Genomic DNA, 251,560 nt, shown 5'->3' with positions numbered 1-251,560 from the left:
GCATCACAAACATGACCCCTCTTGAAACACCGCAAAACTCTACATTCAGATGAACATTTGTAACCTTTGAAATCTATTTTTCTCAGTGAAATCAGATTTTTCTTTAAACATGACACATAGCTAACCCAAGTCAAATTTACACAATTCCATCAAACATCTGAATCTATACAATCTTACTCCCAATAATCTTATTTTCAGCATTGTTTGCCATATTGACTGTACCATTATTTAATGTATGATATGTAGCAAATTGATTCTTGACTTAACACATATAAGATGAATAATCGGAATCTAAAATCCTACCTAAAGTTCTTTTACCTTATGAATAGTGAGAAAGACTTATCTATCACTCCAACTCTCTTCCACTACAACATTGTATGATTACCTTCATTCACCTTTTGTAGCCTTTTTTTCTTTCTTATCATCCTTACACCTTGGACAATTTACATTAAATGACTTTCTTCAGTGCAATAATTATAATTTTTATATTACATTTCAATTTTGAACAATCCTTATTCGACTCCTTTTGTGTCTCATTTGATCTACTTCTACCATGATCACCACCTATAACCAAAGCATTACCCTCCTCTAATATTTCTGCCATCTTATCCAACTTGTCAAAATATCTTTTTGACAGCCTTTATTGTTCTTTTCTGCTTAAAAATATTTTACCGGTTGTTACCGCAAGATGAAATCATTATGACCATTGAAGTATTTTATGGAGAAGCTTGAACTCTTCACCACCATCTGATTTGCTCGATCTTTGTCCTCTGTGTCCACAATTTATCTCAACATACCTAACCAACCCTGATCATCATTGATCTTCCATGATCTATACCAATGTAATGGAATCTACCCGATCCATACTATTCACTAAATCCAAAGTAATAAAAAACCTTGTAACACCAAGATCCATACATGAACAAGCTTTCCATATTGTAAATTCTACCAAACCCTCTTTTTTCTCTCTCTTCTAAGGGACCATCGTGTTTCACACTTCCACATTTCTCCTTGATCCTACTGCTTTCTCCTTCAATGGTCAATTCTCTATAAAAATAGGCTGCTAAATGAATGTGAACCCATATGTTGACTCTAATCTTTCTAAATGGCCGAAATTCTTTTGGCAATTAAATTTATTTCATAAATTTAAAATATTTTTTTTTGGCGTGTCTTACATGTATGTAGGAATCCCAATTAAAGCTATCCTATCAAAATGGTTTTTGGTTGAGCCACATTGTTTTCTTTGTGGTTTTGAATCTGAGTCGATCTTGCACGTCTTCTTCTCTTGTGAATGGTCTAAATGTATCTGGGCTGCTGGTGGGACTGTGAATCGAGAACATTTCTCAATCCTCCCTAATTCAATTCTGTGTTTCTTTTATGTCTCATGGTTCTCACTCTAAACTTATGTTGAATTGGTTCTTTTCAGGAAAAATTGTTACTTTATGTGGGATTTTCAGAACCATGTATTAGTTAAACCTGATCCTCTCTTAGTTCTACAATAGGTCTCTCTCTGGTTATGTAATTTGACTATTCACCCACCTCTAGCTGATACCCTGGATTTTAATTTATCTCAATTTGTTTTAACCGTTGATGCATGTCTTTCTAAAATTGTGTTACCTTATCATGACTATTGTATATTAATCTGTGCAGGAGTTGCTAGCCAAGCCTTAGTATCCTCAGCATGGACTTTTTGCATTTTGTTTCAAGGAAAAATTATGCTGATAGTTACAAGTTTTGACATTTTGAGAAACAAGGTGGATGCGTAGATAGCCGGTATTTTTGCAAGACTTAGTCATGTATGCTTTGATTATCTCTATCAGGGAAAGATTAAGCTACCCTTGGTTATAAGAATCATGTTGCAATGAAGGGATATTGTATTAACCATTGAGATCCTAATAGCATTGCTAGCTTCTGATCTCCAATACTTCTTATATTTTGTCATTTTGACAGTTAATTTTAAGGAAAATTCCTTGTGCACCCCATGAACTATGGCCCAATTGCTTGATCATTCTAATTTTTCAAATAATTATTTGAACACCCTCTGCACTTGAAGAATTCTTACGACTAGCCCCTATCTGTTACTATTCAAACAATTACTTGAACATCTTTTTGCACTTTAAGATTTCTTACAACTAGCCCCTATCTGTTACTATTCAAACAATTATTTGAACACCTCCTGCACTTTAAGACCATGTTCTTGTCTCACGTGGGAACGGAGTTAAGGGAAGAATAGATATATATGCAGCCTTACCCCCGTTTTGTGGAAATTAAGATGATTTCTTGATTTAAACCCGCAACCACCAAGTTACAATGAAACAACCTTACAATTACGTTGGGACCCACCCTCTCAGACATTGAATAGAATTAAATAGTGAAATAGGATCTCTCCATAGCCAACTCCAACTAGTTGGGGGGGGGTGGGTTTGTAAAACTGAGTTGAGTAGGGCTGGGGTTTGTGTACTCCCAATTAACCATATCATGAACTTACTACATATTGCCTTTTGATGGGTTCTATAATTAGATGGTTGGAATGATAGAAGAGCCAGGATTAGTGAGGGGAATTGGTTGGGGGGGGGGGGTGGGGGATGGTCAACCCTGGTTATCCACATTAAACCGTGGGGTCCACAAGATTGCAGTGAATACAGTGGTACAGCATGTATTTGTTCTTTGTTACTTAAATTGCATTGACAAAGAGGCACCTGCCCTTGCCTTTATGTGTTGTCAGAGACGCACACACTCTCTCTCTCAGGTCAAGGCTATGGAATGTGGACCAGAAATGAATAAGTGCTATTCACAATAATCTCAACAACTACTTCCATGAATGGTAGCTAAAAGTTTCAATTGGTGAAAGTTTATTTTTGGCCTTTCTTTTTATCAATTAGTGAAATGAAAAAGTCTTCTTAGTATGATGTCGGTGGAATCCCACAAATCCTATGATCTTATCCAATTTTCAGTTTCTTCCCTTCCTTTATCCAACGGCCCTTTTCACTTGAAATTAAGACTCTTGTCATCTCCCAACAACTAACTGCTACAGTGATACCCATCGGAATAAATGATAAATAAGAACAGGGGCGTTGTTCTCTGTGCCGCAGCGTAGACTGCGTCCACGTACATGGGATGGGTGCAATGCCCACCCTGCCCCATTGAGTGGTAGGCCCGTATACTTTGGCGCAGCCTATGCTACAGCACAGAGAACATTCTCCCATAAGAAAAAGAGTTTTCTTTTTTTGTAAAAAAAAATAAATCTTTTTATCAATTATTCTTTTGGGCAAAAGTTTTCATGTATACGACGTGCATTAAATGTGGTCAAATTGGCATAAATGTAATTTGAAATGACTTAAAAGTCCTTGAACCCCTTATTCGGTGGAGTTGATGGGAGAATCTCCCATGTACGAATACTTTTCCCGATTGTTATATTAATTGATAATTGGATTGTTTTGATCGTTGGATAAATAGTTATATGGAAATACTAAATTTAACACATTAGCCTTGCTTAATCGTCCTTATTATTCAAATATAATTGACTTTAATTTCATTTATTAAAATCGAATATAATTAAAAATATAAATCGTAATCATTATTCGTACAATACACTAAAGGTGTCAATGTAAGACCAGAACCGGGAATCGTCCTAGTAATGTCCCGCAAAAACTCTGTACCAGATCATTCCATTAATAAACAGGACAGTATTGGGATCTGATTTTGGTTCTCCTCCTTTTTTTGATCGGGCCTAGAACTCTTTAGGAACCAGCATAGTTCCATCTCGTTAATAATCAAGATTGAGACTTAGGTTTGATCCCGCTTACTAAATGGAACGGTACTGAGATTGCCATCTTTAATACTGATACTGATATGGACCCGTCCCATTTGACACCCTTACAATACACCCTCACATGTGTGGGTTCTCTTACCGAAGAAGTAGAGAAGGTCTAGTGATACAAAATAGAGAAGTGAGCTGCACTACTCCAGCAGGTCTTAAACGCCAATATTTGGAGTTAGGCTCACGTTCACGTACAAGAATGGCTCACAACCATTCAGATGGAATCCACACCATGTGGGTTCCACAGAGTGGATTCCATCTGAACAGTTGTGAGCTGTTCTCGTACGTTGACTCAATATTTTTTTTCATGTTATCGATGATAACATAGTTTTTTCGACTCCAGACTTATCCATTAACTTTATTTTCGTATATTAGATTCCTCCATTAATGTATGCTTACTCACCAAAGGGGTGGGTGCATCCATCATGATTCCTTGCAATGTTCACGCTCTAATAAATAGTCTTCTTCTTACCAAAAAAAAAAATTCAAAACTTTCAACTTCTTTGAAAAACTATTCATATTTGAAAAACATAATAGCTAAGAATGGCAATGGGTCCAGCCGTCCAGATTGTGTTGTGTTTGTGCCGTGTCAAAAATGTTTTTTGTTTTCCTCTTCTGGTATAATACGAACACAACAATATTTGACATGATATCTGACATTACAGATGCAATAGTTGAATTTGAATCCCCTTCTCAATCTGTAGGTAACCACCTCAATCCATCTCACACAATTCATGAGTTGTGATCCCCACACCCCAAAGATGGTCCCCACAACCCATGGACGGAAACCCATGGATGGTGTGAAATGGTTAGAGTGTTCATAAAAAAAAGAAAAGAAGAAAGGGGTTAGAGTGAGTAGTTACCTGCAAGGGAGGGAATCTAGACTCATAAGAGTTCACCTAAAAATGGTCCAACTTGGTATGGCTCTCCCCTCACCCCGGGGAAAAAATTGGAGATAAATCCAATTACAAATGTATAAACATTGAGATAAATTTTATCGTAATTTGTGAGATTACAAATTTCAAATCTCTAAAATATAAAATAAAATAGGGAGAAGAACGTTAACCGGTGTTGTGTGTGGGCATATACCTGTGCCCACAAATAGCCCGGTGTGAAAAGATGGACCTTTCTACCATTCCAGAGGGTGTGATGGTCTTTTCACGTCGGACTGTGTCTAGGTGCACGTACACGTCCACACACAGCACCGATTAGCATTCCTTTTTCCAATAAAATATATGGGAGAGGGTTCTCAATGGAACACACCAATGAAGAGCTACAAAACGGTTTGGTACATAGTCGGGCAAAGAGATAATTACAAGGTGCTAGTGTACAATCAACCGAGGTCAATCCGAATCTGGCCTAAACCCTAAAAAACCTCAACCCTACTATAGAGTTATCAAATTGTAATTGTACATGTGTTACCGATCTTGGCAGGTTTTGCCACCCTTAGTTTCCTGCCATGTCTGGCTGCCCCATAGATTTACCCCCAACCTAAGGGGACCATGGTTTGAGGTATCGATATCGGTATCAGATCGCCTGAATCAGTGTTGTTGACCATTGATCTTATACCTAACTAATCCCATATAGGTGGAACGGTATGGATCAGGGATAAAACTATCAAAAAACCTGATTTTTCAAGTAAACATGGGGCAAAACTGTTTGATATGGGTCAATTCATGCTGATCCGTATGGGTATCGTATTGATTTCCAGGATAACCCCAATCCAATACCGTGCAATAAGGCTGTGTTTGATATGCATTTTTGGTCGATTTTGCATTCTCAGACAATAAAAGCAACTATTTTTATCATCCGAGGTTACAAAATTGAAATGCATACCAAACGCAGTCTAAATCTATGAAGGGGACAGGTTTGGTGAGATATAAGTACATAACTGGGTTTAAGTATCATTTGACAGGCCTATTGTCCGTTCTGGTTTATTGCCTCTCATTGAATTTCTACCCGCCAATTGGCCCATCCCACTTACACGGGATGAGGGCTAGGCTGTCCAAGTGCAGCCCAAACCGGTCAGATTGATCGAAATCAACGGGATCAGCTCGGATCGAATCGGACTTTTATTGATTTGATTTTGGACTGAGGTTTAACTGATCCGATAGAAATTGAAACCGAATTGAACAGATCAAATGCACCGACCAAAACTGAATAGCTGACCAAACCCGATAAAAATGAGATCGGACCAATAGTAACCCAATTAGAAACTGAAAACCCAAAAATCCAGAATTTTCTCATTGATTTCCTTATGTATGCATGTCAAACCAGAACGGACCAAACCCAATAGTAGACAAATTACCAATCGATAACAAAAGATCGATAAAATTCCAAACCAAACCGGACCAAAATCGTACCTTCTGTAGCAGTTCGGTTTCGCGTTAGAACCAATTCCCCATCAAAATCGGATTGACACCCTTAGTTGAGGGTCAGCTAGTTTTGCTTCCCCTAAGCCAAAACCAGTGTTCTTATAAGGGATTACAGTCACCCGTTCCAAACCCAAGCATTGCATCCCTATTGATATCACAAAATTTTACATTTGGGCTTGTAAATTGTTTGTCTGCTAATTAAAACAAAAAAAAAAAAAAACAAAGAATTTTAGGCTTTTTTTGCCAACGTTTGGTACTATACAAGCCAGAATTCATTCTTTAATTTGCATAACATCACATACTTTTAGAATTTTAGGTTTTTTTTTTTTCCTAACGAGGGCCCATAGGCCACTAGGTGGGTGCCAAGGGGACGGGGCGGCCTTGCGTAGGGTGAGTGCAAGGGGTTGAGGGTGGGAGGGGCCGGGGCGTAGTGACAACTGACAACTAGCACTGCTTTGTGCAGGAGAGAACTCATAAGTATCTCTATACTCACAATGTAGAGAAACTTGGTCCTATAAGTTTTCTAGACATAGGAGTTCACGAAATTACTGCCCAGCTTCTCTTGAAATAAAAAATCCATCTATATATAGATGCCCATGTGTGCACTCTCATTGGCCCCATACTGGTGTAGGGAGTTCCACAACTAATCCAAGTTTTACTTAAAATGAGAAGAGATAAGATCTCTACACAATGTATATTTTATAACATGGCCCATGGACAAAAGCCCATATACAGAGGCAGCGGAGGTAGGAATCTCTCACTACTGTACTATAAAAATTGTTTGGGTAAATTATATCTGAGGTGACCCATGTTTAAGAAAAGGACACTTGAGGTGCCTCAAGTTTTAAATGTAACATTTAAGATACCTTGTGAACTATTTTTGCTCACAAATCAAATATATTTCTAATTTTACCCTTTCACTTCATCATCTACCTCTACCTCCTCTGCACAACCCACCCCACCCCCTCCTCCTCTGCATAACCCAGCAATGTGAATGGTCCCGTTGCAACCAAGACGCCAAGTTCACTGAATCTGTCCAAACTTAGAGTCTAGCAAGAAGCTTCCATCAGTTAACAGAATGTGAGTTCCGGGTTGAACATTCAAGTTATCTAATGGGATAAGTAAAGGGAGGTTGGAAAGATCATGGTCATTCTATGGAAGAGAAAGAGTATGATCCAGTGGCCTGGGGTTACAATGGGAAGATTGAAGGATTGTAGAAGCCCAAGGACACACAAGCACAGCCGGCTGTAAATGGGTAACCGAAAATCCGAATTCGATCCGCATCTATATCCGTTAGGGGCATTCGTATTCATTTAGAGATATCTAGAAAAAAATCCGAGTACTCCGATAAAAATCCGAATCCGAATACTTAATTATAAAAAATTAAGTAAATAACGATCTTTGGGGTTTTTTTTGAAGATTCAACAGGTTCTAGAATATGAGGAAAAGAGAATCATGATCTAAAACTATGGAATATGGATTGAGAGTGAATTGTATCCACTAGGGGGAGGAAGGTTCGGGTTACACAAGGGGTTACACAAGGCAGGTAGGTGTAAACGGATGGCCGAAAATCCAAATTCGATCCACATCCGAATCCATTTTGAAGTATCCGTATTCGACCAGAAAATATCCGAATCCAATTACATCTGATCAGTATCCAAGCCGAATCCAATCCGTTTATAGGCCTAAGCACAGGTAGGGAATGGATTCAACACATAAAACAAAGGGGCAGTGGGGCTTTTGCAATTTTCTGTTCCACAGAGGTTGCAACCAGTGTGGTTTTTCACTTTCAGAAGGTAGAGCTCGAAGAGACGAGCATTTTGCAATTTGGTTCACCTAAAACGGAGCTCGGATGAGGAAAATATGCTCGATTGAAGTTGGGCCATTGGAAGAGCTTAAAATGGAATCTCGGGTGCAGTAAACGTGTGTGCACGTTACATCTCAGCGGTGTATTTTCCTGTGTAACGCACGTGCAACAAAGCATATGATATAGGCCATCAGATCAGAATCATAAATAGCGCCTTAAATCTCCGTCATGTGATCGCGTCTGACGAATTAGAGACGCGTTTCGTTCTCTCATTGGTATTGTCGTATGGTGGCCTGCGACCTCTGGGATCTATTGGTGAAGGTGGGAAATTTTCTCATTCGTCAATCTTCTTCACTTGGGTCTTGCAATCACGAATCCCATAGGATCGATCTAGGTGGAATTTTCATGGGTTCTTCGCTACACATGCACTACACATGGCTAGGGACCATGAGGATCTACTGTCCAGGATCAATCTTCATCGCTCATTCAAAATTTGAAATTCCAATTGAATCTTACCAATCGATCGAAATCTTATGCAGATGTATTGCATGAGCACAGCTACACAGAATCAATATGTGATTCCATACAACGCATATACACTAACTTCCATGTGCCTCATCAATAATGTTTCACCTAGGGCTGCAGCAAGGTGTGGTTGGGTCGGGCTTTTTAAAACTCCTGCCCAACCCAAGTCCCCTTAGCTAGGCCCAGGCCTTGCCCAACCATGACTTAGAGCCTGAAAAATCCAACCCTAACTCGCCCTTAGGGTTGGGTTAGGCTGACCTTGATTGGCTTTGATCATGGGTAGGAATAAGGGAGATGCATGGGTTGGGCTGGGCTGGCCGGGGAGAAAATCATCAATTTTACATACAATAACACTATAATAAAATATATATATCACTTATATTATCTTCATAAATAATACATTATATAACAAAATGTGTATGACGCTTAAAGTTTATGATATATGGAAAAAGAACGTTAATCGTCCTTGTAGCCCCTGCGCCTAGACTCATGGGGGTGCGAAATGATCGCCCCACCCCTCATGGAAAAGTGAAAATCCTACCCCCATGATGTCTCTGTGCATGCTCTCATTGGCCACCGTGCATGTGCAGGCCCTAGAGGGACGGTTAGCGTTCTATATGCCATAATATATAAATTGTATTAATATATTTATAATATAACTTAAAACAGGGTCAGGCTAGGCCAAGCTAGGCCGGGCCAGGCTCAGCCCAAGGCCTCAGTCCTAACCCGGCCTGAGATTGCTTAAATCTGATTTATATTGAAGGAGTTATGTACCGGTCAAACTTAATTTGGTGTGTGCAAATGCTGTCAAAATCGCTTTGAATGAAAATATTTTTTTGGATATCAAAACAAATGAATATTTTACTGCACTTTTGGTTTTTAGTTATATTGTATAAATAAGAATATTTGCTTATTTATGAATAATATCATTTAAGTAAATACAATACAAATACAAAAACATTTACTTATTTGTGTATTTCATTTACTTATTTGTATTTGTATTTCGTTTACTTAACTGATATTAGGCATAAATAAGTGTCTGTATACCAAGATTTTCCACTGAAATGACCAAAACCACCGAGACCTTATCTCTCGGTTGAGATCTGGCACTCATATAAAGGAGTTTGGGTCGAGATCTCGGTAATATCGAGATCTCGCTCGAGTTGGGGTAAAATATCATGCCGACCTCCATGTTGTCTCGAGATATTGAAAAAGCGAGATTTTGGTCGAGATCTCTCGAGTGTTAGTTTTATTCTTGGGAGCAGGTTAATGAAGGAGTCTGGAAGACTAACAACATCGCTGACTCCCTAGCTCGGAGGGCTTTGTCTTGTGTATGCGAGACAAGGTGACCCCTTTCCACTCCTTAGCTCCAAGATCTTTGTAACCTGGAAGCCTCGGCTATAGCACTCCTCCTTCTCAATAATTTTGAGTTTAACAAAAAAAAAAAAAAGAAGATTTGACCGCCGTTTGCGGCCACGTGTCCGTGACAATGAACACTGCCAATATAAATTAACCACATCAGCAAAATTCTTACTGGTTTTCTCAAGGAACCAAAACAACTCAGATTGCCTAAAATGTCCTTCATCTTTAGGTGACCAAATAGGAATTGCTATATCTTCGCCGTCTAAAATCAGAATTGCGCGATTCCAGCTGTGTTTCGAATAGGAATTGACAAACTACAATACTCATGTAGATTTCTCCACCTATTTTTGTCGTTAGATCCTCTAAAAATGCCGATGAATATGCTGCTAGTGCGAAAATCTATGAAATCAACATTCTTAATGCATCTAGCCTTCACTGAGGCTGTCCAAGGCTGCCAAACATTGTATAACACTGAAATAAAGTGTCTCATACAGCCACAGTATTCCCGGATGCTCCAACATCACCGTCTAGGCCATATGTACTCTGTAAAATTACATAAATACTCATGTAATATAGTCCATGCCTAATAAATAACATAAATGCCTCTGGATGACTCCCAATCACGGTAGGCCCATACACTGTCAAACCCCTATAATGATGTCATTGAAACTGTGAACATTGTAAGAACTGCTGGGGATGCAAGGACATTGTCTAGTCATTGCCTGCACTGTTAGAAGTCTACCAACTCATTCAAAATGCGTCTTGAACTGTCCTGATCTCTATAACTGCCCTCAACTGCCCCTGTACACTCCTCTATCACTAAGATGCACTGTGTTGACAACAACAATAAGCATGGACTGTATTGACAATAATGACAACCAACACACAACTACTGTCATCTGCACTGTGTGTTCAACACACTCTCGAGGACTTGAGTTGTGTGAGTCAGGATGGCATGCCTATGCTGATGGGGATGATGGTGATGTGCAGTGAGATTATTAGGCATATAAGGATGACAAACCATCTCCACTATTGGAGGTTGAAATCACCAACAAAAGGAAGCCTGCCACTTTAATTTGGGCTACAAATGGAACTGCTGCAGGCGGTGGAAAAGGTGATGCTCAAGAAGATCACAAATTGATAGATTAAAAGCAAAACTAAACCTTAACAATTAACAGACTTCAAGAACCAAAAACAATGATTTGGTAGAATCTAAATGAATTGAAGAAGAATTAAATATCCAATAATAAAGCCAGAAATGTATTTTGAAGCTAGATTTGAAAATTTAATGAAAACAGAATTTTGATGAAAGCACACTTGCAATAGGGTTCTAGAAGGCATCTATTGACTGAGAAACATGAAGGTTGGGGTTGAGCGAGGGTTCTGGAGGAATCAGCTGTAATAGATGTGGTTCAAGCCGAGGACAAAGAAGCCCAACTTAAACCTATGAGATCGGAAGCTAGGAAAGCATCCATCATCGAAGCATTTTATATAGATTCATCGTGGGTAACCAGTAATTCGGGATCCTTATCCCTTCCAATTTGCTGCCCCCTCCAATTCCTCCAATTCTTCACAAGGGGACGGAAATGAACACCCTACCCCTACCCGAAAACACTGCCCAAGGTGGGGTCCACTCCCCCTATTAGAGGAATTGGAGGAACTGGAGGGGATAAAAATCCTCTGCAGTATAGTCGGGTGTGCGGTGCAAATCCTACGGCACAGCATAGGCCATGTGTGCCATGTGTGCCACGTGACCTCTGTTGTGCCGCAGGATGTGTATCGCACTCCTAGCGGTACTGCAGAGGATCCTGGTCCAATTGGAGACACCCACGAATTGGAGGTGATAATTATTCGATAATAATCCGTCATTCCATAAATTGTTAACCCAAAAAAAAAAGTTTTATAGAGGATGGGGCGGGCTGTACAGATGGGGTGGGGGCCGAGGGTGAGAAGAAGGTAAAGGTAGATGATGAAGTGGAGAGATAAAATTAGAAATGTCTTTGATTTGTCAGCAAAAATAGTTCACAAGGTACCCTAAATGTCGTTTTTCAAACCCGAGGCACCTCAAGCATCCTTATCTTAAACATGGGGCAGCTCAGATGTTATTTACCCAAAATTTCCCGTCCCATCGTATGATTTTGTGGATCATCACCACTATAATTGGGATGGGGTGGGGTCCATTTCCTAATTGTTTCCATGTAACCCTTCGATTGGACCATGATGTTATCTAACGGTGAAAAATAAAGGCATGTAACGGGCTAGCTTAGGCTGCCAACCACGAGCTGCACGTGGAAAGGAGCCATTAGATGGCAGAGTACGAACGTGAGTCAATGAAGATGGTGGAGCTTTGACATGAAACAGAGCATTTAAAGAGGAGAGACCCTTTTATTAAATTCCTTCACTTTCATAGAGAATAAAAGTGTATCCAACAAAGATTCATGGAATTTAAATGTAACAACCAAAATATTTATAAAAAAAAAATAAGAAAAAACCATGAAAATGCAATAAAATCCAACCAAACCATCTCGTGAAGACAAGCCTAAAGTACTTCAGCTCCTCTCTAAGAACAATTTCTCCTCAACAAAGGATACCCGTGATGGAGAAGAGAGCCCTTGAACATCACGAGTTTCCTCTTCTCTCTCAGAACTGCTTCTAAGAACCCATTTTCAAATTCTCAGCTACCCATCTTAAATACCCACTCAGAGCTCATTCACAGAAGACATGAAACATAAAGCAAACAACACAAAATTCTCCCCTTTTTGTCTCTCTTTCAATGGAAGCCAAAGTAGTCTTCTCTTTCACCTTTTTCGTGTCTTTGTTTTCACTTCATGCCTACAACCTCCAAACCTACATAATCCAACTACACCCACATGGAATGATCAACTCTGCCTTCAACACGAGGCTCGATTGGCATCTCTCGTTCCTTGACCGAACCATTGCCTCCAAAGATAGCCCATCTTCTCGCCTTCTTTACTCTTACCATTCATCTATGGAAGGTTTCGCAGCTCGTCTCTCACAAATTGAGCTGGAAACCTTGCGAAACATGCAGAATGTAATTGCAGTTAGACCTGACCATTGCCTCCAAATATACACCACTTACTCTTACAAGTTCTTAGGACTAGGCACCACGAGGAAGGACGCTTGGTTGCACCCTGGCTTCGGCCGTGGAACAATAATAGGTGTACTTGATACTGGAGTTTGGCCTGAAAGCCCGAGCTTCAGTGACGATCAAATGCCTCCAGTGCCCAAGAAGTGGAGAGGGATCTGCCAGGAAGGACAGGATTTCAATTCTTCCAATTGTAACCGTAAGCTCATTGGAGCACGGTTTTATAGTAAAGGGCAACGTGCATCTTCAGCCACTTCTAGATTACCAGCTCCTGTGGAATATGTATCCCCCCGCGATACACATGGTCATGGAACCCATACTTCATCAACTGCTGCAGGAGTTTCCGTACCCAATGCAAATGTACTAGGAAATGGTGCTGGAGAGGCCCGGGGTATAGCTCCTGGTGCCCATGTTGCCATGTACAAGGTTTGCTGGCTCAATGGCTGTTACAGCTCTGACATTCTCGCTGCAATGGATGATGCTATCAGAGATGGAGTTGAGATCCTCTCCCTCTCCCTAGGCGGCTTCCCCATTCCACTTTATGATGACAGCATCGCAATAGGAAGTTACAGAGCAACGGAAAGGGGCATTATGGTTGTCTGCGCAGCAGGAAACAATGGTCCAATCCCAAACTCAGTTGCCAATGAAGCTCCTTGGATCACTACTGTTGGTGCCAGCACACTTGACAGGAGATTCCCAGCTGGAGTTCGCATGGGGAATGGCCAAATTCTCTACGGTGAATCAATGTACCCTGGAAACCAGTTGCCAAATGCTGGGAAAGAACTCGAGCTTGTGTATGTTACTGATGGGGACAAGGGAAGCAAACTCTGCTCCAGAGGCTCCCTTCCAAGAGCCAGAATCCATGGGAAAATGGTGGTCTGCGATCGTGGTGTCAACGGCAGAGCTGAAAAGGGCCAAACTGTTAAGGAATCAGGTGGTGCTGCAATGATACTGGCAAATACAGCAATCAACCAGGAGGAGGATTCTGTTGATGCTCATGTCTTGCCTGCAACATTGATTGGGTATGCAGAGTCTATACGCTTAAAGAGTTACATAAACTCCACAAGAAGACCCACAGCTCAGATTGAATTTGGAGGAACAGTCATTGGAAGATCTAGAGCACCAGCAGTAGCATTGTTTTCATCAAGAGGACCCAGTTTAACCAACCCTTCAATCCTCAAGCCAGACATTATAGCTCCTGGAGTAAACATCGTCGCTGCCTGGCCGCAAAATTTGGGTCCCACCGGCCTTCCAGAAGATTCTAGAAGAGTTAATTTCACTGTCATGTCAGGGACTTCCATGGCTTGTCCCCATGTCAGTGGAATTGCTGCTCTAATTCGCTCTCACCACCCTGTGTGGAGCCCAGCTGCAGTTAAATCTGCAATTATGACAACGGCTGATGTCACTGACCATTACGGTCAGCCAATCATGGATGGTGCAAACCCTGCAGGGGTCTTTGCAATTGGAGCTGGACATGTAAACCCTGAAAGAGCAACTGATCCTGGGTTGGTTTATGACATCAGGCCAAGTGAGTATATTATTCATCTCTGCACTCTCGGATACTCAAGTTCAGAGATATTCACAATAACTCACAGGAATGTGAGTTGCCGTGAAGTCCTAGCCAAGAACAGGGGTTTCAGCCTCAACTACCCCTCTATTTCTGCGATTTTCAAGACAGGGAGGATGGGCATGAAGATTAAAAGGCGACTAACAAATGTTGGCCTCCCAAATTCTACATACTCAGTGGAAGTTGTGGCACCTGAAGGAGTTACAGTAAAAGTCACGCCACAACATCTAACATTCAATAATGTATATCAAAGTTTGGCATACAGCATCTGGCTTGTATCATGGAAGACAATAACAAAAACACAGAAGGTGACCTTTGTTGAAGGACATTTGACATGGGTGCACACTCAGAGTAGTCATTACAGGGTAAGGAGCCCAATTTCAGTGACTTGGGCGGATATGATACAGTAGCACTAGAAGTTCAAGTATTGTTGTCTTCATCTCAAAAGTTTATCTGAGTTAATTGTCTGCTCTAGTAGAGGGAATTAAGGTAGAAAATATACAACTGAAACTTACTTTATCTTTGGATAAAGAGTGGAATGATTATTATTTAGAGTTTCAGATAATATATTCCGGTTCATTTTGATTAAATATGACAATTTGAGGTTCAAGTAAACTTTCCTTCTTCTGCTGTAATAGTCCTGCAAGTGAATGAACTCATATACATAAGATTATAAGGTCCCCTAAACCACCCTTACACTGAACCATCACCAATATTTTTGTATCTCCATTAAGAGATAATAACTAAATTTGCATATCAAAAGAAAGAAGCGCCAATGAGGAGAGAGAGACCCAACTGGTAAACATGATTTTCAGTATCAGCAATCTACTATAGCTGAGATCTTCATTCCCAGTCCGTTGCAGAAATATTTCTGAAATTAACAACATTTTGGAAAAAGCAAATTGTGAAAATATTTTCTATTCTCCATTTAATAATATATGTTCACTATATTTCTCACAAAAAAAAAATGGAAGTGCAAATGCAAGCAAGCCACAAGGAAATCAACACACCTGTTTCGAATATCGGCAATCTACCATGTTGAATTCTTCTTCTACAGTTCAGCTGATATTTATTTAGTTAAAATGGTATATTCTGAAACAGTAAATACGGGTGACCTCAAAAAGGCATCTCTCCCATTAAACTCCAAAATGAGGCTAGCCCACGGCTTATTTTACATCTTAGAATGCAAATAAAATTTGGTCATAAAGGCATTCAGCTTGCAGAACCCAACAACCTAGGATAGAGTTTTTTGGTTGACTATTTATGCTCTTATCCGGATATTCAACCCAGTGATTACAGAAAGTGATAAGATCAATTTGGCTTGTATTGTCCTGTAAACATGGAATCATGTTTTGAAAAGAAGGAACTGAAGAGTAACGAAACACGGCAAAGCCCATCAGAGCTAGAGGGGCATATAGTAATTGAACAAATCAAGTGTCATTAAGCTTATCAAGTATCAGATAGCCTAATTACAAAATGTTACATAATGACATATGAAATTGGAAGAAAGCAGGGTGGGGAAGGATGTACATTGCCTCATTTCTTGATGAACTGCAAGCCATTCTCATTAGAGTAGCGCTCCATGAATCTCATGAACCTATCCCACTCCCGAGGATTCCGCATCACATATTTTGCTTCTATTCTTGCAGGTTTTCCATTAACAAACTTCGCACTGACATCAACTGACTGAATAACTCCTTCCTCATCAATCATGTAAAAACCTGTGATGTCACCAAGTTCCCCTGAGGCATCAAATACAGAGGGTTGTTCAAAAGAAAATATCGCCATACCATTTGTACCATCTCTTGATTTGGTTAGCCTTACATCCGGTATTGTCTGCTCATCAGTTCCTTGGATGAACTGAATTGTTGGCTTGACCATCATTGTTATTGGCCTAGGTATTTGAGAATTTACTCTTAATGATTCCCACCGTGGACGAGATAGTTGCAATGATTTTCCATTGAATGATGAACATGCACTCCGACGTACTACCGAAAGTAAAGATATCAAGCCTGCACATAGAGCATGAATAGTTCTTGTATTTGCTTGAAACATCTGGAGCTTTCATTACACTACATATGCGACAAAACCTAGACTGCTACAAGTTCCTTTTCCCCAAGTTTTCTGATGTAATTTCTCAAGGATCATACAAAAGCATATGTAGTTTAGTTTCATAAGCTCTCAGAAAACCATGTTACCAAGGTTGAAAGGCTGCACACAAATGACCAGCACAAGTATGACATACCCAAAAAAATAAATATATAGAAACTGAAAGAACATAGATCTTCAGGAAGTGCATATATTGTCGCTCGGCCATTTATCAGCAAGAAAAATATGCTACTGCTTGGAGTTTTATGAGAGGCTAAATTCCCTGCATAATCTCAACAAATTTCTAAAGAGGGAAAAACACATGGAGAGACAAAGGGGCCTTGCTTAGATAAATAACAATCACCTATATATGTACATGCCATAGGACTTGAACTGATCGAGAATACAAAAATGTTGTTCATGATGTATTAAGTAACAGTGAAAGTAAGAATTCATCCCATATGACTCCCTTATGAAGTCATATTTTTAACAAACATCGGTTACATAAATTATAGAGTTCCACAAAGATAAGCTTCTTACAGAAAACTCCCCTTACGTATATTTGAGGTTCATGAATTTATGCACCATATGACATAAGTTGAATCATTATGAAAGAAAATCCATGGAAATGGAAAAGGAGAAAATAAAATCAACTGATGTATTGATTAGGTATTCAACCTGCCCCAGCAAAACTTATTCAGATTTTATAATTCCCTCACACCTCTCCAGAAGAGCCACCAAAACTTGTTCAGAATATCTCTCCCACATCTCGTAAAGAGACAAAGAAATATTATTAATTGAAATTATTTCTCAAATCATCAAGTTACATTTATCCTCAAATGCAAACATAATTTAAAAAGGGAAAAGATAATGTAGAAGAAGAAATTCAGCCATTAGAAGTAGTTGTACGACGTTGGTGCTCTTTGGGTATGTAAATGGACAAAGGGCATACCCTGTGCACGAGGCTCCAGCCACTGCAGGGTCTGGGGAGGGTCATAATGCATGCAGACTTATCCCTGTTTTCATAGAGAGGCTGTTTCCAGACTCGAACCCATGACCACTTGATCACAATGGAGCAACCTTTACCATTGCACCAAGGCCCACCCTCATGGATATGTAAATGGACATTCAATGAAAATTCTTTGGTACATTAGATATAGAAGATCATACCAAATATGAAAAGAAAGGAATAAAACTTTATGTAGGAAATTCAACTTCAATGGTCTTGAGCAGCTGGGAGGAGCAGCAATTTTTGAATTATTAAGAATAAATAAACCAACCTCAATTTGCAATAACATATTACCAGTGGAGAAGAATCTTAAGTCAATTAAACAACTTAGAGTTCTGAATTTCTTTTTATTTTTCTTCTTTTCCTTAATTTCAGGTTGAAAAAAGGCTTTAAATTTAAATTTTAAAATTCTAAAAACCTTGGTTCCTAAACATAGGGCAACAGGATTTTGACAGCTCCCACTGAAGTAGTTTCCTAACACTGTGTAAGGGGTTGTAATAATCTATAAGTTTTTAAGTTTCAGTTTCAATTAAGAATCGGCTCAAAACGGATATAATTGGGGCTTGTATAAGGGTCCAGGGTGATACCAGTACAAATACCATGTTTTTGCACACACACAAAGGTTTTCTCTTCATCTGTTTCCTGATCATTTATTTCATTTTAAACCATGACCCTGAAAATCTCATATGTAATCAAGCAATACTTCTCTATCTTAATTTCCAACTGAAACAAAACATTATCTTCTAACCCAATTGAACAACATCAAAGGTTACAAATATAGAAAGGTAAAGAACATGAAGAGCCCATTTCAAGTAAAGCAAAATTCCTTCCACCCTTCTACGTTCATTAACATACACTCATCTGGTCCTCTGCACTCCCTGAAACAGATCTACATTATCACAAGCGATGACAACCGAGGCCCGAGGATCCGAGATATATTTAAGCCCCTAATTTTCACAGAATTATCAAAAAGAGGGAATTTTTATTTATTTAAAAAGGAATCTTTCGCGAAGCATCAAGCATTATACCATTTACCGAATTAACTGATTCTATAGCCAAAACTCAGTAAGTATACACAAACCCATAAATACTTTTTTGCTCTTTACATTTGCTGTTTCCCTAAACTGAGATACAAGCAAATAAGAAAGAACTATTTGTCAGAATGCACAAAGAGGAGAATATAACCTGAAGGAGCGCATCGTTGCTGTGAACAATGAGAAACCGGAGAAGATAATGCAAGGGACTGTAGCGTCGCCATTGGAGAGAGGAAAGTGGAAAGAACTGCAATCGTAGAGGTTGGAGATTCGATTGGTGAGGTCTGTGGTGTGTAAGTAGGACAGCCATTCACTGTTCGTTTCTTCTAACCTTTTAAAGGGATAGAGAGGAGAGAAGAGAGAATCCACAGTTCCGTAGTCACCTTGCCAATAACTTTTTTACAATTTCATGCGAAATTCTTACAGTACGAAGGAAAAAAAAAACCTGAAAAAAGTAACAATTGAAGCAGTTGTTTGAGTCTTGTGACTTGTGAACAGTGGCTGTAAAAAATGTGCGACTAAAGGTTTGTCTTCTCATTTATTTGTGGCAGAAGTTAAAAAGAATCCTGTCCGGGAATGGTGTCACAGAACTACTTAATTGGGTGTCCGTGCGATACTCATTAGCAAGCGATGTTACGAGTAAGCCTCAAGGCACTAATCTCAAGCCCCACCTATCCCAAAACTGTAGGTATGCGATCAAATCTGGATGAAACGGCCGTGACAATGTGGCCTATGCAAACACTATCATGAGTCTATCTCGTTCTTCCTCATATGAAAACATACATCTGCCCTCTTGTTTTGAGGAGGAGAGAGATAGACTCATGGAGTGTTGGCTTAGTCTACACTCCTAGATAGAAAACTCTTTTCTTTTTCTTTATCTCTCTTATTGTGAGAGGGTTCTCTGAACAAGCCGGGTTAGAGAAGCCCACCTATGAAGTGCTATAAAATTGCATCCTACATTAGTTAAGTGAAGGAAGGGAGGGGGGAGGGGGGGGGAACAACTGTTGGGTATGTAGGCATGGTTTGAGGTATCGCTATGGTATCATTCATATCAGATGATATGTATCAATATCACAAGTCATCGATCCAGATACCGTATCGATAAAATGGTATGAACAAGGGATAAAACAATTTTTTTTTAAAAAGCATTTTTTAGAGAAAATCAAGTGTAAACCTGTTCGATATGATCGATCTGTGCTGACAGCATATCGATGTTGTATCAGTTTTGCAGGTAACTGATACCTGGTCCGATACCATGCGTACCATGCACGAAACCACGCGGGTGGAGTCAACTTTGGCAAAACAAAAACAAAAAAAAGGTAGAGTCATCCATGGGTGACAATTGTCTAATTAATCATTTTAGCAAAATACCATCATTTGTTTTAGAAAAATTAAATAGGAATTTATTTGCCAAAATTTTTATGTGTGCTTGCAAACTAAGAAACTTGTCCAATTTAAATACATTTACCATCACATGACAGGATTTGCTTACTCTTTTCGGAATTCAGGTTGAATGAAATGTTCCATCTCAAAGCATGTTTGGACCTCTATTGTGACGCTTCCAGTCAACCCATCAATCTTAAGAAGTCTAGTATTATTTTCAGCCCAAACACTCATCCAAGGTTTAAGCGATGGTTCTCTAAAATCCTAAAGATTCCTTTCGAAGATGGTCCCTCTGTTGGGTATGTAGACATGGTTTGAGGTATCGCTATGGTATCATCCATATCAGATGATATGTATCAATATCACAAGTCATCGATCCAGATACCGTATCGATAAAATGGTATGAACAAGGGATAAAACAATTTTTTTTTAAAAAGCATTTTTTAGAGAAAATCAAGTGTAAACTTGTTCGATATGATCGATCTGTGCTGACAGCATATCGATATTGTATCAGTTTTGCAGGTAATTGATACCTGATCCGATACCATGCGTACCATGCACGAAACCACGCGGGTGGAGTCAACTTTGGCAAAACAAAAACAAAAAAAAGGTAGAGTCATCCATGGGTGACAATTGTCTAATTAATCATTTTAGCAAAATACCATCATTTGTTTTAGAAAAATTAAATAGGAATTTATTTGCCAAAATTTTTATGTGTGCATGCAAACTAAGAAACTTGTCCAATTTAAATACATTTACCATCACATGACAGGATTTGCCTACTCTTTTCGGAATTCAGGTTGAATGAAATGTTCCATCTCAAAGCATGTCTGGACCTCTATTGTGACGCTTCCAGTCAAGCCATCAATCTTAAGAAGTCTAGTATTATTTTCAGCCCAAACACTCATCCAAGGTTTAAGCGATGGTTCTCTAAAATCCTAAAGATTCCTTTCGAAGATGGTCCCTCTAAATATCTCAGTTTGCCCGTGGAGTTCTGTGTGTCAAAGGTTCAAGTCTTCAAAGATATTAATGACAAGGTTTCTAACCGAATTCAAAGCTAGAAATATAAGCTTCTCAATCATTCGGGTAGGGAGGTTTTATTAAAATCTGTGGCTTCGGCTATGCCAAATTTTGTCGGCTCTCATTTCAAGATCCCAAAGTCTATTCATAAAAATCTTCGCACAATAGGAGCTGATTTTTGTTGGGGCAGCAAAGAAGGGGGGATTCTAAAGAGACAAAGGTTGGGCTTCAGAAACTCGTCTCTCCATAATCAAGTTCTCCTCGCAAAAGTTGCCTAGCAGTTATGGTCTCAACCTCAGTCCCTTTGGGCCCTGTTCCTAAAGAGCATCTACTTTCCTAATTCTAGCTTTCTGGAGGCTCCATTAGGCCCTCAACCATCTTGGGCATGGAGAAGTTTACTTGAAGGTAGGAAAGCCTTGACTGCAGGATTGATATGGAGAGTGGGAGATGGTTCATCGATAAACATCTGAGAAGATTGTTGGTTACCATCTGTTAAGGGTTTCAAAGTTAGACACCCAAAACCGGCAGATTGTGATTTGGATGGTGTGGCTGACCTTATTGATGAAGAAAACAGAACTTGAAAGCTTGATATTCTTAACCATTTCTTCCATCCAGAAGGCATAAATGCCATCAAAGCTATTCCCTTGAGCCTCTTTCAATCTCAAGATACCTTAATATAGGGGGCAGCCGAAAATGGGGTCTTTTCGGTGAAATCGGCATACCATAACCTCTCAAATATTGCCTCTCAAACAGAGTTGGACAACGACGCATCTTCAACCCATATCTCAACGAGCAGATTCCCGATGTTTTGTGGAGGAAATTTTGGAACTGTCAAACCTTGCCGAAGATTAAAAATCTGCTATGGAGGATATGTGCTAGGCGACTGGCGTCTAGGGAAGCTCTGGACCGTCGGCAAATCAAGGTGGATAAATCATGTCTTAGATGCGGTGCAGATGTGGAAACCACAGATCACATCTTCCTGGGCTGTGATTTTGCGAAGGCGATCTAGTTCGATAGTTCACTTTCTTTCATTCCTCCTCCAAAAAATGATCCTAAAGTACACCGATGGATTGAAAGCTGGGATAATATCCATCATGGAGGAAAGAAAGTGATTTGCAATGCTTGTAGCCTGGCTTCGTTTATTCGTTGGAAGCTTTGGATAGCTCGAAAAGACATGGTCTATGTGAACAAATCCTGGAGTCCAATGGAGGTAATTAACTCAACCCAAATGGCCCATGCGGAATTCATGGCTTCCTTGGTCCCAGCTGAAGAGCCCCACTCTATTTCTGCTACTCCAACAGTTCCACCATGGACTCCCCCTCCTCCGCACCTCCTTAAATTAAATTGCTATGCTTCCAGACAGATGGCATCGAATTTAGGAGGCTTGGGTATCATTGTTCGTGACCACTCTGGACATTGTTGGCTAGCATTTTCTGATCCAACTCTATTCCCGGATATTCTAACTGGGAAACATTAGCATTGAGAGGCGTTTAGTATGCTGGCGAATGTTTTGATAGGTTGCAAGTGGAGTTGGATAACCTTGACCTCATCAACTTCATCACAAATACTACTCAGTCACCCCCTTTATTTGTATCGAGTTATTCAGGGCATCCATATCTTAGCTTCATGCTTTGACGAATGTTCCTTTACTCAAATTTCTACGGAGTCCAACAATGCTGCGGACTTCCTAGCCCGGAAGGCCCTGACCTTAACGAGTAGGTCAGTCTGGCCGAACTCCATTCCCTAGCTTCAAGATATATGTAATCTGGATGCCTTGGCTCCCTCTCGTTTTATTCAACAAAATCTTGATTTACTAAAAAAAAAAAAAATCATATGACAGGGCAAATGAAGTTACAATTGTGCATAAAAAAATAGAATCCGAGGTTTTTATTTTATTTTTTTCCAAACTCACAAGTTAAGTCTAAGCCAAACTTAAGTTTGCAAACAAAAAAAAAAAAAAAAATCTAAACTAAGCTTTCCAAGCCGCAAAATAAAGCATTAAAAAATTTTATTGACACCAATGGTGTTGTTTACCTTGGCACCATATCATTAATTTTTTATCAAGGCATACATGCTGTTTTTTTTTTTTTTTTGGTAGAAAAGGGCATACATGTTTGAGTAGATGTAACAAAGAACCCCACAAGTCACATCTATTTTATTGGTCAAATTTCAACTTGAAATAGTCAAAACCAATGGTTGAAAAGTCAAGTAAATTTTCATAAAATTATACAATGTGATTTCATATAAGTTCCATTTGGCTACAAGGGAAATAAAGGAAAAAGGAAATGAAAATTTTTTAAACCTAAAAAAAAAAAAAAAAAAAAACTTTTGTATTTATTACCTACTTAAATTTCTTATCATGCTACATTGAGAAGACACCCAAGTTTTTGCTTGGCCTAGGAAAAAGAGTCACCGTATTAGGTTTGCCGCTTATTTCTTCGTTCAACTGATTGAGAAAATCTAAGGTCCTCTAGAAAATGGCAATGTGAGCCTGTTTTTGTTCCTTTTTGAGCTGATCCAATTGTGTTGATGTATTGTTTTTCTCTTTATTTGTCCAAGGCCTATGCCTCTTGGTGGCATCTTTTCCTTATATTATTTTTTTCCTTCCTTTGGGGTTTAATATATTTATTTATTCACCCAAAGAAAATTCTTATCATATTTTATAATGAGTTTCTTCCCCATCACTATGCCTACTGAAATATAATGCTTCACTATTTACCATATGGCAGTACATAGGTTAGTTCATGTATTGTTCAGACGTTGAAGACCAAGCAAATATCTCATTGATACAATCCAGCTTAAGGTGAGTAAAGAAGTAGCTAATATTACAAAAGATGTCATTTTGTATTTACATTCATCTTCATTTGATGGCATTTTGTCATTTTACTAAAACTTTAAATAAGTGTTTGAGCTATTTTAGTCGCTTGCATTGGACTAAAATTTGGTCATTGAGATGCATGTGGGGTCTCTATCACATGGACTAACCCATGTACTACCAAGTGGTAAGTAGTGAAGAGTTATACTTCATTAGGCATAATGACACTTAGAAGGATTCTTTTGTGATTATACTTTTCAGATGTAATTTTTCTTTTCTTTTTTAAATCTAACAGATTTTGGATGCTAAGTAAGGTAATATTTAATAACATAACATGACTGTCTCTAACCCCAAATCAATCCCAATTTAGTTATTAAATGTTACCTTACTTAGCAACCATATCCCTTAGATTTAAAAAGAAATAAAAACTATATCTGAAAAAACATAATTACTAAATATGGTAAGAAAATTTAATTACATTTTAAAAGTAAAATAAAAACTATATTTTAAAAAGTATAACTACTAAATACGTTATAAAAATTTAAGTAGATTATACAATCATGTTATATAATGATAACAAAAAGAGCAAGGGGTCGCTACGGAGTTGCATGGCCCCTACACTAACATGGGGTTAGTGAGAGTGCATGCAGGGGCATCGACCAAGGGGGGATTTTTCATTTTATAAAGGGGTATCTAGATAATTGTCTAAATTAGTCAAATAGATAATTTTAGGAATCAATATCGGCTGACAGCAATACCAATACCTGATTGCTACAAGATCGGTGATATGGTTTTTTTTTTTTTTTTGGGATAAAGACGGTGATATGGTACTAACAGAGGGTAAAACGATCAAAATATGATATGGTATCTGTATATTTGAGGGCAAAAACATCTAATACGTATTGGTATCGAATTAAAATCCTCTACAATCAATACCGATCACTATAACTATGCTCTATGTATTAAATTTCAAGCTCAAAATCAATCATTTATCCTCCAATGTATGATATATGATCCATACATACACCCACTTCATAATCTTTAAATTTTCAACCATATTTTTTGTGAGAAAGTTTTCACTAATATTTTGCCCGATGGACAACACCATTTGAACTGAGACTTGACCATGTACGCCATAGTCTCCTATCCATTAAATTTCACCCACCATTGTGGTCATTGGATGCGTCCCATGGCAGTAGTAGTAGTAATGCCATCAATAGTTCAATGCCTATCCCCAAAAGAAGAAAAATGCCATTATTCATCCAAAAAAAATAAAAATGCCATCGTGATTGGCCGCCATGAAAAGCCCTCTCTCTTTGACCTTTTCTCATAGTTTCACCTTTCAATCCTAAATATTTGTCATTGAAAAGATAAAGAAGGTAGGGAGGGGTGGAGAAAGGTTTGGAAGAGGGCATGCATCATCATCAGCAATCAAAATGTAAAATGTGCCAATGTGGTATCTCTCTATTTCCTTTTTCCTATTTTCCGGCCCCAAAGGGCTACAAGATATACAACAATCAAAATGTAAAATGTGGTGTCTCTCTATTTCCATTTTTCTATTTTTCCGGCCCCAAAGGGCTACAAGATATAGTTCCTAACTTCTATAGGCCCCACCCAAAATGAGGGCATCATCATCATCAAACAAATCAAAAAATGTGGCATTCACTATTTCCTTTTTCTAATTTTTTTTTTTTGTTTCCAAAGGGCTTTACAAGGTAGGTAGGTAGGTATATTTCCTAACTTCTAGTCCCCAAAATGAGGGCATGTATTTCGGCCCAACTAGAGACCGTGTAAAGAATGCCAGACAACCCCTTCCAAATACAAGAGCTGCCATCGAATTCCTTCTGTTTCTTCACCAAACCAGACAACAGTGGAACAAACTTAACACCATATTCCCTTCCAACTGTTCTCAGACTTGGGCTTGATCCTATTATGATCCCTATATCTGCTTCGAGTAGGCACAGTATGTCACCCAGTGCGTCTCCAATGTAGATAGACAAGCGCGTGCTACCATTTTCACAATTCTTTAGAATCTCTTTGAAAACTTCTACTTTTTCCAAGGGTGACTCTACTTTCTTAATAATCTCACCCGTAGAAATGGATTCTTCAAAAGCAAACTGATTTGCATGTATATTCAGAACATTAAGATCCCCTGCTCAACAGAACCCAAAAAAAAAACAAAAAAAAAGGAGTAGAACTTTAGTAGGTCTTTTCCAGAAATGATTCAAAACATAGCACTTAGGGTTGATCAGGCAATTGAAGATCAATATCTATGGAAGCCATGTTTTTGCACAATGTATGATAAAGAAGCTAAACATTATATCAAAAGCGCACAACTTGAACCCAAGTAGTTGACCCAAATAAGTAGAGTCCTAGATAGTGCAGAACAGAAGAAGAGGATCAAGAAGTCTGTTCAGTCTTAATAGGTTGGTTTGGTTGAGTTCACCTTGCAAGTACCAGCATAAAAGAAAGAAAACAGCTTAACAAAGGAGATCTATTTTCCAATTAAATAGTAAAGAAAATACCTGATGAGAAAGCCGATCTAATCAGATCATCACACCAACAGTAAGAAATTATATGGACGTCTGCCTTCAGCCCTTCATTCTTTACAATTGTCTGAAAGAACCCGGTACAACCATCTTGGAGTATAAGACGCTCACCAGCCTTTTTTATGTCTTCCAGATTTAAACCCTTCAGTAACCTTGACTCAATTACTTTTGCATTTGCCCGTTTCTCAAAGTCGGAGACTTTCTCAAGTGCTTTGGACAGACCTTCATAATTGAACTCTGGCACTGCAAAACAATAGGATGTTTGACAAATGTATATGAGGCTCTTCATAAGCTGTTGATCATGAAAGTTGGGACCATCTTAGAAATGCAATGCATTGAACGAAATATGAAAAATGACAACGAAAAAAAGCACCAGCTCTGTATACCTGTCTCTTTGAGCATAATGTTCTCAATGCATTGTTCATACTCTTCTGTATACTCCTTTGAAAGAACACCCCATGAATTCCTCAGATCAGCAGATGACATTCCGGGAAGTGGATTTTCTGTTTCCGTTTCCCTCCGATCAGATTTTGGTACAGTTAATATTGCAATCTCCGCTAAAATGGCAGAGGAATCAAGAATGGTGCAAGTCAAATCAAAATCAGAAAATAGAATGAGGCGATACTCCACAGGGTCAAGCACTCTAGTCAAAGGAAATATAGCTCGTAGAACAATTGGTTGAGCAGTAAAAAATTCTTTCTCAAGTTTCATAGCCTTATGATAAATCCTTTCCATAACTTGAAGCTCATCGCCTGTCAAAGTGGCACTTAGTTGTTCAAGCAACTCCTCAGTATGCCGAGTCAATGCCTGTGCCCCATTCAGGAGAGGGAGGGAAAAATTGGATGAGCAGCTTGAATAAATAGTGCAGTATCATGAAATTAAAGAGTAAATGGTACTAATGAATCAGAAAAGAATAAATGGCAGTATCAGAAAGTGTATTGGTTAGAAGACCCATCAGGGGGATAAAAATTATAACATATTACTAATGAAACAAACCTCAAAATTTTGAGAGGAATAGTTGTCAATCCATTTCTTGTAGCGGTGACTGCCTTCATCAGAATACAGAAGTCCCCGTAGCTCTTTGCCAAGGAAGGCATAGAGCCTCATGCAAGGTGTCATAGCACTAAGTGTATAAGCAGCAAGTTTTGTCTTCTCAAAGGGAGTAGCAAATTTACCCCGACCTGTTTCTCCTTCCACCTTTCCTGAGGCTGTTGCCACCAAAAAATCAGTGTATTTCAGTGTTGCTGAGGTGGCACTTGTCTCATTTGCAGGATCAAAGCCCCATTCCTGCATAGTCATTCCCTTAGAATATGTAAATAGAAAAACTAAGGCTCTGTTTGGTTGCAAGGGGAATCAAAGGGAAGGAAAGGGAAAATTTTCAAACCTAAAAAAAAAACTTTTATAATCATTACCTCATGTGATTATATAAAGTACTTAAATTTTTTACCATATTTAGTAAATATACATTTTACATGTAATATTTATTTTACATTTTAAACCAAAGGGAATTGGATGCAAAGTAAAGTGGAATATAATAACCAAATATGGAATGATTTGGATTTAGTGATACCGTCACATGGGGTACTGATTACAAAAATTCCTTTTTTAAGTATGAAAATTTCACTTCCCTTCTTTTTGATTCCCCTTGCTACCAAACGGAGCCTAAATGGATAAAAAAAATTGACTGGGGGAAAAAAAGATACCTACACGTGCAATTGAAGCTTTTTCCTTTTTTATTTTATTCATGATAGGTAAAGCTAGTTGTTATTAATTAAAAAAAGAAAGATGCACATAAGAGATTGGAAGGTAATTGTTACTTTCCCAAAACAGACAATGAACAAAATTTGCTGAAAACAAAGAAATACAGGTCAGTTCTCAGCAGCAATGCTCAATCATGATACAAGATTGATGTAGAGATGCCTCATTTGGTAAGGAAGTGAATCATCTCACTATACAATTTTACAATAAGGAGAGTGAGAAGTTCAGACATGAGGCCAGCCCCAGTTCTGTCAGAAAGTATGCCTTCCCTTTTTCTCCAAGGCCAATAGAGTGGTACCTTAAAATCAAGCATGAGGGCATTCCCCTAAAGGGCAGCAAAGTTTCAGCACTTAAAAATCATACTCATCTATGGATAGGAAAAGCATTCAAATTGTATTCTACACTATCTCTAAACATGTATGCAAACCAAGAATCCAATCTTTTCTTCTTAAACATTCAAAACAGTTAGTTATAGGCAACACCCAGGTGTCCCGGTTCCTTGATCACCTAGATGGGCACCTAGACGCCATGACAACTATGGGTAGCATGTAATGATCTATAGTAAAGTCAGTTTACTACATAGATGTTCTAGGCCAGCATCATTGAATGGTGGGACCTGTACAGCTGACTGCATTACATGCACTGGTATTATGATGCAATTGATTATTGGGTTCAAAAAGTCTAAGATTACTTTCTACAGTAAGCATTAGTTATTTTAGGTGAAAAGTATATAACTAAGAAGAAATTAACTTTGCTACATTACTATTTAAGTATCTCATTATCAGTCGCAGGAAATAGGAATGGAAATGTCTAGAGGACCACATCAGTCCATTTTCTAAAGGAACCCAACACATGACTGTATGTGGCGGTTTAATTTCAAATAGTAAAAAAAATTATGACTTTTCAACTCCCACCTGCCAAAATGACAACAGCCAATCACATTCTGGGGGTCCTGTAGAGAACAGACAACATGGCCCTCCTAGCATTGCTCTTTTAGGAACTTCCAAACTAAAGCATATAGCAATTCTTCAGTTACATGGAAAAAAAAATTCTGATAGCCTTTCTACTGCAGCAACAAATTATGAAAAAAAATCTGATATATGGCAAAAACCAGTAATTTCTTTGATCAGAGTCTCATTACTTAAGCATTTCACGATATTAAAATTTATTGCATATACCCACAACTTCTACAAAACTAGTTTTATGTTAGGTGTACTTCTAAACTGGCGTAAAAAATACAGCCAGACTATATAACAGAACAAATTATGCATCTCTCAATATATTGGTACGGATGGGAAAAAAAACTACAAACATACACACACACATGTATGCACACAAACTAATAGTTTTTTATAGTGAATATGGTCACAGATTCCTGTGAATTCAATTGGAAGCTTTATGAAACCCACCTCCACTAGGTAATAAATGTGTCCCAGTTAGATTTGTTTGACCGTGAAATCAAAGCAATATTTGGTTGAATTGGGTCTCTATAGCACAGGAAGTCAAAGATGTAATTTGTCAGAGGTTCTTGGAATGGGATCTCAATGCATTGGGAGAACTAGTTTTTTACTTCAAAATATTCCAGTTCTTATTCAACTGATTACTCCCAAAAAGAAAATCTCAGTTACCCTGATCAGTCCATGCCATATATTTCAACTCAATAAATCAAGTTTATTTAACTAAAGAAAATCAAACCAACTCAATAATACAATTTGGCCTTATACTAAATGACTTCTTGGCTCTTCAATGCAGACTGTGGATTCTATGAATTTTAACACTAAGGAAAACAAATGCAGCAATGTATTAGGCATGCCCTCCAAACTAGTTAAATGATTTCAGCATGGTTTGTAAAACTGGAATGTTTCTTTAAGTGCTTTACTCACTCCATGTCTTCCTAGGATCTCAAAAAAACCATTCACTTCAACATTGTTTTTTGAATACCATGATTTAGGATCAGTGCAATATTCCAATATTTGCCCCTGGTAGAATGGCACTCTACAAGCTGTTTAAGACATATACAACATTTTGGTACACTTGAGTTATATTTTCAAATTTGTTTGCTAGACTTCCATAAGTATAGATGTGAAGTCATAGATAATGAAACAATGACTTTAACCCCTGATGAGTGAGAAGGAGTGATGCAGGTTGGAGAGATGGATCTGCTGGTGCTGGGTTTCAGATCAATGGAAAGAAGAACTCGATCTACTAGGGAAGAAGAAGGGGAGATAAGGGGCTGTTCTGAGACTGTGAACAGTACCCATGAACAGTAATTTTAGAAGAAAGATGAGGAGAGAGAGGCAAAAACCTCACTATCACAATAAACTACATCAATTCCATTCATTCAATCTTATAGTAGTGGGTGATGCAGTTCAAAAGAATAAGAAGGCCAACAACAAACCAGGCCATTGGACTGGATCAAGAATGAACCAATATGTTTAATTTGGAGTGTCCAAAGGATTATATGGGCCATGAGCTTAGTATTTTTGGGTTTACTATTGTAATGGGCCCATTCTACAATGGGTCAGTTCTATAAACCCAAATATGAGGAATTTGAGTCTTGTACGGGATTAGTGTTAGTTTCTATTTTGTAAAACGCTTAGATTGTAAAGGATTCCTCTTTCCACATATGAGGGTTCCTATTTTTCTTATTTCCATGAAGTTATAAATAAAGAAGAGAGAATCATAACACACTAACAATTGGAGGAACAATTTATCCTTGAACTTGTGAGTTCTGTGAGAGACAGAGCATGGTTCTGTGGGATTCAGAACTGTTCTAGTGTGGGAGGTAGTAGGGAAACCTTGGTGGGATGCCAAGGCTGGAATTTGTGGGATTCCTTCTCTACATTTAGATGAGAGGTCTCTCTTTCTCTATCTTCCATTAAAGTTTCAGATCATTACTTAGTGCAGGAAAAGCCACCACATCAATCCATCATTTCTCCTGTTAGTGGGAGTTCATTGCTCTCCTTAGTGTCCTGCAGCAGTAACCAAGGTTGTTAAGGTGACTAGGTGACCTAAGGCATTGGAGGGGCACCTAGGCGACAAGGCGCACACCTGACTACATGTAATATAACAATGATAATTTACAAAATTATGTTTCTATGCAACATACAATCCATATCAATGAAATATGATATAATTATAGCTATACTAGTAATGATCTAATATGCAATAACCAACATATAAGAAATAAAGCATATGATACAATATATGAATATTCATCAAAAAATAAAGCAATAAACATAAATTAAAGTAAACTTATGAAGTGTTAACAAGGTATGCTACCGCCTTGGACCCAAGAAAGAGCCTAGACCCCTAGGCGGTGCCTAGGGGTTGCCTTGACAACTATGGCTGTAACATACCTGTACAAGTTTCAATTTTCTATTACTTTGTATTTTCTACACCCTCTTCTTACTTGGTTTCCTTAGTTACTAATTTTATTCTCCACTTCCTATTTTGGTTTCTCTAGCTATAACTCCCACTAGTTGCATTTTTTTCTGTAGTTACTAAATCTGAGTTTCTATTTTCAGCAACTTACTATTTTGGTTATCCTCTGATTTCTTCAAACCTAGTTCCTAATTTTTTATTTCTGTTGGTTACAAAATCTGGTATCTCTTTTGGTTACCCTCTGATTTCTTCAAACCTAGTTCCTAGTTTTTTTATATCCGTTGTTTACTAAATCTGGTATCTCTTTTGGTGATTTGCTATTTTTAAGACTACCTTATATCTTCAAACCATTGGATCGACAAAAAGATTGTACAGACTTCTCCTTAACAAAAGAGACATTTAACCATAATGCATATCTGAGTTGTCCCTACACCTGCGATCCTGTCGCAAGCTAGTCTCCCACTTGACTTCATTGGTTCAAGGTTAACACTACATTACTGAGCCTCCTACAATATATTTACAACCAACCTTGACCACGCTTGGACAGAATCAGAATTTAAAAAGGAAAATAAAGAGAAACAAACAGAGATAAATCAGGAACCTCCATGCATGGCTGCCGTTGGAGTGACCTGGATAGAATTGTATATTAAATAAAAAGGAATCAAAACAGAGAAGGACTTTAAAATCTCCCATCCACAAACTATTGTATGGGAGTAATTTAATCTAACTAGGAAAATTAATAATAAACAACCAATGCTAACTAGGAAACTAATCTCAATCGTAACCAACTGCTTGGAAGTTTCCTTAGCTAACACAACCACTCAATCTCTTAATCTAAAAAGAAATAAAATAATAATACCATAAGATAGTTGGATGAAAACCAGAAATCCCCTGGGCACTCTTAATAAATTCAAAGGGGATATTTCAAATACATAAATAATACCGAATAAGATAGGTGGAATGAAAACCAATAGAATGAGAAGTTATTCTGGTGTAATATGGATGCCCATGGCCCAATTATGATCTCAGGAAAGTTTTCTGTTTCCTTTCAAAATATCTCTAGCACCTGTTTGAAGGGCATTCAAACCAAGACTCCACCACAGTAGAAGAATTGTTTGCATAGGATCATACTTTAATATAGGAACGCCAAGAGAATCTTACCAATGCATTAACCAACAGATGGTAATTTAATACCAGAAGGTTGAATCTGGTAATCTGTTAGGTGTATTCTGTGAGAAATTCTGCCGATACGATAATTGCCTTCCATTGGACAAAATACAAAAGTGCCTCCAATCTGTTCAGGACTTACATAACTTTCCTATTCTCCAAAAAATATATATATATTACATAACTTCCTCTCACCTGTAATTTGTTTTTCTTACTAGAATCCACATATTATTTCCAAGTGTAAGTAACTTGTTCAACAATTTCTAATTTATAGTCCTCTTAATAGACCTAATAAGTTATACATGATTCGTACAGAATCTAAGAAGATACAAAGCCCACTTCTTCCAGAGGCAATGTTAAAAATGGCCAACGCTATGCACAATCAGTAAGACTAATGTAAAACAGCTGCACATTCATCTATATTCAAAAGTAAGGCTATGACTATAAATGATTCTTTTATTCTATAATGTTTTAATAGATCCATAAGAACCTACATCAATTCTTGCTGATATATTTTAGTTGATTCCTCATTGATGATAACCATAACCTTGACAGAATTGGAATTGTGACTCATGAATTCAATATTTTATTAAATGCTAAAAAATTTCAAGAGGACATTATCATTTGAATTCAGTCAAGAAGTTAAGAATATCAGGTCATTACTAACATTCAGTCTTGCTGGATTTTAACTGAAAGATTTTGCAAGAAATGTGAAAACAGAAGTGAAGATTTTAAAAGAAACAGACAGGCAATTTAAGAACCTCCCCCAGTCCTTGGTGATATGTTTTACTACTTGTTCAAGTCCTCTATGGTGCATAGTTTTAGTGGAATTTTATTTTGTGACTGCTGAAAGAGATTCTTCATAAAATGCCTCCATCAATGGCAATTAAATGCCGTAAAGAAGATTCAAACATCATGTCATTCCCCATATTTGGTCTTTGGATTCCAACCGGTGATCTCTAAAGAAATGTGAAAGCGTATGCAAAGATTTTAAAATAAAACAGAAAAGGTAAGTATCTCTTAAGCTAGCTTACTTGGACAAAAGACTTGTAAAGCGGATGCCAAGATTTTGAAAGAAAACAGAAAAGGTAAGTATCTCTTGAGCTTACTTTGACAAAAGACTTGTGCATTTTAAGCTTCTGTTTGACATGCTTCCTCAATTCCGCAATAGCAGATTCGTTCTCGTCATCATCAGCAACATCTTCTGCCAAATGTAGCCTAAAGTAAACATACAAACACACCAACGAGCGATCAAAAACCTCCCTTAAACCCTAAACCAACAATCAAGAACTCAGGGAAGAATCAAGTAGAAACTCACGCCTTAACGAAAGCTCGAAGGAAATGCACGTCTTGAGTAATAAAATGGTGGAAAGACTCCAATTCCAATTGGCCTGAAGCCAAGCAGACGACGAAAGGAGTGTAAATCACGAACAATGATTCATCCCTGAACTTGATCCAGAACTGTTTCGCTATCCCATCGTCGACAGGCGCTTTCACATTCCTCATAGCCACATTCTTGGCTATCGTAGTCATCGTCGATGTCGTCCAATTCCAATCAAGAGAATAGCGTTAGTGCTTTTGCGGTAATCTCACAACAGAAGAAGATCAGAGCAGTCACTTCAGAGGATCTATAACGCCGAAACTTGTCACATAAGCAGAGATGATTCTGACATTTGAGTTCATGCTCGGATTGAATAAGAAACGCATTAACATCAAGAATTCAAGAGAGAAAAGAAAGACAGCGACGAACGAGAGAGGAAGAGAAACTGATTTCGTTTTCGTTGAATCGTTTTGCTTTGATTCCGTGCTTTCTGTTTGTATTTATAAGGTTTCCTTCAGCGGGAAAACGGGAGAACCGAACAAGAGGAGAGAGAGAGAGAGAGAGAGAGCGGAAGAGATGGCGGCCAGTGTCGACTCTTAAAAAGCGACCTCGTGACTCGTGAGTGGACTCAGGGTGGGCGGTTCGAATATCGGACCGAGTCGGCCATTACACGTCACGAGACACGAGTGAAAAAACAAATGAACCTCTTTTTCTCTCTGCTTCTGGATACTCGACAGTAGGTGGGGCGTTATTCTTACGTTAATACGGCTGTAATATAATAATATACACAACCAACTAATATTCCAATCTGACAGATATTCTAGATCTTGTTATGCCAATTATCCTAATCGAACGGCAGATGTAGGCTACTGACATTAAATACTAAGATATTCACTCTGTCGCCACTCATGTGGGCCATGGCTTATCCAATATGTTTTCTTCATGTCAGATGTGTTGCTGCGTCATGTGGACCAAGATCTTTTTTTAGTGTGGCGAATCTGAAGTCAATTGTAATGGGGCTCCCCCAGTGATTGTTCGTTGGATTGGAATCTTTTACTTTACAGGAGTGACTCCACGAAACTACTTACGGATATGGCTTTTACCAAAAAAAAACACTTATGGATATGGCATGCCATGCCATGCGACTGATGCGAGTGGGGCCAGTGAACTTTAGTGGATAGTCAAATAGAAAAAAACAAAAAAAAAAAGTCCCTTATTGGGTTTTGACTTGGACCTTTCTATGAAATCCACGAGACCTTTTATTGACGGGTCTTACGGAGATAGACTGCCTAATCCTGGTCCTCTCATGCGGAATTGCCTGATATGATCGTGCTGTTCAGGCACAGAGTGTTACATAGCAATGTGTTCAGACACGATATTAGACACGATATTGCACATAAGGTCCGTCTTATCCTTGTCCAAACGTCTTGTTCAAATTAAAATAAGGTGATCATTGCATGTAGCACCGTGTGTGGACAGCACGATCTTACCAGACAGCTTAACAATAGAAGATCTAAATTGTAGAATGTCACTATTGTTACGTGAGCCCATAGGTGGTGGAAATAGTGACACACGCCCATTGATGCATGCACATGAGGTGGCAGTTTGAGATAACTTTTATGATCACCACATCATCAGATATCCACGTGTCATACGGTAAAGACATCTAAACTTTTTATACTTTTGTGGTCTAAAACAGGAAATACGTGGCAAAATGTGATTGGTAGAAATGGTATGTGGTGGACATGATGTGGTGAACTATGGGTCCCACCTAGTTCAAAGTAGCAGAAGCAAAGAGAAGACCTAGGGATGTCAAAATAAGTCAACTTCGGTCCTCATAGAATGATTGATTACCTTTAGCTTATTTAATGGTTGACACCAAAACCACAGATGTAGGAATTGATTCTAAAAATCGAAATAGAAATAGATAAGATTTTGGTCGGTTATAGCTTTCGGTACTTTATCAATTTCAGTCTACCAGCCATTTATTGGTTCTTTATCGATCTGTTATCAATCCTTGTCAATTATGTATAAATTGAAATTAAGTTACAATGAAGAAAATTTACAAGGTAATCATATATATAGGTCAAATTTTCCTTAAGACACAGTGAATGGAAATTCATCCACTCTAAACTTTCAAATGCGTGTAAGAGGGTATTAAAAGAGTATTTTAGAAAACATACTAAAACCCATAGGGATTCATGAACTCTGGGATGATGCGATAAATCTTCACCGCGTAATGAAGAAAAACTTTCTCCTTATATTAATAGTTAATATTTGAAACTTAATGTATAGACTGGTTCAATTTAATTTTATCAAAAATTACTTGGCTAAGTACAGGATCAAACAACCATAAACTTAGGTTAAAAATTATATTATGTCCCACTTTTTGTATAAAAGTAACATAAAAATAATAAAAATAAAGCATAGATAAGTTTGATGCTTCAATTTAGACGTCTTCAATTAAGTCAGTTGTTTACCAAAAACAAAAACAAAAACAAAAAATCAATTGAAAATTTTTTTTTACCAAAAATTGCCTGGATAACAACCCTAAACTTAGATTCAAATTATATTATGCCCACTTGTTGTATAAAACGTAAAAATGATACCCCTAAAAATAAAGCCAAGTCCCACTCGCCCCCACAACCTATGGCCTAGGTCGAGCCTTGAGAGTTGAGACCTTTGGATGGAGCTGGGTTGGCAAACCAATAAAAAAAGAATCACTGCGTTGCTCGACCTAGTTGCACCTCTACCCAAGTTTCGCCATATTTTGAAAAGTACCATTAGAAAGATAAGATTCAACCATTAACCATTAAAGTCATGACATTTCTACGCTTTCGTTTTTTTTTTTTTTTGTGTGGGAGGCGGGGGCGGTAAAACTAAATTTTTTTTAAAAAAAAGAAGAGATCATGACCAGTAATCTAATATTTTAAATCACGTTAACCATAAGTTTCACAAGATTTATAGTTATGATAATTGAAATCATTTATTTGAACCGTTATCCCATATTGAAACATGAACTGCATCGATCCAGGGCTTGTCTTGGTGGTTTGCTCCTTAGGAGAATTGCGTCAAGAGTTTGATCGGCGGTTCAAGTCTCCTTAGCGACACCAAATCCACATTTACTTATTTTCCAAGAAGTGGAGCCCATGTAGGTACCATATTGATCCCTTGTGATCCCTTGTTGGGTCCTGATGGCCAATAGGCCCTTGACAACTGCACCAAAAAAAAAAACATTAACTGCATGATTGCGATGGTTTGATTGTAGATTGGATTGTTTCATCATGTGTATCGTGATTAACATTTAGATCACGATCAAAATAAAAAGTAGAAAAAATTTATGTGGGCCCTATTTTATATCAGATCGTACCATCATGTTTGTCGTATTTTAAAAATATAGATGAATGATTATAATTAAATAAAAGGTTTTAAAAAGCCTAAATCATGATTGTTAAACTCTATCCTTCCCGTTAGATTATTTAAAAAATTTTGATGGTCTAGTCATAGATGAGATTGTACCATTGCATTTGCCATGAGTTAAAATGCAATTTGAACATTTCTTATCAACATCAAATGGTTAAATAGGAGATTTAAACTTGATAGTTGAGTTATATCCTTCCAATGAGAATCTTTCAAGGAGGTTTTGATGGCATCATCCTAGTCAAAGATTAAAAAATAAAAATATAATGGTTGAATTGTATTTTTATGCTTGGACTCGGACATCTTAAACATCAAGTTTGACATGTTAAATATTCCCCGTTATAATTACCCCAAAAGAGAGTAACTTTAGGTATGACCTTCCCATGTAACTAATGGGAAAAGGAAGTGCATGTCGCCGATGTGTAGATTCTTGTGCACATCATCTCCCATACCACTTGTGGATTCCATTTTCTCTCTCGTTAATAAATGCTCAGCCCTATTAGACAATTCGTAACCTTCACCTATTGGTGCAAATTGCACCCTGACATCATAGCAAGCCCTCATAACTAATAAACATATTTTTCAAAGAAAAAGTTTTTATTCCTCGTGGGTGAAGAGAAAGCCTATCGATGCAATCTTAATGACTACCCCCTATATGGAATGTCTGAACTGAACATTGCATTGCTCCTAGAGTTCCATTGAAGTGTTAAATATATGGATGAAGCTATTCTCTCTTTAGCATAGGTGAAGCAAAACTCGATTCAAAATTCAATTAACACATTAAAATAAGTGTTCGATAAGGGTACATTAAACCAAAAATTTTTAGTTGTTATCAATTTCATTTAATTTGTATGATTATTAGTAGGCTATAGTAGTCTTTAGGTTTTCACCTAAATTTGTACTCGACTAGGGATAGAACTGGACACTTTGTTCATATGGTCGTCACACCATGTGCTTTTTGAAATGATGATTCCAAGATACAAATGTGAATGCACATACAGTATGTGCATAGTATAGGATCACACAAGCATCTTTCATGTACGTTGGAAACAAGATTCTCATTTAAAGAATTTGATTGGTCCTTAACCTAAGAGGTCACTGTCATTGTGGTTATGCATCATAGGCTTTAATACACCGATGATTGATGTTTTCTTGACTATATATCAATGTAATAGATTCATGGTGTTTGATCGTGAACGGTAAAAACATGGATAATGATGTCTTTTTATCCTTTCAAGTATTGGATGAACGATTGAATTCTTAAATGTGGTGCAGTAGGGACAATGCACCGCACTTGAGAGGATAAATTTCTGGGTGAAAACCCACCAATAAACCCAACAAAAAAGGCTCTTTAACCAAAGTATGGGCTTGGGAATAAATTGAAACAATACAAGAGCAAAAACAACAATTCTAACCCAAGCTGCATTTCCTTTATTCTTACAAAGCTGCTCCCCCTTCACCCAATATACCCTTTTTCCTAGATGATCTTTCCACAAAACACATGTCTGATTATCTGGTTGAGGGTCTTACAAATGTCCAGACCAAACCCGGTAGGCAGAGTGGCAGACTCAAATATTTTCCATGGTCAACGTTTTCACGTAGGGCGCCACTTTAGCAGTCTTGTACCGTTTCGCTTTGAACTGAAGGTGAAAATTTGGGTTGCGACTTACAATCTTGTACGTTCACGACTTCACGTATGTGAAGGTGATCGTGGCTCGCAAATATGGGTTGCGACTTACAACTTGAATGCGGCTTTGTGTTTTTTGGGAGAGAGAATTGACATATTTTTTCAGATTAGGTGCTGAAGAGCCGTTTTGAGCTTCTGCGTTATTCCTTCCAAAATCCAAATGGGAGGTGGTCAATTGGGTTGGCTGCAAGCCTGCGTCGGGTTTGTCTCTCCCTGATTCATCATCTACAATCGAACTCCCTCATTCCCAGCTTTCTTCAGTATTTCGACCTCTCTGCTAATCTTTTTCTGCTCTGATATTGTTCTTTCCTCTCTCTCTCTCTCATTTTCCGGGTCTGGGATTGGTGTTACAAATCAGTAAGGATAGTATGTCATCTCCTCCCCCATTTTGACTTGCAGGTTATAATTTCATCTTCTAGGTTTGAGCTTTTATGGTCTATTTGTATTATCTTGTCGACCATCTATAGATCGACTGGAAGTATGGTGAATTGATTACAACATGTTTGCTTTGTGGCCTCATTAGTGAAAGCTATATATCACCATCTTGATGGTGACACATAGATTGGGCTTTGAGTTCGTTTGGCAGTGAGTGAGTTTCCTGATAATCAAGTACTTAAAGCTTCTCATACGTTCACTCAACTTCTCCCGACCTCCTCCTCTCAGGACCTATCTTCATATCCTCGTCTCTAGCTATACCCCCTACTCCCAAGCCCTGTATCCTCAACCCAGGCTTCAACCCCCAGACATTCCCTTTTCAAGCTCTGTCTCTCCAAACATTACCCTTAACTCTTGCCTCTCCTCTCCCCCCCCCCCCCTTTCCCCAGTGCCCCGTGCAGCCCATCCCACGAAATTCTCACTACCCTCAAATCCTCTTGCCCCAGCCCCAAACTCTCCCCCACCAACTTTCCAGCACTCCCCTCTAGTGCACTATAATCTACCCCCTACCTTCTACGCCCCCTCCACCTCCACCCCCAGCCCCAAGCTATCACTCACCCAAAGCCAGCAACCACCTCGACCAGCGACCTCAAGACCTATCAGTATACCGCGGCGGGTGCGGTCGGCCTGGTTTATCTTAACGGTAAGACTATATGGGCAATCTGGTCGGCTTCAACTTGCCTCTCCGGTAAACCATCCCCCTGGCTTGTGCAACTGGTTCTCCTGGCTTTTCGTTACTAGTGTACACTGTACCCATTAATTACTTTGCCATTTTTGTGTTTAGCTGTACCTTGTTTTAATTCACTGTTGCATACTTTCTATTGCTTTTGCCTGCTTTATTAGTGCTTATGGATTTACTGGTACATGCTTGGCTATTTTAACCTCTACTTGTTGTGTTGGTATGAACAAGATCACTGATCTAAAATGCATATGTTGGTCCGTGTAGGAGGTACTACTTGTCTCTATATGTTAACATGAGCTGTATTTTATCTTGTTCTGAATCCCTGACTAGTCGTTTTGAGTTTATCTACTTAATGCTTTAAGTGTCCTTTCCCCCTTTTTTTCTTTACCATCCTTCTATTTTTATAACTATTCCCCTGGTGCATCAGGTAGGCAGCCGACACCATCATATTATTTATTTTCAGCTAATCATCTTTTGCATGGATCTTTTTTCTTTAATTCTTTGTACTTTTGTTTATGGCTTATCAAACTTATTCTTGGGCATCCCCTGCTTGCGACGAGCCGCATCGTCGCCTGAATGGTTGCAGGAAATCCACCCTATTTTGGATTAGTGATTTGTTCTGGCATGTTAATTGTAGCTAAAAAGTTGCATTTTATTGTGTCAAATTAGTGATAAGTCAGTGCATTTCTATCATACTATATAATCAATTTCTTCGCAGACTGTTCATCACTTCCAGTACCTGAAAGAAGCTCCTCATCTAGTATACGAAACACGAATTTTCTTCTTCATTGAATAAAGAAACCTGGCGTTCTGAAGTTTGCTGCATAAGAAGCGTATGATGGAACCATTTCAACACCATGACTTGTTCCATTGCGTAGAGCAATAACTATCCAAGTGACCCTATTGAACTCGATGTTAACCCAGGCTAGGGTTCACTCTTAGATGATCCCAGAACTTGAGGCAGCTAAAGAAGAGTGGAAGGCACCTTGATTATTAGAAGCCCAAAACAATAATAAATAACAACTATTTAGTTTTCCATATGTTACATAAAACAGACATTTTGCAATTAAGGTGATAGGCCATCAACATTGCTTCTTCTTTAACTTGGATGCATTTTCAGAACTTGACTCATTTAGAGAGAGAGAGAGAGAGAGAGAGAGAGAGAGAGAGAGAGGGGGGGGGGGGAGGGGGGAAGAAAACGGCATTAAGAGTATTAGATTGACATGATAGGTACTGTCACCAATTACTAAGAAGCAATCTAGAAACAAAGTAACCACCACCAAAGCAGAAGCTAAGGAAGATTGGGGACCCATCTTGATTTCTGTGTTATTCTAAGTATTCTAATAGAGATTAAGCACGGACATTTCTGTAGACTGTATAAACCCTGAGTTTCATCTCATATAAGACAAAACAGACAAAAATAACTGAACTCATCCCTTTCATTTCGAATGAATCTAAACAGACATTTCCCATAATTAAGCTAATGTGTACAAAATGAGAAAAAGTTAGGGACTGAAAAGAGAAATCCTCATGAATTGCATAACCCTGTATCTTTTGAACCAATACAATGAATAGTGAATTAAAAAAATTAAATTCAACAAGGAGATCTACCAATTGATCTGATGGAGGGCAGATATATTGACATGCACCATGCTTGCTAGTGGGGCATATGAACCTAAATAACACATTTCTTTGGTTGTGTAGGACATCTGGTTATGCTTATAATTGTACTTAAGAATACAGACCTTAAATCACATTTTTTATAAAACCCCCCCCCCCTCCAGAAAAAAAAAAGAAAAGGAAAGAATACATTATTTCTAATACCAGGTTACCAGATATTGCTTGTCTTTTCATGAAAAATGTGAGTTTTTAATGATGTAGCTTGGTTTCTAAATAATTGATTGTGGTTGTCCCCCCCCTCTCCCGGTTTAATTTGTTCTTGTGGTTGTATCGGTACCTATGTTTGAATTTTGATTTTTTTTTTTTTTGATTTTCATTAATATATGCAGTGGTTGAAGCTTCGTGGACGCATCTATTAGCTAGTTCTGTTCTCTAACGAATTAGATGGCTTCCACTTGTTTTAGAGGGATCAGAACACACCCTTTCTTCCTTTACCCGTCTGCACTTTTTGTTAGAAAAAATGGTGCTTTCTTTTGCACCATGGAAAGTGTGCAAGCCCCAACAACTACACATAAAAACCAGCAACTTGAGATGACATTTTCTAGCCAGACCCAAACCAAAACTGTTGAGAAAACCTCAAAGGACTACGAAACAATCATTGGTATAGAGACCCATGTACAGCTCTCCACTCTTACTAAGGCCTTTTGTAGGTGTCCTTATTTCTATGGGTCCCAACCAAACACCCATGTTTGCCCTATTTGCATGGGCCTGCCTGGTGCTTTGCCAGTTTTGAACTCAAAAATCGTTGAGTTTGGTGTGAAAGTGGGTCTCGCACTCAACTGTAAACTTTCTATGAACTCAAAATTTGATAGGAAACAGTACTTCTACCCTGATCTTCCAAAGGGCTACCAGATATCTCAGTTCGATGTCCCAATTGCTACGGGTGGTTTCATTGAGTTGGATCTTCCCATCGAGTATGGTGGAGGGCATAGGAGGTTTGGGATTACCAGGGTTCATATGGAAGAAGATGCAGGGAAGTTGCTTCATTCAGGAACTGAAAGCTACTCCCAGGTAATGCTGTTTTACCCCCTTCCTTGGTGTTCATCAATATTATTTACTATGAGAGTGTGAGGTGATTTGCCTTTTTTGTTTTTTTTGTTTTTGTATATCTTTTCCCCCTCTTATGTTTTACTAATGAGATTTATGGTTTGTTTGGTTTACTTGTATCCCCAGATTAGGCAATTGATTTTTAACCTTGCTTATTTCTCAAATGAATGGCTTTTAACTTATAACTTGGTCTTTTACATATTAGAAAGAGGAAAAACCTGATTAATGAGTATTGTTTCTGTTCAGTTGGATAGTGTTTGATTTATGGGCTTGTTGATCATTTCTATAGGTTGACCTGAATAGAGCAGGGGTGCCTTTGCTTGAGATTGTGTCTGAGCCTGATATTAGAAGCGGTCTTGAGGCTGCAGAGTATGCAGCAGAGATACAGAGGTTGGTTCGGTATTTGGGAGTGAGCAATGGCAATATGCAGGAAGGTTCGCTGCGCTGTGATGTAAATGTCTCTGTCCGGCCAATTGGGCAGTCAGAGTTTGGAACTAAGGTAAATGATCTTTCTTGTTTTAATTTTATTTTTTTGTTTTCTTAGCAAGCATATAAACTCAAGGAATACAGATAAATTCAAAGATTGGTGAAGCTAGAATTATATTCTTGTGGAATTAGGTTCCGAATTCATTCGTACCTTCTTCCTTTTCCCATGGTCAGTCTATTGAATAGGGATCAAATTCTGTGCTGTGGGTTGTGTAGATTTTTGTTTTACAATTTCAAAGTAGAACTGATTGTTGCCTTTCTTGAGTGCTTTAGTGGGACCATAAAAGTTTTGAGAGAACTAGATCAAAGTAACGGACCATTTAACTTATTGATTCTCACCGCTTCTTACCACTTTTGTTATATCCTGCTTCTGAGAAACCAGGATGGAGTGGAAACTTGCATATTGATTACAAAGATAATAAGTAACATAACTAAAGCAAGCATGTGTCATAACCTTGTCAATAAAATTCTATGACATGTCCAATCTTATAAAAACTGTATATAGAATATTATAATCAATGGAGCGGATCCCAAATCAATGGGCACACCACTCAGTTGAGCCACCTTGCTTCTTACTGCTGGTAAGCCTTAATATATCATTGACAAGAATTAAAACTTGGTTGGTGAATGGGCAAGATAAAAGCAGCATAGAATGCTTCAATTGCTTTTTATTTTCTTTTATTATAATTGAGGATATCAATATATTTTCTGCATGGCTTCCCACCTTCTTGTGAATTTGTAGCATTCTCATAAATTAGTTGCTCTGTTCTGCATTTGTTTGGTTCTGGCAGGTTGAGATAAAGAACATGAACTCATTTTCGGCAATAAATCGGGCAATTGATTTTGAGATCTCCAGGCAGGTAGATCTCCATAGTCAAGGACAGGGTGATCAGATTATACAGGAAACTCGACTTTGGGAAGAGGGGACTCAGGTTTGATTAATTATTTGTTCATTCAAGGACAAATAAATCTTTCCAATTTCATGACTAATTTTTTTCATTAACCTCTGTTTTATTTAGAGAACAGTTTCAATGAGGAAAAAGGAAGGGCTTTCTGATTATCGATATTTTCCCGAACCAGATCTTCCAGAAGTTATTGTCAGTAAAGAATACATCGATACTATTTCCGCTTCTTTACCTGAACTTCCAGAAATGAAGCGCAGAAGATATGAAAAAATAGGTCTCAGCATGCAGGATGTACTTTTTCTTGCTAATGACAAAAATGTAAGCCCTGTTTATAAGCATGGAGTCAAGTATCAGAAGCAGATCATGTATTGCAAATGGAGGACATGATGTTCATGTCTAATGTATTTTCCCGTTAGGTGTTTATCAGTGCATACACTTCTTAAAGCCCAATACACTTCTTTTGTCATAAGTATTTATCATGCTGCAACCCCCTTCACAAAAAAAAAAGAGAAAACTATGATACTATCAGTCAGCTTTATCTGCTACTATTTAATACCAAGTTTGTAAATTACCTAGTGATCATGTGGGTTCAACTCTAACTTCTATTAGGAAATGGCTCAGGTGGCAGATTTTTTTGATGCAGCTGTTGGAAAGAGTGCTGATGTGAAGCTTGCTGCCAATTGGATAATGGGTGATATTGCTGCCTATCTGAACAATGAAAAGTTGTCTATAAATGAGATAAAACTTACACCCCAGGAGCTGGCTGAACTAATATCTTCTATTAAAGGCGGGACTATAAGTGGAAAGATTGGGAAAGAGGTGAATCTCTGCCTTTGGTTCTTATTTTGCATGTATAAACTGAAACCAACCTGTAAACTATGTTCAGGTATATGCGTGCATGTGTGTCTCTTTACCCTTCTACCATTATGGACAATCTTTCTCTTTTCCCTTTTTAATTAAGTTCGAAGGGATGCATCATCAAGTATCATCAACAGGCATCATTATAGGCTACGGTTTTTGAGAAGTCCATAAATGAGTTGGTTTAGTGCTTGACCTGAGTAAAAAAAGAATGGTATACGCAAAAATAATAAATAAATAAATAATAGAATTAAATAGCTAAAAAGGAAGGAGGAGGGGGGGGGGGGAGCAGATTAGGAAGGGGGTATGCAAGATTTCTAATTCACAAATTGCTGTGGCTCATATCATGAATCTGATGGCTAGCATACCAGTTGTCTCAACAAAACATGGCACTAAATACAAACTTCACTGGTGCCATGATTCCACTTCAGTTTATTCATATCAAAGTTCTTGTTTTTTGGTTTCACAGCCACTCTACTGCTATTACTACTACTCTAGATAGCTTGGCTATATCATATGTAAAATTGAATTTTATACTTATGTTAAATGTTTTATTCTTTATACCTGCAGATACTTTTTGAGTTAATATCCAAAGGAGGCACTGTCAAGGCACTAATAGAAGAAAAAGATCTAGTTCAGGTAAGTCTCTCCACTTTGTTGAATGGTGATAAGGTCCTATGATATGCTAATTATTTCAGATAGATGGTTGTATAAAGACCAATGCTCTTATTAATGATGCATGCAATGTGCTAACATCTAAACTGTTGGTCTCCAAAGGACTTACAATCACTAGATAGAATGAGCGACCACATTACTTATGAAAATAATGGCCAAATTGCATATTCTTGTAGCTAATGAGTGATAAATTTGTGCATTTCAGATTTTCAGTACATTGAATGGTAATAATGTCATTTAAAGATTATTATAGTTAGACTTGGTCTATAGAGCACATTTATGCTCGCCATCTGATTTCATTTATGTAGAATTATGACAGAAGGACCAGAATCTCTCATGAATGTATACTACTATCCTTGTATGATCTTCCAAAGATGACAGAGCTCTCACATGTAGCTATGCATTACACTGTTCCTGTTTGAACTGTGGCATGGATTCAATTATTATGTGACATGCCCAACTTTCTATACATACCATAGTTGTCACGGCGTCACAGTGATCCAAGTCGGTGGTGTCACGTCGATATATCGACATGTTGCCCGCCATGGCGAGCATGTCGACCATGTTTTATTTTTTATTTTCTCTATTTTTAATGTTTTATTAGATGTATACTCAAGCCATGTTTTATTTTTTCTCTATTGTTTCTCAAGTTTTAAGGATGGCAATCTTGTAATTAAGTAGAATCTAAGAAAGGGCATAAAAGAGTTTTGATTTAATGACTAAGGGTAAACTTGGAGGGATGTGTAAAGTATGGACAAAGGGGAATAAAAGAAGAGAAGGGTACTTTAGGAAAAAGGCAAAAATAAGGATTTGTAATAACCCACGACCGGATTATGGATTTATGGTTGTCTTCAACCTTACGACTTCAGCCTGGGACGAAAAACAGCGCAGTACGAAGGAGATAACTCCTTCAACTCTTCTCGGTCCAGTCTATACCTTCAAGCGAAGCATCGGCACATCGTGTTCTATCAATTCCAGCAAGAACTCATCACAGAAATCAACTAAACAAGGAGTATTTAATTCCTGGAATCAAATCTGGCGACTTCTTAGTTGCAAAACAGAGACAGAGAGACAGGAAGAAGAAATTGAATCGAGAGGGAAAGAGAGACAGGAAGAAGAAATCGAAGTGGGAAAGAGAGACAGGAAGAAGATATCGAAGAGGGACGCCATGGCGTAGGTCGCCATGCATGCTTCTCCAGCGCTAGGACGCCATGGCGCATGGCGACGCCATGACAACTATGATACATACAGTGGAATGAGCATTACTTCAGTTGATCATCTACCTCCGTATGTGGAATAGATATCGACATATCAAAACTGGCCTCAACTTCTCCTTTATGAAGTAGCCGTCAATTTCCATATGCTTGGTCCTATAATGCTGAACTGGACTGTAGGCTATGCTAGTGGTAGTCTTATTTCCATGATGTAGATATTTCTTTCTTTAGAATCTACGTAAGCTATGTTTAGCTCTTGAAGCAGTCAACAGAATCTCCTCCTTTTTAATTATATAAGGGAAGTAATACAGTAGTGTTATCAGGGTTGGACTGGCATCACCCGATCTAGAAACCCAGATTGAGGCGAAGCCAGCTTAGATCATGTTTTTGGTGTAATAAGGGTTGGTAGGAGTTTATTTGTGTTTTTTGAGGTTAATCTTGTAATTCTACTTTATTTCATTTTATTTTATTATATTTTGTTTGGGATTGATATGTAGGAGGATTTGATTTATAATTTCTTAGTTAGAGTCCTATTTCAGTTTTAGAGGAGTCTATTTCAGTTGGACTATGGGAGTTAAGGATCCTAGTAGGCAATCAATTAATGAGATAGGCTGCAGTGAGAACAACATCTCCCCATTATTGGGAGGGAACATGTTGAGCAAACGTTAAACAAATTATGACAACCCTTTTGCAAACCTTTCAAATGTGAGATTGTGATGGTTAAAGTATGTGAAGAGTATTTTAACAAATTATGACAACCCTTTTGCAAACCCTTCGAATGTGAGATTGTGATTGTTAAAGTATGCAAAGAGTATTTTCTTCCATTGAATGATTCGATGTTTCTGTGGGAATATGGAAATAACAGATTGTGGATCCTGCTGAGATTGAAAAAATGGTGGATAAAGTGCTTGCAGAAAATCCAAAGCAGCTTCAACAATATCGTGGAGGAAAAACTAAGTTACAAGGATATTTTGCTGGTCAGGTATAAATCCCCCCCCCCCCCTGTCTGTAAAGTCAGGTATTAAATATGGAGAAACCCAGAGTATGACTTTCGGTTAGTTATTCTCATAATTATTTTGTATTTGTTTTGAACGGTTTTTGATTGAAACAAATTACTTTCAGGTGATGAAGGAATCAAAAGGTAAAGCCAACCCACAGCTTCTAAACAAGATCCTTTCAGAAAAATTAAATGGCAAAAGCTGATGATTTCAGAGTTGGGTTAATGCATATGGTTTATATATACGCCAACATAATAGAGCTGTGGGACATTGGCTCAGTCCTACCAAACTTTCTGTCAAGATTTTGGTGGCTGCAAACCATCTTCCAGTCTGTAGGAGCCAGTTAAAGTTGGAGTTCTGGTGATCAGCTCCTGTTACTGAGCCTTCAAGTCAAATAATTATAACCCAGTGCATTTAGCATCTGTTGTGAGTCCTTTGGCTCAGATCAGTACCGAATTATCTATTTTTATTTCTCATATAACCTTCATTTATTAATTTAATGAATTTATATTTAAATCCTGCTGGTGAGACATGATTTTTGTTTTCCTCCTGCTTAATTGGATGATTGCCTGTGTTTGATGTTTGCTCCCTTAATGTGCATTACTTCTTCAACTAAACATTGGTGGTCCTATGATACCTGGGTAATGTGATGAAAATTAATCTACATTTGTTGCAAAACTTAATCGGCCACATATGGGCTTCTCATTACTTTTCATCTTTTGTTCTGATACTAAAGATGATTTTCTTTTGTCTCATGGATTTCATAATTTTCTGTTTTGACCAGTGGGTTGATAGGCAATTGTTTGGTTTGCCAGGTTTTAATTTTGTTAATGGTCCTACTGTTTTGAACATTAATGGCTTTTCCTCCTTTTCAAAGATCAATACGCGTAGCAACCTGCGTTTTGGTGGAAGCTTGCAGCACTTGGCAGAAAACCAAGGGGGAGAGAGCCTATTTCCATGGCTTGCAGAGAGGCTGTTAACATCTGAGATGCTGTATTACAACCGTTTATCCCAAAAGCTCAAATCCTGAAGTTAAGGGTTACAACGATATAATCAACAAACATCAACAATCCTAAACCCTAAACCCTCAGGAGGTAGCATTAGGCTCTAATACCATGTTACAAACGTTTATCCCAAAAGTTTGAGCTGTTAAATAAGGGATATAACAATGTATGTCAACAATGGGCATTTATCTGCTTTGACATTTAAGCATATTAACTTAGATTCTATCCTGTCAGAAGAAGGAGAAGGTAAGTCAGAGAAAGTTAAAGGTTTAGTAAAATCAGAGACAATTTTACATTGAAAATTTTTTGTGGACCCAAATTAATTTTTCTTTTTTATTCATAGGTAGTAATCCACCAAAGATGATTAATTTACCACAGACCACCAATTTTGTTCTCAACGGTGAACTACCAAAACAACGATTTCAAGATCTAAAATCTTGTAGTGTTAAGAGATCGTAATTGTTGAATTTTTATCTGCTGCTGTAACTGAAGCGCTGCTGTGTGCATCGTGCGGCACCCTTTGATGTACCCTGAACCAACCAAGCATGAAGACCTTGTAATCCTCCTATTAATTTTCTACCCTTTCTTCAGTGCTTGGAGCAAACCTTGCATGATGCTTCTGGCCTTTGGTGTTAGCATGTCCCTTGAAACATCACAACTTAATGAAACATAATAAAATTTTGAATTATATAGCAAAATCGAGACTCAACGACTGTTAATGAGTGATTGGGTCAACATAGCCGTCACAAATTATGATTGATGGTTCCTAGTTTTAAAAAAAATAAAAATAAATATATAAACTAAGAAAGAGCACTATTTACAATGTCTCCATTTAACACAAGCGGTTGCCTATTTGTTATGGCAAAGTGAATCAAAAGTTAGTAAGAGTCAGCAAAATAGGATCCTGATGATATGATAGAGGAATTCCATTGGTAGTATCCAAAATCTTCAAAAGTTGTGGAACCAAATGAATAGGCCAGGGAATTTTTGGAACAGGTACAAGATCAAACAGTCCTTCATTCGAGCACAAAATCTCCTTGATTTTCATTTTAAGATTCATAGCATGGTCAAGACCCTTTGACAAACTTATAATCATTGACTCCAAAAAATGACCTGTATCCAAACAGTGACCAAAACAATATGTCCTAACATAATGCAAGAAGTCCTCGGTCTAGGACTGGGTTAGAAATTCCTGTGCAAATTAATATAGGGTAATTTAATTTAGGTAATGATTTAAACACATCAAAAATAGAAATTTCAAGATTAACCTGAATAGATACATCACTGTGAATAAATGGGGAAGGGGGTGGATATTGAGATCACTTAGCCATCGAATAACATTTTTGAGGATGTAAGTCAGATCGGGTTTAACAACCCCATGAGTTTATATTGTTCCGGTGGTGCCATATGAAGTAATAAGTTACAATAAAAACAGGAAAAAAAACCACTTCAGAAGAGTTATCAAAACTATTTCTAGAAAGAAAACAGATGCAAAGCTGTTCCAAAGAAGGGTAGGAGAAGTATTCCGTTCTCAGTCCTAGTCTCCTAGAGGACTTGCAGCCCATATGCGCTTAATCCAATCACACGATAGCCAAAGATGCCAGATGGATTTAATACAAGAACCACAAATAATATAATTGGGGTCAATCTGACTCCATTTCGACAAAGAAGCTTTAATTGGAATTCCTGCATGTAAGACATGCCAAAAAAATAGCTTAGATTTTGGATGCAAAGGAAGTTATCAAAAGAAATACCACCAAACTAAGTACGGAGAGTTCGTTGGATGTCTTGAAGACAAAGATTTAGCAACTAATTTGGTAGAAAATCTATCAACCTTAGTTAAAAAGTATACTCATCTGTCATCATCACTAAAAGCATTAACATTAGTAATTAAGTAAGCATAAACAAAGGGCAGCCTAGTATCGAGCAATACTATGTTCCAATGATTATCAATCAGATAATTACAGTAAAAGAGAATCAGGAAAAATAGAAAAAAGATTAAATACTGGAAATAGAAGGAAAGAAATCCAAGAATCCATCCAGAAAAAAGAGATCCTACCATTACCGATATGTCGATGTACCAATGTCTTTAGAGTCGATAAGACATGTACTATGCTGTTCCAAGGTCAAGATCCTCTCTTAACCATAACCTTTGGGTGAAACATAGATAAATTTGAGAAATAATTAAATGATAATAATAGATAAGCATCAAGAGGCATAATAGGTATATGAACAACAAAGGATGTAAAGGGGAGGGGGGGGAAACATAGTCATCAAGAAGATGTTAGATATAGTCATAAAAGGTATATGAACAACAAATAAAATAAAACCTTATTTTATTTTAGGGAAAGGGTTTCATACGACATCAAAATACAATTTTGCACCAATAAGAGGGGAGGATGATGAATCGTCCAATAAGATAGGCATTTAACAAGGAGAGAGGGTGTGAGACCCATGGATGATATGTGAGAGGACGTGCACAAGAATCTACACACTTTACACTGATGTTGTACGTTTCTTTCTCCCTTTATTTTAATTTTAAACATTGGCTATAGTCTCTTCCAAGCAAACATCTCTCTGTCTCTCTTCTTTGGGAACAACATACAAAATGAATCAAGGCATTTCCTCCCAAAATAGATATCTCAATATCATCAATTTGCTTTAATTGAAGTTGAATCAAGTCTAGGCACTAATTTAAGTATGAAACAAATCAGGCTAATCCGAGGAGTTTAAGACTTGGTACATGTTAAGAGATCAGGGACCATCCATGTCCATCCATGTCTTTTATTTTCTTCCTAGAGGTGTGGGGAAGAGGTTTTGAACCCAACTCATTGCTATTATCTCTAAATGTCTGAGTTGTTCTGTTTAGTTTTTGTAATGGCTTATCAGAATTTGGAGTTGTCTTTCTATGGAAAAAAAAAAGGAAAAAAAAAGGCATTTTCTTCTCCTGGAATTGGGTCTTGACCGGGCCCTAAGGAATGAGAAGTACTCTAAAACACAAGTAGTTGCCTACATTTAGCATTGGACGATTGAGTTGTGGAACTTCTAGATCACAAAATGAGAGTTGTCTTGTTGTTTGTTGCTATCATCACCCATCCCTGTTTTGATTAACTTGAGAGAATTGACAGCCTTAAATTTATATGTTGGTGGGCTAGAGTTTTCATCATGTAAACCAACCCCCTTGTTTACTACCCAAAAAACCAACCCCCCTTAGTTGCGGGGGTTGGTATTGGTGGCGGTGGTGGTGGATTGGTTTGATCGCCGGTCTTCTTTGTAATGGATGTGTCAACCGGTGCACCAAAGAAGGTGATGGTGATTGCTGACCCTACAAGGGAATCGGCGGGTGCACTCCAATGGGCTCTTTCTCATGCTGTGCTCGAGAATGATGAGCTCTTTCTCCTACATGTAGACCAACCCATTTCATGGCGGAACACATTCTCTACTTTTCTTAGAAAACCCTCCTCTCAGGGTTTTCCGAACACCAATTCTTTGATGGAAGGAAGCGGCGGAGATAATGTTGATTTTCTTGATTTAATGAAAAGTGCATGTGAGACTGCTCAGCCTAAGGTAAAGGTTTATATAGAAAGAGTGGAATCGGATGGAAAGGACAAGGCCTCTACCATTCTCTCCAAAAGTAGGATGCTTTCAATTGAGGTCCTTGTTATAGGCCAGCGTCGTAGTCTCTCCAATGCTATATTAGGGTGAGCTTTCATCAAATTCATATAGAGATCTTTGTTATTTTGCTTCTTTGAAACAGGTTGCTTTCTTCTTTGGTTCTTGAAGCCAGTGATTTCCTGCCTCTCTCTGTTCATGTTTGTTCTCTGAATTCCATGTTCTCCTAAAGAACCTTGAGAATCAGAGATGCCTATGATCATAGGGTGTTACAGTTCTAGAAGAGAATCAGAGATGCCTATGATCTGTATGAACATAAGAACACAAGGCAATAAGATTCCATACATCTCCAAGTATATCCACACAATCTCTGAAATGATCTTCAGAGAAATTTGAGAATTCCTGTCCATCCACAGATCCCAATTGAAGCAGAAATCTGACCCTTTTCATTTAATCCATATGCCCTTCTATTCTGGCAACAGATCTTTAAAACATCCAGATAAAGGAATTTGGACTTGAAAAGATTTTCAGAAAGACCAGACAAATTTCATAAGCAAAAAATATGTCTTGCTTTCTGCATTCTGAAAACATAATATGCAGTAGCTGTTCAGGTTAAGGCCTTTGTGTTTAAGTCTGTAGTTTGGATGTGTCCCTTCACTTTAACCCAAGAGAAGAATGGCTATTTCTGAAGGCACCTTAGCTTTCTAGACACTATTCAATGGGAAATCAGGAAGAACCAACAATCCCTTTGTTGTTTAATAGCCATATGCTTCAATTATGCTATTAGGATTAATACTGATATGGCTCCATTTGATCAGGTAAAAGGTAATGATCTATTTATGTGGTTTTTTATAAAAAAATTTTAAATAACTTTTGTCACCTTTTACCTGATCAACCATGTTCAATTAGTTATACTGTGGCTACCATGCATTTTTACAACTCACAAATATTTACAGAAAAGAAAATTAAACCTACCCAGTTCAAAACCAAATCCTAAAGGCCATCATTGGGAAGGCATTTTTTCTTTTAATTTCCTTTTTACACTTAACCAAAGTTCTAATCTGCCTCTTATGTGAATAACAGATGTAGGCTGAATGGAGGGCATGCAAGAGGGACAAGAGTGATAGATACAGCAGAGTATTTGATTGAGAACAGTAAGTGCACATGCATTGGAGTTCAGAAGAAGGGTCAAAACGCAGGCTATCTTCTTAACACTAAAAAACACAGAAATTTCTGGCTTCTTGCATAGAGTACACAAATGCTTAAAATTCCATAGTGCTCTCTGTCACACTGGGTTCCCACTATGGTTTGGGTTGAGTCCACAGGTTCTCAGTTCTCGCCATTTTTGTTGCGTGTTGGAGTAAGCAGAGGCGGATATCATAATTTGCTTACATTGTTTGCTAAATCAGAAAGACATTTGCTGTGTCATAGTGAATGAATGTGTTCATCAGAAAAGCTAACTATTGTGTTTTTTCAATCTCAGCCCCTCTCCTCTTTGCCATGGATTCAATCTTCTTCTTTCTCTTTTCCCCCCATTAATACTTCCAGTATAAATGTTCCTCAGTCCCAAATTATGGATATGGGATGGCAAAGAAGAGGATAATTGAATCAGATTCTTATTGCTGGATAGGAGAACTGAATACTTGTTCTACAATTCTACACTCACAGTGCAATACTAGGCCACTTGTGGCTTATCAACACATATTCCAGTTTTCAAAACTATGTTGCAAGCTTAGCAAATTGAGCTCCACAAATTTTAGGAACTCATGCCACCAAAATGAAATAGCATTTACATCAACTCTAGCAAAGGTACCAAGATTCATAAACTGACCTACAGATAAGAAATAATTTTATTGCAAGGCTTGGAAGAGAACACAAAGCGGAGAAAAGAAAAAAAAAAAAAAACACTGAATTTTGTTTTGCAAATGACTTGGAAGAAATAAATAGATTAATGCCCACTTGGCACGTCTGCTAGCCAAACTTTTACATGGAACATAAGAATTACAGAAAGATGGCACAATCCAGCCATGGCATTGCCAGATAAGATGAATACAGAACAGGTAAAGTTCCTTTTATTTTCTTTGCCAGGGGTGATTAGAGGTCATCACGCATATTTTGTAATGGAACCTTGTTATGTGCAATAGTCCCACATCGGTCCCATAAAGGATTGGATGTGGGCATATATGATATTGGGTTCCCTTCCCTCGTAGACCGGTTTATGAGGATGAGTTCTTTCAATCGTATCAATTGGTGCTTTCATTGACCTGTCCTTTGCGGTTGGCTACTTGGGAGGGGGGGACCTAGTGCCAGAGTGCAAACCGCTAGGAAAGGGCTACTTGCCGCCGGGAAAGGATCCTAGAGCGGAGTGGAGCTGCCTAGAAAGAGCTACCTGGTCTGGAATGGGCCGACGAGGACGTTCACCGTTAAAGGGTGGGGTAATGTTATGTGCAATAGTCCCACATCGGTCCCATAAGAGATTGGATGTGGGCATATATGATATTGGGTTCCCTCCCCTTGTAGATCGGTTTATGAGGGTGCGTTCTTCCAATCGTATCAAACCTCCACATCAGGAACTACATTTTCATGAAGATGCATGAAATTAATGGCATCTTCTGCAGTTTGAGGTCTCATCCCTCCTTGTCCAGCCATCCCTGCCTTGATGGCAGCAGAAACCTTTCTCTGCAACTTGAGGAGTCCAATACGTTGCGAGACAACATATAGAACCGCACAAGAGAAGAGGAGAAACCCAACCACAACTATCAACCTATCCAGAATAAAATTTGATATGAGTGATTTCAAGGAAGTGGTGGAAGAGAAACATAGTAAATAAAGTTGCTTTTCCTTTCTTTACCTGTCAAAGACATCCTGCTGCTGCATTGTGGAGATTAGGTTTCTGGTTCGCATAAGCAGGGAGCAACGTCCCTTGTATTCACTTTCTGCCTTCTTTAGTACTCCTGTTGATTCCTCTGAACAACCACACACACTAATTGTCCGCTCTGGCTCCAATAAGAAGATTTTCTCGATTATCAATTGCATATTTAATTTACTATAATGATGCTGGACTCATGAAACCATGTATGAAATCAATACGAATTTAGTAAGTCCGTGGCTCAAAGACTTTTGTTCTTCCGATGCCATTGGCTGTACATATGTCTTTCTATCAATGAAGCTTCTCCTTACACGAAAAAAAAAAGAGGGATTAAAACTAAGAAATGTCTTGCTAAAACTTGGTATGTGACTGTCCCATTAATAAGTGGAACAATATCGGGATCTGATTTTGGCACCAAATAATAAATGGGACGAGATGGTTCTAGGATAGGATTCCCAACGATACTAGTATCGAAATACCAAATAGATACCACTGGTATTAGATGGAATTGGAACCGCCTATACCATTTCAAAGGGTATATTTCTTGTTCTTGTGTTCAAATTTTATGGCTGTAGTTTGATGTATTTGGGTAGTATTTTCTCCTATAGAGGTTTCAACTAATAGACATTTAATTTGTTTCTATATAAACTTGTTTAGTAATGACACTAAAATCGTAGACTTGTTTATTTGGTCATCATAACTCTTAGTTGTCATTTTGTGAAACTTACATATGATCTTAAGAAGTTTGAAGAAGTAAAATCATTAAATGTATAATGATTTCATATTCTAAGTTGCTTTGTAAAGCAAGGGACACATTAGATCTCAAGATAGTGAGAAGATCTACAATACTAGTAATGGAACCATATTGTCATATTGTTTGAAACCATTAAAGGTCATCATCCTTTTCTATAGTGCCTAGAATCGTTTAGGAACTAGTACTATCCCTTCTTGTTAATAATCAAGATCGAGACCTACGTTTGGTCCTATTAATAAATGGGACAGTTCTATGATTGGCACCTTTAGTATCAATACCAATATAGATCTGTCTCGAATACCAAGAATAGTCCCAATTGGAAGCCTTAAATCTGCCATATGGCAAGTTTTTTTTTTTTTTTTTTTTCGTAGATAGACAACATCCCAAGGAGGGTTGAGCTCATGATCTCTTGTGAGGACTCATAATTTTAGGATACAATTTGTCCACAACTCCACAGTTATTATCATGCAAGTTTTGATGAGTGTCAAATTTGAAACCCTAATTTAGTTGTATGGTCCGTTGTACATTTCCCATGTATTCCTAATTGGAGAAATTGTTCAAAATTTTAATGTTTTTAATTTTTCTTTGTTTTCTTTTTGATAATGTGACAAATTTTGATTGGACTTAGACTGACACATAAATAAGGAAGATAAGATAAAGACCAACACCCCAATAAAATTTAGGCCACACATGACTTGCCATATGGTAGATAGAATTGATGGAGTTGCAATAAAGTGCAATCTAGTGGATCTACACCCACTCAGACGAAAGCTGGAATATTTTCACAAATACCCCCTAAAGTTTTAGTATTTTCCAAAATACTTTTTTTATCCGGAGCAGGATTCCATTTCAGCACCTGCGCGCGATTACGGGCAGCAGGAGATTTTCACCCCCTCCCTTCCAACCTTAATAATACATTTTCAGCTCCCAAGATGCTAAAGTTGGACTTTAATGTTCTTCCAAAGCTCTGAAGGAATAGCTTTGAGGTTGAAACTTTACTAAGATGGACTGATGAGGATTGTGGAAAACATGTGTACAAAATTATAGTGCCATGTAAAGAAACCCTCACTGTTGCATGAGTAATTACCTTTAATTGTTAAAGGAAACTGAATGCAATATGAATACTCTCTATATATATATTCTTAATTATTGAGGTTAAATTACTACTTACTAGAGAATGAGTAAGAGATCTTTAATTGTTGAAGGATGTAAAACTGGAAATCTATAGTTTTAATGGCACCATGAATATGAAACACCCAAGACAAGTAATTAAACTTTCTGTTTTCTTTTAGTACACGTTGGCCGCTAAAGCCATTCTTTTTTCTCTATTTTTCATTTTGTCAGTGTTTTCCACCATTTGCTTCTGATTTTTTTCGCTTTTTAATGGATCAGATTTTTATCTCTTTCTTATTGTTTAATATTTGATGGGTTTTCTCCGTCCTGCTCCATGCAATTAGAGACTGCAAACATCTTATGCAATAGCTTAGGGTTTTTTTTTTTTTTTTTTGGGGGGGGGGGGGCTGAAATTCTTCTACTAAACTGTTTACCGTCTTTGAAGGAGAAGAAATCTATGTTTTCTTAAAAATCATAAAGGGCAAAAGTGTCTTTGATAATGTTTTAAAGTCACGTGAGTGCTTAATTCAACACCATCTAACCCCATTTTCTATTCTTTTTGATATTCCTCAAGTGTCAAATAATTTGTAACATCACTTTTTTTTTGGGGGTGGGGGGGGGGGGGTTGGGGGCTAAAACTCTTCTACTGTAGACTGTTTATTTGAAGGAGAAGGAACCTTTTGTTTCTTAAAGATCATACAGGGCAAAAGTGTCTTTGACAATGTTTAAAGTCACGTGAATGCTCAATTCAACACCATCTAAGTCCACTTTCTATTCTTTTTGATATCCCTCAAGGCGTCTAATAGTTTGTAACTTTACTTTTTAGCCCTTTTAGTGTTACTTTTTTTTGCAATAAGGTAAACATCATCATTTCACAAGCGTGCCCGAAATATGTGCATGACAATAACACCTTTTGATAATAACATAAGGGGAAAGTTTTTATACACGGTCGTATAAACATGTATGTGAGAGGGTGAGAGTTTCAAAGCATTAATTAATGGGTGGGGATTGATGACTTTTCCAACTCTTTGTGAGAGACCATCTCACATACACGGTTTACGCGACTGTGTATGATAACGTTTCCTGTAACATAATGATGTCACTTTCAAATTATTTTTTAAAAGTCTTTTGTATTTCTAACATAAAATAAATTTTGAGAACAAGACAAAAGACAATTAAAAGATGTAAAGTTCTAAATGCACCTAAAGAGATGTCATTCAAACACTCCCTTTATAAACTATGCTGGCTGTTGAAAATGAAACTCCTAGTATGCATTCACATTAAAAATTTTCTTCTAAACTGAATTACCCAAGACTTTTGTGCTGTTAGTTGTGCTAGTTTCCCCCACAGCAATTGCTGCAAAAACAACCCTACCCTCTTTTACTTGCACTGCATACCTTGCATATGACCAACAAAGGTGGCTCTGTTGGACAGAGGGAATGGAGTGACCAAGTCATCCCTCATGTGGTCTAAAGAATATCATCCACATGTGGTTTGGACTACAGGTCACTGTCCATAAAAAGTTCCTAAGATGCAGTAAGATGAATCCAACCTCCAAGTTTGACTGCAAGAAGGTTGGATTAGGTTCGGCCTTTATTTTGAAGTAGTACACTTCAAGAAACCCTTGAAAATTTACTTGAAAGCTTTTGATGAAGACAAAAAGAATACCTTTAACAGACGATGCATATGCATCATAAACTACAAAAATGAATTTAGTGACCAAAGATTGGTCACTATCATACTAATACATATATGTACATACATACATGCCGGTTGTTAGATACATTTGATGCAACTTGATAACATTACCCAAAATTGATGCATTTGCAATGTAACTATATAAAATTATGCTGCTGAGGGAAGAAGGTGCTTCAGGCAAATTTCTTTGTAGCCTCAATCAAGAGTCCACCCTATGATTCACCGATGTAAGCTGAGTTTTTCTGACGGAAGATTAGATGAGCCAAAGTTACGATGCTTTCCATCAGCCACATTGCTCAGTCGGAAGCCTTCACGAGGCAGCTGGTTGATTAGCAGAGTTTCAAGTTGGTTGGCTATGCTCTTTCCAGGGACTAGAAAATAGAGGAACTCCACATTCTGCATTCCTTCCACTGAACGATGACTACGAACTCGGCCCTCTAGGTCATCCGTCTGCATAAATTTTGAATTTGGCCAAATTAACAACTAAAACAGAGCAGTGATACTAACAATACACAGGAAATGACAAAAAAACCCAAGGAACCATGATGAGTACCTGTCCAACATACAGTTTCTTGTCAGGTCTGAACATTACATAGACACTTGAAGCTCCTATTGTTGATGGAGGAGGCAGTTCCCTAGCAGCTATAGCTACACAATTGACAACCACAAGTTCTGACACATTCCTCTGTTTGTGAAGTTCAATCAGCTTCTGCTGACAGATAACAGTTATAGCATTTGCAACCCCCTTCCTCAGAATCTCAATAGGGTTTTCTGTCCTCTTCACACAATGAGCAGTTCCTATTCCAAACTGACTCAATTGATTGTAAGCTTCAGAGTCATTGGCATCGGAATCAGAACTTGGTTGTTCTACTTCTGAATAATCTTTTCCTTTGCATACATCCTTTCCATTTACTGAAAGATATAATTCTTTGGCTCTCTGGATTACTCCTTCAGGGATTCCTTCCTCTAGAGCAGTTTCGAAGGCAAGACTTTCTCTACAGATACCATCAATCAATTTCCATGTTGGCTTTGTCTGACCATCTACATTCTCTGTTCCCATTGCTTTATACACACTGTTCTTTTTACTCAATGGTAGATCAAAAATTCCATGCAAGTGGGTAGAAATGATACCCAGGCAACCAATGCTGTCGAGAGTTTCAATAATGCTACCAGCAATACAAGTCCCCTTTGCTGTTTCTGTTCCCCTGCAGATTTCATCAACAAGCACAAGGCTCCTTGAAGTAGCTCTGGTGATTATAGAGCGTATCTCCGACATTTCAATCTGAAACATTACATCATGTTAGAGTGTGAAAATTAATTATGACCTTGAATATTACTTGATTAGAGAAGTAACATTTGCAACATTGAAGATAGACTTGCGCAAATAATTTTTCTGCATCATACATCTCATGAGAAAATGAGAAAATTAACCTCCTCGTCGCTGAGAGATGATTTATTTCCCAACAATGTCTCTTTCATGCATTATCCTCAATAATTTCATGGGCTGATTAAACAGAACAAAAGGGCTAACTCAAAGCTCATTACAATTAAAACCCTAAGACTAAGAGCCTGACTTATGAAAGAAGAGAAACTAATATAGAACTCAAACCATCATATTACAGTGCTCCCACTTAACAACTCTTTATTTTAGACCTCCTCTATGGGATCGAAGTCCAATGATTCTCCAACTGATCATAGTCCAGGCTACAAGGCCTTCTTTGAGGGGGGAAAAGAACAATTAGGCACCTCTAGCTTCTGACCAAATTTGCACTCCTTGTTAGTTCCACATTAATGGATTTGTCAGCTCCTGCCAGTGTACATGACCCCTAGCCCAAGGTCCCCTTACACAGTCGAACTCAACTTTATGTATTCTCAAGTCTAAATGGGTTTCCAGGCTCAGCGAGAATGCTTTTACTTAATGGTTGCAGATTCGTTATTGAATCAACTGCAGATCTACAGAGGATTATAATGGAGGGTGAGTCTGAGTGATTAGCAGATTGAGAGCAGAGATTGGAGGCCCTTGAGGCTATCCAGATACATCAGAGAGATCCTATCACTGTACTCCCATATGAAATGGCTCATACAGCATGCTAAATTACAGTTGGGGTCCCTAATGTTTGGAGAAATATGAATAGGGTCCCTCACATTTCAAAAACTATGGTAGGGCAAGGATTGAATTTTTGGTTTCGAGGCCAGTTATGGCCCTGGTCAAAACCGAGATATCTCGGGTTTCAACCAGGTTTCGGTCGAAACTTGGGATTTTTCTGAGTCAATTGAAACCTAGGTTTCAAAACCCGGAAATGGTTTTTTGACCTTTTTTTTTGGTGCTGCCTATTTTTACCATTTTACACCTATTCCAAGAATTAGTTTCACAAAAAAACCACCCAAATTGGTACTTTTGGTTAAGACCTAATTTTGCTAGTGTAAGCTGAATGCTGCTGTGCACTAGTCCTACTATAATCATTAATGCAATTACAACAATAAAAGCATACATTAGGTTAGGCAATACTAGTATAGAACACTCACTACTCAATACATGGTGTCTTGGTGGGTCTAATCCATGAGCTGAGTACCACTTAAGATGTCGTTGACGCTCCTCCTAATGCAACACATGTATCCCATACTATATTTTGTGCCCAACACTATGTCTATATACTAATTCTTCCAAAAATTAAATTTGGGAAAAAATTACCTTCAATCTCCAATCACTCAAATTCAAGCTGTAGAAGGGTTGAATGAGTAGAAGAATGCCAAAAAGTAGGAAGAAATCAAGTGATTTGGTAAAAAACTGCAAGTTTTTGGCAAAAATCCCCTTTGGGAGTGTCAAAACTTGCAAAACTTACAAAACCTGGTACAAACCAGTTTCAATCCTTGGTTTCGTCTTTGACAAAGTGGCAACCGAGTTGTCTTGGAAGTTTCGACCGAAACTAAGAACCATGGGTAGGGGTCTCTAATTTTTGGGAAAACTACGACCTGACCTGGGTCCCTCTGTTGGACTGAAGTTAGTCTGAATCATGAGCTATGCTTATGTGAATTTCTTGAATATGACTATTCGGCTCAGCTAACAACCCTCCTAACTAATTAGACCCTTGATTATTGTATTTATTCACACACAACCATAATAATTGTTTCGGGCTAATGAGTTAGGAGGTTGTTTTGGTGTGCAAAATAGTAATAAATGAGAAAGATAAAAACCCAAGTGGCATAGTGACATGGACAAATGTCATTCTAATGACCCCTTTCATGGTTTCCAGCAATGGCTGGGACCGAGATCATTGTTTTGAAACGCGAGAAATCCCAACCATAGCTTCCCCAAATGTTGGGACCTTGGGTGTAGTTTATGTCCTCCAACTGAGGCCTTAGGCCAGAGCAAGGTTCGAAAACTCGGGTCTCGGTGCCAACTCGGACCCTTGAAAAACTGAGTCGAGTCGAGTCGAGTTGAGCTCTCGACGAGATCTCGCCGAGTTGGTGCACTTTTTTTTTTCTCGACTCGAAGCCTCATCTCGGTGGGTTTTAGACCTAGTTTGGGTTTGAAACTTGGTATTCAGCCTATTTTAGGCCATTTAAACACAATGGCACTATCAGATTTTGCAAAAACAAAGTCCAAATAGGAGTTTCAGTTAGTGGGAAAGCAGGACAGACACTTAATGCTAGAAACCAAGATAGACACAGGACAAACACACTTATTTATGCCTAATATCATTTACTTAAATGCTTTTGTATTTGTATTTCATTTAATTAAATGCTTTTGTATTTGTATTTTATTTACTTAAGATATTATTCATAAATAAGCAAATACCCCCCTATTTGAATCCAGTAAAAATAGTTAAAATATCAAATTCCAAAAGGAAAAAAAGTCAACCCCCCAGTTCAAGAACAAAAACTGGATTTTCGGCGGTAGGTGCAATTTTCAACTTTCTAATGCTGGACAAAGCTTTCCAACAAGTCCAAGATTGCTAAAATCTGATTTATATTGAAAGAGTTATGTACCGGTCAAACTTAATTCACTGTGCGCGAATGCTGTCAAAATCGCTCTGAATGAAAATAGTTTTTTGGACATCAAAACAAATGAATATTTTACCGCACTTTTGGTTTTTAGCAATGTTTTACCATAATAAGATTTATGGAATTTTTAGATTTGAGAAAAACCCCAGCATTAGAAAGTTGAAAATTGCACCTATAGCCAAAAATCCAATTTTTGTTCTTGAACTGGGGGGTTGACTTTTTTTCCTTTTGGAATTTGATTTTTTTAACTATTTTTATTGGATTCAAATAGGGGGGTATTTGCTTATTTATGAATAATATCTTAAGTAAATGTTTTTGTACATTTACTTAAATGATATTAGGCATAAATAAGTGTCTGTCTTGTCTGTCTTGGTTCCTGGCATAGATAGGTGTCTGTTTACCAAGAATTTTCAGCAAGATCTCGAGATCTGACACTCATATAAAGGACCTAGATGGGCATTTTCCAATGTCAAACCGAGATCTCAGCGGGATATTGTACTTTTGTGACTCGACCCCCATCTCGTCTTGGATTTTCAAAATACCAAGAAACTCGGCGAGATCTCGCGAGTTCTCGAACTATGGGCCAGAGAACAGAGTAGCAGATTAATTAGCCCAAGTTGGAATTGGGGAGAGCGCAGATGTATGTGGAGCTAGTATCAGGGTTTAAAGTATCGCACCGTATTGTATCGTATTGGTCGATACGTATCGGTATCACACAATATTGATACGATACTTTTTTTTAAAATAAACTGCATCACACTGTATCGGCCGATACGGATCGATACGATGATATGTATCGGTCAGCCATTATAACTTATATGGGTTTCCGATCTCGAACCAGAGAGCAAAAACAGTCCTTGCATTAGCGTTTTTCACCCAAAAATCGACCTGTAGCCCCTTTCCTTCCTCTTCTTTCAAATCATTCAGTTGGGGTTTGATTAAACACTGAAAAGCAAATCTAATCAAGGAAAAACACTTGAGTTTCGATCAATCTACACTCATAGATCTTGGATTGAAGAAGAACTCCACAGAAAATTATGTTTTTCAAAAACTTTATTTTTTTGGTTAAATTTTTCCTTTTAGACCTGTTTTTTTGCATGAGTTACATGGATGCAGCCTAAACTAACAAAATCATACCATCAATCACGAGGTTATGAATTTGTGCTCTGATTCATGAACTTTCCCAGAAAAATGAAAGTTGGTTGAAAGTTTTTTTCCGATTTCCAGCAAAAAACAAGAGATTTGGCTTTGCAAAAATTATATGTTGATAACAAACAACAGAACTATTATAACAATTTCAATTGAATGCACTTGTCTCCGTATATGTTGTTTCTCCATTTTAGTGTTTATGCATGATACATGTTCTATGTTACTTATACTGTTTTCCACTCCAAAAGTGTATTTCCATGCATATCTTGACCATTTCCATGCGTGTCTGTAGCGTATCTTGTGTATCTCTGATACGATACAATGTCTCTAAAAATCACCCCGCCGGTACGATATGCAATACTGATACTTTAATCCTTGGGTAATATTGCCTGAGTTAGTGTGTCCTGGGTGCATAAAGAGCCCTTGATGCAATCGAAATCAAGGCCCATGGAGGTTCTCAAGTTCCTAGAGAGTTTCATTCGATTTCAATGGAAGCTAAAGACAGTCAATGACATAACTACAGCACGGTTGGGTCAGACTGTTTATCTATTGTCACATATCACTTCAATTTTAGTTCTTTGTTTTCAGGTTTCATTGCAGCTCGCCCTGCTGACCTGCAAAATTATTCTTGTCTTTTTTTCTGTAGTCAACAAAATTACAGTTACAACAACAAACTCAGCCTTATCCCAACTTAATGGGGTCGGCTACAAGGATCCAAACGACACAAAGTAGATCAAACAAAGATCTACCCAAAATGGTAGAGAAAAGATGGGAAAAGAGGGATGGGGAAAGAGATGAGAAGTGAAAAAGGCACAAAAAAGACAAATGAAGGATGATAAGTAAATAGCAAAATGAAAGATGAATGATGAAAGATAGTAAGAGGCAAGAGGCACAGCCCAGCACATCAGGAGAATCTCAGCTAACCAGGATCTGCGACATAGATCCTTGCCCTCCAATAGGCTCTGTCCGATGTCATACTTGGTACAAGACCTAGACTATGCACGTCCTTCCTCACCACTTCTCCTATGGTCATTTTAGGTCTGCCCCTAGCTCTTTTAGCCTCTTCAGTCGGATTCATATCACTCTTCCTTATTGGGGCATCAATTAGATAAGATCCTCATAAATATAAGATTATCATAGTTTTCTTTTTAATCACATTGTATTCCCATTATTGTTGATTTCTTCACCTATTGAGGATTCTTCAGAAAGAATCTCCACTGCCTGAACAACTGAAGATGAAAAAGCACTTGGTTCAATGTAATCCAAAAAAAATGTTGTTTTCCATGAATACTGGCTTGTCAATGAGACGAAGGCCATGCCTTTATTTATAACTTCAGAATATTACAAATACGGAATGATTTACTCAATCCTTATCTAACACATTTAACATGTGCATAATGAACCTAGATACTATAGGTACAAGGACAATATTACCCCTGAACCTATATTACAACACTCCCCTTCAAGTTGGAGCATACATGTCAAACATGCCCAACTTGCTAACTATAGGACAAAATAATTTACTACTAATTCCTTTGGTAAGGACATCAGCCAATTGCTCACTTGATTGAATGAATGGGACACATAATTCCTTGCTCCAATTTCTCCTTGATAAAATGACGGTCGATCTCAACATGTTTGGTACGGTCATGTTGGACCGGGTTGTGGGCAATGCTGATTGCAGACTTGCTATCACAGTATATAGCCGCATTGGTAGATCAACAATCATACCCATTGGTAGTTCACATATGCCTTAAGCCATAGTTCTAACCTCAGCTTCAGCGCTAGACCGAGCCACAACTACTTGTTTCTTGCTTCTCCACGTAGTTAAATTTCCTCCAATAAAGGTGCAATATCCAGATATTGACTTCCTATCATCTGGACTTCCTACCCAATCTGCACCAATGTAAGCTTCTATCCGAAGATGACTATGTGGAGAATACCAGACTCCTTTTCCAGGGGAGGACTTTAGGTACCGAAGTATTCTATATGCTGCCTCCAAATGAGAAGAGTAAGGGTCATGCATGTATTGAGTCACAACACTTACAGCAAATGTAATATCCAGTCGAGTATGTGAAAGATATATCAACCGGCTAACTAATCTCTGATAGCTACCCTTATCCACCGGGTCACCTTCCTTACTCTTCAAATGTATGTTAGGCTCAAGAGGAGTATCTGCTAGTTTGCAACCAAGCATTCCTATCTCGCTCAATAAATCCAAGGTGTATTTTCTTTGAGAGGGAGATATGCCCTTTGCTGAATAAGCAACCTCAATCCCCAACAAATACCTTAACTTTCCCGAATCTTTGACTTCGAATTCGCTGCCCACATAAGTCTTCAGCTTCTGGATTTCCTGTGCATCGCTGTCCATGATCACTGTCATCAACATAGACAATCAAAATTGTCACATGCTGTCCCACCCTTTTTACAAACAAGGTGTGATCAGCATTGCTCTGTTTATACCCATATGTCACCATGGCTTTATGTAAGCGACTGAACCAAGCTCTCGGTGACTGCTTTAGACCATACAAGGCCTTCTTCAACTTGCATACCTTTCCCTAAGTCTTGGAAGAAGCAAAACCAGGAGGTATCTCCATGTAAACATCCTCTTCCAAATCTTCATGTAGGAAGGCATTCTTCACATCAAGTTGTTGGAGATCCCATCCTTGATTCACAGCACATGAAATGATGACTCTCACTATATTCATTTTTGTCACAGGAGCAAAAGTCTCTTTATAGTCGATTCCTTGGGTTTGAGTGAACCCTTTGGCGACCAACCTTGCTTTATACCTTTCTACTGAACCGTCTGACTTGTGCTTCACTACAAAGACCCATTTGTAGCCAACGAGTTTCTTTTCTGGTGGAGGAATTACCAAATTCCAGGTCTGATTTTTCTCTAGGGCACGCATTTCTTCATTCATGACATCCTTCCATTTTTGTTCGGCTATTGCTTCCTACCAATTGTTAGGAATAGTAACAGAGGATAATGAAAACTCAAAGGCATGGAAAGAGGGAGTTAGAGATTTGTAAGATACAAAATTGGAAATTGGGTGTTACGTACAACTCTGCTTTGGTTTTTGAAGAGCAATAGGTAAATCCAGACAGGGATAGAAAGAAAGCTTACCAAGAAAATGAGTGGGACTCGGAGCAGGTGTTGATTGTGTAGGATCAGTGGTGGTGGTCTCTTTATACAAAGGTCCATGAGAAGGAAAAAAGGTTCCTTGCGAGTAACTTTGCACATTTTTCTCCCCCTGGACTGATTGCTGCTGCTCATTCTGTCCCATTTCTTGTTCCTGACTTGTAACCCCATCCTCCAGTTCAACGAAGAATCCTCTATAGTAGGTACATGAACATCCAAAGGAACAATCATGCCAGGACTCCATGGCAACGCCATGGCGACGCCATGACAACTATGCTTTGAATCACTAAGAATCTCCCCCTGCAAAGGTTCCGGTGATGTAAAGTAGGCCTCAGACTCTCAAAACACAACATCCATGGTAACAAACAATTTCCTGGTTGGAGGATGATAGCACTTGTACCCCTTCTGGGTGGCTAAGTAGCCGAGAAAGACACACCGAAGCCCTTTTGGATCGAACTTGCCGTGAACATGGTGGTTCCGGGCAAACACCACAACCTAAAATTTTGGGGGCACAACAAAAGTAGATGAGTCCAACAAAATATCCAATGGGCAGCGACCCTCTAAGACTCTTGAAGGAAGCCGATTGATAAGGAAAGTTGTTGCAAGGACATCACCCCAAAAACGAGGAGGAACAGCCATAGCAAACATCAGAGAGCAAGCCACCTCTAGCAGATGCCGGTTCTTGCGTTCAGAAAAAAAAAATTTACTGCCCATATTTCCGGATGAATTTTGGCTTTGATACCATGTTGTGTTCCACGAATACTGGCTTGTCAATGAGACAGAGGCCATGCCTTTATTTACAACTTTAGAATATTACAAATATGGAATGATTTACTCAATCCTTATCTAACACATTTAACATGTGCATAATGAACCTAGACACTATAGGTACAAGGACAATATTATCCCTGAACCTATATTACAACAAAAAGAAAAGAAAAGAGTAAATTTGTCGAAAAGTAAACTACTACGACAAATAATACCCTTAGTTGTCCAAAGAAAGAACGACCATTAAGTGATACTAAAACAATTTATAAACAGAATAATAACTAGATTAAAATATATTAACAGTGTCCCTTAAAGAATAGGCATAGAGATGAAAGACTAGTCATCAGACTAGTCATCAGACAAGTCATGTGCCTCAAATAAATATACCTCATGCAAAGGCAATAAAACCAGGTATAGGGAAATGATATTCAGAATTCAAAACCCAAAAAGTACCTGAAACGAGCTTTTTCCATCGGAGGGACTATCATAAGATTTCATGTGCAGCATAATAGAATCAAAATGTGGTATAATGGCCGATTCAGCAGGAACCATCAGTCCACATATTCCAAGCAATGCAGCTGCACAAATTGACCGAAGCAAACTTGATTTACCACCACCATTAGGCCCAGTTAGAAGAAACAATGATTGCATATCCACTGTATTAAGAATGGCACTGCCTTGTGCTACATCAAACCAATAAGGTGATAATCCTGTTATTGCCATTTTATTGGCACCGTCAGATAATGATTCATCCTGCATTCAATTTAATATCAATGTAAGAGTAATATAATGCAAAACACACAATACGAAAGCGAACAATCAAAGATTTTTGGGTGCGACTGTGTTACGTTTATTTTTTGTATGTGGGGGAAGGGTTGGGGGACTGTGCATCTGCACTGTGTTTGTGTCTGTAGAAGTAATGACAAACAAATTAGATCAATCGTTTGCCAATCACTTTATCTGTCCATGTAAAACAAATGTTTTGGTATAGGAATCCCCTTCCTCAACCTTTTAAAATAGGAATGACACTTCAATTCTAGCAGGAGCTTATGTAGTTCTAGTTCTAGGTTGCATGTAATCTAACTAGAAACCAAAACCAGAATCTGTTCTTCAAAGGTTGACTTGGTTAGGGTTAAATTAATGGAAAGGCTAAATTTGGGGTTAGGGTTAGGGTTTAGTGGGGTTTAGGTTAGAGTTAAGGTTAGGTGATATATAGGAGTGTTCCAGTGAAGGGTACATTTAAAAAAAAAAAAAAAAAAAAAAAAAAAACCCCACCTCTAGAGGCTGCTATACAGGATCGGCAACAAGGTATGGTGCCACTAGGGTTAGGGTTAGGAAGAGAGAAAAGTGAGAATATTAGTTGGCTGGGCACAATAGGACCAGGGTTGGATCAAGTTCTCTAAGGGGGTAGAGGAGCACTGAGTCAAGCTTTGGTAGGGTTCTGATGGTTGGTTTACGCTATGCTGGTTGTGGGTGGTCTAGAGGAGAAGAAGAGAATGGTTAGGGTTTGGGATTTACTTGTTTAATGAAGAACAACTTGAACAGAATTTTTGTTGATGCAGACTGATGCTTGAAAGCAGAACTTGAATGTAGAACAGTGAATGAACAAGTTGAAAGTAACCACGAACCACCTTCCCATTGCAAGGTGTCAATCGGATCAAACACTGATTCCGTCAGCCTTGATCAAACACAAGACAATTCTCCTTGGAGAAGACAAGTTGCAGCAGCAGCTTAAGAGTACTTTTTTTTTTAAATTGTGAGGTAAAGAAGAGCCCCGCGATTTATTTATTTACAAGGGGCTAAACCCCAAAAACCTATTCAGCCTAGGAGTAGAAACCCCTGGCCAATTCTAATTACATCAACACTTTCCTTCTGCAAAACCGTGGAGAGGAAAGGGGACAATTAATTTGCCACATGACAACTAAAAAAGTCACATGACCTACTAAAACAATACTAAAAACTACATTACCCATACTTTAGGTCTATAAAAGTTACCTATTAAACTGAAAACCCATGGGATCAAAAGGCCCAACCCCAGACTTATTCCTAGTAAAACAAGCCTATTTTGGTGATGAATCTGCATCAGGAGAACTTGTGATGCAATCCCGGGGTTCACAAACTATTTGGGTTCACTATGGGCCTACCCAGGTACTAAATAACTCAAATCTGAGAAGTCATGGCGGCTCTGCAAATATATTGAAGTTTACAAAAGAAGGTGGCAATATGGTACAAAGCAGAATCTTAAAGGATTACTTCGATAATAGAACAGGGAGGGACAAATAAGGGGTTAAGAATGATGATGGGGGACAAACTTGGAAGTAAACAACTAAAGGGTAGAATCTGATTAAGAGACGGGGAAATTTAAGGGAGTAAGAAACAAGGCTTTTAAAACAAAGCCACGACTTGGAGAAGACATTGTCTTCAACCTCTCTATCGAGAATAGAGGGTGAAAGTCCAGCAAGCTGTTGGAACAATAACTCATCCAATATCCTTCGATAGGCCTAAAATTTTCAGGTGAAAGGTCTCCACCCAAGGCCCTATCAACTCCAGTTGGGAACAATCAGAAACAAGAAGCAAAAAAACTGGCCGAAGGACCTGCAACTGAGTGGCGGTGGAGATGAGATCAGTACCTGAGTTCTGATTACAACCCTCAGTAAGATGGGTGTCGGGGAACAATGCCCTGGGATCTTAGTCGCCTATAGTGGAGAGATTCACACCCAAGATCTCAGATCATTCGGAACTGGTATGAAGGTTCTGAGATAAGGAAGGAGAAAAGAACAGAAGAGCAAGGAAAGAGCAGTACACACCCTCACAGCTCTTGGCAGCAACCAACAAAAAGTTTCCATTTCTATTCAAAACAGTCCAGCAATGGTTACATGCTAATACTAAGATTAAAATGGAGTATATCCCACTCAAAATAAAACATGAAAAAATAAAAGGAATAAAAGATTACAAAATAAATCCACAATAAACCTAACTAAATAAGTAAATAAACCCTATCGACCCTTGTTGGTCCAAAAACCCAGCCTGGGCTGGTTACGTTTAGGCATGGGTGTCCAAACCCACTCATATCAGCCCACCCACTCTAGAGCCGCTGCAACTCTCCTCCTCTGAAAGGAACTCGACTCTGTCGAGTTTGGATGAGGACCCAGGATGCCAATCATGCCATCTGAGTCAACTTGCTGGAGGAGGAACGAACCTGCTACCTTCTTGAGCTTGATCTTTGGGAAGTCCTTAGTGGGAAGAAACTTCATTTCTTTGCTGTCATACTTATAAGAGTAGATATTCGCATATCCACAATGTTGCACGTTTTTATCAACTAGCCATGTTCGTCCAAAAAGAACATGATACACCTTCAGAGGGAAGACGTAAAATTGCACTATATCTACGAACCCACCAGCAGAGAATGTGAGCAAACACCTGTCAGTAATCTTGAGTTTGATGTTGTTCACCCATGCAACCTTGTATGGAATGGGGTGTGGCTTTGTCTCAACTCCAACTTGCGAACGTCTTCAGAGACGACAATGCAACTAACCCCATCAATCAATATGCTACACAATTTGTCATTACACCTCACTCAGGTCTGGAAGATACTACTATGGCACCAATCTGCTCCGTCGGAAACCTTGGGAGCTGTCAAAACAAGACAAAGAACATAACAAGGTTGTCGCTCCCTATCACAGTCATTGTAATTGGCTTTACCAATCTCACGCTTTGTCTCAAAACAAACTGCCTCAAGATTTGGTTGCTCTTCCGAGGCAAGAAGTATAAAAGAATCCTTATCAATATAGGCTACCAAACGATTGGGACACTGAGTAGAGACATGCCCTTACCCTTCGCACGTGAAACACTGGATGATGCAGATCCAAGCATCCTCAAGAAGAAGAAGAAGAAGAAGCCCTAAGCTTAGGGCTGAGTGTTGGAGCCTTAGTTTAACTCCATACTTAGTTTATTTTCAGTCAATTGTAAACTTAAATTGAACATTTGAACCAGTACAGACCATGGTTCAATTTAAGTGAATTAATCCTATTGGTTGTTAGGTGCTTATTTCCTATTGGTAGTTAGGGAATCTCTCTTTTAAGTGTTTTAATCCCACCCCTCCAAGATTTTTAGAGGGAATGCTTTTTAGTTTGTAATTAGGATTCAGGCTAGGATTCAAATTCCTAGGATGAATACGTTTTAGGCCTATGGCCATATTATAAATTAATAAAATCGTCGGAGGCTCCCCCACAGTTCAGATTTGAAAAATAAACTTTGTTTTTGCTTGCTGCTACTGTTGATGCTGCTTTGCTCCTTTGAGAGTGTGCCTTGTGAGTAATATCAACGTGAAGGGATTGGTGGATCTCCAATCGACTCTTTGCATCTTGTAGCCCTGGAGGATCTTCTTTTCATCTCCTTGTATCTTGTAGATCGGGAGACCCTATCTTCTTCAAGCTGCTGCCAATGAAGATATTCAATTACAAGTAATTTACTATTTCAGCATTCACATTCTTCTCCTATTCCTCTAACCTAAGCCAACCAATCCTCAATACCATCCCCTCCATTAAAATCTCCATCGATCCATTATCCATATGAACCCTAGACATTCATTGATCTGTCCAGCTCAATTCCACCAACAGTTTTCATTCAAATTGTAACCACAGTACCCTCACCTCATTCCCTACACTCGATCCTAACCCTAGACCTATTCCCTCATCTAAACCCTAGTTCCCCTCATCTCCACGAAACCCCAAAACCCTAAAATTTCCATCTAGCCATATCCAACCATGAAAACCTCACCCAACCTTGGCCGAGTGCTCCTTTCTACCATTAGAGAGTTCAACCTAAAGCCCCAGCCCAAACTCTCACTCTAAACCCTAAAACCCATCACTCTCATCTTCCCCAAAACCCGAAACCCTAATTTTCTGATTTTTAATTTCTCACTCAAACATCATCAAACCTTCATTGTTAGCTTTCCCCTAGACCTGCCTAGCTTTACCAAATAAGACTCATACACATTACCCTAATCCTAACCCTAAATTTGGACCTAATTCATCAAATATGCCCAATCGGCCAGCAGGTCCTGATTACTTGGTTCCTAGTAGATCCTTTGTCCATCTAGGACTACATTTGGATGGAAGCCTTTGGCAACACATGAGGTTTGTTAGCACCACGTCGAGATGGAGAATATGGCTGTTTAGGTCGTGAAGATGCAATAAATGAACCACTAGCCTGTGGTTTGCTGAATGAGTTTACATGGGGAAAAGACTACTGTTGACTGGAACTATCACCCCTAGGAAATGTATCATAGAAAGTCTTCTGAGTATAGGCCTCTTCAGACTCTCTTCTACCTGATATGTCACATCTACTGCATCCTTCATCATAGGCAGTCGACTGAATGCTAGTGAAACATTGATCTGAGAATGCAAGCCAATACGAAACTGTGTCACCAATACCTCCTCATCCCACTTAAAATCAGATTGAGTGGCTAAGGAGTAAAATATGTCGATATATTCCTCAACTGCCATGCTTTCCTGTCTCAGTATTGGGAACTGGGACTCCTTGTAATCGGTAGGCAGGAATCTCGTTTCATGGCTTTGCTCATTTCAAGCCAAGTAGTGATTAACCCAGTGCCTCAAGTCCGATTCTATTGTTGGTGTTTGATCCACCAGACTCGAACCATACGCTTCAGTTCCCTTCACTTTAGCCTCTACAAATTGAATCTTCCTGGTTTCAATCAACCCATACCATCTGAAGAATATCTTCAAACTATGAACCTAGTCAAGATACTGCTTTGGGTTGTTATCCCCATAAAAATCAAGGACGTCCAGCTTCACTCCTCTTTCAGCTCCATAAAAAGGATCATCATATTGACCAACTCCATATGATGGTGGTGGGGGTATATAAAGTGGCAATGGTGGTGTAAATTGAGGTGGCAATGGTAGTGTGTAGTAGTGGTGTACCATGAGACTGGCCTTGTGGGACGGAGTTGGAAAAATCCCCATATTGAATGAGACTCTTTCCTTTATCTGAAGCCACCAGTTGGCCAATAGAAGTTTACATGGATGTCATCATAGTTTGAATAGAACTAATAGTTGTGTTGAGGGCATCAACATAATCTGTGAGGTTAGCAATATCTGACATTCTGACTTTGTTACATCTTTATACGAGTTAAGCTATTGCAGAACCTCACTATTGGCCTCGATGGTTAGGATATGGAGGACTTTTATCTCTGATACCAACTGATGCGATCCCGGGGTTTAGAAACCCTGTTTGCGTTCGTTATGGTCCCAACCAAGTACTAAATAACTCAAATGTGAGAAGTCATGGTGGCTCTGTAAATATATTGAAGTTTACAAAAGAAAGTGGCAATATGGTGCAAAGCAGAACCTTAAAGGGTTACTTGGATAATAGAATAGGGAGGGGCAATTAAGGGGTCAAGAATAATGGTGGGGGACAAACTTGGAAGTAAACAACTAAAGGACAGAATCTGATTAAGAAACAAAGAGGTGGTATTTTAGGGAATTAAGAAATATGGCTTTTAAAACAAAGCCACGACTTGGAGAAGAGGTTGTCTTCAACCTCTCTATCAAGAATAGAGGGCAAAAGTCCAGCAAGCTTTGGGAACAATAATTCACTCTGATATCCTTTGATAGGCCAGGCATTTCAGGTGAAAGCTCACCACCCAAGGCCCTATCAACTCCAGTTGGGAATGATCAGACACAACAAGCAAGAAAAACTGGTCGAAGGACCTGCAACTGAGTGTGGCGGTGGAGGATGAGATCAATACCAGAGTTCTAATTACAACCCTTGATAAGATGGGTGTCGGGGAACAATGCCCTGGGATCTTAGTCGCTTATAGTGGAGAGATTCACACCCAAGATCTCAGATCATTCAGAACTGGTATGAAGGAATAAAAGATTACAAGATAAACCCAAATAAATAAACCCTACCAACCCTTGTTGGTCCAAAAACCCAGGTTGGGTCGGTTTTGTTTGGACTTAGGTTTCCAAACTTGCTTGTATCAATCCAACCACTCTAAAGCCACTGCATCAACTTGGGTCTGATCTATTCTTCATTATTGTATCCAATCGATTCTTTGTTAAATCGTGTAAATATTTTTGACACATTTAAACGTAGTTCAAAAACTTGTCTTGGAGGGCCATTTCGGCCTGACTGAAATTTCCGAGTTACCGGAATTTCGACAAAATTTCACCTAAAACATTGTAATTTTTTCTATAAGTTTTTCTTGGCCATTTCAGTGTGCAAAAGGCCGAAATAACCGAAATTTCGACGAACCAGTGCATTTTTTAGACCGAAATGAGCGAGAGTCCAAAACGAAATGACCGAAATTTCGGTTGAAACATTGTATGTTTTGGGTTTCGACGTTTTGTATGATGTTTCGTCTCAGGAGGTTTGAATTTCGGCGAGTTTTTGAAGTTTGAACTATGCATTTAAGGCTTAAACAACCTCTCTTTTTTTGTGCTAGGCTTAAACCATGGAAGAAGAACTCAGTTGAAACTACAGGTTTTGACCGAGTTGTCTTGGTTAGCCTACCGAGACGAGATATAGGTCGACTTTAAATTCGACCTGGTTTCGACAGGTTTCGCATCGTTTTGACACTGTTTGGCTCATATTTCAGTAATTTCACAAGTTTTGAACTGAACGCCTACATAAATGCACCTATCCCCATCAAAACTTGAGGAACCAAGACAAACACTTATTTTTCATTTACTTAAAATATTATTCACAAATAAGCAAATACCACCTATTTGAATCCAATAAAAATAGTTAAAAAATAAATTTTAAAAGGATAAAAGTCAATCCCCTCAGTTCAAGAACAAAAATTGGATTTTCGGCAGTAGGTGCAATTTTCAACTTTTAAATGCTGAGGATTTTCTCAAATCTAAAATTCTATAAATCTTAATATGATAAAACATTGCTAAAAACCAAAAAAATGTAAATTATTCATTTGTTTTGATGCCTAAAAATTTATTTCCATTCAAAGCTATTTTAAACATCATTCGCATGCACCAAATTAAGTTTGACCACAACATAACTCCTTCAATATAAATCTTTTAACAATCATGGATTTGTTGGAAAGCTTTCCAACAAAGCTTTCAAACAAATCCAAGATTGTTTAAATCTGATTTATATTGAAGGTGTTTTGTTCTAGTCAAACTTTATTCAATAACATGTCCAAGAACAATTATATGATCAAACTTGGGTTAAAATCACAAGTATTATTTTGAGTATTCTCTATATGAAACTAATGCATGGATTGGGTTCAAAATGTCAAAAATAGGCAGCACAACAAGAATCAAGCAAAAAAAACAACTTCCGGGCCTCGAAACCAAGGTTTCGAGTTGGCCTGGAGAAAATAGCAGGTTTCGACTGAGAAATGGTCGAAACCTTGGTTTTTGGCTGGTCAAAACTAGTGTCGGCTCCGAGTTCTTGATCCTTGGCTTTAACAACGTAAGTCCATAAAGATAAAGTACCGTGAGATTTAAATAAAGGGCAAGTTCTTTATTATACAATAAAGCCAAATAATTTAAGTAGACAACAAACATCTCTTTTCTTTTTTTTTGGGGGGGGGGGGGGGAGAAAAGTACAAAACAAGTCTGCAATGTGAGCTCAGTCTCCACGTCCTCAAATTATAGACAATGACAAGTTAATCAGAGTTGACTAGAACAATACCTTGGTTTCACTGAACTCAACAAGTGTAGGAAAAACCCATTTCCTTCTTCTCCCTTCACTACAAAAGATGTCAATGAAAATCACGATCAGAAATAATAAAGACACATGCTACCATGAAATAGTGTCTGCAATTTGCCCATCTGTATTAGTGATGAATGTTTTGGTTGATAACTAACACAGAAGAGGAAAGTAATAGCGAACTCAATAATAGGCTTATAGGCATGCACGTAAAATAGTGGATTCAACTTAGTTTATATACGACAAGAAAAAAAAGGATTTGAGACAACATCGAGCCAATTGAGAAGTTAACAGATAGGTCATTAGGGTATCTCAGCAGATTAATTATTCTCTGTTCACTTTGAGAACTTTTCTCAGAGATGAACATGACACTTCCAGGCTTCCAGCTACCACCCAAGAGAATTCCAAAAATTCATGTTGCAACAAAACCTACACTTCTTGGTCCATCGTTCTTCACCCTGCTGCTTATCCCCCTTCTTAAACGTTAGCCTCCACAATTAATTTACTTCATGGGAAAACAACGCAGAACTGTGTCAGCTCCTTGCAACCAGTTTGTTCATCAGTTGGTTCCATCTGAAGCTAGAGGTACATTTGAACCAGGGAGAATGCGACCCTGAGTCGCTCAATTTATTCCACCAAGAACTCATTTCTCTAACCTAGGTTTGCTAAGGCTGATCTGAGTTGCCAAAGGCTAAATAAATCAGAATATCACATATCTTATAATAATTCTTCTAGTGGACTTAAACAAATCTGGAAGCACTAATAGATCCAACTCCACTTCTGCCCGTACCTGAGCAGAAATCGTACCACTGGAAGGATAGTTCCCAAACTCTTGTATTGGTCAAGAGCTCAGAGCTTATGATTATAAGAAATAGGAAACTTGGTCCTGTCAGGGCTTTCCTGTTTAAACGCAGTTTATAATAAAAATCAGGAATCTAACTGGAAAACTGAAAAGGTGGTGGGACTAAGGTTCGAGAACTCGCGAGATCGGTGAGATCTCGCCGAGTTTCTCGGATTTTTGAAATCTCGAGACGAGATTGCCCGCGAGTCTCAAAAGTGCAATATCTCGGCAAGATCTCGGCGAGATCTCGGATCTCGGTTTCAACCCATTATTTTAACCCACCTACCACTTAAATACCTTACCTAATTGGACAAACTTATATCTCGCTCTCGGTCTAGATCTTGAGTTGACCCAAAGCAGGTTTGGTTGAAAAAATGCACCAACCGCGAGATCTCACTGCTAGTTTTCTCTCAACTGTGGGACTCGTATAGCTGGTCTAGTGGTTATACTAGTCCTCAACTTCTGACCTCCGCATAAGTCAACAACATGACATGGAAAAGGTTATAATAGTACTAGGGAGCGAGATACAATGGTTAACATGACCGGCCGTTTCAAATTCCTGTTTATAAATAAGATATGATTGTTAATAACATCATTTTCATTAGTTTTAGTTGCACAAGAGGACAATTTTTTCTAGCTTGAGGGGCCTAAACCAAGGGGAAACCCTCCCCCTTCTTCTCATTTTGGTCAATTAAGTCATAATGATAGTACCAGGTTTAGGACAAAGTGTTAACAGAATGTTAATGGCTGTAATGCTTGGATGATCAATGTGATCACCAAGCCCTTCTATTTATAATTAAATTCATAAGAGTAGGATTACACTTAAGCCCCCCATAACCAACTCTAATGAATGATCAGCCATAGGGGGAAAAGACCAAAAATATACCCTTGCGGGTTACATAACTCAACACTCCCCCCTCAAGTTGGTGCATAGATATCACACATGCCCAACTTGGACAAATTTGGATGAAACCATTTCCCACCCAATCCTTTAGCGAAGACATTAGCAAGCTGATCACCTTACTTCACAAAAGGCATACAAATCTGACCACTTTCTAACTTCTCCTTGATGAAATGTCTGTCAATCTCCACGTGCTTGGTACGATCATGCTGCACAGGATTGTGGGCAATGCTAATTGCGACTTTGTTATCACAGTACAACATTGGGCAACGAATAGAGACACCAAGGTCTTGGAGTAAGCTTTGAAGCCATAGTAACTCACAGATTCTTGTGCCAGAGCGCGGAACTCTACTTCAACACTAGATCTTGCCACAATATTCTGCTTCTTGCTACGCCACGTGACAAGATTACCTCCTACAAACGTACAATAACCTAAAGTAGATTTTCGATCAGAAGAACAACTCTAGTCAGCCTCAATGTAGGCCTCAACACGGAGATGATCATGTGGGGACAAAAGAATCCCTTTTCCTGGAGCTGACTTCAAGTAATGGAGAATGCAAAGAACAACAACCATATGAGTGGAGTAAGGATCATGCATTAAATAACTGTTCAGACCCGCTGCAAATGCAATGTCTGGTCTAGTATGGGAGAGGTAGATCAACTTCCCCAACAATCTCTGATAATGTCCCTAATCAACAGGTTCACCATCTTTTTCCTTTAGATGAGTAGTAGCTTCTGAAAGAGTATCACAAGGGTGACACCCTAACAAACCAGTCTTAGAGAGAAGATCTAGGACGTACTTCCTTTGAGAAAGAAAGATGCCTTTGGAGGAACGAGCAACTTCAATCCCAAGAAAGTATCTTAGCTTTCCAAGATCCTTTATTTCAAATTCTCGTCCGAAGAAAACTTTCAGTTGAGAGATCTCATCAACATCATTGTCGGTCACAACTATGTTATCGGCATAGACTATGAGAACAATAACTTTATCTCCACAACGCTTGATGAACAGAGTGTGGTTATTCATTACTTTGTTTGTACCTTACATAAATCATAGCTTTATGAAACCTGCCAAACCAAGCCCGAGGAGACTGCTTCAGCCCATATAATGCCCATTTCAGTTTGTAGACTTTGCCATGTGTCTTGTCACATGAAAAACCCAAAGGAATCTCCATATAAACTTCCTCTTCAAGCTCTCCATGAAGAAATGTGTTCTTGACACCCAACTGCTGTAAATCCCAACCTAAATTTACAACATATGACAATAGCATAGATTGAGAACTTGGCGAGATCTCGCCGAGTTTCCCGGTTTTTGGAAAAGCCGAGACGAGATTGCTTGCGAGTCTCAAAAGTGCAATATCTTGGGGAGATCTCAGATCTCGGTTTGGATCTCGGTTTCGGCCCTTTTTTTACCCCATCTACCACTTAAATACCTTACCCAACTTGCCAAAACTCGACATATCTCGGTGAGATGTCGGATCTCAGGTTGACCTAAAGTTGAGGCTTCAAGTTGGGGGGAAAAAAATTGCACCAACTCGGTGAGATCTCGACTCGTCTCAGTTTTTCCAAGAGCCGAGTTGGTATCGAGACCCGAGTTTTAGATCCTTGGACAATAGAACCCGAACAGTGTAACTTTGCAATTGGAGCAAATGTCTCCTGGTAGTCGATCCCATAGGTTTGAGTAAACCCCTTAGCTACAAGTCTTGCCTTGTATCTATCCACTAACCCATATATCTTCTACTTGACTACAAATGCCCATTTACAGCCAACTGGTCTCTTGCCTAGAGGAAAAAGCACTAGCTCCCATGTCTTATTTTTTTCTAAGGCTTTCAGTTCTTCCATCATAGCTGCTTTCCACTTTGTATCTGCAAAAGTCTCTTGCCACTTCTATGGAATAGAAACAGAGGAAAGAGAAGACACAAAAGCACGATAAGAAGAAGAAAGGGAATCATATGAAACAAAATTGGATATGGGATGTTAGGTACATGTATTAGTGCCTTTACGAATAGCAATAGGTAAATCATGAAGGATCCTTACTAGATGGAGTAGTAGGCTCTGGATGATGACTGGAGGAGTAGAGGTGTTGTAGAGGTGATAGTCTCAACTTGCCCTTTTTGCTTAGGAGTTCAGGTATAGACTTTATCAACAGGAATCTGACTCACAGGCCTTCGAACAGATTGCTCCCCCTAAACAGGAATCAGAGAAGAAGCTAGAACATCTTTCCCTTCAGAAGGAGTCATAGGAACATGTATTATAGCAGATACATCTTCAACACCCATAGAATCAATCTCCTCCTGAAGAGGTGGTTGGGAATAATAGCCCAGGGATTCATGGAAGGCAATATCCATAGTGACCAAGGTGCGCCGGGTAGGAGGATGATAGCACTTATATCCTTTTGAGTAGCTGAGTAGCCCCAAAAAATACACCGAACACCAGAAGGATCAAGCTTGCCATGGGGGTAATGTTTACAAGAATAGCAAACACAACCAAAGATATTCGGCGAAACAACAAAGGACGACCACCCATGAAGAATGTCTGTAGGCGCACAATCAGCAAGAACACAAGTAGGCATGCGGTTTATCAAGTAGGCAGGGGTAAGAACAACATTACTCCAATAATGAGAAGGAACATTTCGGGCAAATATAAGAGCCTGAGCAACTTCCAGGAGGTGATGATTTTTGCATCACCAAAACCATTCTAGGCGGGAGTGTCTACATAGCTGGTTTGATGAAGTATCCCATTGTCAACCAAACATGTTTGGGACTGACCCTCCATGTATTCTCTGCCATTATCGCTGTGCAGAATTTTCAGAATTGCATTGAACTGGGTCTGAACCATACAGTGGATGAGCTGAAAACAGTGAAAAACTTCACTCTTGTGTTACATCACGTACACCCAAGTAGTGTGGGTATGACAGTCAATAAAATTAACAAACCATCCATGACCAGAAATGGATGCCCGACGAGCAAGACTTTATACATTAGTATAAAATAAAGCAAAAGGAGAAACACTTCTTTTATTCAAAGGGGAATAACTAGAACGAGTCTGTTTGGCTAAAACACAAGCCACACATAATAACTCATCCATATTACAATTTTTACCAACTGAAGAAATAACGAAGCTAAAATCCAAAGAGGAGGATGTCGTAGCTGGCAGTGCCATTGATAGAGGTCAAGAGAGGAAGCTGAATGTAACTGATGAGCTAGAGAAGAAACTGTCATGAGAGAAGTCGAACCCGTGTCAATCAAGTAGAGACCACCATGTACCTTACCACCCCCAATCGTCGTCCCTTTCATTAGATCATGTATGACACAATGAGAGGGGAAAAATGTTATGCAATTCAAATCCTTAGTAAGACTACTAATTGAAAGAAGATTAGTAGGGTAAGAAGGAGCATGCAAGACAGAGGATAATGTACGGCTAGGAAAGCAATGAATAGAACCCTTTCTAGAGATAGAAGAAACGGAACCATTAGCTACTCGAACAGTGTCTTTCCCAGAAGAGGGAGAATATTGGTGAAAGAATTGGGAGGAACCAGTCATGTGGTCAGTAGCATCGGAGTCTATAATCCAGGGACTGGAGACTGCCAATGCACAATGACTATCGACTGGAATACCTAAAGCAAAGTGAGAACCAGAAGGGGCAGCGGGTGCAGATGGCATGGCAGGTGCAGCTGAAGATGCCTTTAACATGCGACAGAAAGCTTGAAGTTCATCCAACGTGAGACCAATGTCTATAGAAGGAATAGCAGCAGCTTCAGTGTAATTAGCTTTTGGCTTGGACTTTCCACGACCATGTTTGGCTTCAAAATCAGCTGGTTTACCATGAAGTTTCCAGCAGGTGGCTTTGGTGTCCTATGGCTTATGGCAATGCTCACATTTAATAACCTCCTTAGAGGTATCACCAGTGCGAGAAGACCCATTAGATATGGGAGTAAAACCTGAACCAGTTTGTAGGGCAGATCGATCAATGGTAGGAGGATGAAGCATGACAGCCCATCTATTTTCTTCAGTATGAACCAAGGCATAAAACTGCTCCAATGTGGGAAAAGGTGATCTGCTAAGAACTTGAACACGAATCTGATCGTATTCGACATTTAAACCAACCAAGAAATCATAAACTCTAATCTTGTCCACATGCTTGCTATAGGCAACAATGTCTGTTGCATTAGTGGGCTGGTAGTCAGAGTAGTGATCCAGGTGTTGCCATAAGCTACGAAGGGCAGCTTAATGCTGGGAGATGGACAGTTCTTTCTGGGTGGTTTCATGAATTTTCTTATGGAGTTCATAAACCTGAGCATCATTGCCCACCTGACCGTAGGTCCTTCGCAGCAATCCATATCTGTGTAGCAGTTTCCAACAAGTATCCATTGGCGATATCTGGTTGCATGGAATTAAGTGAAAAGGACAAGACCAAAGAGTCATTGGAGATCCATCGATCCTGAAGAGGACCTGCTGTAGATGGCTACTCCGTAGTTCCAGTGATGTGTCCTATAAGCCTGCAACCAGCAATGGTCAAGTATGTAGACCTGGACCATATCAAGTAGTTAGCACCATCAAGTTTGATCGAAACAGCAAAGGGAAGGTATTCATTCCGCGGCTGCCCATCAGTCCCAGAGGAAGAAGTTGAATTGTCAGACATCAGGACATAATCAAATCACCCAATCAAACCAGCAAGAAGATCCCCCCCCCAAAAAAAAATAGATCAAAATTTTGAAAATTCGATCCTAAGGTGGGGAATTTCAAAATCTCCAAAAATACTTGGCAAAAGAGGTTGAAATTTGGGTCGAGTGCTCCTCTGATGTAGGCCAAATCCAAAAATCAGCAATATCTGAAAAAAAAAATTGACCCCAAATCAGCAAAGTTGGTTTTATCAGGGTTTTGGAAGAAAACCTTGAAAGGTTGAAATCACAGGGATCAAAAAACTTCAATGATTGTTGATGATGATGATAGCTGTTGTTAAAGAGATACAGGTCTAGATCTTCAATAAGGTAAAGATTCGATTCTCAACACGAGAGCATAACTTGATCTTCAAAGATGAAGATTCCACAATCGCAGATGGGAGCAGCAACTATCTATCCAAAAAAGGTTATTTCATTCCTTGATCGAGGTGGTATATAGGGCAGCAGCTAGAACAATAGAGCACCTCATTAGTGCTGCCCTTTAAGATAGGAGAGAACCAAGAAGACAAGAGAAGAAGAAGGGAGATGGAGATCGAGAAGAGAGAGAAGAAATGGCGATGGAAAATTCTGTAACCTAGATCAGATCTAGCTCCAATACCATGTTAACAGAATGTTAATGGCTGTAATGCTTGGATGATCAATGCGATCACCAAGCCCTTCTATTTATAATTAAATTCATAAGAGTAGGATTACACTTAAGCCCCCATAAACGACTCTAATGAATGAGTCGGCTATAGGGGGAAAAGACCAAAAATACCCTTGCAGGTTGCATAACTCGACACAAAGATTGGTACATGGCTTCTCCATTCCCAACAGTGACCCTAATATTTCTCATTTAGAGCTGATAGATGACATTTTACTGCATTCTTAGAGGCATTTAAAAGCTATGTATGTGAAACTCACCTCTAATTTGAACTTTTTCGAATATATGTGATTACAGGTTTTGGGTCTATGTCTATGCTTGCCTCTATGTTGTGGGCTACATCAGTAGTAGATTCAGAACAATCCATTGACACGCCTATGGAGCATTCTGAGGAGCCAGTACAGCTAGCTATCCTTGAGTCTGAGAATCCTGTCGGGTCCCAGCTTATCAGTTTCTTATGCCAGACATGCTAGATCAGACATATGCAGAACCTCACCATCTCCAAGGCCATTTTCTAGGTAAGGATCCCATTCTATAAGTATATATATTGTATATTTGCTTAATTACAGTATTAGGGGCAGAATAGTAATTTTTACCTAGTGGGACCCACACCCTTTGTAGATCTGGGCTGCTTAGGTGCCAACATACCCAGGCCCACCTTCATGACTTATAAAGACTTAAGTTATAACTTAAAAACTTGAATTAAATAGTTAATTAACTTTAGAAACAGATTTGAAAATTTTTTTTAATCTAATTCTAATCAAAGCATAACAAACATACCTTAGTAGAAGTCTTACTATAAATATAAGACTTAGCCTTTAATCTATCTCATTTCCTATCCAAAGCTAAAACTGATTCAGCTTAGGAGAAACTAAGGGAAAAGAGAAGGAAGAAGAAGAGAAGAGAAGGGAATCTAGGGTTTGGCCCTCTGGAACATGGAGATTCACTTGGAGCTTGGAATTTGAGACTGCTACCATCATCTCCTCTCTAAATTCAGGTAGATATCCCAATCTTAAACCTGATTTCTCAACTTCTTCTCTAATTTTCTTGCTGAATTCTTCTTGGGATTAAAACCCAATTTAGCCTAGACCTAGGGGATTAGATAATTGGTGATAGATTCCCAAATTAGACATAGCAATAGTTTGGTAAATCACCAAAGCCATGCTGAAATATCAGCCTCTTCTTTTCTTCTTTGGTTTCAGCCATGTTACCAAAAATTACAAGGATTTCTATTTTATTTAATTTTAATTAGGAAACCTAGTTTGATCTTACATGCAAATGGGTCAAAAGCTCCCCTTTGTTGTACCTTAGTTTAGCCCTAAGCTAATTTGGGGAAATAGCCCCCATACATGAAAAGATCCATGAGTTTTGGATCTCAAACAGCCACTAATTGGCCAACCGGATTCAGACAGCTGAACTCTACGATCAACCGGATTTAGCCAGCTCTGAATCCGGTTCTACCCACAGGCTTGGTTTTGGTTCTTGGGTACTTTAGGCTTTTGCCCAGGGCTATGTTAGACCTAATAATTGTTATATATTGGTTATATAGGCATTAGTAACATCAAGTGGTGGGGTAGTTGGTGTGTATTGGAACTTCATTTGGCTAGGATTATTCCCCAATATAGGTAAGGGAATTCTGACCTTTCTTTGGGAATGTTTTTTCTTTAATTACTGTTTATGCTGGCTGCCATTAACATTCATCATCATACTAGTATTTAATCATGTAGTTTTATAGCTTTTATTTTGCATTAGATGAATGCATGTTATAGGTGTCATTTTATATTGCATTTGCATACTTTTGCTATGATCTATTTTGATGTGTTAAGAAATGATGTTGGAATTGCTTAATTACTATCTACTACTGCCTCATATGATATCATAACTAGAAATGCATATGGTTAGGCTATCACAAACCCAATGCTATGACCCTTACCAACAGGGGTGAGGTGTTGGATAACCCGTGGCAGGTCTGAAGGGTTAATACTGGAATGCATTTCACTGTCCCAGGTCTGATGAGTACATACTGGAATGGGAACAACAGTAGGGTATCACTGGGGTTCATCGGGGTCTGATGTGTTCATTCCGGAACTGGCGGGTCCCCACCGTAGTAGAGTGGTATTCTTGGGAAGACTGATGAGTTCATTCCATGACTGAGAATAGCATACCTACTACAGTAGCATTTATACCTCATGAGACCTAGAATTGATGCTAGTAGCATTCTTACATTTAGGTCATGCATCATGGACGATATGCTTGTGTTTGGATGTTTCCCTTGCTGGGCTCAGTAGAGCTCACCCTTGTGGATCCTTCTTCTTTTTCAGATAGTACTGCTGGTTCTGAGAAACTAGATGATGTGGATATTCCTGCTTCAGACTTCCACACTGATAAGGACCGTACGGTGCAGAAGTTTGAAATTCATGAAGCTTACTGCGGATGCGATGTATGCGCATTCACTTGATGGTGCCTGATGGAGCAGGTTATTCCTTTTGTGTTATAAACTACTTTTGAGAAATATAATATATAGATACTGTTGCACTTTTGTTTTGTGGTGCCTTGTGAAAACAAAACTATGTAACACAAAGTTCAATTAATATAAATATTTAGTTATCACATGATCTCCTTATTATTGTAGTTATTATTACTGTTTATTCTCTTCCGCTGAGTTGATTCACTATGTTTTATGAACTGTGAATAGGAGTACTGCACTTATTGATCCTGGGGGATTGATTGGTTACTAGTGGTAATCCGGTCACACCTTGTCCTTACTAACCGAGCCGGTGTGCGACAATGTAACAGTCTTCTAAGCATTTAAGAGAAAATTTTTGAGTGCATCCAATGTAAGACGTAAAATAACATTAATTAACTTCACCTCACACTATCCACTACCTTTTTCATCCCTATTTACGATTCCATCCTCAGCAATAGCCAAAGTAGAAGAAAGTCCAATGATATTTTTATTTGGAATGACAAGTACGGCATTGTAATTTCCATGAGTAAGTGTTGCAGGTAATCAATATTTTCCTATTATCTGTGTGGAGAAAAATAAGGTCTAGGCTAGATCATAAGGTTGAATTGGGTTAGGATCAATCAAAAAGGGGTTTAGGTTGGGAAAAGAGAAAGACAAGTATCAGAAAGAATGATAGAATCCAGAATACTAAACAAAAAACAATAAGAATAAGGAGAATAGTAGATGGGCAAGGATTCAAGAGAAAAGAGGAAACTTTACTTCAGAAACCTATGATTTGAAACGGCCGGTTTCTTTCAGAAAAGTAGCTCAATTTCATTCGGACGGCTGTAAAAGTTAGACAACCTATATCTTCTTATGTAGGATCATGGTCATCCAGCCCTTCTTAGACTACAATCTGACTTCTTATGTGCACCCAAGTATTATCTCTAGAACCATATAGCTAAGACACCCAAATTAACGACTAAAATGACTATCAAAATCCATGACCTAGCATAATCAAACAGAAGAATTATAAAAATAACCTCATCATGCAATGAAAGAGAAATAAAAAATAAAAAACAAATAATTAAATCCAATAGTTCAGATACCTCTACTAGTAAACCTCATTATACTAATGTGGTTGGCAGGACCTAAAAGGGGACATATGGAGCTCATGGCCAAGTAAATCTTTGGTGGCTTTCTTGGTTCTAGGCCTCTAGATGGACTAATGCTACTCTGACCAGCAGATATCAATTGCATTAAAGATCTTATGAGGCTATAGACACCACAATTTTTGAGTCATCGGAGAGACGATCGCTGGCACTTAACCCTTTCCATTTTTACAGGAAGTCTCGACAGGATTTAATAAGTTGCATATTTGGTGGGAAGTAATGCAAGTTCAAGGCACTCTAAGAATGTCCTTTCTGAACTTATACTTCGGGTTAAAGATTCTCATTTATGTGAGAAGATGAGTTTCTCAAAGCTCAGGGATATTTGGGACCATTTGATTTCCTAGATAATGCTTTTAGTTGTCATCCTGATTGAATTGTTCATATAGCAAATAACTTTGCATTGAGAAAGTTTTTCGTCAGGCTGAGCATTCCCTAATTCCACATACTTCCTCTCTAATCCATCTTATACATATTTTATATAAAAATAAATAAAGGAAAAGCAAAATTCTCTTAAAAAATATGGTTCGTAATCTTTCTTTTCTTTTTCAGGATATGTAGATGGGTCCTAATCTTTTGTATCGCTCATTTTCTTAAAATCTAATGAAGTGGTGACATATCCCAACCCGTGGGGAAAAAACTGCACCAGTGTATACTTCCGTTGAGAAAGGAAGATACCTTGATTTGATCGGGCAACCTCAATCCCAAGAAAGTAGTGAAGCTTTCCCAGATCCTTAATTTCAAACTCAGTACCCAAAAAAGTCTTCACCTGGGCTATCTCACCATTGTCTCTTCCTGTTACCATGATGTCATCAAGATACACAATAAGAACAGTAATCAACTCACCATTTTTCTTAGGGAACAGAGTATGATCAGCATTACTCTGTTTGTAACCAGCAGATATCATTGCACTACGGAAGCACCCAAACCATGCTCTAGGTGACTGCTTCAGCCCATACAAAGCTCGCTTCAACTTGCATACCTTCCCATGGGTTTTTTGGCTAGAGAACCCAGGAGGGACATCCATGTACACTTCCTCTTCGAGTTCCCCACGAAGGAACGCATTTTTCACATCTAGTTGTTGTAGCTCCCTTCTAAAGTTAACTACACACGAGAGAATAACCGGAACAGTATTTAACTTGGTCACAAGAGCAAAGGTCTCCTGGTAATCTATGCCAAAAAAATGGGGGGGGGGGGGGGGGGGGGGGGAAGAGGAGGGGGGGGGGGAGCGGGGGGGGGGGGGGGGGGGGGGGGGGGGGGGGGGGGGGGGGGGGGGGGGGGGGGGGGGGGGGGGGGGGGGGGGGGGGGGGGGGGGGGGGGGGGGGGGGGGGGGGGGGGGGGGGGGGGGGGGGGGGGGGGGGGGGGGGGGGGGGGGGGGGGGGGGGGGGGGGGGGGGGGGGGGGGGGGGGGGGGGGGGGGGCGCCCCGGGGGGGGGGGGGGGGGGGGGGGGGGGGGGGGGGGGGGGGGGGGGGGGGGGGGGGGGGGGGGGGGGGGGGGGGGGGGGGGGGGGGGGGGGGGGGGGGGGGGGGGGGCCGGGCGCCCGCGGGGGGCCCCCCCCCCCCCCCCCCCCCCCCCCCCCCCCCGGGGGGGGGGGGGGGGGGGGGGGGGGGGGGGGGGGGGGGGGGGGGGGGGGGGGGGGGGGGGGGGGGGGGGGGGGGGGGGGGGGGGGGGGGGGGGGGGGGGTGGGGTGGGGGGGGGGGGGGGGGGGGGGGGGGGGGGGGGGGCCCCCCCCCCCCCCCCCCCCCCCCCCCCCCCCCCCCCCCCCCCCCCCCCCCCCCTGTCGGGTGAAGCCCTTGGCAACCAACCGAGCTTTGTATCTATCAACCGTACCATCCATCTTACGCTTCACGGTGAACACCCGTTTGCACCCCACAGGTTTCTTCCCCGAAGGAAGAGTGACTAAATCCCGTGTCTCATTTTTTCCAAGTGCTTTCAATTCTTCCATCATCGCAGCCTTCCAGTTTGAATCTACTAATGCTTCCTATCAGTGCTTAGGAATAGAGATAGATCATAGATGACAAGGAAGAAGCGAAAGCATGAAAAGGAGAAAGAGACTCATAGGATACTACATTACAAATAGTGTGTAAACTGCAAGTTCTAACAGGTTTACGAATGGCAATAGGTAAATCTAATGTATGATCGGAAATAGGAGGAGACTTACCAGGTGGAAATTGAATGGGAGAACTTGGATCAGGAGGTAACAATTGAAGTGGCTCAGTGGTAGTGGTGGTGGCTCCATCTTGTTGCGTTTTTTACTTGGTGCGAACAAACATCTTCAAAGGAACCGTGGGAACCGTACGCTCCCCCTGAATAACCGTGGACTCCCCCTAGACCAAAATTTTCTGACCCAAGTCTTCATCTTCCATAGAAGCAATCAAAAGCACATCTTCCAGTGAAGAGGACTCCCCCCCCGAAGAGGTACAGCAATAGGCTTTACTCTCTTAGAGCACCACATCCATAGAGACAAACATGTGGCGAGAGGAGGGATGATAGCACCTGTACCCTCTTTGAGTCACCAAATATCCAAGAAAAATGCAGCCGAGCCCACGAGGATCAAGCTTACCATGCTGATGCTGGTTACAGGCAAAGCACACACAGCCAAACACCTTCGGAGGGACAGTTAAAGTAACGAAACCAGTAAGGAGCTCTAAGGGGCAGCAAGAATTGAGAACGCGAGAAGGCATCCTGTTTATCAGATATGCAGCCGTGAGAACTGCCTCACTCCACTAGGGAGCAGGAACGATCATTTGGAACATCAAGAATGAGAAACCTCCAGTATATGTTGAGTCTTGCGTTCGGCCACACCATTTTGAATAGAAAAGTCCTCATAATAATCCAACTCTCGCCACATACTCTACAACTCAGAAAAATATTGGGATCATGTCATCTCTTTCCGCTTCGTCTCCTGAATCTTTTTCTGGAGTTCATAGGCAAAAGCATTGTTACCCACTTGAGAGTAGGTCTCCTTAGCTACCTTCCAGATCTTGGTTGTTGAATCCAGTAAGAGATAACCCTCAGCATGGAGTTAAGGTAAGACCTTACCAAATAGTTGTCTGAACGCCATTTGTTTTGAGTAGGACCAGCTTCTTCAAGTTTCGTAGCATCCCCGGTAAGAAAACCAGAAAATCCACAGGGTGCTATAGATTCAAAGCAGGAACGAGACCACATCAAGTAATTGTTCCCATCCAATTTAATGGAACAGCCGCAATCACTCGAAGTGTCTGAAGAAGTTACATCACTAGTCACGCCTGACATGATTGCTGGTCAGTGATCGGAAAAATGCTTGAACAAAAGGCTTTTCAAAAAAAGTCAAATCCAACAGTTCCAAGAAAAAGAGACAGCTCAAAAAAGGGAATCAGGAGATCTCTCAATCACTCATGGATTCACAAAAAAGAACCCTCGGTGGAAGAAATCACCAACGAGGGGTGGGAAAAAGGAGCGTTGAGTAGAGAGAGACGCTAGAAGGAGGCAGAAAAGGGAAAGAGAGACCGAGAGTGGAGAGAGAGAGAGAGAGAGAGAGCGAGAGAGAGGACTATAGTGAGAGAGGTGGAGGTGGGAGAGGTTGGCGAGCGGTGGCGCTGGTGTTTGGGAGACAGAATTAGGAGAGAGAGAAGACTGCTAGGGTTTTCTTCTTCATTCGAGTTTGGATCCCCATGGTATCTTTGCTCTGATACCATGAAGAATTGGAGAATAATGGCTAGTGACTTTATGTCCATAGCCTACTTTATTTATAATCAATTAGAGAATGTTCCAAAATAGGAACTAGGAACAAGTACAAGAATACCTCTAAGGGATAAAATAAGACACGTATCAAAAATACCGTTGAACCCCAAATTACAACACTCAGTTATCAAAGAAAATTTCAAAATGTGATAATAAGTTAATAATTTCAAATTGCATGAAGTAATACAGTAAATAATTACTATAATGGGGGAGGGGAGGGGGGAAGAAATTCTTTTAAGGAGGCTAGTTATATGATACACAACCTCACATGAGCAAATAGTGCCTTTGCTACGGTAAGCAACATGCAAGCGAAGACGAGAATATTTATTTTACTATGTAACTCAGCAGAAAGTCCCCTCAACAATTCCAAGACCCTAGCTTTTGCCTTAGCACCTGCTTCATGGTACCTGAAAAAAAAAAAAGATGATAAACCAAACAAGAAACCTAATAAACCAAAAAGAAGAGAAGCAATAAATTGAAGGACCAAATACAGATCCTTAATCAGTAAATACACAAATTTTTACCTAATTAGTGCTTCCTCCACCTTTTTTGTTGTAAACCATTCCTCTCCAACCTTTCTTGCTTTTGAATCAGTAGCAGGTCTAAGCTGTTTGATTTGTTCTTCTCCAGGGGTACCACCCCACACAGAAGGTGCAAAGCGTTTTCCTTTGAACCAGACAGCTTCATGCTCTCTAGCATATAATATTTCTCCCTTTGGTCCACCAAATGGGGCTGCAGTAGCTTTTATTCTTGAAACAATTGGGAGAAAATCTTCAGTAACCTAGATGAAATTGAAATTTCCATGAATATTGGGGAGAAGCCACTAAAATGATACACAAGCATAAACATTATCTTCATTTTATTAATGAAGAATATTTCCATGGTTAATTCGAGAAAAGGAAAAAGAAAATAAAAACATTAAACAAGATATGGACTATATTGCCTACAAAGAATGGTTATAATTAGGGTAAAATGTTCATTGATCAGTGGACATACTTTAGTGCTTGCAGATACCAGTCACAGACTCACAGTGATGCCGGATCAACTCCACCAGCCTTTCACTTTGTAACAATAGCTTATCCCAATAGCTCAAGCTTTTAGGAAGGGTACACAACAATGTATATCAACACCTCCAACACACGCAGGCCCACACACATGGCGCTGCACAAGACACCAGCACATGGAACCGAGGGTACAGAGAGCAAGGGCACAACAACAAAATCCCTTGCACGTACCAGGGATCGAAAACTGACCACCTGGCTGACTGGCTCTGATACCATGTTACAACCGTTTATCCCAAAAGCTCAAGCTATTAGGATAAAGATTGTAACATATTATCAAAGTCATTAGGCCCACTATGTTGATAATCCACCTGTGTATGGCCATCCCATGAATGAGAGTGTTGGCAGTAGTACCACATCTTCATTTACTAGTTGGGCACTCCAGTCTCCACCTAATAGCTTAAGCTTTGGTATTGGACACTTCAACACATTTTTTGATTTTTAAAAGAGTTCAAATTCAGTTTGTTTTTACATGTGTAGGTACTGCATTACTGCAAGACAGGTTGTAGGGAAAAAGTGATAAGGGGTTAGTTTTAAATTTGTCTTCATCTATTAAAGAGTCCATCATGGTGGGGTTAGATTAGATATGGACCATCCAAAGAGATTTAATGAGGCCAGAATTCTGTTCCTATATTTTTAGGAAGGATAAGGTCTTGTCTTCTCTTAAAAGTTGGTTTCTTTTAAAGCAAGGTTGGAAGTTTCAGCTTTGAACCAGGTTTGGAGTCTTTCGACCTGTGGCTTGAAACCAAAATATTCCGGCTGCAAGTTTTGACAGATGGTTCATAGCCAAATTAGGTCCTGAAACTTCTGGGAAACCCTATTTTAGGTCATCTAAACATAGTGAAACCCTTAGATTGTAAAAAACAGAAACACACACACCCAAAATGGTAGTTTGGCTTCGGACCAAAACCCGAAAATCTGCTGAAACTAAGAATTTTTTATACAAGGGTTTGAAACGATACCAAAACCCAAAACTGTGCTGAAATTTTGCCAAAACTGTGAAGTTTCGACTGAAATTTTGCGCAACCCATGTATTGCACCTGTTTAGTTTCAACCTTTGTCCAAACCAAAATATTTCACAAAATTTCGGGTATTTCAACCAAAATTTTGAACATTTTTTTTAAGAGATTTAGACTAAGATATCTCATGTAGCGGGGTTTCAGACAATTGGTTTACATGTAAATGTGATTCATAATCTGATTAGGTTGCTCCCTTTAATGGTTTAATGAGAAAACTCTCATGATCATCGTGATTAATCAGATTACTCTTACGCTAGCTCTAGCTCCTTCCCTAGTCCTGTTATTAATTATTATGCAATCAAAGATAAGTCCAGCACCTCAATATTTCTTTCATTGGATCAATTCTGGTTTTTATTAGGCCTTTCAGTTATTTGGTTGTAGGATAAAACACATGTGACACCAAAGAAATTTAATGATGTCCCTACCAAATGACCAACTAGATGCAAGCTAAGGGAGGTGTGTGCAATGTAAATCGAAGAAAAGTATCAGAAGGAAGATGGCATAGTTAAGAAGGTGAATTACATTTTATTGAATGTCCAAAGCACATTCAGGACACAACTATTGTCTCCAGCTATAATGTCATTGAGAGAAATATCCTAGAGAGCATATAATCAAGCAGGATAGGAGTGGTATCATTAAGCAAATGAAGAACAATTAACATGTGGAGTAAACTAGGGTAGGCATTTGAACAACTCTAAAATATATTAGAGCTTATTCCAAAGGTATCTGATGGTGACAAGAACATTTGAGTTTTGCAAACCCACTGCAATAGATAAGGCCTCAGCTGCTCTCTCTACTTCTGCAAATTCTTCCTCTGCATGAATCCTTTTCACACGTCCTTTCCATGACGACTCCATATCCTCAAAAAAGTCACCAGGTATGATGACAGAGGAATTTATTTTTCGGTCATTTTCGCCATCCAGAGAGATCATATCGCCAATTTTATTTGAAACGAATTCACACTCATTTACCTACAAAATGGAGGATAAGATCTTAAGTACTAAGATTATTTGATTTCACAAAAACATATTGATCCTAGTAAACCACCTTAGCATTCAAGGTTTTAGCAACATTGTGGCATTGAAAGACATTATCAACCAAATGTAAAACACAAAATCCTATATGTGAAGTCCCAAAAAGAAAGTTAAGAAACCAAAGAAATATTGTTTAAAAAGTTCCAACGCCGAGAGAAGCTGCGCTCAAATCCATGTGCTATAACAAATTAATACCATAGATAAGCTACTGAACGTCATCAAGATGATCTGGGAAGGCAAATCCAAGCTACATGAAAGCAATACCATGGAAAAGTAGCAGATGAGTGACAAAATTTGAATTACTAAGGAACCTAAGCTGCTGAAGCAGATGAAGAGATTAATGAAGTAGAAGCTAATTTGCAGATGAGGAAACAAAGGTATTTCAGTGCCACACCTCCCCCCACCCACCCACCCACCCAACCAACCCCCCCCCCCCCCAAAAAAAAGAGTAAATTTCACGAACACCCCCTGTAAGTATTCAATATGTCACGGACACCCTAAACTTTGAAAAAATATTAAAGACTACCCTTATTTTATGATTATATTTCAACTTAGTCTACTCCGTTAGGTCTGTGCAGTTAAGTTCCTGTTAATTCTTTGTTAATGGCGAAATTACCCTTACCATAGGGTGAACTTCCCATAATACCCTTAAGGGTAAAACCCCAAAGACCAACCATTCTCTTCATCGTCTTCCATGGTCTAAAGGCGGAAGAAGCAAGAACAGGGAAGGGGCTCTGCAAGGCACCATTCTTGCTTCGATTTCACGGAAAGGTGTGTCTAAGAGAAGGAGACGTAGAGAGAAGCGATTTCATTTTTCAGACCATTCGAAGCTCGGTTTCTAGGGTTCTGTTCATTTTCCAGCCACTTCGGATGGTTTTGATCTGAGTTTTGTAACCGAGGATCTCGATATTCAATTTACTCTGGTGGATTTTCGATCTCTGAAGGTAGGAAGAAGGATTCTCAGAGTTGCGAGAATTCTACTTATATTTTCGCAGTCTAAAAAATTTCAAGTTGATTTGTTTTTATCTTCGGAGCTTTTCCACAATTTTTGTTTGATCCTGTCTGGATCTTCTTTTTCTGGTTCTTCCTTGAACTTTAAAAAGTGCTGCTCAAATAGAGCGCATACAAATTTTCTACAAATCTATGCATATTCCAATAATTCTATTTGTTGCATTTCCACCCGAAGCTTTTTGGTTGAAAGTCCCTTTTCTGAAGATGATTTCCAATTTTTTTATTGTAACTTGTAATAGATAAATTCAGATTCTACTATTCAGCTCCCCTGTATATTTCCAATCACAATGTTTCTCTCCCTCTCTCTATCTCACCTTCTATTTCTTCTTGTTGCTGTTTTACTAGATAAAATCTAAACCGAGAACTCTAGCTTCAATGGTATGTATTGTTAATCTATAAAGTTCCTGTGCTTTTTTCGCTACAAAAGAATCTTTAAGTTGTGTATAATTGCATTCGTTCTTTGGATAAATAATCGTTCCATCATTTTAGCTTTTTGATGTTTATGCCATCAACCTTGATGTACAATGAGGTAGCTCGGTACAAGAAATAAGAATAACTTTTAGGATCCTTAATTTGATTTTAGAAAAAAACGAAAGAAAGAATGAACATTTCTGGGTTTATTTCCTGAAAAGAAGACGGTAGTATTCGGTAGAATAGGGAAGATGATGGAATTAGGGTTTTTTATTTAAATAACTAAGGGGGTAAAATGGACATTTCAATTCTGGGTGGTAACCCCGCTTAACGTCAGGGGGAAGGTTGATATTTTGACCAAGTATGGTATGTCCGTGACATATTGAATACTTACAGGGAGTGTCTATGAAATTTACCCAAAAAAGAAAGAAAGAAAAAAAGAAAATGCAGCTACAGTTCTATAGATACAGAACAAATTGCAGCAGTCTTCCAGGGAAAAGCCATGGCATATATAGACATTATTTAACTACATACCAGGTTTTCAAGTTCAATTTTTAATCCAGTTGCTACCCAAGTAGGATCCAACAAACTTTGTAGGATATCATAGAGCTCAAGATTTCTGTTCATCTGCAAGATTTCATCAACTACACACTTGATTCTGAAGAATTCTATGTGGTTGGCCTCTCTTGACTCAATTAGTTTCACAAGCTGCAACATAAGAAGGAAGTCTTTAATTAGTGACATTTCAAACATAAATAAATAAAAAGGAAAAAAAAAAAACAAAATAATATAGAAAACAGAATTGCATAATATTTTTGGAGTTAGATAATTATATTCAAACTAAAAAATTAGGACAACTTAGTTAACCTATAAAGATTGTGACTCAAAGTTTAAAGTCTAGTTGTGCCTGTTTTGTCATCCCTTAACATATCAAAAACCCTAAGGTAACATTTAAAACTATAATGCATGCTACTTCATCAAAAGATTCACATCTTTCACTGTTGTTTGTTGCAAAGATGAACTCCAAAAGGAAGCCAGTTTAAGGACTGTCTACAATACAATAGTTCCATAGAAGGATTCATTCAGATTAAAGATACTTCTCTTTCTTTGGTAAGGAAGTATTTAATTTAGGCAAACGATCTGTTAGCGGTGCTATATCATGTTTTCTCATCATATAGCAGACTTGGATGGGTTTAAGTTGGTCCATCAGTCCATGAGAATGAGATAGAGGACCCCACAGGGCCACACCCATCCCACTAGAAAATTTTCAGCCTAAAACACGCACCGGAAGTGGTCAAAGGGAATCTAATGGGATTTTTATTAGGGAAATTGCCCAGATCCACAAGATAAGTAAATTATTTACAAGACAAGTTGGTTTAAAATTTGTTTACATCCACTAGTTTTGATTTTAAAAATATTTACTTAATCCCTAAAGTTAGTTATTGCTCGTGAGGTCAAATAAGAAAACAAAATTGAATTTCCTAAAATACCCCATCTCTATTCACACCTTTTTAGCCTCATATTTGACTATGCAAATCTTGCTCTTTCCCACTTCTATTCACATGCCTAAAATCTCTCTTCTATTTTTTTTTTCTTTTTTATGAAATCAAATGAATAGTGCTCTATGCAGTAAGCTCTCGCTTCATTATGTAGTTTACACTTTAACAGCGGAATCTGATGATAAAAAAAATCGATGCTTAAGGAATTCTCCATTGCTGGAATCTGATGTTAAAAGAACCAACGAATTACACGATAGAACCGGAAAGATATGATTATTAGGTTCTAATTGGTTCAACCACCCTGAGTATAACATAAATTAACAGTTAAGTTTTCTCTTCACTGCATATTACTAGCACAGGTCCATGCAAAATGTAATTGTATATCTGTTATTGCTGATCTCAACATACTATTATATACAAAAGGTAGGAAGCCCTACTCGGCTATCCAAAACAGAAGGTCACAAATGAGTTTAAGACATACATGGAGTGTAGAGTTAGGATAACAATTGAAACCATAAGTGGAGTAGTGATAACTATAGAAGTTGTGTGATAACAGTACGAGCCGAACCGAGCCGAGCCAAGCCGAGCCGAGCCATCGTATTCGAGTTCCCATCTTTATGGGACTCTTCATACACTAATACATATACTATTAAGCATAGTACTATATCTCGCGACATATCAGTATCTCGGGCCTACCGAGATATCCGAAATATCCGAAATTTGGTGAAATTTCGCCGAAATATTGCATTTTTTCTGCAATATTTCGGGAGTCTATCTCGGTGGGTATTTGGCCATATCTAGGCCTAATACTTCATGGACACCCTTATTTAAGGTAAATAAACACATTTAAACCTTCATATTGCAAAAAAAAATGAACTCAAAGTGGTGTTTTGGGTTTGCACCTTTGATTGACTGTATACGGTCGGACCCTGTTGTATAAAATAGTTAAATACATATTGTTTAAGTACTAAAAGACATAATAAGAAATTTAAACAAAGTAATGAAACAAAAATAAAGTCAAATGTAGCCTTTAGTTTAAACTCATAAAGTCATAAGTGCATAACTCATAACTCATAAACTTCATAATAGTCAATAGTTCCATACTCAATACACAAAGTATTTCTACGAAATTTACCGAAAGATACCGAAATTTACCGAAATATACTGCTCAATACACAGTATTTCTACAAAATATACCAAAATTTCGCCGAAATTTGAACCTTTTTTCATTTCGGAAGCCCATCTCGTCTCAGTAGTGTTGAAATTACCAAAATTTCAGCGATATATCGCGAAATTTTGTACCATGCTATTAAGTATAGCATCTGGACTTCAAATAGTTGGCGATGGTGTTGCCATTGAACCAAGGATTTTTTTCATCAAGAACATCAAACGATCAATAGAAGAGAGAAAACCCAACAAAATAGAAGATTTTCATAAAATAAAACAAAATAAAAGAGAAATTTTAGGGATGTGAATAGAAGTGGGGAAGAGCAGAACTTGCACCGAGTCAGGTATGTGGCTGAGGTGGAAAAGAGAGGATAAGGTGTGAATAGAGGTAGGGGTATTTTAGGAAGTTCAATTTTGTTTTCTTCTTTGACCTCACGAGCAATAACTAACTTTGGGGATTAAGTAAATCTTTTCAAAATCAAAACTAGTTGATGTAAAACAAATTTTAAACCTGTTAGAGAGGGAGAATATCCCTCTCAGGATTAGCGTCAAGAAGAAGTGGGGAAGAGCAGAACTTGCACCGAGTCAGGTATGTGGCTGAGGTGGAAAAGAGAGGATAAGGTGTGAATAGAGGTAGGGGTATTTTAGGAAGTTCAATTTTGTTTTCTTCTTTGACCTCACAAGCAATAACTAACTAGTTGATGTAAAACAAATTTTAAACCTGTTAGAGAGGGAGAATATCCCTCTTGGGATTAGCGTCAGGATTCGGGCACTAATACCCAGCGGATCTCCCCTCTTTCCTTTTCTTTTGTTTTTCTTTTCCCACTCTGCCCCTGTAACCTATTGTCTATATAATGTTATCTCTGCAGTCTTCTCCCATTAACGAGAGTGCTGCAATTCTCTGCTCTCTCAATCTGTCTTCTCCGTCTCTTCTCTTTATTTACATGGTATCAGAGTTATCCGGCTGATACATTCACACTTCACTTTCTTTCGGTCTTCCATTATTTCTACAACCACCACAAGGAGGACAGGCTGTGATACATGGTTGAAGGGGCTCTCAGTTTTTCTTCTACTGCAGGGGGTGTTCTCACCCCATTCTTGATATCGTGGGATTAGTGGTGATGGCTTGAAGACATCGAGAGACTACTCTAACAGGTTCAATGTCTCTTTATTTATTTTTTGGGCATATTTATTGAAAGATTGGATTGACATCCATGGTCGATAGTGCTGGTTTGTTGAAAAATTAATGAGGATATCGATTTGCAAATCGATTTTTTTGAATTTTTGCTTGGGGATTGGAACTCGGTAATGCTGGAGTTCTATTTCAGATCGATTTTTATTGATAGTTCTGTATCAGATTGATATCAATCGATTCTTTGTGAGGCTGTTTGATTTGCTGTTGGGGCTATTTGTTTCCTCTTTTGCTGTTTTGATAAAGTATTCGATTCTTTGGAAGCTTGCTGCTGTTGGGGGTATTTGTTTCCTTATTACTGGTTTGTCGAAGCCTTTTTTTTTTAAGCTTGCTGCTGTGTACTTGCTTCTATTTTCTGGTTTCTGTTTGGTTGGGTTTGATAGGTGAAAAACACAGAGATGCTAACTTGGTGATAGAGGTTGTATCCTCCTCATCAACTTTTCTTACATCTAAGAAATTGGAAGGGAGTCAGAATTTTCAGCAATAGCAGAAAATAGTGTCATTGGTTCTCACCGGACGTGGTGACAAAAACCATTTGACAGGGGAGAAACCTGAAGGTACAGATGCGTCTACATGGGAGATTGTTGATGCCCGTATTTTAGAACAGATCACACATATCAACACTGTCAAAGAGCCGTGGGACTATTTGGCAGTTCTCTACTGTGGACATGACAATCTTTCGTGGATTTATGAACTATCCCAAGAATTCAATCGTGTTGATAGGAATGTCGTCCACTTACACAACATTTTTCTGATTTTAAACGCATGTATGAAGAATTGAATGCACTGCTGCCCATTACATCTGATGTGACAGGGAGCAGTTGGCAGTCATGAGCTTTTTGGGTAGTTTGGGACCAGCTTTTGGTTCTATTCGATCCCAGATCCTTGGTGGTGATAAGGTCCCCTCTCTTGCAGAAATTTTTTCTCGAGTTCTTCGTGTATCCCATGATACTATACGTGATTCTCCTTCTGGTGATAGTACTGCACTTGTGAGTAGTGGCCGTGGTGGAGGCTGTGGTACTAGTAATACTGGTAAAAATCAAGCTTCTGGTGTTCCTCTGGCTTTTGGTACCCAACGCTTAACTGAGAAGTCTGATAGAACTGGTCCTGTAAGGACTTGCCACCATTGTTGCAAACCTCGTCATATTCAGAAACTCTGTTGGAATTTACATGGCAAACCCTCTCAGCCTAAGGTGGCCAACACGATCAATGTTGAACCAGCAACCCCCTTCTTGCCTATGGAGGAGTGTCGTGTGACTTTGAATATGACATAGGAGGAGTATGCTCGACACAACCAAGCAAAGGCATCTCAGAAGTCTCCTTCCACTGCTACTTTTGTCCAGACAGGTAATGCCATTGCGTGCCAGCCGTGCCTAACCAAATCTAGGCCCTGGATTATTGATTCAGGGGCTTCCGAACATATGTCTGGGATTTCAGGTATCTTTTCCTCCTTACAAACCTCTTCTTCCAGTGTTACCCTGGCTGACGGTTCCTTTTCCACAGCCAAAGGTACTGGCCAACTGTTCAGCCCACATCCAGCCTATCCTTGTCTTCAGTCTTATATTCACCTAAATTCCCATTTATCTTTTGTCTGTTAGCCAAATCACTCAGACCTATAATTGTTCTATAACCTTTTTCTCTAATGGTTGTGTTTTTCAGGATCTGCAGACGAAGAAGACGATTGGTAGAGGCAGAGTATCGGGGGGCTATATCTTCTTGAGGACACACCTTCTGTTGTCTGTTCAAGTACAACATCCCCTCATCAGATACACTGTCGGCTAGGACATCCTTCATTATAGAGTTTGCAAAAACTTTATCCTAGTTCTCGTTCTCTTTCAATTTTAGATTATGAATCATGTCAGTTTGGGAAGCTCCATCGTGTGAGTTACTCCCCACGACTCAATAAACGGGCCTCACATTCTTTTTCTTTAGTTCATTCTGATGTGTGGGGTCCTTATCCAGTAACGTCCAAATTGGGGTTTAAGAATGTTGTTACTTTTGTTGATGACTACTCTCTTGTTACTCGGTTACATTTAATGAAATGTCGGTCTGAATTATTTTCAATATTTTCTACATATGTTGCTGAAATTAAAACTCAATTTGGTTGTTACATAAAAGTGTTACATAGCGACAATGTACGGGAATATTTTTTTGCCCCATTTACTACTTTTATGACCACCCATGATATTATTCATCAATCTTCTTGTCCTAACACACCTCAACAGAATGGTGTGGCGGAACGAAAGAACCATCACTTGGTGGAAGTTACTTGCTCCCTTCTCTTTGAAATGAAGGTGGCCAAAACTTTTTGGGCGGATGCGATTTTGACTGCATGCTACCTCATCAATCACATGCCCTCTTCTCTGTTAAGTGGTAGCATTCCTCATACCTTACTTTTTCCTTCTGATCCCTTGTTTCATTTACCACCCCGTGTATTTGGGTATGTCCGTTTTATTCGGGACCATACCCCTGGGTTATCCAAACTTTACCCTAAAGCTATTAAATGTATTTTTGTTGGATATTCCTAGGTTCAAAAGGGGTATCGGTGTTATTCTCCTACTCTTCGTAAGTATTTTATAATTGCTAATGTTTCTTTCTTTGAGTGATGTGGGTGAGTCCGTTATTGAATCTGGTTTGGATGAGGGTATTCCTATCTATATTGTTCAGTCTCCTGTGCATACCCCTCCTGTTGTTCGCAATGTTTACAGCCGCCGTCCGCGAGAAGAAGTTGTTGCCCCTATTGATCCTCCACTTGCTGCCACGTCTTTGCCATCAGCAGATCCTCCGCCTGTTACCCTTATTCCTCCACCTTCTGATTTGGACCTTCCCATTGTCGTTTGCAAAGGTACATGTCAACGCATGTTTCTTATTCTGGTTTATCCACCACTTTTCAAGCATGTCTTTCTACTCTTGCATCTCACCCCATTCCTAAGACCATTGCAAAGGCATTATCTAGTTCTGGCTGGAGGACAGCTATGGATGACGAATTGCTAGCATTGGAACATAACCAGACTTGGGACCTTGTTCCATTGCCACCTAGGAAAATTGTTATAAGCTGTTGTTGGGTATATGTTGTCAAGGTTCATGCAGATGGCTCTCTAGCTCGCCTCAAAGCACATTTGGTGGCCAAAGGCTATGCACAACTGTATGGAGTGGATTATTCGAATACTTTTTCTCTGGTTGCTAAACAATCATTTGTTCGGGTTTTGATCACCCTTACAGCCTCTCATTGGTGGCCACTGCATCAACTGAATGTCAAGAATGCATTCCTCCACAGTGATCTGCAGGAGGAGGTGTATATGGAGCAACCTCTTGGGTTTGTTGCTCAGGGGTAGTCTGGTTTGGTTTCTAAGCAGAAGAAGTCCTTGTATGGATTGAAACAGTCTCCCAGGGCCTGGTTTGGCCGCTTTACAGAGGTGGTTCTTCAGTTTGGTTTATCACGCTGTAATGTCCTTGATGATCCAGAGAAGTATAAAAAATTGGTTGGGAAGCTGTACTATTTGACTTTCACTCGGCCCGACATTGCTCTTCCGGGGAGTGTTGTAAGTAAATTCTTGTCGTCTCCTCGGACTCCTCATTGGGATGCTGTTATTTGGATTCTAAGATATCTCAAGAAGGCTCCAAGACGTGGGTTAGAGTACGATGATCATAGACATGGACGAGTTGAAGGTTTTTCAAATGCAAATTGGGCTGGGTCACCTATTGATAGAAGGTAAACTACGGGCTACTGTATATTTGTGGGAGGTAACCTTGTCTCATGGAAGAGTAAGAAACAAAGTGTCGTGGCTAGATCCAGTTCAGAGTCAGAGTATTGAGCCATGGCACATGTTACTTCTGAACTGGTTTGGTTGAAGATGTTATTGATTGAGCTTGGGTTTGAGGATCCTTCACCGATGCAGCTGTAACCAGGCAGCAATACATATTGTCTCAAATCCAGTATTCCATGAAACGACCAAACACATTAAGGTGGAGTGTCACTTTGTTCAAGAAAAACTTCAGCAGGGAGTAATCTCTAAAAAGTATGTCAAGACGGGAGAACAACTTGCAAATATTTTTACGAAATCACTAGGAAGTGGGAGGGTTTACTATATTTGTAACAAGTTGGGCATGATTGATATATATGTTCCAGCTTAAGGGGGAGTGTTAGAGAGGGAGAATATCCCTCTCGGGCATAGTACTAAAACTCGCGAAATTTCGGTCGAGATATCGAATATTTTGAATATCTCGACCTGTCCGAAACGAAACGCAAGTCCGATATGAAAAAATGCAATATTTTGAATATTTCGAAAATTTCGATGAAATTTCGGTTATCTCGTTTCGGAAATCTCGGTAATTTTGGTCATCACGTCTCGAAATTTTCGGAAATCTCGGTCATTTTTGGAATTTTACACCCGCAGAAAAATACCATATTTCGACCGAAATTTCGGTCAGACCGAAACACCAAAACGAAACGAGATTTAGTACCATGCTCTTGGGATTAGCGTCAGGATTTTGGCACCAATACCGAGAGGATCTCCCCTCCTTCCTTTTCTTTTGTTTCTCTTTTCCCATCCTGCCCCTGTAACCTATTGTCTATATAATGTTATCTTTGCAGCCTTCTCTTATTAACGAGAGTGTTGCAATCCTCTGCTCTCTCAATCTCTCTTCTCCTCCTTTCTTCTCCATCTCTTCTCTTTATTTACGAAACCTACTTATCTTGTAAATAATTTTTTAACCTCGTAGATCTAGGCAATTTCCCTTTTATTAACTGTTGGTAACTATGAAGTCACCTTTGAGGCATTTTACCTTCCTGCTTTGCGCCAGAAACCGACCAGTGAGATGGGTGGCAGATCCTCTATCACATGGACCAATCCATTTTTACTGATGTGGTTTTGCTGATGTGGCAGGTCATGATGAACTTAGTGAAGTGGTCTTTATGAACATCATGACGCACATAAGACTAGAGGGATGTGGGGAAGGAAAGATGCATAAAAGCATCCCATCAGCAGACATTAAAGGTTGAATGACCCAGTCTGGATCCAATACTGTTTGAACCAGATGTGTAGACCAGACAATGGTTTGATCCATTTAACTTGTACATCTCTTCTGTTTTGCTTATTGGAAGCATTTGTGTCATCATCTATCACAAGTAGGATCACCCAAAAAAATATTTTTTTTTAAGGACTAAACTACCAATCCCAATCTAATTGTCTCACTCAAGTTTTGCCAATCCTGGCCTACTTTCAATGGATAGAAACAGGGTAAACAGACCTGTTAGGAACTTGGGTCGCATCCTCAAAAGGTAGCCGTTAAGGAGATGGTGCCCAAGTACCTATTAACCCACCCACATCCCCTTTCATATCCAATGTGGTACTATTCTTTTTGCCTTATGCGTGGACATCCCAACAATCTCCCCCTCCACGCAGATGGCAAACACGTGGAGCCTGAGATCCCGATCTCCCCCTCTACGCAGGAGCTGACATGGAGCCTGAGATCAAACCCCGAGAATCCTTGGCCAAACGGGAATTTCCACGCCCCGACTCTGATAACACTTGTTAGGAACTTGGGTCTCATCCTCAAAAGCTAGCCGTTAGAAGGTGCCCAAGTACCTATTAACCCACCCACATCCCCTTTCATATCCAATGTGGGACTATTCTTTTTGCCTTATGTGTGGATATCCCAACAAGACCTCGTCAGTCTTTTCTTTTGTTAAGAGGTGGGGGGGAGTGGGTGAAAATTTATCAATGGATCGAGCTCTGCCAGTCCCAATTCCCAAATTGAGTTGGTTGAGTTGCTCAGTCCAACCATAATACTTGAAATCGTGGAGAAGGAATCTCACTCTTCACTGCTAGATGCCACTAGCCCACAAGGCTATAACCAATCATAAGTTTGCAATTAAGAAAAATATATTTTAAAAAAAACTGCAAAAAAATAACATTCAGAAAGTAATCTAATAGATACCTACATATATATACATGAAGAGATATTCTATGTCAAATAGATGCAAAAAGTAAGCAGGAAACAACCTTTGCAGCTGAGACACATGTAAACTCAGGGATTGAGCACGTGACATTGCTCATAAGTCTGCATGTTGCTGCAAGAATAAGTATCAGTAAAGTATGTATAAAAAGCATTTCAAACAAATTAGCAAAGGTAAGCTGAATATATTCTGAAAGGAAATAATAAATGAGCAAAACATGCACTTCATATAAGACGAGGGTTAAAATACCATGCAAAAAGTTTTTGAGCATATAATAAACAAAAACAGTATTATTAAAGTCATTATGAATGAGTCAAAATATTTCATACAAACAAAGACTAAACTACCATGATATCTTTTTGAGAGTAAAAGAGATTACAAAGTACATGCAAAGTAAGGTGAGTCCTCCTCCATTGAGTGGAGTATTTATTTGAGTGCAGAAACTCAAAACCAGCATGGTTCACAGCGAGCTCAGTAAAAATCATTTTTTAAATAGCTGGACCCGCAAAAAGATGGCCCCCAAATTTTTTTTTCCAGGATAAATGTTTTAAGTTTCCAATTGCACCCCATAAATGAAAAGTAAACACAGTAATCTATAATAAGGAACTTTCCCACCTTGAATTGTCGATCCAATCACATATGTTGGAGGATTAAGAAGAAGGTCTCTAACATACCTGAGAATTCAAGAATCAATTAGAGGATAATCAGTACTTCATAAACAAAGAAGGGCACATTTGACGTCTTGGTGAAATTCTACATAAGAAGTCAACAATCAATATCCATTTGATGCTTATTTGCCAATGAAACAGCTTACTAGAAGTCAAGAATCAAAACTTATAGTATGAAAAGAAAAGAAAAGAAAATACTACAACAGTAGAGTAGGAGAAAGATTATATAGCAGTAAAACAAGCTGAACAGGATTCATGAAATAAGGGGGAAAACCATGGGATCTGTTTCTTTAGATAGGCAAATTTAAAGAGGAATCTCTAATGGGCGCTCTTGACACTTTTATCTCCCATGTGGCAGCTTCATTGGTCCTCAAATTTTTAGGACTAGTTGTCGACATCACCTTTTATTTAAGTCGTAAAATCCAACCCAAAAACACGATGCAAAAGTGGCACAACAGGTCCATTTTCATCAATATTAGGACAGGTAAGGAAAATATTTAAGAATTGCCACATCAGCTGTCCATTGATTTGACGGACAAAAATGAGGGAGAACAATCCCCTAGATGGTAGGCCAAAAAATTGAGATTGGTGATAAAATTTGACACGTAGAAAATCCAAAGGGGATCCATGCACTGAATGGTTGGATTTGCCATGTCATCCCTTACTATGGCAGGCCCACACTGCCTATTAAGAGATACCTCTCTAGACATGCCAGTCTAGAGCACCTTTTGCCTTATTTTGTAGTAACTTAGAAGTCATCCTGAATGAAAAAAGACGAGAGATTGTATTGTTACAAGATCATCCCATCACAGTTCAAGAAATTGGAATCAGTGACGGAATTGGCTCTCCACCGATTCCGACCCAATGCCAATCCAAATCGGATGGATTGTTCAGGAATTGGTCAATTACTCCAAATCAATCCACTTCATTGGACCCGGCTAGGAATCGGTCTTTTCATTAATAAAAACTTGAATAATCACATCGCCTCTTTGAATAGTTGTCATGGCGTCCAGGCAACCCAAGCTGTGGGAGAGGGCCTAGACATCAAGGCGATACCAACAAGGCGCACTTCCAGTAAAGGGCATCTGGACGCCTAGGCCTTGACAACTATGCCTCCTAATTCCTAAAACCATGCGAGTAAATCCCCTTTTCCCTCCATCTTTTTGCAGATATGCTAGATTTGACGGTTCTTTCTTAGCTAAACTCAAATCTGAGCTTTAAACTTTCAAGTTACCTTATCTCATACAATTAAGGCATTTTTCCCCACTTTCTCTTAGTAGAAATTAAAGGACTCTTTATAATACGTGAGCAATGAACAATCCTGGCTAAATTTGGTGGTCAGTTTCTAGATTTAGTGACCCCATGTTCCCTCCAATTCGCCTCTCCTCCAACTCCTCTCTCATTCACCGTATTGCATTATTCCAAATGTATACACACACAAACTGAGATGCCCTATTGGGGGACACACACACATAAAGAGAGAGATCTTGAATAGCTTCAATTGCCAGACAAATATAGACCATAAATGGTCTACAATCGAGATTAGTAGCTCCATGCCTCCACCGATCCTGCTGATATTGCCATGGAGAAAGACCAAAGCAGGAACGCTCGCCAACTCTCTGAGGTTTATCTTCACAAAATTCAACAAGTCTTCAATAGTCCCTCTCCCTCTTCTTCTCCCTCCTCCCTCCCTCCCACTTCTTCCTCTCCCTATCCCTCTCTGGCTTTCCACCCCCTCCCTCTCTAGAGACACCTCGGTTCTTCTAGAAGGCTCATCATGCATCGCCACATGTTCATCATACACTCAAGCATCGCCATGTGTTCATCATTCACCCATGCATTGGCACCTGTTCTGTTAGACTTTATTTATCTAGTTACTTTATATTGTATTATTTTCCTTTTTTATCCTTTACCTCCCTAGGGAAGTGTATGTGATTTCTTTCTTGTTATCAATGAATTAATATAGGTGTGGTGGAGACAACACTACAACACAACACATTACAACCAAACTCTTCTCCTCTATTTTGTTGTCTCCTTCTCACTTCCTCCTCCATCTTCTTCTCCCTCTCTTACTTGCATTTACTACCTAAAATCCAACTTGGTATTAGAGCTCTCAGGTTTGAGAGTCTTATTTCCCTTCTTGCTCCTTTTTTTTCTTCCTCTCTTTGGAATCCTAGGGCACAAAGGATTCCAAGGAGGAGGCTGCTATGTGAAACACTTGAAGAAGTATGAAGTAAGTTTTGTAATGGAAATTTCAAGTTGATATTTGAGCTCTCTCCTCTCTCTCTCTCGGCAAATGTTTGGGCTTTAGAATGGACCACTAGAATCGCCCGAGTCCTTGCTATGCTCCATGTGTCCTTATTTATTGATTGAAGAAGCAGTTTGAGCATAACCTCTTCTCGTGGGATCTGCCAAGTAAAAAACCAATATTGTTTTTTTTTTCCTCTCTTTTTCTTGCATTTGGAATGCAATGTGTGACTTTCTTGGTTGAGAAATGGCTATGCAATGCCATGTGTGGACTCTTTGAGTTGGTGTGAGTTGTTGCTACCCTTTGGATGGCTTGTCTATGTGAGATTTATTAAAGTTGGTGTTTGTTTTTCTTGGCTGGGATTCTTTATTGTGTTGGATAGCATATTTAGGTTGAGAATGTACTCCCCCCTTGGTTTGGCTACCTTTGTTTATGGTTAAGTGCCTCTTTTTCTACACCATGCCTGATTCGGATGTCTCCAGGAGTGGTTTGACTGATTCACAACCCACTCTGATAGCCCCTCAGTTAGTTTTGAGAATCCACATACACAGATCTCCATTGTGAAGCTTGATAACACCAACTACGTGGATTGGACTCACTCTATGAAGCTTTCCTTAGGAGCAAAGGGAAACTTGGATGTATTACTGGTGCTATTACAGCTCCAAAGCTTGGCGATCCTACCTATCAGAAATGGGAGACCAAAAATTCCAGAGTCATGACTTGTCTGATTTTCTCGATGAAGCCCGAGATTGAAGAAGATTTATACAAAAAGAAACTGCTAAGGACATTTGGGATAGTGTCTCCAAGACCTTTGATAGGGTGGGTGACTCTGCCAAGGTACACCAGCTTGTCCAAAAAATTATTCCAATGTGGCAGGGTGACAGGACCATTTCTGAGTACTATAATACCTTTGTTGGTCTCTGGGAAGAGTATGACCACTATAGGGATCTTCAACTAACCAATCCAAACGATGAAGCGAAGGTGTACCGCACTCTTGAGAAGGAATGTGTCCTCATTTTAATTGTTGGCCTTAATCCTGACCATGAACCAATCCGAATCCAGATCTTAGGCCGGTATCCTCTTCCCTCTCTTGATGAGGTCTGTAGTTATTTACAAAGTGAGGAGACCCAGCGTGTGGCCATGGAACCAGCATCATTCTTGAATGGTCTGCTCTTACTTCTAGTTCTCACAGAGACTTCTGTGGTAGTGGTAGAGGCCCAGGGCCTACCCGTGGGGAAGACAGAGACAAATTCTCATATGATCATTGTGGGAGGTCTGAGCATACTAAAGAGAGGTGTTGGACTCTTCATGGCCGCCCTTATGGTGGTTCTACAGGTATATGTGGTGGTCATAGAGGGGGAGCTAGAGCTTACTCTGTGATAACTAAAGTAGATGCTAGGGAGTATCCACCTAGCACACAGGCTGATTCCATCTTGGCAGATGCAGTGTTTCGCAAGGTAGTGTCACATCTGGGAACTTCACCTTCTAAGCCTATAGTGATAAATTCCTCATCATCCTCAGCTTTGCAAGTCTCCACATCTGCTCCTACTGCAGCCTAGTCTTGGGTCATTGACTCTGGTGCCACTGACTACATAACTGGTACATCTCACTATTATGATTCCTACACCATTTGCTCTGGTAGGGATAAGGTTAGGGTGGTTAATGGCTCCCTTTCCTCCATTTTTTGTAAGGGAAACATTCCTGTTACATCGTCCATTTCTCTTTATTCCATCCTTCACGTCCCTAACCTTGCTGTTAATCTTTTATCGGTGAGTTACTTAACTAAATCCCTAAATTGTTGTCACCTTTTTTCTTTCACACTGTCTTTTTCAGGATTTAGTAACAAAGAGGATTATTGGCAGTGGACATGAGGAGAAAGGCCTCTACCTTTTCTAACCTTTTTTTACCCACAACTCAGTCCTATGTGTGTGGACGTAATGATAGTAGCTCTGTGGATTCTGTTATGTTATGGCATCATCGTCTTGGCCATCCATCTTTTGTTATAATGAGGAAACAATTACCTCATTTATTTTCTTCTTTTGCTTCTTCTCATGTTTTTCAATGTGAACCATGTATGTTTGCCAAACATTGTCGTTCATTTTATCCATATTAGGGTAATAGATCTACAGTCCCTTTTCATATTGTGCATACAGATGTTTGGGGACCCTCCCCTACCACCTCTTTATTTGGCTATCGTTACTTTGTCTCATTTGTTGATGACTATTCTCGCACTACTTGGACTGTTCTGATGAAACATAAAAGTGATGTCTGTGATGCATTTAAGAATTTTTATCAGATGGTTCTTAGTTTGATACTCGAATCAAAACGGTTCGTTCTGATAAAGGGTGGGGGGGAACATGTTTAGTGGCCTCTAAACCTTCTTTGCTGATAAAGGCATTATCCATCAACTAGCATGTGTTGACACACCCCAACAAAATGGGGTCACTGAGAGGAAAAATCGTCATTTATTGGAGGTCACCCGTAGTCTTTTAATTGGCATGCATGTTCCTAAGACCTTCTGGTTTGATGCCCTTCTAACTGCTTCCTTTCTCATAAACCGCATGCCTACCAAACTCCTTAGTTCCAAATCTCCCTTGGAAACCTTGTCTCCACAAGTCTCTGATTTCTCCCTTCCTCCCAAAGTTTTTCAATGTGTTTATTATGTTTATGCAAACAAATACTCTTGAACTAAACTTGACCCCAAGGCTCTCAAATGCCTCTCTCTTGGTTATTCTTCTACTACCAAGGCTGCAAGTGTTATCACCCTTCCTCTCATCGGTGTCTCCTCTCCAAAGATGTCATCTTCCTTGAATCTGTACCATTCTTTGCCCCTCCTCAGAATCCTCTTCAAGGGGAGAATTGTGGGAGTAAAAAGCCTGCTGATAATATTCCCTTTCTCTCTCCTCTACCTATTTCTTCTTTTATGCTTTGGCATTGGGAAACAAAGAAGTGGATGTGGTTGATATTGATGATCAGTCAAGAGGGGATGCTAGCAATGAAAAAGGGTTGCATTTGCTACCCAAAATCCAACTTGTTAATCATGCACTCATCACATATCGCCATGAGTTCATCACTCAATTTAGAAGGAATAAGCTGGACTGGTTGGATCAAATCGGCCAATTTCATGTGGATTCGAAGCGCGTAGAATTGGGATCGGGGACACCCCGATTCTGATTCGAAATTCAATCCTGATTCCTAAAACCATGCATCCCATCCTCCACCTAATAATTAAGAAAGTGCATAAGTAGTGATAACTATTGGCCCATTTTGATATCATGTTGATACCTAAAGATATCTAGGAACATGGTTTGAAATTTCGGTTGAAACTTGAAATGACCAACATTTCATGAAATATCAACAAAGTTCGACACGAAATGCAGGTTGACTCACTAGGTATGCAGAATTTCAACCAAAATTTTGGTTTTACTTGGGCTCAGTATCGGTTTGACCGAAACAATACAAAACAGTGTATAAAAGCACTACTCCGATCGGAATGGGTTGAAATTTCGACCCGTTTCACCTGTTAAAGGGGGAAACTCCAAAAAACCCTAAATTTGGTGTTTTTTACCAAATCACCTACATTTCTTGGTTGAACCAAGTGTTGGGGACTACTACAAGGCATCTACAACAACGATTTGCCACATGTGAGTAAGATTTGTGTAAGATTCAAACTTAGAGGTATGCCCTTTTTTCCCTAAAGGTTCCGAGCCTTCCCAGGACTCTAATACTCTATGTGGTATGACATAGAGTTGGAGGAATGGTTTCATAGGGTGTTTTAACCTTGATTATATACTTGACTACTTGTAATACTTTACTTCTAACACTATTAAAATTGTGTAATATTAAATAGTTTTTTTTCATTCCTAGTGCATATAATAGTTGTTTTCATTGAATTTTGTGTGTTCTAAAACTAAGTTATGTGTAGAGTAGGCTACATTTGAGAGAGTATACAGCAAGGTACGGCATACACTACCAACCTAGGGTACAAAACCAAACTCCCTTTTTAGGTGTGTATTTTTATAATCTACATGTTCCAATATGTTTAGAGATGCTTAATTAGGGGTTTTTTTCCTCAAGTTTCGGGCCAAAATGTGGCCATTTGTGGCTACCAAAATGGCCAAATGAAATCTTGATTCCGAGATATCTCAGTTTCGCAAGAAATCGAGACGAAACCTTAATGTGATACAACTTTGTACCTGGTTTCGACATGTTTCGACCATATTTCGGTAATTTCATAAGTTTCAACCTAAACCACCCACATAACTTCATTTATCCCTATCGAAACTTGACGAAACCGAGGAATTTCAACATGAACCTTGTTGAACCCCCTTATTTATGTCAATATCATTTAAGGAAATGTTTTATATTTGTTATTCGTTTACTTAAGATATTATTTATAAATAAGCAAATACCCTTCATTTGAATCCAATAAAAATAGTTAAAAATCAAATTCCAAAAGGATAAAAAGTCAACCCTCCTAGTTCAAGAACAAAAACTGGATTTTTGACAGTAGGTGAAATTTTCAACTTTCTAATATTGGGATTTTTCTCAAATCTAAAAATTCTATAAATCTTATCATGATAGACCATCACTAAAAACCAAAAAAAGGGCAAAATTTTCATTTGTTTTGATATCTAAAAAATTATTTTCATTCAGAGCTGATTTTAACAACATTTGCAAACACCAAAAAAGGTTTAACCGGAACATAAACATAATTCCTTCAATATAAATCAGATTTAAGCAATCTTGAATTTGTTTGAAAGCTTTGAAAATCAGCACATAATGAAAATAAATTTTTAGATATCAAAACAAATTATAATTTTGCCACTCTTTTGATTTTTAGTGATGGTCTATCATGATAAGATTTTTGGAATTTTAAGAAAGATGAAAATTTCACCTATTGCCGAAGATCCAGTTTTTTGTTCATGAACGGGAGGGAGGGGGGAAGGGGTTGACCTTTTATCCTTTTGGAATTTGATATTCTCACAATTTATATTGGATTCAAATGGGGGTATTTACATAGTTAAGAATAATATCTTAAATAAATGAATTGCCATAAATAAGGGATGACTTTGGTTCGATACCAGTTCCAAGAACAATACTATCAAACTTGGGCCAAAACCATAAATACCATTTTGAGTATTCTTTATGCGAAACTAATGAATGGATTGGGTTCAAAATGTCAAAAATAGGCACACACCAAAATCCAAGCAAAAAAAACCAACTTCTGTGCCTCGAAACCAAGGTTTCGAGTTGGCCAGGAGAAAGTACCAGGTTTCGACCGAGATATGGTCGAAACCTAGCATATCTTGGTTTCGGGGCTGGCCGAAATCAGCCTCGAAACCAAGATTTAGAACCTTGAATGAAATGGCTAACCGAAAAATGCAAAGTTTCGGTCAAAACCCAAAACATTTCGTAAACTTAGGTCGAAACCAAAATCTCAAGCCTTGTCTAGGAAGAGAGGTTAGCTTTATGGAAATGCAATTCCAAGGCAAAAGACCTTTATGGATCCCACTTACTCCAGCTGAGACAACAAAAAAAGGATAATTAGGAGTCTTGGATTTCCCTAACCAAATAAAGCCAACTTTAAGATATGTTCAAAAGAGCATAATAAAAGCCCAAAAGAAAAGGAGCAATTTAAAAGATAGTGACAAATATTCTTTTCCTGAGGAATAACAAGACAAGCATGAAACAAATACACTACTTACAGTACAGGTAGGCTAGTGCAACTTGATGGGAGCAACAACTTCAACAAGCAAGGTATTCCTTCTGTTGGTATTGCCCCTAGAGATATGCACATAAGTGGTAGAATGGTGTTCAACATTGAGAAAATTATATCAAATCTACGAACTCAAAATTTCAAAATTTTACAGGAGAACAAAGTTGACGAACCAATTTGTGTAGCTGTCCCAAGGTATAAAGGACGAGGCCTTTTGTCTGAAGAAACAGTAACATTTCTAAAGGTCACATCATGATCAAGACCATAGAGCTCCTTTACCTAAAAAGGTTCAATACCTTCAACATTTTAATATTTTTTAAAGATACTTTAATAAGTAAAAAGGATGGAACAACCTCAGCTAAGAAATACTCAATAAGATATGAACCTTGAACAGAAGTTCAGTGACAGGATTGCCATCAAACCACTCAAAGTGCCTTCCACTACATTCACCCCATAACAACCCCCCTTCACCAAATTCACCCCAGCGAGATGTTCCTGCAGAGAGTGTCTAACTTTGTATAGGATCAAGAAATCCTGACAAAATTATAAGTTAACTAAAACTACTTTTGATCATCATAGGCCATTAAATAAATGTATGAACCAAAATGCACCTTTTGTTGGTGACAAAATCAAGCAATGGAGCAACAACAAAATCCACTCTTTCTATTCGCTCTAGCCAAGCTTTCATCCGCTTCTACTTCAACCTCCTCCCCTGGATCAGGGCACAGAAGAGTTCATGTGGTGGGGCAGGGGCGCCAGCGGTAGATCAGCAGAGGCGAGCAGAGTGAATTCGTTTTTCACAAAAACCTTGTCTCGAACTCTCGATGCACCGGCATAGACGTTATTTTTTTTCGTTTTGTCTAGAGATTTATCTGGAAATCTGGGTTGTTCCCCTACTACCGATTCTGAGTTTCTTTATTTTTATTTTGTTAGTTTCCTAATTCAAGATTTGCCCCCTCCACTTCACTAAAGAAAAGCGTGAACAAGGAGTGATCTGCATTCCTTTTGTTAATTCTGTTAATTAGTTAGCTGATGCATTCACCAAGGGCCTGAATTGTAAGGTGTTCCACCCACTGGTATCCAAGTCGGGCACGTTTGATATATTGTACCAACTTGAGGGGGAGTGTTTGAGAACCGTGGAATTGGAATATTATCGCTTTGTCTTAGCTTACTTTAGAGTTTTATTATTTTTCCCTCTTAACTATTTTGCCCTTGGATTGTAACTCTCATTATAATAAAGTGGACCTCTGTCATTAATGGCAAGTCACATCATTCTCATTCTCTGATTCCAAACTGTCTTCAACTACTTTTACCTTAACATGTCCATGAGACAACCCACAAGAGTCAAACAGTAGCAGTCGCTTTAGATAAATATTATCCACCAAGACCAGTTCTTCTAGGTCACTAGGTGTTTGTCAGTGAAATCAGGGCACACTTACATTCATCCTGCTTTGTATTGCTTAACGCCTAAGTAGTAAGAGACGCCTGCAACTGAGGCAACATCTGAATTATTAATATATAGGAATTCCTAAACAGGAATTGAGAATGATAGATCAGACTGAATAATGATTAATTTATAGAAATTCCTAAAAGAAATATGATAATAGAATCAAACTGAATTACGTCTTCAATATGAAAAGAAAAAAAAAAAGGAAAACATTCAACTTATGACCCAAAGAGATTTTAATCAACAAGATTTTCGAACAAGAAGGGCATGCAAACCTGAAGAGTTTTGTTTCAAAGATGAATGCAGAAATAGATGATGGTATCGACAAGTGCGAAGCTTGGTAACTAGAGCCTCTTCAGTCAAACCATCCTCTGCTGAAAAAGTCTTCATAGTCTCCAATACTAAAATGATACAATACCCTTTTGCAGAACGGGATACTCCTATAAGTACAAGAAACTATTTGAATGATGAAAATTGGGAAAGAGCTTGATATTGTAATATTTAAGAGATTGCATTTATCAAGACATAAAACAAAGAAAATACCACCCAAAGCACAAGATAAAGTTAATAGGCCTTTAATCATTTCAACAATAATAACTCCAAAAATTAAAATCTCATTGTTGTCACTGGCAACCATAGTTGTTAAGGTGTCACCTAGGCCGCCTTGGCGTCCAGGCACCTTGACAACTAGGGTTACTTTGGTCGCTTAGGCAGGCACCTTGGTCACCTTGCGTCCAGGACCCCCTCCAACGCCTTGGGTTGCCACGCCGTGACAACTATGCTGACAACCTGAGAAATAATCTGCTCTGCAGGGAGAAATTGGCTTTAAAACAACCTATGGTTCATCAGCCATACAAGATAAGCATTAGTGTTAAAAGTCACTCCTGTTAAATCCTCTACTCAACACTCTCCTGTTAGGTTTTGAAGAGCCAATATTTCTCCTAATCGCTTCCGTAATTCATGCAACAGAGAATCTGTCAGATTTAGTCATTGTTGTCTTCCTCGACCTGAAACCTCTAACCTTCAAAGTTTTTTGAGAGTAGGAATTGAAATTAGATAAGGCTCCAGAAGCTTCAAGACCCTTCAATTAGCAGGAAAGGCAATGGGCACTGCCTCTCTCAGGGAAAGGGGGTAGGCAAGGGATCAGTTGGTAATTGGTTGAACTGACTTGGTCCTGATTGCCTGGGGCTTGCCCTAGGGGGCAATTTTGTTCCCCCCCCCCCTTCCTTTCCTCCTGCCCCATTTGTATGCTTTCTGTCTTTGATTTTTTACAATATTCTCTTCCTCTACTTGCTATCAGAAAAAGAAAATGGAACAAGACGTAAAATAGCAATCTAAGCTTACTTCCAAAGTCTCAATTGCTGGGATTTTCATAAGCACATCAAGGTCTTAAAAAGAAACCTCCAAAATTTAAAAAAAAAAAAAAAAAAAAGATCGTTTATTTTTATTTCTTGTCTAAAGGAACCCCATTTTCAATTAAAGTAGATCTGACCGCAAAATCCATTAGTATGCTGCACCCTATTTTCAATTAAAGTAGTTCTGACCACAAAATCCATTAGTATGCTGCATATATAAAATAATTTGAGTCATAAGATTCCAAACTAAAAGTTCCTTTAATTTATATGCCTAACTCTAGTATTTTCTTGCTTACTTGACAATTGAAATGAAGCAATAAATGAAAACAAGGAAAAAATATGCAGAAAAAATTAAAGAGTATGCCGGAGCAAAATTGAAAGAAATAACCCCACCCACCTTATACTATATCTACATAAAATTGATAAGCAACTACTTGAGAGGCCTACAAAGTAACAAATGATAATCTTTTGTTTCCAGATTTAAAAAAAATTGAGCTAGCTCCACCATTTTTTTTTTTTTTGGGGGGGTAGGGGTTGTGATTTATGTGGTGATACTGAGGTCAATAATCATTCAGTTTTCTTCTCCCTTTTCTTTTTTAAAAAATTATTAAACATAAGGGAGCTACTGCTCAAATCAATCGAAGCTCCCTTTGGCTTTAACATGTGTAAATTCTATGACAAATTTTTGAAATCTTCCTTGTTTTGATGACATTGCATTCCAAGAAGAATTACCGATTTACCACATAACCAGATTCATTTCCCAAGGAATCCAAGTACCAACATATTAAAAACAGTAAACACATTGTAAAAATTTATAACAATACTATTACGTTGGCCATGGGCACAGTAAAATAAAATTAATAAAGGAACAGATCTCTATATAATAAATCACTAAGAGTGGTTTCAGTACTAAAATGCAGCAAAACTGAAGAGATCAGGTGTTGGGGCATGGGGAAGAGGCTAAAGCACAGCAATAGTTGCTGTCTCTGTGTTTGTGTTTGTCTGTACAGCAGGTATAGGCATTATTTTGTATGCATAGGAGACCGTATTCGTTCCAACTTAATTCTTTCAATACGATATCTCATATTGATTAGAAAAAAGGATATACTAAAATAGGACTAAAAGAATCGGTAGGATAACATTTCTCAACAGCATAATATCTAGAAGAAGACCTGTTCGATGATTGTGTAACAAATAAGGTAACTTGGCCATACCAACTATATGCATCGGCTCAGGAAAATCAACATCATGATTAGCACCAGCAAGTCCAAATACATAGGGGCTACCAGGATGTGCATGCCTGGATATTCAAAACAAATAGAGCCAAACAATTACATGTCAAGCATTTAAGAATAAGACAAGCCATACCTCTCTACTAGGAATGAATAAGAATGTTAATCAAGTATAGACGAAGAAAAAATATAACAAGAGATAAAGGGAGGAGCATCCCCAATCCCAGATATAGCCTAAACCCTCTCAAAATGACAAAGCAAAAACATTTCTAATGTACAAAGAGCCAAATGAAAATTAAAAGCAAATCTCATATTCATCCAAGTAAACATAGAAAGAGAAGAGAAATCACATCATTATATTTATGTAAGAAAAGCTAGGTTATGTTTAGCTCGTCACCAAATCAAAGTTATCTGCCATATGGCCACATGATTGGGTCCATATGAAAGAGGATCTCATAGGTATCTCACTGGTCGAATTTCCTCCAAAAACATTACAGCAAGTACCCAAAACTGCGTCCAAAGTGACAAAATTTACAAAAATGCAACTGGACTACATAATATGAAATGGAATTGTTGTCATTTTATGAAACTAAAAACAAACTTTTAAACCACTTCCCATGCTTTTTCTTTGAAAAGAATGATGTAGATCACAGGTCCATGTGTAGCTGCAGGAACAAGGCTCCAAAACCAGCCCAGTGTAGTTGTGGGGTTCAACTGCTGTGGAAAGCAGTCTGGTCTGATGATGTGGCAGGTTTTTGTTGGTTTGATGGAGCATCTCATAAGGCAGCCCAGTCCAGAATATTGACTTGCATGGAGGACAATATTTACTTTCTATTTTAGCTATCTTCTATTTTTAATTACTTCAATTTCCATGTAATAGCTAGATATAGTTTCTAATTTCACATTTAGAAAGTAGGCATAGCTTTTATTTAGAAATTTCAATTTCAGTCCTTTGTTTCCTTTTAGTTAGATTTAGTTTCTATTTTCGTTTGGTTTCTATTTTGTAATCCTTCCCAATAGCCAAAATGGGATGTTGCTCTGTGCAATGGCTGTGAGAGACAGCTCCTATGAGAGACAGGCACGGTGAGAGGCTGTGGGTGAGAGACCCATCCCTATCCCCCTTCTTCTACCTTTTATCTTCTTTTACTTTCCAATCAATTTGTGTGTTTGGTGTTCTGCTGCAACTTATATTCGATCAAGGTAATCTGCTGCTGCTGAGATCACAATCGATTGGTGATTAATTGGCTGAGATCCTGCCTGGGGCTAGGTCCTTTGTGATCCAGCCTTACATTACAGAAATTTGACAAATGGAATGGGTGGGGGGTCCTCGGGAACATGGACTCACTCATGTTAGCCACTTGGCAAGTTGCTGACAGATGAAATGTAACCAAGCATTGTTGCAACTACACAAACCATTTTTTATTGATCCCATTGTAGAAATAAGTGAATGGCTTCCAATGATAGCCCTCCACGATATGTATTTATAATAGTAAAGCTGGAACCTATTACAAATAGGACTCCTATTACAAATATGACTCTAACTCTATAACTCTAACTCCAATTAATTAAATAGAGTTAGAATGGAACTAGGAATGGGAAATAACTAAAATAGAAATAACTAAAATAGAAGTAACACCCCATGGGTCGATCTTATATTATGGATCGACCCATGTCACAAGATATACCCATATTCCAACACTCCCCCTCAAGTTGGTGTGTAGATATCAGTCATGCCCAACTTGCACACTAGAGGTTGAAAAACTTTTCCACTTAAACCTTTGGTGAACACATTAGCTAGCTGTTCTCCAGATTGAACATAAGGAACACAAACCGTCCCATTATCCAGATTCTCCTTGATAAAATGACTATCAATTTCAATATGTTTCGTCCTATCATGCTTCACTGGATTATGGGCGATGCTTATTGCTGATTTACTGTCGCAGTAGAGTCGCATAGGTAGAGTAATAGGAATGCTCAAATCTTGTAACAAGGTTTTGAGCCACAATAGTTCACAAATACCAAGAGCCATAGCTCTAAATTCAGCCTCTACACTGGAACGGGCCACCACTGTTTGCTTCTTGCTGCGCCATGTAACACAATTTTCACCCACAAATGTACAATAACCTGAGGTGGATTTTCGATCATGGGAACCAGCCCAATTTGAGTCAGTGTAGGCCTCAATCTGTAAATGCTCATGATGAGAGAATAACACTCCTTTTCCAGGAGCTGACTTTAAGTATCTCAAAATCTTGAATACCGCTTCCAGATGATTAGACCGAGGATCATGCATGAATTGACTGATAAGACTCACAGTATAGGCAATGTCAGGCCTAGTGTGAGATAAATAAATTAGTCGCCCAACCAGCCTCTGATATCTCCCTTTGTCCATTGGTTCACCATCAGTGTCTCGGAAACGAACATTTGCCTCAATGGGAGCATCCACAGGAGAACAGCTTAACATGCCAGTTTCAGAAAGAAGATCTAGAGTAAACCTGCTTTGAGATAAGAACAGCCCTTGAGAAGAATGGGCCACTTCAATCCCTAGAAAATAGAAAAGTATGCCTAGATCCTTAATCTCAAATTCCTTGGCCAATAATTCTTCAACTTGGAAACTTCAGCAGAGTTATTTCCAGTTACAATGATATCATCAACATATACTATGAGGAGAGTAATAATGCTGCCCGATGTCTTGATAAATAAGGTATGATCTGCGTTGCTTTGTTTATAACCAAATGTCAACATTGCCGTCTGAAAGCGACCAAACCATGCATGTGGTGATTGTTTCAGACCATACAAAGCACGCTTAAGTTTACAAACCTTGCCTTGAGTTGCAGCAGATGAAAAACCAGGAGGAATATCCATATATACCTCTTCCTCTAATTCACCATGGAGGAAAAGCATTTTTAACATCAAGTTGTTGTAGACTCCATCCTAAGTTCACAGCACAAGAGAGTATTACCCTAATAGTATTCATTTTAGCAACAGGTGCAGAAGTCTCCAAATAGTCTATCCCATATGTCTGAGTAAATCCGCGAGCAACCAGCCTTGCTTTAAAACGATCAACAGTTCCATCAGCTTTTTGTTTAATACAAAGACCCATTTGCAGCCTACAGTCTTCTTTTGTGGTGGAAGTGTGACAAGGTCCCATGTACCACTCTTCTTTAGAGCTTGCATTTCTTCGAACATGGCCTCCTTCCACCTAGTATCTGCAAATGCCTCCTGCCAAGTCTGTGGTATGGAAACAGAAGATAAAGAGGAAACAAAAGCATGAAATGATGGGGATAAAGATTCATACGAAACAGCCTGTGAAATTGGATGTTGCGTACAAGACCTTTTTCCCTTTCTAAGAGCAATGGGTAGATCAAGTGATGGATCGAAAGGAATAGGAGAAAGAGCAGCATCTAAGGGATTAAAATTATTACCAAAGGAGGTGTCATTCGGTCCTGGTTCAGAGGATAACTCTTGGTATGGTAATGCTGCAGTGGTGGGCTGTTGTTGCCCTTCTTTGTTCTTTCGATAATACTGTTGTCTAAAGTCTTTTGCTGGTTGTACCTGCTGCTCCCCTTGAACATCATCATCTAAAGGTACATGATAGTCATCAATAGGTTCATGTAGAGGAGGAATAGGAATCGGCACTTCTTCTAAAGTAGGAATGGACTCCCCCTGAAGAGGTGCCGAAGATGGAAAAAAAGCCACCGCCTCATGAAAAACCACATCCATGGAAACAAAAACACGACAAAATGTAGGATGGTAACATTTATACCCTTTCTGGGTGGGAGAATAGCCAATAAAAATACAGCGGAGCCCACGGGGATCAAGTTTACCATGGGCATAGTGGTTGCTAACAAAACAAACACATCCGAAAATTTTTGGAGGAATAATATAGGTGGAAGACCCCTGGAAAAGATCAAGAGAGGACTTATAGTCAAGTACCCGAGAGGGCATCCTATTGATAAGATAGCCAGCTGTCAAAACAGCCTCTCCCCAAAAATGAGAAGGAACATGCATTTCAAACATAATAGAGCGAGCTACATCAAGAAGATGTCTATTTTTGCGTTCAGCCACTCCATTTTAGGGTGGAGTATCAACGCAACTGGTTTGATGAATAATACCCTGAGTAGCTAGAAATAATTGAAAGGCTCCATCTAAATATTCACGACCATTGTCACTCCTGAGAGTTTGAATGGTAGCTTGAAACTGAGTTTGAACCATGCTATAAAAGACTTTAAAACATGAAAAAAGTTCACTCTTATGTCGCATCAAATAAACCCAAGTGGTATGTGTGTGACAATCAATAAAGATGACAAACCACTTAAAACCAGAAATAGAAGAGGTACGTGAGGGACCCCAGACATCAGAATGAATCATAGAAAAAGGCTTAGAACATCTTTTATTTGAACTAGAATAAATAGAACGAGTTTGTTTTGCAAAAACACAAGCCTCACATAATAAAGAGTGAGGGTTACAATGCTGAAATAAAGCAAGAAAAATTTTAGCTAAGGTCCCTAAAGGTGGATGTCCCAGTCGACGATGCCATCGGTGCAATTCAGATAAATGATGTTCAGCGGAAGTAGCAGTAAGAGCCTGTCCAGATTTATTGACAGTATTATAGATAAGATCATCGTCAAGCAAGTAAAGACCACCACGCATTTTACCAATTCCAATCGTTCTCCCTGTCCCCAAGTCCTGAAAGACACAAATGTGAAGGATAAAAAATAGCTTTGCAATTAAGATCAGATGTCAAACTACTAATAGAAAGCAAATTAGAAGTTAACTTAGGAACATGTAAAACAGAGGACAAAGATAAAGAAGGAGAACAATGGATGGCTCCCTTCCCGGAGACAGAGGAAAGAGAACCATCGGCTATTTTAATTTTATCTTTGCCGAAACAAGGAAAATAACGGAAAAATAAATTGGACGACTCATATGTGTCATGCTCGGAATCGATTATCCAAGGATGAGATAATGCCAAGCACAATGACTAGCAAAAGAAATACCTGGTTTGGAGAGAACAAGGTTCGATTCAGAAGAAGGAACCACAGTCGAGGTAGAGCCAGGTGCAGATAAAGTGGTGAAGTTAGTCATCATACGACGAAAGACCGCAAGTTCCTCTGCAGAAAGTGTGGTAGTAGGGGCTGTTTCAGTAGCTTCAGAAAGATGGGCTTGTGTGCCACCACGACCACCACGACCACAGCCTCTACCGCGACCACGACCACCACCATTAGAAGAGTCAGATGGCCGACCATGCAACTTCCAGCAAAAATCCACAATATGTCGTTCCCTTCCACAATGAGTACATTTAAGAGGTTCCTTCTCAGACGAGGAACGTGTACTAGAAGAGTTATCCTTAGAAGACAGTAAAGCAGATCTCTCTGGCTGTGTAGGTGGTGACATGGTGGAATGACGAGTATCTTCCAATTGTATCATAGAGTAGGCTTGCTCCAAAGTGGGAAAAAGTGAACGATTCAGAACTTGAGACCGAAGCTGATCATATTCCACATTAAGGCCAGTCAATAAAGTGTATACTCTGAATTTATCCTCCCTAAGCTGAAATTTGGTAATATCAAAAGGACAATCAAGCTGAAAGTTATCATAATAGTCAAGCTCTTGCCACAGGCTACAGAGTTCACAGTAGTATTCAGATAAAGTAAGTTCACCCTGTTTGGTTGCATGGATCTTTCGTTGAATATCATAAACTTGTGCATCATTCCCTACCTGGGAATAGGTACCTTTAGCAGCTTTCCAAATTTTTGCGGCTGAATCAAGTAGTGTATAGCCACGGGCAATGGATGGAGTCATTGCACTAAGAAGAAAAGCCATAACAAGAGAGTTGTTGGAACTCCACTTGTCTTGTAATGGACCAGCTTCACTGGGTTTGACAGTGGTACCATATATATATCCCTTATAGCCCCTTGAATCAATGGAAAGAAACATTTGTGTAGACCAAAGTAAGTAATTAGTGCCATCGAGCTTTATCGGGCTAACAGGAAAAGAGGGATAGTCATGATGGTTTCCCTGTGTAGAGGATTGGTCAGTGGTAATGGTAGATGCATCTGAGTCAGGCATACTGTGAGATCTTCAATAACTGAAAGATTCAGAAAGTTGCAGAAAATTCTGCAGTAGGCAAAAAATAGTAGGCCTTCAAAAATAAAAATCTGTAGGTTGTGTAAATAAACAACTGCAGATTTGTTTCGAACAAGGATAAACTGCAGAGTTACAGAAATAAATCTGCAGGTCTTCAAGTATAAAACAACTGCACTTCTGCAGAAAAAAAATTCTGCAGGTCTTCCCAAAAAAACTGCTGCAGGTCTTCAATAAGAAATCTCTTCAACAAAAAAAACTGCAGGTCTTCAAACAAAAAAGGAGTCTGCAGATCTTCGAACAAGAAGAAGTTGCAGTTCTCGAGAGGAATTCTGCAGTGCTTCGAAAAACAGATCTGCAGGTCTTCTAAACTTCAAACAGGGATCTCGCTGTGCATGGAGATCATAAAAAAAGGATAAAAGAAAGGAGGTAGGCTCTAGGGCAGGCACTAGATCATAGTTTGATCACCTCCAAGTACCGCCCCTGTGAAACAAAGGAAACTAGAGAAGAGAAGAGAGAAGAAGGGTCTCGGTTGGTTTCGGGTTTTAGGACTATGGATTAGTTGATCTAGGAGAGATCAATTGTGGAGGGAGACGATGGAGGAGGTCAGAATTATTTCTCAGATATCGAATTTAGGCTCTGATACCATGTAGAAATAAGTGAATGGCTTACAATGATAGCCCTCCACGATATGTATTTATAATAGTAAAGCTGGAACCTATTACAAATAGGGCTCCTATTACAAATATGACTCTAACTCCAACTAATTAAATAGAGTTAGAATGGAACTAGGAATGGATCGACCCATGTCACACGATATACCCATATTCCAACACCCATCATTATGAACTCATACGAAGATATCTTCTATTAATCTTCTTCCTACTAAAGATAGAACCGTTCCAATGCCTCTTCTAACCAATTAATGAATTAATATTTCACTGGCAGATCAGTGCATTATTACTTTTGAGTTCTGACCTAACAACAAAGAAATAGACCATACAACCTTGAGCACCATGGAAGTTTAGACAAAAAATCTTTCACGATAAGAAACAGGTAACCAAAGAGCCTTTGGGATCACATAAGTGGCAGAATCTAGCACAAGCCATATGACAACCTAAGATAAGAGGACATAGAAGAAGCGACTAAGTGAGCATTAAATGCTCCCAATTAATTCACCCAGTTCAAACATTTTCAAAGAAACCAAAAAAAGACAAACAAGAAATAATATACTAGGACAACACCATATTTCTATGACCAACTGCTGACTTAATTACACTATTTCACATTTTCACATAAGCGCGTATTCTTTAACCATGCAAATGCATTAGTTGGTTCATCAAAAATTAGACTTAACTAGTACATTTCTAAAAAAAATTCAAAAAATTACAACACAAAATACACTACAAACACCAACAACAAGCCCAAACAAAAGCGCATGTCCTTGCTAACTGAAGAAGGTTTTTGGTACACATGGCACTGCAAGTCATCATAAATCATGACGACCATGACAATACTTGCAATATGAAAGGCATCACAAGCTAAAGTGCAAAATGCATATTGCTGGGCATCGAAAGGGAAAACTGCAGCATAAGGAATACTGTGGCTAAGATATCGGCATAGGTAATAAGAATGGAAACCAGATTTTCTTTGCTTGTTTACAGTGGTACCTAGTACTTGTATAATACATTAGTAAAGCAATTTTATAAAATTCCAGCTTGTTTAGGACAATCTGAGTGAGTGGGAGAGACAAAAATATCTTTTCAGATAACATTTAAAAAAAAAACCTTTTCATATAACATAAGATTGAGTAGACCGGAAAAAAAAAAAAAGCAGAAACTTAATTTATTTATTTTGTCAGGGGGTTAATAAATAACAGAAATGTCTCTTTTCAAGTAAAGCAAGTGGAAAAGAAGCAAACTAGTGGAATTCTAACGATGGATAAAATCAGAAGTGATACATTTTAATGAAAAATAACCCTAAAACAAATAGTCTTCTAAATTCTAATTCTAATGTCAAATAACATAAAAGGAGCGCTGATTTGACCTTTAATAAATTATATTGCCAGTAAAAAAACATTACTTTTTGCGATTTCATTCAAGGGGAAAAGAATCACACGCCGTTACTGTGCGGATTGTTTGACACACCCTCTCACATAAATGAGCGCCCTACACACTCTCTCTCTCTCTTTCCATAAATCCCTCCTATTTGACGATTCGTAATGGGGGGGCTCCCATACACCTGAATTAGTACTCGGGCATCGTGGGAAATTCTCTCCCTTCATTTAATAAACAAACTTATCGCTAACTTGCAAACACAATAGAGATTAAGAGTAGGATGCTTCAAGTTTTCCTTCTATGATCATCAGATGCATGGGGTTTAGCAGCCAAGCACCAAATAAGTGGACAGTAACTACACGACCCAAGCAGGAATAAAGAACCGTGATGACTCTCAAACAAAATATTGATAAAGCAAGTTAATAATTCATAGTTATAAATCATTGATTACCCAGATATAAAACGACCTTTACGAGAACGAGCTTGAGTTGGAACCTGAACTTCCTCAACTATGCACTGCAAGAAGGAAATAATGTCAAAACACAGTGGATTACCCCAACTAATAAACCAATCCCACCAAGAAACACACCAAATAAAGTGTAGGAATGAGATGCAATCTAGAGACTAGAATGAAGAAGAACAATCATCAAATGATTCAAGAATTCAATCAAGGTATAAGGGAATGTTTTTCACCAAAGCCACAACTAAAAACAAACATGGTTTCCACTACAATGAGAGATTTAATAGAGTGCATAAAGTACAACTCAAAGCCTCGAATCAGCAAAGAGGGATTTGTTTACTCACAACAGAATACCCACTTCGTGTCAGGTCATCCAGAGTCTGTCGTAAGTTCTGCAACAGAAACATTTAATCCAAATTACACAAAAGAATTGCTAATAAGAGAGATAAAGAACTAGAAGAATCACTACATTACAAAATAATAAAATTGAGAAGTGATGGAAAAATCTAGTCAAAATATAAATCTGATGGTTTCAAGAAATTGTGAGGCTGAAGGTTAACTTAGAGGGATCTTTGGTAGCTAGGGTCAACTTGAATCAAGGAGAGTTAGAGGGCTTCATGGCATCTCAAACTTGCATTACCATATCTTGACCAATGGAAATATCTTGCCTTGCCTTCGGGTCCAGAAATAACCTAGATCTAACTCATCCTGGAAACCCTTGTAGAAAAAAGTATTCGAAGAATTGACCTCTTCAGAAAGAAATTACATCTCATATAGTGGAAGGGTAACCTTGATATAACCATCTTTCGAAAAATTTCACGCCTATTACCTCTCGGTATTTAGAATTCAGAAAGTGGTGAATGAAATTGAGAGAAATATAAGAAACTTTCTTTGGGAACCGGGGAAAAGAAGAGAGAACACCATAGAAACTGTCAGACTGTTAGCTTGCAAAAGAGAAAGGACAATTAGGCAGAGAAAATACTTTTCAGAAAAATTCTCTCCTCTAGCTAAGTGGTTTTGAAGATCTACCATGGAACAAAAATGTGTTGTGGTGTTCAGAAAGTAGGTCCAAATTATACCGTCAAGAATCTAGAGAAAAACTTAGAATCCAATGGAAGAGTATTAGGAATGTCCTTCCCCTGATGAATGATGAGACACCGTTTAGATTGACGAAGAAATCTGGAGAGAACGTCACTGTCATGGCGTCCAGGAAATCCTACGTGTTGGAGGATGGAAAAAATCAAGGTGACACCAACAAGGTGTCAAAGCAGTGCCTAAGCAACCAAGGCACTCTTCCAACAAAGGGTGCTTGGATGCCTAGGCGACACGTTGACAACTATGGGAGAGAATGAACTTTCAGAGAGATCTGTTGCAGGGAAATTTTCTTACAAGTCTTCCATAGAATTGTATCCAATTTCTAATGGCAAGAAATTGGAGAATTGGTGAGGAAGGACATGTATAGCCTAGGTCTTGTACCAAGTATGACCTCGGATAGGGCCTATTGGAGGGCAAGGATCCATGTTGCAGACCCCATTTAGCTGAGACTCTCTTATCGTGCTGGGCTGGGCTTCTTCCCCCTTAGTATCTTTCATCTAGCATATTGCATCTTTCATTTGGCATTCCACATTTTACATTTCTTTCTCTCTCTCCTTTTTTTTTTTTTGGGTGCTAGAACGCAGCTTTCCTTGTTGTGTTTGGATCCATGTGGCTGACCCCATTAAGTTGGGATAAGGCTGAGTTTGTTGTTGTTTCTAATGGCAAGAAAAAGTGGTCCCTAAGACCTTCATTCAAGCCTACAATTAAGGAGAGGCATATAAACACAGTGAGAGAGAGCATTCAACCTCTCCTAGATCACCTTCAGCTTCAAGAAGTATTCCATTTTATGGGAACCATGATTAGACAAAGTGGACACTAAATAGCGATGATTCTTCCTCTGCCAAATCAGCATATCATGTTCTCGTTCAGACTACTAAGAGGATGAGACAGACACAAAGAAGCTTTTTTCATTTATAAGTGAAGCGTCCCCCCTTCCCCACCCCCCCCAACCCCCCAAAAGGGCACCTATGACCTGCCTGTCCAGAAGTAAGGCATTAGGCTAGGAGATTATCGGTAACAAGGTTATGACCTGATATATGTTCCATTCGAGACAACGGAGGTGGTTCCTTATTCCCACAAGCCTCATTTGCATTTTTCCCACATTTGCCTCTTTGCAAAGAGAATGAAAAGCCAGTAGACCACCTCTTCATCTTATTTCCTTTTGTTTCCCAAGTATGGTGACCTCTCTTGCATCCAAGGAAAGTCTGATGGAGGAATGTACTAATATTATCTTTGTAGCTCAATAGTTGGCTATTTGAGACAAATTCAAGGATACAATGGTTAGCTATTTATGTAACAATTGAGCACCTTGATCTTTGCAAGGTCTAGGGATCTCATTGCTGCAGTTCAGTCCCCAACCTCTAACTGGTTTGGTTGAAGTTGATGGTTCCTCCCTTTACAACTTGGGCCCATCAGGTACTGGTGGTGCACTTAGAGATAGGGAGGGGTAAGTTGTAAGAGTATCGACACTCTGACAACGGTGGAGCTGTAAGCTTTGGTTTGTTCTTGGACTCTCTGGAAAAATGAAGGATCTAGAGAAATGTAGTTAGATGTGGAAGGTGAATGATGGTCAATGGGAGACACAAAGACCTGGTTAAACATTGAAACTGTCTAGTATCCCTGCTGAAAGTTTACTACTTTCCTTTATTGGCAAGGCAAATTACTCTGATTAAGGATGTGTTGTGGGCATGCTTATCAGTCACAGTGTCAACAGATGGGTAGAATAATTTGTCTCTAGTTCTCTTTCAATGATGGGGACTGGTAATCTATCAATTTAGGGGTCTTCCATTGTAAGGCATGTACTATTTTTCTTTGATTCTTTCTCAACAATAGAAGCGTTTCTTGTCAAACAAATAATAGTACGTAAAAAAACCATATTGATTTCTTTTAAGAAGGAAAACAAATGGAATATAACAACACATTAGCTAAAAGAAGTTGGGAAACAATTGAAAGTTGAGATATCAATAGAGCAATAGCCAACAGGTCAAACTTTAGACCATTACCTAAGTGCATTTATAGAAAGAGAGAAAATTCTTAACATTATTTTCAAAGCAATTACCCCTCTTGACGGTACTTTGCCAGTTCTCCTTTCAAGTCTAGTGTTATATTCTCAAGGGGGCTAGGGACGAGTTGGCTAATGCCAAGCATATTAATCTGTGATGATTAAGGAAGAGTCAGAGATTTAGTAAAAGGGAAAGAAAAATGCGGTGTGCTGTTAGGAGCAACTCCTTGAAGCATCAAGCAAGAAAGGAATATCAGAGCCTGAACCGGCTGATAGGATGGTTTGAAGAGAAATCAAAAAAATTATCTTATCATCCTCTCTCCATTCACAGTTCAAGAACATGCAGACTTCTAAAATTGGTATCGATCTATAACTCTTTTGTAGAATGATATGTCTTATGTCATCTGTACTGTATAGCCTCGTTGGGACCATGTTATAAAATAGGGAGTGTGTTTTCTTCATAAGTACCTTTGATCAATTAAGAAGCACAATTATTCAGCATGAGAAAATGGTTCACAAGTTGAAGACAACAGCTTATGATCATGAGGATTGGTCAGTTCACAGCGTCCTCTACCCCTTCTATGTCCGTCATCCTGGTATTAGGCACTTAGCCAAAGCCTTCAGCACAGGGGAGAAGAGGATCATCATACCATACTTAAGTATGCTGATGACACAATCATCATTTTGGGAGGCTTTGATTAACCCAAACAGTTAATACTCTTTGAAAAAATGATCCAGAAATTCATAAATATGCTGAAGCAGCTTTTAAGCTTCACGTAAACCTCCCAAAAAAAAAAAAAAGATAAAATCCAGCTTTTTGTTTAATGAGTATGTTTGATACCTTCTGGTGGCTGGTGGGCGGTACTGAGGGAGAGAATGGGAGGTTTATAAGATACAAGCAAATTGAGATGGGAAATTTCACAATATATTGTCTCAGAAATTAGGAAGTAAGAGTTATCTATGAACCCAACCTGCGGCCCATGTTCAACAAGTAAAGTAAGAAGGAAAGTTTTCAAAAGTGTGTTTCGGAGTGGATGTAGAGTCTTATTAAATTAAGGATAAACTAACACAGAAATATCACAGATGAAAATACAATACCACCACAGGGCAGCCAGCTCTTGGAACACTATCTGAATGAAGACCACCAAAAGGATTCAAACCAGCATGCTCAACAAGAAGACAAGCATCAATTCCAATGGCTTCATAGAACTCCCCCACCTGAAAAGAAAGTTTCTACTGTATTAGACTGGCTGGCCCCAGATGGATATATAATACAGAAGAAAAGACAGGGCAATTTTCTCAGACATAATACAACTCCCCAGCCAAATAAACTTCTGGAGAAAACAGAAATAATCATATCACCATCAACACTGGACCCCTGCAAAAAAATTTTGGCAAGGGGGGAGAGGGAATAGAGAAAAGAGAGCATACCCTACAAAGTAAAACTTCACGTGGAAATCTTGATTTAAATTGCAACATTTCCCAGTTGAGTGTTCCTTCTTTCAGACTACATTAAATCGAATTTAAAGCATGTGTTAATAGGATACTGAAGGGACCAGAGAAGCCAGAGACACAGAAAAAAATCTAAGAACAGATTTCTGTAAAATGTGATTGACGTTAACAATAGAATAGACAGAACCATTATAAAGTTAATGCATGTCTTTATTTAGAAGAAACGTATAATACATAAGATTAATTTTAATTAGTTGGAAAAAGAAAATTTATCTGGAAGATATTTATGAAACCCTTCTCTGGAAGTTGCGTTTATCATGAAATCAAACTATCAGCATGTTTAACAAATGCATTTCAAATTGAAGCATTTTTTTTCTTTTTCTTGGGGGGAGATAGGGAACAAACAAATGTTACTGATATAAGAGAATAGATAATATACATCAAAGGAGGTGAACCTGTTGTTCCATCTTCTCAGGGGGCAAAAATAAAAATAAAAATAAATAAAAAGAAAAAAACCTTATGAACAATACATAGGGAAGGAAAGGAACTCGAAGCTGGAAAACCATTTTTCAGTTCTCCTAAATCAGATTCTTCCAGTTCTCCCAAAAGCTAGAATTACAAATCAGAAAAAGTTCTTTCATTATAGATGATATCTATTCTATGAAGGATCTCCTAATTGCATAAAGGAGCACTTACTCTCAATCAGGGTTTTAGTTCACAATACCGGTCGCCACTAGATACCGATACAGATTGGACTGTATTGGGTCTGAATCGACCGAAAATGAGAAGAAAAAAAAACACCATTTTGACTGATACAGACAATATGGATCAGTTAGGTATAGGTATCAGTCACGGCCGATACCTAAAACCGAGCTCTCAATTTCTTTGAAAAATCCGCAATTTCTTTCTGAATTTCACAAAGGACTGCAGGTGGTACCATCCTACAATGATTCTCCCCATAGTTCCAAAAGAGATCCCACACAATGAAGAAAACTGCATCTTAGTATCTTTCTAAGTTACATTGGCAACTCCAAAAGGCAACTAAAATTATGGAAACCGAACCATAGCTACTTCAAAATAAATGAAAATTTGTTTGAAATTTTCTTCTCTGTTTTTGCTAAAAACACATTTAGTTGCCAAGTTAGCTAAGGTGACACCAATCAATAGGCAAAATTTTATCAAGAGCTGCCACTTTCCAATGCGATGATGTACATTGAAATGGTTTCCTTATAGTTCATTAGCTAAAATTTTGTGATATAAAAGTATAAAACAACGAAAGAGAATGTGGAGTTATTCTGTGCCCTCTTATCTTCATTGACCAGTATCAAAATAACTACTACAACTTCATAGAGTCTTTAACACCATCCCCTTGGTGACAAATTTCTTCTAAAATGTGGGTTCCAAACCACCATCCTATCACTAACCAATAATCCTCTATCAATCAGTGTTTTTATCGATTCTCAATCTATAGAAACTCAGATATAGCTCTTTTGTTATCCCAAAAAATAAATATAATTAAGGGAAACAGATTATACACTAGAGAGAATACACAAGCAGAATGACCAGAGGAGTCGATCATTCCACCAACAAAATCAAGGACAAAATAACATAGGACTTGGGGATCCTTCTCCGTATCTGTGTGTGTGTATGTGCCTATGCACGAACCGGGGGATGGGGGAGGTTCGAGATTTTAGGGTATGCATATGCAACAATGTAGATTATTTGACAAAAGGATGCCTCACCTCCCATTTTTAAGGTTAACATCCAAGCCAAGCAAATTAGTATATGTGAGCCTTTTAACGAGCTGAATGGTCGAAGGTTTTCTGCAGGTCTGCAGCCTCTGCAATAAGAAACCATGGCAACACAGAAATCACAGTTACACCATTACCCGAGTGAGTATAAAAAAAAAAAGTGGATAAACGGGTAATGTTTTATCAATGGAACCCGACTACATACCTCCTGCCACCATATTATGTGAGAAAGATCTTTTTCTCCGAGAAGGGGTCTAGATTCCTTTAATTTTTTAGCTGCTGCTTTTGTGGTTCCTCTCAAAACATTCGGCACTCTCACAGATTGAAACCGCTGTCTCTGTTTGCTGCGACAGCAAATAAGAGAAACCTCACGCTTCAAATGCTAAAATCATGATAAGCCGCAGTAGAAGTCAAGAAATGAGAATAAATAACCGAAGAAATTACCTCTTAACTGTACTGTGGCTCCTGACACAACAACTGCATTGAAGAAGTAGACAATCTGTCAAGCTTGCGAAGCAGAATGTAGCAAATAAAGGCAAATAGAAGAAATACAAACAACAAAATACAGAAACAGAGAGAGTGTGTGTACAGTGAAAATGTTGGTGAAGTGAGTGAAGCGGATAGTCTTCGTCTGTTAACAGGAGAACGAAGCATTAGAGGGAGAGAACGCCATCGAGGCAGCGAAACGAGGACATTTTTGGTTGTTATCCACTGCATAGTGTTCCTGGTAATATTCTCGATTTTGCTTCTTCCTCTTCTGTAGCAGGAGAAGAAGTAAACCACTGGCTAGGGTTTATGAGGGGGTTTTGAGTGAGTTTCAGAACCTGACTTCCCTCGTTTCGCGCTTCCCGCCAGAAGGCAACCGAAAAGCCGAATTGCCTCCGACAAGATTCTTGTCGAGTGTCAGGGCAGGGGTAAGCGGGTAATAAGCAATAACCGTATCAGTAATCAAATGGATGTGAATTGATGACGTGTTTTTTTTTTTTTTTTGATAGAACTTCGGTGAAACATTGATAGCTTATTAAATTAATAAAACGTTGGTTTTGAATCTTATAGAACCTTTTAAAACCTGAATAGTGACGGATACACTATTGAACCTATTATATTATATACATAATACACTAATATGGATTAAAACGAAACAGTTATTCTTACCATTTTATACATGGTTTGAGGTATCGGTATCATATCATCCCGGGTGAAGTTTTGAAAGTGATCAATCGTGGAATGGTGTCGATATTGTATCGGTGACACAATACGAACAAGGGGTAAAATAGTCATAAAAAAAACCCATTTTAGGAGAATCAAAGGCAAATTTGGCCGATACGATCAACCGTGCACTAAAACCATGATTTTATATGCTCTCTTTAGGCTGTGTTTGGTTGGGTAGAAATGGATAGAAAAAAATAAATAAATAAATAAACTGAAAGGAAAAGAGAGAAAAATATATATATTGTTGGTGTTTGGTTGCCAAAAGAAAGGAAAATAAAATAAAATAATTTTAATAAAAATAATCACACTAACATATGCCAATATCCAATGTGCACCAATCATACACTATCAAATGCTAAAGCAAAACTCAACAATTATTCATCATTTATTTCCAAAAAAAACTTGCGAGTAATCTTCTTCCCTGTTTTCTCTCGGTCTCTCTCTACTTGCTTTAGCTCTCCTCTCCCCCACTACCCCACGGACCCCTCTCTCCCAAACAATATCCCCCATCTTTTTCTCTTCCACCTCACCCCACCCAAATAGCCCCCTATCTCTATTTCTCTCCCAATCAATAACCCTCCATGTTTCTCCTGTATATTAGTTACAATGGTAATGAAAAAGCAAAAACAAAAAAATAAAAAATAAAAAATTACAATGGTGATGGTAATTTATTTTTTTTTTTTATGAATAAAAATTTCATTAAACCAAAAGACAGGAGACCCCGGATGGGATACATCGATGAGGCTAGAAAAACCCTGAAAGCACAAAGAGAAAGCCAAAAACAACCCTCAAAGGGCAAAATTTCAAGAGGATACAATATGCCTATTTCGTTGGGAACCTATGAATGGAACAGAAAGTGCTACAAGTTTGGATTCGATGTTGAAGGAAATGGAATCCCAAATTTAATTAAAGGATTTGGATTTGGTAGTGCATCTTCTAAGATTTCTTTCATTCCAAATGTGATGAATTGTAGCACTAAAAGCCAATTTACCCACTCGATCACAAAAGGAAAAACCACCAAAAGTCATATCCACTCAGATCCATTCTCTATGGAAAGGAAAAATTCACCTCCTTGTCAGCCAGCAACGAGCAAGAAGCCAAGTCCATATCTTTGAGGAGAAAGAGCATTTGAAGAATACATGATTGATATCCTCCTGGCCAATCCAGCAAAGAGTGTAGCAAGGGGACACTAGAATGTGCCTGCTGATGACAAAAGGTTGCGTAGGAAGATAGTTTTGAAGGGCACGCCAAATAGTGAAGCTGTAACAGGGGATGTGACTTTTGAACCAAACAACATTGCTCCAAATGACTATACCTCCATGAGCTCTGACGAGATTCCAAGCATATTACAAACTAAATACGCCAGACTAAGAAGCTGTCCAAGAAGTGATGTCAACCCTTCCAAGGGGGGCCTGCGGAGGTGAGGAAGAGCAACCAAGATAGGATCCTGGACATTAGGAGAGGGGGAGGGGGAGGGGGGATCCTAGTCAGAATCTATAATGATATGCGAGACCATGGCAAATCTGTCAGAGCCCAAACTATAGATAGTTTTGTCTCCCACCTCAAGAAGAAGCACACCATCTGGATGCCAGTTATCCAACTAGAGCCTAATAGAGGCCCCATCATCAATCAAAGTAGAAATGGAGCATTGAGCAAGAGGCCTAAGAGTCACAATCCTTCTCCAAACCCAAGAAGCATTTGAGGGGATAGGGACAGTCCAAATGGAGTCTTTTCTAAGATATATGTGGTAGTTCCAATCGACCCATATACTTTGATGCTTAGAAGCAATCTTCCAATTCAATTTAAAAATGCCTATTGTAATTCAGTCCTTGAAGCGCCTAAGACCCAATCCCCCCTCCTTTTTTGAGAGGCAAAGGCCCAAGAGGTAAGGTGAAGAAATCTAGAAAAATCAAAGCATTTCCAAGGAAAGGAGCATATAAGGCCCTCCAATTTCGCAATGATCGGCTTGGGGATGCAAACAAGACCCATAACAAAAAATAGAACAGACATTAAATGATCAATCAACATGATAACAAAGATGATGTTCACACTGGTTCAATGATTCTCCGTCACTGTCTTTGTTTTTGTCGTCGACATGTGTTCATTTTTTCTCCTTATGCTTTGTTAAATTATTCTTTAATCTTCACCGCTGCAAGATCCTCATGAGTTAATAGCTATAGAGCGAGAGAAATATGTGAAAACCTCCGGTACTTGGTTCGCCCGTGAATGAACCTGCAAAAACCAAGCAATGAGCGCAAGAGGGCCGGAGTGGCTCCGGCCTAGGACTCTCCGATGCTCAAGTCGGGTCTTCAACGCGACAGTTAATCTGCGTACTAAAAAGCCGGATGTGGAATAGAGCTCCATACCAGGGTATTTATAGAGTAAGGAGGAGATGAGACGGTTGGGAGAGTCCTAGTATGGTAGGAGTCCTTCTTTCGGAAGGTTCTCTCGCGTAGAGCGGAGTGGAGAGTTATTTTGGGTCGGACTCTTATTAAGGAAAGAGTCCATGTAGAGTGTGATTACGTGTTTGTCTGGGATCGTGGCTCGGTCCTTATCCCGTGATTCTCGGGATGTGCTGACGTGGCCGGAGATCCCGGTGGGGTGCTATGGGAGCCTCAATGGAGGAGGGCTCGGCCTACGAGGTCGGCCCGTGGGGTTGGCCATGGAGGTCGGCCCGAAAGGAGGTTGGTCTCGGCCATGAGGTCGGCTAGGAGTCCCTGGTGACCGTATAATCTCGGCCTCGTCACCGGCCAGCTCGCTCAAACCAGGCTTTGTCGGTGACTTATCGGATATGGGGTCGGCCCAATTTCTGCTCGGCCCAACTCGGTTCTCGGATTGAGGTCGGGTCGGCCACGTGGCAGCCTCGATAGGTGGGGTGTTTTATGCCTCATCACAGGCCCCCCACTCATCGGTGTCGGCTCGCGCTGATGAGTGAAATTTCTGGGCGCTTGTCGGGAAGGTTCTTGCGGTTGGGCCGAGATTATTTATTCTTTGCCGCGGATTTCACGCGCACGATCGACGGTTGGGTGTCCGTGCCACGTCGCCAGTCATTATGGCGGGCTCGGGAATTTGAAACGTCCTTTGATCCGGGCCGTTGGATCATGCTTGAGCTGCGGTCGGCCGTTGGATCGGTGAAACCCAAGGATTATAAATAGGCGACTCCTAACTATTCATTCTTCACTACTCTAAGTTATTGACTTCTCGGCCAGTTTGGAACCGTCAACTCGATAGATCTCATCGTTTGTCTGCTCGTGATCGACTCGGTGAAGCTTCGTTCGTGATCGACTCGGCCGTCGTTTCGTTCCCGCTCAACTCTTCTTCAACCGATAAGTCTTCTCCGCCCAATATGTCGGTTGGTAGTAGTCCTATGGGCGAACCGCTCGCCGAGGGCGGAGAGGGGCAAGTCCGAGCCGAGAACTCCCGTCCGCTCTCCCACCATAGACCGTTGGGCTCGACCTCGAGCGAAACCGATGTGGTGGAGCTTCGTCAGGCCGAGGTGGCGAGCCCCGTTACCCATGGAGTTCGACCACGCGGCCCAATCCATAGCCGCGATGGGGGTGAGAACTCCGGTCGTCCTCATCCGATGAGGAATCAAGTGAGGAGATTCGTCGAGATGGGGTTGGCTCGGTAAGCTCGTCTCACCGACGCCCCGAGCCCGAGGAAGGCGGTGTCGGCACCGTTCGAGCACAATCACGGAGGCCGACCTCGACTATCCGAGGGCGACCTCGCCATCCCCGAGGACATTCAGCTCCGAGTTCCTAATCCCGGGAGATGGCACCTTCATCGAGCCCGGCGAGGTGGCTCGTGCGAGACGCCCTTCAAGTATGCGTTTCGGCTCCCGTTCTCGGCTGGTGGACCAGATCTGGACCACTTCCACTGTCTCTGGTCAGTGGTGCCGAACTCCTGGCTGGCCGTCTATAGTTTCTACGCCTGTTCGCTAGATGGGCCGAGGTGCTAGCGTGGCGCTTTTTCTCGCTCTTCTTCCTGAAGAAGTCTCTCGAGAAGGGGTGGTATTATTTCTGCGCCGATCGGGGAAGAGCGCGGCTCTTGGCGGTCACAAGTTTACGGTCGGCACGCCGACCTTCAACAAATCTTGGAAGCCCCGCTTTTCTTCGCTTCCATTCCCAACAGCCCTCTCCGAACCGAGTGGAAGGAGATGAACCTGAACTATGTAAATAGGGTACTACCCGACCGAGAACGAGATGACCTCGCTCGACTTGATCCCCAGTCGTCCGCCCTTGATGTTCTCCGGCCGGGACGAGGGGTTTCTTGGAGTTGGCATATGACCCCTGGTAGGAACCCTTGCCGAGCTTATCTCGATTATCCGAGCCGACCCCTTAACTTAGTTTTCTTTTCCTTTTCGACTTGTTTCCCATGTTTTCGGTTTCTCTTGCAGGTGGTCGGCCACATTCCTCCAATGGACACGGCTCGGCGAGGGCCGAGATTATCGCGGATAGGAAGAAGAAGAATGCCGAGAAGAGACCCGGGCAGTCCTCCAAGGCCTCCAAGGGAAAGGGGGTGATGCCGGGACCATCGGACGCGTGGTGGTGGTCCGGAGGCCGAGAAGAACACGGTCGGCCGGGTCTCCGAGGAAGGGAAAGGCCGAAAAGGCGAGAGGAGCCCGCCGAGAGACATTAAACGCCAAAAGCTCTCGGTTAACGACAAGTGGCGGCCTTCCGCCCGTGGCCTCCCCACCAACATCTCCCGTACGTCTGGGGAGGGCTTCGCCAACAACGTCCTGCGTGAGGCCGACTGCGCCTCTTCCGGGGACTCGGCCTTGGCGTCGGCCGCTCACGCCAAGGAGTGGCTGGATGCCGATCGGCTCCCAGCCGACAAGGAGAAGCCGAGGCGCCGTCCGACCACGAGCTCCTCTCCACCCTTTTTCAAGACTTCAACATGGTAAGTTTCCTTGTCGGCTCTTGCCTATGATCGATATGTGTAGTTTATCCCGATTTTTTGTTCTCATGCTTTTTGTAGGGGTTCGCCAAAGCGGTGGAGACCATGCTCCGCTTCGACGGCTCGACCGAGAACTATTCCTTGGGCGTCCAGGCAAGAAGGCTTATCGGACGCCCGGATGCCGTTCGAGGCGTCGGGAGACCCAAGAGAAGCTCACCGCTGCGAGGCCGAAGTGGAGAGCTCTCGGCCAGGTGGCCGAGCAAAGAGAGAAGGTCCGGGCTCTGCAGGCTCGGCTCGCGAGGTGAAGGAGAAGGCCAAGGAAGATCTGGCCACGGCTCGGGCGCGGCGATCGCGACTATCTCCAATCGGAGGAGTACGCCGATATACGCCACGAGATCGGAAGCCTCCCTTCGTCGAAGGTTTTGAAGCAGGCGAGCTGAACTTTTGGCCGAGATCAAGGCGTATCCCCGATCTCAATCTCTCCCGCTTTGACGATGATGCGACTACTTTGCGGGGAGATGGGAGATGAGGAGGGGCCGAGGTCACCCAAGCTCACCTCTGGAGGCACTGCTTCGGCCGACGTCGTCCCTCCGGGAGCTGGACCTCAAGACCTGCGCCGAGCCCAACACCGTGGACGCCTCCGAGGGTGCCTCCAAGTCCCACGCCGAGGAGGCGGAGATGTAAAAATTTTTTTTTTTTTTTTTTTTTTTTTTTTGTATGGGTGGGGCGATTGCCCCTTTTGTAACCGTGCTGATCAGTTGGCTTTCAATGAATAAAACAACTTATTTTTGTCAAAATTTGTCTAAGTATTTGAACTCGGCGCCCTCGGTATTCTTTTCCTTGCGTATTTTGTTTCGTTTTGTGGCCAAGCTGCCGAGTCGTTTCACTAACCAAGCTTAGGAACTCGTCTCTTTTATCCATGCCCAACGTTGTTGGCGGTCAATGCGATCTTCGCTTTGGTTGTTAATCCGCCTTTCCTTCATCCGATTGGAGAGGCTATCATATAAGCGAGACGCGTGGCCGAATATCCTTCTTGGCCGAGCATAATGCCTTAGCGTGGTTTAGTACTTCGTTAGGCTCGGCCAAATAAGAATGTCGGCCCTTGAGATGTCGGCCATGTCTATTTGGACAGGTCTTACGACCCGGGCGACGACCTATGAGGGTCGGTCTTTGATGTCGGCCTGGTCTATGAGGACCGGTCTTATGACTTGGCCGACCTATGAGGGTTGGTCTTTGATGTCGGCTGGTCTATGAGGACCGGTCTTATGACTTGGCTGCCACCTATGAGGGTCGGTCTTTGATGTCGGCCTGGTCTATGAGGACCGGTCTTATGACTTGGCTGCCGACCTATGAGGGTCGGTCTTTGATGTCGGCCTGGTCTATGAGGACCGGTCTTATGACTTCGCTGCCGACCTATGATGGTCGGTCTTTGATGTCGGCCTGGTCTATGAGGACCGGCCTTAGACTTCGACTTAGGAGCTTGCCAATACGTTGAGTGTTGGAGAAAAGACTTTATTGAATCAAATGTCGGAACTCGAAACCGAATACAAGCATGTTCAATTATTGAAAAACTTTTTCAAATTTTCCGAGTTCCAAGGTCTCGGTACCTTCTTGCCCCGAGTCGCAAGCGATATGTGCCGGGCGAATTTGCTTGGAGACTATGTACGGAGCCTTCCCGCTTTGGTGCTAATTTTCCTTGTTGCCTCGGCCGAGATGCGCTGAGTTTTTTGAGAACAAGGTCCCTTGACGAAAATGCCGCTCTTTGACTCTTGAATCATAGTAGCTTGCCGTCTTACGTTGGTACGCGTGTTTCGAGGAGTAGGGCATTTTCTCGGACTTCATCGAGGAAGTCCAAATTGGCTCGCAGCCCATCTTCATAGGTCTTCTCATCGAAGTTGAGCACTCGGTATGATGAAGCCATAACTTCCACCGGCGAGGGCGTCGGTCCCATAAGCGAGGCGAAATGGACTCTCCCGGTTGGAGTTCTTACAGTCGTCCGATATGCCCATAGGACGCTTGGGAGTTCCTCCACCCATCTCCCCTTGGCCTCATCCAACCTCCTCTTAATGCCGGCAAGTAATGTTCGGTTGGACACTTCTACTTGTCCGTTTGCTTGTGGGTGAGCTACCGAGATGGGTCGGAAGTCAATGTGGAAGTGTTCGCGAGAATTCTCGGAAGGCCGGGTTATTGAATTGCGCGCCATTATTAGTGATGAGAACTTTCGTAGCCCGAACCGGTAGATGACCTTATCTCGAAAAAATTTTCCATGTTCTTCTCGATGATGGTGGCAAGGGGCTCGGCCTCGACCCACTTGGTGAAGTAATCGATCGCCACTACTACGTATTTTCTCGCTTCCCGATCTGGGGTGAAATCTCTGAGAATGTCCATTCCCCACATAGCGAATGGGATTGGGCTCGGCATTGAGGTTAATTTTGTTGCTTTGTCGGCTTGGGATTGGCGCGAATCAGTTGGCACTTCTCACACGTCTTCACGTATTTCATGGCTTCTTCCCCCATTCTTGGCCAATAGAATCCTTGCCGAAGTATCTTGTATGCAAGAGCTCGGCCGCCCATGTGACTCCCGCATATTCCCTCATGCACCTCGGCTAATGCATACTCGGCCCCTTCGGTCCCGGACATCGGAGAAGAGGGGCCGAGATTGCCCTTTTGTAGAGTACTCCGTCGATCATCGAGTACTTGGAAGATCGGATCTTGACCTTCCTTGCTTCGTCTCGATTCTCCGGGAGCGGTCATTTTCCAAGTAGTTGACAATGGGGTCCAACCAGGTCGGCCCATCCTCTTCAATGTGCTTTATGCTTTCGTCTTGTAAGGATGGCTTCTCCAATATTTCTATGTATACTTGACCGGCTCGGATATTGGAGGTCGGCCTCGGCCAACCTAGATAAGGAGTCCGCCGCGGCATTCTCTTCTCTCGGTATTCAAGTCATCTCGAAGTGTTCGAGCTCGGAGATCAGATCTCGGGCTCGACCCAGGTATGCTATCATCCTTTCATCTTTTGCCTCGTAGTCTCCGTTGACCTGGTTGACCACGAGTTGGGAGTCTCCTCGCACCTTCAACCGCTTTATGCCCATAGCTTTGCTTGACTCGAAGTCCAAGAAGGGCTTCATACTAAGCCTCATTGTTTGAGGCGGGAAACTCGAACCTTAGGGCATATTGGACCAGAAAGCCTTCGGGGCTTACAAGAATTAGGCCGGCCCCGCTTCCTCCGGAATTGCTTGAGCCGTCAACATTCATTGTCCAAATCGGGTCGGCCGTAGCCCTGACCTCTTGGACTGTCTTTTCTTCTCCAACCTCATGTTCGGGCCTCGTGCATTCGGCAATGAAGTCGGCCAGGGCTTGTCCTTTTATCGCCGTCCTCGGTCGATAGCTTATATCGTATTCACTTAGCTCAACGCCCAGAAATCAGCCGTCCCGAAACGTCGGGTTTGTGTAATATCTTTTTGAGTGGCTGGTCGGTCGCCACGATCGGATGGGCTTGGAAGTACGGCCTTAGTTTCCTTGCGTAGCCGTGATTAGGCGAATGCTACTTTCTCGAACCCGGAATACCTTGTCTCGGCATCAACAAGAACATGACCGATATAGTATATCGGCCTTTGAGTTCGACTCTCTTCCTCGATCAACACCGCACTGACCGCTACGGAGTGGCGGCTAAGTATATTGAAGTTCCTCTTTTGGTTCAGTCGGCTGAGAAGAGGCGGGTTCTCCAAATATTTCTTCACTCTTCAAAAGCTTCTTGGTATTCGGATGACCAGATAAAATCTTTTGGGTTCCGGATATTCTTTAGGGCCTTAAAGAACGGTAGGCACTTGTCGCCCGATCTCAACATGAATCGCGCCAACGCCGCCCCACGTCCGTTTAGCCTTTGTACTTCTCGGATCGTCCTTGGAGGACTCATCTCTTGGATGGCTCGATTTTTGCCGGATTGGCTTCGATGCCTCCGACAGAGACCATGAAGCCCAGAACTTTCCCAAGGTTACGCCGAATGCACACTTGGCGGGATTCGGCTTCATCCGGTTCTTCCTCAATACGCCAAGGCTTCTTCCAGTCGGCCAAGTGGTGCTCGGCCTTCAAACTTTTCACCAACATGTCGTCCCACGTAGACTTCCATGTTCTTTCCGTCTGCTCGCGGAATATATAGTTCACGAGGCGGTATGTCGCTCCGGCATTCTTCAATCCGAACGGCATGACCTTATAGCAAAAATTCTCTTGGTCGATTCGGAAGGCCGGTACGACTCGTCCTCCTCATGCATCATGATTTGGTTGTAGCCGAGTCGCATCCATGAAACTCAAGATCTTGTGACTCGCCGTGGCGTCGATCAAGAGGTCGATCCGAGGTAGTGGGTACTCATCTTTTGGGCGAGCCTTGTTGAGGTCGGTGTAGTCGACACACATTCTCCACTTCCCGTTCGGTTTAGGGACCATGACGACGTTAGCCAACCAGGTCGGGAATTTCTCTTCTGGATGAATCCCGATCGGGCTTCTCCACCTCTTCTTTGATTGCGTTTGCCGATTAAGTGCGTAGTTCCTTCTCTTCCGTCGGATTGGTTTCCGACCGGATCCACATGGAGTCGGTGCTTAGCTATATGTCCGGGTATGCCCGACATGTCGCGGCCGACAGCGAAGACATCGGCGTTAGCTTTAAGAAAACTCCGAGCCGCCTTCTTTGATCTTTATTTAGTAGTGATCCGAGCCGACCACCTTGGCGGGTCATCTTCGCGAGATGAAGTGGGGTCAGGTCTTCCACGGGTCGTCCTCTTCTCTTGATAAGCTCATCCCGATCCTCGGGAGATGTTCGACGCACATGGCCATTCCTCGAACATTACCCTTATTTTGCTTGGACGAAGGTAGCATAGCACTCGTCGCCTTCTTTTGGTCACCTCGGACCTCGCCGACACCGTTCTCGGTGGGGAACTTCATCTTCAAGTGAGTCGGGAGATGATGGCTTGGAGGGCGGTCAATGACGGACGGCCGAGTATGGCGTTGAAAGCCACTCCGACGTACCACCATGAATTTGACTTGGATCGTCGCGTGGCGGGGAGCTTGCCCCATTGTGACCAGTAGATCGATCGAGCCCTTGATAGTCGCGGCCGCTCCCAGAACCCGTGAAGCGAGGTTCCTTCGGCTTAAGCGCCGTCGCGAAGCCGAATTGTCGTGCGCTTCCAATGACATAAGGTCCACGGATGCGCCGGTATCTACCAATACACTGTACGGAGTGCATTCTTAATTTCTACCTCGCACCACTAAAGCATCGTCATGAGGTAAACTTATACCTTCGAGGTCGGCTTCCGTGAAGGAGATCGTCACCGCCGGCTTGAGTTTCTTGGTGGCATCTCGACTACTCGAGACGAAGCGGCGTTTGCCTTAGCCTTCGAGTACTTTCTTGCCCGGCCCCCGAGGATAGTGTATATGGGGCTCCCTTGTCATTGCTCGGCCCGGATCCGTCCTCCTTCTTCTCGGCTCGGATCTTGTCATCATCTCTTTCGACTACTGTTTTCGGCCCTAGGCTCGGCTCTTCTTTGATCTCGGTCATCGGGCCACCGACCTCCACGATCTTCTCGGCCTCCTTTGACATATCGCTTAGTGGCCCGCTTTATCCTCTTTGATTTCTCTTTTCAGTGATAACAATCTTTGGTGTCGTGACCGATGTCCTTGTGGAATTGGCAATATTTGTTGGGATTCAGATGACCCCGCTTGCATCGGTCGGGGTCGGCGGATGTACCCCCATCTTGTATTTGCATCAGGATCTCCTTGCGAGATGCATTCAATGGCGTGTAGTCGGGGCTCCGAGCTCGATCCGACTGTCGCCTGGCGATCCGTCCTTGGCCTTTTGTCTTCTCTTCGATGCGTCTCATGTCGGCCTTTTCTTGTCGTGACGTCCTTCGTTGCCCTTCCTGGGCTTGGAGGACCTCGGCCATATTTGCGAACTCGTTGCACCTCTCTAAGAGCTCGACCAGGTTTCTTGTCGGCTTCCGGGCCAAGTCCTTGATAAGGTCCATGTCGGCCAATCCGTTGCTCATAGCCGTATGGGCCGTGGCCTCATCCAAATCCTTGATATCTAAGGATTCCTTGTTGAAGCGGGAGACGAATGCTCGGATCGACTCGTCGGGCCTTTGCTTCACGCTAAGGAGGTTGACCGTGGTCTTCTTATGTTTCATACTACCGGAGCGCGTGACAAAGGCTCGACGAGTTGAGCGAAGCTTTTATGGAATTCGGCGGCAACCGGAAAAACCATGAGGTTGCGGCGCCCTTGAGGGATGCGAGGAAGGCTCGGCAAGAAACGATCTCGGTTCCCGTACATGGTCATCATCGCATTAAAGTAGTTGATGTGATCTGTCGGGTCGGTCGTCCCCGTCATACCTGTCGAACGGGGAGGTTTGAAACCGTGTGGTAGCGGCGCGGTCATGATCTCGGGAGGATAAGGGTGACGCCCGACCAAAGAGTAGGCGTCCGGGGTCGCCCGTTTCTTCAACCCCTCCACTGCTCGGCCAAGTCTCGTAGCCGCTTCTCCAGCTCGGTTTCGGTGCTTGGCCAACCGGCTCCTCGGCCCGGGGTTGATAGGATCGGTCGTCTCGCTGTAGTCGGCCATTCTGTCAGCTCGGTCCTCACCGTCCTTCCTTGTTCTTTTGTCTTCTTGGAAGTTGGACCCTCGGGACTCCCCTGTTGTTCTTCTCGGGAGGTGAGCTCGGACGCCGGGGAGTATGACGCGATCCTTCTCCGTGTCTCGGTGCGCGCCTTTCAACCGGGTCTTTCCTTTGTTCTCGGAATATCCTTGGCGGTTCGTCCTCTCCGATCCGTCCGAAAATACCGACCTCCTTGCTACAGAGCGGCTGGTTCAATTTCATGCCCTGTTCGCGGCTTTGGCGATGTTCTTGTTCACCCCGTCAGCGCCTCTCTGGCGCGCGAGGTGGAGTCTTCGGCGAGACGGATGCGAGGACGCAGCCCGACTGGCTAGGCCCCTCACGCCGGCCACCATTTTGCTGCAAGTTTCTTTCGGCGCGGCCGGAGCTGGAGGGATTGCCGCCGCGCGGCGACCCATCGCCGCCGGGCCATCTCGGTTCATGAAGGCGCGGCATCTCGTTGGTGTGGAGCATCTGCACTGCAAATCCATAACTGTCGATTATTTGCCGGGCTTCGGGTCCAAACTCTCCGGCAAGGGTGGCGGTGCGGTAGGACATTCCCGTCCCAAACTTGGCTCGGCCATGCACGGCTAGCCGCGGCCGTGGTTAGTGCACCTCCCCATTCCCGCTTTTGGAGGTGGAATGGTGCCGTGATGGGCTGCGCACCACCGCCCTAGGGGTCTTGTTTATCCCTGAGAGGCTTCGGGGCGGTGATCGTCTCGTCGGCACAACGGGTTGCGGCTCCTCCGTGCGGAAGTAGAGCCATGCCGCCCGACCTCGTATGCACCATTATTATTGTTCTAGGAATTGGCGAAAACGACGAGGCTTGCCGATGTCGTTCCCACGACGGCGCCAAATCATTGCGTGTGAAAACCTCCGGTACTTGGTTCGCCCGTGAATGAACCCGCAAAACCAAGCAATGAGCGCAAGAGGGCGTGTGGCTCCGGCCTAGGACTCTCCGATGCTCAAGTCGTCTTCAACGTGACAGAATCGCAGTACTAAAAAGCCGGATGTGGAATAGAGCTCCATACCTGGTATTTATAGAGTAAGGAGGAGATGAGACGGTTGGGAGAGTCCTAGTATGGTAGGAGTCCTTCTTTCGGAAGGTTCTCTCGCGTGAGAGCGGAGTGGAGAGTTATTTTTGGGTCGGACTCTTATTAAGGTAAGAGTCCATGTAGAGTGTGATTCGTGTTGTCTTGGGATCGTGGCTCGGTCCTTATCCCGTGATTCTCGGATGTGCGACGTGGCCGGAGATCCCGGTGGGGTGCTATGGGAGCCTCAATGGAGGAGGGCTCGGCCTACGAGGTCGGCCCGTGGGGTCGGCCATGGAGGTCGGCCCGAAAGGAGGTTGGTCTCGGCCATGAGGTCGGCTAGGAGTCCCCGGCTGACCCGTATAATCTCGGCCTCGATCACCGGCCAGCTCGCTCAAACCAGGCTTTGTCGGTGACTTATCGGATATGGGGTTGGCCCAATTTCCTGCTCGGCCCAACTCGGTTCTCGGATTGAGGTCGGGTCGGCCACGTGGCAGCCTCTGATAGGTGGGGTGTTTTATGCCTCATCAGCAAGCACAAACCCAAAAACTCTCCATTGGTCTCTCGTTTCTTCTTCGTGATCTTTTCCACACAAGACCAACCATTGCTACTTCTCTCTCTCTCTCTCTCTTATCACGAGAAACCTCTTGTTTCACTACCCTGCGGCAAGACTTTTTTGGTGGTAATTAGTAAGCGCAAGAAAATTTCATTTTGTCCAAGGCAGAATTTGAAATTAAAAAACTGAACCCTCCATCCGCCAGAGCATACCAAGCACACAGAAAAATTGTTGTAGAAGTAAATCGTGCAGAACTTTCTGATTTTTCTTTTCTTTTCTATCCATTTAGTGACAACCAAACACAACCTTAGTGTTTTATAAGGGATATATACCATGTAAATTAATTTAAATTTTTTTTTATTTCTTAAGTCACAATATGAGTATATATGTTGAGGTTCAAGCCGGACTAGCCCCAATTACATGATAAGTTACGAGAAAGTTGCATTTTAGTTTTGACTAAATGTTCTTTGGGTCAGGGGCATAGGATGCGCCCAGACACATGGGGGTGGGCGAAATGACCACCCCACCCCCCCTAAATGACCGAAATGACGGCTCCATGTGTCTGGGCGTAGCCTGCGCTCCCAGTCAGAGAACAGCCGCCCTTTAGTTTTTTAGTTCATTTTTTTCATCGAAGAGAAAGTTGTTTGAAGTGGTATTGATTATGTATGTGCAACGAAGGCTTTTGAATGCACCAATACAAAAAGGAGGGTTAGATTAAGCTCGAAGGAGCTAGAAGAGCCCCAGGTAGGACTGAAATGACCCTAAGAGATAGGTGAAGAAATACATGCATAATAACTTAGGACTACTAAGATTAAAAAAAAAAAAGTACTTAAGAGCTGATTGGAACAAAATGATCAATGTAGCCAACTCCATTTACTTGTGATAAGGCAAGTTGTTATTGTTGGTGTAGGTCATAATTTTGACCTAGATGTCATAGTCAAGCTTAGTAATATCAAATTCTTTGTTGGATTTAAAAAATACGTTAATTCCCAAGTGAACACAAAACTACTAATTTTAACCAACAACAAAACTGAAAATGATAGAAACCATTTATTAATTGGTTCAATTTGAGATTGAATTATAATCAAACTAGTTAATTGGAATCGAATCGATTAACACCATAAAATTGGGATTTGGATCTCTCTAGTGAGTGGAGAATCAGGATGTGTGCGGCACAGCCCAGCCGTTAGATGCCTCATTGGGCGGGATGCTCATTGGAGATGATCAAATTCATAAAATTGAGGCAGTTTAATTTAGCTTTATCTTCACATGGAAATTTCCAACTGTACTCTTCCCCCCAATCTTTATCACCTCTAGTTTCCTGCTCGCTCATTTCCCCAGTTCCTCTAACAAAGGGGCTAGAATGACCACCCTACCCCTGTCCAAACACTCTGCCAGGGTGGGGTCCACCCCCCCCCTATTAGAGGAACTGGGGAACTGGAGGAGATAATTTTCCACTCACCTCCTCTCTTTCTCATCGTTTGTCTTCCCATGAGGACTAATAAGCACTTAAGCAACATCAAGTGTGAAGAAGACCACATTGTTTGTTTGGTCCTTGGATTCCTTCTATGAGTTCTATTCCAGGACGATCTCTTCCTACATTTTTGGATTCTCTACCTTTAAATCATTTTGTAAATAGTTTCTTTTGTTCTTCTACTTGGAACTCTGATTTTCTCGATCTACAATTCCTAATGTGTTTGTTAATGAAATTTACAAATTTTGAGGATATTTAGAGATGTACCCTATCTGAAAATGGCAGATTCTCCACCCAGAAGGCTGCAAAATTCCTATCCTTTAATATTTTTAGACTCAACCATGCTAAATGGTGGCAAGTTTTTTGGAAAACGAAGATTCATCCGAAATTTAAAATATTTTTTTTGGCGTGTCTTTAATGCTGGATTGCCTGTCAAAGCCGAGATCTCAAAATGGATGGCGATCCATTCTACTTGTGTTTTATGTGGTTCATTGAGTCATTGTGGCATCTATTTCTATCATATGATCGGTCTAAGCGTATATGGGCATCTGGCCCTCTCGGATGAAGAACCAAGCATCTCTCCAGTCCCACAATAGCTCATCTCTGTGTCTCTCTCCTCTCATCAAGAGCATTGGATAAACAATCTTCTCATTGGTTTTTTTCTATCTTTATTATTACATGTTACTTTATTTAGGTTGTACGGAACAATAATGTCCATAGGTCAACTAAGGCTAATCTTGGTTTGATAATTCGGTCTGTAACTATATGGCTTGATGACTTAAATATCACCCCTCCCCAGGTTTTTCCACCCCTTAACCCTTGCCCTACTTTACCTGTATTATGTAATCATAGCTTATCTCAGCATGTTTCTAACCTTAATATAAATTGTCCTGTTTTATTATGCGCATACATTTATGACTTCCTTCTAAGAGTAGCTGGGTGGGCTTTTTGTGTTTTAGATGGCCAGGGTTTTTTCACTTTTGCAAGTTCACATACTACACCGAATAAATTAGAAACAGAACTTTCTGGATTACGCAAAGGATGGGAAGCAACAACCAGAGCAAACATCAAAATTAAGGAAGTTTGGTGTATAAATGACAAGCTAGCAAATATTTGTCATCCTTCTCACTCTCTTAGAATCCCCTGGAACATCCTACACCCTTTTTTAGAATTAGCCGGTCTAACGTCTAATTTTTCGTCTGCTAAGTTTAAAGTATGTATAGACAAACAATGTCGGAGTATGCTAGAACTAATGGCTCTTAAAGCCATCTCGGACTTTTCTTCTTTATCTTCTAACCCAGTACATATACTTTCGTAAGCAATAAAAACTTCTCTTTGCATATGAAAAAACAATCGAGTGTGAGGGATCCCGAAAATCATTCTACGTGGAGGTGGTGAAGAATCTCAATACGATGACATTCCAAATATGGAAGCACACAACAAAAGGTTGTGATCTCTTGGAACTTGACGGATCTAAGACGGAAATGTGGATTTTGAAGGTAGAAGGCAAGTGGTGGTGTACATATCCGTGGTAGATGGGAATGGCTTAGTAGAGGGTAAAGATCAATGTTGACATTGTGCTAGTGAGGAGATGAGGATCGGAGGTTAAACAAAGTAGGTTTTCATTCGAGCGGTCAAAGGCGGATTGGGGTTTATTTTATCTCATTATTTTGGGAATGCTGGCCAAGGTTAAATAGGTGTCTAGTAAGTTTATGGGTTTAATTTTCTATACGAAATAGAATGTGTTCTACCCTGTAATTGTGATGGTTGCACATTCCTTTTCTTACTAGTAGTTTATGTACTTTCTACTACTTCTCCTACATATGCTTATTGCTTTTGGAGAGGGGCTGTTTTATATTTGAATCTATGGAAGTATTTTAAGTTCATCTAAAACTTGAATGGCTCTGTTTTGAATTCTGTTTTGGTTGTAATTATGATGTGTGTTCGGTTATATCGTTTTTCCTTAGTGGGGGAGAAAATGACATTGGGATTTTCAGAGAGAGAGAGAGAGAGAGAGAGAGGCATATAACCTCCGATCCCACAAAAAACTAACAAAGGGAAACAATGTTGTCAATGAGCAAAATGACATTAGGATTAGTGAGGAAGCATGTAGGATATATTTTTTTTTCATGTGTAGTTGTGGGTGAGGCTATATGGCCGGAGCTTTCTTAGGTCGATATTAATCGAAACCAATCTGATACCAAGTTTCACCATTTTAAGTCTAAAGCTCAAGACTCCTTAGAAGCAATTAAGAGAGTTTACACCAAAGAGGTTACTCAGTTGCTAAGGACCAACACCTCACAAAGGAGAAGTCACGAGTTCAATTCTCTTTGTGGCCCAACTATTAAAAAAAAAATGTAGGAATTTTTTCAGGCAGCAAAGGAAGCACTTTAATGGGGGTGGATGTGAATATGTAATTGAGCACTTTAATCAGCTTAGAGCAGAAGATTCTATTTTTATTTTTTATTATTTATTTATTTATTTTATAAATGTGAATGAAGAGAACAAATTAACAGTGATATAAAGGCATGCAAGGGAGTAGTTTCAGTTGTTTGGAGATTCCGTTGTGTTCAATTTAATATAAAACGAAGATGAGACAATAGGGTTATGTAGGACTCGTTCTACAGGATTATGAGAATCCACAAATGTACCATAAGAGAATTAAAAAGATTCACCCCTTATTCAAGTAGAAATACACTAAAAATATATTCTTTTTTCTTAACTAAAAAAATTATTTTCTCTGAAAAACATCTATAAATCATCTATAAGTGGGAGGATAGTCATCCACACATATTCTTTGCCAATAAAACTCTGTATTTTACTTCTCGTAAATTAAAACTTAAAGACAGAAATCATTACAGAAGTGATTCTCTATCAAATTTTAGCCATAACTTTCCCAAGCCAACTCAACCTCTCAAGATCTTCATTCCATAGGAAAAATAACCGAATTGCTTTCCAAACAAAACCAAGATCACAATGGGAAGAAAAATTATCATTTCCAAAATTGGCCAAAAGATAAATGAGGGAAACAACATCCAGACTCAACTTTTAATTTCTTAAAATGAAATCAACTCAAACCAATATTACATTAAAATTGACACAAAGCAACCCAAAAAAAGGAAAATATTTTGACTGCACCACCACCACCACCAACAACAACAAACTCAACCTTATCCCAACTTAATGGGGTCGGCAACATGGACCCAAAACAAAATAGAAAAACATGAGGTCTAAACAGAAAAGGGGAAAGAAGATAAGGGGAAAACAAGGATGGAAAATGAGATGGGAAAATAAAAAGGGACAATGATAAAACAAAGATGGAAAAATAGAAAAAAATGAAAGATGTGAGTAAGAGGAATGAGGCATAACCCAGCAAGTTAGGAGAATCTCAGCTACATGGGATCTGGTACATGGATCTTTGCCCTCCAATAGGCTCTATCCGAGGTCATACTTGGAACAAAACCTAGACTATGTATATCCTTCCTCACAACTTCTCCCATGATCATTTTAGGCCTGCCCCTAGCTGTTTTAATTCCTTCAATTGAGATCATATTACTCCTCCTTACTGGGACGTCCTTAGGCCTCCGTTGAGCATGACCATACCACCTCAATCGACTCTCTCAGAGCTTGTCATTTATCGGGGCAACTCCCAAGTCAACTCTAATGCACTCATTCCTTACTTTATCCTTCCTAGTTTTTCTGCACATCCATATTAATATCATCATTAGGGTTGCAATAGGGTCGGGTTGGGTCAAACTTTATAGAACCCTAGCCCAATCTTGAGTCCCCTTAGTTGGGCCCAGGCTTGACCTGACCCTGACTCAGGGCCTGAAAAATCCAACCATTACTCGTCCTCAGGGTCGGGCTGGGCTAACTCTGATTGGTCCTTTACAGGCCAGTCCGGGCAGAAAGGGACCTCTTTACAAACCGACTTAGAGCGCTTGGGGGGAGGCGATGGCGGGGTCAACAAATTACTGTTGGACGGTAAGCTGGGGGCAGCCAGAGACAACATTGCCTCGGGACGCTGCTCATCCGTACGAGCAGGGGTGGTGGCTCTCTCAGAATCCTACTCGCCACTATGATCGCGCTTACCTTTCTTTGCTTTCCGGGTAGTCAAGGCGTCTAGGTACTTCTGAGCATCAGCAACCACTGCAGAAGCAAAGAAAAAGTTAGATATCCAAAATCAAATAAAAACCCAAGGGCACCCAGATAGAAGCTCACCTGGGCTCAACCCATACTCGATTAGGAGAGACTCCCTCTTAATCTTATACAACCTAAGATGCTTGTCGTCCTCAGCCTTGGCCAAGGAGAGTGACTCCTCATCCTCTGCATCGAGGTAGTGCTTCACATTTGCCGATGCTGGATCAATGAGACTCCACATGGTACTAAAGGGGAACCCATTCTCCAACCTGACAAAGAAGAATCGATTCTTCCACCCATGTGTTGAAGACTTAAGGTTATCAATGATCTTCACCCTATCCCGCTGACGAAAGTAATACCAGCCCTCAGCCTTGGGGAGACTACACAGGGAGAAATAATGGATGAACAACGACATGTTCACTTCCTTCTTCAGCTGGGTAAGGAAAATGCAAAATGCGATGACTAACCGCCAAGCGTTTGGGGCGAATTGAGCAGGGGCCAAGCGATAGTAATAAAATAACAACACAAAGAAGGTGTGGAAGGAGAGCCTGAGCCCGGCTTCAAAAAAATCCACGTACAGGCAAACCTCATCCCGGTTCCTAAAATTGGCCCTTTCCCCTTCCCTTGCCACCCGGATCTGAAAAGACTCAGGAATACCATACAAGTCCCTGAGCCCCCTCAGCCCATCCTCTTTGAGATGGCAAGGCACATCTCGGGCTGTAACTTCCAAAAAAGGATCCACTAAAGCCGTAATGGTAGCACGGTCTTCTAAATAATTCTCACCTTCCTTGATCTAAGGAGAAATAGAGGCGAGCCCCCCACTATCGGAGCCGGGAGACTCAATGGATCCAGATTCATCAGACCCTGCCGACTTGGTAGTGTGGCTGGAGGACAACTCGTCGTCCATAGGGAGGACCTCAGTACTTATATCGGACGAACTTTCAGAAGCCATGAAAATAAATACTAAGGAAATTTACTTTTCAGGGGGCAGGCTGAGTAGAACGGCAAAGACGAGCACCAACGCGCAGCAACCTGCGAACAACGAGAAGAGAGTAGAGGACAAGAGGCTGAGTGAAAAAAGGGGAATGAAGGATGAGACTCCAAATCCCTCTTTAATAAGAAATCTCATCCCATGCCAAGCGATGGTTTATCTTCCCGAGGAAACAATGATGTGGCACAAACCGATTGGGTGTAATGAATGTCAGCACTCTTTTAAATGTGCACTATGAAAAACAAGTCGGATGGTTCTTGCTGCACGAGATTCAGTGGAAGTAGGGATTTAAGCACAATTGTGATCCTTTCTTTTTTTTTTTTTTTGTATTGGGGTGTAACGAGAGAGAGAGATAGATAAACTATACAGCTAGGGGGACCGAAATTGCATCTACAACCCAAGATGTCCAAAAAGCTCATTGCTCTTCCCCTCGTCCGGTGCCTCTTGGAACCTAATCTCTTCAACTACTTAGTGTTAATGAAGTTTAAGTCCAAGTAAAATACATCATGATGGCTGGCTGCGCGTCGACCTCACGATCGAACAACGCTGCGGTGTCTCCCCGGCTTAGCCCCAGCTGTATTATCGAGCATAATAAGCCGCGGTGCCACCTCGGCTTCGCCACAGCATCACAGTCGACCGGAATGGGCCGTAGTGCCACCTCGACATTGCCCCAGTCGTATTATCAAGCACAATGAGCCATCGTGCCACCTCGGCTTTGCCATAACATCACAGTCGACCAGAATGGGCCATGGTGCCACCCTGGCATCTTGAACCTCAAGGCCGAACAGAGTGAGCTGAGGTCCCACCCCGAAACCATCAGGGCCTCACGGACGAGCAGAATCAGCCAAGATGCCACCTCAGCATCACCAGGGCCCCATAGCTGAGCAGAAGCTATTTCCAATAAATTCAGCATCTACGGTGTGATTTAAAGATGCCACAAAACGAATTGAATCAAAGTGTGGGTTCTACCAATGCCTTAGTAATCCAAGGACTTTTCAAAACAAATGCAAAGATTGCAATGCCAAGAAAAAGAAAAAGAAGAAATCAAATTAATTTTCTCTTCAGATACATCTACGGTAAAATGTTTACAAACCCTCCATTAACGCACCGTCGACACTTCAATGTGATGCCGACAACAAAATCTCCATGGTAAAGTGTGCTAACAACACCCAATTGCCGGGTCAAAGCCTCAATTTGATGCTAGCACCAGAGCGCTATATGGGTCTTAAAAGTGCACTAACAACACCAAATTGCCGACTGCCAGAGTAGCCAATGATGCCTCTTTTGAGATGCTCCCATCTTACCATAGAAGGACTGGACAAATCTTCAATTTGACTTCGAATGATGCATCATTGCATCTGATAGTATCGTTGGAGAGTAACCCCAACAGGCTCTTTTAAGGAAAAGAACAGAAATAATTTACAACTAAGAAAAAGAAAAAGAAAATACAAGATAAATGTAAAGACTTGTTTGATTGACTTATGGATCCCTTATTTGTTGTTGGGCTTCCTCTTATAAGCAGCTTGGTAGTTAGGGTGGTTCCTGATAGCAACTGCACCTATTCAAATTTAAAATTTGAATAATTCCCTGGGAACGGTTTGCAACTGTATTTGTTTAACCCGATTGCACGGTGTAAGTACCGTGGTCCTCGGTTTGAGGATTCCTCCGGGTTGGTTTTGATGAATAATGGCATATCGTTCCAACATATCATCATGGGTATTGGGATCATGCGTCATAAAGAAATGAAGTCGCCACCTAGGATTAGGTCTAGGACCCAATGGGTGTAGCCCCATCTGAGATTAGTAGAAAGGACTACGTGATTCCATATGGTCTAGTCAGAGATTCAGGGTATGTAGTCAGGTTACGATAGTGGAAAGGTATTAGGCACCCACCTCGCCCGGATAAACCGATCTTTCCACTAGATACTTGTTTTTGAATATTCTCCCTTAATAGTATATCCTATACTAACATGCAAGCCTAAGTTATGATGCTTTAATCATGACAAAGAAAGAAAAATCATTTACTATGTACACTAAAGCAAATTACTTTAATTGTCTACATTATGCCAAAATAATAAGAAAGAAAGAGACAGATAGCTGTTAATAAATATAAGAAATAAACGAAAATGTACCGAATACGAAATATGTGATGTCCCACGGCTCAGGTGGAGACAGACGATCGGCTTACCTCTCTCTTGTCAGACAGAGTAAGGACTATATAAGATGGGTTTCGTTACTCAGACTTCGGGTAGAGCAACGGCTATATAAGGGATTCTCGTTATCTGTATACAGATAGAATAACGGCTATAAAAGGAGTCTTTTGTTATCTGTGCACAGACGAGATAATGACTCGAAGGGAATGAAATCACTCTTTTATTGAACGGGTAATCGACGAATCTACCCACACTTAGGAACCTGGCTTTAATGGATACTCTCTCAAGAGAAAATCAGGGCTAAAGGGGGTGGATCTCACACTAAGAGGGTCTCCCTACCCTGAAAATCCATGAAATGAGGGGAGGGGGACCCTCCTATTTATAGGGGGTGTCCCACCCTTTTGACCTAGATAGGTCCTCTATGGCGTCGTGGAGGACAACCACGGCGCCATGGAGGACAACCATGACATCGTGGAGGACTTTTCCATGGCATCGTGGATAACGTCAGCCTGCTGACATCATAATCCTCCGCGGTGGCATGGCTCCATACACCATTGCCTTGGGGGACCTCCACAGGGCCGTAGGACATTGTCCACGGCACCGTGGACAGTGTGGTCCCCCTCATTTCACCTTTTGGGCTCAAATGGCCATTTTTGGGGTTCAGGGTGTGTCTGGGCCCATGGGTTTGGTCTTTTTGGGTTTTTTTTCTCCCTTTTGACTCTTCAAAAAATTTTCTATCGGGGGGCTCCGCGCCCTACACCCCTAGGGGGGCTGCCTGCCCCCTTAGAGCCCCACGGCCCGCCAATCGGCTAGCGGGACCGCCGTGGTTGGGGAAGGTGAGCAGTACCTACTTCAGTATTTGGTAAAAGGGTCTTATAAGTCATTTTAGGGATGTTAGGGTGATTTGGCTTAGATATAGGGACAAGAGTCCTTCTTGAAAGAGATACCGATGTTTGTCCATGTCCTGTTGTCATCATCGCTTGGGGGTGACAAAATTCAGTGTCTATACACGGCCCAGTGATGACCGAAATAGGGGTGTAAATAATGCCCCTAGCTCACAATCCCATTGAACGGTGTCACCACCCTAGTTTGATGGGATTGTTTATATGCGACCGTATTCGGTCAGGGAAGCCAAGGCCGTGCAATCGGCTTGGGGTAGATGCAACTTGAAATTGGCTCTAGGGCTTAAATTGAAATTAACTTGGTTGAGTTTGTTTTCCAATTTATTTCAGAATCTACAACGACCAATTCCGTTACCAATTCCATTCTTTGGAAACTTCATATTGATCGAAATGGATTGGTCAATATTTTTATTATGCACTAACCGATTCTATTTGTGCATTAAAAGAAGCCACAAAATAGTGACCGAGACTTGGAACATGAAAGCCACATGTCAATTAAAGATAAAAGCCATACATCAATTTATGAAACCACAAAATAGTGACCGTTGTGGATTATCAATTATCACTTTGCTGTTCCAAGCATTGAACAAACAAGCACTTATGAGTCCTGTAAGAGAAAATCACCCAAAGCGATAACGTGCTTTTTCCAAAATCTTCTCGCAGATATTGTCGGTCTTTGAACTCAGCCATTTATCCCAGCATATTCTTATGGGATTTTACGATTTTAGAATTGGTTTCATCTATAACCTCATCGAGGCAGTTAGAAAAACCCGGTACATGGGGAAGGTCATTTTCGTGATCAAATAAACCACCAAAAACACGACGATCCCTACGTAGTTAACGCACTTACCCCTTAAACACATCCAACGACACAAATACGCTTGACAAGAAATCACATGGCTGGTAGCACCAGTCCTCTCCGATCCGCAGTAACTAATTTTTTCTCTTACATTTCGTCTTCGTTGGCACCTTCAGAAATGTAGGGATTCTCCTTCACATTGCCTCTTGAGTGTACCTATGTTGGTCATGGTGGTGCGTGTGTGAACAACAATCGGTATGGTGCATATGAGACCCCAATCACTAAAAATTTGTTGCACTCAATGACACGTGAAAATCCATAATGGTGCTAGCAAAGATTGGCGCTATGAATTGCAGGTAGATGATGTCATTGGTTGACATCTGGATCATAAGTAATGTATTGTAATCCCTTTAAAGATAAATAACCAGTTTTTATATTGTTTCCAGAATCTCGTTCTACAACATAACGCCATTAACATCGGCATGAAGCACTCAAGCGAAGGTGTTAGCACTGTGAAAACTGCGGGAGCGAATGCTTACTGAAAACTGATCACCTGGTTACTTGCAGGAGAGTAGAAAGAAATAGAGATAGTCGAATCTATCATTTCTTCTTCCATTCTCTGTATCTGCAAACCGTGCCCCCTTGCTTGGCCACTTATTCACCAGAATCCAACGGGTTACGGCTTCTCGGTGCTCACTTTTTCAACCAAATTTGCCCCTGGTTGAGTACCTTACAATGCATGATTCAAGAATTTTCCCTTCATCGGCAGTTCTTCTTCTTGGCAATAAGATTCAATTCTGGATGGTGTCCCACCGGGCAGGAGATTACGTTGATTCAGAAGAGTGCAACCCTCTTGACCGGATTGTTCTCCTTCAGGATGTGATGCGGTTGTTGAATGAGTCTGCACCATGTTGATTACTGCAAGTACTACAGAATCACTCCGCGATCGATCATTCCCAAAGATGGCACCAACTGTTGCGGCCGAAAAACTATAAGGTTTACAGAGAGGACACCAAAGATGGTCAGAGCAGACTCCGGGGGGGCCTCTGTGATGCCTAAGTAAGTTTTTCAGCAACAATATAGAATTGCAGAGTGAATTCACATAGCTTAGAGTTTGATCCATACCTGCTCGAGTGAGACCCTATGTATAGTGAACTACCTTGTGCAGTGAGTCGGTGATGAGAGTTCCTCTTTGGTTCATCGTCTGGCCTAAGTTAGTAGTCTTCTTTTGGGAGACGGAGTAGATTTGGAGAATCCTTCTTGTGCTAAGCTTCCATATTCAGTGATTGTGGTGAGTTTCCCTTACTTATTTGGAGATTGAATCCCTGGTGCATCAAACCTTCCAAAACTATTGGAATATCACCCAATTTGTTTCCTATTCTCGGTAGGATACTTATGGTAAGTGTCTGGGTTGGAGTTGGTTTCTAGTTGGAGGGTTACAACCTGATGGGGTAGGTCCACGTGTCATACCATGAGTGGTCAGATTATTTTACCTGTATCAGTGGGGGATATATTTGAGTTATAACTATTGAAAATATGACTTGCATATTATTATTATTTTTTTTTTAGTCAAAGGCAAATTCATTGAACTAAAATTCGTGTTACATCCGAGGATTCTAGATTACAAAGATCTTGGATCCAGGGAGTGGAATTGGGCCAGACCATCTCACACGAACAAGACAGGGCCCTCCGAGCTAAGGAGTCAGCAAGGCTGTTAATCTCCCTAGGGATGTGGTTCATCGAACACCTCTCGAAAAGAGATACCAGATAGCGGATGTCCTGTATGACTGGGGACACTTCAATTGGGCTATCCTTGGATGGGTCTTGGATAAGGAGAATCAGTTCTCTATTATCGGACTTAACAACGACTCTGTCGCAGCAATCTCCCAGGGCTAGGAGGATGGCTCTTCGCATAGCTAGTGCTTCCCCAACTAGGATATTCTAGAAATGAGCTGGCGACGACACTGCTAGCACGTTGTTTCCCCTGTGGTTGCTAATAATGAAACCCAAACCTCCATTATTACCTCCAGGCTTAAGCAATGCATCGCAGTTGATTTTGAACCAACCTTGCTGAGGTGGTTTCCATCGGCCTGGGCTCTCATTTTTGGCTCGAGGCTTGGCCGGGGCAATAGGCTTCTTTAGCACTTGGTTGAATTCAAAAAAAAGCTTTTTGAGCTGCTTCAATCACTTCCCCTGGGGACCAGGCTCTCCTTCTAAACATGATGTCATTTCTCGTAACCAATATCTGCCAAGCTATAAATGAACTCAAGTTAATAGCTTCTTGCGCCCCTTTCTTGTTTCCCCCTGGTGGATGGAGTTCTATGCCTGAATCCATCTGTGGATTTTAGGTTCTTCCAGCCAGAGCACACTATAGGAGAGAGAGGACCCAAACCAAACCGCACGAGAGAATCGTAGTCCAAAAGAATTTAATCAATAGTTTCCACCCCGGCTCCGCATCGCTGGCAAGTTAAGTCCACAGGGATATGTCTTTGGTGAAGAGCCTCAACCGAAGCTATGCCTTGTGCGCAAGCCCTTCACAAGAAGTTTCTTATTTTTGGCAGAGTTGGGCATGTCCAGATGTTCTTCCAGACCGAGTCATGAACTTGGCTCCAAACTTGCCGAGTTGTGGACGATGAAGCTCTCTCTTGCTGTGCTTGAAATCTCTCATCCGATAGCAAGCGATACGCCAATTTCACCGAGAAGAAGCTGTTCTTTGAAGCTACCTACAACTGAGAATCTTCTTGGGGGAAAATATTGAGCTGAATTTTCAAAATTTCCTCCTTGTCCATTGGGTGGAACACTTCAGAGATTAATCCCCTCTTCCAGGTTCGGTTTTCATGGTCTATAAGGTCGAAAACGAAGTATAAGTCACACCCATCTAGTTTAGGATGTGTCACCTTATACCCTCTCATCGTGGGTATCCACCGATCTTCCCAAATCCGAATGCTAGAGCCTGTTCCCACTTTCCAACATAGACCTAAACAAATAACTCTTCTTCCTTCCAATAAGCTTCTCCAAGCCCAAGAGGGCTAATGCCCTAACTTAGCTTCCATAAAGCTAGTATCGTTGAAGTAGATACTTTTAATAAGTGTAGCCCACAAAGAGTCCGGTTGAGTCCACAGGCGCCATGCGACCTTAGAGAGGAGGGCAGAATTTTGGAGGATTGGGTCGCGAAATCCTAATCCTCCTTTGGCCTTAGGGCGACAGAGCTGGGCCCAAGATATCTAATGGATTTTGGGTTGTTGATCATTCTTACCCCAAAAGAAATCAGCAGCTATTCTTCTTAACTCGGTGTGTATGGACATTGGGATCTTAAAGTAAGAACTCAAAAAATTTGGCATAGAGAAAGCCACTGCTTTGAGCATCACTTCACGACCAACATGGGATAGGAGTTGGTGTTTCCAGCTTTGGAATTTCTTCCCGGCCTTCTCTTTAATCTCCTGAAAAGCTTGGGCTTTTGAAACCTCGAATTCTGTTAGTAGACCAAGGTTTTTGGTTGGGCCATCACCATAAGGTATTTTAAGGACTCTGGAGAACCACCTCTTAAACTTCTGGTGGGTATTGGCACTAAAAGTGAGGGAGGAATTTTTGAGATTGATCGCTTGCCCACTTGCCCTACAGTATAGGTCTAGGCAAGCTTTGAGGTGGCAGACTTCCTCTAATCTGAGTTCTAAGAATAATAGGCAATCATCGGTGAACATCAAGTGGGAGATGGATGGTCCTCTGTTGCGAATTTTGATCCTATGGAGAAGGCCGAACCCTTCGGCCTTATTGATTAAGGATGAGAGAGCTTGTGAGCGTAGGATAAAAATCGTTGGTGAGAGGGGATTGCCTTGCCAATTCCTCTTGTTGGGATAATGGAACCTTTGATTGTGCCGTTGACAAGGAGGTTATACTTGGCTAACGAAATGCAAGCCATAACCATAGAAACCCATCTTTCGCTAAAGCCCAATTTAGAGAGCACCTTTTCAATAAAGCACCACTCCAACGGGTCGTAGGCTTTCTTCATATCGAGTTTGACAGCCACAAACTTTTTTCGCCCTTTCTTCCTTTTCTTCAAGTAGTGGAAGAGCTCATGTGCTATGAGAATATTATCCGATATGAGTCTTGAAGGAATGAATGCCGATTGGTTGGCAGCAATAATATGATCCAACACCCCATGAAGCCGATACGCCATGATTTTAGTAACCACTTTAAAGGCCACATCGCACAAGCTTATAGGTCACAGTTGATCAACCAAATCCGGGGATGGAACTTTAGGAATGAGGCAAATGAATGTGTTGTTCAACTCTGTGGGCATATTTCCTGTTCTAAAAAACTCAGTCACAAAGTTAAACAAATCAGCACTAACTAAGTCCCAGTGTTTTTGGTAAAAAACTACGGGGAGCCCATCTGGGCCTAGGCTTTTCAACGGGCCCATTGAGAAAACAGCTTTATGGACTTCATCAAGAGTTGGTTTAATGCAAAGGAGATGATTGAGGTCACTTGAGACCATTTGGTCTAATTGATTTATAACAAATTGAAGGGCATCATGATCGACGAACTCTGAGGAAAATAGTTGATTAAAATGCTCTTTAATAAGGTCATAAACTTCAGAATCAGAATTTGTCCACTCACCCGAGTCTCTCTTGAGCTTGAAGATTTTGTTTGAGATACGCCTTTGGATCCTCGTAGCATGGAAGAAGCCCGTATTACGATCACCTCTCTTCAACCAATCTATCCGAGACTTTTGGGCCCACATGTCTTCTTCTTTCTCAAATTCTTTAGCGAGTGCCTTAGAGACTTTGTTGATCTTATCTTGAGAGAAATCAGATTGATTTGAATCCTGCAAACGATCTAGCTCCTTCATGAGAGAACTTACGTTGTTTTGGATGTGCCCGAACACTTCATGGTTCCACCTCTGGAAGACCTCCTTGCAGTTCTTCGCTCTTCTATGCACTTGTAGAGCAGCTGATCTACACGTTGGACTATGCCAGGCTTTAGTCACTGTAGCTTTGCATTGGGGGTGCCTTAGCCACATCGCCTCAAAATGGAAGGGCTTAGGGCCTTTAGCTCTCCCACCATTAGTATCGACAATGATTGGGTTGTGGTCGGAGCCTATGGCTGGTCTTACGAAGACGACTGCATTTTTTAATCTCCTTCTCCACGATGCATTTGCTAGAGCTCGGTCCAGGCGAATGCGAATGTTGGCGTGGTTAGACCTCCTGTTATTCCACGTGAATTTAGGGCCAAAAAACCCAAAGTCCATGAGGTTACAATTATCTATCATATTCTGGAAATTTTTGCAGTCGCAAGAGGGCTTAACACTTCCACCAACTTTGTCAATCCACCCGAGATGGGAGTTGAAGTCACCCACACAGAGCCAGGCTTCAGTTCTTGATGCTCCCAGATTGGTCACCCTATCCTAGACCGCTTAACGGTTCGCTCGAATCGGATCGCCATAAATACAAGTGAGCAGAAACGATTCCTCTTGATTAGCAGAAACCATACAATCCACCATACGGTTATCAAAGTATGAAACTTGAACATTTACACTTGAATGCCAGCAGATGGCTAAACCCCCTATAGTGCCCACGGGTTCAACGGTGAAGTTCGAATGAAGCTTGAGACTTTTACAGATGTGGGACAGCTTGGTGTTGTTGCAGCGCGACTCCATAAGGAAGATAATGTCTGGTCTATCGTTCTTGGAGAGGTTCCGCAGAGAACGAATCGTTAAGGAGCTCCCCAATCCTTGATAATTCCAGCTCAACACCTTCATATCTGCCCGTGGGGCTGATATCCTCTAGCCGCCACGGGGTCCTACAGTAAAAAATGTTCTCCGTCTCCGTCTGGTTGTACTGCTTTGATCTTCATATCAGTTTCAGCATTTTGCTTAGTTCTTCGTTCTCTCTTTGATTTGGATCTGGTTTGAATCGGCTCATCCAATGACACACGAGGATTTATTCTGGTTGGGACCTGTCTTGGTTCGTGGTTGGTAGGGGTAATCAGTTTCTTTGGTGCCTGGGTGGATTGTTTTGGTGGAGTCTTGGTAATTTGCTCAGATTGTATATTAGGGAGGGCTGGTGGGGACACCTGTTGCTGTTGGTCTGGGAAGGCTTATAGGGGCAGCTGTTGCTGGTGAGGATTCAAAAGGGCGCTGGTTTGCATTTCTAGGTTGGCTGGTTTAGTAAAGGCTGCGAAGTGAGGTACTGGTCACTGGCAGGGTCCTGATAAGGGGTAGAAATGGAGCACGCAGAAAGTTGGGGTAAAAGGCTGAGGAGAGCTTGAGTGAGGTCAGGTCTCTGGGTAAGGTGGGCCTGGAGATAGGTTATTTGGGTTGCTGGAGTTGGGTTGTTGTTGTGATTTGGTAGGTATTGGGAAAAAGCTGGGTGCAGAAAGGTGTGCACAGGGAGATTTGGTATGATGGGAGGGAACATGTTTTGGCCAAGTAATTGCATGGGGGTGTAAAGGAGATGCTGTAATGGGGTCATTGGTGTTAGGCTGGGTGCCATTTATGGGTATAGGGTAAAGGTTCTGGTAATTCAGAAACTGCCAATAGACAGGGTAATTGCTGGCAGTGATACCTGGACCGATAGCTCTGTTGATGGTGCTGACTGTACGGGGATTCTGTCTGGGGCACGTCTGATTTCCTGCTTCACTTTGGATCATGTTCTGCTCTCTCTCTCTGCGATCTATCATCTCTTCTGAAGCTGGATCTTAGAATTGCTCCAGTAGCTACCCCTTCCGGTGTCTGCTCTAACTCTTCAACATTCAAGCACGTACCCTATTCTATCACTCGAGGTGGAGGAGTGATTCCTCTCATGTTAGTTGCAGCTCTACCTCGTGGGAGTTGCTTACATCTTAAAACTGCTGAGCAACCATGAACCTGATGGTGGTTTTGCTCCTCCGTAATAACTTGCAATTGTATTCCTTGATTTGATTCTCTCAATTAGAGAGTATATATACACAATACAAGGGAGAGATCCTAGCTAATCTAAACTAGGAAGAGATTGCAAAAAAGATTACAATCAAATATTGGGTTTACATATACAAGAGATTGTGTTTCATAAGGTAAGATATTGTGATCACATGTGGAGATCTATTATCACATGTGGGTGACTAAGAAAGGAAGGATATTTCTGTCGATATCTCTCAATACACCCCCTCAAGGTGGAGAATCGGTGGGCCGAATCTTTTGCTTGTCCCTCAAGAAAGTGAAGCGCGTCGAACCAAGTAGCTTTATGAGTGTATCTGCGAGCTGATTGTGGGTGGAGATGAATTGGACTTACAGTTGTCTTTTGGAAACACGACCACGCACAAAGTGGAAATCGATTTCCACATGCCCGCGCATGAAAAGCAGGATTGGCCTACAAATAGGTAGCACCAATATTGTCGCACCACAAGATCGGCGGACCAGCCAACGGGTAACCAAGCTCACGCATAAGGGACTCCAACCAGATAAGTTTGGTCGACGCATCGGCCAGGGCCTTGTACTCACCCTCTGTGCTAGAGTGTGCCACAGTTCTTTATTTTCTGGAGGTCCAAGAAATCAAGTTGGGCCCAAGGAAAATAGCAAATCCACCTGTGGACTTGCGGTCTGCACTATCATCAGCCTAATCAGTATCGAAGAAGGCCTGAAGAGAGCGGATAGGTGAACGCTCAATGAGAAGGCCATGGGACTGAGTGCTTCAAAGGTAACAAAGGATTCTTTTAACAAGTTGCCAGTGATCCTCCGTTGGAGCGTGCATAAACTGACATGCCCTATTGACTGAGAAACTGACATCGGGCCGAGTGAGTGTCACATACTGTAGAGCTCCAATAACAGACCAATATTTAATAGGGTTAGACATAAGAGCACCCCATGAATCAGATGGTTTAACTGTAGTGGCCATAGGTGTCTTGACCGGTTTACAGTCAACCATTCCTATGCGCTTCAATAAATCTGAAATATACCGAGATTGGGTCAGGACAATTCCACGAGAATTCTTAACCACCTCAATGCCCAGAAAAAAGTGTAGAGGGCCAAGATCTTTAATTGAAAACTCTCCAGAAAGCTGATGCATGAGAGAATCAATCAAGGCAGTATCACTGCCTGTTATGATAATGTCATCGACATAAATGAGTATATAGCAGACATGACTACCTGTGTGTCGAATAAACAGGGATGTATTCGTCTTGGACCTATGAAACCCAAGAGTACAAAGAAAGGCAGACAAGCGGGCAAACCAAGCCTGGGGCGCTTGTTTCAAACCATACAACGCTTTATGCAATTTGCAGACCGAATCCGGATGAGATGTATCAACAAACCCAGGAGGCTGGGTCATGTAGACTTCCTCAGTTAAGACACCATGCAAAAACGCATTACTTACATCAAGTTATCTGATGGACCAGCCTTGGGACACAGCGATGGAGAGAACCCGATGAATCGTAGTGGGCTTGATGACCGGGCTAAAAGTCTCACCACAATCAAGCCCATGCTGCTGATGAAACCCTTTTGGAACCAATCGCACTTTGTAGTGCTCAAGAGACCCATCGGCTTTTCGTTTGATGCGGTACACCCACTTGCAACCAATAATGTTCATACCGGGTGTCCTTGGAACAAGAGACCACGTCCCGTTCCAAATTAAAGCATTAAATTCCTCCGTCATCGCAACCCGCCATTCTGGTAATTTATTTTCCTGCGAAATACAAGTCGGTTCAGTAGCAACAGTTACTGCATTTAAAGCATGGGGCCTGGACCGTAGGTGTATGGGATGGCGCACCGGTTGTTGGGACGGCTGGATGGCAGTCGATTGGGGTATGGTATTGGGCGGGTAGGGAACGGGTTTTAAGAGGTGGGGAGTCTTGGGAAGGGCCATTTAGAGGCGGCATTATTTGTTGTGAGCTGGGTACGGTTGGTGTAGGTGCAGCCAAGGGTGAACCGATTGGAGGGGTGGTACCCTCCACTGGTGATGGTGGTGCCTGAAATTAGACCGCTGGTAATGGTGTGGGCATAGGAAGTGAAGAAACACGAATAGGGGTAGAAGCCCATGGAGAAGAGACAATGGGCGTGGAAGGTGGTGGTCCTAAAATAGAGGTGGAGAAAGGAAAAGATTCCTCATTAAACTGAACATGCCATGCAATGACAATGCGTTTTGTGGAAAGATTAAGACAGCGATACCCGAAATGAGAGGGACTGTAACCTAGGAATACACATGAGGAAGAGCGATAATCCATCTTATGTTGATTAAACGGACGCAAATATGGAAAACAAAGGCATCCAAAAACCTTAAGAAAGGAATAATCAGGACTGCGATGAAAAACCAGTTGCTAAGGAGAAATTCCAAGAGAAACCGAAGTAGGCATTCGATTAATCAAGTAAACAGCCGTATCGAACGCAAAATGCCAGTATGTTTGAGGAACTGACCCATGAGCTAAGAGGGAGAGTCCTGTCTCAACGATGTGCCTATGACGTCGTTCAACAGAACCCTGTTGCTCATGAGTATGGGGGGCAGAAATACGGTGATAGGTTAGGTAACAGTGGTGGGTTGGGGTGATGGTAGGGCAATGGTTGGGCTGCATAGGCCATGTGTGTGGGACAGGTATAGTTGGCAGTAGGTATGGATGGGTAAGAAAGTTGATTGGGAGGAGCAAATGCAGGCTGTTGACGATAATAACACCGATCTATTGAGTGATTAGTTCGCCGACAAATAGAACACCAAAAACGACCAGTTTGAGAACTTTGGAAACCTCGACCACGACCACCATGGCCCCTGCCTCCCCTACCACCACGACCACCACGTTGAGGGGATGGTGAGCTTTGAGGGCCAGGAGAGGAGGAGCGTTGCAAAGTGTTTGCAGATGGAGAGGATCCGCTGGATGTAGAGTTGGTCACTGTAGCTTTGTTGACAGAGGTGCCATGGAGGAACTCATGGCTTAGCAACATTGCATGAAGGTCATCATATGATATTGGATCGGTCCTTGTCAACAGAGATGAGACCATACCCTGGAACTCAGGCTTAAGGCCCTTATAAATATGTAGATTAAAAGTGCTGGGTCGAAGGGTGTGACCAACGGCATTTAATTCAGCGGCAATAGATTTGGCCCGCTGTAGAAATTGAGACATGGGTTCATCAGATTTCTGCTGAATCTCTTGTAACGCCATAGTAAGAGACATGATATGGCTCTCAGAGGGAGAAGAAAATGCTGTGGAGAGAGTCTGCCATATTTCTTGGCTGGTGCGCTTCCCAAGGATGAGTGGGAACACCTCCTCAGAGAGGGAGGCTATGAGAAAACTTCGTATCATAGAGTCCTGGCATCGCCAGGTTGCAGCGGTACATGCTTCAGTTGGGCATGGAATAGTGCCATCCAGGTAACCAAACATGTCCTGCCCATTGAGAAAGGGCTCAATCTGAGTTTGCCAGAAGAGAAAATTTTTGGATGTAAGCTTGAGCGAAATGTAATGGTGTGCATTATGAAAAGAGGGAGCAAAACCGGAGGAGGGGAAGGGGGAGGTTTCAGCCGTGGACAGAGGACTAGAGGAACCGTCCCCCATGGAGAAAAATTTAGAGAAAAGAGGGAGAGGGGAAGGTAGAACTCGTTGGAGTTTTTAGGCTCTTGATACCATAATAACTTGCAATTGTATTCCTTGATTTGATTCTCTCAATTAGAGAGTATATATACACAATACAAGGGAGAGATCCTAGCTAATCTAAACTAGGAAGAGATTACAAAAAAGATTACAATCAAATATTAGGTTTACATATACAAGAGATTGCGTTTCATAAGGTAAAATATTGTGAACACATGTGGAGATCTATTATCACATGTGGGTGACTAACAAATGAAAGATATTTCTGTCGATATCTCTCAATACTCCGAGAACCATAACGTACACCTGGTCTCCTCGTGTCCAATGGTACCGCAGTAGTAGCAGTACAGTGGCATACACAAATATTTGACTTGGATTGTGAACTGCGAACCGTTTTGCCTTTGTATAGTAAGGTGGTCTTTTAGAGGTTTGAAGATGTTGACACTTGTACGGACACGAAGGAATCGGATTCTTTCACCGAACTGGTTACCATCGATGATCATTGCCTTGAATGAGTGTCCGATCTTGGAACCAAGTTGCAGTGCTAGCTTCAGGTCTTGTAGCTCTAGCGGGACTCCATGTAGCTGAATCTAGAAATCCACCGTGTCAAAGTTCCACTTCTCCTCGCCATTCCATCGTTCCAAAACACTAAGGTTTCCGGCAACCGCCCATGGTCCCTCCGTGATGACGTTTTCAATATCCAGCTCATGTTGGAAGTGGAACGTAAAGGTTCTTTCCTTGACGGGTAATGCCTTGACTTTTCCTTTCGTGTTCCAGGCACGCAGAAGTCCTTCGGTGACCGCCTGAGGCCGGAACCTCTTGCCTTCCAGGACCATATCCTACAAGGGTTAGCTCCCAAGAATGGTTGAATTGAGACGGGTTTCTGTGTCCTCGTCGAGAGCAAAGAAATCGTCGTCTGAATCACTATCTTGGTGGCTGGTAAGTGTAGGTGTGGAGCAATTTGAGGTTGAAGCTTCGGTGTGCGGGGTGGCGGTAGCGCGGGTGGTGGTTTTGGGAGTAGAGATTGGTTAGGTGGGTTGGTGGGGCATCTCTCATGAATCATGATTGGTTCTAGAGGAGAAGGCAGTGAGAAAGAGGAGCAACGTTACTGGGGAACGATGCTTAAGGAATAGGGAAGAGGGTCTCTTTAGAAGAAATCAAGGGGTTGGCTCACCATGACGGTGGAAAGAGAGCTCACCATGACAGTTGCATATTATTTTGAGAGAGAGAGAGAGAGAGAGAGAGAGAGAGAGGGCTGGAATACCGGCAATGTGCACATCATTTTTTATTAGAAATATTAATCTAATGATGCATGAAAGTTAGATCCATAAACACTAGCTATATAATAATAATCACCCATAAACTCTCATATGGCTACTGACGCATTAATCAAGGATTTTGCAAGTTGCATTAATCAATTATTTTGTCCGTTGCTCCATTCCACATTCTACAGCTATACATGAGCCTGCTAGGATTAATGTACATTATTTTACAGACCCATGTTAATAGTTTTGAATTTAAAAAAAAAAAAAAAACAATAACCTATTACGTAATGTATATTTCTTCTTGACTTTTAAGTATACCTCTCCACCTGTATGTCTTAGTTTTCCCTATCTGCAAGAAAATAAGAATTCCCAATTTCAATCTCGATCGATCTAGCTGCTGTTCTTTGGTAATTAGAAAAAGATGACACCCGTTGAATCAATTCTTGTCTCTGGAGCACAGCCAATCCTACAGAATTTGATCTCTTTTGCTACTCAAGAAATCGGTCTAGCATGGGGTTTCAAGGGAGAGTTGAGAAAGCTCCAGATTACATTGAACATCATCGAAGGTCTACTCCTGGATGCTGAGAATAAGCAAGTGGAGAGCGTGGCAGTGAAAGACTGGCTGAGGAGGCTCAAGAGCGTTGCTTATGATGCAGATGATGTGCTTGATGAGCTCAACTATGAATCTTTAAGACGTAAAATGGAGATCCAGTACCGAATGAAGCTGATGGGAAAGGTACGCAACTTCTTCTCACACTCCAACCCATTTGCGTTTCGTCTTAAAATGGCACATAAGCTTAAGGACATCAATGAAGTGTTGGATGGCATCAGAAAGGATGCAAATGACTTCAACCTTAGAGTACTGGAGTCGTCATCATCCACGATGAAGAACAAAACTGTTGAGGACCGGCAAACCACCTCTGTTATAGATGATTCAGCAAAGGTCGTTGGAAGGGTAGACAACAAATCAGTACTAGTGGATAAGCTTGTCAACAGTACTAGCAATGATCAAATCATTTCGGTCTTCCCCATTGTAGGAATGGGGGGACTTGGGAAGACCACTCTTGCTCAATTGGTCTTCAATGATCCGTTGATTGTGAATCATTTTGATTTAAGAATGTGGGTATGTGTTTCTGAACAATTTGAAGTCCAGAGACTTTTAAAAGAAATCATAGAATCAGCTTCTAGTGATGGAGCTAAATCTGATGCATCAAACTTGGATGTCACAGCACGTAAGCTCTAAGAGAAGTTGATGGGTAAACGGTTTTTGCTAGTACTAGATGATGTCTGGAGCGATGATTGTGAAAAATGGGATGACTTGATAAAGCACTTAAAATCTGGCAGTGTAGGTAGCAAAATTATTGTGACTACACGTAGCAGTAATGTTGCAAAGATGATAACTACCCCAGATCACACTCATAATTTGGGAATATTATCAGAACAAGAATGTTGGTCTTTGTTTTGTCAAAGAGCATTTAGAAATGGAGGGCCATAAGAAACCCCGAATCTGATGGAAATTGGAAGAAGAATTGTTAAAAAGTGTGGAGGAGTGCCTTTAGCAGTGAAGGTCTTAGGAAATTTAATGTACTCCAAAATGGAAGAAGGTGAATGGTTGTCTGTGCAACAAGTTGAATTTTGGAATTTACCAGAAGATAGCAGTAGTAGAAGAATGAAGGGGATATTAAAGTTGAGTTACGATCATCTGCCATCATATTTGAAACGTTGTTTTGCGTATTGTTCAGTATTCTCCAAGGGTTATGAATTTGATATAAAAATGTTGATACAATTATGGATGGCTGAGGGATTCCTTGGAAGCAAACAAATGGAGGACATCGGCAATGAATATTTCAATAGCTTATTGTCGAATTCTTTCTTTCAAGATGTGGAGAGGGACGATTACGGAGATATAAAGAGATGCAAGATGCATGATCTTGTACATGATCTTGCACAAGTTGTCGGAAAGCTTGAATATTCCACCATGAAGCCCAATAATGTGGAATACATTTCTGATGAAGTTCGTGGTTTGTCACTTTCTTCAGATTATGAGGAAACATTAATTGAAATTCCACAAGCCTGGGAAAAGGCAAAGAAATTGAGGACAACATTAATGTTTCTCCAAGGGTCTTGGAAATGGCAAAGTAATCAATTCGCCTCAATTATTGACATGTTGATGAATTTCCAAAGCTTACGAGTGTTGGATGTATCAAGTTGTGGGTTGAAGGAGGTACCACCTTCAATAAGAAAATTGAAACATTTAAGGTACCTTGACCTCTCAAATAATTCGTTTGAAGTGTTGCCTGAGTCTATCACTAGCCTCTACAATTTACAGACGTTAAAACTCAAAGGTTGCTATAGACTCCGAGAGCTTCCCAAAGAAATGGGAAAGATGGTTAGCCTGAGACATTGAACTTTGGGTCGAATGCATTAAGATGCCAGTTGAGATGGGGAGATTGACTAATCTTCAAACATTAACAAGATTTATTGTTGGCAAAGATGGAGGAGGAGGACGCAGTATTAAACAGCTCAAGTGCTTGAATAATCTCAGAGGAGAATTGACCATAAGTGGTCTGGAGAATGTAACAATAGAAGAAGCCAGGGAGGCAGACTTGAGAGGGAAGCAAAATATTCATTCTCTACAATTATGGTGGGGTACTCAAAGAAGTGACAATGGCAAAATGGATGATGATGATGATGATGATGTGTTAGAAGGCCTAAAACCTCATCCAAACTTGAAAAGTTTTTTTATCAGTGACTTTGGCGGTACAAAATACCCAACATGGATGGCACCAAGTACTGGTTTGTCAGCATACAAAAATTTGATTGAGCTCCGAATACAAGATTGCCCTAGATTGGAATATGTCCCACCCATGCTTGGGGAGCTAGCCTTTCTTATAGTTCTTAAATTAACTGGAATGGAAAAGGTGAAATGTATTGGTCGAGAATTCTATTATGGCAGCAATAACAACAGTTGTAGTACCTGTGGTACTGGAGCAACTTCTTCTTCTTCTTCAGAGACGGTTGTAGCATTTCCATCGCTCAATAATCTAACGCTATCTGGAATGTTTAATTTGGAAGACTGGTTGGAAGTGTTGCCTTCATTTCCATCTCTTGAGATATTGATTCTCAAATCATGCCCTGAGCTGAAAATCATGCCAAGTCGATTCCCTTCCCTCAAACGCTTGCAGTTTTGGAGTACAAATAGGATGGCACTAAGGTCATTTTCAAGCAACCTTATCTCTGTCAAGGTTCTTCAAATTTATTACTGTGAAGAACTCAAATGGGTGCCGGAGAGGTTGCTACAAAACAATGCACATGTTCTTGAGAGCATGATCTTCTATCAATGCGACAAGCTTGAAACAATTTTCCCAAGTAGTCAAGGACGACAGGAGGGATCATCTCCCCTGCCCACACCCCTAGTCTTTCCGTCTCTTAAAGTATTGGAAATATATAAATGTCCTCTATTAAAGTCTTTGCCAGACTTAAGGGGAATGACTTCTCTTCGACAGTTGTTTTTGTATGGCTTTAAGGAATTGAAGTCACTACCAGAGGGGTTGCATCGGCTCACTATGCTTGAGTTTTTAGAAATTGGTCAGTTTTCAGAGAAGGGGCTGCAGCTGGATTACATAAAAGGAGAAGAGGATCTCCAAAACCTTGTCTCCCTTCGAGGACTAAGACTTTATGGGTGGCCTCAGCACAAGAATCTCCGAGATCAACTTAAGCACCTCACCAATTTAATAGATGTGAGGACATGACGTTGAAAAGGTAATTAAGCTCTACAAATCTATTGACCTTTAAATTGGTTTAATCATATTTATTATTTATCTGATTGGAGCTTTTTTTTTCCCCTATAATCAATTTCCAGAGTATCAATAGGGTTTGACTGGGGAAAATTATCTCCTCAATTTGCTTACCCATCAATTTCCAATTGGGATTTTTGGAACTTCCCTCAACAAGGCTAGTCAGATGGATCTTTATCCCCTCAATTTACCTGTCCATCAATTTCCTCAATTCCATCTAATAGGGGGTAAAATTGACCACCCTACCCCCTGCCCAAACATACTGCTCGGATGGGGTCCACCTCCCCTTATTAGATGGAATTGAGAAAATTGATGGACAAGCAAATTGAGGAGATAATTTTCCGAGATTAGAGTAACCTGCTTTTGTTATTCAGACAACTGACCTAAGATATTCAGGTGAAGTTTTCTTATTTTATTATTTATATTTCTTTTTGTTTTTGGTTTTTCTAGTGTTAAATCATAAATAATTCATTACTCTCTTACTTCCTCTTTATTGGGCATCTTTTCCAGTTCTTTAATAGCTGGAACGAACTCATCAAAGAAAATAGGTGGACATTGTGGCGACCACGAGCTAGTGAACGGTGGCACTGGGGAGGGTGCAATGACCAGTGCAAGGGTGGTGGATCATATATAGGTAATGGAGTGGTTGTGGATAGAATGACTGAAATGCTTCTCTTTCTCATCGATCTGGTAGTCAATAATATGTTTGCGCATTTTAAGTTGATCTAAAACTTGAATGGTTCTGTTTTGAATATTGTTTTGGTGGTAATTATGATGTGTGTTCGGTTAGTATTCTATTTCCTTGGTTTTGGGGCTGCCACTAGACAGAATTTCTCAATATGAGAGAGCCATTTCAAGTAGAATAAAATCAGAATTACTACCAGCACTTTAAGCCCAGTAGGTACATTCCTTGTCTCTTTCAGCCTTTGTGGGTTCATTTATGTAATCTTTTCAACCTTGGATCTTGGTAGGTCTTTGATACGGTTGGGGGAGAAAATGACATTGGGATTTTCAGTGAGAGAGAGAAGCATATAAGCTCCGATTCCACAAAAAACTAACAAAGGGAACAATGTTGCCAATGAGCAAGCTACTCGAGTGTAGTGTTAGGCAGGCAATGATTAACACGTATCTTTGGTGGGTGGAGAACATGACATTAGGATTAATGACGAAGCATGTAGGAATTTTTTTAGGATGCAAAGGAAGCACTTTAGTGGGGTGGATTGTGAATATGTAATTGAGCACTTTAGTCAGCTTCAAGCAAAAGATTTTTTTTTTATTTTTTTTTTATTTTTTTAAATTTTATTTCTATTTTATAAATGTGAATGAAGAGAACAAATTAACAGTGATATAAAGACATGCAAGGGAGCAGTTTCAGTTGTTTAGACTTTGGAGATGCCGTTGTGTTCAATTTGACATATAAAATGAACAGAAATACTTGGATGCAGTTTGATTGCCAACGAGCCAACTGAAACCTTATTTGGCTTTTACAATCATGAGTTCGACCAGGACCTTGGGATGATCTCTGCTATTAGTAGAGTGTTTCCTGAAATTGTTCACAGATTGTGTACTTGGCACATGAAGATCCACAAGTGTGAAAAATTAGGAAACATTTTTAGTAGCTTTTTTTTTTTTTTGGGGGGGGGGGGGGGTTATGACTTATGAGGACATGGTTATTCTATGCATACAAAACCATTAAGTATCTAAAAACAGAACCTGTCTTTCCACATTTAGACAACAAAGCTTTGCCCCTGAAATAACTAATCATACCAAAGAAAAATAGTAATAAAAGAACATGAGACAACAGGGTTATGTAGGAATCACTCCGCAAGATTATGAGAATCAACAAATGCACCATAAGTGATTAATAAAAAGATTCACCCCTTATTTCTAGTAAAAATACGTAAAAAAAAATATATTTTTTCTTAACTAAAAAAATTCTTGTCTCTGAAAAACATCGAAAAATTATCTATAAGGTGAGAGGATAGTCATCCACACATGTTCTTTCCCAATCAAACTATGTATTTTACTTTGCTTAAATTAAAACTTAAAGACAGAAATCGTTGAAAAGCGATTCTCTGACGGATTTTAGCCATCAAATCAATATTGCATTAAAATTGACACAAACTAACCCCCTAAAAAGATATTAGACTGAAAATGCCAAAACATATTAATGGCAAAAAATAAGAGACTAAATTTGAACAAACTGGATGGGAATATCCGGGGGTGGGGGAGGAATAGTTTAAACAAGATTTCTTTGGTTTGAGGTGAGTGTTGAGGTAGGTTCTGGAGGTGCTGGTGCGTGGTAGTGGGTGAGGTAGGTGCTGCCGGTCAGCCTTGCTGTCTCGAGGGTAGGGTAGTGCAAGTAGGTGGCGGTGTACGTAGGCTTGTGGTTCCTTCTCTGGAGCAAGTGTGGTTGTTTGGGGGGGGGGGGGGGTAGGGGCTGGAGTGTCGGCAGTGGGGGGTTTCTGGTCCAGGGGCGGTAGGGGGAGGGGTCATAGGGTGTGGTAGGGGCTGCTGCTTGGTGGTGAGCAGTGCGGTTTTCAAGGGGCTGAGGCTGGTTTGGTCGGGCTTCTAGGGGTATAGTGGCCCTGCACAGGCGGTTGCCTCTTCGACCTGCTGTAGGTAAGTGTTCTACTTCGAGGTTGGTTGGTAGTGATAGCGTAAGTACCATCCGCAGCGTGGGGTACAAGGCCTTCCACCCCCTTTCTGGAGTTCTCTTATGAGGCCTTTCCACCTCTTTCTGGAAGTATTGGCAGCTCTCTCTTAGTAGGGGATGCAAGTTTTGCTCAATTCCTTTGTCTGCGTTGTAAGTCCCTATTCTGGGTAGTCCTTATCCTCCCTCGTTAATGTGGATCTCCTAGCTAGCTGACTGATCTGTAGGCCCCTTTGTTTGCGGTGAAGGCCCAGGCTTTGTCTTCTGGTGTGACTTGTGTGCTCCTCTCAGTTATGGAGTAGTAGTCCATGAAGGCGATGAGGCAACATTTTCTTGTCAAGGTTCTGAGGGAGTCCCTAATGTCTCTTCTTCTACTAAGGCTATAGGTGGGAATTGGCTAGAGATCCAAATGGAGGTGGTGATCAACAGGTGAAGGTTACTGGTTTGCAGAATAGGTAGAACTCTCTATTCTCTTCGGGTCGGCGTTAGTCTGAAGGTTGAAGTTGCACTTTGTGATGCCATCGTGTGTAGAGGGTAGGTCAGTTTCCCTCTGCCCGGAAGGGATTGTGAAGGTTGAACTCGAGATTTGGAGAAACACTCTGGTAGGCCACTTTATGGGGAAGGCGCCTCTGTTTGCTATTTTTAAGGTAACTTTGGCAAAGTTATGGAACTGTGAAGGTGCTATTGAATTCATGTTGTTGGATTCATGGTTCCTTGTAATCAAGTTTTTTGCCCAGGACGATAAACTCAGAGTTCTTAAGGGGGGTACTGTGGTTTGTCCATTGCAGACCCCTTGTGTTTCGCCCTTGACCACCTCTTCTGAACATGTCTAGGATTTCACTATCTTCAATTTTCTGATATGGGTGAATGTCCCTAATCTGCCTTTCCATTTATGGACTGAAGATGCTTTGAGCATCATTGGAAGTAATCTTGGTGTCCTCTACACTTATCAATGGACAAAATCGAAGGGGCGCCTTTCGTATGACTGGCTTTGTGTGGAGGTGTCAGCAGCAATGGAGATGACTAATTTTGCGGAGGTTCTGAAGGATGGAGGGATTCTGTTTACCCAAGAGGTAGTTTATGATTGGCCGTCCAGTAGATGTTCTTCTTGCATTCTCTTTAGGCATAGTGAGAACCAATGAGCCCAGTTGGGCAATCCTAAGTCTCAAACTTATCATGGAGCCTCCACGGCTAGTAGTTTAAGGAACGGCACCTTAGTTGGTGATGGATTCTATAAGATGAAGCCCCGGAGAAGAAGCCCCGGAGAAGAAGGGCCCTATTGGCTTGCTGTCGAGAGGAGAGTCGGGGGGTTTGAGTGTTATACCTCCATCTGCTGGGCTTGGTGCAGCCCCCTGGATGATGGTGGTGATGAGTCGTGTTTGCAGTAGCGAAGGGGAAGAGAGGGTTTCTCATGTAGGGGATGGTCCCCCCCATTTCAAAAGTGGGGTCCAGGGGACATTTTTCCCTAGATTCATTCCCGTTTTCCTTATCAAGGTAAAGACACTTTGCATGAGCTCCATGTATGTCCAATTTCTATTTGGACCAATGAGAACAGGTTCGAGGCATTGGTTGACTTGGAGCTTGCGGAGAGAGCCACTGGTGTGCCTAGTTCCTCTGAGGACGGGAACTGCCACACCTGCGGATGAGTGCAAGGCTACAGGTGGGGAGGTGGCAGATGGTTGATTCTCAAAATGGGCTGATTCTATGGACAATGCAAGGAGAGTGCAAGGTCTGGTACCTTCTTTTCTGGTATCATACAAGGGCTATCCGCAGTAGCTGCGAAGTCTATTGGGCAGGCTTCAGTGGAAGCTGGGAATAAGTCTGGACTTTTCTTGAGCAAGTCACGCAGGAGAGAAGATGCAGTGCTTGTCTCAGGAAAACCCGAATACAAGACCTATTAAGCAAGAAGCAGGTGAGGTGGTTGATGTGTTGGAGGCCATCAAGGACGACTACTTAACTGATGATACAAAAGGGGATTTTTCTGACCCCAATTCTCCGGTGGTGACCCCTGGATAAACATAAGTCGCTCTTGAGAGGTTCCTCCAACGAGAGTGATGTTAGTCTCAACCCCCTTATGCCCGTTTATAAGACCAACTATGGTCTTCATCAGACTGATACCATTCGTTAGGGAGAAGGAATGGTAATCTTATGGTGTCTCTCTGGAGTATCGCCTTACCTCTGGTTCAGTAGGTATTAGAGAAAATCAACAGCTGGGTGGTGAGTCGCCTTTGACCAATAGGATGGGAGGGGTTAGGTGTATGGATTACTCTTCAGGGGGAGTTTGCAGTCGCCCCAGTCCCAGTAGCTTTTGTCCAAGCAGCGAGTAGGCAAGGAGCTTCCAAGTAGCAGGGAGAAGACCTTTCTGAGATTCAAAGGGAAATGTGGTTCTTCACGATCAAGTAGAGGAGGGAAATAAGGTTCTTCGTTTTTTCAGGCTCACAACCAGCAAAGTGAACTGAGGGCTTGGGGATTTGGAAGAGATAAGGAGCTGGCTCCTTCTGCTGCTCGTCGGTTATAGGGAGTGTTTGTGGTTGTATGGTAATGGTCATGAAGCTAATCTGTTGGAACATTTGGGGGTTTAATGCCCCTGAAAAACAGAGGGCAATGAAGACTTCAGTTAAGAATCTCGTCAGCTAAGATGTGCATTCTTCTGGGGAGGCCAAGGTGAGAGAGGATACTGTTGACTCCATCTTTATGCCTATTGCGCCAGGGTAGCTGTTCTCCCATAACTGTGACCCTTCCTCTACCACTCGTATCTGGGTTGGGTGGGACTCAACAACCCTTCAAGTGCATATTCTTCTTAAGGGAGCTCAATTCATCCATATGGCAGTGGGTATAAAGGGCATGTCCACTTCTTTCCAATGCACCTTTGTGTATTGTTGAAGATTATCGTGCTACTGCTGGGGTGAGTCAATCTCGATCAGAATATTACATCTGGTCAAGATTGGCTCCTCATATTGGTTTCCTTCTCTTGGTCTAAGAATTAGGAGTTGTCCTAGTTCTAGTAGGGTTATGTAGTCCTAGTTTATTTATGTTTTATTTTGATTCTTACTGTAATTAGGAGTAGGCAGATTAGTTTTGATTTAGGGATAATTGCTTAGACCTACATGATAGAAAAAAGATTTACCCATCTGGCTTACTTTGAATTTATTTTACACCAATTAGTTTTAAGGCAGAAAAGATTTACAAAAACCCCAACCCATTAGAAAAAGTTGAGTGAATTTCTTAAAATACCCCCAACATCTTTGTAATTTACCAACTCTCACTCCCTCTCTCTCTCTCCTGACTTCTGCTGGAGTCTTTCATCCATAACAACTTCTTCTTCTTCTTTCGATGACTAAGGAACATTTCTGCATTCTTCTAGTACCAGAGTTATCGTACAGTGTTCTGGGTCCAATTTGTTTCAGTTTTATTCATACTCCATCTCAAGTCAGATCTCTTCTTATTACTCTCTCTCTGATTATCTTCTTCTTCTTCCCTCAGTTCTCCCTTGCTTTTTAAGCCGGTCGAAACCTGTGTTTTTTGGTCACATTTCAGTTCGCTTTAACTGTTTATCTTCTTCATCCTAGTTACGTTTCTTTCCAAATTTGATACTAAAAGACTAATCTCTCTAAAATTTTAAAATCGATTTCTAGTTTTTCAAATCTGAAGAACCATTTTCCATACTCTGTTTCTGAGTTTTTCCTGCAACCAACACATTGCACCATTTTCAACTCTATAAAAATATTGTTTTCTGGCATGGAAATCATCAAGAGAGCCAGGCGATTCTGTTGGTGAAATCTCAGCCTTATTTGATACTGCTTTGAGAAGTTACTATTCTGATTTACCCTTCTTGTTCACCGCCCCATCTCTTCTTTTTATTTCTGAGGTCTCTGAATTATTTGGCCATACGTAAATTAGAAAAAAAATTAGTTCAGAGTAGCAAAGCTTTGGAAGACCTCAAACCCACTGTTGACAGCAAAGTTGTCCCGATTCCAATACCACAGAAGCATCCTCACCTAAACCGATCTCTCTTCCCACAGTTCAACTCCAAACCAACGTCACGTAAGACCTTCCACACCACAGAAGAACTCGATTTGAAGCTTTCATCTCCCAAGCCAACCCAATTCAAGAAAGCCGAGCACATCGTTCCGGCGGATTTAACCCCGGGAGCAATCGAGCACGAAGAAGAGAAGGGGAGAGAGAGGCACAATGCTTAACTCGAAAGCAATTCTGATTGAAATAAAAGATGAAAGAGAAGGAAGGCGGGGGTTGTGAAGCGGTTGAATAAAAAAGTTCATGAGAAGAAGAAGAAGGTGGGTTGTGGGGGTATTTTTAGGTTGTTTATTTTAGTTTTTTTAATTTGATGGGGTTAGGGAAATCTTTTCAACATCGTAATTTGTAACTGTAAAACATAATTTATATATTCCAGTTTTGTAAATCTTTTTGTTAAGTAGATCCAGGAAATTTTCCCTTTGATTTATTCATATTTTAGCTAGGATTCCTAACTTCTCTCTCTATTTGGAGTTTCAATTATATAAATAAAGCATGGGTGAGGGAGACTGTCAAGTTCGATCACTCTCTTGACAGTTCTCCTCTCTTCTCCACTTCTTCTTCTCTTCCCATTCCCGGTTCTGGTTTCTTCATAGTTCCTGCTATTACATGGTATCAGAGCTGCACAAATAAATTGTGCTACAGTGATTGGGGGTGCAGCACCCTATGCTGCATACTGTTACAGATTAAACCCTAGATGTGATTTTCAGTTGATAACTAGGGTTTTTACTTCTTATCAAGGTCAATTGGAGAACAAGATTATCCTAATACTGCTGCTAATGCTTCCATCAGTTGATTGACACTGAAGATTACAGCTTTTTTACCTTTAAAATTTTCTGTCTACTATCTGCGGTATTGCTTCTACTTCTCCAGTCGATCCTACATTAGCCTAAGGGGCTGTGATTCAATTGTAGCCATCTCCAGATCTCAGGTTATCTTCTCTATTGGTTATTTGAGGTAGGTAAACCCTACTACTTGATTTTGGGTGTTTATATTACTTCTTTGCTGCTGCGATCATTCTGGGTTATTGCTTTAACCCTATTCTGGTTCTACCTTGGATCCGATTGCTACCTCTGCTACTGATCCTCCACAACACGGTAAAGAGTTTGGATCTATAGTCCTAATACCTACCTGCTGCTGTTCTGCTTTGGTTATTCAAACCCTAATTTGGTTCTACTAATGAACCAATTATTACCTCTGTTGCTGCTATCTCTTGTGGATTCAATTCCATCGAAGTTTGGGTTCTTTTAAACCCTAAATTTATTACTGTTGCTGCTATCAGTCACAATCTTCATTATGGCTAATCCTAAACCATCTACGGACAATGTCCAAGTTCAGATTACTACCATTAAACTCTCTGGAGTTTCAAATTATCTACTACGGGCCCAGGCAGTACAAGCCTACATCCATGCTAAAGAAAAACTGAAATACATCACTGATGATCCGCCTAATCGTGATCCTAAGGATCAAGCTATAATTACAGCATATGATGAATGAATGCGTGAAAATTCTATGTTCAAGATATGGTTATGGAACAGTGTTGAACCTGCTATTGCATCAAGTGTTATGTTTCATACACTTGCTAAAGATGTTTGGAATGATCTGCGAGAAAGCTTCTCTCAAGAAAGGAATATCTCCCGCATGTATGATCTGTACGAGAAACTCTTCAATTTCCAACAGGGAGATAAAACCTTAAATGAGTATTTTGCTAGTTATAAGGGGATGGTTGAAGAACTCCAGATACATCAACCCTTAACTACTGATTTGGAACAGTTGAAACAACAGAGAGCTGAGTTCCATGTTGCCAAATTCCTAGCTAGACTACATCCTGACTATTAGTCTATAAAGAGTCATCTACTTACAGGGGAGAAACTACCCTCTAAATGAAGTTTTCTCTCGTATTAATCATCTGGCTACTACATCTAAAACTGATAATACACCTAAGGAGAACTCCACCTTTATTGCAAGTCGTGGACGAGGACGTGGTTGCGGGCAATTTAGAGGCCGTGGCACTGGTGGACTTGGTACTGGTCATTCTGTAGTTGACAAATCTTCTCGCCAATGTTCTTATTGTGGTAAAGCAAATCATACTGTGGATACTTGTTGGGCTAAGCATGGCAAACCTGATTGGGCAAATGAACTAGCAAATGCTAATGCTGTAGTAACTGACACTATAACTGAGAAAGCCACTGGTGATATGAATAAGAATTCTATTACTTCATCATCCGTCTCTCGGGATGATTATAATCAACTAGTCAAACGCCTCCAACAACTTGAAGCTGCCTCTGCTTCCACTTCTACTACCACATTAGCATATAAAGGGAACTCCGTTTTTTTTTATCCTTCCTCTGGTTCATGGCTTATTGATTCCGGAGCTTCATGTCATATGACTGGTAAGTCAAGTGTATTTTCTACCATAACTCCTATTCAAGCCTCCTTTAATGTTATCGTTGTTGATGGATCTTCTACTCAGGTAGCTGGTCATTGGACTATCTCTCCCCACATCATCCATGACCTTCTCTCCTGTCCTTCATGTTCCTAAATTACCTTTAAATCTTTTATCTGTCAGTCAAATTACTAAATCCCATAATTGTTCTGTAACTTTCTATCATTCTTATTGTGTTTTTCAGGACCTTCAGACAAGGAAGATGATTGGTGGAGGGCTTGAACGTGATGGGCTGTATCACCTAGATGGCATTGGACCTTCCCGCTACTGCTACATCTACTACCATACCATCCCCAATACAATGGCATCTACGCCTTGCCTACTACTATAGCGGACGTCGATCAGCCCACCACTCAATCTGACTCTGATGCTGAAGGCTCCAATGACTTACCCACTGCTGTTTGTAAAGGTACTCGCACTTGTACTCACAAACCCCACAAATCATTAATTGTTTATCCTATTGAGCAGTATGTTTCCATTTCTCATCTTCCTTCCCACTATCACTCACTTGCTTATGCTTTGTCTACTAACTTTATACCTCACACCCACCATGAGGCATTTGCTCACCGTGGTTGGAAGGCTGTTATGGACACCGAGATGGATGATTTATTATCTAGGAATACTTGGACTTTGGTTTCTTTATCAGCTGGGAAGGATGTTGTTAAGTGTCGGTGGGTTTATACTATTAAATACAATCCGGATGGTTCTGTTGAATGGTTGAAGGCCCGCTTGGTTACTAAAGGCTATACTCAAACATATGGTGTGGATTATTTTGAGACATTTTCTCTAGTTGCTTGTCTGAACTCCGTTCGGATTCTTATTTCTCTGACAATTAATTTTGATTGGCCCTTATATCAGATGGATATCAAAAATACTTTTCTCTATGGTGATCTTCAAGAGGAGGTTTATATGGAGCAACTTTCGGGGTATGTTGCTTAGGGGGAGAATTCTACCAAGGTTGGCAAACTTCGTAAGACAATCTATGGGTTGAAACAATCCCCACGAGCATGGTTTCATAAATTCAGCTCTATTGTCACTAAGATTGGGTTCTCTCAGTGCTATTCTGATCATTCTATTTTTGTTCGTCGTCAAGGTTCGAAAATGATAGTGATGGTGGTCTATGTGGATGATATTATTATAACTGGTAATGATAATTCTGGTATTACTCAAGTTAAAGCATTTCTTCATCAACATTTCCAGATGAAAGACTTGGGTGTTCTCAAATATTTTCTTGGTATTGAAGTGAGCGAAGCAAGAAAGGTGTCGGTTTATCTCAACAGAAATATATTCTTGATCTTGTGACTGATACTGGAATGCTTGCTTCTAAACCCGCAGATACTCCCATGGATCCTCATAAAAAACTTGGGTCCGTGGAGAGTGAGGATTTTTCTGATGTTCATCGGTATAGACGGTTAGTTGGGAAACTTATTTATCTTACTGTCAGTCGCTTTGATATATCCTTTGTTGTTGGAGTCATTAGTCAGTTCATGCAACATCCAAATAAAATTCACTGGAATGCTGCTTGCCATGTATTGTGATATCTAAAGGGTGCTCCTAGAAAGGGTCTTATTTATTGACCTAACCGACATGCTAATCTGGTTGGGTTTTCTGATGTTGATTGGATTAGTGCTGATAATGATAGGCGTTTCACTATTGGTTATTGTACATTTGTGGGTGGTAATCTAGTCACATGGAAAAGCAAGAAGCAAACTACTGTTGCTCGATCGAATATCGAGCTATGGCACACAGTACAACTAAATTGATGTGGGTAAAATCATTGCCCCCGGAATTGGGGTTTTCTATTACTCAACCTATGTAGATGTTTTGTGACAATCAAGCCGCTATTTATATTGCAAGTAATCCAGTATTCCATGAGAGGACTATACACATTGAGGTTGATTGTCACTTTGTTCGGGATGCTATTATGAAGAAATTGGTCTCTACTCCCTTTGTTTCTGGTGATATGTTTACTAAGCCACTGTTTGGACTTGCATTTCGCAAAAGTTGTTCCAAGCTAGGCTTAGGCGACTTGTACACTCCAACGTGAGGGGGAGTGTTGAAGATTATCGTGCTACTGCTGGGGGGAGTCAATCTCGATAGGAATATTACATCTGATCGAGATTGGCTCCTCATATTTGTTTCCTTCTCTTGTTCTAAGAGTTAGGAGTTGTCCTAGTTCTAGTAGGGTTGTTTAGTCCTAGTTTATTTATAGTTTTGATTATTCATGTTGTAACTAGGATTCCTAACTTGAATCCTCTCTTTATTTGGAGTTACAATTATATAAATAAAGCATGGGTGAGGGAGACTGTCAAGTTCGATCACTCTCTTGACAGTTCTCCTCTCTTCTCCACTTCTTCTTCTTCTTCTCTTCCCATTCTCAGTTCTGGTTTCTTCATAGTTCCTGCTGTTACATGTATGTTTACAATCGGATGGAAGGGAGGGAGCTGTGGAATGCATTGAGGTTTATTTCCTCCAACATGGTTGGAGCTTGGGCTGTGCTGGTGGACTTCAGTGTGGTGAGAAACCACAGACAGAAGGTGGATGGGGATGAAATTATTCAATAAGCAGTTGATGAATTCATCCAATTCAATTTCGATGCAAGGCTACTCGGCCTTAAAAAAAAAGGTGAGACTTTGACATGGTGCAATGGTCAACGTTGGGCTAGAAGGATTAGTTGTAAACTTGACAGGGTGTTCGTCAACACCCAATGGGTTTTTCGTCTAAAGGACTCTACGGCTGAATTCATAAGCCCTGGGATGTCTGATCACAGTCCCATTTGGTTGTCAATTTTGGGGGATAAGAATTTCGGGCCTAAACAGTAGAAGTACTATAACTCTTGGACATCTAGAGAAAGGATGTGGTGCTCTAGGGTTGGAGTTTAGAAGGTTTTGCCAGCTTAGATCCTCTATCTTGTTTTGCTGCCAGATTGAAGAATGTAAAAAATGCTTGAGGGTTTGGAATAGAAATGAGTTTGGAGAGTTTATGGTCAGATGGTATTACCTATGCATGTTTCCTAGTAAAATGATGATAATTGCTGTTGTTTAGCATGAAGAGATGATCACTATTGGCTCTTTCGGAAAGCATATTGAGGGGCTTTGGTACTAGACATAATGAGTGCTGGAATGGCTTTTTTTTTTAACTTATATGCCCTTTATATGTTTACATTGTCATGATTGGTGAAGCAGTGTAAGCCTAGAGAAGATGAGTGAGTTGATTTGTATGGACGTATATGGAGTGTTCAACTCCCTAAGGATTTGATTGAAGGTAATTATAGAAACTCTATGGATTTGATTGGAGACAAATTGAAGATTTGATCAAGGATAATTGGAGATTTGATTAAGGATTATTGGAGCTGTGATTGAATGTAATTTAGGCAAGCCATGTGTGTAATATTCTATTATCACATGTGATAATAGGTGTAAAGATTGTATAGGGATTCTTGTAATCACCCAACCGATTGGGGCATCCATGTACTATTTAAACCTCATGTAATACAAGGTCTAACCTCAGTCCGACCCACTTGGGCTTTTTAAAGTATAATTTAGTTATACTTTGTTTATGTGAAACAAAATTAAGTTAAGGGGGAAAGTTTTCATACACGGCTGTGTAAGCCATGTATGTGAGAGGGTGGGAGTTTCAAGACATTAATTAATGGGTGGGGGTTTATGACTTTTCTAACTCTTTGTGAGAGGAGACACGACCGTGCATGCTTACACGGTCGTGTATGAATACTTCCCCCGTTAAGTTAATTAAAAAAAAAAAAGTTTAAAACATCATCCTTCCCACAGTCAGTCTGAGATCCTCTCAAGCCTCAACTTTCAAAACCCATTTGTAGGAAACAGAAACCATTAACATAGCAATGTCATAAAGGAAAGTAAAGTTTTCCCAAGGCCACCCTTTACTTGTTTTCCTACATTAACCAATCTACTACTACTTCTTGGCTCTCTACATGTGTCCACCCTTGCTCCTGCACTCCCTGTAAGCTTTGATATAGTCTCTGTAGTTCTGTTTCTTGAGAGTTCTTTACAACCAGAATTTATAAAGGCCACTACAAACTGAGACTGACAGAATTTGGATATACTTTCTCCAATCCATCCTGACCTAATAAGCCAATATGTCTATGTTCTGTATCATAGATATGATTGATAGTATAAAATTGGATTTGATCCACTCTGTATTCGTTTATTCAGAAATTTATTTGGATAATTGTATATCATTGTGTCTACTCTAAAGAATATCTGATGCAATTATAATTAAATAAAGGGTTTGTCTGTTTGTAACCAAGAAGGTTACAAATAAAGAATGCATCTTATTGAGAGAAAGATCACTAGAATCACTCACCTGCCTTTCTCGGATTATTGTCACATGTGTTATCACATGTGATATGAATCCAGGCACTTATGGAAACACAATCGTTTGGGCACCATGGATAGTATATCTCAACTATTTCAATATTCTCCATTATCTTGTATATCACCCAATATTGGGTTAGCTTATTTATGTACATCTTGTAAGCTATGTATATATATCCCTATTGGGATCATCAATGAATTAGGGAATAATATCTACCTTAACACATCTAAGTTTCCTTTTTCTTTTCTAAACAAATTTTATTTTCCTTCCATTCATTTTACTTGCAGCCAGACGAAGCCAATGGGCTGCAGAACTGGGCTTCTTTGATCAGAGAATACAACATTTGAGAAACATTTTTGGTTAGGACAGCAGTACGTATGGGTTTAAAAAGCTGCGGGCATGGCTTCATCTAAAAGAGGAAGACCATGAATAAATATTTCAATTTTCAAGGGATTCTTCACACCATCAACTCCATTTGCTGAGTTCGTTACTCAATATGAGGAGGCAGTAAGGAAGAGGCAAGGGAAGGAATCGGATGCAGACATAGCTTCGATCACCACTACCCCAATACTATGTACAATGCATTCAAGCAAAAAAACAAGTTGCTGAAATTGATACAGAGAAGGTATTTTAGGTCTGTAGCAGTGAGTGGTATGCTTGTCTTTTGAGGCTCTTGAAGTCGAAATTGTGGGCTCTGTTACTATTTATGAGGTTGGGATATTTGGAGGAATAGATGATGTGATCCATGTTGTAACTGATGACAATTGACAAGGTCATGTCTTGCACATCATACACTCGTAAGATGTTTGAGGATCAGGGGCTCCTCTGCTGACATGTATTGAAAGTATATGTTGGGAAAAAAAATGAAATAAACATATTTGGCTTGCCAAGCTAGTATAGAACAAAAATGCATGGAAACAGAGCTAGACAGCAAGTGTTTTGGAAGAAAGCAAGATATGAGTGGTTTGGAAGAAAGCAAGTGGCATAGCTTTATGGTAAAATTCCCTGTTGTTACCCACTTTTCTGTTGAATTTACTCATTGCATTCTGACCAAAGTACTCTCTTATTAGCCATCATGGTAAAGGCTGAATATGAGTTGAAAAACCACACCTTGAATGCATCCAGCATAGAAAAACGTAGATATTATATTTCTATATGTTTTGATATTTATCTTGTTTATTTTGTAGATAAACAACGTCAACATCCAGTGTCAATGACAGCAACTAAAGTTACTTGCAGTTTTTGAACAGAAAATGTGCATGTAATAGAAGAGCAGCTGTAAGAATTGCATAATCTCCAGACAACCCGAACAGGCTGTACCATGGCTGTAAATTCTTCTCATGGTGTTACCCCATATAAGCATTAAGAGAAATGACTGTGACCAATGGCAACCCACAGACAGATGTAGGTGAAAGAAGTCCAAAATTGCAACATATCAAGGAAGACACAACTGCAGGGTTCATAATGTAATAGCCTTGTTGGTTGTATTGGACGTGCAGTGCACTGCCCCTGCGCCCAGACATAGTGTTACGATTGGAAGAACTCACCCTCATAAACCGGTCTACAAGAGGAGGGAACCCAATATCATATATGCCCACATCGAATCCCTTATGGGACCGATGTGGGACTATTGCACATAACACATAGGGCAAGCGAAATGACCGCCGCACCTTCATGGACAAGCAGAATTTCCTGGGGCACAGTTGTCATTTTGCACGCCCCTATATAGACCTACTAGAGGGTGGGGGAGTTGGAGTCTCGAACTCGAAACATGACTGGGGCTTCTGTTCTACAAGTAGGACACTCCCCTCTATAGATATGCATTCAGCTACCATATCCTTTAGATGATTGTCGCAAAGGCTGACTATACTCTGTTGGTTGAATATGAGTCCCAAGGAAGGTCTCGAATTTGAACCTCCCTACCACACCATGCCTTACGGCAGCCCCTTCCCCTCCCTCTCCTATAATGGTCTATGGGCCCTCGATAAGATAGCACAAAAGTACAAAAGGGCTACCATGTCCTTGAATACCATCCAAGGTTTACTCAAGAAATCGGTCTAGCATGGGGTTTGCCGGAAGAATATAAAAGAACTGTTAGAGGGGTGAAGTGTATTTGATTATATAGGAATATATTAGTTAATGTAATAATAGTGGATACATGTACATGTACATAGGTATTTGAGGTTGTAGTACCTTGGGTGGTAACTGAATCACTATTTTGAACAATATCGAGGTTTGTGGGACTTGGCATTAACCACCTACGTGTATGTTTTTCTCTGTACTGTTTTGATGGTTTTGAATGCATATGCACATGTTTAAATGATGATGTTTTTAGACTAAATGTTGATTTTCTTTTGAATCTTTATGACTGCTCATGTGTTATGTGAAAATGATGGATGAAAGGAATGAAAGGACACAAGATTTTATGGTTTTATGTTTTGGAAATGTGTACAACCCTTTCCCGTAGGGGGTTAGGTGTTGGATGAGACACACCATAACTGTTATATGTTCCTCTCTTAGTCGTGAGATGTTTGGCCTAGCCATCCGGATGCCCGGCCTGTATGAGTAATCGGGATGTGATTTATACTGCCGCCCCAGGGAGCTACATGCCGACTAGTGTGATGTGGCTGACGGATTGATGCCGTTTGATCAACGGAGTGCACTCACCCCTATTTTTGCGCATAAGGCAGCTTGTCCCAATGTTTTCAATGAGGACTTGATGCTTTATAAATGGAAATATGTTTTCATGGAAAGTATACAAGTTTCCTGATGTCTTGATTTATGTAAGTTTATCCAATCTTTTAATTGTGAATGTTTTCGCATATGGATGAATTTTTTTTATGCATGCCTAAGTAATTGTGGTTGTTCTTGGTTACTACTTGTTGGACTGTATAGCTCACCCCTCTACTCTTTCAGATCAGTACAAGTAATTAATTGGCATTCTGGAAAGACTAGCTGGTGGAGGACAGCTAATCGACTGGTGGTGGCTTTCATTGAAGTTCTTTTATTATTGTTGGACATTAATAAGAGACTTTATAATTTGGTTTTAAATGGTTTAATTGACTTGATTTGATTTTAAGGTTTTTCAGTAGTCACTAGACAGACGTTAAAGTATGATGTTTTAATTTATTTAAGGTTTCCACTGGACTTTGGAATATAGATTTTGATTATGAGGATTTATTCTTGCAAGGTTTATATTTTTTATATTTTTTTGTGAAATCTATGAGATATTGTTTCAAGGAATCACGGATCTTAGACCTTCTGGGTTTGGGTTGTGATGGGTCTATTGACTGTTGGCTACTCATCGTTCGAACTCTGAGTATCTCGATTCTTTTTCTATTCGTTAGAAAGGTAATGCAATTACCTTAATCTCTCATGTTTTCGGTATCTTCAAATTCTAACTAGAAGATGTCCTAAAAATCACGTACGTGAAGTCGATGTTTTACCCAAACTGCCTATCTATCAGATCCAACACTATGTCGTGGACCATCAGTAGGGTCCAAACTAGTCTACGTGTCAATCTAACTCATTACCAGTTCTTAGAATTCACGTTGGGTCCTCTAAATCATTTATCATTAAAATAATCTTATTAATTCACATTTTACAACATAATAACATCACGGTCCTTTATTCACCCAAAAAAAAAACATCACAGTCCACTCTCATTTGTAGGTGTCAATACCCCCTCAATTGGACCAATATAAGCAGGGTTTCTTTTACAGTACCTGTAAACGATAAACAACCTTAAATTAATTCTTTTCTAGGTACGAGGTATAACATACAAACTACATTGAACTACTATTTTGAGTCCGCTCAAAGCTCAATGGTGCTACCAATCAGCTCCATCACAACCAAGGAGGTGGGAAGATAGGGTTCCGATGCCTTCAAGGGTTCTAAAAGTAAAGGACACACTTGGATAGAAAAATTACAGCAAAAAAGAAGGCTAACCAACTGACAGTACAAGCTCAAGAACTGAAAGCCAAAAATCTCTCACCTTTGGCAATGCCATCAACAAGAGGACTTGGCCAGCAACAAAAAAAAAAAGCCTAAAAAAAAATTAGCAAGCATGGAAACGCGAACTATTTTTGTGCATACAGTCAATATAGAAATAGTTTCAATGAATTTGGGCATTCCACATGGATTTTAGTTTCTCTTGATTGATTGGTTCCGTAAATGACACTAGAAAATGCGAACTAGTTCTGAACAATGGTGGCTTGTGTCATATTATAAATATTGAGGAGTAAAGCCGGTGTCGTGGAAGACGAAACAAATCCATTGGCAGTCTCTTGAGGAAGTCTCCAGAGATGCTAGTGCTCCCAAACTAGATGGACAGAGAGGGATAGCGAGGAAGAAGAAATATTATGGCCATCGTCCTCAGACATGAATAGACTCTTCTACAAAGATGTTAAATTGATATTACTAAATTACCCCTAAGATTGGATAAAGCAAATTCTTGATCTATGAATGACAAATTGACAATGTTAAATAATATAAATGGCCCCAGATATTATCTACCGTCAACATATGTTTAAATGGCAATAAAAGACCAGTTACAACTTCTCTTGTGACTACTTCAATTACAAATGGATAAACTTTTATGATTATTTAATAATGGGAAAAAGAATGCTATCTGGTCACGTGGCTCTTCCACCCAGACACAGGAGTGCGCAAAAGTATCATCTTACCCCCAATGAAATAAAAAATCACATCTATGTTGATACACTTGCATGCACTCTCATTGGCCCTCGCATTGGTGCAGGCGCCACATGACCAGACAAATTATCACTTTCCCTTTAATAATATATGTGTAGACACCTTATTTTGTCACCCTAGAGTGGCCCAGATGATGATGAGTTCAGAATCTTTTAAAAATGTGAATAATTCTCTGGTTATACTCAATGGTGTTTCTTTTTGTCTTGGGCAGTGTTCTGTTTTGACATGTTTAGAAAGACCCAGACTATCCCTAGAGACTAAGACCATAGCCAGATTAAGGTCTGACCCCCGCTAAAACCCTCCCCTGTGGTGTTGTTTGGACCATATTCATACTAGCATAAAATGACACCAATTGCACATGAAATGGCGCCACTTGCATTTGGAATAAAGACATTTGCACATGAAATGGCTCCACTCTATGTTGTTCAGTGTGCATCCTGTGTCGTTTTGGCGACATTGCAAAGATTGTGTCAATCTGGCTCAGGATTTGATTTGGCTTCGTGCCTTACGACCTTAGTTTTCCCCTAAACACATTTTGGGATCTAAATGACATCCAAGAAGACCCTAGAAACCTTCCTTTGGTGGGTGGAACTGATCTCCTTCCATCCAAAGCCAATATAGATCCCACTTTTTAAAGAAAGAAGATCCCTTGAGAATGGAAACTAAGAACACATGCCTTGCATGGTTTTGGGACCCTAAGACTATAAATAGGTGACCCCTTGCACGTTTTAGGGACATTTCAACCATTAGACACGAAAGTGATATGTATTATTGTGCATTGGAACATTATTTGGAGCTTGAGTTGCGGGTCTGCTGCATTAATTTCGTCTTGAGCTCGTCAAAGCTTGAGTCTAGGCCACTCCAACCCTCATTCCCCAATCACAAAAGTTGGAGACAAGTAAGTCTGCTTTTATTTAGTTTTTGTCTCATTCAATTCCAGTATTTCTATGATTTTTAATCCTTTTACTGAGCATGTGTCACTGCTACCCCTAGTAAAGTGGCGTTGCTGTGCACAGTTACATGGGTTTTTGGTTGGGCTTCATGTGAAACACCATATGTCATGCTTTTCATTAGTTTTTTATTTTTTCATCATGGTTTTTTTTTAATAGCCTTTACAGTGAGTTTTTCCCCCCTTGATTTTACTCCTCGTCTAGGACAGCTTTCAATTCTTTCTTTTGGTTAGCTGCAGTCATCGTTTTCATCACTTTCATCGCTTTAATCTCTTATCCTTATTTTATTTCTTAGCTTTATGATTATTGATGACTATATATTTAGATTTCTTTTCTATTGTTTTATCAAGTTATCTTCTCCTTTTGAGTTTTAGATTCACCTCCTCCCCATTTTTCGTGTTTTTCTTCTTCTAGTTATGTCTAGAGCACAGGGGTATTTTGGTAATTTCATACATGATTATATTTATTTATATAATATTCTGACATATCTTTGTTTACGATGCTTAGATCACTTAATATGCATGTATGCTATAATTTCTATGTTTCTCCCATGCTAATTTCCATATTTGAATGTTATACATTATGACATGAACATAAATGACAAATTTGTAATTTTCAACATGTATATGGAACATCTCTAGCATATTTAGCTTAGGATTTTTCCTTCATTTATGCCATGTCTAGACCATGTTTACATTAATTTTTAGTATACGAGCCATTTAGACAAAGCTGGACCAAGGTATGTCATCATCACCTTCTTTTATGCATTGGTGTGTACAATATTTGGCATGTTTCCCATCTTCGTGATTTGGTCCATACATAATACAATGACCTAGTATAGAAGTCCAATTTTTTACCGGGTGATCGGGGCGCTTGATACCTTTCTCGGACCGCAATCTGACAGAGATCCTAACCTTTGAGTTAGATCAGTTCGGATGGAGTCATTTCTTTTATTTTTAGTTTGGGTCCTAGACCCTTATCTAGGTGACCACTACATATCAATTAGAGACCCCATCACTCTTTTTTTTTTATGAAGAGGAGGGGAAGTTTTCCCCGATATTCCTAATAGATGCCCATTGTCCTCACAATAGCAACTCAACTGGGGATAAATAATGTCAAACTTCACCATACCCATGTTTTGTCTGTGTTTGAACCTTATATGTCAAACATATTTTCTATGATTTGTATGTACTAACATCCATCATGTAGACATTTACACACAATCACTTCACGGATACATGACAAACCACGTGAGTTAGCGATAGGACTAGAGTACAAACTCGTGGGACCTCATGACGAATTCACACTATCTACCCCAATACCTTTGGATAGACAAATGGGACGCATCAACATATTGTTTGACCACCACGATGTAGACTGGGTGTTAGGTATATCTGATGCTCCTTGCTATAGTAGGGGAACCTTATGTCCTATTTCAGATTTATTCATGCATCATGTAATGACATAGAAATGATATATATACCTAAGATACACGCCTAATTGTAATTGGTGTTTTGGACTAGTCATGTGAATTAAGGAGTCCAATTTGGTTGAACATTGTTTGTGCATCATGCTTATATGAACCTATGTTAGCGATGACATCATGGGTTAAAATTAGGTCGTGGTCTAAACCTAATAAGTTCATTATCCTTTTAGGAACCATTTTGGGACCCACTAATGGTCACCCATCGCGGGCATGGAGCCGCAGGGGTCAGAGATTAGTCTTGAGTAACGGAACCTTCACTCGTAAGATCTTCATCCCAATCATCTTCACCCATAACTCCTTTAGCCATGCATCAACGACAATGAGGGGTCATCCAATCATGTGGACCATCTTCGGGAAAGTCTAAGTGGATGCAGACAAGAATTGTCAAACCACTCAAATTTTATTGCCTACATCATTGTCTCTTTCCCTCATCAATTGTTCTTCAATCATTTTCTTATGACCTTTTATGATTCAATAGAATAATTCATGGAATATTTTTGGACCGATTCAAGCCAATTCCAATCCAAATCGATATTGACCGCTTCCGTCGATGATTGTGTGTTTTAAAACCTTGATATCAATACTTGATTGTTTCAGCAATGTAAAAGGTGTTGGATCTGAGAACTATCGTTCACCGTCAAAGCCCCTTTTCAACTCACTAATTCAGGTACCCTTGCACAGTTTATAGGTTTGACTTACCTATGGGTGGAGTGTGACTAAAAAGTTGTAGTATCTTGTATTGATAAGGAAGACATTCCATGGAGTTTTAGGCAAAAAGGGGTGCACTCAAAGAGGTACTTTGGATAGAATCGCTTGGAGCATGTCTCATTGCTTCCGTGAGGGCAGCGGACTACCTAACAAATATGGCTTGTGAATTGGCGTCTGATTCATTGTTTCATGGAACTACTAGTTTACCTTAGGATCTTTGGTAGATTTCTCGCGAGGACGCTAGTGGTCTTCCAATGTTAAGAGTGTAACTTTGCTTCTGTTTGGGTTTGGGTGTGAGCTTTTGCTTTGAATGATCGAGTGCTTTGCCCAGTTTTGAATGTTCTCAATTGGGCTTGGGGTTAGGCGGGAATGTCCCCTCCCCCATTGTATTCATCATTGGATTAATTTTTAATAAAATCTCAAGGGCTGTCCCGGGTCCCAGGTAATAATCGAGGTTAAAAAAAAAGTGATTACAGATAGATTGGCCAAACATGTTGCGGCTTCAAGGGTGTCATCAGTTTGGAATGTATCTCCTAGATTCGTATTAGTAGGAATCAATTGGGATGCTCAAGTGAGGCCGAGATTTAGATTCAGTAGATCAAGTTGTCTATCTGTTGATGGCCATGCCAAAGGTGGATAAATAGTCTGGTTTAATTTTTGTTCTTTTTCAGTGTTTTAGTTCTAGGCTTTTTGGTCTTAGTGTATTCCTTTCATTCTTTTTTCTCTTTGTCGATTCCCAACAACAAAAAAAAAGTTAATGTATGACTTAGGGCTTGCATCATAACACTTTTGTTTTTCTATTTCTCTATTTTTTTATTCCTGAAAATGAAAAAAAGAACAGAAATTCGCTTGATAACATCGGTCCATTTTTTTTTTGTTCCTAAGAATGAACAGGAACAAAAAAATTGTTGAGAAATAGAAAACAAGAAACTCCAATTTGAAGCTTCTCTGATCCAAAAATAAAAGGAAGAAATAAGGGGGGTTGTTCTTTTTTGCTATTAATCTGAGCATGTCATGATCAGTGATGCCATTTTGCATTGTGATGGACACCATATTTTGGTCTAGATCATCAATTTCCAAGGACTTGCAAGTGAACCGACTTACGTAATCCCATAGGGATTTGCCAAGCCATTGTTTCACCGTCATAAGCGTGGCTGAAATCTTCTTGCTTTTACAACTGCTCTAAAAATTGACTGCAAATTGGTTGCTATGCTTAACGAAAATCTCAATGAACTTTGGTGAGAGTCGTGAGAACCACTTCCGGGTTGGTCCTTTCACCGCGAACTTCGGCCACGATGTCGGTTAGGTGTTTTTTCGTTGTTGCTCCATCTATATCTGAGGGAAGGAGATCTATCATATTGTCTTCGACCTCTTGGGAGGTCGGTTGGTTGGAGGTCTCTAGGGGGCCGGTTAACTCAATTGGGAGAGGGTCATCTAGAATCAGTTGAACTCATCTTGTTGTGATTTGCCTCGACGTTTCGAGCAGTACGTCCTGAATGAATAGACGACATTGAGGTTGATGGAGGCTATGGAGGACCTTGTATCTGAGTAATTTGCCTGACTGTATTGCGGAGGAGGTTCTCCATGTTCAGGATCTGCAACTGCATTGCATTTCAAGCGGACATTAGTTGTTGCGATTTGAGGATTAGGACGGCCTACAGTTGGAGGATCGTGATTCTTGGGGTTAGCCATTTCCTTAGACATATGAGTGTGTTCCTCTTCTTCTTCGGGTTTTGCGGATTGAACCCCCGGTAATGACAGTTAGAATGGTCAATGAGGGGAAGTACAATCTTTGGAAGGGGTGGTACTGGTTTCAGGAGATCATGGAATTATATAATTCTACTAGATCCTGCGTCACGTTTGCATTTAGAGAAAGTAACCGAGCAGTGGATTGGTTGGCAAAGTTAGCATGTGAAACAAATGCCAATAAGGTTATCCAGTTTGGGGAAGAACCTCCAAGGAAGCTTCGACAAACTCTTTGGAAGGATAAGACCGGTCTTCCGATCCCTAGAAAGTAGTTTTTAATTTTGCTCGTTTATATATTTATATTTTACTCTTTTGTAAGGGTGGATTTTTTTTTTTTTTTTTTGAGTGTTTTTAAGAGATGTTTCTCCTTTGGATTGGGGTAAGGCGGCTATGTCCCCCCCCCCCCCTATTGTTTGTGTTGGTCAGATTATTTTACCCCTATAGGTGGTTTCTAGTTGGAGGGTTTCTAGTTGTTATTCAGACAATTGACCTACGATGTTCAAGTGAAGTTTTTTTATTTTATTGTTTATATTTCTTTTTTTTCTTTTTCTTGTGTTAAACCATAAATAATTCATTTATCTCTTAGTTCCTCTTTATTAGGCATCTTTTCCAGTTCTTTAATAGCTGGAACGAACTCATCAAAGAAAGTCTTAACAAAAAAAAAAAAGCATCAAAGAAAATAGGTGGAAATTGTGGCAACCACGAGCTAGTGAACAGTGGCACTGGAGAGGGTGCAATGACCAGTGCAAGGGTGGTGGATCATATATAGGTAATGGAGTGGCTGTGGATTGAATGACTGAAATGCTTCTCTTTCTCATCGATATGGTGGTCAATAATATGTTCGCGTATTTGATTCTAAAATACACTGTTAGCTTAGCTTGTATATCATTTTTTCATAAAATGTATATCGAAATAAAAAAGGGGAGAGATTTTGTACACAACCATGTATGGTACACGGTCATGCTTTCAATTGTTGGATAAGTATGATCGTATACAATACACGATCCCTCATCCCCATCCAACGATTGCAAATACCATTGTACACCATGCACGACCGATGAAAAAAAACTTTTGCCATAAGAAAAATAAGCCTTTTAAAAATTTTAGAAGAGTACCAAAAGTAGGACAACAATAACAAATAATATGATCAATATCAATATATTGATTATGAGAGAATCAATCACTTGGAAATTTGGGAACTATGAATGAGTCTGACTTGGGGGAGGGTGTGTCGGACGACCCAGGTGGGGGTAGGCTGCCGGCGAGTGGGAGGCAGCTTCGTATTGTGGATTTCTTTAAGCCGATAGCAAGTTCTGTGGAAGGAGGGGAGCAGGCTGGGGTAAAGGCTTCGGCAGATGTTGGTAACACCAGACCACCCTTGACAAAGTCTTATGCAAGGGCGGTGGGAGCGTCACTGCCTGTTATTGATGACTTGTCGGATCCGATAAAAGTCGGGAACTCTACAAAGGTGGTCATTCCTCAGGAGGCGTATGAGAAAGAGTTGCTCGGCCTCAAGAATGCTTTGATAGGAAGAACAAACTTCCGGTTCATTACCTTGGACGAGATAAGGGCTGCTTTTAGAACTGCATGGAGATTAGGGGCAGGGGTGGTTCTATCGCCGTTGGGCAGGGGTTTCTTTCTTGCCCGATTTGAGAACGAGGGAGATATGGCTGTTGTCTGGAAAAGAGGGTCGATGAGGGAGGGATCTCAATCGATAACTTTCCAACGTTGGAAGCCACGGTTTAATCTAAACGATAGATCGACGTCGACCAAACTGGTTTGGATTAGATTCCCAAACCTCCCTCTGGAATATTGGAATGAGAAAATTTTGTTATCTATGGCAAAGGCGGCTGGGAGGCCGGTGGCTATTGATCGTCGTACCAAACGCGTGATGTTTGGGAATTTTGCTAGAGTTCTGGTGGAGATCGATATTGAGGGTGAAAGGACTTGTGAAATTCAGGTTGACCATATGCATCCGTCCTCGAGTGATCCTTTCTGGTTTCACCAGAATATAGTATATGAAGACGAGCTTGAGTGGTGCAAGTTTTGTAAAAAGCTGGGTCACTCTTCAGAGAAGTGCAGATCGAAGGTGTGGCCTGAGGCTGCTGATGTTGGTAAGGAAGGTGATCAGAATGCAAACGCAGATTTGGAGTGGGAAGATGGCCGGTGGCGGCGCCAGCGAAGCAGGAAGAGACATGGTCAGGCGGACTTGCCTCCAGTGAATCCTGAGATCCATATGGATTTAGGAAATCCGATCCAAGGGGGGAATTCTAATCAAATCTCTCCTTTCTTGGAAAGATCTACTAGGCTAGTGGAGGATATTAGCAGGAAACGTGATTCGGTTTCCAGTTTGGGCAGACTGCATGACATGGAGGACAGCAATAGGGAGGGTGGGATCTACGAGAATGCTGGAAGCGTTGAGATCCTAAGAGAGGGTGGTACATTGGAGGTGGTTTTGCCCGTTATTTTTAGCACGCAGGCCGGGTTTTTGGGAGCTGATGGATCGGGTTCTAATCATGGATCTGAACATGGATTTGAAGCAGAATTCTCTCATGACTCTGCTGCAGCTTATGGCATTGTAGCTAGGGAGACGATAGTGGATGGTGATGTTCTTGTGCCGGATTCCTTGGGAAATGAAGCTAATTCGTTGAGCCCATTACAGGTGGATGTAGGACTGGCTGAGGTACACCACGCTGGGGTGGAAAAGGCTGATGTTGCTATTAGGGCCTTAGAGGCTGGTGAGGCCGCGAACCAGCAAATGACTAAGGGGAAACAGGTTGGGGAGTATGCGACGAGGAAATCAAGTCGCGTGGTGAAAAAAAAAACGTTTTTAATGAGGGCTCTCATTTGGAATATTAGAGGGGTTAGGAAGGCTGCTGCTAAGTCGGCCTTGAGAATGTTTATTAAAGAAAAGTATCCGGAGGTGGTTTGCATTGCGGAACCGATGGTGGAGATTAATAAATTTCCTGCTTTGTTTTTTAACAGGTTGGGATATGATTGTGACTTCATTCACAATAATCGAAGAGATAGGGCTCCAAACCTTTGGGTGATTTGGAAACGGCGTTTATCGAAGCCGGCTCTTGTGTTGGAATTTGAGCAACAGATTATGATCAAGGTGGATTGGGGTCAGAGCAATCCCCTCTTGACTTTTGTTCATGCAAAGTGCCTGAGGGCGCTTCGTAGAGATCTGTGGACCGAGCTTGGGAATGTGGCTCTGCTGGATTCCACTCCTTGGCTGGTTGTAGGCGACTTTAACGCTACCTTGGCCTCGTCTGAGAAGAAAGGCCCAGGATCCTTCAATCAGGGATCGGCTGCGGAGTTTGGGGCGATGGTGGATGCTTGCTCATTGATGGCGATTCCTTCTCAGGGACGTGAGTTCACTTGGACTAATAACAGAAGGGTAGGGCATGTGCCGGCTGTGTTGGATAGAAGTTTCTGTAATGAAGTCTGGCTTTCGGCTTGTGGGGATAGTTCGCAGAGTATGCTTACTAGCACCGTGTCTGACCATGCTCCTTTGCTAGTGGTGGTTGAAGCCATTAAGAGACCGACAAATACTCCCTTCCTTGTTCAACGGTTTTGGCTGGACCACCCCAGCTTTCTGTCTATAGTGGAGTCCTCCTAGAAGGAGTGGATTTCAGGATCTTCTACTTTTGTTTTAGCCCAAAAGCTGAAAAGGTTGAAGCCAGTACTTAAGGCTTGGGCTAGGGAGACTTACCCAAAGTTTGAGTTGCAAATTACTTCTTCTAAGTGTGAGCTGTAAGCAGTCCAGGACGAGATTGATAGAGGTGGGATGACTGATCAATTGTTTGAGCAAGAGATGGAGGCGAAAAAAGGCTTACAATGCTGCGGCAGATAATTATGAAAAATTATGGGCAGAGAAATCGAGGTTGAAGAGAAAGACTCTTGGTGACAGGTGTACAAAGTTCTTTCACCTTTCTACAAAGTTGAGAAGGGTGAGAAACACTATTCGCTCTTTGAACACACCAGATGGGCAAGTTCTTATCAATCAAGAGCAGATTAAAGCTTATGTGGAGGATTATTTCAAAATGTTTCATAGGGCTGTGGAGGTTGTTGAGCATGAGGAGCTGCTTAATTGTATCCCGCGGGTCTTGGAGGAAGTTGATGTTTTCAGGCTGGATTCGGTTCCCTGTGACTCAGAAATCAAAGCGGTGGTGTGGCAGTTGGACCCAGACAGTGCTCCAGGGCCGGATGGGTACCCTGGGGCATTTTTCAGGGCTTGTTGGGATGTGATTGGGGCGGATGTGTGCAAGGCTGCTAGATTTTTTTTCTCTTCTAGTCAGCTACCTGCGGGTATTATTAATTGTTTTATTGCGTTGATTCCTAAAGTGGACGATGCTTCGGCTTTAGAGAAGTTCAGGCCATTATGCATGGGGAATTTCTTTTGTAAGATTTTATCCAAGGTTATGGCGCGTAGATTGGAGGGGGTGCTCCCTAGATTAATCTCTGAGGAACAGGGTGCTTTTCAGAAGGGGAAGGTTATCCATGACAATATTGCGATAGCTTCTGAGCTAGCTAACATGATGTTTACTGCTTCAAAGGGAGGAGGTTTGGGTCTGAAAATAGACATTCAGAAGGCTTATGATACGATTTCCTGGGATTTTATTTTCAAAGTGATGCAGAAATTTGGGTTCTCGGAGTGGTGGATTAAATGGCTAAGTAGCCTGTTCACTTCTACAAGAATCTCAATGCTTGTGAATGGAGGTCCGGTAGGCTTCTTTGGTGTTGAACGTGGTCTTTGTCAGGGGACCCTATTTCGCCTATGTTCATCCTAGCGGAGGAGGTACTGTGTAGGGGATTGGCAAATTTGATCAATGTGAAGAAAATTTCCCCTCTTCATGGGCTGTGGGGTGTTCGCACCCTTGGGCATTGCTTGTTCGCTGACTTTTTTTTTATTTTCACTAATGCTTCTATTCACTATGTCAGGAACCTCAAGTCTTTTCTAAATCAGTACCAAGAGTTCTCAGGTCAAAGAATTGATCTAGAAAAAAGCAAGTTGTTCTTGGGTGCTATTCCCCCTAACAGGCACCATGTGATTGTGGAGGAGCTGCAGATTCCGGTTTGCAAATTCCCCACTAGGTACCTTGGTGTTGAGATCTCTAAGGGTCGGGTAAGAAAGAATATGCTGCCGCTCGTGATGGACAGAGTCAGACATAAGTTGGCAGGTTGGAAAGGAAAATTGCTTTCTTTGGCAGGTTGTGTGGAGCTGGTGAAGACTGTGGTGTCTAATCCCGATCCATAGCTTCTCGGTGTACTGGTGGCCTACAACTTTGATTGCTACCCTCGAGCGCTAGATGAGAAACTTCATTTGGACAGGTGATGCTGAATCCTCAAAGGCTATTTCTGTAGGGTGGGACAAAGTCTGCCGGCCTAAGGAGAAGGGGGTTTGGGGATCAGGAGACTAAGGGATGTGAATAAAGCAATGTTGTGCAAGCTCACTTGGAAGATTAGGAATGAAAATTCGGTGTCTTCTAATTTTTTAAGACACAGGTTTGTCAATAAATGGGGGAATGTGCGGCCTGGGTATAAAGCATCTTCCATTTGGCCAGGTATTAGGAAATTGTGAAACTTTGTGGTGGAGAAGGAATGTTGGATCCTGGGGAATGGGGTTCGAATAAACTTTTGGAAGGATAAATGGTGGGGTCCTGTCTCTATTCAAGAAAAAAGTCGGCTGAATGAGGAGTTCTTCAAGAATGATGGTACCAAGGTGAGTGATTTCATCAAGGAGGGAGAATAGGGGCTGCCGCCTGTTTCTTCGGGTGCTTTGTTAGAAGCTTTCTAGGAAATAAAAAAGTTGCCAATTCCTTGTTACTCAGTGGAGGATTCAGTGCGTTGGAGCTTGTCGAAGTCAGGGGAATTCTCGGTGGTGGCAACTTGGGAGGGTATTAGAAGAAGATCGCCTACTGTTCCTTGGGCGAACCTGGTGTGGCATTGGAATATCCATCCGCGACACTCTACTCTTGGGTGGAGGCTGGCTCATGGAAAGATCCCCACGGACGAGGAAGTACAAAAAAGGGGTATTTGTTTGGCAGCGAGATGTTCTCTGTGTAATAAAGATGGTGAGTTAATCCCTCATTTGTTTCTCACTAGCGAGTTTAGCACTACAGTTTGGAATTCTTTCAGCTTGGTTTGGTTTTGTGTGGGGAAATACTTCCACCATTCAAGGGTTCTTTGAGTGGTGGAAAGGTAAGCTTGGCAGCACGAATGTGAAGGAGCCGTGGGCTGCAAGTGCTTCAATTATTAGTGCTATTTTGTGGGAAGAAAGAAATAGAAGGCGCCATGACGGTATCTTCAGGAATGTTTGGCAGGTCTTGGAATGTGTGAAAGGGGAGATTAGGGACTGCAATTTTGTGAAAAGGGGTGAAAATTTTTCAGGACTTGAGTTGTGTTAGGAACCTGGGATTGGTTGTTTCTAACACGTCTCTACTCGCGATATTCTGGAGGTGTTTTGGTGCAGGCCTGATCTGCAATGGATCAAGCTTAACATTGATGGCAGCTCTATTGGGAATCCAGGAAGGGCAGGGGCTGGGGGAGTTTTTCAAAATTCCCAAGCCCAAGTGGTTCATTCATATTGTAGATACCTGGGGGTCTCAAACAGCTTTGTAGCTGAGTTCGAGGGTTTGTTAGATGGGTTGTTTTATGCTAGGGAGAGAGGCTTCATGGATCTTTGGATAGAATCTGACTCGGCTTCCTTGGTTTTGTCTATTCAAAATTCCAAAATTCGTGGTTTGCGCTCCAAAGATGGCAGCTAAAACCTTTTCCTGGATTCCCGCAATTGGAAAATTACACCTTTGTTATAGAGAAGCAAATCCTATTGCCGACTACTTGGCTAAACATGCGGCGATTACGGGAGTGTCTTCCACAAGTATTCCTTTTCCTAGACATATTGAAGAAAATTTGGCTCATGATGCTATGGGTATGCCTAGATACCGGTTCTTGTAATGGGTTGGGGGAGTGTGGCTGTCCCGCCAATAGTCGTGTTCTTTGTTTTTTCTGTCTTTGTAGTTTGCCCTTTGTCGTTTCTTTTAATGCAAGGATCTTCTAGCAAAAAAATATATTGATTATAGTTTTTTTTTTTTTTGGGCGGGGGGTTAAATATTGAATTTAAAGCCTATTTTTCAAAATATTAGAGGTGTAAAAATATTGTAACTAAATAAGTATAATATTTAACCTCGTTACAATCTGGGTTAAGGTTGGTATTTGCATACTTAGTGTGGGTGTATTAAAATAAAATAATGGCATACCTAGGGGTGGCGATCATAATTTTCCATTTCTTTTCTGAACAAATTTTACTTTCCTTCCATTCATTTTACTTGCAGCCAGACGAAGCCAATGAAGTATAATATTTAACCTTGTTTTTCTTTTTTCTTCCACTCTTTCTATATAGGGATGTAAACAGATCTGATTCGGTTCGGATAGTGCTATATCGCATTCGCATCCGATTAGCTTTCAGATGGATTCGGTTACTACTAAACGGATACGGACATGGATATGGATTGAATATTTTATTCGTTTACATGTAAATATAACTTTTCGGATAGCTATAGCCTATTCGTATTCGCATCCGTTTAGCTTTCGGATGGATTAGAATACTGTTAAATGGATACGGATATGGATACGAAAACATATTTTGGCTATTCATTTACACCCCTAATTCTATATGAGCTCCAATAAGAGTGTTTTCACAGGACAACGAGTCAAAATTTAAAAACTAAAACCAACTTATCTATCCAAGAAGCTTTTGTTACACTACTTTTTGATAGGTGCTGATTATAATTCCAAGAGAACAATACTGCTGGCCCCATACATATATAAACATGGCCGACAAAAATATTTCACTTTAAACTTTATTTATTCTTGACTTTTTTTCAGAAACAAACGAAACCTCAATTAAATTTCATAGAAAGCAAAAAAGGCAAAGAGCCATGAGACTCATGAAGTATGACAAGTGCATCTTTGGCAGATGTTTATGCTAGAATGGAGCAAATAGTAAATCTGCTTAGAGATATGGTGTGGGATACATTTGAATGTAATTTGGTATGATCAAAATATGACAAAATATTCTCAAATATTATTTTATATAAGTTATTAATATGATCAACATATTGATTATGAGAAATTTTTTATTTTTTTAAATATGAAATTTAAGGCATATTTATCAATCATTTGATAGATACACACATATTATGACAAAATATGTAAATTTTAATAGAATTGTCATAATGCTTATTCCCAAAGTTAAGACACTTTAAGAGAACTTCCATCATTCTTATCCCCAAAGTTAAATACTCAAGTGACCTTACTCGGAGGGATGGGTATGTTACTACTAGTTTTCCTAAAGTAAAACAATATAAAGCGTCTACCTAAATTGGGCTTAGACCGTTGGATAATCCATATTATTAATAATTAGCTAGGCTAGAGGCTGCTCAAGTAAGATAGTAAGAAGAACATAATAAGGAGAGAAACGACATCCTGTACTTTCGCCTGTCCCTAGTTTCATGTGCACCTTACACACCATGAGACGAGTAAAGACCACCTTACCCTCGCTTAAACAGGAATAAGGTGATCTTTATGCATCCCATTGTGTGTAGGACTCACATGAAAATAGGGGCAACCGAAGGTAGAGGATCCGGAAGGAGAATGAAACTTCCAAAAGTCGGTCAAAAGTTCAAAGCTACTTACGCATCCATGAGCCCTTTGGTACCCTGCTTTTTGGTAGGATAATAATTTCACTTTATTAAGCAATTTTTTAATTGAAAACAAATAAAACTTCAAGGAAATTTCGTAGAAAGAGAAGGAAAAAGGGGCCTAAGTAGACTCATGAGTATGACAACGGACAACCACATCTTTGGGAGAGGCTATCATGCTAGGTTGGGTCATAGTTAGTAAATTTGCATATGGGAAAGATATGGTGCGGGATAAATTTGATATATTCATTGAGAAGTTTAATGGAATATTCTTAGTTTCTTGCGCATTGTTTCATATATATTAATTAAATTGTTAAATATAATAAATAGGGTAAATTGCATGGATACCCCCTGCATTTAGGCCTAAATAAATAATCACCCCAAAAACTATCAAAATTACACAGACACCCCCTACATTTACTCCATTCTCTCCATCTCCTATCATATGGTGAAATGAATATAAAAAATGCTTGCTACTGTTGTGATACAGTATAGGGATGTCAATAAAGCCCGGCTGGCCCGAACCCGCCCTGAGCCCGACCCTGATTTTTCAACCCTGAGGGCGGATTTGGGTTTAGTTATAGTCTGACCCTGGCAGGGTCGGGTCGGATCAGGGTTTAGATCCTGGGCCTAGCCCGACCCGACCCTATATTAATTATAAGTATATAATATTACATATATATATATATATATATATTATATACTTAATATAAGTATTTTCTTAACAAAAAAAAAAACAGAAGAGAATTGTAGAGAGATAACTACTAGCTTTGTCATCATCATGAAGTGGGAACCCATAAAAAGAGTAGATCATCCACTATTTTGATCAAGGCCATAAAAAGAGTCACTGACATGATTGTTATTTAGTTGTAGCCCCTATAAGCTTCCAGGCCTATTGAGGGGACACCGTTACAATTGTAGAGAGAGAGTCTATACACGCCGTTTTTTTCAACATATTTATTAGCTGTCCCATAGGTTGAGATCCTATGTTACAAAAACATGGTCTAATGAGACACGTGGAAGGTGCCATAAATCAGGATCAACCCGACCCGGCCCGACCTTGGCAGGGTCGGGTCAGGGTTGAGAGTTTCCTGACCCTAATAGGGTCGGGTCAAGGTCAGGGTCAGGGTCAGGGTTAAGGCCTCTAGGGTCGGGTCAGGGTTTAGGGCAGGCCCGGCCCAACCCGACCCATTGACACCCCTAATACAGTAGCCACCTAAGTGATGAATCTAACGACTGATAGATCCTAATTTGATTAAAATCAGAACCAATCTTCAGAAAGTAGATCAAGCATAGCTCTGTTATTACCAATCTGAAGTTACTCCACCTGCGACCTCCATCCTCCTCCACTGATGACCTAAATTTACTCATTGCATTTTGATCAAATAACCCTGTTATTACCCATCTGAAGAACACACAAATTAGATCAGGCATAGCTTTATGGTAAAATTCCCTGTTGTTACCCACTTTTCTGTTGAATTTACTTATTGCATTCTGACCAAAGTACTCTGTTATTAGCCATCATAGCCATCATGGTAAGGCTGAATATGAGTTGAAAAACCACACCTTGAATGCATCCAGCATAGAAAAACATAGATATTATATTACTATATGTGTTGCTATTTATCGTGTTTATTTTGTAGATAAACAATGTCAACATCCAATGTCAATGACAGCAACTGAAGTTACTTGCAGTTTTTTAACAGAAAATGTGCCTGTAATAGAAGAGTAGTTGTAACAATTGCATAATCTCTAGACAACTCGAACAGGCTATACCATGGCTGTAAATTCTTCTCTTGTGTTAGTTACCCCATACAAGCATCAAGAGGAATGATTGTGACCAATGGCAACTAAAGAAGTCAAGAATTACAACATATCAAGGAAGACACAACTACAGGGTACATAATGTAATAGCCTTGTTGGTTGTATTGGGCGTGCAGTGCACTGCCCCTGCTCCTAGACATAGGGCAAGTGTAATGATGGCCGCACCTTCATGGATAAGTGGAATTTCTCGGGGCACAGTTGTCATTTTGCACGCCCCTATATAGACCTACTAAAGGGTGGGGGGAGTTGGAGTCTCAAACTCGAAAAATTGAGTTTACCAAAAAGAAAAATTTATGAAAAATTGATAATGTTTTCCCCGTTTCATTCCAATCCATGCATTTTTTTTTCCCCTCCTCATGATCAGGGCCAATCAGGGTCAGCCCAGTCCAACCCTGAGGGCGGGTCAGGGTTGCATTTTTCTAACCCTGAGTTAAGGTTGGATTGGGCCAAAGCCTAGCTAAGGGGACTTAAGATTGGGTTAGGGTTCTATAAAACCCAGCCCAATCTAACCCTATTGCAGCTCTAATCTAATGTTTCAGACTAACAGACTGGACTAGATTTATACAAACTTTGGAAAGTAGGGATGCATTTATACAAATGGGCAATTTGAAGGGAAAATATCTCTAGGTACTGTTTCTTTCATACATTTCATTTTCATGGGACCCAGTACTCACACGGCTACCACTGACGCATTAATCAATGACTGTGGCTGTTCCACAACCTTTTAAGTCTTTCCTTCTTCCTTCCCAGCTTTGCAAAAGATAGAATAATTCCCCATGCACCCTATCTTCTCAGTTTTCGTTTTCATGGGGGCCGTCCCTTACTTACTTTTGTCGGGCTATAGACGAAGTACAATTATTATTATTATTAGTCCGTATTGACTTAAAGGCTACCGCTCCACCATTGTATGTTAAGTTTTCTCAATGATCTTCAAGCAATTAAGAATAATTCCCAACTACCAATTCCACCCAGGCTCCCAAGCTGTGTTCTTTGCTAAGAAAAATTAAGTGGTTGCTGAATCAATTCTTGTCTCTGGACTCTGGAGCATAGTCAATCCTACAGAATTTGATCTCTTTTGCTACTCAAGAAATCGGTCTAGCATGGGATTTCAAGGAAGAGTTGAGAAAGCTCCAGATTACCTTGAACACAATCCAAGGGGCTAATGAATGCTAACCAGTTCTCGGCATAGCTGTGTGCAAAATGACTGATACATCTCCCTAGAAAAGGCAAAAAGGACCACGGCCACACAGATCATTTCACATGTAGTAGTATTTGGGCGAAGGTACACGCTATGTTATGCGATTAATTACCAATCCTTTTCCCTAAAATAAAATTATTGTGAATTTTTGGAATCTGAAATGACCCTACTATAAATGAGCATTGCACCTAATTATCCTAAGGGATACTGGTCTTTGGCACAACTATGTGCGAAAATGATCGATACACCCCCCTGAAAAGGCCAAAAAGACAAGGGGCATGCCTGTCATTTTGCATACGACAGTCTCTGGGCAAAGGTACATGCCACGCTATGCGATCGGTTAGCGCTCATTTTCCCTAAAATAAAATTATTATCAAATTTTGAAATCTGGAATGACCCTGCCATACGTGAGCATTGCACCTAATTATCCTCCTTCACTGAGCCCAAAATACCATAAAAGACCGTGCATTGAGTAGTCATTCTCCCAGCCAATCCGATTCCATCATTTAGAATCTCAATGAAATACATAAGCCTTCTTAACTTCTTCAACTTTTGGACTTGCAACCGTACGCACATGGTGTGCAGGCCTTGCCCTCCAATAGGATTCCAATATTTAAATCTTCAAAAAATAAAAAGCCCCATTATAAACCGATGCCTTCCACGGAAAAAACTCCTCACCAATTCCTTAAAAGGGAAATGCGGTGCAATTCTTAGTTGAGAGGTTGACACGTGGAAGGTGTTAAATCCAACGGTGTTGAGTTTGAGAAGAACAAAAATAACAAATTGGATCAATCGAACTCGGCACAGTTGGATTTAGCAACTTCCACGTGTCGAGCTCTCAACCTCAAACTGCATACCCCTCCACTTTTAGGGAATTAGAGAGGACTTTATTCCATTCCCAAAAATCGCACACAGAACCTTATATATATATATAATTGCAACCATTTTCATTTTCTTTTGCATACACCATTACCAAGCCACATCATCTCACCCCTTTCACTATCGTGCCACTTGATTGTCACATTAGTCATGTTAGGTGCCACTGTGAGGTCTGCTGGGTTGTGGGGTCTACCAATCATTTTCTCTCTCCTCAAAACAAGAAAAAAAAAACACAAATTCTCTTCCAAAGAACTACTATCAACACAAACAACCATGTCACTAGAATATTAGCTGCGCCAAATTATCATACTGCCCTTAAATGATGTAAATGGATCAGAACAACCTTGAAGCATTTCCAAACACTCTAAGAGCTTCTCCAAACATCTTCATAAATATATCAAAGCCACACACACACAACAAATTGTTGCCAACAATAACAATACCATATGCTCAAATAAAACAAGTAACCGGAAAACCCCAGCTAACATGGTTTTAAATCTTTGATTTAAATTTTGTTCTTGAGAGTTGATAGGCGATTTGATTATTGAATTGAGAAGGAAATTGCCAGGGATTGTACATTTTACCAATTAGAGTAAAAGATTCCAATCTAATGATTGATGAAAGTTAGACCCATAAACCCTAGCTGTATAATAATAATCAACCCCGGCCCATTGAAAAATATCTCTAGACACTGTTTCTTTCTTACATTTCATTTCATGCGACCCACTACTCACATGGCTACCACTGACGCATTAATCAATGACTTTGGCCGTTCCACCACGACTTTTAAGTCTTTCCTTCCTTCCCAGCCTGTAAAAGATAGAATTCCCCACGCACCTTTCTTTATTCTTGGTTCCTTTCATGTTTCAAGGGGGGGCCTACTAACTTTTTTGGTATGGACGAGTACAATTATTAACCCGCATTGACTTCAAGTCTACCGCTCCACCATTATATGTTAAGTTTTCTCCATGATCTGTAAGAAATTAAGAATAATTCTCTAACTTCAATCCCTCCCAGGCTCCCTAGCTGCTGTTCTTTGCTAAGAAAGATTAAATGACTCCTGAATCGATTCTTGTCTACGGAGCACAACCAATCTTGGCGAGTTTGATCCCTGTTGTTACCCATGAAATCGGTCAAGCATGGGGTGTGAAGGCAGAGTTGAAAAAGCTGGAGACTACCTTGACCACCATTCGAGATGTACTCAAGGATGCCGAGAACCAGCAAGTAGAGAAGGAGGCTGTGAAAAACTGGTTGAGGAGGCTCAAAAGTGTTGCTTTTGATGCAGATGATGTGCTTGATGAGTTCAACTATGAAGCTTTAAGACGTAAAATGGAGATCCAGAACCGAGGAATGATGGGAAAGGTACGCAATAATTTCTTCTCACGCTCCAACCCATTTGCGTTTCGTCTTAAAATGGCCCATAAGCTTAAGGACATCAATGAAGTGTTAGATGGCATCAGAAAGGATGCAAATGACTTCAACCTTAGAGTACTACCGGATGAGTACTCATCATCATCATCCATGATGAAGAACAAAACAGAGGACAGGCAAACCACCTCTGTTATAGATGATTCGGAAGTGGTTGGAAGGGCAGATGACAAATCAGTACTAGTGAATATGCTTGTCAAGAGTACTTGCAATGATCAAATCATTTCGGTCTTCCCCATTGTAGGAATGGGGGGACTTGGGAAGACCACTCTTGCTCAATTGGTCTTCAACGATTTGTTGATTGTGAATCATTTTGATTTAAGAATGTGGGTATGTGTTTCTGAACAATTTGAAGTCCCCAGACTTTTAAAAGAAATCACAGAATCAGCTGTTGCTGATGGAACTAAATTTGATGTATCAAACTTAGATGTGACAGCACGTAAGCTCCAGGAGATGTTGATGGTTAAACGGTTTTTGCTAGTACTAGATGATGTTTGGAGCGACGATCATGAAAAATGGGATAACTTGATAAAACACTTAAAATCCGGGAGTGCAGGTAGCAAAATTATTGTGACTACACGTAGCAATAATGTTGCAAGGATGATGATCCCAAATCACACTCATTATTTGGGAATATTATCAGAAAAAGAATGTTGGTCTTTGTTTCATCAAAGAGCATTTAGAAATGGAGGGCCACAAGAAACCCCGAACCTGGTGGAAATTGGAGGGAGAATTGTAAAAAAGTGTGGAGGAGTGCCTTTAGCAGTGAAGGTCGTAGGAAGCTTAATGCACTACAAAATGGAAGAAGGTGAATGGTTGTCTGTGGAACAAGGTGAATTTTGGAACTTACCAGAAGATAGTAGTAGAAGAATGATGGGGATATTAAAGTTGAGTTACGATCGTCTGCCATCAAATTTGAAACGTTGTTTTGTGTATTGCTCAGTATTCCCCAAGAATTATGAATTTGATATAAAAATGTTGATACAATTATGGATGGCTGAGGGATTCCTTGGAAGCAAACAAATGGAGGATGTCGGCAATGAATATTTCAATAGCTTATTATTGAATTATTTCTTTCAAGATGTGGAGAAGGACGAATATGGAGATATAGAGAAATGCAAGATGCATGATCTTGTACACGATCTTGCACAAGTTATTGGAAAGCTTGAATATTCCACCACGAAGCTCAATAATGTGGAAGATATTTCTGATGAAGTTCGTGGTTTGTTACTTTTTTGTGATCGTGAGAAAAGATCAATTGAAATTCCAAAAGCTTGGGAAAAGGCAAAGAAATTGCGGACATCATTAATATTTCTCCAGAAGGAGTCTTTGAGATGGAAAAGTAATTACTTTGCTTCAAATATTGACATGTTGATGAACTTCCAGAGCTTGCGTGTGTTGGATGTATCAAGTTGTTGGGTGAAGAAGGTGCCACCTTCAATAAGAAAATTGAAACATTTAAGGTACCTTGACCTCTCAGATAATCTGATTGAAGTGTTGCCGGAGTCTATCACTAGCCTCTATAATTTACAGACGTTAAAACTCAACAGTTGCTATAAACTCCGAGAGCTTCCCAAGGAAATAAGAAAGATGGTTAGCCTGAGAAATATTGAACTTTGCAATTATGACAAATGCACTGAGATGCCAGTTGAGATGGGGAGATTGACTAATCTTCAAACATTAACAAGATTTATTGTAGGCAAAGATGGAGGACGCAGTATTAAACAGCTCAAGTGCTTGAATAATCTTAGAGGAGAACTGACAATAAGTGGTTTGGAGGATATTGTAACAATAGAAGAAGCCAGGGAGGCAGATTTGCGAGGGAAGCATGGTATTCGTTCTCTACGATTATGGTGGGGTACTGAAAGTAGAAGTGACAATGGCAACAAAATGGATGATGATGATGATGATGATGTGTTAGAAGGCCTAGAACCTCATCCAAACTTGAAAAGTTTTTGGATCCAAAACTTTGGCGGTGCAAAATACCCTACATGGATGATGGCAGCAAGTACTACTGGTTTGTCAGCATACAAAAATTTGATTGAGCTCCAACTAGAAAAGTGCAATGGATTGGAATATGTCCCACCCATGCTTGGGGAGCTACCCTTTCTTAGGGTTCTTTGGTTAAATAGAATGGAAAAGGTCAAATGTATTGATCGGGAGTTCTATTATAGCAACACCAACAACAACAGTTGTAGTAGTAGTAGTACTGCTGGAGCATCTTCTTCTTCATCAGGGACGGTTGCATTTCCATCGCTTAAGGAGCTAAAGCTATTTGGAATGTTAAATTTGGTTGAATGGTTGGAAGTGTTGCCTTCATTTCCATCTCTTGAGAAATTGTGGCTCAACTCATGCCCTAAGTTGAAAATCATGCCAAGTCAATTCCCTTCCCTCAAATGCTTGATGTTTTGGAATACAAATAAGATGGCACTTATAAGGTCATTTTCAAGTAAACTTATCTCTTCTGTCAAGGATCTTGAAATTAGATTTTGTGAAGAACTCAAGTCGGTGCCGGAGAGGTTGCTACAAAACAGTGCACATGTTCTTGAGAGCATGGAGTTCTATAACTGCGACAAGCTTGAAACAATTTTTCCAAGTAGTCAAGGAGGACGACAAGAGGGATCAACTCCCTTGCCCACACCCCTAGTCTTTCCGTCTCTTAAATCATTGGAAATATATAACTGTCCTCTTTTAAAGTCTTTGCCAGACTTAAGGGGAATGACTTTTCTTCGAAAGTTGTGTTTGACTGACTTTAAGGAATTGAAGTCACTACCAGAGGGATTGCACCGGCTCTCCATGCTTGAGTTTTTATACATTGGTGAGTTTTCAGAGGAGGAGGAGGAGGGGCTGCAGCTGCATTACATAAAAGGAGAAGAGGATCTCCAACACCTTGTCTCCCTTCGAGAACTAAGACTTTACGGGTGGCCTTACTACAAGAATCTCCGAGATCGACTTAAGCACCTCACCAATTTAATAGATGTGAGGACGACACGTAGATGACGTTCAAATGGTAAGTAAGGTCTACTAATCTAATCTATTGACTTTTTTTAAGATTAGATGGATTAATCATATTATATTATTATTATAATATTATTGGTGCTTCGTTTTTTGCTTCAGGTTTTTTATACATTAACTACCTCTCTCAGTCGGAAAGTTAGGCTATTAATTGGAGTTATCTGTTTTTGTTTTGCTTCAGGTGAGGTTTTCTGATTTATTTATTTATATTTTTTCTCTTTTGAATTTTTCTTGTGTTAAACCATAAATAATTCATTAATATCTTACTTCCTCTTTATTGGGCATCTTCTCCAGTTCTTTAATAGCTGAAAGCCTGGAACCAACTCATAAAACCCAAAAAAAAAAAAAAAAGGAAGATGGACAATGTCAGGATCACAGGTGAACGGTGGCACTGGAGAGCTGCAGAGTTGTAAAAAAAAAAAAAAACACTTTTTCCATAAAAAGACTAGAGAAAATTTTAGAAGAATACCAAAAGTACGACAAAATTGATGAATAATATGATCAAGATATTGATTATGATTTTTTTTTTTTTTAAATATTGAATCTAAAGTTTATTTTTCAAAACATTAGAGATGTACAAATATTATATAACAAAATAAGTATATTTACAAACTATTGGCAATAGGGGTGCAAGTTTGGCCCTGTCGGCCTGAACCCGCCCTGAGCCCGAACAGGGTCTCGGTTGAGATATTTGGCCCTGAGGGCGGGTCAGGACTAGAAATTGTTTGCCCCGAGTCAGGGTCGGGTTGGGCCAGGGTTGAGGCCTTGTGCGAAGCGTGGCCCGACATTGTTTTAAGTTATACTAAAATATATATATATATATATTGATATAATATATATATTATAAACTTTAAACGTTACCCACATTTTGTAATATAATATATTATATATGAAGATAATAAGTAATATAATACATTTTATTATAGTGTTATTTCACGTAAAATTAATAATTTTCTCCCCAACACATTCCAGCCCATGCATTTCCTTCCCCCTCCCCATGATCAGGGTCAATCAGGGTCAGCCCGGCCCGACCATGAGGGCGGGTCAGGGTTGGATTTTTTAGGCCCTAAGTCAAGGTCGGGTCGGGCTTGGGCCCAACTAAGAGAACTCTGGGTTGGGCTAGGGTTCTATAAAGCTCGGCCCAACCCGACCCTGTTGCAGCCCCTAATTGGCAAGGTACCTAACCTCGGATCCAACTCCTCTACTTTCGCCTGCCCGGTACTGTCGTGCGCGGAGGAAAGTACCACCTTATCTCCGCTCGGGCAGGGGTAAGGCGGTACATTCCGCCTTGCTTGCGTGTGGGGCGCACACGGCAGTAGAGGCAAGCGGAAGTGAAGGAGTCAAAGGCCAACCCACTTACGCTTTTTAAAGTATAATTTAGCTATACTTTGTTGGATTTTTAATTGTTTTAAAATTAAAGATTCAAAATACGATTTTGTTGGAGTGTTGAGTGCTTTCCTAATAGACACCTAAATAGTCAATAGGTGCCTATTGGAAGACTTGTTTGAGTGGCTAACAAACAAGCCTTATGGGAAAAGACATGAGTTGGGACATATCTCTTGGAGACATCCCTTAGGGGTGTCTCTTCCTCTCTTATATAAAGAGAGGAGGTCTGGCTCATTCTCTAACAATTGTTTTTTAAACACATTTTTTTCTTTCCCACCGTAGTCGATCAGTGTCGATGAATTAGTGAATATAGCCTTTGGACGCCCTTTGTAATCACATTTGGAACTGCAACCTATGTGATTAGAGAGTTGTTTTATCTTAGGGGTATAGATGCATGGTCAACCCAGATTGCAGAATTGGGGCATCTAAAAACCTTAAGGAGAGCATCGTTTGATGCGGCTCAACTCTACCATTTATTGTTCGGGTTACACGAGAGGGCGTGTATTGTTGATGCGGTGCGATACTATCTGCCATACCAATCAGATAAGTCTTGTATGTACTATTTGTTTATAGTATTTCTAGTCTTATATTTGCTGCCCATGATATTTTACTCTTACATACTTTGTTTATGCGAATCAAAATTAAGTTAATTAAAAAAAAAAAAAGTTTAAAACATCATCCTTCATAAAGTCAGTCTGAGATCCTCTCTAGCCTCAGATTTAAAGCCCGTTGATAGGAAATAGAAACCATTAACATGGCAATGTCATAAAGGGAAGTAAAGTTTTCTCCAATCCATACTGACCTAAAGCCTTCGATACTCTTGAATGGGAATTTTTGTTTGATGTCCTGTTTGCATTTGGGTTCTCTCAGACATGGGTTCATTGGGTGCATCAGATTCTTGTTTCGACACGGATATCTATTATGATCAATGGTGGATCAGTGGGATTCTTTGAGATGGAAAGGGGTCTACGTCAAGGGGACCCCCTGTCCCCGTTGCTCTTTATTCTCTCTGAAGAGGTACTTTGCAGGGGTCTTACGGAGATGCGCAACAAGGGATGGATCAAACCGCTCAGTGGAGCTCGGCTGGTAAACACTCCCTCCCACCTTTTATATGTTGATGACCTATTTATCTTTATGAAAGCAGAAATCCGTGACCTCAGGAAAGTTAAGAGGTTCCTACAGATCTATGGAGCTGCTTCAGGCCAAGTAATAAATTACACAAAGAGCAAGATCTTCCTGGGTCATGTAACTTCTTCCAGAAGACAAAGAATTGCCTCGACTAAGAATTGCCTCGACTCTTCAAATCTCAGTTAGCAGCTTCCCCACAAGGTATCTGGGTGTCAAGTTGGTGAAAGGCAGAGTTAAGAACGACATAATTCAGCCACTCATTGACAAGTTCAAGCAAAAACTGAATTCTTGGAAGGGGCATATGCTTTCTTTGGCTGGTCGCATTGAATTGGTTCGGTCCGTGTTGAGCAGCATTCCTGTTCACAACTTTTCAATCTATCTTTGGCCGGTTCGTGCTATTGGAATCATGGAAAGGTGGACCCGCAATTTTATTTGAACTGGGGAGGCGGAAACACAGAAAGCTATCACTGTTAAATGGGATCGCATGTGCAAGCCCAAAGCTGAGGGAGGTATAGGCATTCGACGCCTTCGCGACCTAAATTTAGCTTTAATTTCAAAGCTAGCTTGGACAATCAAGGTGGATAACACCCCTTTCGCTGATTTCTTAACATGCAGATTTATGAGAAAAGATGGAGGGTTGAAAAAATCTGTTGGATCCTCCTCTATTCTCCCTGGACTTAGAAAAGTGTGGCATTTTGTGTAAAATGCAGAGAGATGGGTGATTGGGAATGGCAACACTGCCAAATTCTGGTATGATAAATGGATTGGAAGTGATAGTGTTGAAAATCTCCTACTTCCTTATCGCATTCCAAACAATCTATTGGCAACAGTGGCAGACTTTAGAGAAGATGGAGATTGGTCACTTCCAACGGTCCAAAACCCCCAATTACAGCAGATTTTTGATAAAATTGTGGAGAGTGTCATCTCTTGTACCAACAGAGATGATAAGTGGTTCTGGGCTCACACAAGTACTGGGTTTTTCTCGGTAAAATCTGCCTGGGAAGCCACTAGAGTAAAGGCAGCAAAACCGAGCTGGGTCTTGGAGGTTTGGGATCGAGATCTCCTCCCTAGAACATCCATTTTTGGCTGGCGATTAGTGCATGATGCTCTCCCAACTGATCACAATGTGAGGCGTAAAACTGTTCCTGTAGTTTCTCGATTTTACCTCTGTTTTGCAGCTTGTGATTCCAGCTAGCATCTCTTCTTGGAGTGCTCTTTTTCTATCCATGTTTGGAGGGAGATTGTGTATGGTTTCAACCAAGCATGGAGAGGATTCCCTACAATTGAAAGACTTTTCTCATGGTGGCGCAAGAAGATCAAGGTGGTTCCTCTACCTCGAGCATGGCGAGTTCTTCTTGTTGTTGGCTGCAAGTATTTATGGTGGGAACGAAACAGAAGACGATGTGAAAACCAACAAAGAACACCATCTCAAGTGGTCAAATTATGTCTGGTTGAAATGGTGGAATGCACAAGGGCCAAAGGAGCGGTAATTCACTCAGTCCAAGAGCTCATATTGGCACGAACTCTCAAGGTTGCGACAGCAACAGCCCCTCCCAAGATCATTAGGGAAGTAAAATGGAAACACCCCCTCTTAAACTGGTGGAAACTGAATATTGATGGGTCCTCTTTAGGCAATCCGGGATCAATTGGGGCAGGAGGCATTTTTAGAGACCACCTTGGAATAGTCAAGAAATGCTTTGCGGTTTACCTCGGGACAGGCACAAATTTCAGAGCTGAGATGGGCGCTTTCCTCACTGGCATCAAGATAGCTAGCACTTTGAAACCAGAAAAACTGTGGATTGAAAGCGACTCTCAAGCTGTAGTGGCGGCAATACTTTCAGAGAATTTACCATGGAATCTTTTGCAAGAATGGTGGACAGCAAAGTCTTTCCTAGACTCTATTCAATGGCGGGTCACACACTGCTACAGGGAGGCAAACTCAGCAGCGGACGCCCTCGCCAACTTGGCAGCCAAGAGGAAAACAACATGCTATTGGAACTCTACTCCAAGCTTCATTGCTAACACTGTTGGCAGGGATGCTCTTGGGCAACATAACTATAGATTTCAGTAATGTGTTGAGTCATTAGTATGCCAGGATCTTTTGAATCGCTGGTTTTCTCCCCTTTGGCTGGTTAAAGGATATTAGCTATACTATTTTTGTTTCATATTAATACAAATTGCTGACCATTAGCAAAAAAAAAAAATAACTACTATGTCTATATTCTGTATCATAGTTATGTAAATTGATAGTATAAAATTGGATTTGATCCACTCTGTATTCGTTTATTCAGAAATTTATTTGGATAATTGTATATCATTGTGTCTTCTCTAAAGAATATCTGATGCAATTGTAGTTAAATAATGGGTTTGTCTGTTTATAACCAAGAAGGTTACAACTAAAAATTTGTAACTATATTTTTCTTGTCACTTAAGTACAAAGTGTCAGTTATTTAGAGGGTAAGAATGTAAATTCACAATCTTTAATCAAGGCAATGATTTCGATCTCAAGACATGCATAACATACTAAAGTACTGTGAAAGAAATGGCAATATGTTAGAATTCCACTCACATTGTGTCTCTACTGTTCTTGACAATCATAGTTTCCAATCCTCCAAAGTCACTCGATCAAATAAATCCCTATATAAAAATTCGTATACATTAGACCCTTTCACTAAAGGCCCTAGCTTAGTAGGCAAGATCCCCACAATGCTCACTCATTAATACCAAAAAATCCTCCTTTTTCGTCAGCTGGACGAAGTACGGGTCGACCCCCATTCATCTAAGAGCAATCAGTCGACCGGTTCCTGGGAAATCCCTACCCTAAGAACACAATGGTATTTCCACTGCTTTCACCCAAAACTACACTAAGCTATCATTATACATTTATAGTACTTCTCTTTTTTTTTTTTTGGTAGAACACTTATAGTACTTTTTCATGAACATCAGAACCATATTAAAACTAAAAGAATCTTGAGGTGGATTGAGTCCTACCTCTTGGGTGACCCCAAATCTTTCCCCCTAGGCTTGCTTTCGATCCAAACTCTGAATTCCTTTCATTGTGAACCCAAATAACCGAATCCCAAGCCTTCTTTGCCAGCAAGTCTCTCTCTTCCTCCTCTTCTTCTTCTCCTTCTTTCCCCTCTCTCTCTCTCTCTCTCTCTCTCTCTCTCTCATCCACTTAAAATGTCTAACTTGAACTCATCCGGTGGACCAGTTGCTAAACTGACCTCAAGCTGGGTCATCCGGATGCATACTGGGCGACTCAAGTTCGTCTGGTGGTCAGATCCGATCGCATCCGGTTACTCTCTGTGAGTTCTGTCTGTAACATCCAGTCCTCTGGATCTTGTTTACAGGATTTGGTCTTGTAAGACCCCAAATTTAATAGAAACCCTAATAGTGGTGCACACTAAGGTAAAGATGATTAAATTATAACTTGAGGTGCATGTGTGTGGGGAACTTGATGCATGTCAGTTGGTGCAAGTATGATACGTACAAGAGTGTCCAACCAAGTTTCAATTGGATTTTGGTTTCAATGTGATTGGTTCAGGTTGAAGGGTTTAAATGGGAATGGTTAGGCTTGAACCAACCAAGTATTGGTCTATGATATAGGCCATGTTGGATATGAGGATTATCGAGCATACCTGAGGTTAGAACTTTCATCCTAAATCTAAGATTATATTATAGTAGATATGTTGTTAAATAAAATTGATCGTACAAGGGGGTCGAAGTTAGGGGTTGAATTTTTTGCCGTGTGGACAAATTCTGTCCGATCATGGGATATTGATTGTACCTCCATGTATACTTTGAATTTAGATGTGAAATTTTTACATACCGTGGTTAACATGTATAGTAATGTCTCTATAAAAGTCTGGCTAAAAAATCCTCTGTTTGATAGGGTAGAAAAATACTGGAACTCCGACTGGTGTATTGGGATCACAAACTAAAATCCGATTTTGGGAAAATAATAATTCAACTTATACAAAGAATTTTAATGTTATTTTTGGATTGTATGATCATTTTTTAATCTATATTATGTCATAAAAAAATTTCTGGATATTTCTAATATCATCTTACCATTGTGTACAAAAATAGACTGATTCTGGACACTGTACTTTAGGGGATTGGATACCCAGCCTAGAAGTTTATTTTGAGTCTCAATATTTTAGGGATATTAATTTTATGTGTCTAGTTTCATTATAATAATATTTGAGTTATTTTGAATTTGAGAACTATTTGTTTTATATTTAACGGTTTTAGTGCGCAAATTCTGGCAGAATCTGTGTACTAAACTTGTGGGCTATATTTCGATAACAATAACTTAAAATTTGAAACTGAATTTTTTTAGCTATTGTTCATACATAGGTCTAATGATATTATAAAAAAATTGGAAACCTTTATAATGCCGAAAGAGATAATTCTATTTGGGGTCTATACTAATTCCATTTGCCGCGCAGATTCTGAAAGAATTTTGTCAGAAAAATATAAAAGGATTTTTAGAAGGGTGAAGCATATTTGATTATATAGGAATATATTAGTTAATGTAATAACAGTGGATACATGTATATGTACATAGGTATCTGAGGTTGTGGTACCTTGGGTGGTAAATGAATCACTATTTTGAAAAATATCGAGGTTTGTGGGACTTGGCATTAACCATCTACGTATATGTTTTTCTCTTTACTATTTTGATGGCTTTGAATGCACATGCACATGTTTAAATGATGATGTTTTTAGGCTAAATGTTGATTTTCCTTTGAATCTTTATGACTGCTCATGTGTTATGTGAAAATGGATGAAACGAATGAAACGATAAAAGATTTTATGGTTTTATGTTTTGGACATGTCTACAACCCTTTCCTGTAGGGGGTTAGGTGTTGGATGAGACACACCATGACTATTATATGTTCCTCTCTTAGCCGTGAGATGTTTGGCGTAGCCATCCGGATACCATCGATCAACGGAGTGCACTCACCCCTATTTTTGCATATATGGCAGCTTGTCCCAATATTTTCAATGAGGAGTTGATGGTTTATAATGGAAAAATGTTTTTATGTTTTCATGGAAAGTATACATGTTTCCTGATGTCTTGATTTATGTAAGTTTATCCAATCTTTTAATTGTGAATGTTTTCGCATATGGATGGATTTTTTTTTATGCATGCCTAAGTATTTGTGGTTGTTCTTGATTCCTACCTGCCAGACTGTATAGCTCACCCCTCTACTCTTTCAGATCAGTACAAGTGATTAATCGGCATTGCATTCTTAGAAAGACTGGTGGATCGGAGGACACAGCTAATCGACTGGTGGTGGCTTTCATGCATGGAAGTTCTTATATTATTGTTGGACATTAATAAGAGACTTTATAATTAATTTGGTTTCAAATTGTTTAATTGACTTGATTTGATTTTAAGGTTTTTCAGTAGCCACTAGACAGATGTTAAAGTATGATGTGTTTTAATTTATTATTTAAGGTTTCCACTGGACAATGGAATATAGAATTTTGATTATGAGGATTTATTCATGGAAGGTTTATATTTTTTGATTTTATGAAATCTATGAGATATTGTTTCTAGGAATCACGGATCTTAGACCCTTCTGGATTTGGGTTGTGATAGTTCTACGGACCCTTGCCTACTCAATTCGCATATCTCTCTCGTACGAACTCTGATTGTCCCGATTCTTTTTTTATTTGTTAGAAAGGTAATTCAATTACCTTCATCTCTCATGTTTTGGGTGTCCTCAAATTCTAACTAGAAGATATCCTAAAAATCATGTAGGTGAAGTTGCTGTTTCACCTAAACTGCCTATCTATCAGATCCAACACTCTGTCGTGGACCATCAATAGGGTCCAAACTAGTCTAAGGGTCAAACCAACTCATTACCAGATCTTAGAATTCACGTTAGGTCCACTAAGCCATTTATCATTAAAATAATCTTATTAATTCACATTTTACAACATAATAACATCAACGTCCTTCATTCACCCTCCCAAAAAAAAACATCACGGTCCACTCTCATCTGAAGGTGTGTCAATAATACCCCTCAATTGGACCAGTATAAGCCGGGTTTCTTTTATAGTACCTATAGACGATAAACAACCTTAAATTAATCATTTTCTAGGTACGAAGTATAACATATAGATTACATTGAACTACTGTTTTGAGTCCACTCAAAGCTCAACAACGGTGCTACCAATCAACTCCATCACAACCAAGGAGGTGGGAAGATGGGGTTCCGATACCTTCAATGGTTCTAAAAGGAAAGGATATAGTAGGGTAAAAAAATTGCGCTTCCACTTCCTGGGTCGGGAATTGGGATTGGAACCTTTTTATTTTCGATGGATTCGGCATGATGTTGGATTTGTAAGTTTCTTTGTGAATCTTATCTTCATGCATGCTTCTCAACAACATCATGGTCTGATCCGTGTAGGTCCCATAGGTGTATCAAAGCTCCAAGAGTTGGAGAAAACTGAATAACGTTGCTTTGACGGTTTAAGATGTTCATTTTTATGGATACAGTCTTTTTTTTGCTAAAAGATCATTTATATTAAAGAATAAAAAAATTATAGCAAAAAAGAAGGCTAATCAACTGACAATACAAGCTCAAGAACTGAAAGCCAAAAACCTCTCACCTTAGGCAATGCCATCAACAGGAGGACTTAGCCAGCAACATAGGAAAAAAGCCTAAAAAAATTTGCAAGCACGGAAACGCGAACTATTTTCGTGTATATAGTCAATATAGAAATAGTTTCAATGAATTTGGGCATTTCACATGGATTTTAGTTTCTTATATTTTAGATTGAATTTCGGCACCAATCAGACTATTACTATTTTAAATTGAAGGGAGGGAGAGAGAGAGAGAGAGGCAAATGATCTTGATTGATTGGCTCCGTAAATGACACTTAGAAAATGCGAACTAGTTTTGAACAATGGTGGCTTGTGTCTGTTATAAGTATTGAGGAGTAAAGCCGGTGTCGTGGAAGACGAAACAAATCCGTTGGCAGTCTCTTAAGGAAGCTAGTCTCTAGAGATGCTAGAGCTACCAAACTAGACGAACGGAGAGGGATAGCGAGGAAGAAGAAATATTATGGCCATCGTCCTCAGACGTGATGAATTGACTCTGCAAAGATTTTAAATTAATATTACTAAATTACCCCTAAGATTGAATAAAGCAAATTCTTGACCTAGATGAATGACAATGTTAAATTATATAAATGGCCCCAGATATTATCCACCGACAACATATGTTTAAATGGCAATAAAAGACCAATTACAACTTTTCTTGTGACCACTTCAATTACAAACGGATTAACCTTTATAATTATTTAATAATAGAAAAAAGAACGCTACCTGGTCACGTGGCTCTTCCACCCAGACACAGAAACGCACAAAAGTACCATCTTACCTTCAATGAAATAAAAAATCACATCTATGTTGATACACTTGCGTGCACTCTCATTGGCCCTTGCATTGGTGTAGGCGCCACATGACCAGACAAATTATTGCTTTCCCTTTAATAATATATGTGTAGACACCTTATTTTGTCACCCTAGAGTGGAACGGACGATGATGAGTTTGGAATCTTTTTAGAATGTGAATAATCCTCTGGTTATACTCAATGGTGTTTTTTTTTTGTCTTGGACGGTGTTCTGTTTTGACATGTTTAGAAAGACCCAGACTATCCCAAAAGACTAAGACCATAGCCAGATTAAGGTCTAACCCCGACTAAAACCCTCCCCTGTGGTGTTGTTTTGGACCATATTCATACTGGCATAAAATGACACCAGTTGCACATGAAATGGCGTCACTTGCATTTGGAATGAAGACATTTGCACATGAAATGGCTCCACTCTATGTTGTTCAGTGTGCATCTTGTGTCGTTTTGGCGATATTTCAAAGATTGAGTCAATCTGGCTCAGGATTTGATTTGGCTTCATGCCTTACGACCTTAGTTTTCCCCTAAACACATTTTGGGATCTAAATGACATCCAAGAATACCCTAAAAACCTTCCTTTGGTGGGTGAAACTGATCCCCTTCCATCCAAAGACAATATAGATCCCACTTTTTAAAGAAAGAAGATCCCTTGAGATTTGAGAATGGAAACTTAGAACACATGCCTTGCATGGTTTTGGAACCCTAAGACTATAAATAGGTGATCCTTGCACGTTTTAGGGAGATTTCAACCGTTAGACACGTAAGTGATATGTATTATTGTGCATTGGAACATTATTTGGAGCTTGAGTGGTTGGTCTACTGCATTAATTTCATCTTGAACCCGTCAAAACTTGAGTCTAGGCCACTGCAACCCTCATTCCCCAATCACGAAAGTCGTAAACATGTAAGTCTGCTTATTTAGTTTTTGTCTCATTCAATTCCAGTATTTCTATGATTTTAAATCATTTTACTGAGCATGTGTCACTGCTACCCCTAGTAAAGCGGCGTTGTTGAGCACTGTAACATGGGTTTTTGGTTGGGCTTCATGTGAAACACTATATGTCATGCTTTTCATTAATTTTTTATGTTTTTAATCGTGTTTTTTTTTTATAACGTACCTTTATAGTGTGTTTCCCCCCCCCCCCCTTGATTTTACTCCTCATCTAGGACAACTTTCAATTCTTTCTTTTGGTTAGCTGCAATCATCGTTTTCATTGCTTTAATCTCTTATCCTTATTTTATTTCTTAGCTTTATGATTATTGATGACTATATATTTAGATTTCTTTTCTATTGTTTTATCAAGTTTTCTTCTTGTTTTGATTTTTAGACTCACCCCTCCCCATTTTTTGTGTTTTTCTCTTTCTAGTTAGTGTCTAGAGCATAGAGGTATTTTGGTAATTTCATGCATGATTATATTTATTTATATAATATTCGGACATATCTTTGTTTACGATGCTTAGATCACTTAATATGCATGTCTGCTATGACTTCCATGTTTGTCCCATGCTAATTTCCATATTTGAATGTTATACATTATGACATGAATATAAATGACAAATTTGTAATTTGTAGGATGTATATGGAACATCTCTAGCAATTTTAGCTTAGGATTTTTCTTTCATTTATGCCATGTCTAGACCATGTTTGCATTAATTTTCAGTATACGAACCATTTAGATAAAGCTGGACCAAGGTATGTCATCATCCCCTTCTTTTATGCATTGGTGTGTACAATATTTGGCATGTTTTCCATTTTCATGATTTGGTCCATACATAATACAATGACCTAGTATAGAAGTCCAATTTTTTACCGGGTGATCGGGGCGCTTGATACCTTCCTCGGACCGCAATCTAACAGAGATCCTAACATTTGAGTTAGATCAGTTCGGATGGAGTCATTTCTTTTATTTTTAGTTTGGGTCCTAGACCCTTATCTAGGTGACCACTACATATCAATTAGAGACCCCATCACTCTTTTTTTTTTATCAAGAGGAGGGGAAGTTTTCCCCGATATTCCTAATAGATGCCCATTGTCCTCACAATAGCAACTCAACTGGGGATAAATAATGTCAAACTTCACCATACCCATGTTTTGTCTGTGTTTGAACCTTATATGTCAAACATATTTTCTATGATTTGTATGTACTAACATCCATCATGTAGACATTTACACACAATCACTTCACGGATACATGACAAACCACGTGAGTTAGCGATAGGACTAGAGTACAAACTCGTGGGACCTCATGACGAATTCACACTCTCTACCCCAATACCTTTGGATATACAAATGGGACGCATCAACATACTGTTTGACCACCACGATGTAGACTGGGTGTTAGGTATATCTGATGCTCCTTGCTATAGTAGGGGAACCTTATGTCCTATTTCAGATTTATTCATGCATCATGTAATGACATAGAAATGATACAATACCTAAGATACACGCCTAATTGTAATTGGTGTTTTGGACTAGTCATGTGAATTAAGGAGTCCAATTTGGTTGAACATTGTTTGTGCATCATGCTTATATGAACCCATGTTAGCGATGACATCATGGGCTAAAATTAGGTCTTGGTCTAAACCTAATAAGTTCATTATCCTTTTAGGAACCATTTTGGGACCCACTAATGGTCACCCATCGAGGGCATGAAGCCGCAGCGGTCAGAGATTAGTCCGAGTAACGGAACCTTCACTCGTAAGATCTTCATCCCAATCATCTTCACCCATAACTCCTTTAGCCATGCATCAACGAGGGGTCATCCAATCATGTGGACCATCTTTGGGAAAGTCATAAGAGTGGAGACTCTTGATAGTGGATGTAGACAAGAGTTGTCAAACCACTCAAATTTTATTGCCTACATCATTGTCTCTTTCCCTCATCAATTGTTCTTCAATCATTTTTTTACGACCTTTTAGGTTTCGTCGATCATTGGATACTTTTTTAGTTGTCAATTTTATTTCATCATGCCCAATTCACCTCCTCATGGGCTGCCATACGGTCTATACAATGTACCTTTAGTAATGCTCCCAGAGTACCATTGAAGCCCTAAACTCATGGGTGAGAAGATTCTCTCTTCATCATTGAGAAAAAAAAAAAACTTGGTCCAAAATTTAAGCAAAAGAATTCATGATCAGTACAAATTTTTATTTCTCATATTGCCATGGTTACAAGTGTCAATCAAGAGTTCAAGTATCAGCAAATTGGATCGGGAATCACCTAATTCAGATCTGAATCGACTATGACTGATCCCGATTTTTTATGATTCAGTAGAATGGATGGAATATTTTTGGACCGATTCAAGCCAATTCCAATCCAAATCGATATTGACCGCTTCCGTCGATGATTGTGTGTTTTAAAACCTTGATATCAATACTCAATTGTTTCAGCAATGTAAAAGGTGTTGGATCTGAGAACTATCGTTCACCGTCAAAGCCCCTTTTCAACTCACTAATTCAGGTACCCTTGCACAGTTTATAGGTTTGACTTACCTATGGGGGGGAGTGTGACTAAAAAGTTGTAGTATCTTGTATTAATAAGGAAGACATTCCATGGAGTTTTAGGCAAAAAGGGCTGCACTCAAAGAGGTACTTTGGATAGAATTGCTTGGAGCATTTCTCATTGCTTTCGTGAGGGCAGCGGACTACCTAACAAATATGGCTTGTGAATTGGTGTCTGATTCGTTGTTTCATGGAACTACTAGTTTACCTTACGATCTTTGGCAGATTTCTCGCGAGGATGCTAGTGGTCTTCCAATGTTAAGAGTGTAACTATGCTTCTGTTTGGGTTTGGGTGTGAGCTTTTGCTTTGAATGATCGAGTGCTTTGCCCAGTTTTGAATGTTCTCAATTGGGCTTGGGGTTAGGCGGGAATGTCCCCTCCCCCATTGTATTCATCATTGGATTAATTTTTAATAAAATCTCAAGGGCTGTCCCGGGTCCTAGGTAATAATCGGGGTTAAAAAAATGTGATTGCAGATAGATTGGCCAAACATGTTGCGGCTTCAAGGGTGTCATCAGTTTGGAATGTATCTCCTAGATTCGTATTAGTAGACATCAATTGGGATGCTCAAGTGAGGCCGAGATTTAGATTCAGTAGATCAAGTTGTCTATCTGTTGATGGCCATGCCAAAGGTGGATAAATAGTCTGGTTTAATTTTTGTTCTTTTTCAGTGTTTTAGTTCTAGGCTTTTTGGTCTTCTAGTGTATTCCTTTCATTCTTTTTTCTCTTTGTGGATTCCCAACAACAAAAAAAAAGTTAATGTATGACTTAGGGTTTGCATCATAACACTTTTGTTTCTCTATTTCTCTATTTTTTTATTCCTAAAAATGATAAAAAGAACAGAAATCCCCTTGATAACATCAGTCCTTTTTTTTTTGTTCCTAAGAATGAACAGGAACAAAAAAATTGTTGAGAAATAGAAAACAAGAAACTCCAATTTGAAGCTTCTCTGACCCAAAAATAAAAGGAAGAAATAAGGGGGGTTGTTCTTTTTTGCTATTAATCTGAGCATGTCATGATCAGTGATGCCATTTTGCATTGTGATGGACACCATATTTTGGTCTAGATCGTCAATTTCCAAGGACTTGCAAGTGAACCGACTTACGTAATCTCATAGGGATTTGCTAAGCCATTGTTTCACCGTCATAAGCGTGGCTGAAATCTTCTTGCTTTTACAGCTGCTCTAAAAATTGACTGCAAATTGGTTGCTATGCTCAACGAAAATCTCAATGAACTTTGGTGAGAGTCGTGAGAACCACTTCCAGGTTGGTCCTTTCACCGCGGACTTCGGCCACGATGCCGGTTAGGTGTTTTTTCTCTATTGCTCCATCTATATCTGAGGGAAGGAGATCTATCATGTTGTCTTCGACCTCTTGGGAGGTCGGTTGGTTGGAGGTCTCTAGGGGGCCTGTTAACTCAATTGGGAGAGGGTCATCTAGAATTAGTTGAACTCATCTTATTGTGATTTGCCCTGACGTTTTGAGCAGTACGTCCTGAATGAATAGACGACATTGAGGTTGATGGAGGCTATGGAGGACCTTGTATCTGAGTAATTTGCCTGACTGTATTGCGGAGGAGGTTCTCCATGTTCAGGATCTGCAACTGCATTGCATTTCAAGCGGACATTAGTTGTTGTGATTTGAGGATTAGGACGGCCTACAGTTGGAGGATCGTGATTCTTGGGGTTAGCCATTTCCTTAGACATATGAGTGTGTTCCTCTTTTTCTTTGGGTTTTGCGGATTGAACCCCCGGTAATGACAGTTAGAATGGTCAATGAGGGGAAGTACAATCTTTGGAAGGGGTGGTACTGATTTCAGGAGATCATGGAATTATGTAATTCTACTAGATCCTGCGCCACGTTTGCATTTAGAGAAAGTAACCGAGCAGTGGATTGGTTGGCAAAGTTAGCATGTGAAACAAATGCCAATAAGGTTATCTAGTTTGGGGAAGAACTTCCAAGAAAGCTTCGACAAACTCTTTGGTAGGATAAGACCGGTCTTCCAATCCCTAGAAAGTAGTTTTTATTTTTGCTCGGTTATATATTTATATTTTACTCTTTTGTAAGGGTAGGTTTTTTTTTTTTTTTTTTTGAATATTTTTAAGAGATGTTTCTCCTTTGGATTGGGGTAAGGCGGCTATGTCCCCCCCTAATGTTTGTGTTGGTCAGATTATTTTACCCATATAGGTGGTTTCTAGTTGGAGGGTTTCTAGTTGTTATTCAAACAACTGACCTACGATATTCAAGTGAAGTTTTTTTATTTTATTGTTTATATTTCTTTTTTTTTTTTTTGTGTTAAACCATAAATAATTCATTAATCTCTTAGTTCCTCTTTATTAGGCATCTTTTCCAGTTCTTTAATAGCTGGAACGATCTCATCAAAGAAAGTCTTATCAAAAAAAAAAAAAAATCATCAAAGAAAATAGGTGGACATTGTGGCAACCACGAGCTAGTGAACAGTGGCACTGGAGAGGGTGCAATGACCAATGCAAGGGTGGTGGATCATATATAGGTAATGGAGTGGCTGTGGATAGAATGACTGAAATGCTTCTCTTTCTCATCGATATGGTGGTCAATAATATGTTTGCGTATTTGATTCTAAAATACACTGTTAGCTTAGCTTGTATATCATTTTTTCATAAAATGTATATCGAAATAAAAAAGGGGAGAGATTTTGTACACAACCATGTATGGTACACGGTCATGCTTTCAATTGTTGGATAGGTTTGATCGTATACAGTACACGATCCCTCATCCCCATCCAACGATTGCAAATACCATTGTACACCATGCACGACCGATGAAAAAAACCTTTTGCCATAAGAAAAATAAAACTTCTAAAAATTTTAGAAGAGTACCAAAAGTAGGACAACAATAACAAATAATATTTTCAATATCAATATATTGATTATGAGAGAATCAATCACTTGGGAATTTGGGAACCATGAATGAGTCTGACTTGGGGGAGGGTGTGCCGGACGACCCAGGTGGGAGTAGGCTGCCGGCGAGTGGGAGGCAGCTTCGTATTGTGGATTTCTTTAAGCCGATAGCAAGTTCTGTGGAAGGAGGGGAGCAGGCTGGGGTAAAGGCTTCGGCAGATGTTGGTAACACCAGACCACCCTTGACAAAGTCTTTTGCAAGGGCGGTGGGAGCGTCACTGCCTGTTATTGATGACTTGTCAGATCTGATAAAAGCCGAGAACTCTACAAAGGTGGTCATTCCTCAGGAGGCGTATGAGAAAGAGTTGCTCGGCCTCAAGAATGCTTTGATAGGAAGAACAAACTTCCGGTTCATTACCTTGGACGAGATAAGGGTTGCTTTTAGAGCTGCATGGAGATTAGAGGCGGGGGTGGTTCTATCGCCGCTGGGTACGGGTTTCTTTCTTGCCCGGTTTGAGAAGGAGGGAGATATGGTTGCTGTCTGGAAAAGAGGGTCGATGAGGGTGGGATCTCAATCGATAACTTTCCAACGTTGGAGGCCACGGTTTAATCTAAACGATAGATCGACGTCGACCAAACTGGTCTGGATTAGATTCCCAAACCTCCCTCTAGAATATTGGAATGAGAAAATTTTGTTATCTATGGCAAAGGCGGCTGGGAGGCCGGTGGCTATTGATCGTCGTACCAAACGCGTGATGTTTGGGAATTTCGCTAGAGTTCTGGTGGAGATCGATATTGAGGGTGAAAGGACTTGTGAAATTCAGGTTGAACATATGCATCCGTCCTCGAGTGATCCTTTCTGGTTTCACCAGAATATAGTATATGAAGACAAGCTTGAGTGGTGCAAGTTCTGTAAAAAGCTGGGTCACTCTTCAGAGAAATGTAGATCGAAGGTGTGGCCTGAGGCTGCTGATGTTGGTAAGGAAGGTGATCAGAATGCAAACGCAGATTCGGAGTGGGAAGATGGCCGGAGGCGGCGCCAGCGAAGCAGGAAGAGACGTGGTCAGGGGGACTTGCCTCCAGTGAATCTTGAGATCCGTGTGGATTTAGGAAATCCGATCCAAGGGGGGAATTCTAATAAAATCTCTCCTTTCTTGGAAAGATCTACTAGGCTAGTGGAGGATATTAGCAGGAAACGTGATTCGGTTTCTAGTTTGGGCAGACTGCATGACATGGAGGACAACAATAGAGAGGGTGGGATCTGCGAGAATGCTGGAAGCGTTGAGATCCTAAGAGAGGGTGGTACATTGGAGGTGGTTTTGCCAGTTATTTTTGGCACGCAGGCCGGGTTTTTGGGAGCTGATGGATCGGGTTCTAATCATGGATCTAAACATGTATCTGAAGCAGAATTCTCTCATGACTCTGCTGCAGCTTATGGCATTGTAGCTAGGGAGCCGATAGTGGATGGTGATGTTCTTGTGTCAGATTCCTTGGGAAATGAAGCTAATTCATTGAGCCCATTACAGGTGGATGTAGGACTGGCTGAGGTACACCACCCTGGGGTAGAAAAGGCTAATGTTGCTATTAGGGCCTTAGAGGCTGGTGAGGCCGCGAACCAGCAAATGACTAAGGGGAAACAGGTTGGGGAGTATATGACGAGGAAATCAAGTCGCGTGGTGAAAAAAAAAACGTTTTTAATGGGGGCTCTCTTTTGGAATATTAGAGGGGTTAGGAAGGCTGCTGCTAAGTCGACCTTGAGAATGTTTATTAAAGAAAAGTATCCGGAGGTGGTTTGCATTGCGGAACCGATGGTGGAGATTAATAAATTTCCTACTTTGTTTTTTAACAAGTTGGGATATGATTGTGACTTCATTCACAACAATAGAAGAGATAGGGCTCCAAACCTTTGGGTGATTTGGAAACGGCGTTTATCGAAGCCGGCTCTTGTGTTGGAATTTGAGCAACAGATTACGATCAAGGTGGATTGGGGTCAGAGCAATCCCCTCTTGACTTTTGTTCATGCAAAGTGCCTGAGGGCGCTTCGTAGAGATCTGTGGACCGAGCTTGGGAATGTGGCTCTGCTGGATTCCACTCCTTGGCTGGTTGTAGGCGACTTTAACGCTACCTTGGCCTCGTCTGAGAAGAAAGGCCCAAGATCCTTCAATCAGGGATCGGCTGCGGAGTTTGGGGCGATGGTGGATGCTTGCTCGTTGATGGCGATTCCTTCTCAGGGACGTGAGTTCACTTGGACTAATAACAGAAGGGTTGGGCATGTGCCGGCTGTGTTGGATAGAAGTTTCTGTAATGAAGTCTGGCTTTCGGCTTTTGGGGATAGTTCGCAGAGTGTGCTTACTAGCACCGTGTCTGACCATGCTCCTTTGCTAGTGGTGGTTGAAGCCATTAAGAGACCGACAAATGCTCCCTTCCTTGTTCAACGGTTTTGGCTGGACCAACCCAGCTTTCTGTCTGTAGTGGAGTCCTCCTAAAAGGAGTGGATTTCAGGATCTTCTACTTTTGTTTTAGCCCAAAAGCTGAAAAGGTTGAAGCCAGTATTTAAGGCTTGGGCTAGGGAGACTTACCCAAAGTTTGAGTTGCAAATAACTTCTTCTAAGTGTGAGCTGTAAGCAGTCCAGGACGAGATTGATAGAGGTGGGATGACTGATCAGTTGTTTGAGCAGGAGATGGAGGCGAAAAAAGGCTTACAATGTTGCGCCAGATAATTATGAAAAATTATGGGCAGAGAAATCGAGGTTGAAGAGAAAGACTCTTGGTGACAGGTGTACAAAGTTCTTTCACCTTTCTACGAAGTTGAGAAGGGTGAGAAACACTATTCGCTCTTTGAACACAGCAGATGGGCAAGTTCTTATCAATCAGGAGCAGATTAAAGCTTATGTGGAGGATTATTTCAAAATGTTTCATAGGGCTGTGGAGGTTGTTGAGCATGAGGAAATGCTTAATTGTATCCCGTGGGTCTTGGAGGAAGTTGATGTTTTCAGGCTGGATTCGGTTCCCTATGACTCAGAAATCAAAGCGGTGGTGTGGCAGTTGGACCCAGACAGTGCTCCAGGGCCGGATGGGTACCCTGGGGCATTTTTCAAGGCTTGTTGGGATGTGATTGGGGCGGATGTGTGCAAGGCTGCTAAATATTTTTTTCTCTTCTAGTCGGCTACCTGCAGGTATTATTAATTGTTTTATTGCGTTGATTCCTAAAGTGGACGATGCTTCGGCTTTAGAGAAGTTCAGGCCATTATGCATGGGGAATTTCTTTTGTAAGATTTTATCCAAGGTTATGGCGCGTAGATTGGAGGGGGTGCTCCCTAGATTAATCTCTGAGGAACAGGGTGCTTTTCAGAAGGGGAAGGTTATCCATGACAATATTGCGATAGCTTCTGAGCTAGCTAACATGATGTCTACTGCTTCAAAGGGAGGAGGTTTGGGTCTGAAAATTGACATTCGGAAGGCTTATGATACGATTTCCTGGGATTTTATTTTCAAAGTGATGCAGAAATTTGGGTTCTCAGAGTGGTGGATTAAATGGCTAAATAGCCTGTTCACTTCTACAAGAATCTCAGTGCTTGTGAATGGAGGTCCAGTAGGCTTCTTTGGTGTTGAACGTGGTCTTCGTCAGGGGACCCTATTTCGCCTATGCTATTCATCCTAGCAGAGGAGGTACTGTGTAAGGGATTGGCAAATTTGATCAATGTGAAGAAAATTTCCCCTCTTCATGGGCCGTGGGGTGTTCGCACCCTTGGGCATTGCTTGTTCGCTGACGATTTTTTTATTTTCACTAATGCTTCTATTCACTATGTCAGGAACCTCAAGTCCTTTCTAAATCAGTACCAAGAGTTCTCAGGTCAAAGAATTGATCTGGAAAAAAGCAAGTTGTTCTTGGGTGCTATTCCCCCTAATAGGCGCCATGCGATTGTGGAGGAGCTGCAGATTCTGGTTTGCAAATTCCCCACTAGGTACCTTGGTGTTGAGATCTCTAAGGGTTGGGTAAGAAAGAATATGCTACCGCCCGTGATGGACAGAGTCAGACATAAGTTGGCAGGTTGGAAAGGAAAATTGCTTTCCTTGGCAGGTCGTGTGGAGCTAGTGAAGACTGTGGTGTCCAATCCCGATCCATAGCTTCTCGATGTACTGGTGGCCTACAACTTTGATTGCTACCTTCGAGCGCTGGATGAGAAACTTCATTTGGACAGGTGATGCTGAATACTCAAAGGCTATTTCTGTAGGGTGGGACAAAGTCTGCCGGCCTAAGGAGAAGGGGGTTTGGGGATCAGGAGACTAAGGGATGTGAATAAAGCAATGTTGTGCAAGCTCACTTGGAAGATTAGGAATGACAATTCGGTATCTTCTAATTTTTTAAGATACAGGTTTGTCAATAAATGGAGGAATGTGCGGCCTGGGTATAGAGCATCTTCCATTTGGCCAGGTATTAGGAAATTGTGGAGCTTTGTGGTGGAGAAGGAACGTTGGATCTTGGGGAATGGGGTTCGAATAAACTTTTGGAAGGATAAATGGTGGGGTCCTGTCTCTATTCAAGAAAAAAGTCGGCTGAATGAGGAGTTCTTCAAGAATGATGGTACCAAGGTGAGTGATTTCATCAAGGAGGGAGAATAGAGGCTGCCGCCTGTTTCTTCGGGTGCTTTGTTAGAAGCTTTCCAGGAAATAAAAAAGTTGCCAATTCCTTGTTACTCAGTGGAGGATTCAGCGTATTGGAGCTTGTCGAAGTCAGGGGAATTCTCGGTGGTGGCAACTTGGGAGGGTATTAGAAGAAGATCGCCTACTGTTCCTTGGGCGAACCTGGTGTGGCATTGGAATATCCATCCGCGACACTCTACTCTTGGGTGGAGGCTGGCTCATGGAAAGATCCCCACGGACGAGGAAGTACAAAAAAGGGGTATTTGTTTGGCAGCGAGATGTTCTCTGTGTAATAAAGATGGTGAGTCAATCCCTCATTTGTTTCTCACTTGCGAGTTTAGCACTGCAATTTGGAATTCTTTTTCAGGGTGGTTTGGTTTTGTGTGGGAAAATACTTCCACCATTCAAGGGTTCTTTGAGTGGTGGAAAGGTAAGCTTGGCAGCACGAATGTGAAGGAGCCGTGGGCTGCAGGTGCTTCAATTATTAGTGCTATTTTGTGGGAAGAAAGAAATAGAAGGCGCCATGACGGTATCTTCAGGAATGTTTGGCAGGTCCTGGAATGTGTGAAAGGGGAGATTAGGGACTACAATTTTGTGATTAAAGGGGTGAAAATTTTTCAGGACTTGAGTTGTGTTAGGAACCTGGGATTGGCTATTTCTAACGCGTCTCTACTTGCGATATTCTGGAGGTGTTTTGGTGCAGGCCTGATCTGTAGTGGATCAAGCTTAACATTGATGGCAGCTCTATTGGGAATCCAGGAAGGGCAGGGGCTGGGGGAGTTTTTCGAAATTCCCAAGCTCAAGTGGTTCATTCATATTGCAGATACCTGGGGGTCTCAAACAGCTTTGTAGCTAAGTTCAAGGCTTTGTTAGATGGGTTGTTTTCAGCTAGGGAGAGAGGCTTCATGGATCTTTGGATAGAATCTGACTCGGCTTCCTTGGTTTTGTCTATTCAAAATTCCAAAATTCCGTGGTTTGCGCTCCAAAGATGGCAGGTGCTAAAACCTTTTCTGGATTCCTGCAATTGGAAAATTACACACTGTTATAGAGAAGCAAATCCTATTGCTGACTACTTGGCTAAACATGCGGCGATTACGGGAGTGTCTTCCACAAGTATTCCCTTTCCTAGACATATTGAAGAAAATTTGGCTCATGATGCTATGGATATGCCTAGATATCGGTTCTTGTAATGGGTTGGGGGAGCTGGCTGGCTGTCCCAGCCAGTAGCTGTGTTCTTTGTTTTTTTCCTGTCTTTGTAGTTTGCTCTTTGTCGTTTCTTTTAATGCAAGGATCTTCTAGCAAAAAAAATATATTGATTATAAGTTTTTTTTTTTTTTTTTTTGGGGGTTAAATATTGAATTTAAAGCTTATTTTTCAAAATATTAGAGGTGTAAAAATATTATAACTAAATAAGTATAATATTTAACCTTGTTACAATCTGGGTTAAGGTTGATATTTGCATACTTAGTGTGGGTGTATTAAAATAAAATAATGGCATACCTTGGGGTGGCGATCATAATTTTCCATTTCTTTTCTGAACAAATTTTACTTTCCTTCCATTCATTTTACTTGCAGCCAGACGAAGCCAATGAAGTATAATATTTAACCTTGTTTTTCATTTTTCTTCCACTCTTTCTATATATGGATGTAAACAGATTTGATTCGGTTCGGATAGTGCTATATCCGCATTCGCATCCGATTAGCTTTCAAATGGATTCGGTTACTACTAAACGGATATGAACATGGATACGGATTGAGTATTTTATTCGTTTACATGTAAATATAGCTTTTCGGATAGCTATAGCCTATCCGTATTCGCATCAGTTTAGCTTTCGGATGGATTCGAATACTGCTAAATAGATACGAACATGGATACGGAAATAGATTTTGGCTATTCATTTACACCCCTAATTCTATATGAGCTCCAATAAGAATGTTTTCTCCAATAAGAGTGTTTTCACAGGACAACGAGTCAAAATTTAAAATCTAAAAGCAACTTATCTATCCAAGAAGCTTTTGTTACACTACTTTTTGATAGGTGCTGATTATAATTCTAAGAGAAAAATACTGCTGGCCCCATACAAGTATAAACATGGCCGACAAAAATATTTCACTTTAAACTTTATTTATTCTTGACCTTTTTTCAGAAACAAACGAAACCTCAATTAAATTTCATAGAAAGCAAAAAAGGCAAAGAGCCATGAGACTCATGAAGTATGACAAGTGCAGCTTTGGCAGATGTTTATGCTAGATTGGAGCAAATAGTAAATCTGCATAGAGATATGGTGTGGGATACATTTGAATGTAATTTGGTATGATCAAAATATGACAAAATATTCTCAAATATTATTTTATATAAGTTATTAATATGATCAACATATTGATTATGAGAAATTTTTTATTTTTTTAAATATGAAATTTAAGGCATATTTATCAATCATTTGATAGATACACACATATTATGACAAAATATGTAAATTTTAATAGAATTGTCATAATGCTTATTCCCAAAATTAAGACACTTTAAGAGAATTTCCATCATTCTTATCCCCAAAGTTAAATACTCAAGTGACCTTACTCTGATGGATGGGTATGTTACTACTAGTTTTCCTAAAGTTAAATAATATAAAGTGTCTATCTAAATTGGGGTTAGACCGTTTGATAACCCATATTATTAATAATTAGCTAGGCTAGAGGCTGCTCAAGTAACAAGGAGAGAAACGACATCCTCTACTTTCGCTTGCCCCTAGTTTCATGTGCACCCTACACACCATGAGACGAGTAAAGACCACCTTATCCTCGCTCAAGCAAGGGTAAGATGATCTTTACGCATCTCATTGTGTGTAGGACTCACACGAAAATAGGACAGGCAAAAGTAGAGGATCCGGAACGGGAATGAAACTTCCAAAAGTCGGTCAAAAGCTAAAAGCTACTTACGCATCCATGAGCCCTTTGGTACCCTGCTTTTTGGTAGGATAATAATTTCACTTTGTTATGCAATTTTTTAATTGAAAACAAATAAAAAGAAAGAGAAGGAAAAAGGGGCCTAAGTAGACTCATGAGTATAACAACGGACAACCACATCTTTGGGAGAAGCTATCATGCTAGGTGGGGTCATATTTAGTAAATTTGCACATGGGAAAGATATGGTGCGGGATAAATTTGATATATTCATTGAGAAGTTTAATGGAATATTCTTAGTTTCTTACGCATTGTTTCATATAAATTAATGAAATTGTTAAATATAATAAATAGGGTAAATTGCATGGATACCCCCTGCATTTAGGCCTAAATAAACAATCACCCCAAAAACTTTCAAAATTACAGACACCCCCTGCATTTGTTCCATTCTCTCCATCTCCTGTCATATGGTGAAATGAATATAAAAAATGCTTGCTACTGTTGTGATAGAGTATAGGGATGTCAATAAAGCCCGGCTGGCCCGAACCTGCCTTGAGCCCGACTAGCCCGAACCCGCCCTGAGCCCAGCCTGGGCCCGACCCTAATGTAAGTATTTTCTTAACAAAAAAAAAAACAGAAGAGAATTGTAGAGAGATAACCTACTAGCTTTGTCATCATCATGAAATGGGAACCCATAAAAAGAGTAGATCATCCACTATTTTGATCAGGGCCATAAAAAGAGTCACTGACATGATTGTTATTTAGTTGTAGTCCCTATAAGCTTCCAGGCCTATTGAGGGGACACCGTTACAATTGTAGAGAGAGAGTCTATACAGGTCGTTTTTTTTCAACATATTTATTAGCTGTCCCATAGGTTGAGATCCTATGTTACAAAAACATAGTCTAATGAGACACGTGGAAGGTGCCATAAATCAGGATCAACCCGACCTGGCCCGACCTTGGCAGGGTCGGGTCAGGGTTGAGAGTTTCTTGACCCTGATAGGGCCAGGTCAGGGTCAGGATCAGGGTTAAGGCCTCTAGGGTCGGGTCAGAGTTTAGGGCAGGCCCGACCCAGCCCGACCCATTGACACCCCTAATATAGTTGCCACCTAAGTGATGAATCTAATGACTGATAGATCCTAATTTGATTAAAATCAGAACAAATCTTCAGAAAGTAGATCAGGCATAGCTCTGTTATTACCAATCTGAAGTTACTCCACCTGCGACCTCCATCCTCCTCCACTGATGACCTAAATTTACTCATTGCATTTTGATCAAATAACCCTGTTATTACCCATCTGAAGAACACACAAATTTGATCAGGCATAGCTTTATGGTAAAATTCCCTGTTGTTACCAACTTTTCTATTGAATTTACTTATTGCATTCTGACCAAAGTACCAAAGTACTCTGTTATTAGCCATCATAGCCATCATGGTAACGCTGAATACGGGAGTTGAAAAACCACACCTTGAATGCATCCCGCATAGAAAAACATAGATATTATATTACTATATGTGTTGCTATTTACCGTGTTTATTTTGTAGATAAACAACGTCAACATCCAATGTCAATGACAGCAACTGAAGTTACTTGCAGTTTTTGAACAGAAAATGTGCCCGTAATAGAAGAGTAGCTGTAACAATTGCATAATCTTCAGGCAACCCGAACAGGCTATACCATGGTTGTAAATTCTTCTCCTGGTGTTAGTTACCCCATACAAGCATCAAGAGGAATGATTGTGACCAATGGCAACTAAAGAAGTCAAGAATTACAACATATCAAGGAAGACACAACAACAGGGTTCATAATGTAATAGTCTTGTTGTTTGTATTGGGCGTGCAGTGCACTGTCCCTGCGCCTGGACATAGGGCAAGTGAAATGACAGTTGCACCTTCATGGATAAACGGAATTTCCCAGGGCACAGTTGTCATTTTGCATGCCCCTATATAGACCTACTAGAGGGTGGGGGGAGTTGGAGTCTCGAACTCAAAAAATTGAGTTTACCAAAAAGAAAAATTTATGAAAAATTGATAATGTTTTTCCCGTTCCATTCCAATCCATGCATTTTTTCCCCTCCCCATGATCAGGGCCAATCAGGGTCAGCCCAGGCCAACCCTGAGGGCGGATCAGGATTGTATTTTTCTAACCCTAAGTTAGGGTTGGATTGGACCAAAGCCTAGCTAAGGAGACTTAGGATTGGGTTAAGGTTCTATAAAACCCAGCCCAATCCGATCCTATTGCAACTCTAGTCTAATGTCTTATGCAAACTTTGGAAAGTTGGGATGCATTTATACAAATGAGCAATTTGAAGGGAAAATATCTCTAAGTATTGTTTCTTACATTTCATTTTCATGGGACCCAGTACTCACACGGCTACCACTGACGCATTAATCAATGACTTTGGCTGTTCCACAACCTTTTAAGTCTTTCCTTCTTCCTTTCCAGCTTTGCAAAAGATAGAATAATTCCCCATGCACCCTATCTTCTTAGTTTTCGTTTTCATGGGGGCTGTCCCTCACTTACTTTTGTCTGGCTATAGACGAAGTACAATTATTATTATTGTTGTTATTATTAGTCCGTATTGACTTAAAGTCTACCGCTCCACCATTGTATGTTAAGTTTTATCAATGATCTTCAAGAAATTAAGAATAATTCCCAACTACCAATTCCACCCAGGCTCCCAAGCTGTGTTCTTTGCTACTGAATCAATTCTTGTCTCAGGACTCTAGAGCATAGTCAATCCTACAGAATTTGATCTCTTTTGCTACTCAAGAAATCGGTCTAGCATGGGGTTTCAAGGGAGAGTTGAGAAAACTTCAGATTACCTTGAACACAATCCAAGGGGATAAAGAATGCTAACCAGTTCTCGGCATAGCTGTGTGCAAAATGATTGATACACCCCCTAGAAAAGACAAAAAGGACCACGGACACGCAGATCATTTCACATGTAATAGTGTTTGGGCCAAGGTACACGCTATGTTATGCGATTAATTACCAATCCTTTTACCTAAAATAAAATTATTGTGAACTTTTGGAATCTGGAATGACCCTACTATAAACGAGCATTGCACCTAATTATCCTAAAGGATAAAGAATGCTAACTGGTCCTTGTCACAACTATGTGCGAAAATGATCGATATACTCTCTGAAAAGACAAAAAAGATAAGAGGCATGCTGGTCATTTTGCACATAAGAGTGTCTAGGCGAAGGTACATGCCATGCTATGCGATCGATTATCGCTCCTTTTCCCTAAAATAAAATTATTGTCAAATATTGGAATCTAGAATGACCCTGCCTGCCATACATGAGCATTGCACCTAATTATCCTCCTTTCACTGAGCCCAAAATACCATAAAAGACCGTGCATTGAGTAATCATTCTCCCAACCAATCCGATTCCATCATTTAGAATCTCAATGAAATACATAATCCTTCTTAACTTCTTCAACTCTTGGACTAGCAACCGTACGCACATGGTGTGCAGGCCTTGCCCGCCAATAGGATTCCAATATTTAAATCTTCAAAAAATAAAAAGCCCCATTATAAACCGATGCCTTCAACGGAAAAAACTCCTCACCAATTCCTTAAAAGGGAAGTGCAGTGCAATTCTTAGTTGAGAGGTCGACATGTGGAAGGTGTTAAATCCAACGGTGTTGAGTTTGAGAAGAACAAAAATAACAAATTGGATCAATCGAACTCGACACAGTAGGATTTAGCATCTTCCACATGTTGAGCTCTCAACTTCAAACTGCATAGCCCTATACTTTTAGGGAATTAGGGAGGATTTTATTCTATTCCCAAAAATCACACACAAAACCTTATATATATATAATTGCAACAATTTTCATTTTTTTTTGCATACACCATTACCAAGCCATATCATCTCACCCCTTTCACTGTCGTGCCACTTGATTGCCACATTAGTCATGTTAGGTTCCACTGTGAGGTCTATGGTGTGTGGGATCCACCACTCATTTTCTCTCTCCTCAAAACAAAACAAAAAAAAACACAAATTCTCTTCCAAAGAACTACTATCAACACAAACAACCATGTCACTAGAATATTAACTACACTAAATTATCATACCGCCCCTAAATAATGTTAATGGATCAAAACAACCTTGAAGCATTTCCAAACACTCCAAGAGCTTCTCCAAATATCTTCATAAATATATCAAAGCCACACACACAACAAACTGTTTCCAACAATTACAATACCATATGCTCAACTAAAACAAGTAACCGGCCGAAAACCCCAACTAACATGTTTTTAAATCTTTGATATTTAAATTTTGTTCTTGAGAGTTGATAGGCGATTTGATTATAGACTTGAGAAGGAAATTGCCATGGATTGTACATTTTACCAATTAGAGTACAAGATTCCAATCTAATGATTGATGATAATTAGACCCATAAACCCTAGCTGTATAATAATAATCAACCCCGGCCTATTGAAAAATATATCTAGGTACTGTTTCTTTCTTACAATTTCATTTTCATGGGACCCACTACTCAGATGGCTACCACTGACGCATTAATCAATGACTTTGGCCGTTCCACCACAACTTTTAAGTCTTTCCTTCCTTCCCAGCCTGTAAAAGAAAGAATTCCCCATGCATGGCATCTTTCTTTATTCTTGGTTCCTTTGATGTTTCAGGGGCAGGGGGGGGCTATGGACGAGTACAATTATTAGCCCGTATTGACTTAAAGTCTACCGCTCCACCATTATGTGTTAAGTTTTCTCCATGATCTGTAAGAAATTAAGAATAATTCTCTAACTTAAAACCCACCCAGGTTCCCTTGCTGCTGTTCTTTACTAAGAAAGATTAAATGGCTGCTGAATCGATTCTTGTCTCCGGAGCACAACAAGTCTTGACGAGTTTGATCCCTGTTGTTACCCATGAAATCGGTCAAGCATGGGGTGTGAAGGCAGAGTTGAAAAAGCTGGAGACTACCTTGACCACCATTCGAGATGTACTCAAGGATGCCGAGAACCAGCAAGTAGAGAAGGAGGCTGTGAAAAACTGGTTGAGGAGGCTCAAAAGTGTTGCTTATGATGCAGATGATGTGCTTGATGAGTTCAACTATGAAGCTTTAAGACGTAAAATGGAGATCCAAAACCGAGGAAAGATGGGAAAGGTACGCAACTTCTTCTCACGCTCCAATCCCTTTGCGTTTCGTCTTAAAATGGCCCATAAGCTTAAGGACATCAATGAAGTGTTAGATGGAATCAGAAAGGATGCAAATGACTTCAACCTTAGAGTACGACCGGAGGACTCATCATCAGCTCATTCCACATCATCCATGATGAAGAACAAAACAGAGGACAGGCAAACCACCTCTGTTATAGATGATTCGGAAGTGGTTGGAAGGGCAGATGACAAATCAGTATTAGTGGATATGCTGGTTAAAACTTGCACTGATCAAATCATTTCGGTCTTCCCCATTGCAGGAATGGGGGGACTTGGGAAGACCACTCTCGCTCAATTGGTCTTCAATGATCCATTGACGAAGGACCATTTTGATTTAAGAATGTGGGTATGTGTTTCTGAACCATTTGAAGTCCCCAGACTTTTAAAAGAAATCACAGAATCAGCTGTTGCTGATGGAACTAAATTTGATGTATCAAACTTAGATCTCACAGCACGTAAGCTCCAAGAGAAGTTGGTGGGTAAACGGTTTTTACTAGTACTAGATGATGTTTGGAGCGACGATGGTGAAAAATGGGATAACTTGATAAAGCACTTAAAATCTGGCAGTGCAGGTAGCAAGATTATTGTGACTACACGTAGCAATAATGTTGCAAGGATGATGACTCCAAATCACACTCATTATTTGGGAATATTATCAGAAAAAGAATGTTGGTCTTTGTTTCATCAAAGAGCATTTAGAAATGGAGGGCCACAAGAAACCCCAAACCTGGTGGAAATTGGAGGGAGAATTGTAAAAAAGTGTGGAGGAGTGCCTTTAGCAGTGAAGGTCGTAGGAAGCTTAATGCACTACAAAATGGAAGAAGGTGAATGGTTGTCTGTGGAACAAGGTGAATTTTGGAATTTACCAGAAGATAATAGTAGAAGAATGATGGGGATTATAAAGTTGAGTTACGATCATCTGCCGTCATATTTGAAATGTTGTTTTGCGTATTGTTCAGTATTCCCCAAGGATTATGAATTTGATATAAAAATGTTGACACAATTATGGATGGCTGAGGGATTCCTTGGAAGCAAACAAATGGAGGATGTCGGCAATGAATATTTCAATAGCTTATTATTGAATTCTTTCTTTCAAGATGTGGAGAAGGACAAATACGGAGATATAAAGAGATGCAAGATGCATGATCTTATACATGATCTTGCACAAGTTGTCGGAAAGCTTGAATATTCCACCATGAAGCCCAATAATGTGGAAAATATTTCTGATGAAGTTCGTGGTTTGTCACTTTTTTCAGATCATGAGGACACATTAATTGAAATTCCAAAAGACTTGGAAAAGGCAAAGAAATTGCGGACAACATTAATATTTCTCCAAAAGAAGTCTTTGGGATGGAAAAGTAAATACTCTGTCTCAAATATTGATATTTTGATGAACTTCCAGAGCTTGCGTGTGTTGGATGTATCAAGTTGTTGGGTGAAGGAGGTGCCACCTTCAATAAGAAAATTGAAACATTTAAGGTACCTTGACCTCTCAGATAATCTGATTGAAGTGTTGCCGGAGTCTATCACTAGCCTCTACAATTTACAGACGTTAAAACTCAACAGTTGCTATATACTCCGAGAGCTTCCCAAGGAAATGAGAAAGATGGTTAGCCTGAGACATTTGGAATTTGAGGGCAGATGGTTTGAGATGCCAGTTGAGATGGGGAGATTGACTAATCTTCAAACAATAACAAGATTTATTGTAGGCAAAGATGGAGGACGCAGTCTTAAACAGCTCAAGTGCTTGAATAATCTCAGAGGAGAACTAACCATAAGTGGTCTGGAGGATATTGTAATCATAGAGGAAGCCAGGGAGGCAGATTTGTGTGGGAAGCATGGTATTCGTTCTCTACGATTATGGTGGGGTACTGAAAGTAGACGTGACAATGGCAACAAAATGGATGATGATGTGTTAGAAGGCCTAAAACCTCATCCAAACTTGAAAAGTTTTTGGATCCAAAACTTTGGCGGTACAAAATACCCTACATGGATGGCAGCAGCTGCAAGTACTACTGGTTTGACAGCATACAAAAATTTGATTGAGCTCAAACTAGAAAATTGCCATGGATTGGAACATATCCCACCCATGCTTGGGGAGCTACCCTTTCTTAGGGATCTTGTATTAGAGGGAATGGAAAAGGTGAAATGTATTGGTCGAGAATTCTATTATGGCAGCAACAACAACAACAACAACAGTTGTAGTAGTAGTAGTAGTGCTGGAGCATCATCTTCTTCTTCTTCAGGGACGGTTGCATTTCCATCGCTTAAGGAGCTAAAGCTATCTGAAATGTTAAATTTGGTTGAGTGGTTGGAAGTGTTGCCTTCATTTCCATCTCTTGAGAAATTGTGGCTCTACTCATGCCCTGAGCTGAAAATCATGCCAAGTCGATTCCCTTCCCTCAAAACCTTGCGGTTTTTGGATACAAATGAAATGGCACTTATAAGGTCATTGTCAAGCAACCTTATCTCTTCTGTCAAGGATCTTGAAATTAAATCCTGTAGAGAACTGAAGTCGGTTCCAGAGAGGTTGCTACAAAACAATGCACATGTTCTTGAGAACATGGAGTTCTGTGCATGCTACAAGCTTGAAACAATTTTTCCAAGTAGTCAAGGAGGACAAGAAGAGCTGGAGGGATCATCTCCCCTGCCCACACCCCTAGATTTTCCCTCTCTTAAAAGATTGGTAATAGTTAGTTGTCCACTATTAAAGTCTTTGCCAGACTTAAGGGGAATGACTTCTCTTCGACAGTTGCATTTGACTGGCTTTAAGGAATTGAAGTCAGTACCAGAGGGGTTGCACCGGCTCACCATGCTTGAGATTTTAGAAATTGGTGATTTTTCAGAGAAGGAGGAGGAGGGGCTGCAGCAGCTGGATTACATAAAAGGAGAAGAGGATCTCCAACGCCTTGTCTCCCTTCGAAAACTATTTCTTTACGGATGGCCTCACCACAAGAATCTCCGAGATCAACTTAAGCACCTCACCAATTTAATATATGTGAGGATGATAAGTTGATGACGTTGAAATGGTAAGTAAGGTCTACTAATCTAATCTATTGACTTTATTTAAGATTAGATGGATTAATCATATTATATTATTGGTGTTTCGTTTTGTTTGCTTCAGGTTTTTAATACATTAACTACGGTACCTCAGTTGGAAAGTTGGGCGATTAATTGGAGTTATCTGTTTTTGTTTTGCTTCAGGTGAGGTTTTCTAATTTATTTATTTATTTATATTTTTTGCTCTTTTGAATTTTTCTTATGTTAAACCATAAATAATTCATTAATATCTTACTTCCTCTTTATTGGGCATCTTCTCCAGTTTTTTAATAGCTGAAAGCCTGGAACCAACTCATAAAACCAAATAAAAAACAAAAAAGGAATATGGACAATGTGAGGATCACAGGTGAACGGTGGCACTGGAGAGAGCTGCAGAGTTATAAAAAAAAACACTTTTGCCATAAAAAGACTGGACAAAATTTTAGAAGAATACCAAAAGTACGACGAAATTGATGAATAATATGATCAAGATATTGATTATGATTTTATTTTTTTTTTAAATATTGAAATTAAAGTTTATTTTTCAAAACATTAGAGATGTACAAATATTATATAACAAAATAAGTATATTTACAAACTATTGGGAAGGTACTTAACCTCAGATCCGACTCCTCTACTTTTGCCTGCTCGGTACTATTGTGCGCAGAGGAAAGTACCACCTTACCTTTGCTGGGGCAGGGGTAAGGCGGTACATTCCGCCTTGCTTGTATGTGAGGCGCACACGACAATAGAGGCAGGCGGAAGTAGAGGAGTCGAAGGCCAACCCACTTAGGCTTTTTAAAGTATAATTTGGCTATACTTTGTTTATGCGAATCAAAATTAAGTTAATTAAAAAAAAAAAAAGTTTAAAACATCATCCTTCCTAAAGTCAGTCTGAGATCCTCTCTAGCCTCAGATTTAAAGCCCATTTGTAGAAAATAGAAACCATTAACATAGCAATGTCATAAAGGGAAATAAAGTTTTCTCCAATCCATCCTAACCTAATAAGCCACTATGTCTATATTCTATATCATAGTTATGTAAATTGATATTTTAAAATTGGATTTGATCCACTCTGTATTCGTTTATTCAGATATTTAATTGGATAGTGGTATATCATTGTGTTCTCTAAAGAATATTTGATGCAATTATAATTAAATAAAGGGTTTGTCTGTTTGTAACCAAGAAGGTTACAACTAAAATTTGAAACTATATTTTTCTTGTCACTCAAGTACAAAGTGTCAGTTATTTAGAGGGTAAGAATGTAAATTCACAACCCTTAATCAAGGCGATGATTTCAATCTCAAGACATGCATAACATACTAAAACATGAAGTACTGTGAAAGAAATGGAAATATGATAAAATTCCACTCACAATGTGTCTCTACTGTTCTTGACAATCATAGTTTCCAAGCCTCCAAAGTCACACGATCAAATAAATCCCTACACAAAGATTTGAATACATTAGACCCTTTCATTAAAGGCCCTAGCTTAGTAGGCAATATCCCCACAATGTTCACTCATTAATACAAAAAAATCTCCCTTTTTGGTCAACTGGACGAAGTATGGGTCGACCCCTATTCATCTGAGAGCAATCGATCGACCGGTTCCACTGCTTTCACCCAAAACTACACTAAGCTATCATTATACATTTATAGTACTTCTCATGAACATCAAAACCATATTAAAACTAAAAGAATCTTGAGGTGGATTGAGTCCTACCTCTTGGGTGACCCCAAATCTTTCCCCTTAGGCTTGCTTTCGATCCAAACTCTGTATTCCATTCATTGTGAACCCAAATGACCAAATCCCAAGCCTTCTTTACTAGCAAATCTCTCTTCTTCTTCTTCTTCTTCAAGTTAGTCCGGTTGTTAGATCTGGTCGCATCCGGTTACTCTCTGTGAGTTCTGTCTGTAACATCCAGTCCACTGGATCCTGTTTTCAGGATTTGGTCTTATATATAATACCCCAAATTTTATAGAAAGCCTGATAGTGGTACACACTAAGGTAGAGATGATTAAATTATAACTTGAGGTGCATGTGTGTGGGGAACTTGATGCCTGCCAGTTGGTGTATGTATGGTACATACAAGAGTGTCCAACCAAGTTTCAATTGGATTTTGGTTTCAATGTGATTGGTTCAGGTTGAAGGATTTAAATGGGAATGGTTAGGCTTGAACCAACCAGGTATTGGTCTTTTGATATTGGCCATGTTGGATATGAGGATTATCGAGCATACCTCAGGTTAGAACTTCCATCCTAAGTCTAAGATTATATTACAGTAGATATGTTGTTAAATAAGATTGATCGTACAAGGGAGAGAAGTTAGGGTTTGGTTTTTTTGTCTTGTGGACAGATTCTGTCCCGATCATGGGATATTGATTGTACCTCCATGTATACTTTGAATTTAGATGTGAAATTTTTACATATCGTGTTTAACATATCGAGTAATGTCTCTGTAAAAGTTTGGCTAAAAAATCCTTTGATTGATAGGGTAGAAAAATATTGGAACTCCGACTAGTGTATTGGGATCACAGACTAGAATCCACTTTTGGGAAAATTATAATTGAACTTACACAAAGAATTTTAATGTTATTTTTAGATTGTATGATCATTTTTTAATTTATATTATGTCATAAAAAAATTCTGTATATATTTAAATTGGAAAGTATAGATTCTAATAGGGTTTTTTACAATTACCACCCCAAAATCTTTCATATTTATTATTATCCCCCTCAAAACTTTGAAACAATTGTTACCCTCCCCTGTTGCATACTAATAATTAACTGGCCCCACCGTTATAGACCAGTAATGGAGGGGGTTAGTCGTGAAAATGTGTTGTCACGAATTTTTTAGGACCAAAATGCCCTTTTGGGGTGATAATTGTAAAAAACCCCCACCCCATCACCGTCCCTTCTCCTCCTCCTCCTCCTTCTCCTTCTTCTTCTCCTTGTTCTTCTTCTTCATCATCTGCAATTCATCTTTGATCTTAGATTCAAAAAAGCAAAAAATAGGAAAAAAAGAAAAAGAAAAAGAGAACCCAATTAGACAGAATTGCAGAGTGAGCACCAATAGAAGCAAATTACAACTTTTCTAGTTTCTAAAGATCAAGCAGATCGACACTGTCAGATTCTTCAAGATCAATTAGAGAACAGAGTATCCCATACTTCCTTAAATACCTCAATAATAACTTTATGATAATGAGAGGAATTCAAACACAGAAAACACTGTAAAAGCTTCTCCAGATCCTCTTCTGCAAATAACTCCTTCTCTACAATCATTTCCACCATTGATGTCCTGAAATCATTATACGGATCACTAGGCCGCTTCACCACAGCGATCCTTTCTTGTAATTTGCCCCCTGAATCAAACGGGCCATGACTCATTTCAGAATTCCTTCTCCGGCGAACTTCAGCTGCTTTCCGGCGGTAAATCTCAGAAGAATCAGAAGATAAACTCTTTGAAGATAAAATCTTTTCTGTCTCGTCTCCAGATTGTTCAGTACTGAACCACCCACTATCATTTTCTCCTGATGAAGAATCAAAATGAAATCTTGATTTGTTGTTCATAGATCTCTGATTATTCTTCTGCTTCGTTTCCTTTGACTTAATTTTTCCCATTTTTTATTCAAATTCCTCAAGCTTGTAATATGAATTTAATGGCGAAATGGGTGATGCAAGGGGACAAGTTCTTCCTTTAGCATCATAAAAGCCGAAGCATGGGCTTTGTTCCATCAATTCTGGACTCTGTAACTTCTCCATTGTTGCGAAACCATCCTCTGCAGATGATTCATGGCGGATTTGAGAGATGAAAATGGCTACGCTGCGTGATCGACACGACCCAAATGAAGCACGGAACATGCGAGAGAGTCGTAGTTTGAATCCACCCATCATTAGAGTGATTGCAGAGAGACACACACAGCTTTGAACGGAGATTGCGCGCTTTGTTTATATAGACTATCCAACAAACCGAATATTTTTGTCTCTTTGTTCCTTGAAATTTAAATAGAAGAAAGATTTTTTTTTTTTTTTTTAAATCTACTTTCGTCATCTTTGATCATTTTGGCAATCGGCAATTCTAAATTCTATCTCTGGAATCAGATGGTTGGGGTTGCTGAGGATGAAGAAGAAGAAGGAGGAGGAGGAGGAGAAGCGAAGGTGATGGGATGGGAGTTTTTTACAATTACCACTCCAAAAGGGCATTTTGGTCTTAAAAAATCCGTGACGACGGTACATTTTCACGACTAACCCCCTCCGTTATGGGTCTATAACGATGGGGGCCAGTTAATTATTAGTATTCAACAGGAGAGGGTAACAGTTGTTTCAAAATTTTTGAAGGGGTACTAGTAAATATAAAAGATTTTGGGGGTGGTAATTGTAAAAAACCCATTCTAATATCATCTTACCATTGTGTATAAAAATAGAGTGACTGGACATTGTACTTTAAGGGATTGGATACCCAACCTAGAAGTTGATTTTGAGTCTCAATATTTTAGGGATATTAGTTTTATGTGACTAGTTTCATTATAATAATATTTGAGTTATTTTGAATTTGAGAACTATTTGTTTTATATTTAATGGTTTTAGTGCGCAGATTTTGGCAGAATCTTTGTTTTAAACTTTTGGGCTATATTTCGATAACAATAACTTAAAATTTGAAGCTAAAATTTTTAGGTATTGTTCACATATAGGTCTAATGATATTATAAAAAAATTAGAAACCTTTCTAATGCCGAAAGAGATACTTCTATATTAATTCCATTTGCCGCGCAGATTTTGACAAAATTTTGCCGGAAGAATATAAAAGGACTTCTAGAGGGGTGAAGTGTATTTGATTATATATGAATCTATTAGTTAATGTAATAATAGTGGATACATGTATATGTACATAGATATCTGAGGTTGTAGCACCTTGGGTGGTAAATGAATCACTATTTAGAACAATATCGAGGTTTGTGGGACTTGGCATTAACCACCTATGTATATGTTTTTCTGTGTACTGTTTTGATGATTTTGAAAGCACATGCACATGTTTAACTGATGATGTTTTTAGACTAAATGTTGATTTTCCTTTGAATGTTTATGACTGCTCATGTGTTATGTGAAAATGGATGAAAGGAATGAAAGGACAAAAGATTTTATGGTTTTATGTTTTGGACATGTCTACAACCCTTTCCCGTAGGGGGTTCGTTGTTGGATGAGGCACACCATGACTGTTATATGTTCCTCTCTTAGCCGTGAGATGTTTGGCCTAGCCATCTGGATGCCCTGTGTGAGTAACCGGGATGTGATTTAGACCGCCGCCTAGGGAGCTACATGTCAACTAGTGTGATGTGGCTGATGGATTGATGCCATTTGATCAACGGAGTGTACTCACCCCTATTTTTGCGTACATGGGAGCTTGTCCCAATGTTTTCGAATTTGGATCCTCTACTGCCGAGCTGCCCGATAGGACCGTGCTACCCAAACATGGTGTTGAGCGCAATGTCTGCCTTACCTCTGCCCAAATGCCTTGCCCGAGTGGGGATAAAGCGGTCATTGCACGTAGCACCGTGTCTAAACAGCACGGTCCTACCAGGCAGCTTGGCAATATAAATGGAAATATGTTTTCATGGAAAGTA

General features: G+C 40.3%; 12 protein-coding genes across 13 annotated transcripts; 7 read left to right on the top strand and 5 right to left on the bottom strand.

The window, feature by feature from the left end:
• Positions 1–12,562: 12,562 nt before the first annotated feature.
• Positions 12,563–15,921, top strand: LOC122655811 (subtilisin-like protease SBT1.2). Its single transcript, XM_043850158.1, has one exon. The coding sequence runs from the start codon at positions 12,663–12,665 to the stop codon at positions 14,970–14,972; it is 2,310 nt and encodes a 769-aa protein (XP_043706093.1). The 5' UTR covers positions 12,563–12,662; the 3' UTR covers positions 14,973–15,921.
• A 37-nt stretch (positions 15,922–15,958) lies between these two features.
• Positions 15,959–19,048, bottom strand: LOC122655814 (photosystem II reaction center PSB28 protein, chloroplastic-like). Its single transcript, XM_043850162.1, has 2 exons — positions 18,845–19,048; positions 15,959–16,574 (listed from the first exon to the last, which is right to left on the bottom strand). Exons 1-2 carry the CDS (start codon positions 18,915–18,917, stop codon positions 16,099–16,101), a joined length of 549 nt encoding a protein of 182 aa, XP_043706097.1. The 5' UTR covers positions 18,918–19,048; the 3' UTR covers positions 15,959–16,098.
• A 6,431-nt stretch (positions 19,049–25,479) lies between these two features.
• On the bottom strand, positions 25,480–34,493 carry LOC122653912 (bifunctional TH2 protein, mitochondrial-like). The gene is made up of 7 exons (XM_043847871.1): positions 34,088–34,493; positions 33,879–33,987; positions 27,457–27,747; positions 26,847–27,267; positions 26,437–26,703; positions 25,648–26,063; positions 25,480–25,512 (listed from the first exon to the last, which is right to left on the bottom strand). Exons 1-6 carry the CDS (start codon positions 34,300–34,302, stop codon positions 25,648–25,650), a joined length of 1,719 nt encoding a protein of 572 aa, XP_043703806.1. The 5' UTR covers positions 34,303–34,493; the 3' UTR covers positions 25,480–25,512.
• Positions 34,494–42,310: 7,817 nt separating this feature from the next.
• Positions 42,311–48,434, top strand: LOC122656980 (glutamyl-tRNA(Gln) amidotransferase subunit B, chloroplastic/mitochondrial-like). The gene is made up of 8 exons (XM_043851701.1): positions 42,311–43,005; positions 43,331–43,540; positions 44,319–44,459; positions 44,547–44,750; positions 45,054–45,251; positions 45,861–45,929; positions 48,045–48,161; positions 48,302–48,434. The coding sequence occupies exons 1-8, from the start codon at positions 42,379–42,381 to the stop codon at positions 48,380–48,382; spliced, it is 1,647 nt and encodes a 548-aa protein (XP_043707636.1). The 5' UTR covers positions 42,311–42,378; the 3' UTR covers positions 48,383–48,434.
• Positions 48,435–52,417: 3,983 nt separating this feature from the next.
• LOC122656471 lies at positions 52,418–54,206 on the top strand. Its single transcript, XM_043850988.1, has 2 exons — positions 52,418–52,882; positions 53,877–54,206. Exons 1-2 carry the CDS (start codon positions 52,458–52,460, stop codon positions 54,040–54,042), a joined length of 591 nt encoding a protein of 196 aa, XP_043706923.1. The 5' UTR covers positions 52,418–52,457; the 3' UTR covers positions 54,043–54,206.
• Positions 54,207–54,883: 677 nt separating this feature from the next.
• Positions 54,884–55,833, bottom strand: LOC122656256. The gene is made up of 3 exons (XM_043850739.1): positions 55,645–55,833; positions 55,353–55,557; positions 54,884–54,920 (listed from the first exon to the last, which is right to left on the bottom strand). Exons 1-3 carry the CDS (start codon positions 55,827–55,829, stop codon positions 54,888–54,890), a joined length of 423 nt encoding a protein of 140 aa, XP_043706674.1. The 5' UTR covers positions 55,830–55,833; the 3' UTR covers positions 54,884–54,887.
• Positions 55,834–59,179: 3,346 nt separating this feature from the next.
• Positions 59,180–134,203, bottom strand: LOC122655716 (DNA mismatch repair protein MSH1, mitochondrial). 2 transcript variants are annotated; one of them, XM_043850007.1, is made up of 23 exons: positions 133,893–134,203; positions 133,748–133,780; positions 133,509–133,647; positions 133,295–133,392; positions 131,532–131,607; positions 131,199–131,318; positions 127,348–127,395; positions 126,995–127,059; positions 118,388–118,473; positions 116,094–116,258; positions 114,757–114,866; positions 114,545–114,650; positions 114,361–114,436; positions 106,352–106,410; positions 105,783–105,850; positions 96,454–96,627; positions 94,228–94,434; positions 91,908–92,164; positions 91,647–91,790; positions 76,965–77,022; positions 68,742–69,041; positions 59,781–60,509; positions 59,180–59,677 (listed from the first exon to the last, which is right to left on the bottom strand). In XM_043850007.1, exons 1-23 carry the CDS (start codon positions 134,018–134,020, stop codon positions 59,447–59,449), a joined length of 3,477 nt encoding a protein of 1,158 aa, XP_043705942.1. In that variant the 5' UTR covers positions 134,021–134,203; the 3' UTR covers positions 59,180–59,446. The 2 variants fall into 2 exon arrangements, with proteins under 2 accessions (XP_043705942.1, XP_043705943.1); XM_043850008.1 differs by lacking the exons at positions 127,348–127,395; positions 131,199–131,318; positions 131,532–131,607; ... (2 more) ...; positions 133,748–133,780; positions 133,893–134,203 and having other exon boundaries at positions 127,011–127,059.
• Positions 134,204–171,501: 37,298 nt separating this feature from the next.
• LOC122655442 (putative disease resistance protein RGA4) lies at positions 171,502–172,314 on the top strand. Its single transcript, XM_043849639.1, has one exon. It carries the CDS (start codon positions 171,502–171,504, stop codon positions 172,312–172,314), a length of 813 nt encoding a protein of 270 aa, XP_043705574.1.
• Positions 172,074–195,257, top strand: LOC122655441 (putative disease resistance protein RGA3). The gene is made up of 4 exons (XM_043849638.1): positions 172,074–173,641; positions 176,994–177,004; positions 182,369–182,371; positions 195,179–195,257. The coding sequence occupies exons 1-4, from the start codon at positions 172,337–172,339 to the stop codon at positions 195,255–195,257; spliced, it is 1,398 nt and encodes a 465-aa protein (XP_043705573.1). The 5' UTR covers positions 172,074–172,336.
• A 15,193-nt stretch (positions 195,258–210,450) lies between these two features.
• Positions 210,451–217,549, top strand: LOC122655440 (putative disease resistance protein RGA3). The gene is made up of 4 exons (XM_043849637.1): positions 210,451–212,062; positions 212,717–213,019; positions 213,134–213,643; positions 217,065–217,549. The coding sequence occupies exons 1-4, from the start codon at positions 210,451–210,453 to the stop codon at positions 217,547–217,549; spliced, it is 2,910 nt and encodes a 969-aa protein (XP_043705572.1).
• Positions 217,550–242,508: 24,959 nt separating this feature from the next.
• On the top strand, positions 242,509–245,919 carry LOC122655439 (putative disease resistance protein RGA3). The gene is made up of 2 exons (XM_043849635.1): positions 242,509–245,053; positions 245,150–245,919. The coding sequence occupies exons 1-2, from the start codon at positions 242,542–242,544 to the stop codon at positions 245,917–245,919; spliced, it is 3,282 nt and encodes a 1,093-aa protein (XP_043705570.1). The 5' UTR covers positions 242,509–242,541.
• Positions 245,920–249,081: 3,162 nt separating this feature from the next.
• On the bottom strand, positions 249,082–249,561 carry LOC122655438 (transcription repressor OFP8-like). The gene has a single exon (XM_043849634.1). It carries the CDS (start codon positions 249,559–249,561, stop codon positions 249,082–249,084), a length of 480 nt encoding a protein of 159 aa, XP_043705569.1.
• Between the last annotated feature and the right edge of the window lie 1,999 nt (positions 249,562–251,560).

This window comes from Telopea speciosissima, chromosome 3, assembly GCF_018873765.1.
Source record: "Telopea speciosissima isolate NSW1024214 ecotype Mountain lineage chromosome 3, Tspe_v1, whole genome shotgun sequence".
Classification (NCBI taxonomy): domain Eukaryota; kingdom Viridiplantae; phylum Streptophyta; class Magnoliopsida; order Proteales; family Proteaceae; genus Telopea; species Telopea speciosissima.
Note: the sequence above shows the minus strand (reverse complement) of the source record. Positions and strands in the feature narration are given on the sequence as shown.

Bases quoted from the DNA above. Each gene is read 5' to 3' on its own strand.
- LOC122655811 (XM_043850158.1), top strand. From the start codon at position 12,663: ATGGAAGCCAAAGTAGTCTTCTCTTTCACCTTTTTCGTGTCTTTGTTT.
- LOC122655814 (XM_043850162.1), bottom strand. From the start codon at position 18,917: ATGGCGACGCTACAGTCCCTTGCATTATCTTCTCCGGTTTCTCATTGT. The intron at 16,575-18,844 runs GTTATATTCTCC...CTCTATGTGCAG, and splicing joins GCAACGATGCGCTCCTTCAG to GCTTGATATCTTTACTTTCG.
- LOC122653912 (XM_043847871.1), bottom strand. From the start codon at position 34,302: ATGACTACGATAGCCAAGAATGTGGCTATGAGGAATGTGAAAGCGCCT. The intron at 33,988-34,087 runs GTGAGTTTCTAC...TGTTTACTTTAG, and splicing joins CTTCGAGCTTTCGTTAAGGC to GCTACATTTGGCAGAAGATG. The intron at 26,704-26,846 runs GTATACAGAGCT...ATTGTTTTGCAG, and splicing joins CATTATGCTCAAAGAGACAG to TGCCAGAGTTCAATTATGAA.
- LOC122656980 (XM_043851701.1), top strand. From the start codon at position 42,379: ATGGCTTCCACTTGTTTTAGAGGGATCAGAACACACCCTTTCTTCCTT. The intron at 43,006-43,330 runs GTAATGCTGTTT...TCATTTCTATAG, and splicing joins GAACTGAAAGCTACTCCCAG to GTTGACCTGAATAGAGCAGG. The intron at 45,930-48,044 runs GTAAGTCTCTCC...TGGAAATAACAG, and splicing joins AAGAAAAAGATCTAGTTCAG to ATTGTGGATCCTGCTGAGAT.
- LOC122656471 (XM_043850988.1), top strand. From the start codon at position 52,458: ATGGATGTGTCAACCGGTGCACCAAAGAAGGTGATGGTGATTGCTGAC. The intron at 52,883-53,876 runs GTGAGCTTTCAT...TGTGAATAACAG, and splicing joins CTCTCCAATGCTATATTAGG to ATGTAGGCTGAATGGAGGGC.
- LOC122656256 (XM_043850739.1), bottom strand. From the start codon at position 55,829: ATGCAATTGATAATCGAGAAAATCTTCTTATTGGAGCCAGAGCGGACA. The intron at 55,558-55,644 runs GTAAAGAAAGGA...TATTCTGGATAG, and splicing joins CAGCAGGATGTCTTTGACAG to GTTGATAGTTGTGGTTGGGT. The intron at 54,921-55,352 runs GTTTGATACGAT...GCACATAACAAG, and splicing joins ATGTAGTTCCTGATGTGGAG to GTTCCATTACAAAATATGCG.
- LOC122655716 (XM_043850007.1), bottom strand. From the start codon at position 134,020: ATGCAGTGGATAACAACCAAAAATGTCCTCGTTTCGCTGCCTCGATGG. The intron at 114,867-116,093 runs GTTTGCATGCCC...CACTCTCTGCAG, and splicing joins TTTGAAACAAAACTCTTCAG to GAACATCTCGCTGGGGTGAA. The intron at 69,042-76,964 runs GTATTGTTCTAG...AATTGAATGCAG, and splicing joins TTGAGTTCAGTGAAACCAAG to GATGAATCATTATCTGACGG.
- LOC122655442 (XM_043849639.1), top strand. From the start codon at position 171,502: ATGGAAGAAGGTGAATGGTTGTCTGTGCAACAAGTTGAATTTTGGAAT.
- LOC122655441 (XM_043849638.1), top strand. From the start codon at position 172,337: ATGCCAGTTGAGATGGGGAGATTGACTAATCTTCAAACATTAACAAGA.
- LOC122655440 (XM_043849637.1), top strand. From the start codon at position 210,451: ATGACTCCTGAATCGATTCTTGTCTACGGAGCACAACCAATCTTGGCG. The intron at 213,020-213,133 runs GTAGTAGTAGTA...AATGGTTGGAAG, and splicing joins CAACACCAACAACAACAGTT to TGTTGCCTTCATTTCCATCT. The intron at 213,644-217,064 runs GTGAGTTTTCAG...TGTAAAATGCAG, and splicing joins GCTTGAGTTTTTATACATTG to AGAGATGGGTGATTGGGAAT.
- LOC122655439 (XM_043849635.1), top strand. From the start codon at position 242,542: ATGGCTGCTGAATCGATTCTTGTCTCCGGAGCACAACAAGTCTTGACG. The intron at 245,054-245,149 runs GTATTGGTCGAG...CTTCTTCTTCAG, and splicing joins GGGAATGGAAAAGGTGAAAT to GGACGGTTGCATTTCCATCG.
- LOC122655438 (XM_043849634.1), bottom strand. From the start codon at position 249,561: ATGGGAAAAATTAAGTCAAAGGAAACGAAGCAGAAGAATAATCAGAGA.